Here is a 288,358-nt window from a genome sequence, read left to right as displayed (position 1 = left end):
CATGAATGAAAACATGTTATCTGTCTTTCTCTGACTGACTTATTTCACTTAGCATAATACCCTCCAGTTTCATCCATGTTGCTGCAAATGGCAGGATTTCATTCTTTCTCATTGCCAAGTAGTATTGCATTGTATATACATAAAACACACACACACACACACACACACACACATCTTCTTTATCCCCATCTTCATCAGTTGGTGGAAATTTAGGCTCTTTCCATAATTTGGTTATTGTTGAAAGTGCTGCTATAAACATTGGGATACATGTGCCCCTATGAATCAGCACTCCTGTATCCTTTGGATAAATTCCTAGTAGTGCTATTTCTGGGTCATAGGGTAGTTCTATTTTTAATTTTTTGAGGAACCTCCACACTGTTTTCCAGAGTGGCTGCACCAGTTTGCATTCCCACCAACAGTCAAGAGGGTCCCTGTTTCTCCACATCCTTGACAGCATCTGTTGTTTCCTGAGTTGTTAATTTTAGCCACTCTGACCGGTATGAGATGGTATCTCAATGTGGTTTTAGTTTGTATTTCCCTGATGAGGAGTGATCTTTGAGCATCTTTTCATGTGTCTTCTGGATGTCTTCTTTGGAAAAGTGTCTACTCATGTCTTCTGCCCATTTCCTCACTGGATTATTTGTTTTTTGGGTGCTGAGTTTGAGAAGATCTTTATTCTTTTTGGATACTAACCCTTTATCTGATATGTCATTTGCAAATATCTTTTCCCATTCTGCTGGATGCCTTTTAGTTTTGTTGATTGTTTCCTTTGCAGTGCAGAAGCTTTTTATCTTGATGAGTTACCAATAGTTCATTTTTGCTTTTATTTCCCTTGCCTTTGGATATGTGTCGAGCAAGAAATTGCTGCAGCTGAGGTCAAAGAGGTTTTTTCCAGCTTTCTCCTCTAGGGTTTTGATGGTTTCCTGCCTCACATTTAGGTCTTTCACCCATTTTGAGTTTATTTTTGTGTAGGTATAAGAAAGTTATATACCATATCCTCTTCATCCATTCATCAGTCGATGGTCATTTGGGCTCTTTCCATACTTTGGCTCTTGATATTGCTGCTATAAACATTGGGGTGCATGTGCTCCTTCAACTCAGCATTTTTATATCCTTTGGATAAATACCTAGTAGTGCAATTGCTGTGTCATAGGGTAGTTGTATTTTTAATTTTTTAAGGCACTTTCATACTGTTTTCCCACCAGCAGTGGGAGCAATCAGACTAGATAATTGCCCTGTTTACCCTCAATGGCTTCCAGCCATACTTTAACTAAAACCACTTCTTATTAAGGCCTACCAGACTCCATACAATCTGGCTGCTCCCCACCTCTGGCTACTCCTCTCTATCCACACTGGTGTTACTGCCAGTTATCAAACCTATAGAATGTGCCCACCACTTCTCAACTTGCTATTCCCTCTGACTGGAACACTCTTCCTATGAGTTTGACATGGTTTCCTTTCTCACTTGTTTCAAGACTGTGTTCACATGTCCACCTTCCTCTACCTCCATGCCTGTCCTCATATACCATTAGTCCAAACGTCAAGAAATGTCAGTACTTGAGGTTCTATTTATTACTGTGTAATGGAATTTTTAATGCTTCAAGTTATTCCATGTAACTATTCCCTGTTCTATCCCTACTGTGTCTTTGGGCCAACAACAGGTCTGCATATGGAAAGACAAATATATCTTTGTACCTAACAGAAAGATATAAACTTGTTAAAGCAACAATTTAGAATGACAAGGAGGATGTCAGAGGAGAGATTGTTTATTTGGTTTTACCTATAAAGTCCTGGATTCTTTTACTTTTAAATCTCTTATTTATTTTAAAAGTTATGTACAGTAAAATTCATTCTTTGTGACGTAGTCTTCTATGAATTTTGATATATATGCATAAAGTTACATATTCACCCCAATAATAAAGATATAAAGCACTCCCCAAATTTCCTTATTCATCTGCTTCATAGTCAACCTCTTCTCCCACCCTCCCTCAACTCCTGTTATCACTTAGCTGCTCTTTATCTCTATCTTTATCTCTATCTCTAGCCCTTGATCTCCAGCTCTAACTCTAGTTATTTTGAGTGTAACCATTATTCAAGATCCAGCTAGTCCTGATATCTGCAGGCATTATTCAAATCTGTACTTGATAGCAAAATAATTGGTAGAGCATGACTGAAAGTGTGTTAACTATGGATATAGTTAATAAATTATACATGAGCTTTTGTGGAAATGTGATATAGAATCTACGGGCAATACCTTAGCTGGAGTGGTTAGAAGAATAATTTCTGTCCGGTCTGGCTTAGCCCAGATTCTTCCTCTCCTATTTTGTCAGGATTCTGCTAATTTCCTTCATCAGATCTGTTTTTGCCTCTCATACAGTTGCTTCTTCATGTAATATTCGTAATATAGGTTATGGTTTTTCCCTTGAATTTACAAATGCCCAAAGTTTCTTTTAAGCACAGCATCATTGTCACTGAATTGCTAATGATGTCCACAAAAATTTTCTTCATCCCCCTGTCTCTTTCCATCTGAGTCCTCCACTGTGTCTGTGCTCCTTGGCTCAGGCAGTAGTTCCTTCTTAACCTAAGTGCTTTGTACTCTGCAGTTAGCTCTCTGGTTTGCCACATGTGTGTTTCGGTTGTGCCCTGGTACTCAGGGTTTAAGTGCTAACGTCCAACATACAGCCTGGTTACTGCAGCCGTGGGGTATTCCTGTTTGACCATTTCATATCCACTAATCATTCGCACCCATGGAGAACCCTGGCCTATGAATTACATAGTGAAATTGAATTTCCCAGGAGTAGGAAATAAGAAGTAGGAACAACAAAAAAGTTCACAGGTTGGTTCCTGTGCCTGCTGCACCTGCAGCATCAACCCTAGGGGTTAACATCAGGCAGGCTGATGGCAAAGTAGCTTCAATAACTATTCATGAGTCACAAATATGCTTAGGCTTTGTCCTGTGCATTTTAGAAGGGCTACACTGGGTTCTAGCTCTAAATTCACCTTGGACACCTCTTCATTTCCTACTCCTGGCCACTCCTCACAAGACTCTTGAGGGAGATACACACCCAAATAATAAGGGCAATGGAAAACCAAGCAGCACTTTAGTTTCAGACTAGTAGTGCCATATGGCCTCGTTTGGCAGGACAATGCTGTGTGTCCAGGTATAGTTAGTTACTGATAGCACTTTTTTTACTCTCAAAGTGTAACAATTTTGATTACAAATTATATGACTACCTTAGTTATATATAGCATATATGCACAACATATAACTCCCCCCCCCCCCATCGGGAGGGAATATGGAGCCATTAGAAATCAGACAGAACAAGAGAAGGGCATAGGGTCAAAGAAAGAAATTAAAATTATTCTTAGTATTGCCAAATAAAATTGGCAGACAGAATTTTGTAATACGTCTTGGAGTGGAAGCAACACACCCATAATAGCAGTTCTTAGGAGGGAGTTTGAGTTTTCACAGATATAGAGACTAATCAGAAATTTTAAGGCCCCTGAAACTAGGGAGCGTCTTCAGAAAAGAATGTGGTCATGCAAGAAGGAGATGCAGGAAGCCATGCAGATCAGACCAGAACAGAGACCGATTCCTTAACCAAAGTAGCTGAAGGACGCACTGAAAGATTCTAACAGGAGTAAGTATACGGCAGAGGTCCTTTCATTGACAGACGTTGGGGTCTATGTCACTTCTGGGAAGTATAACTGAAACTTCTTGTACATATAAAATTTTCTGGAAGACCTATCTATAGTTTTCATCAGATTCTCAAAAAGGTCCAAAAAGTTAAGAACCATTGCTTTAGGTGTTTCCAGTTTTAAATGTTTTAAAATATGTTAAAAGGTTATTATTCCAGCATCATTCTATTTAGTCATTTTCAACACATCTACCACTAGTTTCACAAAATCCTAAGTCAGGGCCCCCTGGGTGTCTCAATTGGTTAAGCATCCAACTTTGGCTCAGGTCATGATCTCACAGTTCATGAGTTCAAGCCCCGCATTGGGCTCTATGCTGACAGCTCAGAGCCTGGAGCCTGCTTCAGATTCTGGGTGTCCCTCTCAGCCCCCCCCCCCCCATTTTGTGCTCTCTCTCTCTCTCAAAAGTAAATAAACATTAAAAAAACACCTTTGTTAAATAAACCTTCACAGGTAAATAAAACCTGAGTTTTACAATAACGATTCCAATATCTGGGGTAGAAAAAAAACCAGATAAACAGATAAATTGTTAACAAAATGCTCTCTTAACATAGCTTATTTCTCCCTAGGCATGTTGCACATTATAGAAGCCCTTGGTAATTCTATACTCCTGAGGATAACATAGAGGCAGTTTTGCAAGTTAAATATCATTTCAGATAAAGATGGGAGAGCTATGTCATGTATAAGAAAATAGACTGGTTCTGCAGTGCCATTTGAGAATGTTTTTGTTTCGGTTGACTTTTGGTTTAGTTTATTCCCTCTTGATACTGCATTTATGTGCCAGGTGAGCTAGGGTGTGATTGGTTTATATAGTTCTTATTTGTAATAAAATACTGAGTGGTAGGTATCTCTACTTCTGCTACGGCAAACCCCACACTTGTTCCGAACATTAAGTATCTGGATGCCCTTGTGAAAAAAATGTAACTTCTCTGGGCCTGAGGTTCCTTATCTCCAGACATGAATGAGAGCGTTGGCTTTCATTAGAAGTTATCAGAGGTTTCCTCCAACGGTGTAATTTTATGGCTTTGTATTTCTAGGAAGGCATCTGTGTTTATCATTCTCAAGTTTATGCAACAAACTCCTGAGGAGGAGAAGCACTTTATGTTCACTCAGGATATCTAATACAAAAAGTAAATAAAAGATAAAACATTGATTGAACAGCTTGGGAGAAGGCCTCTCAGGAGAGCCATGCTTCTCCAGTCTCCCTACTCCATGAAAAGACTGATTGGCCAAATTCTAGGAGTCCTGCCACAGTGCAAAGAACCATCATATCATTCACTAAGGGTCAGACACACACACACACACACACACACACACACACACACGGACACAGGCATGTACACATGAATGCACACACGTGCAACATGAATTCTCTCTCCTTTTTTATCCCCACAAGGCTTATCCTAGCTGGCTCTTTTGTATCATCTTTCCCACCATGCAGAAAGAAATGAACAACTAAGCCAATTGCTGCTTCACAGTGACAGGAGTCCTGGCCTTTACCCTCTTCCCTCTCCTGGGCACAGAGGTTTTTCTTGCAGAACCTCAGTCCTTCTGGTCTGATTTCTGAAATATGAGAAGGTCCTGGTATTCAGAAATAGGTCACGTGCCCCTACTGAGAGTACCAGAACATGGCAGGTGGGAGGGAGAAGAGCGTTTGAGGTTGAAGCGTTACATATCGGGTAACCCTACACTAGTTATAGACAACATGTTAGAGACAACATTCCCCCGAGTTGAAAGTATCACTTCCTGGCCACAGTCAGAATTGAAAATGGGTCCCCCGACCAGACAAAATTATGAGGCTTTCATAACCCCAGCCTTAGCTAAGCAATGGCCATAAGTAAGCATTATTATTTAATCATATGCAAGTTGTTTTCACTCTGACAGTTATGATGGACCTGAAGAATATTACCCCCTGTACTCACACCTATAATATCATCTTAGGTGATATCCCTGGAGGTTCAAAATCCAGTATACTTCACTCTAGAAATAGAAAATCTTGTGCATTTGACTCATATGTGGAATTTAAGAAACAAAAAGATGAACATATGGGAAGAGGGGGAGAGAAGAGAGGGAAACAAACTACAAGAGATTCTTAATGATAGAGAACAAACTGATGGTTTATGGACACAGGTGGGTGGGAGATGGGCTAGATGGGTGATGGGTACTAAGGAGGGCACTTGGGTGCCTGCCTGGGTCAGTTGGTTGAGCGTCCAACTTCAGCTCAGGCAGGTCATGACCTCGCAGTTCATTGGTTGGAGTCCTGCACCCGGCTCTCTGCTGTCAGCATGGAGCCTGCTTCAGATCCTCTCTCTCCCTCTCTCTCAGCTCCTTCCCTATTTGCATGCTCACTTGCATTCTGTCAAAAATAAATAAAAATTAGAAAAAAATTTTTCTTTAAAGAAGAACACTTGTTGTGAGGCACCTGGGTGCCTCAGTTGGTTAAGCATCTGACTCTTGGTTTCAAGAGGTCATGATCCCACGGTTTCATGAGTTCAAGACCCATATCAGGCTCTGTGCTAGGAGCATGGAGCCTGCTTGGGATTCTCTCCCTCCCTCTCTCTCTGCCCCTCTACCACTCACACTATCTCTGTCTCTCAAAAGAAATAAATAAACTTAAAAAAAAAAAGAATGGTGCTTGTTGTGATGAGCACTGGGTGTTGTATGTAAGTGATGAATCACTGAACTGTACTTCTGAATACAATATTGCACTGTATATTAACTAACTAGACTATAAATTGAAAAAAAAATTTTTAATGAAAATGAAAACACAACCCAAAGAATGGGAGAAAATATTTACAAATCATGTATCTAACAAAGGCCTAGTATCCAAAATATGTAAAGAACATTTACCACTCAACAACAAAAAGATAGATAACCCAATTAAGGAATGGGCCAAGGACTTGAATGGACGTTTCTTCAAAGAAGACAAATGGTCAACCAGGACAAAAAGAGACGTTCAGCATCATTAGTCATCAGCAAATGCAAATCAAAACCACTCACTAGGATGGCTATAATAAAAAAGATGGACCATAATAAGTATTGGCAAGGATATGAAAAATTGGAACCCTCATACCCTGTTGGTAGAATGTAAAATGGTGTAGCCACCTTAGAAAACAGTTTGGCTAAACATAGAGTTACCATATGACCCAGTATTTTCATTCCTAGATGTATACTGAAGAGAATTGAAAACTCATGTCCACAGAAGAATTTGTATACAAATGTTCAGAGTAGCAGCAATCATAATAGCTAAAAAGTGGAAACAACCCAATTCCTCATCAACTGATGAACAGATACACAAATGTGATATATATACACAATAGAATATTACTAGGCTATAAAAATAAATGAATTACTGATACACACAACAGATGAACATTAGAAATACTAGGCTAAGTTAAAGAAGCCAGACCCAAAAGCTGTGTATCACTCCCTTTACATGAAATGTCCAGAATAGGCAAATTCATAGAAACAGAAATTGGGGTAGTTGGTTTACAGGGAGAGAAGAATGGTAAGTATATGCCAGTGAGTATGAGGTTTCTTTTTGGGGGGATGAAATGTTCTAAAATTGGATCATGGTGATGACTGCACAATTCTAGGAATATAACCCCTAGAGAATTATACACTTTAAAAGGGTGAATTTGCTGTGGGAGCAGGCACATCCTTGACTTTATAGAACAACGTTGTTGAGTTGATGGGCCTGTACATTGGGTTGAAAATGCTCTGCCAAAAACCTCATCATTGGTGCCAAGGACCACACAACCACTCAGATGGTGGCAGAAGTTGACAGGGTGACAGGTTCAACAGCCAGTTTAAAACCTATGCTATCTGTGGGGCCATTGGCAGGATGGGGGAGTCAGATGACTCTATCCTCCTACCAGGCAAGGCCCACAGCATCGTTTCAAAGAACTTCTAACTGGAGAGGATCACAGATGTGGAATATCTATCATAAACAAATTGCAAGCAAATAAATAAATAAGTAGCACAAATCAAAATAAGATAAGTGTGAATTTTATGGCATCTGAATTATATCTCAATCAAGCTGTTATTTTTCAAATGTCCGGTACACAGTAGGTATTTAATAAATAGTGTTGATTTCATTCCCATCAGCCTAAATTCAGATAACAGAGCTGAGGCTATTTCCTGCCCAGGGCTTAACAACTTTTGTCCCCTTCTGCAGCATCAGGTGGGAGTGCCTGAGGGCTTCCAGTGAAGGAAATTGGAAATAGCTGTCCAGGTTGTTGGGCTGGGAGGAGGAGCTGGTAAAGAAAAGGGAATCCAAAATTAGGAAACAGATGCAGATTCTCTCAAGAGAGGCCATTCTAGTCAATAAACTAAGGGGAAAGGTGGAAAATAGAACTTGAGACAAGAGACCAGAGGTTTGGGATCTGAAGGCAACTTAATTCAATGAACAGCTTCTTATATCCCCCTCCCTGAGTTTTATTTGTCTGCCCGCTTGATTTCTCATAGAGCAAGGACAGGGATCCCACTGCTTATACTCAAGTTGATTCAGTCATTTTACTGCCAGGAAACTGTATCTTTTCCTGTTTCATTGAGATGTAGTTGACATATAACTATTCCTTTTAGGTGTATGACATGATGGTTTGATACATGTATATATTGTGAAATGATCACCGCAATAAGTTTAGTAAACATCTATGATTTCATATAGTTAGAATTTTTTTTTCTTGTGATGAGAACTTTCAAGGTCTGCTCTCTTGGCAACTTCCAAAAGTATAATGTGTTAACTATAGTCTCAAAGATGTATATTACATCCCCAGAACTTATTTATCTTATGTTTTAAATAAATGATTACATTACTAGGCATGGAAATAAAGAACAACAAATGAGAGTTGAATTTCTACAATATTGGGTCCCCTATCCTGAGTGTAAGTGAAAAACACAGTGGCAATTTATTGTGCTATATTCGCAATACAGGTAACACAATCTGTTTATAGGTAAACAGATATAATTGGACTGCTTAAGTCTTCATTCAATGCAATCTTTTATGCAGATAAAGAATATTATATATTTATTAATTTAATTAATACCATTAAACAAATCCTTGTGGGAATAGAACTAAAACATATTCAGAACCGATTGTTTACTGGGCGCTGTGAATTAAGCACTGTCACAAATGTGATCCAGAGATAAAGCCTAAGAGAGAGCCTTTGAATCTTACGACTGGATAACGGTGGCCTTTGAAAAGCAGTTTCATTAGAGAGGTGAACCAGAATTGGAAGGATTATAGTGAATGTGTAGTGAAAAAGTAAAAGTAAAGGTGTGGACTCCTTTTCCAAGTCTAGCAGTAAAAGGAAGAACAGATGAGATAGCTTGAGGAAGAGGCAAGGCAAAAAAATTATAGTAACTCATTTCTCTGATTATTTAATATGGGCCCAATGTAGATAGTTTGGAAGAACTACAGAGAAGTATACAGGAGAAGTATACAGAGAAGTATACAGAGAAGTATAACAGGAAAATAAAATAAAATGATTTATGATCTTTACATAAAAATAAACTACAAAGCTACATTTTCTGTGTCAATTCCTATCAAAGAAACTTGAATAATGAATTATTTAAAAGCTGGTATACAATTTAGATTTCTAACTAATCAAAGTATATTTCTATTAAAGTTAAAGAAAGGGGCACTTGGGTGGCTCAGTCATTTGAGTATCCAACCTTGGCTCAGGTCATGATCTCACAGGTTCCTGAGTTGGAGCCCTTACTGCTGTCAGCGCAGAGCCCACTTCGGATCTTCTGTCTCCCTTTCTCTGCCTTTCCCCCTGCTTGTGTGCTCTTCATCAAAAATGAATAAATATTAGGGACACCTGGGTGGCTCGGTCGGTTGAGTGTCTAACTTAACTTCAGCTCAGGTCATGATCTTGTGGTCCATGGGTTCAAGCCCCATGTCAGGCTCTGCGCTGACAGCTCGGAGCCTGGAGCCTGCTTCGGATTCTGTGTCTCCCTCTCTCTCTGCCCCTCCCCCGCTTGCACTCTGTCTTTGTCTCTCTCTCTCTCTGTGTCCGTCTCTCTCTCTCTCAAAAATAAATATTAAAAAAATTTTAATACAAAAATGAATAAACATTAAAAAAAATAAAGACAAAGAAGGAAAGGACAAAAAGTGACTTTTCTTTTATGGCAGATGTTTAATTTGAAGGAAACTTATGGAAGTAACTGAAGCCATTTGGTACTACTTAGACATTATTTTGCTTGTTGACAACAATAAACTTTTGTTGACAGAAGTAGATCTAATCACAAGAAAAAAAGTTCCTAACTATGTGTGGTGGTAGATGTTAACTAGACTTACTGTGGTGATTTTTTTTTTGCAGTGTATACATATATTGAATCATTATGTTGTACACCTGAAACTAACAATGTTATATGCCAATTATATCTCAATTTTAAAAATAATAAAAATTTAAAAATGTAAAGGAGCAAACCAAAAAAATTGCATTCCATTCCCATATAACAATCCATTCCATTCCCATATAATAATCAAAATTATGGACTTCATTTACATTTTAGGTTCTCCTCCCCACATTTGGCTCAGATCTGCTGCACCCATGGCAGCCTGCAGGCAGAGAAGCCACAAGTCAGGAAAGGGAGTATGAATTACTTCTTCTCTCCCTTCCATTACCCTTCTACTGCTCCTCCCACAGCGTTATAGCTCTCCAAGGCTGGCATGCAGAGAGCAAGGAGAGGAAAGCAGGGCAGAAAAATTCTCACTTAACTGATGCTGGTGCTGGCTGCCACTGGCTCCTTTTAGACTTGGAAGACTTGTCAGTCTGGTTTTTTTCTCTCCTGGAAGGTGTTTGGGTTTCTTGCAAACCCTGTCACCACCACTGCGGGGATCTCAAATCCATTTCTATTACAGCTAGTCATTTGTGACTTCTTCCATACCCTGAGGTATCCACTTTGGGCCTTCTGTTCCTGAGGTTTCCACTTGGACAGGAACTAAGACCACTCAGGTTGACTTTTGTCACGTTATCCACCTAGACCTGATCCTTGGGAACCATGAAAACTCTTGCACTGTGACAGACTCTAAAATGGCAGCTACTTCCCAAACTACAGCCATTGACCGCTTCCTCTAAGCTCTCAGTCCTTTATTTAAATTTTTCGGGAATAATTCTGACACCAGTCTTGTGTCTCCCAAACTGTGCGAGACACATATTAAGCTCTTTAGGTGGTTTCCGTAAGTTCCTCTCTCTTGCCTTCAGCTGAAGGGGAAGCACCTGTACCTTCACACTCTTCCCACCATGTATGGTATCATCATACTTATAAATTTATATAAAATTATATGTGCATATATTTACATTTTTAAATAAAAAATAAATACGACAAGGTCATAAGAAAGAGTCAGGCACAGTGCCAGGAAGATAGTAAGCATGAATGAAGGTTAGCTATTATTGCTAAATATTAGTTTTTCTGAAAGGTCATTTACATGATTGTTAAGAAATGGAGAATAAAAGAGTCATCTTTAGAAGACCTGGCTAGCTACACGCCAGGAAACCAATTCCCTTTATTAAAATAAAATTAAAAATATTAAGGACTATGCCTTCTGACTTATATTTTTACAACAAAGATGGTGTAACATGTTAAGAGAGATCAATCCATCTGCAGAGGCAAAGAAGGTTTTACCAAAACATGAACCACTAAGAAAGAAAAACTAGACATATGTGGCACAGCATGTTGAAAATGGTTAGGATTTAAAAGAAATTAAAAAAAAAGCAGGATGGTACAGTTAATTGAGCAATTTTGGTGCCATCTCAATATTTTTTTATAAACAAGGTGGAATATAAATGAAATAAATTATAATAGCTCTAATTTTTCCTTGCAGATCACATAATGAACATGGTAGAAGCAATTGGTGGGGGATAAAAATGGCTGAAGTGATCAGATTGCCATGTTCTTATTATATGGGGCATCCAGACCTAGCCAGAGATATTCATGCACTCAGTATCCATGCCTTCATTCAAAAAATATGCACCTACTACGTATGAGGTGTTCTCTTAGAGCCTGTGATGGATATAAACAACTATGACACAGTAATTGGCCTTAAGGCATGCACGGTCTAGTTGCAAAAGATAAACAAAGCATGCTGTCTTTCAACTTAGAAATTTTGTGTAAAACTAAACTAGCTAGGTAGAGTGTTAGGTATTTATCATTAGAAGAAACATTTGCTGTTACCATCAAATTCTATGTATTTTCAAATTCTAGGTGCTTTCAAGTTTGTAGCTGTTGAGTAGTAGATAAAAGATGCATATAGTAAAAAAGAATGATTCAAATGATACAAAAGAGTGTTGGTTTTAAAATATCAAATTCTACGTATTTTCAAATTCTAGGTGCTTTCAAGTTTGTAGCTGTTGAGTGTTCTAGTTGTTTTCAAGTTTGTAGCTGTTGAGTAGTAGATAAAAGATGCATATAGTAAAAAAGAATGATTCAAATGATACAAAAGAGTGTTGGTTTTAAAATATCATGTTTATATGCATTTCTTACATACCATGATATAAGAAATGCCCTAATTTTCAAAGATACTAGTTTTTACTTCTTTAGCCTATTGTTTCATTTCCTTCTCTAATTTACTTCAACCCCCATGGCACGCAATATGCAGAACTTGATCGGTTATATTTCAGGGCAGCCTAACACTTGGCTACATGACATTCCCTGTTCGCTTTACAGAAATTCTGCAGTGTTTTCTCTAATTTTTTTTTCCTATGACATTATCTTCTTTTTTTTGTTGTTGTTCTCTCCATTTCTTTCTTTCTTTTTTTATCTCTAATCACATAAAGCAATAGAGATCTAAAACTCCTTATTTCAGCGTCTTCTAATCGCTACTGAATTCTTCCCAGACCCATGATTTAACACCTGTGTTCAATATTTTAATCTACCAAAGAAGACTGGGGCTCAGCTTAACTTGCTTCTTTCAACCTGGGAGAGCAAGAAAAAAAAAGGCAGAATAACTGAACTCATCAGCTTCCTCATTTGAGATCTTCATTACATAGCTTCATTACTTTGACATGAATTCCCTAGACATCGGACTCACCCATATTCAAGTTTAAGGGCAAAAGCATCCCAAAGACAAATATAAATTACTTTTGGATTACTCAACTTCTGCTTCTCCTGATACAGACAATTTAGTTGACATTATTTTTTACTCAGTGAAAAGTGATACCTTTGGCTAGCAATTAGCTTTTTATATAACTTTTGCAATATTGTATCCCAAAGAGAGTAACTCTTTTAAATGTTATATTTAAAATAACTTTAAAATTGGGTTATAATGAGGGATTCTTGAAAAATTCCCAGCTAATTTTAATGCCCTAGCTTTAAATAATGCTGAAGCACAATGGCTTCATCTTGAAAATTTGACAACCAAAATGGTACTAATTAAAGCAATGTGTGCAATTTTCCTAGGGCTCTAAAACAAAATAGAATTTGAAACTCAGTAACAAACTAGAATGACTGTCAGAAAATTAGCTAATTAAAAGATTTTAAAAGTATCACATATATAATGCAGTAGAGAATAGGTAGTTCTACCTATGCAATTATGTGAATGCAATTTATGTGATTCTTTTAAAAAGATAATACCTGAATGCATTTGGCAGTGCTGACACTTGTATAAGCTTGACCCTCAGGTATAACTGAGGCCCTGAATCGAGGATGGGACAGGAGGAAAAACAGAGCCAGTCATAGAGTTGGGTCATGGGGCAGCAAGCTAGTGTTCAAATGACAAATTCACCATGGACTCAGACTGGCATCGAAATTTGGTCCATTCCAGTTGGAAAGGGTACAGAGAGTAGAAAATAATGAAATCAGGGGAGGCAGTGGTTTTGGATTTCAGGAGCAGAAGTCTAACGAAGCCTTGAATTTATGGAGCACAGGATTCAGCTGCTCAAGAGGAGGCTGTTAGGATCCCTTTCACATGGATTTGGTTCAGTGTTCCTGATCCAAGGGGGAGCTTGAATTCTGAAGAGTTAACTGAGGCAGAAATCCAGTCAAATGGCCTGGAATAACACAGAGCGATGAACAGAGGCTGCAGTTTGGGGGTATATAAGAAGCCAGGGTTCTCCCTAGGCACACAAAACCCAGGCTTAAAGCAGTGAGATTAATCCCACACTCCAATGGCTCTGGTTTGAGTCTGATAAAATATTGCCTCTTACGTACTATGATCAAAGCAATGGCTGCATGGAGTCAGGAAGGTGGTGAGGCTAAATGTCAGACTGAGGATATCTGTGCCTTAAAAAGAGCATGACCAGTGAAGGCAAAAACCAGTAAGGGCCTCATCCTCAAAAAAGTTATTCATGATACAGAAGCAAAAGAATCCTAAAAAGGAATGGTTTGTACTTGGATACATTCAAAAGAAGGTGCTACTTAACTGATACATCCAGTGAGGACACAAAAGTGGTACCTCCTGAAGGATACTTAATGAACTAATTTTTTCAACCCAAAATGTTAACAGAGCTAATAATAATAGATACATTAACTGAGCACCTCTATTGGGCCAAGCATTCTAGAAGGCTCCTAACAACCTACAAGGCAGTTAGACTATTATCACTATTTTACAGACAGGGAAACTAAGAATCAGAGAGATACAGTAAATGATCCCCAGCTACTCAGCTTACAACTGAGTCTAGTTCCAGTAAAGCAGTTGAGAAGAAATAGGCTTATATAATAGTTAACTTAAGCAAAAACAAACAACAACCACAAAAACCCAAAAAACAAAAACCAGATTAGACATATAGTCAAGCTTACTTTAATGTATTTATACACATACAAAAAAGTGATAATGAAATACAAGCTTTACTACTCTGATGTTCTAATGCTTACTGGTCCTTTCTCATTCAGATATTAGTGAAATGTTTACATGTCTACTGTTCTCAGGCTCTGCCTGGGTTTTCTTAGTGCCTGCCTTTTTACTCCACCAGTTGGTCTACAGATACATTACCCCAGTTTCTATGCTAATCCTAAGTGAAATGGAATTTTTGTTTAAAATCTGCTGGTATTTAAATTCCAACTTAAGTTTCCTACATGACTTCAGATAACACCCAAACATTACTATGGAGCCTCCTCCCAGCCACTCTCAAGCAATTGACATCAACTAACACCTGATGACAGGACAAGCTAAGGAATGAGGTTAATATTGTTAGCAAGGATAATAAAAATTTATTTCATTTGTATCTTTTATGGATAATAAACATTTTAAAGAAAATGACCACAGACTCTTTAAAATTATAAAGTAGATGCTATGGAGGCCAAGCTGCATCTATTCACCAAGAAGTTTCATTATAAAGGAACATTTATAATTAACACATAATATTAAGTAGAGATCAATTTCCAGAGATAAAAATAGTATAGTTATAATATGTAAATATTTGCATCACATAAAGAAGGAGGCAGTACTAACATTTCACTGATTTCCAAGCAAAATAATGTCAGATGTGTCAAATCAGAAGTGTAAATTGAGCATCTGAGGTGAGAATGAAGGCCAGGGTTAGGGATGGGAGGGGAATGTTCCCTGATGCAGGGAAGGGAAGAAAAAAAAAGTAGTGGCATTCACAGTAATTGGAGTAAAGAAGCAGACTTTCATCAAGGTAGGGCAGATTCGAGGTCCTAGAAAATGCTGGTGGCAATTAAACATCTTTTTGTCAGTCCATCCCACGAGCTCCCGTCTCCTATCTCCAAATTTACTAGCAGACTGTGCTCCACTTATGTGACCTTAATGATGGCTCCAAACCAGGAGAAGAGACGAAAGCCAGTTGTGATGGTTTAGCCAACCATATAGCTAGACGAGCAGTGTCCACACAAGACCACCCTCACTTATGACGCCAACTACATATTTGGGCAGTTCCCCAAACCACCCTCAGTTTTGATCATTTGCTAGAAGGACTCAGAACTAAAACTAAAAACTGCTATAGCCACAGTTGTGGGCTATTACAGGGATTAAAATTGGCCAAGAGAAAAGATACATAGAGCCGAGTCCAGGAGGGGGCCAAATGAGGAGCTTCGTGTTCTCTCAACATGGAGTCATGGACAGAGTTAACTCCTTCTAGCCACAATGTGTGAAGACATGCACTGCCAGCAGAGGAAGCTCACCCCATCTTTGATATTTAGAGTTTTATTGGAATCCCATTACATACCACCTATGTGGCTGAACTGTAGTCTCCAGACTGGCTTGGAGGTTGGGCTGATATCTTTAGTCTCCAAGCCCTTCTGGAGGCAAAACTGACACTGAGTGACCCAAAGCCCCCATCATAAATCACATTTTTAGACTGATACTGCATGGGTCAAATCCCCCAGGCAAATTATTCCTATCAGCAAGACATTCCAGGGGCCTAGAGATCACCTCCTCTTAGTTTGGGGTAAAGGGAGACCTCCCTTTGGGTAAGGTTAATTCTTTACTACATACCGGGCCAATCAAAATTCTTCGTCAGGAATTTCCTTTTTGGAGATAGAGGAAAAGGAACTGTCTTAGGATCCCCAGACTCAGAGCTTGAGACAAGATTCTTATGTGATTTGCTGAAGGAGTGTTCCCAGGAGAAAGCTATCAGGATGTGAGTGAAGCACTACAGGACAGGGGAAGATATTAAGTAGAAGAAATAGTTTCAGCTGAAGTCTAGTCATAGCCTAATTCCACCAGAAGCTCTTGGGCATGAATGATTGCACCTCAGAACTGACCTACCTTGAGAAGGCGTTTTGTACCCTCATATCATGTCAGCCATTGGCTGTCGGCCACCAGTGGGGGTGGGACATTATTTCTCAGGCATTTCTGGATGAAGCAGCAACTAGTGGCCCAAGGCAGTTCTCCAAAGTTTGGTGCAGCTGTAAGCCAGTGTCAATCAGCCACACTGGCAACAGCTTGAGGATAGATGCACTGACATGGAAAAGGGGGAGGATGGGTGGGCCACCAATAACATTTATTATACTCCATGCTTGCACTTGCTCAGATCAGCTTGCCTGTCACAGTTAGTTCACTATACCCAGTCACAGCTTCTCCAGGATTCTGGTTGATCACAATTCGGGGGGAAAGTTACAAAAGGAGGGTCAATGGGATGGACTTCTGCCCCTTGCTGCTTTATTTGATCACAAGGCCAGATACTCATCATGTCCCTCCTCTACTTTTTATTCTTAAATATTCTACCCATTGACAAGCATTTCCACTGGTCTAGGTTTGTGTGGTGGAATAGCCCAGACCCTCAGTGGAAACAGCAGCAAGACCCTTCTGAAGCTCTGGTTGCTGTTTGTCAATTTATAGTTAGAATCAGGCAGGGAGTACCAAGAGATGCCACAAAGCATCTGAATTTCTTCTCTTTTATGTATCAATATACCTATTTAAATGATCAAGTTCAGTTACCCCTGCCAGTGTGGTAATTACTTTCTTTGCTTACCAGCTGCTATTAAAGGGACAAGAAATGCAAAGTGACCAGAAAGCAGCTATAGCTTTAAGTTTAGAGGTACTCTATGTTGCTTGGGGCAAAGACCCCCACTGCAATAGAAATTCAGACCTCTCAATCCACAGATCCTAAAGCTGCAAGGACAAGAAAACAAATTCTCCAAGTGGGTCATCGGGAGTGATGTTGACTGGGGATACTGAACTGATGTACTCTAACTGCTGGGGATATAGCACCATATAATATTCATCCCTTTGAGATGTATACACCATTCTGAAGAATAGTGCCCCTTTCTCACATGAGAATCATCTCTAATTCTAGCACCTCAGCAGAAGCTTTGAAAAAACCATTCCAATTGATAACGACACAAATGGAAAGATGTTCCATGCTCATGGAATGGAAAGATTAATATTGTTAAAATGTCCATATTACCCAAAGCAATCTATAGATTCAATGAAATCCCTATCAAAATACCAATAGCATTCTTCACAGAACTAGAACAAACAATCCTAAAATTTGTATGGAACCACAAAAGCACCCAATAGCCCAAGACATCTTGAGAAAGAAGAAAAAAGATAAAAGTTATCACAATTCCAGATTTCAAGATATAAAACAAAGCTATAGAAATCAAAATAATATTATACTAGCACAAAAACAGACACATAAACCCATGGGACAGAATAGAAAGCCCAGAAATAAACCCACAATTACATAATCAATTAATCTATAACAAAGGAGACAAGAAAATACAACTGGGAAAAGACAGTCTCTTCAATGGGAAAATTGGACAATTACATGCAACAGAATGAAATTGGACCACTTCCTAACCCCATACATAAAAATAAACTCAAAACTGATTAAGGACCTCAATGTGAGACCTCAAACCATAAAAATCCTAGAAGAGAACACAGGTGGTAATTTCTCTGACATGGCTGTAGTGACATTTTTCTAGATATGTCCCCTAAGGCAAGGGAAACAAAAGCAAAAATTAACTATTAGAACTTCATCAAAATAAAAAGTTTTTGCACAGCAAAAATACATCAATAAATACATCAAGAAAACAAAAAGGCAATCTATTGAATGGTAGAAGATATTTGCAAAAGAAATATCCAATAAGGGGTTAATATCTGAAATATATAAAGAACTTATACAACTCAAACCAAAAAACCCCAAACAATCCAATTAAAAAATGGGCAGAGGTCCTGACTGGACATTTTCCAAAGAAGACATGCAGATGGTCAATAGATGCATGAAAAATCCTCAACATTACTAATCATCAGGGAAATGCAAATCAATACCCCAATGAGATATCCCTTTACCCCTGTAAGAATGGCTAAGATAAAAAAACAAGAAATAACAAGTGTTGATGAGGATGTTGAGAAAAAAGGAAACTTCATACACTGTAGGTGAGAATGTAAATTGCAATATCCACTGTATAAAACTGTATGAAAAGTATGAAAGTTCTGTATAGAAAGTATGAAAGTAACTCAAAAATTAAAACTATAAATACTATATGATCCAGTAATTCCACTTCAGGGAATTGCCAAAGAAAACAAAAACACCAATTTGAAAAGATATACACACCCCTATGTTGGCTGCAGCATTATTTACAATAGCCAAGATATGGAAGCAGCCTAAGTATCCAATGACAGAAGAATAGATAATGAAAATGTGCAATACATATATATACGTATGTATATGTATATACGTATATATATATATATATATATACATATGTGTGTATATATATATATATATATATATATATATTTATGGCACATGGAGTATTACACAGCTATAAAAAGGATGAGATCATGCCATTTGAGACAATACTGATGGACTTAGAGGGTATTACGCTAAGTGAAAAAATCAGACTGAGAAATGTAAATACTATATGATTTCACTCATATGTGACATCTAAAAAAAATTAATAAACAAAAAGCAGAATCAGACCTATAAATACAGAGAACAAAATGATGGTTGCCAGAGGGGAGGGAGGTGGGGTGATGGACAAAATAGGTGAAAAGGAGTGGGAGATAACAGGCTTCCAGTTATGGAATGAATAAGTAAGTCACAGGGATAGAAGATATAGCATAACATAATATTTATGGTCAGTGGTATCATGATAGCATTGCATGGCAACAGATGGTAGCCACATTTGTGATGAGCATAGCATAATGTATAAATTTGTCAAATAACTATGCTGTATACCTGAAACTAATGCAACAACGTGTGTTAACTATACTCTAATTAAAAAACAAAGAAGGGGCACCTGGGTGCCTTAGTCGGGTAAGCGTCCAACTTCAGCTCATGTCATGATCTTGTGGTTCATGGGTTTGAGCCCCGTGTCGGGCTCTGTGCTGACAGCTCAGCGCCTGGAGCCTGCTTCAGATTCTGTGTCTCCCTGTGTCTCTGGCCCTTCCTTGCTTCACTGTCTCTCTCTAAAAAATAAACATTAAAAAAAATTAAACAACCCCCCCAGCCATTCTACCATATTATCAGGTTGATAGCTCCTAGTAAATCAGTCTGTGAACCATCAAAGAGTAAGTAGAATTAGACTCTGTGGATAAGAAAAACACACCCATACCCAGAACCACAACAGTAAAAATGAATGTTTGTTCTTTCAAAGATGGACATTATCTCATGTAAGCAACTTGCCACCAAATGATGGCAAGGAAACCAAATGGTCTTCTCAATGGAGGGCAAATGCTCCTTTCAACTCTCCCAAGCAAAAAACAAACATTTTGGCCCTTTAGTTCAGTACCAAACTCCATGGTCATTGTCAAGGTCCATAGTACCCCTCTTCCCCTGCTCAGGTTGCAACATTTCTGACCAGGAGATCCTCCACATATGTGTTTAGAAAAGCGTCCTTATCTATAGTACAATCTGTATAAATGAAGAATTCTAAATTTATCCAAAGCATCGAGGTGCATTAAGACCAGTTCCTCACTTACCAGAGGCTTCTATTTCCACTTTAAAGTTAGCTTATCTTTTTTAATTTTTAAAATATATTTTTAAAGTTTATTTTTTGAGAGAGAGTGGGAGAGGGGCAGAGAGGGGGAGAGAAAATCCCAAGCAGGTCCCTCACTGACAGCACAGAGCCTAACGCGGGGCTCAAACTCACGAATCCTGAGATCATGACCTGGGCCAAAACCAAGAGTCGGACGCTTAACCAACGGAACCACCCAGGCTCCCTAAAGTTAGTTTTACCTTTGAATGCTATTTGTTGTATAAAATGGAAGGAAAATAAGAGTTACAGTCCTGTCTTCTTTAGTAAACATCGCTTGTCTTGCCTAAAACAGCTAAATGTGCCTTTTCAATTATTTTAATCCAATAATTTAAATATCTTGAAAGTAGAATACACCTGAAAATAATGTAACATTATGTGTCAACTATACTCCAATTTAAAAAAGAAGTAGAGGGGGCACTTTTCTTAATTTTTGCATTTCTTATCCATTGGCATTCCAGCTTTCCAGTTTTAAAGATTCATGCCACATTTTGCTGTTTATGTGCCATCCCCTCTATTTTTTAAAGATCATCTCAAGCGGCGCCTGGGTGGCTCAGTTGGTTAAGCATCTGATGTCGGCTAGGGTCATGATCTCATGGCTAATGAGTTCGAGCCCCATGTCAGGCTCTGTGCCAACAGCTCAGAGCCTGGAGCTCGCTTCATATTCTGTCTGTCTGTCTGTCTGTCTGTCTCTCTCTGCCCCTCCCCTGCTCACGGTCTCTCTGTCTCTCAAAAATAAATAAACATTAAAAACAATTTAAAGATCACTTCAAAACCTGAGTTTATCACAAAGTTCCTTCTATAGTTAATTTTGTTTCCTTATGTGCAGGTTACCTCACTTTCCCAATGAATAGTGATAATTTCATATACATAAGAATCTCTTATATTTTTTAAACCATATTCCTTTACAGATATCCTAGACCGAGTACCATAACACATTTTTCTGTATTTAAAGTAAAATAAATTTCTGACTGGGACAATCCCATTTTCTGGTCCAAAGCCAGTGGAACCAGAAAGAACATGGCCTCCTCTTCAGAGATTCCAATCACACATTATCTTCAGCTCTTTGTTAGTGAGATTTAAATTCATAGTTGTATTTCCCATTACTGCATTATCTACCTTTTCAGAGAAGAATTTTTCCTCAGGGCTGGCATGTATCTTTAGAAATCTCTCTTCATTAGAGTCTATAAAAAAGTCCAAACTCAAGTTATTTTTGCCACTATCATTAATTTGATTTTGTTGTTTTCTTCACACTTTTCACATAACATCATTTCCCTCCAGAAATCCTGTCCTCTTTAAAATTGCATAATATTTTCTGAAAAATGGATTCTTTGTTCCAAGAGTTTGAAACACTCTCTAATCAAAAAGACAAAATAAAATTTCAACCTGATCTCCAAGCTCTGGAAGTTCAGAGGTGGGACAAACTGGAAAGAGAAATGGCTTTGTAATTAAATCATGGATAGGTTGTAACCTATTCATGCATGAGATGGAATGAGGAAATGTATTTCAAGAAAACAAGAAGAACTGGAAAAACTCAAGATGTATTCAGAGGACGAGTGAACTAGTTTATTTGGAGGGTTTGGAGACTGAGACATAAGACTTATATCTGGAATGGAAATGAGGATTTACATGCCAAGCTAAGAATTAGTGTCCTAAGAATTAGGATATTATTCTAAACAGAAGTTCTAGATGGTGTTTAGGAAGTGAACTGATGTTATCAAAACTTTATTTTGGGAATATGTGTGAAGGCATTAAGCAGAACTATTAGGAGAACTAATACCAGTAAGGAATTTTGAAGTAATTCAATCATGAAAGAATAAACACTCATATTGATGGTAGCAAAAATGGAAATAATGGATACACAGGAAACCCATTTAAAAACACAGGGCTTGGGGCGCCTGGGTGGCTCAGTCGGTTAAGCGTCCGACTTCGGCTCAGGTCATGATCTCACAGTTGGTGAGTTCGAGCCCCGCATCGGGCTCTGTGCTGACAGCTCAGAGCCTGGAGCCTGTTTCAGATTCTGTGTCTCCCTCTCTCTCTCTGACCCTCCCCCATTCATGCTCTGTCTCTCTCTGTCTCAAAAGTAAATAAACGTTAAAAAAAAAAATTAAAAAAATAAATAAATAAATAAAAACACAGGGCTTGTTTGTTCCTGAAACATTAAATATAGATTTATCATATGATCCAGCAATTCCACCCCTAGGTATATTCTCAAAAAAATTGAAAACAGGTATTCAAACAAAAACCTGTACACATGTGTTCATAGCAGCACTACTTATGATAACCAAAAACATGTAGTGGGGGCCTGGGTGGCTCTGTCAGTTAAGCATCCAACTCTTGATTTCAGCTCATGTCATGACCTCACTGTCTTTAGATGGAGCCCAGCTCTGTTTCAAGTGTGGAACCTGCTTGGGAGTCTCTCTCTCCCTCTCTTTCTCACCCTCCCCTACTTGTACACACACACTCCCTCTTGAAATAAGTAAATAAACTTAAAAAAAAATTAGCTATACCCAAAAGTACCAATATTGCATGATTCCATTTATTTGAAATATCCAGAATAGGCAAATCTATAGAGACAAAAAGCAAATTAATGGTTGCCAAGGACTGGGGAAAGGGGATGATGGGGACTGACTATTTAATGAGTACAGGGTTTCTTTTCATGATTTTGGAAATGTTCTGGAACTAGATAGTGATAATGACGACATACCACTGTAAATGCCACTGAACTGTATATTTTCAAATGGTCAAAATGGAAAATTTTATAATATGTGTATTTTACCACACAGCACACACACACACACACACACACACACACACACACACACACACACACACAACAAAAATCACAGGGCTTGCTAATTGACTGGAAATGTTAGGGAGAAAGGGTAAGCCATGATATTGTCATTTATAGTATGGTTTATTGGTGGGGGCATCTGGGTGACTCAGTCAGTTGAGCTTCTGACTCTTGATTTCAGCTTAGGTCACGATCCCAGGGTCATGGAATTGAGATTTGCCTCAGGCTCTGTGCTGAGCATAAAGCCTGCTTAAGATAGATGATAGATAGATAGATAGATAGATAGATAGATAGATAGATAGATAGATAGATAAATAGATAAAGTATGTTTGGTTGGGTATTGATGCCACCATTAATTGAAAGATGAAAATTAATTAGGGAGCTTATTTAGGAGGAAACTATGTGGCAATCACCCCCTTATATGGCAGGGAGGTTATGGGTTCAACATTAGGTTTTCTTTCTGTTTTTTAAGGTATCATTGACACATAATGTTACATTAGTTTTGGGTGTACAACCTAGTGATTTCACAAGTTTAGACATTACTCTATGTTCACCACAAGTATACCTACCCATAATAACTGTCCCATTATGTTATTATTATAATATCATTGACTGTACTCCTTATGCTCTGCTTTTTATTCCTGTGACATATCTATTCTATAACTGGAGATTTGTATCTCCTACCCCTCTTCACCCATTTTGTTCATCCCTCACCCCTGTCTCCTCTAGCAACCATCAGTTTGTTCTCTGTATTTACAGGTTTGAATCTGCTTTTTGTTTGTTTATTAACTTTTTAGATTCCATTTATGAGCAGAATCATATGGTATTTGTCTTTTTCAGTCTAATTTATTTCCCTTAGCATAGTATTCTCTAAGTCCATCCATGTTGTCTCAAATGGCATGATCTCATCCTTTTTTTGGGTGTGTAATATTCCATTGTATATATATACCACATTTTCCTTATTTATTTGTCTCTTGATGGACACTTAGGTTGCTTCCATGTCTTGGCTATTGTAAATAATGCTGCAATAAACATAGGAGTGCATTTATCTTTTCAAGTTAGTGTTTTCAATTTCTCTGGGTAAGTTAAGTACCCAATAGTAGAATTACTGGATCATATGGTATTTCTATTTTTAATTTTTGAGGAACCTCCATACTGTTTTCCACAGTGGATATACTAGTTAACATTCCTACCAACAGTGCACAAGTGTTCCTTTTTCTCCACATCCTCACCAACAATTTTTGTTTCTAACATTAGATTAGAATGACTCATTAACAAGGGAGTATAAAGTTCCTGCCATTTGTGTCCAACATAGGAAAACTATGATGAGCCAAGCTTTTCTATGGGTTCAATCAAGGCTGTCATTAGAGCCTGCATCACAGCTCAACTTCTCCATCTGCCTAATCCTGCCTCTTTGATCACAATGGTACTCCCTAATATCATCCTGCACCCTAAACTCCAATCCACTGTGCTTCCCAGAAAATCCAATCTGCAATAATTGGTGCCAGGAGGAGTCTCAGAAAACAGTTAAGAAGGGGATTTAGAGCTAGTTCATTCACTACCAGCTTGGTGAAGAAGATGTCATCACTGATAGTAAATGAAGTAACAACAGCCTCTGGCTGCAGGGAGCCATCCAATTGTTCAAATTTCGGCTAGTAGTGAGCTGGAATGGCATAGTAGTGAAAAGAAATACCCTAGCTGATTTGATGTATCAGACATTTGAAAAATACAGATACAGTAGTAACTACAAGAACAATGGAATTCCATAGATAATGCCAAATTGGATTGATGCTCTAGAAAAAGATAAAAGGCTAAGAGCAATTAATAGGCAATTGGAAATAGTCAGGTGGAAAACCTGGGGGCCCTTTAGCAACATGTAAAGTGGCTATCTGTAGCAGGGAGGCAGAGAAAACTTAGGATCAGACCCAGCACTTAATTGTCAGAGTAGGTACTTTCCAAAAAAGTTCAACTTTCAAACAACATAAGTCTGCTATACTAAGGTCTAGACTCTGAGAAAGAATTGGACCTTAACACTTGGAGTGGGGACATTCGGATTGATACCCCTGAAAATATTGGATTCTCAGGTTTCCCTGAGTTATGAACCTACCAAAGTAGCCCAACTCTCCCTATTCAGAGCTACCACTTCCTCTTGCTTTAAGAAAATACAGATTTCTACCTCCTGTAAGACAATATGTGCTCCTCTCAGCATCTGTGAAGTAGGTAGTTGAGGAAGATTTTGAAGGGGTCATAGCATATAACCAAGCTGGGGATATGTTGGGACATGAAAGAGGACAGAAAGGAGATGCAGGACACTGACGGCATGTGCTGGAAAGAGCTGGAAGTATGCCTGGGGCTGTGTTCTTTGAGTGCTTGATCAAGGAGATTAGAACAAGAGATTGGAAAAAGTGTTTTTTATTAAGCCCTGAGATACAGGATTTAACACCTATAACAAGGATCCCAAGAGAAGGGATCTCTGTGAACTCTCTGTGATCTCTGTTAACTCACTAACTGGGTAACACCTAGCAGCTGGGAAAAAAAAAATAATGGCCCATAATAAGAGAGGTCAAAATGCCAGAATTCCTGTGACAGATGGAAAAGGAAATTGAAAGATACACAAAAATGAGCATGCTGGAGTAGATATACTGTATCAGACAAAAATACCCTCTAAATGATTATGTTCCACGGGAAGACCTGAAGGATACACAATTTAGCAAGACCATAGGGATGTGCGGGGAGAAGGAAGACAAGCATCACTAAAAAATTCAGTGTTAGTTCTCTTTTGTTTGCCAGGGTTGACAGCAAAAGAGTCGGTTACAGTACCGGGCTCACTTATGGTAACAGGGATAATAAGATCCCCAAAAGATGGAGACCACATGGTAGCACTTAATTAGACACTAGGTAGATGCAATTATTGTAATGAGTGGCAAGTTCAGACTGGTGGCCAAGGGGACTGACCCACAGAGAGTTATGGAGATGGTTAGGAAAATATTTAACTTGTACCCTTAGAAGAAATTAAGGATGGCTAAATAGGAGGCTGAGGGTAGTTGTTCCAGTAAAACTTCATGATCTTTTGCTGTTTTCAGAATTTAACCTCCCCCCCCCCCCCCCGTTTTTGGACCCAGAGGATGCCGTTTTTCAGAAAGAAGAGATAGCTGTAAAAGAGCAGAACAAATGTACATGGTAAAATCATTCCCCAGTGGGACCTACGGCCATTTATGCAGATACATACATACTGGACAAAGGGGACTATCCAAACATTTCAGAGGACTATTGGATATCACTTTAAGATGAATGCAGTATCCTGAAGAGCAGTGTCCCTTTCTCATATAGGAGTTATGTCCAAAACCAGCAGAGGTGCCAGCTAAGGATGAGAGACATCTAAACGAGTTGCAATTATGGAAGCTATAGTCCACTTCATTAACACTCCTCTTCGAAGTTTTCGGGAGGCCAACCAGAATCCTAGCTGAACTCTCTGAACGTATTTTAAGAAGTAGATTTTAAGCGACACAGAGTGGATAAGATAGTGGTAGACATGAAACTGTGATATCCAGACCCTCATCCAAAGAAGGACTTGCTGTCCAGTCACTGGGTTTTCTGGAGCCAGCTCTCAGCTCCTTCCAGGATTGCCTGCAGAAAAGTCCTTCGCCCAAGGACACACCCCTTCCAAATGGCACACATGCAGTGACTCATTGACACTAAAAGAAAAGGCTTCACCATTTCCACCCCAAAAAACCAACCCTGACAGGCCAATTTAGCTCCATAGCTGGTGCTGGCATTGGCAAAATGTCATCAGGCCTGCATTGCAACCTGTCTTTTCTCTCTGCCCCAATCTGCGTTTCTTTTCCCCACTAACCCCGAGGACATTCTGTACTCAACATCTTGCACTATGGAAGTCTGCTTCCTAGAGGACCCAGTCTGCAGCACCCACCTTCCCCAAAACAAATAAAGACTGTAGCTATTTTACTGAAATTCTGGTGAAGCGTTTGGCATTGGTAAAAAGTGAGGCATTAAATCTTTGGTCTTTGAAATGTGCTCTCTTTTTTACATGAGGTTTTACTCTCTAGATCTTCAGGGGTTAGTTAAAAGTTCTCTTTCTTGGGGCACTGTGGGTGGCTCAGTCAATTAAGCATCTGACTCTTCATTTCAGCTCAGGTCATGATCTCACGGTTTGTGAGTTTGAGCCCCATGTCGGGCTCTGAGCTGTCAGCTCAGAATGGGATTCTCTCTCTCTCTCCCCATCTCTCCACCGCACCCCTGCTCACAATCTCTCTCTCTCTCTTAAAATAAATAAACTTAAAATTTTTTTCTTTAAAGTTCTCTTTCTCTCCTTCACTCTGAAAAGTTCTCTTCCTTTAACCTACTCTATTTCCATCTGCACATTTTGTAGTGTATGCCTCCCCACTTCCTTGGGATCTGTCACCCGTCCCTACAGCACTCACCAACTCCTAACCCCTTCTTGGCTCCTGACGCATGTTTACTGCATGTGCAAAATCTATCTGATTCCACCTGTGCATCACCCTCGTGGGACGTGAACGACAAAGGGGACAACAGGCTATCTCCTGTACCATGTCTCTGACCCAGGCGTCTTGTGTCTTCTGCCAACATCCCTGAAACTGTGTCAGCCTAACTTGTGGCATGCAAGTAGGGTTCAATCTCAGATCCTTCACTGCCCTTAACACATTTGTCCCATGAAAAGTGGAGAAACAACAGGACTAGGAAGTTTCCACTCTCGCTGTGGCTGGGATTCTTCTAAGTAGTCATAATCAAACACCCATCCACCTTGAAATTTAGTTTTCTTTAACACATTTCTCTACACAAAAGATTCATATATCTTCTGTGGTAAAACTTTGATTTTATTTATTACAAACTTAGGCCTCGTGTTCAAAGAATATAACATCGTCCTTGAATTGGGCTACATACAAAGCATTCTAACATGAAGACACAATAAAGGACAGTGCTCAAATTGCTTTTCCCTATTCTTTGGTTTCTCCCGATTACGAGAAGGATAGTATAGGGATAACTGTCTCAGCTAGCTCTGCTTCAGTGGCAATATTAGTAATATGGTTACAAATATGCCAAATTTGAGGTGATAGTGGAACACCCATCTCAAAATTTTCATTAAGCACTTTCATGGAGCTTGAGAAAATGTCAGAGCTAGATAAAGATGAAGTAATTTGAATGTCAGTCACAAGCTTGGCTAAGATATACCAGTTATTTTTTTTTTTTCTACCACTCAGGTTACTTTCTGATCCTGACTTATCCTCTGACTCTGTTCCACGGGACTGACAGGAAAATCATGCTCAGCCATTCTGGGGGATGCTTTTCTCCTTGGATAGTACTGTAATTTTAGGGTTTAATACAGTGCCAGTGCAAGGAGAACCAGTATTGTTACCACTGGGAGTTCGCTGTCCTGTCTTCATGGTCCCTCCATTTTAGCTCTCTGTTGCTTTTGTGTCAATTTAGCGCCTGGGAATCATTTTTAGACTGCCTATGTTCTGTCTTTCTGGATGCTTCAAGAGCCATTTCTCTGTAACTACTTTCTTTCTCTCTACTATCTCCCAGATAGCACTAGCTGAAAGCAGTATCCCCGTGTCTAAGCTCTGGACCCTGCAGATCTCCTTATCTCCTACCCTCAGTCTAAGAGAATGTCATTTTAGTCTGAGGTAGATCTTTATTCTTTCATGTCTCTTCTGAGACATGCCATTTATACCTGGGAATTTAATTCTCCCTTTCTTCTAACTTCCCCTTTAAGTTTTTCTAAGGTCTTACATTTTTGGAATGCAAAAGCCAAGGAGACTTGTGGGTTGTGGGTTATTTCTGCTTTCCATTCTGCTGCATACCCCCTTGGAGGCAATAATCACAGAGCTACATGCTTGAATGGGAGGTAAGGACACGGGAAATACAGGGATGAAACACTCTGTAGATTCATATCTCAAAATAGCTTCCAGCCACACAGATTTGATCATGGGATGAGTTAAAGTGAATCCATAAAAATTAATGAGATATTTTTTATTCTGTTGCATCAAAACCCATTGGTCTATCTTGCATACACACACACACACACACACACACACACACACACACACACACACACCACAATCTTAAGAATCTATTCAGTTAATTCAAGAGTGACAGATATTTAGTGCTGGATTTTTTTGTGGGGGGGGGGTGGCAGGTTACATAGAATTGAACCAAATACCATATGAATATTCAGCTGTAATTTTTCTTTTAGTTTTTACGTAGCCAATAAAATTGCATGATTTCTTTATTTATTTGAATAGTTGACACATGTTACATTAGTTACATGTATACAATATAATGATTCAACAACCTTATATACTATGCAATGTTCACCACAAGTATAACTACCATCTGTCACCACATAATGTTATTACAATACCATTGACTGTATTCTCTATGCTGAAAATTCCCTTTATTCCTTTTATTCATTCCATAACTGGAAGACTGTGTCTCTCACTCCTCTTCACCCATTTTGCCCATCACCCTGCCTTCCTCCTCTCTGGCAACCATCAGTTTATTCTCTATATTTATAGGTCTGATTCTGCTTTTTGTTTATTTATTCATTTATTTTGTTTTTCAGATTCCACATATAAGTGAAATCATATGGTATTTGTATTGTATGGTATTTGTCTTTGACTTATTTCTCTTAGCATAATACCCTCTAGGTCCATCCATATTGTTGCAAATGGCAAGATCTCTTCTTTTTTTAAAATGTTTTTATTTATTTTTGAAGGAGAGAGAGACAGCATGAGCGGGGGAGGAGCAGAGAGCGAGGGAGACACAGAATTCGAAGCAGGCTCCAGGCTCTAAGCTGTCAGCACAGAGCCCGATACCGGGCTCGAACTCACAAACTGTGAGATCATGACCTGAGCCAAAGTCGGACGCTTAACCGACTGAACCACCCAGGCACCCTGATCTCTTCTGTTTTTTAATGGCTAAGTAATTGGTACAGCCACTATGGAAAACAGTATGGAGGTTCCTCAAAAAATTAAAAATGAAATACCATACAATTCCATAATTCCACTACTGGTTATTTACCCAAAGAAAAAGAAAACACTAATTCAAAAAGATATATGCATCCCTATGTTGATTGCAGCATAATTTTCAATAACCGAGATATGAAAGCAACCTGTTTCCAAAGTTTCCATCAATAGATGAATGGATAAAGAAGGTTATATATATATATATATATATATATATATATATATATATATACACACACACACATATATATGTATGTATGTACATATATATACATATATATATGTATGTATGTACATATATATGTATATATATGTGTATATATATATATACACACACACATATGTATGCATATTTATATAATGTTCTATATTATAGAATATAGAATTTAAAATATAAAATATAGAATATTTTTAAATTTTTTTTAATGTTTATTTCTGAGACAGAGACACAGCATGAGTGGGGGAGGGGCAGAGAGAGGAGACACAGAATCCAAAGCAGGCTCCAGGCTCAGAGCTGTCAGCATAGAGCCTGACGCACGGCTCGAACTCAAACTGTGAGATCATGACCTGAGCCGAAGTCGGTTGCTCAACCGACTGAGCCATCCAGGGGCCCCTTATCTTGCACTTTAAATCACACTTCTGCCATTAAACTGTTTTGTCAAACTGTCAACCTGTTTTGAACTATGGTGAATTCACTTTCTTCTGAAGTCACAGAAAATGAGAATCACTATTTTCATTTGGGGGGGCTAATAATTATGTATTATCTTGTGACTCATCTTGCTCTTCAAATATCCTGAAGTCTTTGCCCATGTTATTTTTTTGAGAGAGTGCGCACAGGAGTGAGTGCATGCAGGAGGGCACGCATGGGGGGAGGGGCAGAGGGAGAGGGAGAGAGAGAGAATCCTAAGCAGCCTCCATGCCCAGTGGGGAGTCCAGCAGAGGTGGGGCTTGATCTCATGACCCTTAAATCTTGACCGAAGCCAAAATCAAGAGTCAGAAGCTTAACCGACTAAGTCACTCAGGCACCACATCCATATCTTTTTTTAATTACAAAACTAATATGCGTTCATTATAAAGAATTTGTTTGGGGACTTCATTTGGTGTCATGGCAGGTAAATATTTGAGTTAATGCTTTTAGTAAAAACACCAAAAATACTGCATAAAACACACATTTTTTAAGTTAAGAGCAGTGAAGAACTGACATGGTCAAAAGGAACTGCCAGGCCAAAACCCAAAGGAAAGCTGAAACCCAGAGAGAGAAGTCACAACACCAAAACCACTTTTGGCATGAGGGCTTTTGTCCTAACTGAAAAACTTGAATTTGGTTTTGGTGAGCTTACAGTATGGTGGGTAACAGATATTGAACCCCAGGTGGGAGGTGGGGACACATGTCAAAATGGCTAAAATCAATAAAACAAGGAACAACAGGTTTGGTGTTGGTGAGGATGTAGAGAAAGAGGAACCCTCTTGTACTGTTGATGGCAATGCAAACTGGTGCAGTCTGGAAAACTCTAGAAAACAGTATGGAGGTTACGCAAAAAGTTAAAAATAGAACTACCCCATGATCCAGCAACTGCACTACTAGGTGTTTTCCCTAAGAATACAAAAATACTAATTTGAAGGGATACATGTACCACATGTTTACAGCAGCATTATCTACAATAGTCAAATTATGGAAACAGTCCAAATATCCATTGACTGATGAATGGATAAAGATGTGGACTCAGCCATAAAAAGAATGAAAAGAATGAAATTTTGCCATTAGCAACAATGTGGATGGAGATAGAAAGTATTATGCTAAGCGAAATAAGTCAGAGAAAAACAAATACTATATGAGTTCACTCATACGTGGAATTTAAGAAATAAAACAAACAATTATAGGGGAGAAAAATAGAGAGGCAAACCGAGAAATAGACCCTTAACTATAGAGAACAAATTGATGCTTACCAGAAGGGAGGTGGGTGGGAGGATGGGTTAAATAGGTGATGGGGATTAAGGAGTGCAATTGTTGTGATGAGTGCTGGGTGATGTATGGAAGTGTTTAATCACTATATTGTACACCTGAAACTAATATTACATTGTGTGTTAACTAACTGAAATTTAAACTAAAAACTTTAAAAAAGAAAAAAAAAACAAGCAAATCTGTGCTAATTCCCACTTCCAACAGATGGCAAAGAACATTGCTTTGGGACTAACAAGGAAAAGAAAAAGAAAGAGATTAAACCTTCCATGAGAATTTTCTTTAATGTTTTATTTTTTATTTTTGAGAGATAGAGCATGAGTGGGGAAGAGGCACAAAGAGGCACAGAATCTGAAGCAGGCTCCAGGCCACATAGCACAGAGCCTGATGTGGGGGTTGAACCCATGAACCACACAGTCATGACCAGAGCCAATGTCAGATGCTTAACCGACTGAGCCATCTAAATATCCCAAACCTTTCATGAGAATTTGTGACTACACAGTGTATCCTCCCATAGATGTGTTGCCTGGATTTATATCACCCGGCGGTCCAGAAAACCTCAAACCATGAACTTGTTCTGAGATGGTCCTGGATTAGAGCCTGGAAAAAGAAACATAAATACTCCCTGAGGAAAGTACTCTAGTGGACTGAATAATGCCCCCTCCTTTCAAAACAAAAGGTGTTCATGTTCTAATCCCTAGCACCTGTGAATATGTTACCCTACTTGGCAAAAGGGACAGTGCATATGTGATTAAATTAAGAATCTTGAAACAGGAGATTCGCCTGGATTATCCAGGCGAGCCCAATGTAATCACAAGGGTTCTTATAAGGAGTCAGAAGGGTCAGAGTCAGAAGAGATGTGATGACAGAAGCAGAAATCGAAGTAATGCAAAGGGCTATGAACCAAAGAATGCAGGCAGCCCGTAGTAGCTAAAAAAAAAAAAAAAAAAAAAAAAAGGCAAGGAAAGATTCTTCCCTAGAGTCTCTGGAAGGAATGCAGCCCTGCTGACACCTTGATTTTAGACTGCAGAAGTGTAAGAGAATAAAGGTGTCATTTTAGGCCATTAAGTTTGCGGTTGTTACAGCAGCAATAGGTAATTTATACAGGTACCTTCATTATAAGTCTTAAAGAATTCTCACCAATAATTTTCAAGAACAATGAGCTCCACACATTCAAAATACCTAGCATAGAAAAATGCAAGATACAATAAATAAAAACTAGCAGAAACAAAACAACAAATAGATGCAGAAAGTATTCAGATACAAGAATTATCAGACATAAATTTAAAAACCCTCTCTACATAGTGTGTTTGAAGAAATGAAAGCTAATTTGAATATTTCTGTAGAGAATATAAAACAGACCCCAGATGACCAATTGGAAACCTCTAGAAAGAAAAAGTAAAATATCATAATTAAAAATGCAATGGATGTGTTTATCAGCAGATTATAGCCAGGTTTAGAAAGAATAAATGAATCAAAAAATAAATTAGAAGAAATACAGTATATAACACAAAAAGACTTAAAAACATGAAAGCAACATTAAAAACATGGGGATAGAGTGACAAAGTCTAATATTTGTTTACCTGAATTCCAGAAGGAAAAGAAAGAACAAACACAGCCAATATTTTAAAAGACCATGGCTCAGAATTTTCCAGAACTGATGAAATACAACAATCCACAGATTCAAATAAAATAAGATAAATAAAAAGAAATCACAATTATGTACTTCATGGTGAAATGCAGAACACCAAAGACCGTCTTTAAGGAAACCAGATGTAAAAGTTTACCTTCAAAAGAACTTTTATACTTATGACTTATTTTTAAATAGTTTAATGGAAGCCGGAAAACAGTAGAATATCTTGAATATCTTAGTTAAATAATTAATAATTGAAGAAATAATTGCTAAACTAGAATTCCATTTACCAAGAAAAAACATTTTTGAGACTGACATACTTCAGGTCATATACTTCAGACAAGAGGAAAGTAATCTCAAATGGAAGGTCTGAGATACAAGAAGGAATAAAGAACACACTTGGGTAAATCTAAATGAACAATGACTTAATAAAAAAGAGACAATAACATCTTGTGACAGAAAAGAAAATTACAACATAGAATTTTAAAATTCAAAGCATACAAGTGGAGATGGGAAAATGAAGTTAATGTGTTCTAAGAAACTGGTATTATGTTGGAGGAGAGTAAAGGTATTGATTACATTTTGATAAACAGGTATAAAATTTTAAGTTTCTAGTGTCACCACTAAAAAAAGAGAAACCTAATGTGTAACTTCCGCTCTAGAAAAGGCATAAATATAAAAAGATTAAGCAGTCCACAGAAGTCAAGAAAGGAGAGAAAAATAAACGGAAAATGTGAGACAAGTGGAAATAACAGAATGAGATGATAAATTTAAAACCAAATGTCAGGAATTGACATAGATTTAATGCTCTAGGAAAAAGACATATAGATTCAACCTGGGTAAAATAACACAATATAATATATGATATTTACAAGAAACACATTTAAAACATTAAGATTCAAATAAAAAAGCTAGTGTAGCTATTGCTGTATTAATATCAAACAAATAAATGCAAATACAGAAAGCATTACTAGATACTAAGATCATTTCGTAATGAAAAGGTATAGTTGGCCAGGAAGACATAAGCATTTTAAATTTGTATAATCATAATAATATGGCATCAAAATGTTTAAACCAAAATTTTTTCAAAAATCACAAACATAATGAGACATTTCTTAATGCACCTGTCAATAATTTATATAATAGGCAGACAAAAAATAAATACATGTAAGATTTGAATACAATTAAATTGATCTAAATAATTACTATAAAATACACACATATTTTTCAAGCACACATGAAATATTATAAAAAAATTGGGCTATAAAGCAAGTCTCAATGACTAACATGATTAAAATTATATAGAGAATTTTGTTAATAGGTTTTATTTGTTTTTAGCAGTTTTAGGTTTACAGAAAACTGAAGTGGAAAGTACAGAGACTTCCCATATACCCCCTTAATCTTCTCTCTCCCCACCTGGTTTCTGCTATTAATAACATTAAAAAAAATTTTAATCAAAATATTCATCACTTCACACAGTTGTCTGTGTGTGTGTGTGTGTGTGTGTGTGTGCGTGTGTGTGTGTGCACACACGCATGGTGAGAACATTTAAGATCCACACAATGAAATACTACGTGGCAATGAGAAAGAATGGAATATGGCCTTTTGTAGCAACGTGGATGGAACTGGAGAGTGTTATGCTAAGTGAAATAAGTCATACAGAGAAAGACAGATACCATATGTTTTCACTCTTATGTGGATCCTGAGAAACTTAACAGAAGTCCATGGGGGAGGGGAAGAAAAAAAAAGAGGTTAGAGAGGGAGGGAGCCAAAGCATAAGAGACTCTTAAAAACTGAGAACAAGCTGAAGGTTGATGGGGGGAGGGAGGGAGGTGAGGGTGGGTGATGGGTATTAAGGAGGGCACCTTTTGGGATGAGCACTGGGTGTTGTATGGAAACCAATCTGACAATAAATTTCATATTTAAAAAATGAAAAAAAAATAAAAAATAAATTAAAAAAAAAGATCTACTCTCTTAGCAACATCCAAAAAATATAACAGCATTTTGAACTGTAGTCACCATGCTGTATATTAGATCCCCCAAACTTATTCATCTTATGACTTAAAGTCTGTACCCTTAAACTAACATTTCCCCACTCTCCCCATCCATCAGCCCCTGGTAACCACCACTCTACTCTGTTTCTAGGAGTTCAATATTTTTAGATTCCACATCTAAGTAACAACATACAGCATTTGTCATTCTCTGACTTATTTCACTCGACATAATGTCCATGTTGCTGCAAAAAGGCAGGAATTCATCCATGTTGTTGCAAATGGCAGGAATTCCTATTTTTAATGGCTGAATAATTATAATAATCATAATCATAATAATATATAATACCCACTCATGTCTGTCTGTCTATCTATCTATCTATCTATCTATCTATCTATCTATCTATCTATCTATCTCATATTCTTTATCCATTTGTCCATTGACAGACACTTAGGTTGTTTCCATGTCTTGGCTATTGTGAATAATGTCTCAGTGAACGTGGGAGTGAAGACATCTCTGAGTGAGATATCTCTGAGACAGTGATTTCATTTCCTTTGGATATATATCCAGAAGTCAGATTGCTAAATTATATGGCAGTTCTATTTTTAATTTTTTGAGGAACCTCCACACTATTTTCCATAATGGCTATACCAATTTATGTTCCCACCAACAGCGCAAAGCTTCCCTTTTTTCCACACCCTTGCCCACACTTCTTATCTCCTGTCTTTTTGATAGTAGCCATCCTAACAGGTATGAAGGGATATCTTATTGTAGTTTTGATTTACATTTCCCTATTGACTACTGATGTCAAGAACCTTTTGATGTACCTATTGGTCATTTGTATATCTATTCAGGTACTTTGGCCATTTTTAAATTGGATTATTTTGCTTTTGTTATTGAGTTTTATGGGTTCCTTATGTATTTTGGATATATGTATGCTTGCACATATTTTCTCCCTTTCTGTAGGTTGCCTTTCCATTTCATTGATTGTTTATTTTGCTGTGCAGATGATTTTTAGTTTGATGTAATCCTACTTGTTTCTTTTTTATTTTGTTGCCTCAGCTTTTGGTGTCATATCCAAAAAATCATTACCAAGACCAAGGTCAAGAATTTTTCCCTATATTTTGTTTATTTTTAATTAAAAATTTTTTAAAAACGTTTCTTCCATGTTTTAATTTAAATTCCAGTCAGTTAATATAGAGTGTAATGTTAGTTTCAGGTATATGATTTAGTGATTCATCACTTACATACAATACCCATTGCTCATCCCAACATGTGTCCTTCTTAATACCCATCCATTTAATCCATCCCCCTGCCCACCTCCTCTCCAGCAATCCTCAGTGTGTTCTCTATAGTTAAGAAGCTGTTTTATGGCTTCTCTCTTTTTTCTCCCTATGTTTATCTGTCACATTTCGTGAATTCCACATATGAGTAAAGTCATATGCTATTTGTCTTTCTCTGACTGACTTATTTTGCTTAGCATAATACTCTCTAGCTCCATCCACGTCATTGTAAATAGCAAGATTTCATTCTTTTTTATGGCTGAGGAATATTGTATTCTACACACACACACACACACACACACACACACACACACACACACACACCACATATTCTTTATCCATTCATCAGTCAATGGACATTTGAGTGTTTTCTATAATTTGGCTATTACTGATAATGTTGCTACAAACATTGGGGTGCATGTATCTTTTGAATCAGTATTTTTGTATCCTTTGGGAAAATACCAAGTAGTGCAATTGCTAGATCATAGGGTAGTGCTATTTTTATCTTTTCAAGCAAACTCCATACTCTTCCAGAGTGACTGTATCATTTTGCACTCCCACCAACAATGTAAGAGGGTTCCCCTTTCTCCACATCTTTGCCAACATCTCGTTTCCTGTGTTGTTAATTTTAGTCATTCTGACAGGTGTGCAGTGATACCTCATTATAGATTTGATTTGCATTTCCCCGATGATGAGTGATATTGAGCATCTTTTCGTGTGTCTGTTAGCCATCTATCTGTATGTTTTCTTTGGAAAAATGTCAATTCATATCTTCTGTCCATTTTTTAACTGGATTATGTTTTTTTTGGTGTTGAGTTTTACAAGTTCTTTATATATTTTGGATAATAACCCTTCATCAGATATGTCATTTGCAAATATCTCCCATCCTGAAGGTTGCCTTTTAGTTTTATTGATTGTTCCTTCACTGTGCAGAAGCTTTTTATCTTGATGATGTCCCAATAGTTCATTTTTGCTTTTGTTTCATTTGCCTAAGGAGACATATCTAGAAAGAAATTGCTATGGCCAGTGTCAAAGAGGTTACTGCCTGTGTTCTCTTCTAGGATTTTGATGGTTTCTTGTCTCACACTTAGGTTTTTCATCCATTTTGAACTTATTTTTGTGTGTAGTATAAGCAAAGGGCCCAGTTTCATTCTTATGCATGTTGCTATCCATTTTCTCAACACCATTTGTTGAAGAGACTGTCTTTATTCCACTGGATATTCTTTCCTGTTTTGTTGAAGATTAATTGACCATATAGTTGTGGGTTCATTTCTGGGTGTTCGATTCTATTCTATTGATGTCTGTGTCTGTTTTTTTTTTTGTTTGTTTGTTTTGTTTTTTTTTTTTTGCCAGTACCACACTATCTTGATCACTACAGCTTTGTAATATAACATGAAGTCCAGAAAAGCTTTGCTTTTCTTTTTCAAGATTGCTTTGGCTATTCAGGGTCTTTTGTGGTTCCATACAAATTTTAAGATTATTTCTTCTAGTTCTATAAAGAATGCTGGTGTTATTTTGATGGGATTGCATTGAATGTGTCAATTGCTTTGGGTAGCATAGACATTTTAAAATATTTGTTCTTCCAATCCATGGAATGTTTTTCCATTTCTTTGTGTCCTCATCAATTTCTTTCATAGTGTTTACAGTTTTCAGAGTACAGATCTTACCTCTTTGGTCAGGTTTATTCCTAGGTATCTTCTGGTTTTTGTTGTAGTTGTAAATGGGATTGATTCCTTGATTTCTCTTTGTGCTGCTTCATCATTGATGTACAGAAATCTGTTGGAAATCTGTTGGATTTCCAACAGATTTCTGTACATTGATTTTGTATCCTGTGACTTTACTGAATTCGTGTATCAGTTCTAGCAATTTCTTGGTGAAGACTTTCAGGTTTTCTACATAGAATAGCATGTTGTCTCCAAATAGTGAAACTGTGACTTCTTCCTTGCCAATTTTGATGCCTTGTATTTATTTTGTTGTCTGATTGCTGAGGCTAGGACTTCCAGTACTATGTTAAAAAACAGTGGTGAGAGTGGACACCTCTGTCTTGTTCCTGAGCATAGAGGAAAAGCTCTCAGTTTTTTCCCATTGAGGATAATATTAGCTGTGGGTTTTTTGTATATAGCCTTAATAATATTGATGTATGCTCCCTTTGTCCCTACTTTGTTGAGGGTTTTTTAATCACAAATGGATGATGTACTTTGTTGAATGCTTTTTCTGCATCTATTAAGAGGTTATTATCCTTTCTTTTATTAATGTAGCACATTGATTGATTTGTGAGTATTGAACCACCCTTGCAACCCAGAAATAAATCCCACTTGATCATGGTAAATGACTCTTTTTATTATATGTGCTGCCGAAGCGAGCACATAAATGACTCTTTTTAATGTACTGTTGGATTCAATTATTCAACAAGGATATTGGTTTATAGTTCTCTTTTTCAGTGGGGTCTTTGTCTGGATTTGGAATCGAGGTAATGCTGTCCTTGTAGAATGAGTTTGCAAGTTTTCCTTCTATTTCTATTTCTATTTTTTGGAGTAGTTTGAGAAGAATACATATAAACTTCTCTTTAGATGTCTGGTAGAATTCCCCTGGGAAGCCATCTGGCCCTGGACTTTTGCTTTCTGGGAGAATTTGATTACTGATTCAATTTCTTTGTTGGTTATTAATCTATTCAAGTTTTTTATTTCTTCCTGTTTCAGTTTGGTAGTTTACATGTTTCTAGGAATTTATCCATTTCTTCCAGATTACCCAATTTTTTGGCATATAATTTTTCGTAATATTCTCTTATAATTGTATTTCTGTGGTGTTGGTTGTGATCTCTCCTCTTTCATTCATGATTTTATTTATTTAGGTCCTCTCTCGTTTCTTTTTGATAAGTCTGGGTAGAAGCTTATCAATTTTATTAATATTTTTCAAAAAGCCAGCTCCTGGCTTCATTGATCTGTTCTACTGGTTTTTTGTTTGTTTGTTTCTATATCATTTATTTCTGCTCTAATCTGTGTTATTACCCTTCTGCTAGCTGTAGGCTTCATTTGTTGTTGTTCTAGATCCTTTCGGTATAAGGTTAGGTTTTGTATTTGAGATTTTTCTTGCTTGAGGTAGGCCTGTATAGATATACACTTACCTCTTATGACCACTTTTGCTGGATCCCAGAGGTTTTGGACCATTGTGTTTTCATTTTCACTTGTTTCTGTGTATTTTTTAATTTCTTCTTTAGTTTCCTGGTTAACCCATTCATTCTTTAGTAGGATGTTCTTTAACCTCCATGTATTTGTGGTCTTTCCAAATTTTTTCTTGTGGTTAACTTCAAGTTTCATAGTGCTGTGGTCAGAAAATATGCATAGTATGATCTCAGTCTTTTTGTATTTGTTGAGGCCTGATTTGTGACCAATATGTGATCTATTCTGGAGAATGTCCCATGTGCACTTGAAAAGAATGTGTATTCTGCTACTTTAGGATGAAATGTTCTGAATATACCTGTTAAGTCCATATGGTCCAGTGTGTCATTCAAAGCCATTACTTCTTTGTTGACTTTCTGCTTAGATGATCTGTTCATTGATGTCTGTGGGGTCTTAAAGTCCCTACTATTATTGTATTATTATCCATGAGTTCCTTTATGTTTGTTATTGTTTTGTATATTTGGGTGTTTCAAGTTGGGGGCATAAATATTTACAATTGTTAGATCTTTTTGTTGGATGAACCCCTTTATTATGATATAGTGCCCTTCTTCATTTCTTGTTACATCTTTGGTTTAAAATCTAATTTGCCTGATTGTAAGTGTTGATACTCTGGCTTTCTTTTTACTTTCATTTGCATGATAAATGTTTCTCAAACCCCTCATTTTCAATCTGCAGGTGTCTTTAGGTCTAAAATCAGTCTCTTGTAAGCAGTATACAGATGGACCTTGTTTTTAAACCATCCTGAACTCTTTTGATTGGAGCATTTAGTTCATTTACATTCAGAGTAATTATTGATATATATGAATTTATTGCCATTTTATTTCTTGTTTTGTCATTGTTTCTGGAGATTTTCTCAGTTCCTGTCTACTCTTTGTCACTTTTGGTCTTTCTTTCCTACTTAAAGAGCTCCCTTCAATATTTCCTACAGGGCTGGTTTAGTAGTCGCAAAGTCCTTTAGTTTTTGTTTGTCTGGGAAACTCTTTATCTCTCCTTCTATTTTGAATGATAGCCTTGGTGGATAGAATATTCTTGACCGCAGATTGTTCCCATTCAGCACATTGAATATATAATGCCACACCCTTCTGGCCTGCCAAACTTCTGTGGAAAGATCTGCTGCCAGCCTTATTTGTCTTCCTTTGTAAGTTAGGGACTTCTTTTGTCTTGCTGCTTTTAGGATTTTTTTCTTTATATTTATATTTTGTGAATTTAACTACAATAGGTCTTGGTGTTGGCCTGCTTTTGCTGATTTTGATGGGAATTCCCTGTGCCTCCTGGATTTGGATGTCTGTTTCCTTCTCCAGATCAGGTAAGTTTAAGCTATAATTTGCTCAAGTAAACCTTCTGTCCCCTTTTCTCTTCTTCTTCTTCTGGGACTCCTATGACACAAATGCTATCACATTTCATAGAAGCACTGAGTTCCCTAAGTCTACTTTCATGATCCAAGATTTTTCTTTCCCTCTTTTTATCAGCTTCCTTGTTTTCCATAAATCTCTCTTCTGTAACACTTATTCACTCCTCTGTTTCCTCCATCCTTGTGGTCATTATATCCATCAGTTTTGAATCTCAGTTATTGGATTTTCATTTTAACCTGATTGGTTTTAAGCTCTTTATTTCTGTGGTAAGGGAATCCCTGGTGTCTTCTATGCTTTTCTCAAGCCCAGCTAGTATCCTTATGATTGTTGTTTTAAATTCTGGATCAGGCATATTTCTTGTATGTGTTTTGATTAGATCTCTGGCTGTGACCTTTTCTTGTTCTTTCTTTTGGGGTGAATTCCTCCAGTTTGGCACTTTGTCTAGGTCTGTCTTCCTATGTGTGTTAGGAAAACATGTTATGTTTCCTGAGAGTAATGGCTTTATCAAGAAGAGGTCGTATCATGTCCAGGGCCTGGAACTTCAGGAATTATCACTGGTGTATGCTGTGTGCACTCTGGTGCTGTGTTATGGCTGCTCCATCTCCCAGGTCAGTCCTCTGCAGAACTTCTCATTGCCAGGAGCGGGGAATATTTGGACCTTTGACATGTGTGGAGTGCAGCAAGTTTTAACTAGGTATGCTCTAGTCTGCTTTTAAAAGAGACTTGATGCTATTTCCACTAGAGCTAAAGCTTTGCAGAACTTTATGATCAGTAGACGTGGTGTATGCGGGGGTTTGTGCTGATCTTCTGGTCTCCTGAGGGAGAGGCTCACTTCTCTGGTCTTCTGGGGGAGGGGCTGGTCTTCTGGGGGAGGGGCCCACAGCACTGGTTCTCAGGGAAACTTGTCCAAGGAAAGCATTACCAGCAGACCACAGTGGGGTAGGGCTTGTTGTAAACTATTTGGGCAGCCAGTGTTGGTGCTGAGCTGTTTACTGAAGTTAGTTTATGCTGAGGGGCAAGGGAGAGAAATGGCACCAGCCAGCTTCTTTGTCCCCGGAGAGGAGAGTTCATGCTTGCTGCTATCAGGGAAGCCCTTCCAGAAGAGTGAATAGATTCCCCTCGTGCATCCCAGGTGTTCCTCAGATCACTGTTTACACACTGTCTGGGTTGCTTGCCCACCTGATGAAGCACAGTGCACCTTGGGCTCTATTCCAGCGAGGCTGAGTTTTAAAACCTCAAACTTTAGGGACCTGGTGTGGCAGGCACCTGCAGTGATCTTCTAGAGGAGGGTCTTGCTGCACCGGGATTAATGCAGGTTTGACCCAGAAGGGCAGTTGCACCAGAGCTCATGAGCATGGAATTTGGAGTAAAGCACACTAAGCAGCCAGTGTCTAGGTTAGCCTTAGTAAGTGTCTCTGTGCCTATGCTGAGGGTCAGAGGAGGGAAACATCACCTGCAGGCTCCTTTGTCCCCAGGGGAGGCAATGCCACCTCTGTCAGATGCACTCCAAGAAAGGGAAACCATCTCTCCAGTGTGTCTCAGGAGATTATCAGATAGTGCTGCACCCCGGGTCACCGACCTGCCTTCTCTGCAGGAGCACTGCAGTGTCCACAGGGGTCTATACCAGCCTCAGCACAAACTTCTAAATCTCCAGTCTTCGAGCCCTGCTGGTTGAAAAAGCTCATGAAAATCAGCCCCTCTTGTTTTCCCTGTCAATGGCTTTGGGAAAGTGTTTTCCTTGTGTGATCCCCTGTGAGCTCCTCTCTCTCTGTGTCTCTCTCTCTGTCTCTGGCTCTCTCTCTCCCTCTGGCTCTCTCTCTCTCACCTCTCCACAACCCAGGCTCTCTTCCCTCTGCAGCACACTCGATCTGTTTCTCCCCCAAACCACGTCTCTGCTGCTCCCACTTTCTGCAATGTGGCCTCAAACTCAGATCAATTTCTTGGGTATTCAGAATGATTCAATATTTATCTAGCTGTGGTCAAGGGAGGAGGGAAGACTAAGATCCTTCTACTACTCTGTCATCTTAGCCCCTCAAATTTCCTATATTTTCTTCTAAAAGATTCATGGTTTCTGGTCTTACATTTAGGTATTTAATCCATTTTGAGTAACTTTTTGTAAGTGGTTTAAGATTGGGGTCCAATTTCATTTGTTTGCATGTGAATATCCAGTTTTCCAACATTATTTTTTGAAAAGATTATCCATTCCCCACGGAACATTCTTGACTCCTTTGTGAAATTAATAGTCGATTATATATGCATGGTTTATTTCTGGGCTCTTGGGTCTGATCCATTGGTCTACATGTCTATTTTTATGCCAGTGGTACACTATTTTCATTATTATAGTTTTATAATATGGTTTGAAATCAGGTAGTTGATGCCTCCAACTTTGTTCTTCCTTCTCATGATTACTTTGGTTATTCAGAGTCTATTATGATTCCATATGAATTTTGTAATTTTTTTCTGTTTTGTGAAAAAAATGCCATTGGAATTTTGACAGAGATTTTTGATAGGGACTGAACTGAATCTGTAGATTGCTCTGGGTAGTACAGGCATTTTAACAGAATTCTTCTGCTCTATGAACACTGAATATCTTTCCATTTATATACGTCTCCTTCAATGTTTTTCATCTATGTCTCATAACTTTCAGTGTACAGACTCTTGGTTAAATTTGTTTAACTCTTCTTTATTAAATTTATTACTAAGTATTTTATTGTTTTGATGCTATTATAAATGAGATTGTTGTCTTTATTTCTTTTGCAGACAGTTCATTGTTAGGGTATAGAAACATAACTGATATTTGTATATTGATTTTGTATAATGGAACTTTCCTGAATTTGGTGATTAGATCTAACAGTTTTTTGGTAGCATCTTTAGGGTTTTCTATATGTAAGGTCATGTCATGTAAAGACAGAGACAATTTTACTTATTCCTTTTGACTTGGATGCTTTTTATTTCTTTTTCTTGCTTAATTTCTCTGGCTGGACTTTCCATACTATGTTGAATGGGAGTGATGAAATTGAGTATTCTTGTCTTGTTCCTGATCTTTGAGGAAAAGCTTTTAAATTCTCACCATTGAGCATGATGTTAGCTGTGCACTTGTCAAATATGGCCTTTACCATGTTGAGGTATTCCTTCCATATACGATTTGTTACTGAATTCAGTTTGCTAGTATTTTATTGAGAATTTATGTATCTATATTAATCAAAGATATTGGCCTATAATGTTCTATTCTTGTAGTATCCTTACCTAGCTTTGGTGTCAGTGTAATGCTGGCCTTGTAAAATGAGTTTGAGAATGTTCATTCCTCTTCAACATTTTAGAAGAGTGAGAAGGATTGGCGTAAATTCTTTGGTAAATGTTTGGTAGAACTCATCACTGAAGCAGTCTGGTCCTGGGCCTTTCTTTGCTGAGAGACTTTTGATTACTGATTCAGTCTCTTTACTAGTTATTGACCTGTTCAGATTTCCTATTTCTTCATGATTCAGTCTTCTATATTTCTAGTTTATCCATTTTTTTCTTCGTTGTCCAGTTTGCTGGCTTTTACTTGTCTGTTGTCGTTTCTTATGATCCTTTATACAGCAGCCCCCACTTTATCCACAGTCTCACTTTCCAAGGTTTCAGGTACCCGCCGTCAAATGTGGTCTGGAAGCAGATGATCTGCCTCCTGAAGTATCAGAAGGTCAGTCATAGCCTACAGTTACATCACAATGCCTATGTCATTCACCTCACTTCATCTCACCATGTAGGTATTTATCACCTCATATCATTGCAAGAAGGTTAAGTACAGTACAATAAGATATATTGAGAGAAAGAGACTACATTCCCATAACTTTTATTACAGTATATTGCAGTAAGTGTTCTATTTTGTTGTTATTGTTTTGTTTTGTTTTGTTTTGTTTTAAGTAAGCTCCACACCTAGTGTACAGCCCAACACAGGGCTTAAGTTCATGACTCTGAGATCAAGATATGAGCTGAGATCAAGAGTCGAATGCTTAACTGACCGAGCCACCCAGGTGTCCCTAGTTATTGTTAATCTCTTGTCGTGCCTAATTTGTAAATTAAATTTTATCATATGTATGCATAGGTAAAAACATAGCATATATAGAGTTCAGTACTATCTGTGGTTTCAGCTAAGTATCAATTGAGGCCTTGGTATTTTACCAAATTTGTAACAGTGCTATAAAATTGTGATTTTTTTCCTTCTAGGTTTATGATTGTCTCTTTTTTTTTAATGTTTATTTTTGAGAGAGAGAGGAAGGAAGAATGAGCAGGGGAGGGGCAGAGAGAGAGGGAGACACAGAATCCAAAGCAGGCTCCAGGCTCTGTCACAGAGCCCGACATGGAGCTCAAACTCATGAACTGCAAAATCGTGACTTGAGCTGAAGTCAGACACTTAACCCATTGAGACATCCAGGCACCCCTATGTTTGTCTCTTAATTGTAGTTGTGGTTTTTCTGTGGGAATGAATAGAAATTTTAAATGTTGACATAGTTAAATGTCTCCCCAGTTTTTTCCATTGCTTTTCAGTTGTTACCTTCCAAGAGTTTGATAAATATTCACTTCTATGTTTCTCTATGTTTTGATTTGTTTTTATATGTTTAACTCAAGCCATCAGGAATTTATCTTGATGTTTGATGTGAGGTGAGAATCTACATAACTTTTTCCAAACTGTTAAACAATTGCTCCAACATAATTAATTGAATAACTACTTATTTTTCCATTGATTAGTGATGTATCCTTTGTCTTGATTTCATATTGTATTCAAATTTATTTCTGGAATATTTTGTGCCACTAACAGTTTCTTTCCATACTATTTAAAGGTGTTTATAATTGTGTGTTATAATACGCTTTAATACTCCCCAGATGGTTTTCAAAGATATAATTGTTTTTGTTCTAGAAATATTTTTGGTGAGGATTATTTGCTAATTATGTTTAAAACACTGATATAAAGAACTTTTAAAAATTATAACAGCACAACATGGTCAGAGAAGTAATGCAAACGATATTGAAGGGTATAAAGCAAACAGAACTCCTCTACCCCCATGCCCTATGTCCCCTTCAACAAGTGCCACTGTTAACACTTTTTGTTTGTATTCTTCTGGAAATTGTCCATGTATATATTTATGAGAACCTACATAATGTCTATTACCTCACCCCCAATTTTTACATAAATTGGTTCATACTACACATTCGGTTCTCAAACTTGTTTTTTCCCTTCCCTTTTCATAATAGTAGTACACTCCATATCCAGAAAGAACTATAAAATAACTTGTAAAGTTCCAAAATATTCCATTGATGTTTTGTCTGGAATTGCATCAAATCCTACACACACTAACAGGCATACTGAATTTCCTTTACTTCCTCAGCCATCAAGTGCTTCCTCCTGTTTCTTGGTCTTACTGAGGAATTTCTCTTAGATAGAAAGAATACCCTCATGTGCTTCAAGCCCTTTATGCTTCTCCTTTATCTTGGTAATTCTCAGCTACCTTTTAGGCATTAGCTTGTGATATTTTCTCCTGAAAAACCTTATTTGCATTTTTTTCCTGTATTTAGTCTTCAATAAAATCACATTAATTCTATTCTTTTTGGAAATTCTAATGAAATTTCTTTTTTTAAAAATTTTTTTGCAGTGTTTATTTATTTTTAAGAGACAGAGAGTGAGTAGGGGAGGGGCAGAGAGAGAGGGAGACACAGAATACAAAGCAGTCTCCAGGCTCTGAGCTGTCAGCACAGAGCCTGATGCGGGGCTTGAACCACATGAACCATGAGATCATGACCTGAGTGGAAATCAAGAGTTGGACACTTAACCAACTGAGCCACCCAGGCGCCCCAATCTAATGAAATTTTCTGATGTCTACTAATACAATTGCAAATAATGAGAGTTTATCTATTTCTGCTTCATCTTTATTGCACTAACCAGAACTCCCACTGCAATATTACATAATAGTGATAGTGGACACTCTACTATCTGTATCTACTTTTTTTTTTTTTTTTTTAAATTTTTTTTTTCAACGTTTATTTATTTTTGGGACAGAGAGAGACAGAGCATGAATGGGGGAGGGGGCAGAGAGAGAGGGAGACACAGAATCGGAAACAGGCTCCAGGCTCTGAGCCATCAGCCCAGCGCCCGACGCGGGGCTCGAACTCACGGACTGTAAGATCGTGACCTGGCTGAAGTCGGACGCTTAACCGACTGCGCCACCCAGGCGCCCCTCTACTTTTAATGAGTATGTCTTTCCTCTTTTGTTTTCAAATATTGTCTACTGGTGGCTTGAAATGTGTACTAAGTTAAGGAAGTGACTATTTAGTCCTATTATTTTAGAGAATAAGGATTTTTATTTTACTTATTTTACTTACCTTTTGATATCTGTTGAGATTATTGTCATTTTTTTGTATGACTTATTTACATAACATACCACAGAAAAAGTTTCCTAATATTGAATCTTGATTGCTTGTCTAGGATACAATCCCTTTGGTTCTTGTAGATTAAATACATATTATTGCTTTCTCTTTCTCATATTTTGTTTAGCATTTTTCATATCTACATTAATAAAGTTAGTAATATCTTTTTATGATTTGAGAGAAGTCTCTCAGAATAAAATAATATCAACATTTTTTTTAATGTTTACTTTTTTTGAGAGAGAGAATGTAAGCAGGGGAGGGACTGAAAGAGAGGAAGAGAGAGAACCCCAAGGCAGGGCTCGATCCCACGAATCATGAGATCATGACCTGAGCCGAAATCAAGAGATGGATGCTCAATTGACTGAGCCACCCAGGCACCTCAGAACATAACATTTAGAAGGTAGGTAGTCTCTATTTATGCCAGAATACCTTGTATTATAAATGTACAACAACTGATATTCTGGTAGATAAAAATAGCATCCTGTGAATTTGATTAGCAGAACCCATATAATCTTATTTTCCCTAGGTGAATCAAATCCCTCAACCTATAGTGCTTCTAAGTGAATACTGTATTGGGGCAGAAATATGAAGTAATAGCCATGAGAACTGACTGGAAGAAGTCAGCACACCAATTCTCACTACAAGTTCCTAAGTCAAATACCTTATTTTCAGAGCGCAAAAACATTACAAAATAGACACCAGAGATTTCTTTTGCCTTTAAGTTATTTTGACTGTGAGGGTTTGAATTTATATGTCTGCCTCTGTTCACCAATATCTTTTTAGGGATTTTCTTTTCATTTGCCTTAAACAAGTTCTATTTTTCTCATTTTCATTTTGTGACACAAATATCTTTTAAGGCATATCAAGTATTTAGTAGCCCTTATGTCCAGAAATACTAGCATTTTATAACGTTGAAGGTAATATGCCAGTGACTCTAATGTCATTCAATCTCTTCAGTACAAGGTTTTTATCACACACAATAACTTTCTTACCAATCATAGAAAAAAAAATCCCTAGAGTACTTTTAACTTTTTAAGTTAATTTTTGAGAGACAGAGAGAGACAGAGCCTGAGCAGGGGGAGGGGCAGAGAGAGAGGGAGACACAGAATTCGAAGCAGGCTCCAGGCTCTGAACTGTCAGCACAGAGCCCGATGCAGGGCTCAAACCCACGAGAACTGTGAGATCATGACCTGAACTGAAGCAGATGTTTAACTGATTGAGCCACCCAGGCACCCACCTAGAGTACTTCTAAGTCCTTTTGAAGCTATAAAGGCCAACTTTGCTTTAGTTTCTGGTTCACTTACTAATACCCCAACACACACCTTTGGTTGAAATTACTTAAGCAGATCTATGCCAGGCATTAGTTATTCATCTGGCTTTGTAATAACATTTTTTCAAGTTAATGCTCACTTTGGGTTGAGAATTTGAATGATTCAGCCAGGGACTGACAGATGTGGAAATCATGGCCAGCTACACTGATTCTATTATGCTCCTCTTCAGATAACTTTCTTCAGGAATTAAAGTCAATTCTCTGAAATTAAAAGTATCCTAATGGAGTTAACGTTATTTTGTATCTTTATTGTGGATGTAGTTTTGTTTTCTTAGCAATCTGTCTGAAAATGGTTAGAATAGGCATAACCTTGCCTTTATTTGTAGCAACCACATTCGTACATACATTTTTTAACTTGGCTCATGTAACTTATTCCTTATGCATAGCAATTACATCTATAATTACAATTTTTTGCCTTTGGGTAGGATGTTCAGAAAATAGGAGGAGGGCTACTGCTCTGGCAAAATTATTCCTGCATAAGAACATATATATTTTTCAAAGCTTACACAATGTGAAGGCTTAACAATAAAATAAATATCTTCTATTTCCCTAACATTAAAGGCACTTCCAATAAGGCCATCAAAAGTTGTTAGCAAGGATCATAGAGGGAAAAATGTCTCAAAATTGTCTCTCAATCTTTACATCATACCACATCTTCTGTTCTTCTGTATACAAACAATATTTCATAGAAGTTTGCTTTGCATTAACAAAATTTTGTTAAGAAAAGTGTTCTGATATTTGGAAATTAGGAAAAGGGTGACTACATACTTTTTTTAAATGTCACTCCAAAGCACTAATGGCTCTCTCCAAGGATTAACTAAATAGGGGTTTTTACTTTTGCTTGACTTACTATTTACTCTTGATTAGGGACTAGATTCTATAGAATTAGGCTTTAGATTTCTTTCTGGAATTAAGGTAATTCTGATGCTTATGGTTCCTTTGCCCTGTTAGACATTAACTAGTTTGCATCTGTTAGCAAATTCATTTCCCCTTTCCTTTCATGAGATAACCATCTTTCTTGGGTATTTTGAATTCTCCCATGAACCAGCTTTACCTCTTCATGGTTCTCTCAATAATAAGTTAAGAAACCCTTGACACTTGCCCACTATAATATTTATGTAAGAAACAAGTCTTAATTTTTAAAAAAAATGTACTTTGACAATTCTCATGTTTAACACATAGTTCGCTTTTAAGACCAAAGGCTCCTAGATGTTATTCTTCCTCTAGGTCTTCTCAACAAATATGAAGGCAGGTGGTTTCAAATACTGTAAAACATGAGAAACCTATAAATTCTTGAAGCATATTTCTGAATGCAAACATCAATTAAAGCATTTTTTATAAAATTCCCATCACTGGTAAGTTCATGTGCAGTTTTTTCCCCTTAAATTAAAAAGTAATTATGTATACACACACAGAGACACACACAAATTATGGGTAGAATTTAATAGGTTGCATCTGACCAATGTCCCAATGCAATAATTAGGGGAAAAATGGATAAATGACAAAAATAATATTTTTTAAGACATCAGAGTGATGTGGATGCAAAATGGACTGGATAATAGTCCAGAATGGGGAGAAATACTTCTAATCAGTTATTGCTGGCAAGCAATTTCTTCTTTGGGGCAACTGGCTAGTTCTGGGTTTGGATTAAGGATTGCACTTGGTGGGGCACCTGGGTGGCTCAGTCAGTTAAGTATTCAATCCCATGGTTTGTTGAGTTGGGGCCTCATATCGGGTTCTGCAGTGACAGTGCAGAGCCTGCTTGGGATTCTTTCTCTCCCCCTCTCTCTGACTCTTCTTCACTCACACTTTCTCTCTCTCTCTCTCAAAATAAATAAATAAATTTTTAAAAAAACAAATAAAAATAAGAGCCTAAAATATTAAAAAAAAAAAAAAAAAAAAAGATTGGACGTGGTGCCAGGAGAGGGACCAATGTGGGTGAAAGAACAGCCAGTGGCTCTTTCGGTGGTTGCAGAAGTTGGCATGACAGATCAGAAATTTAAGGAAATACTCATCAAAAGAAAGGGATCATATGGTAATTCTTTTTTTAGTTTCTGAGGGACATCCATAACTGTTTTCCACAATGGATATACAGTTTGCATTCAAACCAACAGTGCACAAGAGTTCCTTTCCTCCACATCCTCACCAACATTTGTTATTTCTTGTGTTTTTAATTTTGGCTATTCTGACAGGTGTGAGGTGGTATCTCATTGTGGTTTTGATTTGCATTTCCCTGATGATGAGTGATGTTGAGCATATTTTCATGTGTCTGTTGGCCATCTATATGTCATCTTTGAAAAAATGTCTCTTCATGTATTCTGACCATTTTTTAATTAGATTATTTGGGTTTTTTTGGTGTTGAGTTGTATAAGTTCCTTGTATATTTTGGATACTAACCCCTTATGGGATGGATATATTATTTGCAAATATCTTCTCCCATTTATAGATTGTCTTTTTGCTTTGTTGACGGTTTCCTTTGTTGTGAAAAGCTTTTTATTTCGGTGCAGCAATATTTATACCAGCTACGATATGTAAGCAACCCAAGTATACATCCATAGATGAATGGATAAAGAAAATGTGATGTGTGTGTATGTGTGTGTGTGTGTGTGTGTGTGTGTGTGTGTGTGTATACATACACCATAAAAAAATTTAAATCTTACTATTTGAAACAACATGGATGGATCTAGAGGGAATAATGCTAAGTGAAATAAGTCAGTCAGAAAAAGACAAATAACATGATTTCACTCACATGTGGAATATAAAAACCAAACAAACAAAGGAAAAAAAAGAGACAAAAAAACGGGCCTACAAATATAAAGAACAAACTTGTGGTTACTAGAAGGGAGATGGGTAGGGGGATGGGTAAAATAGGTGAAGGAAATGGAGAGTACACTTGTGATAAGCCCTGAGTAATTTATAGAATTGTTGAAACATCATATTGTACACCTGAAACTAATATAATACTGTATGTTAATTATACTTGAATTTAAAAAAAAATAAAAAGTAAAAAAAAGAAAGTTGGAGGGGCATTTTAATATCAGAAAATTGGACTTCAGAACAGGAATATTTCCTGGGAAAAAAAGAAAAATTACATAATGACAAAGGTTCAGTTCAACAAGAATAAACAAAAAATGATAAGTGTACATGCACAAAAGACCTTCAGAATATAGGAAGCAAAATCTGATAGAATTGAAGAAATACAGACATATTCAAAATTATGGTTGATGATTTCAACATTTTTCTCTCTGTAATCTATTAAAAAATTAGACCAAAAATCAATAAGGAATTAGAAGACTTGAACAACATTATCAACCAATTTGACCTAAATAATATTCATAGAACACTCCTCCCACCATAGTAGATTAGTCATCCTTTTCAAGAAAATATGAAACATTTACCAAGACAGATGATATTCTGGGCCATAAAACAAACAAAACACATTTAAAATAATTAAAGTAATACAGAATATGTTTTCTCATTATAACAGAATAAAAGTAAAAAAGAAAGATTTTGGAAAAAAATCTATTCAGAAATTGAAAAAATTCTTCTAAATAACCAATGGGTTGAAGAATATCTTGCAAAGAAAATTAGAAAATATTTGCAATTGAATGAAAGTGAAAATATAACTTAGCAAATCTACTGGGATATAGATAAAACTGTCCTTAGAGGGAAATTTTTAGCACTAATGCTTATATTAGAAAATAAGAAAGATCTCAAATCAATGACCTAACCTTTTAACAAAGTAGGAAATGGGGGCGCCTGGGTTGCTCAGTCGGTTAGGCATCTGACTTTGGCTCAGGTCACAATCTTACTGCTCCTGAGTTCAAACCCTGCATCAGGCTCTGTACTAACAGCTCGGAGCCTGGAGCCTGCTTCAGATTCTGTCTCCATCTGTCTCTGCCCCTCCCCTCCTCTCGCTTGTGTGCTTTCTCTCTCTCAAATTAAAAAAATAAATAAAAATTAAAAAAAAAGAAAGTAGGAAATGTACCTGGGAAGTCATAAGAGCTAGTACAACAAAAACAAAATTGTAAAGAACAAAGTTGGAAGACTCTTCCTACAAGGTTTCAAGATTTATTGTAAATAATAAAGTAACCAAAACAGTGTAAAGTGAAATGATAAACACATAGATCAATGAAACCAAGCAGTACAAAACAGACCCCTACATATGTAACCAGCGGATTTTCAACAAAATTGCAAAGAGAATTCAATAAGGAGCAATCATCTTTTGCACAAATAGGTTGGAAAAGTTGGATATCCATTTAAAAAAACAAGACAAAACAAAACCTCAACCCATAACACAGACCATACATAAAAAATAAGTCAAATGAATTATAGATATATGGAAAACCTAAAGCTATAAAACTATAACAATAAAATGCTGGATGAAGTCTGTGTGTCCATAGGTCATGCAAATATCTCATAGATTTTTTTCCAATAATTTCATGAACCATAAAAGAAAAAATTGATACATTTTTTCACGTCAAATTTAAAAATGTCAGCTCTTCAAAAGACCATAACTGGGAGAAAAATATTTGAAAAATACTTATCAGTTAAAGGTCTCATGTCTTAAATATATAAAAAGATAAGTGACAGACTGGGAGAAGAAATGCGTCCGACTTCGGTTCAGGTCATGATCTCAACGGTTCGTGTGTTCGAGCCCTGTGTCGGGCTCTGTGCTGACAGCTCAGAGCCTGGAGTCTGCTTCAGATTCTGTGTCTCCCTCTCTCTCTCTGCCCCTTCCCCACTCACACTCTGCCTGTCTCTCTCAAAAATAAACATTAAAAAAAAAACTCATTGAGACTAAAACAAACAATCCAGGAAGAAAAAACTTGGTGAAATATACGAGCAGATACTTTATAAAAGCAGATGTGGATAACAAATAAACACATAAAAAGATATTCTACATTAGCAATCATTAGGAAAATGCAAATTAAAACCACAACGAGATTCCACTACACACTTACTGGAATGGCAAACAAAAAGCCTGACAATACCAAGGGCTAATGAAGATGTGGAATCCTTATACATTATTTGTGGTAATAAAAAAGTGACATGACTACTTTGGAAATGAGTTCAGATCCTTACTTATCACATGGCACAGCAGTCGATTCCTAGGTATCTACCAAATAAAAAGGAAAACATATTCAAACAAAAACCTACACCTGAATGTTCATAATGCTATTCAAAATCACCAGAAATTGGTAACAAGTCAAAAACATTTTTCATAACAGCCCCCAAGTGGAAACAACTCAGATAACTTTCAACTGGTGAATGGATAAACAGACCGGTATGTTCATGAATTGAAATACTATGCAGCAATCAGAAAGAGCAAAAGACTTTTATGACAACATATATAGATAGATATATAGAAATTGATATAGGGGCGCCTGGGTGGTGCAGTCGGTTAAGCGTCTGACTTCAGCCAGGTCACGATCTCGCGGTCCATGAGTTCGAGCCCCGCGTCAGGCTCTGGGCTGATGGCTCAGAGCCTGGAGCCTGTTTCCGATTCTGTGTCTCCCTCTCTCTCTGCCCCTCCCCCGTTCATGCTCTGTCTCTCTCTGTCCCAAAAATAAATAAAAACGTTGAAAAAAAAATTAAAAAAAAAAAAAGAAATTGATATATAAAATATATTTATATAAGTGATATATAAAAATATAATGATATACTTATATATAATTACCTTCAACAACTGCAGAAAACACATTCAAGTTCATGTGAAATATTTACCAAAATATATTATATGGCATGCATAAAAGAAGTCTGAACAAAATTCAAAAGATAAAAATCATATAGGGCATGCTCTCAGATCATGGTAAAATGAAACTAGAAATCAATTAATGGAAAGGTAAATAAAAAAAAAACAAAAATGTTTGGAAATGAAGCTATGTTCTTCTAAATAACCCAGTAGTCAAGAAAATACGATGACAATTAGATAATAAAAATTCAACACACTAAAATTCATGGGCTGTAGTAAACGCAGTGTGTTCCATTTATTATTTTTGGCCTCTCAGCTCCAAATTCACCTATATGCCAGCTTTGTGAAAATGGGTTTGGGCCCTTTAAACATTTTTCCTTGCTGGCTGGAACTCTGTCATTAGAAGGCACTGGAAATAAATTGTAGGAGGAAAATGTTTTTGCTTCCTCATTCTGGTATGCTTGCTGGGCAAGCGTCTCCAGGACACATTGGTTTCCCTAGCACTAGGCTTCTGCAGCTCACAGCGACCAGCCGCTTCCCCTGCAGCTCCCTTGGGCAGCTTTGTAGCAAAGTGCCTCCCGCAGAGAGTTTCCCTGACACCTCAGAAGGTGGATTTCCAGCATTTTACTAGTATGGTGCCACAAGTACTTCTCTGCCACCCAATGAGCCACAGCAGCCTTCCATAGCAATGTCTGGATCTCAGGCCTTGAGGGGGCCTCTCTCTTGGGTGTGCTGTATCAGCTCTAAGAGTAATGGCTGTAGAATCTTTTTTACTGTTTGCTGACCAATCCGTCAATACTCCAATCAGTAGTATGGTTAATAATTATATTAGGGGCACCTGGGTGGCTTAGTCAGTTAAGCATCTGACTCTTGATTTTGGCTCAGGTCATGATCTTACTGGTTGTGAGATACAGCCCTGTGTTGGGCTCTATGCTGGGTATGCAGCCTGCTTAAGATTCTCTCTGTCTCTCTCCCTCTGCCCCTCCCCCACTTGTGCACACTCTGTCTCTCTCTTTTTTTTTTTTTTTATTTTTTTTTTAACGTTTATTTATTTTTGAGACAGAGAGAGACAGAGCGTTAACAGGGGAGGAGCAGAGAGAGAGGGAGACACAGAATCCGAAGCAGGCTCCAGGCTCTGAGCTGTCAGCACAGAGCCCGACGCGGGACTCAAACTCACAGACCGTGAGATCATGACCTGAGCCGAAGTCGGACGCTTAACCCACCAAGCCACCCAGGCGCCCCACACTCTGTCTCTCTTAAAAAAATAAATAAAAATAAATACAATTAAAGTTAAGAAAATAATGATTACTTATACCAAACCTTTTCTTTGAAATTACTGTGTGATTTCTCTCTCCTGATTGGACCTATTGATTCATAGTGCTTAGAAGAGAAATTATTTTAAAAACATATATTAGAAAAGAAAAAAAAAAGGGGCACCTGGATGGCTCAATCAGTTAAGCATCCGACTGTTGGTAGTGGGTCAGGTCATGATCTCACAGTGGTTTGTGAGCTCAAGCCTCCATCAGGGTCTGTGCTGGCTGTACAGAGCCTGCTTGGGATTCTCTTTCTGCCTCTCCCCCGCTTACATGCACAGACCAATTTCTAAGGCACCATCTTGAGAAATAGAGAAAGAATTAAAGGAAATTAATAAAAATGAATACAAAAATTGATAAAACAGAAAGCTGACATAAAATGGAGAAAACAAGGTCAACATTTTTTCTTTTAGAATATCAATATATTTGATAAACTCCTTGCAAGAGCAACCAAGAAAGAGAAGGTATAAATTACTAACATCAGAATGAAAGGAGGATATCACCACAGACCCTACAGACATAAAAATATAATAAAAGGTCATTATGAACAGTTTTATACAAATAAATTTGACAACCTAAATAAAATGGAGGATTTCCTTTAAGATCACAATTTATCTTAGTTGACACAAGAAAAATCAGAAAATCTAAATAGTTGTTAAATATGTTAAGTCTATAATTAAAACCTATCCCCCAAAGAAAAATTCAAGTCTAGAAGTCTTTACTGATGAAATATTGGAACATTTAAGGAAGAAGTAGTACTAATCTTACATAACCTCTTTAAGGATGAGAGAAAGAACATTTATTCATAACTTATTTTATAAGGCCAGTATAACCCTGACACAAAAATATAACTAGGAAATTATAAGACAAAATTACAGAATAATATTTCTTATTAATAGACACACAGAGCAAAATATTAGAAAATCAAACCCATAGAATATATTAAAGAATATATATCATAATATGTCATGACTAAATTTGCTTATTCTAGGAATTGAAAAGCGGCTTGAATTTTGAAAGTTAGTCAATATAATTCACCTTATATATGATTACCTCAACAGATGCAAAAAGGCATCCAATTAAATTAACCACTAGTTTGTGATAAAAACTATCAGCAAACTAGGAATAGAAAACTCCTTTAATGTGATTAAATTTATATACAAAAAGCCCACTGCTAAAATATTTAATATTGAAATGTTGTACGCTTTCTCCCTGAGTTCAGGAATAACTCAGGTACTTTGTTTTTATTCTATCAATCATTTTATTACTTCACTAATCAGATCCTAATTAGTACAAGACAAGGAAAAAGAATTAAATGGTATAAATATTGGAAAGGAGCCAGTAAAACTGTCATTCCAGGTGATATTATTGTAAATAATAGAAAATCTCAAAAGAAATATATACTATTAGAGTTAATAAATGAATTAAGCTGCTAATATTGTATTTCTATGTACTTGCAAAAAACAATTAGTAAATTAAACTTTAGAAACAATACCGTTAATAATAGTTTGGGAAAACTTCAAATATCTAGTAATGAATCAGATGAAAGATGTAAGATCACTAAACTGAAAACTATAAAACATTGAAGGGAAAAATTAAAGAAGACCTAAATAAATGGATGTTCATGGATTTGGAGACTCAATATTGTAAATATGTCAATTCTCAAATTAATTTATTGATTCAATGCAATCTCAATCAAGATCCCAGTAGGATTTTCTGTAGAAATTTTTAAGGGGATAATAAAATTTATATGGAAATGCAAATAGCATATAATAGGCAAGAAATCAGATTGAATAAATTGTTGGAAGATTTACATTATCAGATATCAAGACTTAGCATAAAGCGATAATATTTAAGACAGTGTGATATTACTACAATAACAGATAAATAGGCCAGTCGAACAGAAAAGAGAGTCAAAACATAGGCCCACATATATATGGTAAGCTGATGTGCAACAAAGGTACCACTGCAATTTTATGGTATAAGTGATGCTGGAGCAATTGGATAATTCATATGGAACAAACAGACCTTAACCCTGTTTTACACCACTTACAAAAATTTTGAAAGTTAGTCAATTGGGTTATAGGCATATGTGAAAGGAAATCAGTAATTTTCTAGGATAGGGGTTGGTAAATTTTTTCTATAAAGGGCCAGATAGTCAATATTTTTGACTATGGGTGACATGGTCTTTGTTCCAACTACACAACTCTGCTGTTGAAGCACAAAAGAAGTCTAGACAATACAGAAATGAATAGGAATGGCTGTGTTCCAATAAAAATATATTTACAAAACTTTTAGAAGACCACATGGGTCATAATTTGCCAACCCCTGTTCTAGAAGATAACATAGAAGAATAATTTTATGACTTTGGGTAGGCAGTGATTTATTAAATAATACCTCCCAAAAAACCATGAACCATAAAAGATTGATAAATTAAAGTTCCGAAATTCTATTTCTCAAAAGATACAATTAGAAGAGTCAAAAAGCAAGACACAGGGATGCCTGGTGGTTCAGTCAGTTGAGCATCTGACTTTGGCTCAGGTCATGATCTCATAATTTGTGAGTTCAAGCCCTGCGTCTGGCTCTGTGCTGATGGCTCAGAGCCAGGAGCCTGCTTTGGATTCTGTGTCTCCCTCTCTTCTGCCCCTCCCTGGCTCATGCTCTGTCTCTCTCTCTCTCTCTCTCTCTCTCTCAAAAATAAACATTAAAAAATTTAAAAAAAGCAAGATACAGCCTAAAACAAGTTATTTGTGATATATATGCATATGTACCTCTGTATGTATATATGTACATATCATGTATACAGCATGTGTATCCAACAAATAACTCAAAGCCACAATATCTAAAGAATGGCAACAAATCAATAAGTAAAAGATAAATAATTCAATGAAGATAAACCGCTCCAACAAAATGAACAATAAACTTGAGATATTTTGCAGAGGACACTATTAGTATGGACATAAGAATCTGAAAAGATGTTCCTTATGATCAATAATCAGAGAAATGCAAATGAAAATAAAGCCATAATAAAACATCAGTACATACTCAGAATGGCTAAAATTAAAAAGACTGATAATATGAAGTGGAAGCCAGGATATGGAGCAACTAGAACTGGAACTTTCAAACATTACCAATGACAGTGTAAATTGTTACAACCTTTTTGAATCACTGAGGTCTACTAAAACCTCCCCTATGACCCAGTAGTTCCAACACTAGGTATGTAAGAGAAAATGCATGAATTATGTCACACAAAAAGCATGTATAAGACTATCATAGCAGTTTTCTTCATAATAGTCCTAAACTGGAAATAAATGTCTATCAACAGTAAAATGAATAAATTGTGGCAGAATGGAATACTACAAGCAGTTAAAAAGAACTGATAACATGGATGAATATAACAGACAAGATACTAAACAAAAACACCCAGGCGCAAAACTAGAACAAACTGTATAATTCTATTTCTATGAATTTCAGACAGACAAAATAATCTATGGTAGTGGGTACAAGTGGGAGCATTCTGGAGGACAGAATTATTCTACATATTGATCTAGGTAGTGGTTATATGAGTAATACATATGTAATTATTCATTGGGCTGTATATTTACAATTTGTGCACTTTAGTTTCAGTATGTCAAAACTCGAAAAGAATTGTTTTAAATCATAGAAGTTTACATGAATATATTTTCAATGAAAGATTCAAAGCACACTGTAAGACAGAGTCTTTCCTATGTTAATCCTACCTTTTTCCTCATTCCTAACATCCTAATTCCTACCTTTACTTCTTGCACCCCCATTCCTGTTGTCCTCTCTAAAGAAAATCAAGTGAGCTTACTTCCAAATCAATTTTTATGCATTTATGTGCATAAATATATGCCATTGAATAGTAACATTAAAAAAATACATTCATGCTTTACAATAATTCTATACTTTCAACCCTAAAAACACATCTCGAGCTCTTTCTATGTCTAATGCAGATCACTCTAATTTTTTATTTTTTTATTTATTTTTTTTTTAATTTTTTTTTCAACGTTTTTATTTATTTTTGGGACAGAGAGAGACAGAGCATGAACGGGGGAGGGGCAGAGAGAGAGGGAGACACAGAATCGGAAACAGGCTCCAGGCTCCGAGCCATCAGCCCAGAGCCTGACGCGGGGCTCGAACTCACGGACCGCGAGATCGTGACCTGGCTGAAGTCGGGCGCTTAACCGACTGCGCCACCCAGGTGCCCCAATTTTTTAAAGCAACACCGTATTCATAGTATTGATGTAACATAACATAATTAATAGTTATCTTCCAATTAGTAGAAATTTAGATTATTCCTAATTTTTCAATATTCAAAACAATGCTGCAACAAACATTCGTAAGTTTCCTTAGTGCACACAAACAAGTATTTTGTGGTACACTATGAACAATTAATTTCTTTTGGCTAAAACTAGAGAAACAAAATTGCAGAGTAAAAGAAAATTGTACAGTAAAAGTTTTGGTAAATTCTGCCAAAGTGGTTTCTCAGAAAGCCTTACAAATTACATTTTGACCAAGTGTACATAAAAATACCTAATTCTTCACATCTTTATAAACACTAGATATTATCAATCTTTTAAAGTTTTTATTTAAATTCCAATTAGTTAACCTATAGTGTAGTATTAGTTTCAGGTATACATAAATATTATCAATCTTCTAAAATTCTACCAGTTCTAAGGGCAAAAAAAAATTAATTCAATGTTACTTTATTATTTAAAAAAATTTTTTTTTTACATTTATGTATTTTTGAGAGACAGAGAGAGATAGAGCACAAGTTGGGGAGGGACAGAGAGAGGAGGAGACACAAAATCTGAAGCAGGCTCCAGGCTCTGAGCTGTCAGCACAGAGCCCAATGCGGGGCTCGAACCCACAAACTGCAAGATCATGACCTGAGCCGAAGTTGGATGCTGAATCTACTAAACCACCGAGGCGCCCCAATTCAATGTTACTTTAATTATATGTCTTAAATTGGACAAAGACAAATAATAGATGATTTCACGTATATGTAACCTAAAAAACAGCACAAACAAAAAGTGGGAACAGACCAGAGAACAAACTGATGGTTGCCAGAAGGGGGTGGGAGGATGGGAAAAATGGGTGAAGGGGAGTGGGAGATACAGGTTTTCAGTATGAAATGAATAAGTCATGGGGATGAAAGGTACAGCAATAGGCAATATAATCAATGGTAAGGTAATAATACTGCATATGGTGACAGATTGTAGCTACACTTGTGGTGAGCATAGAGTAAGATACAGAGATGTTGAATCACTATGTTGTATACCTGAAACTAATGTAATGTTGTGTTAGCTATACTTCAATTTAAAAAATTGTATTTCTATTCATTTGTATTGACTTCCTAATCATTCCTAATCACTTCCTGTTGAAGTGATTATTTATATCCTTCATACATGTTTCTATTATGTTGTTTATATTTTTCTTATTGATTTTTTGGTGTTTATTACATATAATAAAATATATTCAAAAACATGTTGAAAGTACTGTCTCCTGGTTTGTCACCTTTAACTTTTCTTTTTCTTATCACATGGAATTGGCTAGGACTCTCAAAACAACACTGAAATAACTTTAGTGTGAAACTTCCAATATTTCATCATTAGGCTTGATGTTTATGCATGCAGGTATCTTTCAGTAAAACAGAGAAGTTCCTCCTAGTTCTGGTTTGCTGAAGTGGTTTTATTTCTAATAAAAAAACAGATGTCAAATTGTATCAAATGCTTTTTGGCATCTCTTAAGATAATTATATTTTTTCTTTGAGTATAATGATCTGCATTTTATATCCTGAATTAGCTTTGTATTTTTGTATTTATATCCTGAATCAGCTTTATATTTTGAATCCGCTTTGACAACCTTGGATAAACCCCACTTAGTTGTGAATTTTTATACATTTCTATATAAATGTGTTCATTTAAAAAATACATTTCTGGGGGCACTCAGTTGGTTCAATCAGAAGAGTATGCAGCTCTTGATCCTGTGGTCATGAGTTTCAGCCCCACATTGGGTGTAGAAATTACTTAAATAAATAAAACTTTTAAAAAAGTAAAATAAACAAAAATACATTTCTGGATTCATTTTGCTAATACTTAGGATTTCTGTATCTGTGTTCCTAAATGAGTACATGCTTTCTTTGTGCAGTTTTAATATCCAGGCCACGTGAGCCCCAATGCAAATGAATGATAAAACTTTCTGCTTTTACTATACTATGGGTTAATTAGTTAACATAGCATGGGGATTATTTGTTCTACAGTTGCAGAACTCTCTGTGTTTGGTGACTTTAAAAAAATTTTTTTTAACATTTATTTATTTTTGAGAGACAGGGAGAGAGAGTGTGAGCAGGGAGGGGCACAGAGACAGGGAGACACAGAATCCGAAGCAGGTTCCAGGCTCTGAGCTGTCAGCGAAAAGCCAGACGTGGGGCTCAAACTTACAAACTGCGACACCATGACCTGAGCCAAAGTCCGACCCTTAACAGACTAAGCCACCCAGGTGCCCCTGGTGACTTTTTGTAAGAGTTTTTTCAGTGTCTTTGCTGTGTTTTGTTGTTATTTGTTCTTTTAAGGTACATATTTCCTCTTGGATCAATTTTGATTTTATATTTTCTAGAAATTATTTTCATCTAGATTTTTCTATTATTTTAAATTCAGCATTTATCTATACAGACTTTTTAGAATGTACTCCATATCTGTAGTTATGCCCCTTCTCATCTCTTTTGTTGATAATTCTCTCTTATTTACCTTGATCAGACATTCTAGATTTTTGGTTCTTTTCAAAGAATCAAATTTTAGTTTATTTAAATTTACTTCACTCCATATTTCATTCATTTCTGTTTTTTCTTTAATAATACTTTCCTTATACAGTTTAATTTTTCTTCCACTAGCCTCTTGAGGTGTATGCAAGATTTACTTCTATTCAATCTTCTTATTTTCTAACGTATGCATTCAAGGATATATGTTTTCTCTGAGTATATGTAGATTTTGAATTGTATTGATGTCATTATCCTTCTTGTAGTAGTTAAATATACTGGCTCCAGACCACACTATCTAGATTCAAAGACCGACTGTGTCATTTATGCATGCCCTTGAGCAGGTTATTTAACAGAGCTTTGTGTTCCAGTTCCTCATCTGTGAAATAAGATGATAATGGAATCAACCTCTCAGGAGTGTTGTGATAAAGAAATGAGACAATCCATGTAGATCATGTAGCAAAATGCTGGTTGTACAGTAATGTTTAATAAATCTTAGGTATTGTTATTTGTAAACAATTGATAGCTTCATTTAAAAATCTTTTTTATTAAAATTATTCAAAGTTACTTGAAGGAGTGGCTTTTAATTTCCAAGTTTATAAAACTATACCTCTATTAATTCCAAATTTTATTGCAATGGGATCAAAGAATGTGATCTGAGTGATTTCTTATCTGGGAATTTATTAACATTGTCTTTGTGTTTTAGCAGCTAGTTAATGTTGTGTTTGAAGAGATCGTGCGTTTACCATTTGTTTATTGCATACAAAGCCCTTTATACTTATTCAACCAAGCTTCTTTACTGCGTTATTCAAATCCTTTCTATCCTTACTTACTTTTTCCTACTTTATCTGTCAATTTCTGAGATATGTACTGAAGTCTTCCAAAATGGCTATGCATTTTCATTCCTGCTTGCATTTCTCTAAGTTTTTACTTTACAAATTATAAGCATGACTTTTGATGTTGTATTGTTAGGATCATAAAAGTTCATTATTAATAAAGCTTAATATGGAATTGTAGCTTTCATCAATATGAATGTTGTTTATCTCATCAAATTCTCTTTATATTAATTTTTTTGTCTAACATTGTTACCACACTTATCTATTTTTAGGACTTGCCTGATATATCTTTATATGTGCTTTTATTTTCAACCTTTTTTAGATGTATGTCTTCTAAATAGCTTATAGCTGAATGTGTTGTTAGTTTACCAAATTTGAGATTCTCTGTCTTTATTGAAGAAATCATATCCATTTGTCCTGTACTGTATCCACTGTCATATGATTATTGATGGTTTGACTTTTTTCCTGCCATCTGGTTGTGTGTGTACACGTGGTTTTTTTACCATGCTTTTAGAACTTCCCTCTTATCTCTTCATCATGCCTTGTCTCTGATGTCTTTGTATTGCAATGATCTAGAACAGGGTTTGGCCTCTAGGCCAAATCTGTCAGGCTATCTGTTTTGTAAATAAAGTTTTATTGGAACACAGTCATGCCCATTCAATTACATATTATCTATAGCTGCTTTCACTGTACAGCAGTAGAGCTGAGTAGTTGTAACAGAGACTGCATGAACCACAAGCAAAAAATATTTACTCTCTGGTGTTTTACAGAAAAAGTATGCCAACACATCTGATCTAGATTTTAATTTTATGTTACTGATTTTTAAACATATACCATATTTAGATAACTACAAGTTAATTAATTTATTTTCCCTTCATTGCTCCTTTCTTGGAGTTCATCTTTCTTGGATTCCTTATTTATTTTGTTAAAGTTTATCCTATAGTCATACATTCACAGATATTCAATGATAGGTAAGTGCTGAGGCTTTTTATTTCAAAAATCATGTTTTTAATCTCTAAGATCACTGTTTGCTTCATTTTTATGGATGTAATAACATCCTGAATCTCTTGAGCATAATTATTTTATTTGTAATACTTGTGACTATATATTTTACTTTATTTTTCTTAAAATTATAACATTTATAAAATAAATTTATACTTATATTTTTATTTTATTTATTAGCTCTCTTTCCTCAGGTATTATTTCAGAATTTACTGACTCTGGTGCCTCCACAAATGTGGATTAGTCTTATGTTTGATTATTCTTCTATTTTGTTAATGAGAATCCTTATTAACACTTTATTTCTGCTTAATGTGGATTGACTCCAGTTATTATCGGGAAAGGGAAAGACATATTGCTGGGCAGAGGAGTCTCTCTCTCCCTCATGAGATCCGTTATCCTATTCTGTTCTTTGGCTCCCATGGCCCCGCAGGTTCACTGCTTTAATATATAGACCAATACAATCAGGAAAAGGAAAAGGAAAAGGGATCAGCGGTCCAGCTGCTCCACGTGCAATGTGTCAATCCTTCTGTCATCATCTTAGCACCTCCTATTCACTGAATCTGCTCTCTCTGAGCTTGGACCTTCCCTGAAATAGCTTCCACCTCTTTAGCAGTCTTAAGCATATGAGTATTTGAGGTTCAGTTGCTCTAGTTTGTTCTTCCAAGGTCTGATACCATCTCCTAAAAATTTCTGATATATTGATGACACTTTTTGTCCCCCATCCTGCTACCAATTATTTCCCTCCCCTTCCCCCCTACCATTTCTCAATCTTTTCTGCCATTTCATAAGATTTGTTAAAGATTAAGTTTCCTTCAGTCTGACATCTTGATTTAATCTTAATACATAGGATTCTTTAATTAGCTCTTTCAAAACACCATTAAATACATTTATTTCCAGGCAGTAGTTTATGATCTTACCATTTTAACATCAAAACATTTTACAAGATACTCAGAAAGAGTATTTTTGACACAGAAAGAAAACTGAAGCCCTACTTCAACAACATCTTTGAGGGTATTCAAAATGATAAAATGACTTCCACCAACTATAGTGGAAAGGGGTATTTAGTCTTAAGTCACTTGCCTTTAAAAATAGATTGGGTAGTCTACTTAATTAAAAAATGTTCTTTCACAGGGAAAGAGACACTGGTCACACAAGAGCTATAATCATTTAGCTACTTTTTCCAGCTGATAACAAACTTGACACATTAGGCAGCAGCAATCAGTGACATTTGTGACATTTTCAGTCAGAAAAATTTGGCTAACAACCTCATCCTGTTTTGGAACTCTACCCCCACCCTGCCATACACAGTCCCTTGCCTGCTGAGTAGCCTGTTCAGAATATATTACAAACTAACAGTTTTTAATGCTGATTTAAGGGAACTCTTCCTTGAGTAGCTAGAAAGTATAAACACTGATCCCTCCAACCCCCACACACATATTATCTGGGTTTTAAAGTTTCTGAAAATCAGAGTAGCTGGTCTCATTTGGCTTTCTTTAGGGACCTCAGAAGGGGTGAATATATGTTTGAAATTCTCACAAACACTCTAGGATTTCCCAAGTGATTATTAATACCTTCCTCTCTTTTTCCTTTTTTCAGTCCTAGGGTTGTCATTTGCAGGAGTTTGCTGTCAGATACCTCTGTACACTCCCAGAGCTTTCTGAGATAGCATATGATGAATCTCCGAATTTTCTTTGCTTGTTGCAAACAAAAATTTTTTCCTTGCCGTGATTGGTGCTTATTTTACTGTTTGCTGTGCTTCAATTTCAGCCTGGCAGGGTGTGAATGTCCTCCCATGCTCTGATCAAGGGATCCCCTGCAGCAGCTGCCTCAGGGGCAGTGTGGCTTTCGGTAACCACAACCTGTACTTTATCAGATTTTAAAGTGGTGGCACATGGTCACCAGGCTGCTGTAACTTTTGGGTTTTGGGGCTCCTATCATTGTCAGGGCCCTTGCCCTCGACCATCACCCCTTGTCTTCTCTTCTCCTCCCGCACCTCCCCAGGAAGAAGGAAAGAAGGGAAATTCACATGGATTTGGCTCACTATGTGCTCACTGAGTGCATTATGCTAGGTATTTTCACAAATATTTTTCATCAAACCCTCAGCATAACTGCACAAAGGAGTTGTCATTATCACCACTTTTACCAATTGGTTAACTGAGGTTCACAGAGGTGAGGAACTTGCCTAGGACTACAAAAGTGGCAAGAGGTAGGGCTGGGATTAGGATCCTGGACTCTAAGCTTCAAAGCCCAGAGGATCTCCCAGAGAATGAGCCTCAAGCCTGACCCACCCAAGAGTGTGGATCTGAGTTCAGATGAGAAACTGGAGGCTGAAGGGAAAACATAGCAACTCTTCTCCTTAAAAGGAACAGGGCTGGCCAAAGTACCTTTAAAACTGGAGAATTATAGGACCAGATGTCAGACCGAACAGACGAAATTGGCTGGTTTGGAAATTTTTGTAGAATCATGTAAATTTTAAATATGGATTAATCAAGTTCTCAGTTCCTGCACTATTATGGATAAGCCATTAAGTTTTCTTATTGGCCCATCCTACTTTTTTCAGGCATTGTTTCCCCCTTTCCCCCTTGGCCTAAACAAAAGGAGCTCTCTCTAATTCAATAGTTCAATAGACATTTATTTTTTGGCTACTTTATGATAGGGACTGTGTTGTCCGTATATGTTGAAGATACAAAGAAGAAGGAAAACATACTTCCTGACCTCATACAGTTCACAGTACTGAGAGCCAGGGCAGTGGAGGGCAGATACAAGCAGCTGCCAAGTAAACCTACAATTAACATATAATGTGATCATATCTTTGCAAGGTAGAGAGCTAACTCAACCAGGGTGGTGGTGGGGTGAGGAATGGATAAGGGAAGACTTCTGAGAGGATGCAATTCCTGATATGTGATTGAGCCATTCAGAAGATCAGGACCATAATTCTATGTGTAAAACTCTTTTAGAAAAAGGCCAATTCACACCAAAGTAAGGGAACAACAGGGACCTTTTCAGGGAGGGCCTGAGAAGATAAATTAGTTGCTAGCACTATATTGGAACCTAAATGAACTTTTAGTTCCCTAGCTGTCTTCAAGCTTCTATGAGGTCACTTATATGTCTGTTTCTGGGCTTCTGGATGGTTATTCTGGATTTCCCCAAGGCCTGGACCATAATCTGTTCTTCCTCATTTGTGCCTCCTTACTCTGGAACTCTACGAGGAAATCTATTCAGTTCCTCTTAACCCCTGGGCGTATTGCTCCTACCATTACTAAGCAACTATCTTAGTTGCTGGAAGCCTGTACTCATGATTTCAGCTTACTTACTGCCTCTACTAGTTGCTGTGGTCTAACGGTTTCTGAAGTCTTCTTTCTCATGTGTGTCTTTCAGCTACTGTTTTTATTGCTACTGCCTAACCCTCTATCATATTCATATTCTCCAAAAAAGGAACCAGTTTGTTAATAATTACTAATCTCTTCCTTGGGCAAAGCCTCATATTCAGCTAACTCATAGGTCACTGTCTAGTCAGGGGATTGGTTGTCCTCGTGTTGGAGCTGAGCCCTGTTCCAACACAGGGGCCCAAGGTTACAAGTGACAAGGATGGAGGCCTACAACAATAGAGCCATTTACAAGTCAGCTATAGAAGGCAGCCACAGATATGGTAGGCAACCTGAAGCTAGACTGAGGAGAATGATGCTATAGATACGCAGGAGCCACTATAAATGGAAAACAAAAAACATACTAACATCAACCATAATATTCCCTTGGCTAACTTTAGGTAATAGTAAGGGGAGAAAAATGGTGAGAACCTGGGAATAAGTACATACAAGAAAGAACACAGAATATAAGTACATCCAAGGAAAGGAGACATATTGGCCTACTTCACAGGAAATTATCTTTCCTGAGGCTCTTAAAAAGAATGTCCAAAGACTTTTATTTTCAAATATACAAGATGAGAAGCAATGTCACAAAGATAGCAACATAGGTTGTTACTGATTTTGGTTCCCCTCCCAAGAATAACTAACATCTATTCAAGCACAGGATACCATTGAGTGAATCCTAGAACACAGGATAAGGCTGAAGCACCCCACTGTACCTAAGAGACCAAGACGGACTACATTAGAAGGGTAAGAGAAGTGCCAACACACGGACCACATTGCCCTCCCCCAGGCCAGTGCAGCACCATGCAGAGAGATTTCCCCTGAGCCTCTGGTTCTCCAGTGGGAAAGAAGAATCCAGGGGACAACTAGCGCACCCAATATTGTGGGTTGCTTTGTGGGAGCACCTACTCTGATCTTACCTCATGGGGATTGCAGAATCCAATTCTTGGGAGTTTTGTTTTGTTTTGTTTTGTTTTCAAACTAGAAGTTTTCATAACCCTAAGCACAATTTGCCCACACCCAGACAAGGTGGTGAGTCATAGCTCCACCCACTGTAGAGAGTACCTTCCAGCACCATCTGACCAGAGGGGCTGGCAAATATCCTTGAAGCTTATGTGGCCCAGCAGCACTCAAGCCAAGGGGCAGGTAAGCAGAGTTGATCATCCACAGACCAAAGTTAATACCCAGCATGGAGAGTTCTGGTGCTATGAACAGATACAGGGATCAATTCATAGCCAAGGGTGGTGGGAGCTCCCAGCCTTTACCAACTGGAGAGACTTTGGGAAACTTAACAGCCCACCCCACCCCCTCTAGACCAGGCAAGGAGCTGAACCACAGCATCACCTGCTATGGTTAGTGTCTTTTGGCCTCATCTGACCAGAAGGGCAGGCAAAAACACCTGGAAGCTGTGTAGCCCAACAGCACTTGAGCTGAGAGGAGGGTGAACAGAGCTGATAGTTTACAGAACAAACAGTGTCCCTGTTCAGTCAGGGAACTTGGGGTGCGTGTTGGCTTGAGTTAAAACAACAAAGAGCTTTGCTGACATTAGAGCTGTTTCTCCTGCTGTGCCCAGGCAAGGAATCTAATTCATAGCCCTGCTCATTACTGAATATAGCCTTTGGCCTGTCTGAACAGGGAACCTAACATGAGCATATGGAATGCTCCATAGCCCATTCAACAACACTATACACAGTGGCACTTGAACAGCAGTGGCTTCACCCACTGATTTGGGTCCCTAAACAGTGAGCTGTACAAGCCCTGGGCTCCATCCAGTTGTACTGACAGGGCAAGGAAGTTAATTCATAGCCCCATTCACCACTGAATATAGCACCCAGTTCTGACCATTTAGTAAGCCTGATTGGAAAGTCCAGGCAAATACAGAGCCCATCCTACAACCTCACTTGGATAGGGAACAAAGCCAAAAGCCCTACCCAACAGTTCTCAACCAGTGAGGTACCCCCTCATCCCTGTCCTCAGAGCTGAAAGAGTTGCCTTGCCCCCCAAAAGATCATAATATCAGACCACACTTGCCAGAGGATATTCCCAGCAGACACACCCAGACACCCAAACTGAACTGACTGGTAAAGAACTGTCTCTGCCAAAGCAAACCTGTAAATTCTGGAAGAGGAGTCAAGTTACTCAAATGCACAGATGCCAATATAAGGAATCAAGGATTATGAGAAGTCAGGTAAATATGAACCAAAAGAAACTACTAAAGCTCTGAGAACTGACCCTAAAGAAATGGAGATTCATAAACTGTTACACAAGGAATTCAGAATAATTCTCTTAGGAAAGTTTAGTGACCTACAAGAAAAAAGAGACAGACAATTAAGTGAAATTAGGAAAACAATACATGAACAAATGAGAAGTTTGACAATCAAACAGCAACCGTCATCAAAATAATAAAACAAACAGAAATCCTAGAGTTGAAAAATATAATAATTTAACTGAAAAATTCAATGAAGAGTTTCAAAAGTAGACTTGACTGTGCAGAAGAAAGAATCAATGGCTTGGAAGTAATAAAACACTGGAAATTATGCAGTCAGGGTAGGAAAAAAAAAAAGAATGAAAAATAGTGAAGAAAGCTTATGAGCACTACAGGGCACAATGAAAGGAACCAATATTTGCATTATGAGAATTCCAGAAGGAGAAGAAAAAGGGACGAAAGTTTGTTTGTTTGTTTGTTTGTTTGTTTGTTTGTTTGTTTAGAGAAAGAGTGTGGTGGTGGGAGAGAGGGGCAGAGGGAGCGAGAAAGAATCCCATGCAGGCTCCATGCTCAGCACAGAGCCCGACACAGGACTCCATCACACAATTCTGGGATCATGACCTGAGCCAAAATTGAGAATTGGATGCTCAACTGACTGAGCCACCCAGGCAACCCTAGAGAGTATATTTAAAGCAATGATGGCTCAAAACTTCCCAAACCTAGGGACAGAAATGGACAGCCAGATCCATGAAGCCCAAAACCTTAAATAGGTTGAACCTGAATAGGGCTACACTGAGACACATTAAAATTACATTGTCTAAAGTCAAAGACAAAGGCTTTTAAGAGTGGTAAAGGAGGGATGCCTGGGTGGCTCAGGTGGTTAAGTGTCTGACTTCAACCCAGGTCATGATCTCATGTTTCATGAGTTTGGGCCCCATGTCAGGCTCTGTGCTGACAGCTCAGAGCCTGGAGTCTGCTTCAGGTTCTGTGTCTCCCACTCTCTGCCCATCCCCCACTCATTCTCTCCCTCCCCCATCACGCTCCCCTTTCCCCTGCGCCCCCCCCCCCGTCTATATCAAAAATAAATAAACATTTAAAAAATTAAAAAACAAGAGTGGTAAAGGAAAAGAGGATTTCATAAGACTTTCAATGGATTTCTCAACAAAAACTTTTCAGGCCAGGAGAGAACAGGATGACATATTCAAAATATTGAAAACAATTCCTGTCAACCAAGATTCTATACCTGGCAAAGTTGTCCTTCAGAAACAAAAGAAGGATAAAGACTTTTCCAAACATGAAAACTAAGGGAGTTCAATGCCACCAGATTTGCCTTACAAGAAATGTTAAATGGGGTATGCCTGGGTGGCTCAGTCAGTTAAGTGTCCGACTGGGTCTCAACTCAGGTCATGATCTCATGGTTCATGAGTTCGAGCCCCACATCAGGCTCTGTGTGGATAGCACAGAGCCTGCTTGGGATTCTTTCTCTCCCTTTCTCCCTGCCCCTTACCTGTTCTCTCTCTCTCTCTCTCCCTTTGTCTCAAATAAATAAGTAAAAGAAATGCTAAATGGGAGTTCTTTTAGTGGGAGCAAAAGAACACTAATTAACACCACAAAAAACATAAAAAAGTTATTGTAAATCTCACTTTGCAGATGACATGATTTTATATGGATAAAATCCTAAAGACTCAACCTAAAAACTATTAGATCTAACCAATGAATTCAGTAAAGTTAAAGGATAAAGATTAACATTCAAAAATCAGTAACATTTTAGGGCACCTGGGTGGCTCAGCTGGTTGAGCCTCCAACTCTTGATTTCAGCTCAGATCATGATCCCATGGTCATGGGATTGAGCCCCATGTCAGTTCCACATTGAGCATGGAGCCTGCTTAAGATTCTCTCTCTCTCTCTCTCTCTCTCTCTCTCTCTCTCCCTCTCCCTCTGCCCTCTCCCCTACTTGCTCTCTCTCTCTGTCAAAAAAAATCAGTAACATTTCTATACAGTAACAATAAATTTTCTGAAAAAGAAGTAAAGAAATAATCTCATTTATGATAGCATCAAAAACAAAATACTCAGGAATAAATTTAACTAAGGAGGTGAAAGATCTCTACTCTGAAAAGGCATGTGATGAAAGAAATCAAAGAAGACACTAAATAGAAAGGTATCTTGTGTTCAAAGGTTGTAAGAAGTAAAATTTGTAAAATGTCAATACTACCAAAAGCCATCTATAGGTTGAATGCAATCCTCTCAAAATTCCAATGGCATTTTTTTACAAAAGTGGGAAAAATACTTCTAAAATTTATATGGAACCACAAAAGACTTTGAATATCCAATAAGTCCTGAGAAAGAAGAAAAATCAGGAGACATCACTTCCCGATTTTAAGCTACTCTATAAAGCTATAGTCATCAAATAAGTATGATACTGGCGTAAAAACACTAATAGACCAAAGGAACAGAATCAAGAGCTGATTAATAAACCCAAGTGTATACAGCCTACTAATAGTTGCCAAGGGATCTAAAAATACTCAATGGAGAAAAGACAGTCTTTTCAATAAATGGTATTGCGGTAATTGGATATGCACATGCAAATGAATGAAACTGGAAACCACTCACAAAAATTTCTTAAACCACTCACAAAAATTAACTCAAAATGGATTAAGGACTTAAGTGTAAAACCAGAAACTACAAAACTCCTAGAAGAAAACATAGGAATAAAGCTCCTTGACATGAGTCTTGGTAATGATTCTTGGATATGACACCTAAAGCACAAGCAACAAAATAAAACATAAACAAGTGATAGTACATCAAACTAAAAAGCTTCTGGACAATAAAAAAAACAACAACAAAAAACACCAAACAATCAACAAAGTGAAATAGCCTATGGAATGGGAAAAAAAAATTTGCCATATATCTGATAAGAGGTTAATATCCAAAATATAAAAAACTCATACAACTCAATAACAAAAAACAAAACAAAAAAGAAAACAACCAAAAACCAAACAGCAAACAATTAAAAAATGGGCAGAGGACCTGAATAGGCAGTTCTCCAGGGAAAATATATGAAAGGATAACAGGTATATGAAAAAGAGGTTCAACACCATTAATCATTAGGGAAATGCAAATTAAAACCACAATGAGATATCACCACACGCCTGTTAGAATAGACAAGGGATAACAAATGCTGGCATGAATGTGGAAAAAAGGGAACCCTCGTGCACTGTTGGTAGAATTGTAAATTGGTGGAGCTACTATCAAAAACAGTAAGGAGGGGGGTGCCCGGGTGGCTCAATTAGTTAAGCATCTGACTTCGGGTCAGGTCATGATCTTGCAGTTGTGAGTGCAAGCCCCATGTTGAACTATGCGCTGACAGCTCAGAGCCTGTTTCAGATTCTGTGTCTCCCTCTTTCTCTCTGTCCCTCCCCCACTCGTACGCTATCTGTCTGCCTGTCTCTTTCTCAAAAATAAACATTAAAAAATAGTTAAAAAAAAACAGTAAGGATTCTAAAAAATGTAAAATGTAACTACAGTATGATCCAGAATTCCACTTCTGGGAATATACCCCCAAAGAAAACAAAAACAGTACTTTGAAAGATATCTGCACCCTCATGTTCATAGCAGCATTATTTATAATAACCAAGACATGGAAACACCCTAAGCGTCCATTGACTGATGAATGAATAACAAAGTTTTGATAAATATATATGTAATATATATATTCCACTTGAATATATAATATGTTATACATGGAATATAACCAATGAAATATATAATATTCAGCCATAAAAAATAAGGAAACCCTACCATTTGCAACAATATGGATGGATGACCTTGAAGGCATTACCCTAAGTGAAACAAGTCAGAAAGAGACAGACAAATTTCTATTTTCTCACATAAAGGTAGAATCTGAAAAACAAAACTCACAGAAGAAGAGATCAGACTTGTTACCATAAGCAGAGGGTGGGGGAGGGGAAATTGGAGGAAGGTGGTCGAAAGGCACAAACTTCCAGTTATAAGATAAGTGAGTACTAGAAATGAAATGTACAACATGACTATAGCTGGCACTATTATATAAGGAAAGTTAAGAGAGCAAATGCTATGAGTTCTCATCACAAGCAGAACATTTTTTCCTCTTTTTTGTTTTCTGTTTATTATATCTATAAGAGAAAATGGATGTTAACTGCCCTATTATAGTAATCATTTCACAGTATCTGCAAATCAAACCACCATGCAGTACACCTTAAACTGCTATAGTGATGTATCTCAATTTTTTCCTCAATAAAACTGGGAAAAGAACACGACATAAAGAGTACAGTGAGTATAATGATTGGTTTTATGTTCAACTTGGCTAGGCTCAGGTACCCAGTTATTCAATTAATCTAGCTGTTGCTATGAAGGTATTCTGTGGGTGTGGTTAACATCCACAATCAATTGACTGTAAGTAAAGAAGATTATCATTAATAATTTGGGTGGGCTCCATCCAATCAGATGAAAGGCCTTAACAAAAGCGAGATAGTCCTGAGAGAAGAAATTCCAACCGTGGACACTGCAGTGAATGGTTTAAGAGTTTCTGGCCTCCTGGCCTGCCCTACAGATTTTAGACTCAGTCCCCCACAATCATGTAAGCTAAATCCTTTAAATAATATAATAAAATAATTACAATAAATGTTATGATAGTCATAATAGATATTATAGCAAGTTACTATGCTTACATATGCATTGTGTGTGTGTGTGTGTGTGTGTGTGTATTCTCCTACTGATTGCAGGGGACAAAACCTTGACAGAACCCTCCCTGCCAGTATGGAAGCACAGACTTGGAATTTGGTACCCCTAGAACCTTTATCATCAGCTGTTCCTTCCAATTAGGCCCATCTCCTCTCTCTTCATGCTCATTTTCCTACTTCTGTTCACATCACTCTTCCCTTATAATTTGTCTCTACACCTCCTACCTTATAAACTCTATCCCTTTCCTTACTCTCTAGCTCCATCCCAAGTCCTCCATGAAGCTGTCTCTTTTTGCTCTTTTCTTTCTCTAAACTCCCTGAGTAGTTATTAGCTGTCCCATTCACTGTGATTCTTAACCTTACATATCTTACCTAACACTGTTTTGTATTTAGTGTCCACCACTAGTAAGTATAAATTTGCAAATATAAATCTGAGTGTGCAAGAAATACCACATTTCTTTTTTTGTTTAAATCAAATTAAATTCACCTCAGACATGAGTGACCCACCCTCAATTCTATTGGAGTAGAAGGAAACCTAATCTCGGTTATCACTGGGCTTTCCTCCTTTCTTCCTCAGGAGTGCACCCGAACCTCAAAGACTTATGTTGAGTGTAGAACGTGGTGGTGGCAGTGGGGGGGGGGGAGGCGGGGGGGGGGGGGAGATGGACTTTGACATCCTCACTGTTCGAGGATATATGGTCCCTAGAAGCCAAGTAACACTACTATTCATGAACCAAAAGTGGTAGAAGGATTCAGCCACACTAGGGTCTGAGGTTTGGATATCTCTTGGGGTGCTTCTAGGAAGCAAGGCTGGTATTTCCACTACTGGAACCCTGACCTTTGACTTCTTTCAGTTTGGGGAAATTTTTTCCTTCTCTAAAATTCCATCTACCCACAACCCCTTCCTTCCTTCTTTCTTTCTTTCCCTTGCTTACCAAATGCCCCCTCCCCCCAAACTTGTTTAACCCCCTAGCAAAATCTCCTCAAGGAGCAAGGAATCTGGAAGGCAGACTGCTAGGCACAATTCCAGGGATAACACTGACACGTCACTCTAAGGTGGTCTAGGAGGCTTCATTTATAATGTGAGTGGTGTCCCCAGAGTTGTCTAAGAAAGGGTTCCTGTCATACAGCTTTTTGCCTACAAACACAAAACTTCCTTTTTTTTTTAATGTTTATTATTTATTTTTGAGAGAGAGACAGACAGACAGACAGATAGAATGCGAGCAGGGGAGGGGCAGAAAGAGAGGGAGACAAAGAATCTGAAGCAGGCTCCAGGCTTCAGGCTCTGATCTGACAGCACTCATCCCAATGCAGAACTTGAACTCACGAACTGTGAGATCATGACCTGAAGCTGAAGTCAGACATTTAACCGCCTGAGCCATCCAGGAGCCCCTACAAACACAAAACTTTCTTGAAGACTGTTTGGAATGAAGGGAAGGGAAAATCTAAGAACATAAACCAAATTAATAGCCCAGGAAGTTATCCTGGTACTCACCTTCTTTTGAATTTGTATTTTACTGCATTTTAAAAAATATATGTGGGCTGATATGTCTAGTCTTAAATTATATACTCCTTAAAATTTAACAATATTTTGTTTACCACTTTTTATTTTTTTATTTATTTTATTTTATTTTTTCAACGTTTATTTATTTTTGGGACAGAGAGAGACAGAGCATGAACGGGGGAGGGGCAGAGAGAGAGGGAGACACAGAATCAGAAACAGGCTCCAGGCTCTGAGCCATCAGCCCAGAGCCCGACGCGGGGCTCGAACTCACAGACAGTGAGATCGTGACCTGGCTGAAGTTGGACGCTTAACCGACTGCGCCACCCAGGCGCCCCTACCACTTACTTTTAAATCTTTCTGAGGTCCCAGCATTAATCATTGGTACATAATAGGTACTTAAATATGCCCTGAAATGAACTGAGGAATGAGAGAGTTCATGGGTCACTGAATAGGCTCCGCCAGTTCATACTGCACAGGTGCAGACCTTCTTATTGTAGGATTGGCTCCAGTGTCTTTTCATTGTCACTTTTAGGATTAGTTAAATGTGCTTTTCCTTTACCTGCTTCTGTTCACAGCTGCTGCTAGCCTGAATTTCCAAGATATCAAATTTCAACTTGGGACATTTCTTTTTTTTTATTTTTTTTTTTTTAATTTTTATTTTTTTCAACGTTTATTTATTTTTGGGACAGAGAGAGACAGAGCATGAACGGGGGAGGGGCAGAGAGAGAGGGAGACACAGAATCGGAAACAGGCTCCAGGCTCTGAGCCATCAGCCCAGAGCCCGACGCGGGGCTCGAACTCACGGACTGCGAGATCGTGACCTGGCTGAAGTCCGACGCTTAACCGACTGCGCCACCCAGGCGCCCCTCAACTTGGGACATTTCTAGCCCCAAGTAAAAGTAAACACTTCTTTTAAAATTCAAGCAGATGATATTAACTTGAACCTTCTTTAATATAAAGAGAATTGCAGGTCACAACACAAACATGTATATGGTAACAACAGTGTAAATTTTCTAAGTGGAGTCAAAGCAGTGCTTGGCATTTATTTTTATAATACCTTTCACTTGAAAAACCAAGTATATTTTGAGAACTTTATCCCATTAATCCCTAGAGATAACCTGAAAGAATGTCTTGTATAGATAGGGTCACAGAGCCAGGTTGTGACAGTGTTAACATCCTAATGCCTTGCCCAGTATTTGAATAGTTAGGCTACTTTATTTTCACAAACCATTGTTTTAATACCATAATGGAGTATTTGTGCTCTAATAGGAGAATTCAAATTTTCACATCATACTAAGTATGGCATAAAGAAAATTTATCCATATTTGCCAACATGCACTTGGTTTTAACCCTCTGATCTCCCTCTTCTATAATCTTGCTTTTTCTTTATTGTCCTCCTCCCCACTCCCCTACCCAACTCCTTCCCTCTAATGCTATTAAGACTGAAAACTCAATTACATTACAGCATTGGAATTTAATGTATCAACTCCTCTAAAACTATATACATTTCTAAAGGCAACAGCTTATCCCCCATACATTAATCATCACTTTCTGATATGGAGAAAGAGTTTTTGGAGGTGGAAAGCCTTCCTTCATTGTTCCCATAAATAATAATGTGTAGGTGATTACATATTCTACTTTCAACTCCTAGAAGGAAAAGTTTGCAATGGAGGAGGCAGAGAAAGTAATGATCAAAGGAAAAAGGATGAGGGAATACTTCGTTGTTTTTGTTTTGAGAGAGCACGCATGCATGCTTGAGTGGGTATAGGCAGATAGAGAGGGAAAGAGAGAATCCCAAGCAGACTTCATGATGTCTGTGAAGAGCCTCAGGTGGGGCTCGATCCCACAAACCATAAGATCATGACCTGAGCCAAAACCGAGTCGGATACTCAACCAACTGAGCCACCCAGGTGCCTCTACTTTGTTATTTTTAAACATTTTTTAAATGTTTATTTTATTATTTTTGAGAGACAGAGAGACAGAGTGTGAGTGGGGGAGGGGCAGAGAGCGAGAGGGAGACCTAGGATCTGAAACAGGCTCCAGGCTCTGGGCTGTCAGCACAGAGCCTGAGGCAGGGCTTGAACTTCGGAATAGCTAGATCATGACCTGAGCGGAAGTGGGTCGCTTAATTGACTGAGCCACCCAGGTGCCCCCCCCCCACTTTGTTACTTTCAAGGGGGAATAAAAGAATAGGGTAGAACCTTATCTTTTTCATTATTGTAAACCACCATAATTTGTAGAAGTGAAATGTACACTTTGAGTACATAACCAATGTTTACTATTGATGAAACCTATTTTAGGGTTCATCTTTTGTCAGAACAATTATAACTAACAACCCAGAGTAACATCTTGTAAAATGGGCTTGTGTCTCCCTCTCTTTCCTTTCCCTCCCCTATACAGTCAATTAAGGATCTGAACACCAAGCTAACACTGACCGATGCATTATTCACTCATCCTATGTGCCCTTTCATGGCTTCACACCAGTGCTTATGCTAAAATCCTCTTCCTTCAGTGCTCTGCCTATTGAACTTCTATTCACCCAATGAGACCCAATTCAAATGCTAGCCAAGAGACCTTCTCCAGACAGCTCTTTTACCCCAAACAGGACCAATACCTCCCTCCACTATGTCTCTGTAACATGAGTTGACATGATTCTATTTTATAACTCATCATCTTGTATACTTAATATATGTTAATATGTCTTTCTGTCCTAAAGAATGTAAACTATGTCCAGTTCGGACCAGGTTTTTATATAAGTATGTATATATGTGTATTTTTTTGGCCCAATATTATATATCAAGCATGATAGATATAATTGTATATGCTGTATAGTCTGGATAGTATAAAAAGTTTACAGTTTCATAGAAGAGACAAGGTTTACAAACATAAGAGAGCAAGATGGTATAATGCATTGGGATAAGAAATTTAAGGTTAAGTAAATACTGCATTCAACAAATATTTACTAAACACCTAGGAGTAAAAGGAATTGTGTCCCAGGACTACCAAGATAAATAAAACATAGTCACTACCTATCAGGTGCTCACAATCCACCTTGTAGAGATTCTTTATACACATATACCACTTTCGTGGTTTAGATGTCACCTTACATGTTGTTCCTCATAACAATTCTGTGACGTAGGTCACTAGTTTCATTTTTATAGAGATGGAAACAGAGGATTTGAATTCCCAGGTCTTCTAACTCCAAGACCAGAGTCTTTCTTCCCCACTACATCAGTGTTTCTCAAAATTTTCCACTGGAGTACACTTTCACAAAAAGAATAGACTTATACTCCTCAGGATTGGGAAATATAAGCTCAAAATCTAATGTTATCTTAAAACTTCATGTTTACTATAATGTTTTCCATTACTTCTCACTGAGTCAAAATGAAGGTCTAGGAAAATGAGCCACACTGATTCTGGGTGATTCAGGGACCTTAGTATAGGGTTTCATCACCACAGGGGTACACATACAATTTCAGAAGTACTTGGCTACACTGCTACCTTTATTCAGTGTCTAGGTTTGGCTCGAGTCCCTATCCAAGATTTTGGGTAACTTGGTCAGCTCTCTTTCAGGTTTCTAATGGCATGATTTTAGTTATAGCCCTCTCTGAAGACTGCAATAGAACACATTCTACTCCCAAATGTTAAAGGAGCAGTGGGAGACAGATCCTTTCCTTCCTGCAAAAATGTCTCATTCTGGCAGTTAGGTGTCTTCAATCTGATACAATTTGCCACTCATTGCTGGTTGAACCTAAGAGTCACAGATGTCTCCTCCAACCGCCTGTTGGTTCTTGAAGGCCCCAAATGCTCAACAATGCCCACTCAAGCTAAAGCACCGCCCTTCCATCATCACCCCAGGGCAGCTCAGGGTTGCAGCTCTGCTGAGCCCTCTAGTGGCTGCTGGGGTGACATAGCTCTTTCATGGAACCGATAAAAAACTCTCAAAAGTTGCACTCGGGAAGCCAGCCTGTGTGACACCCACTGGCGTACTTAAAAAAAAAAGTCTAGTTTCTCAGCTTCCTTTTCTTAAGGGCCTTTGGCAGGTCTCAGATACATTATCTTTCTTGAATGAAATCCCTCACTCCCTAGTATCTCTCCCTCCCAGGGTGTGGGAATGTGAAGCCATCATACTTTCTTAGCGAGGTAAAAAAATTAGAATCTGGAGGACTAGGCAACTTTCCCCAATGCTTTTCTTTCTTTTTCTTTCTTTCTTTCTTTCTTTCTTTCTTTCTTTCTTTCTTTCTTTCTTTCTTTCTTTCTCTCTGCTTTCTCCATCTTCCCTATGGACATGGAATTTATATATACACTCAAGATTTTTTAGTATTATCTCATGTTCAGCATGGGTTGCAGATTGTGCAATTAGACTTCCAGGATCAAACTCCCGGCTCCTTCATTTACTAATTGGATTACTTTAAGAATGCTATTTAATCCCTCCAAGCTTCTGTTTCATTTGTTTAATAGGAGAATTTATAGAATACCTATATTATATATAGTTTGGGAAGGAATAACTATGATAATGTATGGAAAATGCTAGGTCTGGCAGGCTGAAAGTGCTCAGCAAACATTGGCTAATTGTTATTCTTTTTCAAAGCTTCTATCTAAAGCTTCTATCTAGTGCACGCCATGTCTATCAGTTTGGTACAGAAAAATACTGTCTGTAGAGGACACAAAGGTGCATATGCAAAATGAATTCATACACAACCTATATTTTCCTAAAGTGGCTAAGCTAATAGTGACCTTAGGTTATAGGAAAGGGGACCAATTTGTATGAAACAATCAGTGCAAAGAGTATCAAGCTGCAAAGGAAACCGAGCAGCCTGAAATCCTCATGGAGGAGCAGTGTTTTGTACACAAGTGTTCCTCCTATTCCACCACCCCTGACCATCTACAAGCATTCAGGGTGAATCTGGGAGCCAGGCCTGAGGGCACAGCGGTGCAAAAGCAAGAGAGTTCCAGGGCAAGGCAGGGCACAAAACACTCCAAAGCCAGGAAGCCCAAGCCAATCAGATTGCTCACCCAGGACTCTAAGTGGTGGCAGAGCCTCATGGCCCAAAGTCCAAGCACAGCAGGAAAGTGGCCAGAGAACCTGATAGGTAGAAACCTGATAGAAACTGTTAGAAAAGTTAAAGCTGAGAGCTCACAACACCCACAGGCCCAGAGAAAGGTCAGTGTGAGCTGAGCAGCTGTTCCATCTGGTGCCAGAGGCCTTGGCGTTGTCTTCTACAGCCAGGCAGTTTAGGCCTGCCTGATGAGCCCCACCTAGAAAAGCCAATTCTTCTGCTCTTAAAGGGGACTTGCTTGTTTCTAGCAGGGTCTTATTCTTGGTAGACAAAACTGTCTCTTAAGTGTGAATGGGAAGAAGGGCACAGAATGTGTGTCCAGGGGTTCAACTGGCTCCAAAGGAAGAAGCTTATGTCTGAAGCCTGAGCCTCCATGTTGCCAGAATTGCATGTGTTTCTTTCAGAGGCAGGCAGGGGCCTTGGCTGCCAGGGACCCTGACAAGCCGCGACTTGAGCTGTGCCTTAGAGCCTGGGTTGGCTTGAGAGTGGTATAGAGGAGGGAGGGAGGGCATTCCTGGAAAGGGGGTGGGGTGGGGAGGTGAGGGGAACAGCATGAGCAAAGGCACGAAGGAAGAATGAATCTGCTGCGCGTTGAGAATGGCATGGAGACTTCACTGATTGGAGCCGGGAGTTCTTGCAGGGGGATGGAGGCAGCTATGATTGGATAACTAAAGTGGGGCCAGATTTGGAGGGCTTTGAATGCCCGACTGAGAAGCACTCAACCCAGCTCCTGACTTGCGATTTCCGTTCAAGACTGAATTACCTAAAGGGTGGTTAATTCCAACGGGTGTTCTTCTTTGGGGGCTTTGGAAAAGTCAGCTTATCTTCTTACCTGCTTCAATTCTCTTCGCTTACCCAGGGAGAAGCAATAATCACTCGTCGAGGGCAGAGGGAATAATGTTGATTAATTTCACTTTTCTTGATTTGAAGATGCAAGGGGAAAAAAAAACCAGAATCCCATTTCCACGCCAAATATTATATTTGGTTTCTCCTCCTCCTCGTCCTCACGCAAGTTCTCTTTCTCTCGCCAGCACCTCCCCCACGTTTTCCTGCTCTCCTCCACCAGCTTGGCCAGTCCCCTCCTCTGCCCGGGCGGCGCGCGTTCCGGGCCGAGCTGGCCCGCGCCTGCCCTGCGCACCCGTGCGCCCCCCTCCCGGTCCCCTGCGCCCGCGCCCGCGCCCGTAACCCGCACACGCTGGTCCACGCCCCCCCCCTCCCCCGGCGGAGCGGTAGGTGTTTAGCCGTCTGCGCCGGGCCGCAGTGCGGCTGCGCGCACTAGGCTGCCTCCTGGGCTGGCTGGGCAGCGGCGGCCGCTGTGGCGGCGGGGCCGGGAGCGAGCGGCGGCGGCGGCGGCGGCGGCGGCGTGGGGAGTGGCGTGGAGCCGAGCCTGGGGCTGCAGCAGCGTGGGCCCCCGGAGTAGAAAGCCCCCGGGGCAAGAAAGGAAGGCCGGGCCGCGGAGTCCCTGAGCAATCGTTCTCGGATTTGGGGGAGCCTTGCCCCCCCACCTCGTCTTCAGACGTCCCCTTCTCATCCCCCTCAGCCCCGGCCGCTGACGGGAGGAGGCGGCGGCGGCGGGGGGCTGAGGGGCGCCGCCATGCCTCTCCCGCGGTGAAGCGTCCCTGCCGTGAGGAGCCGCTCGGTCTCCCCGGTGATGTCCCCCAGGCGGCAGGCGAAAGCGACTCACTCGAGCCCTGGGGTAAAGGCCTAGCTTATTCAGCTTCCTTCCTCCTCCTCCTCCTCTTCCCCTCCCCCCTCCTCCTCCTCTCCCCCTTCGTCCTCCCCTCCCCGTCTCTTCCCTCACCCTTCCCCGAGCCCCCATCTTCCCTCCCTCCCTCCCACCCCTCCAGCAGCGATGGCAGAGGAACAACAACAGCCGCCACCACAGCAGCCTGATGCCCATCAGCAGCTTCCCCCCAGCGCCCCCAACTCGGGGGTGGCTCTGCCAGCCCTTGTGCCTGGGCTGCCAGGGACAGAGGCCAGCGCGCTGCAACACAAGATCAAGAACTCCATCTGGTAAGAGGATCCTCCATCGCCGGGGTAAAAAAGCCCAGGCACATTTCTGCTGCAAACGGGGTGGGGGGCGGCGGGCGGAGGAAGAGGCTGAAGCATTCATTGAATGTGGGTATCCAGAGTCGGGTGCATTTTTATAGGACCTCTGGAGGTGTGGGGACTTTGCATCACCTCTGGTCTCCATAGCCCCCCCCCCCCCAAATGCTTTTACCCCCTCAATTGTGAGTGTAGATAAACAAGTTATTTGTGGTGTTCATTTATGTGTAAGAGGAATATGGGACGAAATTAAGTCATGTTGCATGATCGTGGCATGAATTTGGGACTCAGGAATGTGAAATGTGTTTACTCCTTTTTGCAGTCATACAGAGAGGAAGAAGTGTATTGTGAATTTTCACCAAACAGACATTGTGCGTAAGAATATTAATATGCAGCACAAAACCTAATGTGGCTCTTCCTTTCGGTTGGTTTAGCTGCTATTTCTGGATGTTTTTGCCTTCTTTATTCTGAGATTAAATTTCCTTTCCAGGGAGTTTATTTGCATGATTGTGAAGAAAGGGCTTTTTTAGTATATGATATTTTAAGGTGGCAATTTACACTGTAAAGTGATTTTTTAATTTAAAAAGATGTTTTATTTTAAAATGTCTTGCCATTTCGTGCCTTTTTCTTTTTTTAAAAAAACCATAGGTGAGATATCCTTTGCTATTTCTGTGCTTGCTTGTATGAGAATTTACAATATTTCAGCATTAGGTTAAACTCTGACGGACTGGTGGCAATCTTTTAATAATTAAATACATTGAGTTAAGTCTATCCTCTGTTAGAGCCATTGTAAATATTCTTTGAACATGAACTTGCATTATTTTTGTAGGATTCTTCATTAACTGACATTTTTAAAAAATGTAGTACTGTTTTAAAAGTGGAAAGCAATATTTGGACTTTGGTCTAAGAGATTGCTTTTAATAGACGTTTTAAAATAGAATGTGGTGTAAAACAAGCTCTGATTTTAAAAATGAAATACCACATGTCCATCATTGAATATGACTACTAAAATATTAAAACTCCTTCATTTTATTGCAATTTAAAAATAAATGCATCATAACACATTGTAGTACAATATTTATGCATTTTAAAAACAGTCACAATTTTTAAATACAAAATTAAGGTTTGTTATATGGTAATTTTTATTATTTCTTGGCATACATCCATGTTGTCATGATGCTGATATGAAGTAGGTCAGTGCAGGCTTTAATAGTTTCTTACTACACAGTAGTTGGCAGCTGAGTATCTTGCTTTCAGTTTTAATTTTAAAATGAAGTTTAAATATTTTAAGGTAGAATTTTTTGGCTTTGATGATAGTCATGTTTTGGCAGCTTGAATAGGTCAGAGATGTAAGATTGTCGTGTGTGTGTGTGTGTGTGTGTGTGTGTGTGTGTGTGTGTGAGAGAGAGAGAGAGAGAGAGAGAGAGACAGAGACAGAGACAGAGAGACAGACAGAGAGAGAAGCCTTTATTCCTTAAGGGATACCCTCACCCCCTTTTGAAAACTTTAAAGGGAGAGATGGTTAATCTCCTGCCAGAAAGTAGTGGGTTTTAACCCCTATTAACTTAATGTAACTTAGTGTCTCTGAAATCATCATTGAATTGTATTTGCCCCTTGGTTTTTACATTTAAGGTAAGGGGCATCTAAATTAAAGAACTAAAATCTTTTACGAAAGGCACATTTTAAAAGTTGAATTAGTAATGTATTTTAATTTATTATGAGAACAGTAGGGGAAAGGAAACTCCACTTTATATTTTTAAAATAGAAGTTATCTAGCCAACTGACTGAATAATAATGATAGTACTCTTTTTGGTAAATCATGTGATTTAATTATCCTTTCATTGATAATTTGTATTTACACAATCATTACAACTTAACTGCGCTGACTCTAATGTGAGAAAAACTTACCCTAAAGTAGAGTGCACTTCATTTTTTTGCTACTTGCTCAGAAAAAATAATGGGCAACAAACACCTTCATCCCCGAGTATACAATTTTATATCTTTATTTTAAAATTGTAATGGTACACTTACTAGTGTTTAATTTTCAAGCGTAGAAATCCTATTTGCAAAGATGATTACGTTTAGAACTTTGGAACAAACAATAGTGGGTCATAAACAGCATTAGTGGAGATAGTTAATGTATAGTCTCATATCCCCTGACCCACAAGGCTGGATTTGTATTATTCATCAAGTGACTATCTAAAATAAAGACACTAAAAAAAGTGAAAGCCTTTTCACCACCATCTCCTCTAAGAACTAGTGCTAAATTAAAATAATTTTTAATAGATAAGATTGCAATTCTTTAAGTATCTCATTTCACATTTTTTGAGGGAACAATATCTTTTTATCAGTTACTTTATAACTTGATAATGTTCTGAGAGATCAGTTTTGTACTACTTTCTACATCAACCTTTGGTATCATTACTAATGAGAATTTAAAATTACATTAAGCCAAAATGTGGCATTTAAAAATTATCAAATGGGTTTTGCATTTAGGTTGATCACAGTTTCTAAATTATTGAACTTGCAGATCACAAACAAGTCCGTACTTGTCTTCCTATTCAACAAATATACATATAATATGTGAGGCAGGCCCTTAGTTGGACAATGAGTTATTTATTATTTCAGTTCATAATTATTCTGTTAAACTAAAATGCTGTTTGATGAAAGTATGTCCATTGTAATTTTAAGCATTAAATGAGACTTTGAAAAAAAAGGTTAAGTGTTCAAAGTTGAAATCATGGTACCTGATGAGATCAGAAATTATTTCATAAGAATTGGAAATAAAATTCTAAAAAAATGTTAATAAGGTAGTTCTAGAAAATGAAGATACTGCCAACTTGATAGTGTTGTAATATTTGTTGATATATTTAAGAGTATCATCCACTTAAGTCCAAGTTTATAAGCTGGCAATTCTTGACCTTCCTCATTCCCACTCCATAGACAAAGGTCCAAATCACTAATACACATCTCTGTAAATACCTCTCCTCTCAAAGTAGTAGTGATTAGTTATCAGTTGTTTATAAGCCTGTTTATAACCCTTTATTTATTTATTTGTAAGACCTTACAAACCATTTGTTAAACAGTCCTTAAGATGTGTCATTGTCCTACCTACTTCTTGGAAACAGAAAAATTAAATGACAGGAAAGATAGGATTTCTCTCATTAATTATCAGACCTTGGAAGCAGTGTTGGTGCCAGAGTTTCTTGTCTGTATTCAGGCTGGTAAGTCATACAGACTTCTGAATCTCATGCATTTTAGACTTAAAATTATAATCAAAGTGAAATTATGTATGTGGACCTTTTGGATGTTTTCTAAATTCAATTTAAACCCAAATTAGACAGTTTTGTTTTACTTTTTTATATATTAGTTACAGAGAGCAAAGTATGATGATCCACAAGGTTTACATGGTAAAGCCGTATTAGACCTGATTTCTGTCCCATGTGCTAGAACTCAGCAGTTCCATTTTGTCCTTGGTTCTGGGTCAGGGCATTTATGAGCTCTGAGAATAGTTATTGTTCCTTCAACTGCAGTGGGAAACGTTTACTATAAAGCTTATAACTTTAGAGTTTACTGTAACCTTAAGTCCCTGATCTTCATTTTGCTTTAAAATTAGAGACTGACTAGTACATTACCTGGCTTTCATATAGTTTTGAATAGTTGGTTGAACATGGGGCTTGTCCTGTATTGAGACTAGATGTGATGGTTGCATCCCAACAGTTTGTGACTTCAGAAAGAAGGCAGTTCCTTGTTCTCTGTGATTTGAAACTGATAAAATTGTTTTCCCTATTGACCAGGAAGGCAAGTAAAGCAGTTTCAAGCCCCTGGCCTAATGTTTAGCTCTTAGGTAATGGATGTGTGTGTGTGTATAATTTACCAATTCGATCTCCCTACGGGGATGTGTCTTGAATGTTATGTGCAAAACTGATTTGGTTTCTGTCTCACTGTTAGTTTTGGTATTATTGGGGAAAATGAGCTTCACTGTGGTAGAAAAGACAAGTATTTTATGTTATGAATGATAATGCTTTGAGTAAAAACTTGTGTCAGATCACTTTTTATATTAGAAAAACAATTGTTGCACACAAAAATTGTACAAATGAAAATAATTAAAATGAGCATTGTCATTTACTGAAATTTGAACACTGAGCAAGAACAGTGTGTAAGTACTCACCTGACTGACTACCTGCTATATACAACATACTATGCTAGAGACTGGCATTTGAGGAATGTGCCTTCACTTGTAATGTTAACCTAAGCAAAAAAGTGCAATAAAATGTCTCTTTTATTTAGTTAGGGAACCAGGGAAAGAGGTGACAAGTGCCAAAGTGTTGATTGTGAGAAAAGTAGACCTTCATTTCCTTGTCTGTAAAATGAAAGGTTTATACTAGATGACCTTGTAAGTTCCTTTAGCTTAACTTTCTATGACTGTGTTACTAAATTAATATTGACAGGAATAATAAAACATACCATAAGCACAGTGAAAGACTAACAGAATTAACTAGTCATAGGCAATCAACAGAACATTTTCAATGGACGAATTGTTAGGATTTGTCAGTGTTTCTTGGGTGTTAGCCCAGGACTATCTGAAGGTGTTATTCACTTTTTGTTACCTTATGCAAGAGTTCTGTTATGTGAGATTCTGTCTGCAAATATTTATTGAGCATGTATTACATTTAAAGTATTCTAAGAGCCGTTGTTGATTGTGCAGAAATATGTAAGTCTGTGCAGTAATCCCTGTTGTTGGGAGTTTACTAATTGAGAGATTGCACTATGGGGATTATTTGTGTGCTCATTTTGTTTTGCTTATAATTATAAAGAAGTGCTCAGTACTTAAAAGCACCTCACATAGGAACTTTTTCCTGTAGTAATAGTGTAACATTTTAAGGCAGTAGTGGATGTTATATTATAAATTTGGTTATGTAAATAAGAAAGGTGTGTTTTCAGAATTATTTAGTATAGGGTGGAGCTTCACTACTTCTCCTCTTCACCTAACATAGACTTTTTTATGTTTATTTATTTATTTTGAGAGAGAGACAGTGCAAGTGGGGCAGGGGCAGACAGAGAGGGAGAGAGAGAATCCCAAGCAGGCTTCACGCTCTCAGTGCAGAGCCCGATACAGGACTCGATCTTAAAAAGCTTAAGATCATGACCTGAGCCGAGATCAAGAATCAGAGGTTCAACCAACTGAGCCACCCAGGCACCCCTAGGGTAGACTTTTTTTTTTTTTTTTTAAATTTTTTTTTTTTCAACGTTTATTTATTTTTGGGACAGAGAGAGACAGAGCATGAACGGGGGAGGGACAGAGAGAGAGGGAGACACAGAATCGGAAACAGGCTCCAGGCTCTGAGCCATCAGCCCAGAGCCCGACCCGGGGCTCGAACCCACGGACCGCGAGATCGTGACCTGGCTGAAGTCGGACGCTTAACCGACTGCGCCACCCAGGCGCCCCTAGGGTAGACTTTTTAATGTGTTATTGTGATAGTGTTCTTTATAAGTGTAAAGAACAAAACAGTAAGATGGTTACTCCATATCTCTGCCCAAACTAAACCAGCGCCTCTTTTTCCACCAGCCTGTGTGTATTTACTTGCTTTCTCTTCTGCTTTATTGAGGATTCTAAGACTTCAGGTTAAAGATGAGCAGCATCAACCAAAAGGAGGAAGGATCTTCCTGTCCTGGGCAAGTTAATAAATAAGGAACAATAAGCTCTGAGGCCTGAATGCACTGTGCACTGGCTATGAGATTAATAAGAGAGTTAACACTTAACCTTAACCCATGTGAATAAAAACTTTAAAACATTTAATTTTTCTTTCTTGAGACATTTACTTTTTTCTTATAGTGGACTCTAATACCTCCTATTTATAAGAGGAAATAGAAGACAACGAGGTTTGGTTAATTATGCATAATACCATTTTCAGACATCTATTACAATAGCTTCTCTATATATTATGAAACGTTGTGTGGGAGGTGAGGTTTTATATTCCTCATATCTTAAAACAAACTGAAAACATGAAGATATTCCTTGCTATTTGAGTCTCTGGTTTCTGAATTCATAGAGTGAGAGGTCAGAGTGACAGATTCCAATCTGTTATGTCTTGGAATTTTGGAAAGCAAGAGTCCATATGGTGTGAAATACCATCTCTTCCAAATAGCTTTGTCTTAAAAAAAAAAAAAAAAAATTTTTTTTTTTTTTTTTTTTTTTTTTACCTGAACCCATTCATAGTCTGAGCTTGGATAGCAAGGGTTCAGATAGCAAAGGATACCTTTACACTAATTCCAACACAGGATTAACAAATTGATTTGAATTTACATGCTAAGTCTGATTGATTACTGATACCTACCAAGAGCATGGGGATCAATGTGAACTATTGGTTATCTTGGAGGGGGAGGGTATGAGTCTCTAGGGCTGTGGTGTTGGAATTTATGAGGCCTCATTTTAAGATACAAACCAAGCATCGAGAGCACTTGGGTTTGTGTTTTTCTTTCTGTACTTGTATTCTTTTTATTTTTCTGTGGCTTTCCTACTTTGATCACCTTGTACTGTCAAGTAGCTACAAGATGAGAACAGGGGATTACTCTGTTAAGTGGTGACTGCAGTTTGCACTAACCCTTTTTCTTTGCTTTTATTATCGTGTTTCTCTTTGTATGCCTGTGCTGGTCTCTTTACCTGCTACTTTAAAAACCTTTCTTTTTTCTTCTGATACAAGGGTCTACTAACTTTAAGATTCGATTCATGTCTGTTGTTTCCATGAAATTTTTCTCAACTCTCGGGGAACAATGATCTCAGTTGTGTGAATTAACTTTTTTCAGTGATTTAGACTGGCCTTACCTGAGATGATCCCAATGTAGTGAATTTTTACTGAATTTAAATGAAACATTCTCATTTTCTAGTATGTAAGGTTCATAGGAATTCAGAGACTGAATATACCTAAAACAAAGCAGTCACTGCATAATAAATAATTTATGACAGTAAAATATTTTATGTATATGGGGTAGCCAAGTACTTACCATTGTTTTTGCAGTATATATGGAATTTTAAAAATTTAATTGGATAAGAGTGTCACTTCATTGACCTCTTGCTTGAAGTAAAGTTGGTGCTTCTGGGAATCTGGGAAATCTATTTGAACAAGATGCTTCAGTTAATTTAAGTGAATCACTTCACTAATTTGATTGCAGTTATTAGATCTATTAATTGCATATGTATGTAAGCAGTCTATGATCTAAAATGTTACTGTGATATTATTAAATACATGATTCCTTTTTCTGAAGCAGGAGATATTAACAACCAGTGTTTGGCCAAATTCTGTACATACAAGTTTTCAGAGAAGTGAGAAGGTCAAAAACTAGTCTTGAATTTACAGAATCAGGTGGTTGAGGAAAACTGAATACAGTATACCTTTATTTTAATGTATATTATATATAGTCAGGAGGATTAAAAAGTAACAAGACACTACTCCTCATTTCATACATTCACCCCTTTGTGGTAGTTGCATGCATCATTAATTGAATTTAACAAAAGTAAGATTTTGTTAAATGCAGCGATGGTGTGCTATATATAATCAATTAAATTAAAAAATAGAGAGTTAGATTCAGAGGGATTCAGTAAGATATAATACTCTTATTGGCAAAATTCAGGATGGTGACCATAACCATCTGATGGTGACCTTAAAAATCAAGGGATGGACTATTGATCCAAATACAACTTAATATCCCACTAGCAGGAATTAGAGTCACAGTTGTTGATGGCAGTAAACCTTACCAGTAATGAGAATAATTAGGGGAAGATAGCTTAGGTCAAAATTTGCTTACCTGGGGAGTGGGGTTTCCACCAATCACAGTTCTCTCATCTAAATTTTAATGTGCAAAGGTAGAAGAAAAAAATAAAGTAATAATAGAGAAAGAAAGGATGGGCGTGTTGAGAACTGGGGCAGAGGACCAGGAACTGCTCTGTTAGTACCCTGAGTTGACTCTCTTTGAATAATGGCCACTTCGTGAAGAGGATCAGAATACAACTATATGTGGGATCCTCTGTATACCTCACTTAGCTCATATTTTGGATCCTGTGTCTTAGCATCTGTATCTGTGTACTTTTCCATTATCAGATGAAATTTGTTTTCCCCTTTGGATTCATCCCTTTTCATATATTTAGGGAATTTGTTCTAATACATACCCTTTCTGTCAGCATCATCAAACTGTTCTTTTCCACAGGCTGTTTTTCCTGTGACTTTATACATGCTTATGACTTCCTTAAAGCAGCAGCAAACAACCTTGGAGAAAAGTTTTTGCAGTAAAACAAAGAGTTGATCTTTCAGTGACCTAAAGAGCTCATTCATAGTCTAAGAAAAAAAGTCATTAGGTAAGTGAATGAAGAATGCAAATACTCATTTTATAAGAATAATAATATAAACAGTTAACAGTGCAAAAATCCTTACTCAATAATAAAAAATAAAGCAGAAAAATGCAGTTTTTTTTGACCACTAAGAAAAGATTTAAGAAACGTGGTAACCATTGCTAGCTAGTCTCATCCCTGGTTTTACTATTTTCCTTACTCCTTTCCCTCCCCTTCAGTCCCTCATTTATAATCCTGTTGTTTGATTTGTAAGCCCGCTTATATATTTGGAGGAATAAGTGAACCTACATTTTAAAACTGTTAACTGTTTTGCACTTAGATGGGAACAAATGTATGCTTCCCCCCCCCCCCGCCTTTATATATTCTTGAAAATTTCTTGAATGAGCAAGTATAATTTTTGATTTAGAAAAATACCCAAACAAGTAAAATAATGCTTTTTGTCTACCCTGCTGCTCTTCCCTTTGGTTGCCATCTGTCCATCAGCTCACCACCCTCACTCCACTAGATCTTCTCTCTGCTCTTGTCCTTTTTGACTCTTGCAGTCTGGCTTCCTGTTCTTCTTGCCAACTCAGTGGCCTTTGTTTTCAGTCTTTATCTTTTATTGTGTCTTCAGCTGTAGTTTTTAATATGATTCCTTTGTAGTTTGGGAATTATCATTCATTCCTTTTTGAGAGCTGCTTTTGTGTCAGCTACTCTGCCAGGTATTGGGGATTCCATGGACAAAGATGCAAGATCTTTGTTTTCATGGACCTTACTTCTGACTAACATTTTAGTTTTCCTGCTTCTTTCCTCTAGATGCCCTTTAATGGTGAATATCCAGGCACTTATTTCTCAACCATCCATTTTTTTCTCTGTTCACTTGTTTGATAAAGTCACAAATAGATGGACTGATCAGACAACTCTAATCACATCTACTGATTCATTTGCTAGAGTACAGGTGGCTAGCTACCACTGTCTTTGTAAACTTGGCATTTTCACAGTAATCTTCTGTGCCACAGTGTTTGCTACCTCAGTTTGATTTCATTTCTAACTATTTTACCTCTTTGGGTAGTAGATGCCACCTGTTCTTCATTCTGTCAGGCTAGTAATATTGGTTTCATATTTTTCTCTCTTCTCGTTATGCCCAATATTTTAAGATTGCCAAGTTCACAGGGTCACTTAACATTTCTCCCTATCTTCTACTCCCTAGATTTCCACTGCCAGGACCACAGTCCAGTGCTTTACCATCTCATTCCTGGATTGTTACAATGGCACCATAGTTGCCTCTGCCTCTGGCCTTTCCCCTCTCTGAACTATGCTATATATTGCTGCCAAAATAAGTCTTCAAAAATATCCTTTTCCATGTAGTCTCCTTCTAATAACCTATAATAATTTCATGTTGCCCACCATATCATACCAAAAATTGCTGTCAGGTTCAAAGGCTTGTATAATCTGGCCCCATGCAGTCAGTACAGCCTGATTTCTTTCTGTTCATCGGCGTTGAACTTCTGTCCGGCTAGCACTTCAGTGTCTGCCTTATATTTTGTGGTCCTCCTTTTATTCCTGCTTTATATCTTTTCTGGAATCTCTACTTGCCTGTATCCAAATCCTACTTAATCACATTTTAACCATTTTTAAAGTCATAGCTCAAATCATCATACTAGCTCAAATCATCATACAATAAAACATTCTTTAGCTACTCTAGTCCATGTTGACCTTTTCTTGACCTCACACTGTATATTGATGTTTGTACAATTAAGCATGTAATCAATTTAATTTTTGTCCTGTGATGTTTAATCAACAGCAAGTTCTTTGAAGCCAGGGGCAACACCTTTTGCATCTATTTCTCATTGAACAGTAGGTACTAGTGAATACTATTTTTGTCTACTACATTCTTAGAGGCACTTGATTTTTTTCTACATATTAATGTTTCTGTATTTTACACATTTGATGTGGTAATTTTCTGCTCAAATAAGTTATTAAACTCAAGCTGCATTTTACAGAATTGAGGACTTACAGCAATAGATTTTTTTTTTAATTTGCATTGGTGAAACTGAAGTAATCTTTTATTTAGTGTTTCAGTACTACTAATCAAATATTTTTCAGTATATATCTAAATTAAAAAATAATATACCTCCCAAGTAAGAGCTATTGTGTCCTTCATTTTAAAAATACTGAGCAGGGGCGACTAGGTGGCTCAGTTGGTTAAGATCTGACTCTTGATTTTGGCTCGGGCCATGATCTCACGGTTTGTGGAATTACTCCGCTGACAGCACAGAGCCTGCTTGGGATCCTCTCCCCCTCTGCCCCTTTCCCACTCATTTTCCTGCTCTCTTTCTCTCTCTCAATAAATAAACTTTTAAAAAAAATTTAAAATACTGAGCAAATGACTACTACATAGTTTAGTAATCTTTTATGAGTATACAGTAGTATTTTAGTTAGGGTTTTGTGGGCTAATCAGCTACTTGTGTTCCAGCCTCGTTCCTAACAGGTGAAGTTGGAATTTTGAAGAACCCCTTAACATTAACCTGGAGATAGCTTCTTCAAAGTTGGGTTCTGGTGGAGGATTTAACCCACTTACTTCTGGAGCCAAGACCCAAAGCTAGGGTAACTTGTTGAGTCATGGCCACAGCCTGAAGACGGCAAATGAACCCTATGAGTTAGGGCAAATAACTGAGGAAGATGGATTTATTGGGGAAGTAGCGAGGGAATAACCAAAATAGGAGAGCAATTCTGAGGGCCCAAAGTGTTTCACATTTATAAAACAGGTTACAGTCTATTGGACCTTTCTATTTATCTGACGTCAGAGACTTTTTGGTTTTTTTTTTTTAGTCTGATACTCTTTTTTTTTTTTTTTTTATTTTAAAAAATTTTTTTTTTCCCAACGTTTTTTTATTTATTTTTGGGACAGAGAGAGACAGAGCATGAACGGGGGAGGGGCAGAGAGAGAGGGAGACACAGAATCGGAAACAGGCTCCAGGCTCCGAGCCATCAGCCCAGAGCCCGACGCAGGGCTCGAACTCACGGTCCGCGAGATCGTGACCTGGCTGAAGTCGGACGCTTAACCAACTGCGCCACCCAGGTGCCCCGAGTCTGATACTCTTTATTTCAGAGAGGTACAACAACTAGTTTATCTTTGAAAGACCCTTTCAGAGGCAACTGGCTCACTCAGTCATTAGGCTTCCCAACTTTGGCTTAGGTCATGATCTTGCAGTTCATGGGTTCGAGCCCCATGTTCGGCTCTGTGCTGACAACTCACAGCCTGGAGCCTGCTTTGGATTCTGTGTCTCCCTCTCTCTCTGCCCCTCCCCTGCTCACTCTCTGTCTCTCTCTCTCTGTCTCTCTCTCTCTCTCTCTCAAAACTAAATAAACATTTAAAAAATAAGGTACACTTTTAGCTTTAAAATTGTATGTATATGAGGCTACTTGGTTTGTTAGAGCAACCGTTCTTTATATTAGCATCATACTAGTATCACCTTGGAACATGTTAGAAATGTAAATTTTGGGGCTGCTCCCTCAGATTTATGGGAATAGAAACTCTGGGGGTGTAACCAGCAACTTTTGTTTTATTAGCCCTTCAGATGATTCTAATATAGAAGTTTGAGAATCACTTGCTTAGAGGATATATCTTCTAATAAACAGTAGTAAGCCAGAGTCCTCTGTGGCAAAATTTTAATCTTTCAAATTTTGAGTACCCCAAGTAGAGTTAATAACTCCTTTAATTTTTCATAGTATTTGAGTGTAATTGTTATTATTTACACTGTGTTGCCAAAAAATTCCACTAAACTGATTCTTTAATCTCAGCAATTGTATATTAAATGAATTGATGGATGACTCCATGAATAAACATTAAAAATAGATAGTGCATGGTCATCATTGCACTCTGCCTGGTCAACAATGAAAAGACAGGCAGACATACAAAATACCAGAGATCACATGTATAACCCAGGGCCAGCAAGCTCTTACTTTGAAGGGCCAGATGGTAAATATTTTTGGCTTTGTAAGACATAGGGTTTCTGTTGCAACTACTTTACTCTGCATTGTTATCAGGAAAGTAGCTACAGACAATACATATGCAAGTATATAAATGAATGAATGGCTAGATTTGTTCCATTGCTGGCAGGATTTGGCCCTTGGGCAGCAGTTTGTGGACCTCTGTATCCCAAACTGCAATAGTGGTTCTCAGTCTTCACTCTCTTATTGACAAACAATGGATGATAGTCACCTGCTTATTATTGTCTTATAATTCTCTCTTAGGTAAACCCAGGATTATGTGTAAAGCATATTAAAATGCAAATGAGTTATATTCCAGAGATAGTCCTACCTTAGCTCTTATGATAATAAAGTATATTGACTTAACGTTTTTGGTATGACACATAAAGAGCTGGAAGTCCTCACTTCTGTCATCACAAGAAGAAAAAAAGCTGAACAAACAGAATCAGCAGCTCTTCTTAGATGCATCAGAGAATTGAGGCAAATTCAGGGCAAACTGCTGCCTGCAAAACTGGAGACTGGCAGAGAATCAAAGCTGATGGGTGGCAGCAGCCAGGAGTAGAAGCCCCATAACTGAAGCCACTATAGGTAGGAACACTTTAAACTTAACTGATGGATTAAATGCTAGAGGCTCTGGGTGGCCTAGCTTGAGTGTTGAAAACAGAGGAGGCCCAGTGTTAGACTGGTATCCCCACACTTTCCAGGAGACCTACCAGGTTCTCCCTGTGAGGATCAGAGAAAAATCTTTTACTACTTGCATAGTGAGGGAGGGCTTCAGTGGGTGGGGAGTTTATAGGAAGGGTCAGGGAAGGAGGAGGAGAAAAGTAGTCATTTTGAAATATACCCAGAGCTCTCTATTATTTTTAACAGGCCTGTTTCAAGGGAAAATATTTTACTAGAGCCTAACTAACAGGGGCTTTACCAAAGCTTTCTTGACCCGGGGAAAGGGAAGTATCCAACATAGGCTCACTAAAATACTGAGACCTAATTATAGAACAATAGAATGCCTCTCTCCAGCTTTACCACCATGTCAGTAGGGCTCCTGTATGATAACAGGATTGCATCTAAAACAAGAGTAAGCCTCACACCTTTCTTAAAGAGTCTTTAGGGATTCCCAAAGAGAACATGGGAGACAAAAGCAAGGACATTAGAAAAAATTTTAGCTTTAGACACCACACCTACAGCAAACAGTTAAACAGCCCAAATCCTAGTAGATAAATACAAAACTTTACTCTAAAGGCCTGTTGACTAGAGTTGCTTTTACCCAACAGTATATCTGGCTTTCAAGAAAAGATTACAAGGCATGCTCAAAGGCAAAAATAAACACAAACATAAAAACAAAAAAGAAACAAAAACAACCCACAATCTGAAGAGGTAAACCAGTTTCAGATATGACACAGATTTGGGGATTATTATCCTATGGATTTAAAGTTATGATTAATATGCTAAGTGCTCTAATGGAAAAAGTAGACATCATGCAAGAATGGATAAGTAATGTGAGCACAAAGATGGAAGCTCTAAGAAATAATCCAAAGGAAGTGCCAGAAATCAAAAACACTGTAACAAATGAAGAATGCCTTCATTGGGCCTATACAGTAGACTGGCCATAACTGAGGAAAGAATCAGTGAACATGAAGATACATCAATAGAAACTCCCACAACTAAAATGCACCGAGAAAAGAAGTGAAAAAGATGGAGCGGAGTATCCAAGAACTGTGGGACAATTACAAAAGGTGTATCATAAGCACAATTGGGATATCAGAAGGAGAAGAGAGAAAGAAACCAGAAGTGTTTGAAGTATAATGGGTGAGAATTTTCCAAAAATTAAAGACCCTAAACTACAGATCCAGGAAGCTCAGAGATACCAAGCAGAATAAACAACAAAAATCTATCCCTAGGTACATTGCATTCAGTCTGCAGAAAATTAAAGACAAAGATCAAATTTTGAAAGAAGCCAGAGAGAAATAACCACCTTACTTATAGAGGAACAAGGATAAGAATTTTATCAGACTTCTCTTCAGAAATCAAGCAAGCAAGGAGAGAGTAAAGTATTTAGAGTTGAAAGAAGAAAACCACCAACTTTGTATCTGGTGAATTCTGTGTCTGTGTCCTTCAGAAGTAAAGGAGAAATAAGATCTTTTTCACACAAACCAAAATTGAGGGAATATGTAACTAGTAGACCTGCTTTGCAAGAGATGTTACAAGTTCTTCAAAGGAAGAGAAAATGATATAGGCCAAAGATTTAGATCTACATAAAGGAGTGAAAAGGAATAAATGAAGATAGAAGCTTTCATTTTTCTTACATTTAATCGATCTAAGAGATAATAGTTTGTTCAAAATAATGTATTTGGTGATTATACCTTATGAATAAATGAATGACAACAATGTCATAAGGAACAGGAGAGAGGAATTGGGAATAGTTTTAGAAAGTACTTGTAGTAATTAAAGTGGTATAGTGTTTTCAAAGTGTACTTGGGATTAGTCATAAAAGTATATTGCAAACCACTAAAAAGATTTTGAAAGGAAGTGTAATTGATATGCCAAAAGAGTAAAGAAAATAGAATCATATAAGGTGTTCACATAAAACGAGAGAAGTCAGAAATAGAGAAGACAAAAAAATAAAAAACAAAGAAAAAGAGCAATGAATAGTAAATCATTAAAATATGGTACATATTAATCCAACTGTATCAGTAATCACTTCAACTGTGCATGTTCAAAATACACCAATTAAAAGAGACTGTTACAGTAGATTAAAAAACCAAAACAACTGCCTTTCTGTGCTGCCCAGAGAGGGGTCCAACCAGTGTTCTGGGTTCCCCTCATAAGTTTAAAAAAAGCTTCCATGATGTCCAGAGCCCTTGATAGTCTGCAAATGAAGGAGGAAGATGCCCTGAAATTCCTTGTAGCAGGAACCCACTTAAGTGGCCCCAACCTTGACTTCCAAATTCCAGCCTTGGCTTACGAATTGAAATTCCTTGTAGCAGGTACCCACTTAAGTGGCACCAACCTTGACTTTCCAAAAGGAAAAATGATGACATCTATATCATAAATCTGAAGAGAACTTGGGAGAAGCTTCTGTAGGCACTCCTGCCATTGTTGCCTTTGAAAACCCCGCTGATGTCAGTGCTCTGTCATCCAGGAATACTGGCCAGTTAGCTGTGCTGAAGTTTGCTGCCACCCCTGGAGCCAATTCTATTGCTGGCCGCTTCACTCCTGGAACCTTCACTAGCCAGATCCAGGCATCCTTCTGCAACCAAGACTTCTGGTGGTTACTGATTCCAGGGTTGACCACCAGCCTCTGAGTGAAACGTCTTATGTTAACCTGCCTACCATTGCTCTGTGTGACACAGACTCTCCTCTTTGCTACATGGATATTGCCATCCCTTGCAACAAGAAGGGAACCCACTCACTGTGTCTGGGGTGGTGGACACTGGCCCCAGAATTTCTGTGCGTGCATGGCACCATTTCCCGTGAACACCCATGGGAGGTCATGACTGATTTCTTCTTCTACAGAGATCCTGAAGAGATTGAAAAGGAAGAGCAGGCCACTGCTGAAAATGTTATGACAAAGGAGAAATTTCAGGGTGAATGGACTGCTCCAGCTCCTGAGTTCACTGCTACTCAACCTGAAGTCGCAGACTGGTCTAAAGGTGTGCACATGCCCTCTGTGCTCCGTTAACAGTTCCCTACTGAAGACTGGAACACTTGCCCGCCACGGAAGGGCTGCAGCTTCCACTGCTCAGGCCACTGAATGTGTATGAACAACTACTGAGTGGTCTTAAGCTGCTCTTCCACAAAGAAATAAGGTTGATGGAAAATAAAAGGTTTCTAAAAGTTGGGGGGAAAAAAATCAAGACAACCTTATGTTGTTTACAAGTATACCTTTCACTGACTTTGGTACTTTGTTATTTAGTAACCAATTACTTGTAACATGCTTCACCAGTATGTTGTAACACTAAATTTGAGAACCTAAAAGTTACGTGTAAATGATAAGGTACTTAAATTATAAAGATCTAAAGGGAAAATGGCCATGTTTTTGTTTAACATTTTTATTTTAATTCTAGCTCGTTAACATACAGTATAATAGTTTCAGATGTAAAATACGTGGTTGAACAATTCCATACATCACCCAGTTCTCATCACAAGTGCTCTCCTTACTCCCCATCACCTGTTTAACCCATTCCCTCACCCACCTCCCCCCTGGTAACCATCAGTTTGTTCTCAAGAGTCCGTTTCTTGGTTTGTCTCTCTCTTTCTCTTTTTTAACCTTTGCTCATTTGTTTCTTAAATTCCATATATGAATGAAATCATAGGACATTTGTCTTTCTCTGACTCATTTCACTAATAAGTGTTATACTCTCTAGCTCTATCCATGTCATTGCAAATGGCAAGATTTCATTCTTTTTTATGGCTGAATAATATTCCATTGTATATATACACCACATCTTCTTTACCTATTCATTAGTCGGTGGACTCTTGGGCTGCTTCCATATCATGGCTATTGTAGATAATGCTGCTGTAAACATAGGGATGCATGCATCTCTTTGATTTAGTGTTTTTATATTCTTTGGATAAATAGTGTGATTGGTGGAGTGTAGGGTAGTTTTATTTTTAGCTTTTTGAGGAACCTCCATAACTGTTTTCCACAGTGGCTGCACCAGTTTGCATTCCCACCAACAATGCCTAAGGATTCCATTTTCTCCACATCTTCCAAAATGGCCATTTTGTGTACAGTTTTGTGTATAAAGTATTTAATTTCCTGTTTAGAATTAATTTTATGAGTAATTTAGTGAACATATTTTATGTACATTCTGATTTTTTAAATGTTTGTTTGCTTATTGTTTGAGAGACAGAGTGTGAGCAGAGAGAGAGTAGAGAGTAGAGAGAGAGAGGGAGATGCAGAATCCAAAGCAGGCTCATGAACTGTGAGATCATGACCTGAGATGAAGTTGGATGTTTGACTGAGCCACCCATGTGCCCCTAAACTGTTGTAATGAGATAATTTACATGCCACTAAATTTACCTGCATTAGCATACAATTCAGTGGTTTTTAGTGTACTTTCAAAGTTGTGCAGTAATTGCAATGATTTAATTTTAGGATGTTTTGATGTTTTTTAAAGCAGTTGAAAAGTGAACTATATTGACTGAATTGATTAGAAATGGAAAGGTATTTATCTAATCATTTCTGAAGGTTTGAAGGCAGTAGGAGCATTCAAGATAGTATTTTTGTTTTACATGTTGATGGACTTAACAGTAGAACATTGATTTGTAGAAACTCAAAAATGAAGTTGTAATTGCTCTGTGCTTTTTCTTTATGGTCTTTCCTTGTCTTTATCCTTTGTGGACCAATCTTTATATTACTTTAGACATGCTAAAGAGCTTTCTTCTGTATAGAGGCTTACTGCTAAAAAAAAAAAAATGGTTTCAGTATTACCTTAAGCTTCATCATAGCTGGTCAAATACTTGAGTCTTCCTATGGCACACATTATTTTCTGACATTTCAACTTTTTATATTTATAATTATAGAGCATAACATGTGAGCTGTTGCTTTTTTCTGTAATGTATTTCGAACCAGTGAGATACTACTTTACTAAATTAATTTTCTTTAAGATGGTTAGAAAATTTCTCTGTCCAGCATAAAAACTTTCATTTAAAGAAAAACATATTTAAAAGTTTTAAAGCAAGAAGTAATGAGAATCACAAAGAGGAAGCTCACTTTAGTGATGTGTCATAATGCATTCTGAAATTAGTTGCCTGGGTTTGCTACTCAGGTCCCCATAACTTTTAGAAGTTGTTTCCTTTATCAGTAAAATGGAAATAGTAATAGTGCTTACCTTGTACAGAGTGGTGAAGATTAAATGAGATAAGTCATATAAAACACTTTAGTATAGAATCTGGCACATGGTAAGAACTTGATATATGTTGGCTGTTACTCTTTAACCACAGTAAATTCAAAGAACTTTTTCACTTTAAAACACCATATGTTACTGTGATTACTTTCAATTCTTAACTGTATTACGTGTATTGTGACAGAGGAAAACCATGATGATATTTGAGGGAAGAGTTATCCAGGCAGAGGGAATAGCAAATGTGAAGGTGAGAAAGCTGTGGCAAGGAGGCCAAGTGGCCAGAGTGGTGAGAGTATGCTAGAGTGTAGCAATGAGGTCGTAAGTAAAAGAGGGGTAGATTTGTGTAGGGCCTTGCAGGTCTAGTAAGCACTAAAACTTAGGTGCTTCTTCTGGGTGAGGTGGGAGCCATTGGAAGTCTCTGAGCAGAGGTGTGACGTGACCTTACTGGTGTTTTAGGCTCCCTGGGCTGCTGTGTGGAGAAGAAACTATAGAGGGGCAAAGGCTGGGTTACTGACATTTTACACTAGGGGTGTGTGTGCACGTATGTGTAGGTGTGTAAAAGATGAAGTATCATTTAAAAATTATTAAAAATTTTTAAAATTATTTAAAAATATTAGTAAGTGGTGGTCTCAGGGTGTTGGAGTTAGCTGTGAATGATTTCATTTTCTTTATACTTCTGTTTTCCAAACGATTTTAAAGAGTACTTTTGTAATTATAAATGTAACTGTTACCATTTTCTTTAAGTAGAGCTGTGATAATAACAAAAAATTATGCTATATATTAGGTTTTTTGATTATAAGGACATGCTTCCATATTAAGTACAGTATCATAGGTGCTGTTACTAAAATTTTTTAAATGTGCCATCAGAGAGACTAAATGTTCATAATGTATCTATTGAATATAATGAGGCATCAGGAATTTAGAATAAATGGCCTAACTAAATTAGTAAAAGGTGAGAATTAGACTATAGAACATTTTACATATAACTCAGTTATTTTAAATAACTAAAATGAAACTATGTATTAACAGTAGGGATACTGTTTTAAAGACCTTACAAATGATTATCATTATAACAGTCCAATAGCCTTATTACTATTACTGATGGTTTCCTTTTGCAGTGGAGTTTGGTATGTTACTATTTTTGAAGTCTCAAACTCTTGTTTAAATGATTGCATTTAGGTACTGTTTTTAATAGACTAGAATGCCATTCTGGGATCTCTAATTAGTTTTGTTTTCCTGCATTCCCTCACTTGCTGTCCTTTTGCCTAATCCATACTCTCGGAACCCTAACCACCAGTCTTCCCCACCTTATAAATTTCTACATATCCATCAGAGCTCCATTCAAGTACAAAAGGAAGGAGTCTTTCCTGAATCTTTAACATAGTGAGGTCCTTAAATCACTCTCCTACTGGGTTCTAATTCTTGTTACCACACATTCCAATTCTAATAAAATAATTGTATAATTTTATAGTCTCCTCTGTTGGAATATCAACAGCACAAAGACAGGAATTATAGCTCTCTCATTTAGAGATTATTTCCCTAGTACAGGATGAGTGAATGCATGAGCAAACTCCATAACTACCAAACTTCTTTTAGATGTCATTTGGAAGTCTGGTGCAGATTTTCATGCTGTTCTTCCTCCCATGTCACACTGTCCACCCCCTCGTGTGTTTTAGTTATAAGTTACTAAGTATAGTAGAAGTTATAAATAAAAATAGCAAACTTCAGTGTTTTTACAAGTAAAAATCTTTATACACCATTTCCAGCAGTATAAAAGGATAGCTTATTGTAAATTTTTGTTTATAGATGACCTTTTTGAATGTATAATTTATTAATGTAGACAGCATTACCAAAGAGAAATTATATCAGAATTTAAATCAGTATGTATAATCTCAAGTTGTTGGGGTTGTTGTTTTGTTTTGTTTTGTTTTTAGCTTTAAGCATAAAGCATTTTTCTGAAATTCACCTTTTCTCCTTGTATGATGGGTTTTACTGGTATATGTTGTGTGCTTCTTTATTGAAAAGAAGTGTTCAGTATGCTTACTAGAGATTCGTTAAAATTCTTTACAGTTTTTCACTGGTGATATAGGGGAGGAGAAAAACAGCTTTGTGGTATTGCTGCCACACTTTTTTAACCTCTGGAAATTATGACATATCACATTAGTATAGCCTGACTTCTTGTTGAAAACAAAGTATGAAGAAGTCTGGCATATTGACAACCAATTCACTTAGCTGTGATCCTTAAGGCTTAATTTTGGGTGATGTGATTTCTTTCTTGAAGGCAATATATTTCCAGATAATTCAAGATTAACTACTTGTATTTTTTTTATGTCTATCTCAGTTCTTTAAAAAAATCTTTCTGATCACTTTCGTTTTCTTGGAGAGTATTTTATTTCTTGCTCCTGGGGGATTTTTAAAGTTTTTAAACAACAAAACACAGATCTCTAAGATGTTTCTCCTACATTAAACAGATATGAAGAACTTCCAGACAGAAAGAAAGTTCTCTTTTGTTCTTTGGCTGGTGGTTTACCACTTCTACTCCAATCCCTGTGTTAGGTGTCACTTTTCTTTGGGGCTGCAGCTTTGTTTTTACGTTCTGCCTCTCTGGAGGGACATACGGTATATGCAAAACTATATGTTACATTACATATATCATATGTATATCATCATGATAAGGAAAACTTCGGGTATACGCTTGAATACTAGTGGGTGCATTACATCAGAGTCACACTTCTGTTGTGTTAAGTGGCACATCTTAACAAAGCACTTATTAATAGTTTTCTCTCTGAATTACTTTCTTGTTCCATCTTTGCCTCTAGCCCATTTAAGTCCAGGTTTTCTTTCTCAGTTCCTTTATCACCTTTTGTCTTTTTTCTCCAGTTCTGCCTCTGAAGCTGGCATATAACATCTGTTAGTGACCCTAAAGCTATTCCTTGCTTTCTGTACTTCCCTAGGTGACTTCTCTCTGGATAACTATGTTGGATGCCTACACTTGTCCTAATCTTTATAGTTAGTCATCACTTTCTCACCTCTCCTTCTAGTCATTACTCTAGACCACTCTCTGCATTGGTCTATTACATGTACATCTTTAAACTTGTATTAAGTGTGGGTCATCCAGTCTAACGCAAGACACAACTAACTTCCAGTAAATTGTGAAGAGAAGTATTTCCTTACAGCACTCATGTTAATAGAATACAAGATGTTTATAGCAGATAATTCAGAATCTCCTAGTTTGTCTCTCTGAATTTTTTCTCCATCTCTTTTTTGTTGTTGTTTGCTCTTGTTCTTATCCTTTCCACCTTTTACCTTTTTTTTCACTGTCTTCCTGTCCTCAATATAAAAGAAAAAAATTTACCTAGGTAATTTGTTAAAATTTTTGTCTTCTTTCCTTACATTTAGAATCTGAGAAGTTGACAGGTTTATATTTCTTTATCAGGTTGTTTGAAAGCCTAACGAGGTTGTTTAAGAAAAGATATAATGAGCCTTTGCTATGAAAAAGATTATGTAAAATCATTTAATAATGTACTGTAGGGAAGGTGTGAGTCAACAGGCAAGTTTAACAGAAGGAAAGGGTTGTGCTAGGCTGATTACTTGGTTGCTTTGGTCTCCAGATACAATTCCAACCAGTTGAAGATGGGGAGGAATGATGCTAAAAGGACACTTTAGGATTCCTAACTCCTGAAGTGAGTTGTAAAATGTTGTGAATTCACTAAAGTTTCACCCTGTTTGGAAAGAAGTACAGCTTTTGTCTTACTTTATTTGAATAATAGAATAAGTTCTCCAGCGTTGTTTAAATTCACTTTTTAAAAGTAACTTGGAATGTGTATTCCGGCCTTGGCAGCCCAGTGTGAAGAAGTTAGATGTTGCTCAGAAAACTGCTTTCCTGGATGAAGACAGTGAGCTGTTAGGGACTATACTCACAACCCAGCTAGAAAAGTCAGTTTTAGAGGATGCCAGTGCTACAGTGTATTTGCTGCTTGATTATGTAGCTCATGTTACACGTGTTTAATCTTTCTGATGACTTAAACAGATGAATGGGCTTTGGAGTGATTGTGGCAGATTGAAAAACAAAACAAAACTTTATATTTTGGACTAGTGTATTTTGGCTGTTTTGTATGGTTGCTCATCCCTTGAATTCCAAATACAATACTGTTACATTCAGTGATCTTGAATAATGAAATCTTGTTTGCTACTGTCATTCATGTTCTTTTTTAAAACTTAAAATCATAATCAATCTATTTTAATTTTAATGCAAACATATGATACAAGGGTCATCACAAAACCAGCAGGAGGATTATTGAAGAGATGGTATTAGTGCATTTGCTTAGTTGTTTGAATGAGGGGGTAATAAATTTAGAGCCTCAACAGCAAGTTATGAGAACAATTACAGATGAATAAATGGTTCAGTGAAAAAAAAGTGAGATGATTAAAAAAAAAAAAACCAGAACAAGATAGAAATGAACTTTTGTCAGAGGGGAAGATTTTTTTCTCTTAGAAGTCGTAGAAAACATCTCAATACAAACGAGATTTTACTACTTAAAATGAAAAACAAAAACACCTTTAGGTATTAACTTTCTTACCTATACCTTTAAGTCCAAATTAAAAGACCAATCAGAACAGAATAAAATTTTTATGGTTACACTGCCATTAAAAATTTTTAAAGAGAGTATGTCATTACATAAATACTTTTGATAGAACATGAGCGGGAGACAAAAATTACGGTATAGTCACACAGTTTCATACAGGCAAACATACACACTGCATGCACCTGCACACACAACTCTAATTTTAGAAAAAGAAAATAGAATAAAAACACACCAAAATCTTGTCTTTCTGTAATGTTGGGATTGATGATATGGAAAATTTTCAAAATAATTTTATATTTTTTTCTGAAATAAACAATTTCCTTTTAAAAACATTTCTTGTAAAATTGCATACAGATTAAGTTTAACACTTTCTAATTCGTTTCCAGCTTGACTTTCCAGCTTATCTTCTCTACCCTCCTTTCTCTGACATCCATGCACTAGCACAGGGCTTTTTATAAAATTTTACAAAAATTATGATGTGAATGCCTCGAACTTGTTCCATTTCACTACATGACCTGCCACATCTTATCTGTATTAGGTCCAGCTGTATCACACGTTTAGGGTTTTTGCCCATCCCTGAAGGGTATCCTTGCCTTGCACCCCTTGCCTGATAGGTGTTTTAGAGGATATAATGTTCTCTTAAAGGTCTGGGGTATAGTCGTCTATCTTTTCCCCTTGGCTTTGGCTTACCTTTTAGCAGTAATGCTTACCTCTTCCCTTTGCATATTTGAAGACAAGTTTCAAGACCATGATTAGGTCACCCCAGTTTATTATATTCCTTCCAGTGTCTTGTCAACCCATTTTACCTTGTACTTTCAGTAGAGCACTTATCATAGTTTGCACGTACTGTTTTTTCTACTGTGTATGTCTTTCCCAGTTGATGTTGAGCCCCTGATGGGTAGCAGCCATGTCTTACTCATCTTTGTATCTCCCACAGTGCTGTGTTAGCAAATATTTATAGTCTTGTGTTGGTTTTAAATAATGATTTGTCACAGTTTGAATCACGAGTCAGAAAGATGTTTTAGTCCATTTCTATCCATATACATTTCTTCTTGTTTTATATATAATCTTAATGCACCATCTTTTTAAAAAAGAACATTTATTTTCTATATCATAAAAGCAAAGGGTATTAAAAATAGAAAACTTAAAAAACAAAATAACTTCTTTCCACCATCTGTATGAAACATATGTTCCTTTCTTTTTTTCCTATAAGTAATTTTTTTGTTTGTTTTGGCCTCTCTTAAATCATATTGTATGGTGTCTCTCTCAGTATTCATTCATTATAATCATTCGTTTATTCACCTAATATTAAGTGCTTAATATTAGGCAAGTAGTCTGGCAGTAAACAAATTAATCAAAAAGGTCTGCTTTCATAAAGCTCGCATTGTAGTGGAGGGAGACATAATTAGCATAAAATTAAAAATATATATGCTATGTGACATAGTGGTAAATTCTCCAAAGAAAAGCAAAGCAGGAAAAAGACCGAGTTGTATGTCCGGGAGAGGATTACAGTTTTAAATAGGTTTGTCATGGAACCCTCACCAAGGTAGTATTTGAATAAAGACCTGAATTATAGAGTGAGTCATGTGGATATTTGAAGACAAAGCCTTCATTTATAATGGTGTGACCTAAATGTTCAACAGTAAGAGAATGGTTATTATTAATTATAAATTACTATCAAGATTTTTATATAGCCATAAAAGATTCTGTTTTCAGTTAATGTATAAAGACTTGGGAAAATGCCCACCACGCAGTGTTAAATGAAAAATAAACTAGTCTCACCCTAATTTAAAAAAGATCTTACACACATGGGTATGTACAAATGTATGAATGTAGTTAGAAGAAAACACAGCAGAATTTAGCAGAAATTCTTTGCTGGATGTGGTCTTGGGTTGTTTTGTTTTTTTCATTTTTATATTCATCAATTTTTTAATATGTTAATATAATCTTAAAAAGTACTTAAAAATTAATTTTGCTATATCTTAACTTCCAGATCCTGCCATAATGGGGTAATGAGTATTGGATTTATCCTGTCTCCATAATCAACCATAAAACTGGATAAAATACATGTAGCAACTGAGGTTTTCTTAGCATTAGATAGCAGAGCATAGGACAGTGATCCTTGAGAGAAGGAAAACCCAAGAGGTAAGCTCACTCTGGCTTTCCAAACTGAAGCTCAGTAAAGGAGAGCTCATAGAGAGACCAGAGATTTAGTGCAGTGGAGAAAACAGTGATTGGAGTGTGTGGCTGCTGAAGCACCTGGAATTTGTGAGGCTGGCTGTTGGAAAGGAGGGAGCTATTTGGAGAAGGAGCTTTAGAAATCTCCACAGGGTCCTTGGATTCTTTGGCTGAATACTGAACTCCACATATGCAGGGTAGGTCTCATTTCAGAGAACAAACTACTGGGGCCTGTAAGTCAAGAAAAGATTCTAGAGGTCACACAGAATTTTGGCCAGCCAGATTGGAAGGAGCTAGTTGGGCACCTTGAGCATTAGTGGACACCCCAGAAAGTTGTATACTTTAGGACCAAGACCAAGGTTACTTTACTCATAGAGGAGGAGCTTGCTTATTTATTTATTTATTTATTTATTTATTTATTTATTTAATTTTTTTTATTTAAAAAAATTTTTTTTAACGTTTATTCATTTTTTGAGAGACAGAATGTCAGTGGGGGAGTGACAGAGAGAGAGGGAGACAGAATCCGATGCAGGCTCCGAGCTCTGAACTGACAGTCCAGAGCCCGACATGGGGCTTGAACTCATGGACCATGAGATCTTGACCTGAGCCAAAGTTGGATACTTAACCCACTGAGCCACCCAGGCGCCCCGAGAAGGAGCTATTTTAGACCCATCCTAACAGTCTAAAACTAACCCTCAAAGTATCAGGTTGAACTGCCCATAGATTAACATTATGCCAGAACAAAACACACTTTGAAGGAACTCCAGAGACTCATCATAGTACCAACAATTTCCAGCTATATAAGAAATTACTAAACATATGAAGAAGTGGGAAAATGCAACTCCTCTTTTGAAGAAAAAGACAATTGGAACAGAGTCAGGGATGAAAGATCAGAATTAGTTGACAGGTATTTTAAATTGTTTCTGGTAAGATGGGCATTATCCATGCCCAGATTGAGAATCTCAACAGAAGTGGAAATCTAAATAAGAATCAAATGGAAAATCTGAAACGGAAAAATTCAGTACCTGGAATGAAATATTTGAGGGTTATGTATGATGGCATATTGAAAACTGCCAGAAGAAAACTTCAGGGTGGGGGAGAATAAGCCTCAGAGAGCCATGCTAATATTGAGTGGTAGGACATACGTGTAAATGGAGTTCCAGAAAGAGAAGAGAGATTGCAGCGGAAAAATGTTTAAAGCTGTGTAAGTTGAAAGATTTCCAAATTTGACTAAAATTTGGACAATACATTTTACAGACTTGTGGAGGTCAACAGACTCCAAGCACAGTAAACAAAACCATACTAACACATTAAGTCAAATTGCTGAAAATGAAACTTAAAGAGAACCTTTTAGAAGCGACTGATGGTGGGGGGAAGACACATTGTATTTTGCAGAAGGGAATAATAATAATAATAATAATAATAATAATAATAATGATACTTTTCATAAGAAATCACAGAGACTAGAAGACAATGGATTATCTTTTTTAAAGTTACGAAAGAAAGAAGTTACCAACCTGAAATTATAAATCCACCAAAAATAACTCTCAGCAATGGAGGCAAAATAAATACATTCTTATTTGACCAAAAGCTAAGGGAACTCTTCACCATAAGACTTCACAACAAATAATACTAAAGTTCAGGCTAAAGGAGACATACTAGTCAGAAACATACCTGTCAGCTCTAAATGAAGGAATTGAAGAGAGCCAGAATTGGTCTTTGTATAAATGACATTTTTTTCTTGTTTCTTTTTTATGAAAACTATATAAAAGGTGGGTGCCCCTTTTAAAAAGTTAACATTGGGGCGCCTGGGTGGCTCAGGTGGTTAAGCGTCTGACTTCAGCTCAGGTCATGATCTCACGGTTTGTGGGTTCTGGTTCATGGGTTATATCAGGGTCACTGTCAGCTTGGGGCCTGGAACCCGCTTCAGATTCTGTGTCTTCCCCTCTCTCTCTGCCCTTCCCCCGCTTGTGCCCTCTCTGTCTCAAAAATAAATAAATATTTTAAAATGTTAATGTATTGTAGGTTTATAATATGTACAAATAAAAAAACAGTATAGTAGCAAGACAGCGTGAATTGCATTGTTGTAAGATGAAAAGATACAGTATTGACTGAAGGTAGACTGCTAAGATTAAGACTGTGTATGACAAATCCCTAAAGCAATCACTAAACAGAGTGGTATGGCTAAAAAGTCAATATACGCAATGAAATGGAATACTAAAAAATACTAGATGAAACAAAGCCTACCATAATAATATTTACCTTAAATGTAAATGTGCTAAACACTACAAGTTACAATTCAGATTTTTCAGACTGGATAAAAATGCAATACTATATTATATACTGTCTACGGGAGATGTACTTTAAGTATAAAGATATAGACTAAATGTAAAAGGAAGGAAAAAGACATAGTACACAAATACTAATCATAAGAAAGCTGGTGTGGCTCTAATAATACCAGACAAAGAAGTCTTCAAGACAAAGGTTATTACCAGTGATAAAGAGAATCATTTCATGATGATAAAAGAGCCAGTTCGTCAAAAAGATGTAAAATCCCAAATATGTATTTGTGCCACATATTGGAGCTTCAGTGTACATGACACAACAGATTATACTAAAGGAAGAAATAAAGCAAATATTGTAGTGTTGCCGGTTAGTAGCCGAGGAATTACTGTATTTTAGCTTTTTATAATAAGCTTCAGAAAGGTATAAGTGGTCTGTTATCAACTTCTTTTTCTCCCAGTGACATTTTGCTCATAATTTTTTATCTGAATGGAATTCCTTCACTCATTTACATTTGTTTACTCACTGTTTTAATGTGCATTAACTTTCTAATTGTGCAGTTAGTTCTTTTTATCTGGTATCAGTAAATACAACATAGACTTGCAAGAAGACAAATCTAGATTTAATTTTGATTACTCTTCTAGATTTGTATTTTCTTTGTACCTCATTTTATAAGCAATGTATATGAAGTATTATGTATTGGCAGTCAATACACAACAGCATTATTATCTGGAAGAGTTTTAGTATTTTTTTTTTTATATTTTTTTCATTTATTTTGCATGGAAGTGATTGGAGCCTTCTTGTTGCTTATTGTACATGCCGTTAAAGTTGGGTCTCTACTTCCTTCCTCATTAAAGAATAACTTTGCTTTGTCATCCCCACCTCTAAAGGCCCAGATGCTATATATCCATAAACCAGGCTCACTTTGTTTTCTCTTCTCTCCCAGGTAATCAGCCTGGCAGTGCATTGCCCCAGCTCTGGTTTCCAAATGGGCTTTTCGCAAAGTGGGGACACTGTGTTTTTTCTGTTGTAGATTTAAAACCGAAGAGACTAATGATGTGAAATCGTGGTCAGTGAATTGCTGAAAGATCTCTTAGGACCAGTCTCTGTAGGGAAGGTATAAGGAAAGATAAGATTAAGCGTCAGTCATAACTGTACAAGGGAGAAAGACAGAAGAAACCAGGAATATTAGATCTCTTAATATTTGAATAATTGTGAGGATTAAACTTTTATGCTGTTGCTTCTATGTAATGTTGTTGGCTTATTACTGGAGAAATAATAAAAATGAAAGAAAACTATGACAGGTTGATTTGGTTGAGCAAAAGAATATTGATTATTATCATTTATGAGATATTTAACTTTTGTGCCTGAATACTTTGCCACACAAAAAACAATTGTACATATCATTAAATTTGTATTAATGTTATAAATCAGTCTTAATATCATGTAATTCAGTTAGTGTGTACTCAGGCAATTAATTGGTGCTCAAGTTGTATGGACATTGACTCATAAGTTAAAATGCTTAGCGGAAAAGATAAAGCATTTGCTTTAGAATAGTGCATGCATTCACTTACGACATCAAGAGGAAGCAATCACACAAATCCCAGAGTATGTGAGATTCTCAAGTCAACTGTACTGGACTCCAAAAAGTGAATATCATAAGGGGAAAAAAGGTGGAAGGGCTGTTCTAGACAAAAGTTACAAGAGACATTCAAAATGCATGAACTTGTATTTGATCTGTTTCTCAGGTAAAAGCTCTTTAAGACATTCTTGTGATAATTAGGGAAAATGTGAATGTGGGCTGCATGCTATATTGTGAAATTGTTAATTTTCTTAGGTGATATAATGGAATTGTTATTGAGAATTTGTTTCTTCTTAGGAAATGCATGTCAAACTATTTAGGGTTCAAATGTCTTAATGTCTGCAACTTTTATATGCTACAGCAAAATACATGTGTTAAGTATTTCTGTGTATGTAGAAAGAGGAAATAAACTGGCAAATAATTATTCAATCAAGGTAAAGCCTGTACAGTTGTCCCCTTCTTTCAAATTGTCTTTGCTTTAAAAACTATTTTAATAATAAAAAGTTGCACACGTTTGCACACATTTGGCAATTTTTAAAACACCTTCAAAAAAGAAATCATGGTGAAAATTAGAAAATGCTGAGAACTGGATGATAATGAAAAGATTTTCTTTGTTTTTTTTTCTTCTTTTCTCCCCCATGGGTTTCTGTTAAGTTTCTCAGGATCCACATAAGAGTGAAACCATATGGTATCTGTCTTTCTCTGTATGGCTTATTTCACTTAGCATCACACTCTCCAGTTCCATCCATGTTGCTACAAAGGGTCATATTTCATTATTTCTCATTGCCACGTAGTACTCCATTGTGTATATAAACCACAATTTCTTTTTCCATTCATCAGTTGATGGACATTTAGGTTCTTTCCATAATTTGGCTATTGTTGAGAGTGCTGCTATAAACATTGGGGTACAAGTGCCCCTATGCATCAGTACTCCTGTATCCCTTGGGTAAATTCCTAGCAGTGCTATTGCTGGGTCATAGGGTAGGTCTAGTTTTAATTTTTTGAGGAACCTCCACACTGTTTTCCAGAGTGGCTGCACCAGTTTGCATTCCCACCAACAGTGCAAAATGGTTCCCGTTTCTCCACATCCTCGCCAGCATCTATAGTCTCCTGATTTGATGCAAAGATTTTCTATCAGAATTTATAGATCCAATAACTGGTACTTAATAGAGAAATTTGTACCTTTCCTGGTTTACGCTAGGAAAAAAGACAAATTGAACATTAATGAGCTAATAAGCTTTCAATTTAAGATGAACAGTTAACAACAATTAACCCAAAGAAAATAGAAGTAATAAAGGTAAGGCTAGAAAATGAATATAAAACTAAGATACGAGAGGATCGTCATCTAAATTGGTTTCTTTGTTGGGGGCACCTGGGTGGCACCTGGGTGGCTGTCCTTTAAGTATCTGACTTCTGCTTGGGTCATGATCTCACAGTTGGTGAGTTTGAGCCCTGCGTCCCTCTCTGCACTGACAGCTCAGAGCCTGGAGCCTGCTTCAGATTCTGTCTGCCCTTCTCCCACTTGCACTATATCTTTCAAAAAATGAATAAACATTTAAAAAATAAAAATAAATTGGTTTCTTTAAAAAATCTTATTAAATGGTCAAGACTTAGAAATGATGATGGGGCAAGAAAAAAGTAGATGTAAATAATAGTAGGAATGAAAAATGAGACATAACTATGATGCAGCAGAGATTAAAATAAGGGTATTTGTAAGCAACCTTGATGTCACTTGTTTGCACACATTTTAAAATTTTAAAAATTGAAAGCAATGGATAAATCCAAGAAAACTTTAAATTGGCCCAATAATAGAAAGACTGATTGCACTTTAATCACTAAGGAAGTTGAATTCAGTTCTTTAAAAAAACTGCCTGCAAATAAAATACCAAGTCCCAATAGTTTTATAAGTGAAATCTACCCAAGTATTTAAGGAACAGATAATTGCAATCTTACACAAATTTAGAAATTACAAAAAGAGGGAATAATCCATGGTCTTTATAAAATATATTTAAACTCTTGATACTCTTCCCTTCAAGAGGTGGAAGTCTAATTCCCTCCCCTCTAGTGTGGGCTGGACCCAGTAACAAAAAAATGACAATGTGGGACTTTAGAGAATAGCTCATAAAAAGCACTGCAGCTTCTTTACTCTTTTGGTTCACTTGATCTTGGCGAAGCCAGTAACTTATCATGAGGACACTCAAGCCTGTGGAGTTACTTATGTGGTGAGGCACTGAGGCCTCCTGCCAACATCATGTGAGTGGGCCATCTTGGAAGGGGACTCTACAACCCCTGCTGACATCCTGACCAAAACCTCATGAGAAACCTTTAGAAGCCTTTCCCAAGTTCCTGACCCACAGAAGGTGTTACATAATAAATGTGTGTTGGTTTAAACCAGTACGTTTTGGGGTAATTTATTACACAGCAATAATTAAAAAACATTCCTAATTTAAAAAAAAAAAAGGGGGCGCCTGGGTGGCTCAGTCAGTTAAGCATGACTTAGGCTCAGGTCATGATCTCACAGTCCGTGAGTTTGAGCCATGCGTCAGGCTCCGTGCTGACAGCTCAGAGCCTGGAGCCTGCTTCAGATTCTGTGTCTCCCTCTCTCTGATCTTCTCCTGTTCATGCTGTGTCTCTCTGTCTCAAAAATAAACACTAAAAAAAACCCAAACACATTTCTGTTCATATTGTGAGATTAGTATAATCTTGGCATCCAAACCAGATAGGATATTAAAATGGCCTTTAATTTTACTATCCTACTCAAACATAGGAACAGAAAGTCCAAAACAAAAATTGCAAAATCAAAGCCAAAAATGTATTAAAAAAAAGGTAATATACCTTAGCCAGATTGAGTGTGTTACAGAGTGCAAAGTTAGTCCATTAGAAAATCTGTTCATATAATTTACCACTTTAACAAATGGAGAAAGACAAATTATTTGATTATCTGAATTAATGTAGGAAAATAATAACATTTAATAGCTGTGATAAAACTCTTAGCAAATTAAGAAGTTCCTTAATTGATAAAGAATGTCTACAAAGAACCCACAGAAAAACATAACAATTAGTAAAAAAGATCTAAAACACCTTTTTAAAAGTTAGAAACAACATATCAGTGCTTATTATCTCTCATCCATATTGTACAGTCTTAGCACATTCAGAAATTTAAAAAGTTGAGTAAAAGAAATAATTTGAAGAAACAGACATCCTAGGTTAAGCTATATAGAAAACTCCATAAAAATTATTGAAATGATTACTAAGATAGTCTAGCAAAGTCCATTTGCATTTGTATATACAATAAAATTTTTATATAAAATATATAAATTAAAAGCATTCAATAACAAAAAGATTCTTATAAATCTACATAGAAACATGCAAGCCTTTATTTTAGAAGATTTTAAGAGCTTATTGAAAGATTTTTAAGTAATTTAGACCTAAATAAATGGAGAAATGTACCACTACCATAAAAACTTTTTCGTATCTTACCAAATAAGTCTACAGATTCAATGCGATTTTAACCAAAATAATGTTTTCAAAAACCCACACAATCTAATTTTAAGCTTTTTGCAGATAGGTAATGGCTTATAATAGCCAAGATGTTCCTGAAGGACAAAGTTAAGCACTTTTAATATCAAATGTCAAGACTAGTTGTGACTACAGCATTTTTGGCACAGAGTTCCAGTTTCTCCATATTCTTTGCAACACTTGTTATTTTGTAGTGTTTTTTTAATCCATTCTGATGGGTATGAGGTGGTATATCCTTTTTTAACCTATGGACATTCAGTTGCTTCAGCACCATTTGTTGAAAATCTGTCCTCCTTTGAGTTGCTTTTGCATCTTTGTCAAAAGTCAGTAGAACATATTTGAATGGATCTGTTTCTGGGTGTTGTGTTGTGTTCCATTGATCTTGTGTCTATCACTGCCAATACACTTAATGCACATCAGCTTCATAAAATGAATTGGGAAGTTCCTTTCTATTTTCTGGAAAAGATTATGTAGAATTGGTGTTGTTAAATGTTTGGTAGAATTCTCTAGCATTTCTGAGCATTTATATTTAATTCTAAAGTTTTGTTAATCATGTGTCAACCTAATGAAAGTGAAAACATAAGTCACATACTGAGAGAAGATAGTTGCAACACAGCTGAAAGAAGATTAGTATTTGAAATATAAAGAAGTTTTACAGATTACTAAGAAAGAGAAGCAAATAGAAATTTGGGCAGAAACCATAATCAGGCCTTTTATTAAAAGGATACATGATTCAAAAAAACCCACCAAAACATGCTCAGACTTGTTTTCAGAGAAAGGCAAATCAAGACAACCATTTTATACCCACCAGACTTGGCAAAAATTAAATGTCTCCTCCTGCTGGCTATTAAAACTCTGTCCCTTGACTGTTACCTTCATTTTGTGTTTTCTCTTCTTTGGTCCTGTAGGCGGGAGTGTTTAATCCAGATTCAGGATTTAGAAAGATCACAGTATTTTTTGGAATGTGTTCTTTATTTTGCTTGTGACATCTTCTAAAATCCCCCTCCTTAGAGGAAATAACTGTCTTTTTGTTTTTGTTGTCTTAGTTGGCACCCTTGTATGTATTTAAAAAAGTTTTTTTAATGTTTATTTTTGAGGGGGAGGAGTGTGAAGGGGAGGGGCAGAGAGAGGAGACACAGAATCCAAAGCAGGCTCCAGGCTCTGAGCTGTCAGCACAGAGTCCAATGTGGGGCTCAAACCCACAAACCATGGGTTTGTGAGATAATGACTTGATCCAAAGTCAGATGCTTAACTGACTGAGCCACCTAGGCATCCCATTTAGACCCCTTTTGGTTCTAGACAGTGTGGTTATTTTAGATGTTTCTGTGTACATTAATTATCCTGTTTGCTTGATTACTTCTTTAAACTTTGTGCTGTTAACAGAGTTTTAAGCATATCTAGTTTTAACTGTAGCAGCTTTAGAATCAATTGGATGAGTTTTTGACCCTCCCATTTGATTCATAAAAGTTTCTTTTTTGATCTGTAGGAGCATAAGACCAAAATGAGATATTTTTTTTTTGCAGGATTTTAACTAAATTAATCTTGTATTTCATAGCTATTATTACTTGAATTAGGAATGGGGGAGAATATTATAGCTCTGTGGATAGAATAATACAGATCATTGCCTATTTTACTTTATCAAATGAAAAAGGTGTTCCTGATAATTTAGTCCTCAGAGTTCCCATTAGAATATTGTTTGGAACTAGACCCTGAAAGCCTAGTTTAGCAGTATATACTTCTTAAAGCCCTTACCACTATCTACCTAGGATTGATTCTTCCTGGGGTTGTGAGAGTCGTCTTACTGTGCTTTTAGATCATCATTTCCCAATTTGGAATACTAGTTCCTCAACATCCATGAAAATAAAGTTTCTTCACTAAATTAGTTGGGAAATGCTATGTCCTGTAGCTGTTTTTTTAAACCCCTATCAAATGGACACTGTGCTTATTGACATATTGAGATCCTTGAATAGTCAGATATTATAGGGATGGAGAAACCTAGAATATGTTTAATATTGTTTAATTCAGCAATTCCTAAATTGACTTGAATATTGGCCACTTTTTCCATGGGATGCCTGTTCATATTAGGAGGAGCAGTCCTTATGAAATGCAGCTCTAGAATATTGGTAATAACATATACTAACCTTGCATTGAAGTTCTCTGTTCCGGATGGTATATGGCTGGCTTCTGATATATTCTTACTCCCTTATCTGGCACTTATATTCTGCCTGTGTTGTTACTGACTGTGCTTTATCATTTGGGATTGTGATTCTTGGTTTTAAGTGAAGGGCAATAGGTTATTAAATAAGTCACTTCTTTTTTTGGAGGATATATGTGGGATACTGATGCTGTTCTAGTAAAATCTAGAAAGAAATTATTCTGCATGTATCATGGTTGAGGGCAGTCTAAGAGATTTGAATTTCTATACATACTTTCTAAGGAGAAAGCCCTGTAATTAGAAGTAACAGATGACCTGTTTTGTCTCTGCGTGCTCACCTCTGAAGGTGTCATCAAACTTTTCTGATATTCTTTTAAGTATAGTCCATGAGAGTTATTGTGCCATAGACCTAAACTGTCCAGTACACTAGTCACTAGCTACATGTGGCTGTTGAGCACTTAAACATGGCTAAATCATATTAAAATATGTTAAGTATTAAGTACATGCTGAATTTCAAAGACTTAGTGTGAAAAAAGGATCTAAAATATTTCAGTATTTCTTATATTGATTATATATTGAAGTGATCTTTTTGATGTATTAATATTTTGTTAAAATTAATTTCATCATTTTTACTACTTAATGTGACTACTAGATAAGATTACTTATGTGGGTTGTGTTATATTTCTGTTGGATAGTGAAACATTTTCCCCATGAACTGACAGGTCTCAGAGACTAAAACTCATTATTTAGGTTTTTATGAAGTTTTCTAGCCCCGGAAATAATTCTGTATTTGTTTTTGTTTTGGAAAATTTTGGCCTAAGATCTTATGATCCTTCGTTTCATAAGTCTCTTTGAAATATCTCAAGAGATTACTACCAGACTTACTACATGGAATTGTGGTTTAGGCACAGGGGGAAAGGTGGAAAATCTAGAAGTTTCTAACTATATCATTAATAAATAATTTTACCTATTTCCATTGATAACTATTGTACTTTAAAAACATGTTAGTCTTCGTATCTTCTCATTAAACCATCATTTGAACATTGAATATTCTTTGATCTTCTTAGATAGCCCTTGGCTTTATAGACCGGAACAACATTTTTAGATCGGGCTTACCACTTTTGGTTCTTTTAATGCTTTTTGGGAGAGAATTTTAGTAACAACTATCAAATTGGTTTTAATGGTTTTTGCCTTTCATTATGACAAAAGTCCTGTGCTTCTTGGGGCTAAACAGAGGACAAGGACATTGAACATGGTGGCTACATTTTTTAGAATAGATTTTGGGATACTGAACCCTTTATTACCCCAATATAGTCTAGAAGAGAGTAGTAAGTTATGTCTCAAGAGTGAAGGCAGTATACACAAGTGTCATTTCAACTACAGTTTTAGTTTATATGAGACATTAATATTTTTTTATTTTTTAGAGAGAGAGGGTGCAAGTGAGCGAGGGGCAGAGAGAGAGAGAGAGAGAGAGAGAGAGAGAGAGAGTGTGTCAGGGCTCACCAGGGGCTCGGTTTATTTTGTTTTTTTGTTTTTTACCTGATGCGGGGTTCGTCCTCACCAGAAGTGGGGCATGAGTTCACCCAAAGTGGGGCTGGAGCTCACCCAATGCAGGGCTCATGCTCACCGGATGTGGGACTCGAACTCCCCAACTGTGAGATCATGACCTGAGCCAAAGTCACATGCTTAACGACTGAGCCACCTAGGCACCCTAAATAATAATTACTTTACTATTATTGTTATTATTATTATTAATTTATTTTTGAGAGAGGGAGGGAGGGTCGAGAGAAAGAGAAGGAGATTGAGAATCCCAAGCAGGCTCTGCACCATCAGTGCAAGCCCCCAGTGCAGGGCTTTAACTCATAAACTGTGAGATGATGACCTGAGCCACAATCAAGAGGCAGATGCTCAACTGACTGAGCTTTTCAGGCACCCAGTATACTTTCTGATCTGCAGATCAAGCATTATTGCCTGAGTCTGCCATCTTAGAAGATATCTCATTTTAACTGTGGTCCTCTACAGCAATTCCCACTTTGGTTTCCTTGTTTTGGGATCTCAGTTAACAAATCTAGTAAGTATCTGATAATAATAGATTAGCTTAATGCATTCAGTTTAAAAAGACTTACATGTCACCTATTGGTGACGTCTAAGGTACATCCAAAGAAAATGAAGGCACTTATCCCTATGTGGTTTTCATTTTAAAGATCTGCCTTATTTCTGACCTAGCTTTCTTATAACATAACACAAGAAAATACTAAGCTGCATGGCCGTGTCACTCTTTTTTGGAAGCTATGCAGTAGAGGAAGAAGAGTAATTACCCTTACTGGGCTATCCACATGATTCTGTCTTGCCTTGTGTTTTAGTTTGCTTTTTAAAGTTTTATATGTTTATTATACAAATTCAGATAAGAACAAAAAGTTTAAAAACTTTTTGAAAGTTTGAAAAGAGTAAAACCTCTTGAAAATTTCATCTTCCAAAGAAAACAGAATCATCCTTATAGATGGGTGTCAATGTTGCCTCATGTTTCATTTCATTATTTTTATGGGCATTATTACCTGTTCTATAGACCAGGTAAATTTGCCTATATTTGGAACTAGAGGCTGCCTCTGCAGATCAGCACTAGAGGGCATTGAAGCCCAGCAAAAAGTGTATGACTTGGGAGCTAGCCAAAACCTTCTTTCAGCTCACTTACTGGCAATACCTCATGTTTTCTGGAGAAGGAAGTTCCAAAATGATGGGACTGGGACACAGTTTTTCTTTCTTCTTAATTAAAATCCCTGTGTAGAAAAGAGCCATGATTATCTGGTATAATAGTAGCATTTTTACTGGATAATGTTCCCAAATAAAAAATCAATGTGTGACTTAGCACAAGTCATTTAAACTCTTTTGATTCTCAGCTTACTGTAAATGAAAGGGTTAGACGAGATTTAGTTTCATTTCGCATTTATTAAGAATCTATTACTTGCTTGTTATTGCAATATATGACTTTTATATAGATCATCTTGTTTAATCTTCACAAAAAAACTTTGGAGGAGGTATCCTGTACCTCAAGAGAAAAAGAGGTCATTTAAATAAAGGGCATATAGCAGAATTGGAATTTTTTCTTTCATAAACCATGTTTTCTTCACTACATGTATCATGATGTTTCTTACTAAATTTATTCGAACTGTTCCTTTTAACTTTAAAAAGTATATTGCATGGGGCGCCTGGGTGGCTCAGTTGGTTAAGTGACCGACTTCGGCTCAGGTCATGATTTCATAGTTTGTGGGTTCAAGCCCCGCATCGGGCTCTGTGCTGACAGCCTGGTCTGCTTTGGATTCTGTGTCTCCCTCTCTCACTCCCATTCCTTCTCTTTCTCTCTCTCTCTCTCTCTCAAAAATCAATAAAACATTAAACACTTTTTAAATATAAAAAATAAAAAGTATATTGCATGAACACATACTTTCCTATCATTTGACTACTTTGAACTTTTACTATAAACCTAAAAATCTGCACATTGGAAAAAAATGGGCAGGTACACAGATTGAGACTAAAGAGAATAGCAAAATTTGTTCAGTATCTTGCCTCCCGAAAGCACAGACTTTTCAGTCCTTTAAGAGCAAATTTTAATAGTAAAATTCAGCATTTGGAATAACCAGCATTCATATAGATATCTATATGTGGAGAACAACAAAACAAGGAAAATACCTCATTAGAGAGTTACTAAAGTGAATCATAGTCTAAACTTTTCAAATACCAGTAACATACTCTGGATCACTAAATAGCTGTTTAATAAACATTGATTAACTCAGTAGATGTTCAGTATAGTAGATGATTCTGTGATTCTTAGTTTTGTTTGTAGTCTTCTAGAGTTTAAGTCCTTCATAGTTTTAATCCGTATCAGATTTTTAGATATCAAACTACCCTCTTAGCTATAGGACCTTTGTGTTTAATGATTTGCTTTTCTTTTGAAAAGAATCTGTTAAGCATTCCTCTTTTTAAACATTCTATTTTGAAAAATTCAGTTGTATACAGAAAGAAAATACAGTGTACTCTCATGTCCTTATTCAGCTTCTACAACTAATCTCATAGCTAAATATATATATGTGTATATTTAATATTTAGTAAAATTAATTTATTTTAACTTGATATTATATCTATATTATGTATATATATTATGTATATCTAAATCTCTCCACTGAGTATTTTGAAGGAAATCCTGAACATCATATCATCTGCAAATTACTATAACTATGTGATCAATCCACCAAAAAAAGTAATAGTCACTCCTTAATATCTACAAGCATACAGTTCATACTCATATTTTTATGTCTTATTTTTTTTTCCTTTATAGTTTGAATTGGTATCTTTATATTGCTGTTGGTTGATGTCTCTTAATCTATAGGTCATCTTTTAAAATTTTTCTTGTAATTTTTTTATCTGTTGAAGAAACTGAATCATTTGTTCTCTGGAGTTTCCCACAGTCTGGGTTTTGCTGATTTCAGTCCCATGCTGCTTTTTATCATGTTTTACATCTCTATTTCCTATATATTGGTAGTTAGATATAAATATGGTTCAATATTAGACCTGATTTAATATTTTGGCAAGAATACTTTGTAGGTGGTTTTGTATACATCCATCAAGAGGCTAAGCCACCTTTTACTCTTACGGAATGTACTTCCTCAACTATACCGAGTGAGCTAGGTACCATAATCTTGCTAACTAGGGAGCTATTTTTCTGTTGAGGGCCACTGAAGCAGAAGTCTTTGTAGGTCACATTCTTCTTCCCTTTATTTCTATTGTGCCCTTCCCCCCCCACCCCGCCCCAGTTTGACCTTAAGGTTAGGAATTACTGGGGAAGAGACTGTCTACCCACCTGTTGTATGTTTATAGATTTTTTTTTAAGTAGGCTTAATGCCCACTGTAGAGCCCAGTGTAAGGCTTGAACTCATGACCCTGAAGTCTGAGCTGAGATCAAGAGTCAGGTGCATAACCAACTGAGCCACCCAGATGCCCCATGTTCCTGGATTATTTAGTTAAGGATACAGAAGCCAAATGACTATTCTGAATAATAGTAAAGGCAGCATATCTTTAAACTGCTTTTTTGATCCCTGTAGGTTTTCTTCCATGCATACAACTACCTTTCCTACAGGAAAAGTTCAGTTAGAGTTGCTGTAGCAAATGTGTGATATAGCTTTGCCCTTTAAACGTAGGCTTTCATTAAAATTCTGCAAAGACAAAAACCAAGTGATAGTTCTACAGCATCACAGCTTTCCAGATACTGAACCAACTCAGCACCAGCAAGGCCGCATTCTCATCCTGGGAGAGAGAAAGCAGAGTTGTTACCCAGTTACGTCATCAGATTCTTTGCTTCAGGGTTCCAAAGTTATGGAAAGCCCATCTTCCTACAGCCTTCCCTCTCTGTCTGTTTTTAATATCCTTTGACTTGTATAGTTCTGATACTTAAGTTTGCACCAAGGACCATAATCTGAATACTTTTTCCCACACTCCTATCCCTGCTTTGCCTCTGTCTCCCATCTTTCTCTGTCCCTCATTTTATTGAGCACACATTGCCTAATGTGTACCAGGAAAAGCGTTAGACTTAGGAAACACAAACAAGACTGTAGCCTCATCTACAAGGAAAAGTGTGGACCACTGGGACCTTTAGTCATCTATATGAAAAAATATGTGTATGTATATCACACACAGAATCCAGGGAAACACGTCCCAAATGTGAAAAGCAAACATTTAAAAGAAAATACATCTCTTTGTGACCTCGTAATAATGGAGAATTTTTAAAAACAATACACCAAAAGCACTTTTCATGAAGAAAAACTAATAAATTTGACTATATTAAAATTAAAGCTTTTTGTTACAAATCAAAACCACAATGAGATACCACCTTACACCTGTCAGAATGGTTAATATTAACAGCTCAGGCAACAACAGATGTTGGTGAGGATGCAGAGAAAGAGGATCTCTTTTGCATTGTTGGTGGGAATGCAAGCTGGTGCAGCCACTCTGGAAAACAGTATGGAGGTTTCTCAAAAAACTAAAAATAGAATTACCCTACAACCCAGCAATTGCACCACTAGGCATTTATCCAAGGGATACAGGTGTGCTGTTTTGAAGGGACACATGCACCCCCATGTTTATAGCAGCACTATCAACAATAGCCAAAATATGGAAAGAGCCCAAATGTCCATCGATGGATGAATGGATAAAGAAAATGTGGTATATATATACAATGGAGTATTACTCAGCAGTCAAAAAGAATGAAATCTTGCCATTTGCAACTACGTGGATGGAACTGGAGGGTATTATGATAAGGGAAATTAGTCAGAAATAGACAAAAATCATATGACTTCACTCATAGGAGGACTTTAAGAGACAAAACCGATGAACATAAGGGAAGGGAAACAAAAATAATATAAAAACAGGGAGGGGGACAAAACAAAAAAGACTCATAAATATGGAGAACAAACTGAGGGTTGCTGGAGGGGTTGTGGGAGGGGGGGTGGGCTAAATGGGTAAGGGGCATTAAGGAATCTACTGAAATCATTGCTTCACTGTATACTAACTAATTTGGATGTAAATTTTAAAAAATAAAAAATAAAGTTAAATCAAAAAATAAAAATTAAAAAAAATAAAATTAAAGCTTTTTGTAAAGTGGCACCATAAAAAGAAAAACAAGCTGCAGATGAGGAAAAAATACTTGTAATTCAAATAATTGGCAAAGGATTAGTATAAAAGTATAAAGAGGACTCCTATAAATAATATTATTATAAGAATAATAGCGAACAGCGAAGTAGAAAAATGGTAAAGGATATGAGTAGGCAGTACACATAAGAAAGCCTGGGGGCGCCTGGGTGGCGCAGTCGGTTGAGCGTCCGACTTCAGCCAGGTCACGATCTCGCGGTCCGTGAGTTCGAGCCCCGCGTCGGGCTCTGGGCTGATGGCTCAGAGCCTGGAGCCTGTTTCCGATTCTGTTTCTCCCTCTCTCTCTCTGCCCCTCCCCCGTTCATGCTCTGTCTCTCTCTGTCCCAAAAATAAATAAATGTTGAAAAAAAAAATTAAAAAAAAAAAAAAAAAAGAAAGAAAGCCTAGAGGGCAGGGCACCTGGGTTGTTTAGTCAGTTAAGCATTGGACTTCAGCTCAGGTCATGATCCCATGGTTCGTGGGTTTGAGCCCTGCATCGGGCTCTGCTGCCAGCTCAGAGCCTGGAGCATGCTTCAAATTCTCCTTCCCCCTTTTTCCCTGCTATTTTCCCACTCGCCTCTCTCTCTCTCTCTCTCTCTCTCTCTCTCTGTCTGTCAAAAATAAGTATTTAAAAAAAGAGCTTAGTAGGCAATAAACATGTAAGGATGTTAAACTTCACTAATAGAGTAGTATGTATTAAAACAATGAAATATTTCACACACATCACATTGGAAAAAGTCCATCATTACCAGATTTTGCAGAGGATAGAGAAATTATTCTCTTACACAGCTTTTGGAGAATACTTTGAAGGGCAATTTAGCAATAATTAGAAAGTTGAAGATCAACATACCAGAATTCTTCTGCAAGGTTTGTGTATGTATGTTTGTATATAAGCCTGTCTGAGAGAAAGTGTTGCAGTGTGCATAGCAAGATCTGTGTGCCAAATGTTTGTTGGGATGTTGTGTGTTATAGAGCTGGAAACTCCATAAGTCTTTCAGTGGAAGGGTGTACAAATAAAAAGTAGTATGTTCAATACTATGTGTATTAGTTTCCTAGGGTTGCTGTAACAAAGTACCATAGAGTAGGTGGCTTAAACAACAGAAATTTATTTTCTTGCGGTTCTGGGGGCCAGAATTCCAAGATCAAGGTGTTAGCAGGGTTGATTCCTTCTGAGGGTTATGAGGCAAGGATCTTCCAGGTTGCTTTCCTTGGCTTGTAGATGGCCACCTCCCATATCTCTTCACATCATCTTCCTTTCATGGGTGTCTCTTTGTCTGCATTTCCCCCATTTTATTAGCATAGCTGTGGTGTTGGATTTGAGCACATCCACATGTCTGATTGATTTATCTTAACTTGATTGCTTCTGTAAAGACTTTGTCATCAAATAAATTCACATTGTGAGGTATTGAGGATTGGGACATAATTCAATCCATAGCACTGTGTAACAGTTAAAATGGATAAACTAGAATGAATCAAAATAAATACACTTTTTCTAAGGCTTAGTAAGTAAAAGGGGGATGAATGATACATGCATCATAATTCCATGTTTATAAAGTAAACAAAGCTGCTTCATATCGTTTAGTGACATATAGCAGTCCCTCCCAACCCCCCATCCAACAGGGGATATGTTCCATTACCCCGTGGATGCCTGGAACCATGGATATACTACCTATGTTTTTGCCTATATGTACATACATACATACATATGTACATACCTATGATAAAGCTTAACTTATAAGTTAGATACAATAAGAAATTAATGACAAATATTAATAAAATAGAACAATTATAACAATATGATAAAAGTTATGTGAATGTGGTCTCTCAAAATACCTTACTGTACTCACCCTTCTTATAGTGATGTGATATGATAAAATGCTTACACGATGAGATGAAGTGCAGTGAATGATGTAGCTATCATGACATAGAGCTAGGCTACTAATGACCTTCTGATTATACATCAAAAGGAAGATCTTCTGTTTCTGGACTGTGGTTGACTTTGGGTAACTGAAACTATGGAAAGCGAAACCACAGGTAAGGGGGGACTAGTGTACTGAATATTTGTAATAAAAATATAAGCATTCATAGGAATGGTAACCAAGAAATTCTGGATAGTAGTCTGCACCAACAAAGGAATTGTGAAATGAAATTGGAAAAGAGCCCAGAGGGGCTTCAGTTTTATCCATAAAGTTTTCTTCCTTAAGGGAAAAAAAGGTGGGGGAAATGTTCAGATTTGAGATTTGTTCAAACTGGCAGGCAGGAACATGTGTATTATATTATTCTCTATAACTTTACTATATATTTGCAACTGGGTAATTTCAAAAAGTAATAGAAAAGATACTAACTCAGTGAATGGGAAAATGTCACTAAGAAGTTGAAAGCTTAATTTTAATTATATGAATAATTAAATAGTAGGCAAAAGTTACCTGGTAATAGAATTGATTCTTCTAGTTGAAATTAGTTTTAATTTTCTGAACAACAAAATGAGTTTTATGATAAAATTAACAAATGCTTATAGTACCTTGTTTTTTTTAAAAAAGGCAAACTTCATACCTAATGAAGTTTGAACTTTTGAAGTAACTCGTTTGTAGAGCACTTATTAGGGAACTTCTTATGTGTGAGTTGACACATAACATATGAATGACTTTGTTCTCTACTTTCTAGAGCAGTAGCTCTCAACTAGGGACATATGGTAATATGTAGGGCATTTTTGGTTGTCAGAATGTCTACTGACATTTAGTGGGCATCATCCAGTAACGCCAAACATTCTATAAAGCATAGAACAAACTTCACAGTAAAGGAGGATGCCATAATGGTGTCTGTATGATTTCCAGAGGTTGCTACATCAGACCTCTGCCAATTAGAAAATATGACAACAGCAGCTAGACCAGCTTTTGAACCTGCAAGAAGTGGGAGAGGAGAAGGAGAAGGTGATTTGAACCACCTCTTAAAGCAATATTAAAGTAGAGAACCTCTCATACAAAGATAAAATATAAACTACTCAGTATGCCCCTGAAGAAGTTCAGAACCATGGCTGCAGGACAGAGCAAGAAGGGAGAGACAGAGCTACTATAAGAGAGAAAAAGAGATCATCTGACATGAGAACATACAACCTCCTTTTCAATGTCAAAAAAGCCTTGGTGGGGCGCCTGGGTGGCTCAGACTGTTAAGCATCTGACTCCAGCTCAGATCATGATTTCACGGCTTGTGAGTTCAAGCCCCATGTTGGGCTCTGTGCTGACAGCTCAGAGCCTGGAGCCTGTTTCGGATTCTGTGTCTCCCTCCCTCTCATGATCTGTCTCTCTCTCAAGAATAAATAAACAATAAAAATTTTTGAAAAAAAAAAAACGCCTTGATGAGACCAGATACCTGCTGCAGCCTTGATGCAGATGATACTCTAACAGACGAGGAAGATGAAGATGAAGATTATGAAGAAGAGAGTGATGATGTGATACTTCAGCTCTTCTTGCAGAACTAGAAAAAAATTTTTTAATTGATGAAGAGCAGGCCAGGAAGGAACAAGAAAAGAAGGCAGAAGAGGAAAGAATAAGTATGAAAAACATGGAGTGGAAACCCTCTGCTTAATCTCACTGGCCCATTCCAGCCTCAGGCCAATTTCAAAGTTAAAAGAAGGTGGGATGATGATGTTGTTTTCAAGAATTGTGCAAAAGGTATAGATGATCAGAAGAAAGACAAAAGATTTGTAAATGATACATTGTCATCTAAATTTCACAAAATGTTCATGCAGAAATATATTAAATACTACAGTTTTATGTGCTTGCTTAAAGACTGTAAAATGTAAATGATCAAAACAAAAGCATTTTGGGTTATAAAAATTAACATTGGTACTTCGTTGATTAGGTTGTGTAGTATCTAGGTGAATTTTTCTTAGTTTTATGATCACAATTTGGTTTTCATTAAGGTAAAATTTACATAATCTAAAATTAGCCACTTAAAATGCCCAATTGAGTGACATTTAGTACTTTTATATTTACAAGGCTTTGTAACCATCACCTCTGTCTAGTTCCAAAATATTTCATCACCTCAAAATGAAACCCCATATGAGTTTAATTAAGTAGTCACTCCCCAATTTCCTGTCCCCTCAACCTCTGGCCACCACCAGTCTGCTTTCTATGTCTGTGGATGTAGATACTCTTGGATATACATTATAACTTACAATACATGACCTTTTATGTTTGCCTTCTCTAAACATAAAATTTTCAAGATTCAACCATGTTTTAGTATGGATCAGTACTTCATTATTTTTTGTGGCTGAATGATATTCCATTATATGGATGTACCACATTTTGTTTGTTCATCTGTTGATGGACATTTGGGCTGTTTCCACCTTTTGACTCTTATGAATAATGTGTCTATGAATATTTATGTGCACATTTTTATTTTAATACCCATTCTCATTTTGGGTATATACCTAGGAGTAGACTTGCTGGGCTTTGTGGTAATTCTGTGTTATTTGAGGAAGTAACAAACTGCTTTCTGCAGCAGCTGTACGGTCTTACATTCCCGTCAGTAGTATTCAGTGGTTCCAATTTCTCCACGTCCTCACCAACAGATCCCAGTTATTTTTAAGAAGACATAGTAAGTATATAAATAAATATTTCTGGATGATGGTGTTAAGGGTAGGTTGCTTTTTAAAAATATTTTACCTTTTGAACTTTATAGAATTAGCCACTATTACTGTGGTTATTTTTTAAAATGTGAAATTTTGTTTGTTCTCATTTGAGCAAACTAAAATTCTTCACATTCATTATAGATAAGTATAAGGCAAAACTGTCTTTTACTTTGATGACTGTGAGTTGAGTCATAATCTACAAAAAGGATCTGAAGTCAATATATTTTTAATAGAATTCATTATTTTACAGGAAGAGGAAGCTAACAAAGAGTTTGACTTGTCCTGACAAGGCTAGAATGCAAGAGCTTCTTACAGTTGATATAGTACACTGTACCTCTCCTACCTCAGATTTTCCATGAGTGAAGTCTAATATCTAGCATTCATAAATCACAATTTCTGCAACACGAGAATTTTGAATCAGATATTTAGGAACTGTGACTGACTTTTAATTCTGACTTGGAGACTCTACATAAATGTAGAAAAAATATTGAACTTTTGGATGGAGGCCAAACCTGTTGTTAGAGAGATGAGTGAGAGTCTCTTAATATGATATTATTATCTGTAATAAATAGTTTATAAACAATTTGTAGAAACTGGAGAAACAGTCTCTGAAATGTTTCTAGCAAGCAGTCTCTAAATGTTCGTTCAGGCCTACTACTACTTACAGAGTATTATATTCAGAGTATATTTGGCCCATGACTGCTAATTTATTGTATCATATTTAAGTCTGAAGAAAAGAGAATATTACATGGTTATTTTTATTAAATGTGAGGTAAAGTAGGCTTAGACTAATTTTTTTTAACATCTACTTTCTAAAATTACTGTCTCTTTTGTATAACCCCACTAGCACGAGGTAAGAAGTTATTTCCAGCTTCACTTTTTAATTCAATTTAGGGAAAACAAAATATGCTTTCTCAAGCTGTATCTCTCTTCCTTAAATTAGTATAAGCTCTTCTTGCTGGTGGTTTCCTTCTTTTTCCTACTCTATAGGTCTAGGTTTAAGGTTTTTACTTCGTAACATTGTGTTGATCTGACTTGACGTGCAAAGCTTAAACTGAAAGATGGGGCAGATGAATGATTAGCATGTTCCCTAACCTTAGTAGTTATAATACCACAGCAAAATTGTGATACTGATATTGTGTTATTTTTGTCTAATACCAATTACCAGATTGATGCTATTTAAAATGTTTACAAAACTAACAATTTTTTTAAAAAAACAGTGAGACCAGAAGTTTGATGCATTTGAAATCTAATAAATTATCAACAATTTAGAAAATGTCAAAAAACATAGAAAAATATTCATGTTAAACATATTATCATTTGAACATAAGTTATTTGTCGATAAAATTAATAAAATGGCTTTATTCAAAAATAAAAATGAAGAACTATACTATCTACCTTTTTTAAAATGCTCAAATGTGCATCAGTGGTTCATTATTAGAGTGGTGAATGTATTTTTATGTATATTTTTCCTGTTTCTGAAAAATTTTCTTAAATTGGAAAAATAATAGAAAAAGTGATTATAAGTTAATTCTAAATATATCCACAGATAATACCATTTCTTGTTTTATAAGTTCAAGTCTTTTTAATTTAAATTTTTATATATTTTTCATTTTTGACCAAAGTCTTTGATGCTTATAGCTCAATGAGTTCAAAAAGGTCTTAAGATTTGTTCAGAAAGTCCCCAACAACTAAACTCATTGCCTGTCAGAGAGAAAGCCAAGAGGAATAAATACCTCCTGTCTCTTCTTTTGCTCTCTTATCTCCTTCCAGTGACTGATACTGGCTCACTGGAAACCAAAGAAGGGAGCCATATAGATACAGTGCATGAGGCCAGCCTCCTGGGTTATTGCAAAGGATGAGAACTGGATCTGGAAGGATTTTCTGGCAAACAGAAAATATCCAGCCCAATCATTTCGATTTCAAGACATCACTTTTTATTTCTGTGTTTTAAAATGTATATATAGTATCCAGTTTTTGTTCCTTACCTTTGTGAAGATTTGATTATATTTTTTTCTTCTTGCATAGGCTTCTAGTAGGGGTTTCATGCCCTCTTTTTAACGGGAATGTTCTGATTTTCATATTAGGGATTTCCCCCAATTGTGTAACTATTTGAGTGTATTTAAGAGTGAGGCAGAAAGGCTTAGAAACTTTTTATAGGTGATTGGGGCTTCTGCTTTCTGATTCAATAGGTCTAGAGTGGGGCCCACAAGTTTGCATTTGTAACTACTCCCAGGTGATAGTAGTTCAAGAATTATATTTTAAGAATCACTTCATTAGGGAATGCTCTTGAGATTCACATCTATGGAAAGAATGGAAGAAGGCAGAGGGAAAATTAAAGTGTAGTGCTGGAGTATTTGGAAGCTGGAATCATCCACCAGAGTTGGTCCAAGGTGGAGTAAGGAACTGGGCCTTTATATCCCCATGTTGATCAGTCTCTGGGTTTGGGCTGTTCCTGGAAGGAGATATGACTTGGGGAGTGAAGTTTTCTTCAGCATAGACAACCCCCAGATAGCAGAGATCTTTCTGCTGGAAGCACTACCAGCAGCTGAAGGGCAAAATTCTTTCCTGTAAAGGGCAGATGGGGCAAAAAGAGTTCATACGTTCTCCTTCCAAGCCAACCCCACCCTCATCCTAAGACATCCACTTTTTCTAATTTTTCTTTTACCATAGATTGATTTTGCCAATGCTAGAACATCATATAAATGGAATTGTACGGAGTGAACTTTTCCGGGTGGTGTCTTTGGCTCAGTATAATATCTACTAGATTCATCTATGTGTTTGTATGTATATATGTCTTTTTTTTTTTTTTAATTTGCTAAGTACTATGAATATACCACATTTTTATCCATTCTTCTATTGACTGCCATTTAGATTGTTTTCAGTTTGGGGCTATTATGACTAAAGATGCTGTGAACATTATTGTAAAAGACTGTTTTGTGAATAGTTTCATTTCTTTTAAATAAATACCTAGGAGTAGAATTGTTGCATTTAAACATAGGTTTATATTTAACTACCAAATTTTTCAAAGTGGTTTTTTCTTTTACATTTCCATCAGAAATGTATGACAGTTGCACTTTCTCCAAATTCTTGCCACTTCTTGGTGTTTTCAGTATTTTTGATTTTATTTTATTTTTTTATTTTTATTTAAAAAAATTTTTTTTTCAACATTTATTTATTTTTGGGACAGAGAGAGAGACAGAGCATGAACGGGGGAGGGGCAGAGAGAGAGGGAGACACAGAATCAGAAACAGGCTCCAGGCTCTGAGCCATCAGCCCAGAGCCTGACGCGGGGCTCGAACTCACGGACCGCGAGATCGTGACCTGGCTGAAGTCGGACGCTTAACCGACTGCGCCACCCAGGCGCCCCTTCAGTATTTTTGATTTTAGCCATCCTAGTGAGTATATAATAGTATATCATTATGATTTTGACTTGCATTTCCTTGATGATTACAGATATTGAACATCTTTTTGTATGCTTATTGGACATTTGTATATCCTTTTTTTGTGTGTGTAAACTATTCCAGTTGTTTGCTTTTTTATTAATGGACTTTACTGTTGAGTTGAAGGAATTTATTACATATTCCAAACATAAGTCTTTTGTTAGGTATAGGTTTTGCAAATACTGTTTTTGGTTGGTGGCTTATTTTCTTAATTGATGTCTTTTGATGAATAGAAGTTGATTTTCATTTTGATGGGATCTAATTTAGTTTTTTTTTTTTTAAGGTTATTGCTTCTGTGTCCTAAGACATCTTTGTATAATTTTAGGACATAATAATTTGTGATTTCTTCTAAGCACTTTATAGTTTAAATTGTTATAGTTAATTTTAAGTTCCAATTCATATTTAGGTGTAGAATGAATTATGTTTATTTGTTTATAGATACATACAGTTATTCCATCAGCATTTGTTGAAAGGATTTTCCTTTGTCTCTTGAATTCCTTTAGTACTTCTGTTACAAATCACTTCGCTATATAGAAGTCAGCTATCGTTCATACCACTTTTTTTTTTTTACCACATTTAATGTTAACTGTACTCCGGCTGCCTTCAAAATTTGCTTTTTATCTTTGCGTTTTCATCTCTTTGACTATGATAATCCCATGTGTGGTTTTCTTAGTGATTATCCTGCTTGTAGTTTGATGAGCTTGGATATGTAAGTTTGTGTTTTTTACCCAGTTTGGGGAAATTTTGGTCATTTATCAGATATTTTTCTGTCCCATTCTCTCTCCTCTCCGGCTGCACATAGTTAGACCACTTGGTGTTGTACTACAAATCTCTGCAGCTCTGTTTATTATGTTGAAAATCTTTTTCTTTCTCCTTTAGATTCAGTAAGATGTATTGATTTATTTTCCAGTTTAGTGACCCTTTTTCTGCTGTATTTTTCATTTTAGACATTGTACTTTTTTTTTAGTTTTAGAACTTCCATTTGGTTCTTTTCCATAACTACCATTTCTCAGCTGAGATTCTCTGCCCTCCACACCATGTATACATTCTTATGACCATATTTTCCTTTAAATATTTGCACATATTTGTAATATTTGCTTAGAAATCCTTGCCTACTAATTCTGACATGTAGATCATTCAGGATTTGGTTTCTGTGAGCTGCTTTTTTATCTTAAGTATGGGTCTCTTTTTCCTGTTTCTTCTTTCTGGTAAATTTTGCTTGTGTAATAGACATTGTCGGTGATATGTTGTAGGCTTTGGATTCTGTTATTTTTCTCTGAGTGTTGTGGGTGTTTTGTTTTTTGGGTTTTGTTTTTGTTTTTTATCCCGGTACACTGGATTCAAATGCCAACATTGCTCCTATAATAGGCGGCAGCAAGAAGGCTCAGCTCAGGTCTTTCCACCTTCCAGCTGTTACTTTTTTTCTGGAAGCCTTGCTGTCTTTCCCAGAAGGAGGTTATCCAAACATTTGGGCATTGTTTACATAAAAATTTTGTGGCACCTTCCTTTCTGGGATTTCATCTTTCATGTTATAGTAGCTCTGGCAATCCCAGATATTGGCCTCTGCTCCTCAGCTGGCAAGGCAGCAGGTTTCTGCTTCATTCTTGTGGGCTCAGTGCTGCATGAGGGGTAAGAGGCCTCAGGCAACAGCCTTATAAATACATATCCTACCCAGTGCAGTTCCCTTCTTTTAAGGATGCCTTCCCTCCAGTTGCCACCTGCTTTTGGTCACTCTCTTTAACTTTAATGTTTGTTTTTATATGTGGTCCACAGTATATCATTGTTGTATGTGGGAAGTTACCTTGTTATTATCTGAAGCAGGACATTAGAAAATTGAAGCGTTATTTTCTTTTAATCAAATAAGCATCAAATATTTAGGAATATTGTAGGAAAGTATAAAATATACCCTAAATGGAATATCACAGTATATCATATTAAAACTTTGAAATAAGAATTGGAAACAGAACAAGGATGTCTGCTGTCACTGCACTCTTCACCATTAGACTAGAGATTTTAGCCGATGTAATTATTTAAGAGAAAGGAGGAGAAAAAGAAGCATGTAGACAGAAAAAGAAGAAAAACATTTTCATTAATTGTAAGTGAAATTATCTACAAGAGATTCTACATGCTATTACAGCTAATAAGTTCAGGAAGGTTTCTCGATACAAGGTCAGCATAGAACTAACAGTTTTGTGCACATCAGCATGTACATTAGCAAGAACCAATTAGAAAACATAATAAAAAAAAGTTATAATTCATGGTACACAGTATAATTCATCTGTAAACTAGCTAGGACTTTTTCTAACAAAAGATATAGGGAAAATTATAAGAACTTTTTAAGACAGACAAAAATAAATCCAAATTATGAATTAGCTCTCCCACTTCAATCTATAACTTCAGTACAGCTCAGTATAAATCTTAGCAAGATTTTTGTGGAACTGAAAAAACCGAAAAAATCACTTAGAGTATTTTAAGGCCCAAGACTTATCAAGGCTGTTATGAATATGGTCAAGGAGGGTCATGGAATAACTAGACCTAATTTTTAAAGCACTAATAAACTTAGAGTGGTGACTCAGAGATAGACACATAGATTATTAATAAAATAGAAAAAAAGCCACAAGTAGGTTCAAGCACACGTGAAAACTTGGCATAATAAAATAGGGTACAGTTGGCTTGCCAAAAAGAGTGTGTATGTGTGTGTGTGTGTGTGTGTGTGTGTATGTATATATATATTTATATACACACACATACCATACCATACATAAGAATAAATTCTAATTTGAATAAAGATCACAATTGAAAAGCAAACTTCAAAAATTTTAGAATGAAATATGTCTTTAAAACTACATAGGGGGCACTTGGGTGGCTCAGTCAGTTAAGCATTCAGCTCTTTCATGATCTCACAGTTTGTGAGATCGAGCGTGAGATTCAGCCTCACATCAGGCTCTACACATTCTCTCTTCCTCTCTCTCTGCCCTTCCCCTGCTCATATGTGCACATGAGCAAGCGCTCTGAATAAATAAATAAATAAATAAATAAATAAATAAATAAACAAACAAACAAACATTAAAAAAAACTTTAGGTAGGATGTCTTAAGATAAAAAATATAATCATAAAGGAAAAAAATTGATAAATTTGACTAAATCAAAAATTTTAACTTTAGTAAGATGTCATTAAAATGCATCATTAACAAAGTTAAGTATATGTAAAAGAGAATTAGTGTCCAGAGTGTATAAAGAACTACAACAATTTAATAAGAAATAGTCAACTCCCTTAAAAATGGGCAAAGAATATGAACCAGCAATTTACAGAGGAAAGAACCTACATGGCCAGTAAGCAGGTGAAAAGGTACACAGTATTGCTAGAAATTGGGAAATGATAAATTTTAAGAATTTATATTCCTCAGAATAAGTATTTAATATGTGTATTATATGTCATGTATAAATGGCATTTATTTGTGCAATTTAATAGGAAAATAGGGATTATCATATATTGCTGATGGAAATATAAATGGATATTACTGCTTGGGAGAAGAATTTGGTAATATATAATAAAACTGAATAGATACATCCATGAGACCCAGAAAATTAACTTCTGAATTTCTAACTGAGAGGTTTTCACATGTGTACACAAGGAGACATGTACAAAGTTTATTGCAACATTGTAGCAAAACTGGAAAGTACATAACTGGCTTTCAGTAAATGTGAAATGGATGAATAAATTTGATATATTCATCCACTGAAATACTTTTCAGACATTATAAAAAATGAATGCATTTCATCAAACTGTAGATCTCAAAATAATATTGAACGAAAAAAGATAGTTGCAGAATATATATATATATATATATATATATAATGTAAAGGCATTTATATAAACATGTAAAAGCTTCTTGGAACAACAGTGTATGTTGCTTGTAGATATTTGTGTATCTCATACAAATACTGAAATATCAACTGGGAAAGTTACACATCAGATTAATAAGTTGTCTTTGGGAAAGTAGTGAGGTATGATATGAGACTGGACAGAAGATCAAAGGGGACTAAAAATCTATATCCTTCTATTATGCTTGTGTTAAGTATGAGGTAAAAAATCATCAAAAGGCTAGGTCAGGTGATTGCCAAGGTTCATATCTAGCTTAGAAGCACTTTCACTTTACTTTTCAAGTTTATTCTTTGAAAGGCTATCTTTTATACATAATTTTTAGCGATTTACCAAATTGTTTGTGATAAGAAGACATAGTCATCCTCTTCAGATATCCCCTAGAACAGGTTTCTGATAGAAGAGGAGTATATCTAGAGTGATGCTTTAAAAATGAACACATTTTCAATTTTATATTAATTTCTCTACAAACCCTTTTTTAAGTGATCCATCTTTCCAAAGAGTTTTCTTCATATGGGGGACTGAATGTTTTTGTCATTTATTCATTTAACAGATTTTATTGAACACCTAACATGTGCCAGATTATAATACCCCAGGGGGCAAAACAGATAAAGCCTGCTTTCATGGAGTTAAATTCTAGTCAAGGAAGATAGCCGGTGACAAATTAATAAAAATATAAAATGACTGGTGGTAAGTGCAATAATGAAAAGTGAAACAGAGCAAGGAGGAGAGTGATGGAGAATATTTTATCTGGGAAAGTCAGGGAAGAACTATCTGTAAATGATAACATCTAGCAAAGTTATGAAGAAAATGAACAGATAAGCTATATGGGAGAAAAGTCTTAGAAGCTGACAGAAAACACCAGTACAAAGGCCCTGCACCAGCCTTGAGAAAATAGCACCGAGGATAGTGTGGCAGGAGCTGAATGAATGAGGAACAGAGGAATAATAGGAGATGAGATTAGAAAGCTAGCTGAAGGCTGGGTCATCCGGGGCTTTGTTGGCCATGATCAAGACTGGAGGGAAGGACTAATGTGGTTTGGACAAAAAATCACTCTGGCCATTTTGTTGACAATAGCCCACAGAGTTGTTGGGGCAAGGAGGGGGAGGTGTTAAGGAAAGAAGCAGGGAGACCGTTTAGGTTACAGTAACACTTTAGACAGGAAATGTTGGGGGTTTAGAAGAATGTGGTGAACAGTGTTTGGATTCTTTATTTTTTAGGAGCAATTCTTAATCTGTAGATTACTCTCTTATCTCAGGGAAATTGTGGGAGTTACTAAGAAGAGAAAAAAAAATAGCACACTTTAGCTGCTAATGTGTTATAAACTATACAAATCCCAAAAGATTTAAAAACCTCTAAAAAGTCTTCCGTGGGATTGTGGGAAGGGGATTTCATTTCCTCTTAAGTGGAGGTATCATTTGCTTTTCTTGTTCTTTTTAGTCATTCTGATTTTTGCAATTGAACTTAATTAAGTCATACTTTGTTCTTTAAAACGTGAAATTTGAAATCTCAATACAAATGAAAAATTTTGAGGTTATTGATTGCATTGACTGTAATGAAATTTAAATGTTGATTTTTTACTCTATAGATTAACTGCATAGCTGTATAAAGAGGCAAATAACCATTTTTTTTACATTTATTTGACTAGAATCTTTTATGAGAGATAATTTTGTTTGTAACATCTTTTAAGATATAAACTATCTCTGAACTTTATATGTGATTTCATTGCATTTGAACTTTAATGTGTTATAACAAAATTCAGATGACAGTTAAATTATTTTATACTGACTTCATTTGTATTCCGTATTAATAATTCACTTATTCAGTGGCTCAGTTAAATTGATGTATAGTGCCTTTATTTGGGTTATTTATTTCTTTTTTTAATTTGATTTTTTTAATGGATTATTTATTTCTAAATACATTATCCCCTTCCAATTTATTACCATAGTAGTTAATCTTTATTACTACTTTTATGTCTACGGATTCCTTTCCCTAGGCTGTGTGCCTGTGCATGAGCGAGCGTACATATGTGTGAATGGGAGGGAGAAGAGGACAAGAGAATCTACTTTATAACAAGTCTTTAGAAATACAGATAATATTACACCATTATGGCTTTTAAATGCCAAACAAGTCATTTTCCAGAGTGGCAGGCATTGAATAAAAATCATAATTCATTATAAACTCTCTGTCCTATTTCTATGTATAATAATACATATCTGCATTTTAGTATGTCTCTAAAAACTTAATTGTTTATTCAAAACATCTGTTAGAATGATACATTGTAACAGTAATAGGTTGACTGTAGCAGTGAACTCAAGATATTTTGATCATGTTTTAGGGCTGAATTTAGTACAGTGAATGGGAAATAGATGTATGTTATGCTTTGTGAAAGATGCAGTTTTAGGGTATTATGCCTAATGTTAAAAAGAATTTTACTATTTCAAATATTTAATAAATTTATCATTTTTATTAACATAACTTTCTTTTTCTTTTAGCAAAACTGTACAATCTAAAGTGGACTGCATTTTGGTAAGTAAAATAACTAATATTAAAGTTCTTTTGTAATAGCCTTTTCCACTATATCAAATATATTATTCTTGAGTAAATATTTATTTTAAATATAACTCAATTTTAGCAAATAAAATTTGACATTCAATTACAACCCTATTGGTGAACTGGCTACAAGCTATGTAGATACTTTCCTGTATCTCATCAATAATGAAATCACAACCTGAGGCTGTTGCGTGTTTTTGAAGCTTACTGGCTTTTACTTAAGATGTTTGATGGTTTAGTTTTGTTGATAGCATGCATATTTTTCCTATTTAGGTTGCTAGACGTTAGGAATTAAAGCCAAGATAATAGTTCTAATTTATGTTGCAGTTAATAGAACTCTTAAAAATGAATTTAAATGACAGCCTTTTTAAATGCTTCATGGATTAATTTTTGTTGGTATACTTTTCATGTTTGGTTTGATGGCCTTCAGGAATTAAAACCACAACAATAGTTTAAGATTGTATTTGTAGTTCGTTAGCTCCTCTCTTGAACATGTGAGGGTAGGACCTGAAGCTACTGGGGCTACTGGAATAGTACTGATGTTTAATGAAATCTCTGCTAATGGAATACTCCCTAGGCTCTAAAATACTCAGTGACTCTGCACTGTTAGATTTCCCCACAGTGTTCTTGTAGTTAGTCCTCTTCCTAGTTTTTTGTGACATCAGAACTTTCTTATTCAGGTTTCCATGTTCCTTATAAGCTAATTTTTTTTGTGGGAAAGGGAGGATCTTTACTGTCTGGTGCTGAAATAGTATGTAATATGTTATTAGCTTATGAAATTATTATGACCTTATGATATTATTAGCTTATTAGCTTCTAGGTAGGTGAATAAATGGGAAGAGTTCATAGGAGAGGTGGTAATTTGATCAGTTCTCCTGTGCTTTTCTAACCTAATAGTTGAGATTAAGTACTTCATGGAGATGTTTTTCCTTGTTTCTTTCACTTACCCTTTCTTCTTCTTCTTTTTTTCTTTATTGGCCTCACAATAACCCTCTGAAGTAGGTAATCTTGTTACCTTCCTTTTATCAATGAAGAAATATGCTGTTCGCTTCAGAAAAATAATTAAACACCTTCTGTCTAGCAATGCTAGCTAGATACATGGGATTCAGAATATAAAAAGGACGTATTCCCTTGCTCTCAAGAATTCACTGTTGATCACAGTGTCATATTCAAGAGTGCTGTTAAGACCTAGGAAGATAGTAATTGGGGATGGAGGGATGACTTTGCACCCAATCCCCAGAGGATTTCCTATCTGCCCCAACCCTCAAGAGTTTCATTGTTTATCACTGAGTAGTTATGGCATACTGCTTTCTTTTCAGTACCTGAGATACTGTTGGAGGATTATTCAGCTTTTGAAGAAGACTGGTAGAATTTGTAAGATATGACATTTATAAAATACTAAATAAGAAAAAGGCTTTTAAAAAACCTTTCAAGAGTTCAAAATTGTTTTTATGTTAGCATAAGGTTTAAAGTTATGTATATTTGATGAACAAGATAGTAAGATCTCTCTCTGTCCTCATGAACCTTATAATTTATTGAGTGAGGTATATATTAGATGAAGTCAAATAAATGAACATTATAACTTCAGAAAATGATAAATGCTATTTATCATTAGAAAATTTTTGTAAGGCAAAAGGAGGCAAGTCATGGGGGTAGGGTAAATTTAGATTGGATGATCTGAGGAAATGGCATTTGAGAGGAGAATCCAGCCTTGTGTGATGATTTGCCTGTGACACTTACTAGGCAGAGGGAATAATAAGTACAACGATTCTGAAGCAGGAAGGAGTTGGGGACATTTACAGAATACAAAGTGCAGTGATCTGGAACTTATAGAGAGAGGAGAGAATGATAGGAGAAAAGTTCAGGTAGGGAGTTTTTTTTCATAAGGTATATTTGGCCATGGCAAATAGTATGGATTTCATTCTCAGTACATAGAGAACCAATTAAAGGGTTTCAAGTAGGAGAATAGTATGAAATGAAAATTCAAGGCTCTTGCTCCCATGATGGCAGTGGAAGATGGAAAAAAAGTATATGGATTCAAGGCTTATTTTGTATATAAAGCCAATAGACCTTGCTTGCTTATGCATTGAATGTGCAGGGAGAAACAAAGAGGAATCAAGGATAATTTCTTTCAGTCTAAAAGATTCCCTTTAATATTTCTGGTAAGGCATGTTTGCTTTTAATGAATTTTCTTGGTTTTTCTCTGTAAATGTCTTTATTTGCCTTTGGTTTTAAAGGATAGTTTTGCTGGAAACATAATTCTTTATCAACAGGTTTTATTCTTCCATCACTTTGAGTATGTCATTCTGCCGCCCTTAGCCTTTGTTGTTTCTGATGAGTAGTGAGTAATTTATCATGTTGTTTTCATGTGCATGATGAGTTTTTTTTCTCTGGTCCATACCAAGATTTATTGAAATTCATTCACTTGCTTGTTTGCTCACCCATTTACTCTAGCTTTCAACACTTTTTGTGTTACATGTGTATGTACGGATCACTTTGTGTTTATCCAGCTTGAGATTTGATGAACTCACATCTATAGATTATTCTGATTGGGGAAGTTCTCAGCCATTATTTCTTCAAATATTTTTCTGTTCCTTGAATTCCCCTCTCCTTCCAAAGCTTCCATTACATGTATGTTGAAATGATTAATGTTATCCTTTCAGTCTCCGAAGCTTTGTTCATTTTTCTGATTGTCTTTCTCAGTGTTCTAGTTTCTCTGTCTTTATTACAATTCTCTTTATTTGAATCATTGTCATCATGTTTCCTGTGTATATTTAAACACAAGCACCCTTATCCTGGCAGTACTACTGTCCGGATCATATGGGATAGGTCATGGGAGTAGACCAGGCAAGAATGACACAGACTTTCAGCAATTAGTACCTAAAGTTCAGTTTTTAATGACGAAACATTTCTTAACATGTTGTTTGCCATTAGTGCCCAAAGCCCTAAAATTGTTCTTCTTGACAGTTTTATATCATTATATAGTTATTTTAAGGGGAGGATTTGCTGACCTCATTTTCTAGATTCCCCAGCCTTCTCACAAAGATTTTATATGTTTTCTTGTAAAATTTTATTATTTTAGCTTTTTCTATTAGGTCTTTTTCTGTTAACCATTGTGATTTAAATTTGTGTTTTGTATGAGGTGAACTGCAGTCTTTATCTTTTACCATGTGTATGGATATCCAGTTGTTCCAGCGCCATTTATTGAAAAGTCCACCCTTTCCCAGTCACCTCCTATGTCAAAAATAATCATGTGTGTGTCCTTTTCTATCCTCTTTTTTCCCATCCATTGCTTTATCTTTCCTTATGACATCGCCACACTGTCTTTTTTGTGGTAGCTTTGTAGAAAGGCTTGATATCAGGTAATATAATGGTTGACATTGATTTTAGCATTTCCATGGAAATTTAGAATAGATTTGTCATTTCTTTTTTTGTTTGTTTGTTTTTAATTTATTCATTTTTGAGAGACAGAGAGAGACAGAGCACAAGCAGAGGAGGGGCAGAGAGAGAGGGAAACAGAGATTCTGAAGCAGGTTCCAGGCTCCCTGCTCTCAGTACAGAGCCCAATATGGGGCTCTAACTCAAGAACCATGAGATCATGACCTGAGCTGAAGTCAGATGCAAAAAAAAAAGGAAAAAACGTAAGTCGACTGGGATTTTTGATTGGGATTACAGTGAATTTATAGATCAATTTGGGGTCAGTTGACATCTTAACAACAAATCTTTTAATCCTTGAGCATGGTATATCTTTATATTAGTTGGTTCTTCTATAATTTTTCTCAACAGTGTTTTGTAGTTTTCTATGTATAGGGTTTATATTCTTTATGCTCAACTTAGACCTAAATATTTTAATACTTTGGATGCTATCATGAATGGTATTTAAAAATGTTTGTTATATAATGTTTTATTGCTAATATTTGTGTAGACCTTGTAGTCTGAAAACATACTAAGTTTATATATTATATTCAGAGGCTTATATGGAGAATCCTTTGGATTTTCTACCTACTTAATCAAATTGTCCATAAATAAAAACATTTCATTCATATTATTTTTTTAAATGTTTATATATTTTTGAGAGAGAGAGAGAGACAGAGTGCACGTGGGGGAGGAGCACATATAGAAGGAGACACAGAATCCCAAGCAGGCTCCAGGCTCCAAGCTGTCAGCACAGAGCCCAATGCCAGGCTTGAACTCATAGACCGTGAGATCATGACCTGAGCCAAAGCCGGACGCTTAACTGACTCAGCCACCCAGGCACCCCAGGATGTTTCATTTTAAACATCTATTTATTTTTATTCACCTTATTGCTCTGCTAGGACCTCCAGGACAACATTAAATAGAAATGGTGAAAGTAAATTCCCTTTCCTTCTTCCTAGTTTTAGAAGAAAACCATTCATTCATTCACTTTATAATATGATGTTAATACTACTTTTTTTCATGGATGCTCTTTTCAAGCTGAGAATGTTCCCTTCTGTTCCTGTTTTTCTAAGAGTTTTTTTTTTTTTATCAAATGCATGTTTTATTTTATCAAATGCTTTTTCAGCACTCATCAAAATAATCACAAGATAATTCTCCTTTCTTTATTCTGTTAACATGGTGAATTACACAGATTGATTTTCCCAAGTGAAACCAATCCTTGCATTTCTGTGATAAACTCTACATGATACTCTATACTTCATGTGTTGCATTATACTTTTATATATTACTACATCAGATTTGCCATTTTGTTAAAGAGTACTGTCTGTATTAATTAGGGCTTTGGAAATACTATTTTCTTGTAAAATCTTTTTCTGTTTTTGGTATCTGGGTAATGTTGACTTCATATAATGAGTTTGGAAATGCTGTTCTCCATTTTCTGAAGCAATCTATTTAAAATTATTATTTCTTTAAGTGTTTCATAGATTTTACTAGTAAAACTGTGGGAAAGGTATTAGTTACAGACTTAGTTTCTTTTATTATTACAGGGCTATTCTTCTGTTTATTCTTGATACCGTTTTAGTATTTTAGTCTTTGAAGGAATTTGTTCATTTCTACTATATTACTGAATTGTTCATGTAGTGTTGCTTATAATGTTCCTTTATTATCCTTTATTGTCTGTAGAATCTGTAGCAGTTATCTCTGATTCCTGATAAGGGCCCTTTATATCTTCTTTTTTTCTGGATCAGTTTAGGTAGAGGTTTAGTAATTTTATTGGTCTTTTCACATGAATTGAGTTTTGGCTTTATTGATTTTTCTCTTTTTGTCAGTTTTCTATTTTGTTTCTCTTCTAGTAAGTATTATTTCTTTCTTTCTGCTTACTTCTGTTTTAAATTATTCCTATTTTTCTAGCTCCTTAATATGGAAACTTGAAACATTTTTTCTTTTCTGTTGTAAGCTAAAGTGCTGTAAATTGTCCTATAAGCACTGGTTTAGCTGTATCCCATATTATGTTATATTTTCATTATCAATTTTTTTTATATTTCCATTCTCATTTATTCTTATACCCATGGGACATTTAGATATATCTTGATCAGTTCCTAGATAATTGAGTATTTATCAACACTTTTTTGTTATATATCTTAGTGGATAAATTCAGATGATTCGATTACAGTAGTGTAATATAATATAAAGTAATAAAGAAAATACAAAATATAAAGAAAAATAAGCAAATTAACCTGTAGTTAACTTTGAAAACCTTTGTGGCTGGTGTGAAGGAGACGAGAGAGGAGGGTTATTGTGAAGGATAGCTTTCACTATCAGTAACAGAATCACTGCCATCTTTTGGCTCAATGGAATCTTTTTCTTTTTGTACAACTTTAACAAGGAACCTATCCAATGACCTACAATGAAGCAAAGCATTCCTAAGGTTACTCTTGTGTGGAAAAGCAAAGGACTGTCCATAGGTGCTTTGACATGACAAAAAATACACTAGTGCCAATTGTGGGCACCTTGCAGTGTTCTGAAAAATTACTGACCGGCACACACCGCAGCCTGAGACCAAGCATCCGAGCATAGGAGACAATCAACCACAATCCCACAGCAAGTGAGAGAGAGAGAAAGAGAGAGCCATCTGCTCAGTTGTGATCATGTGACATTGGGCATCATGTAGTACTCGTATTGCAAGACATCGCTTGTTTATCAAGTTAAAATTTATTAGAAATGTTTGCTCATTTTGCAGAACACTCGCAGAACAGGTTACTTGCAATCCAAAGTTTCAGTGTGTATTCAACTGTCATTGGATGGAATGTTCTTAATCTAACACTTAGGTCCAGTTGGTTGTTTTTTTTTCAAGATATAGGGATCCTTTTCTTCCCCCCTTATTTCAGTTACAGAGAGGGATACTAAAATGTCTCTCTTGTGATGGTTAGTATTTTTTTCTCTGTGATCCTGGCAGATTTTGCTTCACGTATTGAAGCTATTATTGGACATAAATATGTAGAAGTATTATGTCTTCTTTGTAAATTGGTTCTTTTATTATTATGATGTTTCCATTTTTATCTCTGATAATATTTTTGCTTTGAAGTCTGTTTTGTCTGCATAATCTTCCCCTCTTATAATTGGTGTTTGCTTGTAAGACATATCTTTTTCGAACCTTTTTTTACTCTTAAGCATTATAGGTCTTTATGGTCAAAGTGTGTTGTTGCTGTTGATGACATCATATACTTGTATCGTTCTTACCCAGTCTGACAAGCTTTATCTTGTTACTGCTTACTTGTATGCTTGAGTGTACACATAAGATTTTGCATTTATTTTCTTGTAGGTCTACTGTTAGTTCTCCTAGTTTTAGTTTATCTGAAAAAAAAATCCTTTAATTGCCCTTAATTTTAAAGGACACTTCTTTGAATAAAGAATTCTAGTTTTTCTTTCATCATTTTAGCAGTGGTGATTCACTGTCTTCTGGCTTGCACAGTTTCCATTGGGAAGTTTGTACTTATTCTTGTTTTCCTGTATGTAATACATTCTTTTTTATTCTCCTTTAATATCTTGTAAGATTGTTTATTAGTGGTTTTCAGCGGTGCTATTATAATAGCCTTAGTATGATTTTCTCTGTTTTTGTCTTGCTTTTTGTTCATTGAGCTCCTCAAATGTGTGAGTTTATATTTTTCACCAATTTTCAAAAAAATTCCTAGTCATTGAAATATTCTTCATTGCCCCTTCCATCCTGGAACTCAAAATAGGTCACAAAGGCTATGCTTATTTTGTTTTCCTCTTTTTGCTTCATTTTGGATAGGTTATATTTCTTTATTATCACATTCACTAATATTTTCTGCTGATGTGTCTAATCTGCTGTAAATCCCATTGAGTGAATTATTATCTGTTTTAGATCTTGAATTTTTCAGGTCTAGAAATTCTACTTGGATATTTTGTTTTGGTTTATTGTCCATTTCTCTTCTTATTAAACCCTTGGGCATATTTATAATACTTTCTTTTAAGTCCTTGTTTGCTAATGATATTATCTTTAAGTCTGTTTTATTTACTTATTTTTTGTTTATTGCAGTTATGGGTCATGTTTTCTTCTTTGCGTATCTAATTATTTTTAATTTAGTATTTATTTGTTTGTTTATAGTGTGTGGGTTTTGTTCTCTTCCTTTAAAGTGTATTAAAGCTTTCTTAGGCCAGGAACTAAATTACTTGTAGGATAGTTTGATCCTTTGCTGTGTTTAAGCTTTGTTGGGGCAAATCTATAATGGCATTTATGTTAGAATTTAGCTTTTATACTAAAATATAATTTCTGGTGTCTATACTGCATTCCTTGGGTGTTCACTGAGATCTCTCAATTCTGTCTAATCAGAATTTGAACATGTCATAGACAAATACAGTTCCCTGGTGATTCTGTACCCAGCTTCATGGAGTTTTTCTGTACTCATACAGTTTAATATTCAGCAGTAGATTGCAAATCTACATGATTTGTGTAGATTTTGAAGTGATTTCATATCTTCCTTTTGGTAGTTTGCTTTCTCAAACAGTGATCTGTGTCACTTTAGTGTATCAGTACTTGGCCATGTTCTGCTTGAGTTCCCCCTCCTTGTACCATTTCACAAGTTGCCTTCAGATGGAATTATCTTATTTGTGTCTTTTCTCTCAGATGTAACAGTTCTATGCTAAAACAGTTGTTGGGTATGTTTTGTTTAGGTTTTTAGTTGGTGAAGCTGGGAAAGGTGCTCCAGTGTCAGGTACTCCTGTGTGGCCACATTCATAAGCCCATTAATAGATATTTTAAAGATTCAGTAAAATGTACAGGTCCCTTCAACCCCCTTCATTTCCTAGTGAGCTGTCATCTACTCTTCTCCACAAAAACTGTTTCAAACTTTTAAACTAAAGTTCCCAAACTCATTTCTTCTCTTACTGTCAGCAGATGATCTCACCTCCTACTTTTCTGAGAAAATAAGAGGACACAGTGAAGGTATTCCACAAAATTAACACTATTTCTTATCCCCAACTCACTAGTTGCTCACTTCTGTACCTATTGTCTCCCTTCTCTTTTCTCCTAATAGTAGAAATATCTTTCTGCCTTTCTGAAAGTTGATCTCTGTCTAGGCTCTGATCCCATACCTTCCTATCTCAGAATTCCTTTATTCTCTTTTCCTGGTTTTTTTTTTTTTTTTTTTCTCATTTTCAACTAGCCTTTTTCTGTTAAAAGTTAAATGGTTAATCTTTTCTCATCTATTAAAAAAAACTCCTTCTTGAAATTCACAACCTTTCTCTTGCTACCATGTCTTCCTTCTTTCTTTTGAAACCCATTCTCATGCCTCACCTTCCATTCACTCTTCAACTCCAGCAACAAGTCTTCCAGTAACCACTTCTCTGACACCTGTGTTTACCAAGAAGACCATGAATGGTCGGTCTCTTATTGCTAAATATAATGGTCTCGGTCCCTAATTTCACCACCCTTTTTCACTTGACTGTTGATCATTCCCTAACCCTCCTCATTTAGTACGTTACTATTCTTTTCATTCCTTAGATACCACACTATCTTGGTTTTCCTGCTACATCTTAGGCTGTTCCTCTCCAGTTTCCTTCAAGAGCCTCTAGTACATGTCTGCCTGAATTGTCTGCATTCTGTCTGTATTTGCCCATGATGATTTCATCTACTTTGATGGTTTCAATTAATGTCAGTATGGTGATGTGTGCTAATTATACATCCCCACCTTAAGGTCTAGATTTCATCTATCCATCAAGTTTACCAGAATGTCCCATAGTTACTTCAAACTCCTCTTTTCCAGAACCAATCTCATTGTATCATACCCCAATTCTGAACCTACCTGTATTAGTTTCTTATTGCTGCTACGACAAATTACCATAAACTTAGTGGCATAAAACAAAACAAATTTATTACAGTTCTGTAGGTCAGCAGTCTGACACGCCTCACTAGGATAAAATGAAAGTAGCATCAGGGCTGTGTTCCTTTTGAAAGCTGTAGGGGAGAATCTGTTTCCTTGTCTTTTTTAGCTTTTAATGGCTGTATCTTCAAAGCCAGCAGTGGCTGCTCAAGTCTGTCTTACACTGCATTACTTTGACACTTCTCTTTTTGTGTGTTCAGAGTTCCCTCAGGCTCCCTCTTACCTGGACACTTGTGATTACATTGGGCCTACTGTATAATCCAGGATAATCTCTCCATCTCAAGGTCCTTAATCACATCTACAAAGTCCCTTTTGCCATGGAAGGTAACAGGTTTACTGTTTTCCTGGGAAGAGAAGATTAGGACATGAACATTCTTTGTACCATATTGTCTTAGTGGATGTACTCATTCATCCATCCTAAAAACCTGGTAGTCATTCTTCATTCTTATTCTCAGTGTACCTCATATCTGGTCACTCACCAAGTCCTATCAATTCTGCCTCCTTAATTGATCCATTTTTGTCCGTCCCTACTGCTGCTGCATTAATCCAGGTTGCCATACTTGTTAGAAATACTGCAGCTCTTTCTCTGCTTCTAGACTCTTCACTTTCATTCTGTCCTCTGCAGCACCATTATAATCAGCTTTATAAAATGTGCATCTGTTATTTTATACCCTTGCTTCACACCTCTCACCAGATCCCCATTATTCTTTGTTAAGTCATGGGAGACCTTTCATACTCATGTCTTACTTCTCTTGTTTAACCTTACCTTTTTTCACTCCCTCCACAGGCTCTCATTAAGGCATAGCGAACAGTTGTGAAATAAGAGAATATATACTCTCTAGAATAGTGCTGTCCATTAAAACATGGCTAATGAACACTTAAAATGTGGCTAGTGTGACTGAAGAACTGAATTTTTATTCCATTTAAGTTAATTTCAAGTGAAATAGCTACATGTGACTAGTGGCAACCAGTTTGCGTTGTGCAGGCCTGGTTCTCAGGCCTCGTTGTGCAACAATGGTTCTCAACCAGAGGCATTTTTGCCCCCTATGGGACATTTGACAATATCTAGAGACAGTTTTGATTTTCAACAGAGTGTGCGACCAGCATCTAGGAGGTAGAAGACAAGGCTGTTCAAACATTCCACAAAACACTAAACATCACCCTGTAACATACTTATCAGCCCAAAATTGTTAGTAATGTTAAAGTTGAAAAAACTCTGGTCTAGACCATCTCTTCTTCTTCTTCTTTTTTTTTTCCTTCTTTTTCTTTTTCTTATATTTTAAGATTCTTAGGTATCACTCCCTCTGGAATACCATCTGTGATTTCTTAGGTCTGAGTTTGATACATCTGTGTCCCATATTATCCTGTGTTTTAATTACCTTTCTTGGTATTATGTAGTCATCTGTATGATAATTATAATAAGCGTTTTTATTTGTTCTTAGCTTCTCAAGTGTAGGAATATATTCATTATAATATGGGCAAAGGCATGTGACAATGATCAATGCATATTTGTTAGGTATATGAATGAGCATAAACTAATCAATTATTAAACATTGCAATTTAGAATATAAAGAAGGTTGCCACCTTCAGTTTAGGCATTTTAGAGACCTTAAACTTGCTAAGATATTTGAATTTATTTTTTGGAATTACTTCACAGTTTGCCAGTAAGAACAGAAACTTATTTCATTGTTTTGGAGGAAAAGAACATTTTTTCTTTTTCTGACATTTTCCCTTTTTTCTTGTTCTACTCTACTTACATATACCCCTTCCTTTCCTAGTCTCCTGTTAGGAGATAACCATCCTGAGCCACCACCACTCTCCTTTACAGAGTACAGATGGGGAACTAAAACTTTACTGCATAGATGCAGGAAGGACGCAAGCAAATGAAGTGGAACTAACAAGCCAGAAACTAAGGAAACTGTTTAGCAGTATAGCAGAATGGCTCAGAGCCGAGGCTATAGAATGAAACAGACGTGAGTTTGAATCCTTGCCCCAGCCAATATTACCATTACTGTTTGAATTGGGACAATTTTAACCTAAATCAGTTTTGTAACAAAGGACATAATAACAGTACCTATCACAGAGTTGTTGTGAATATTAAATGAGATAATTAGTATAAATACAGTGCCTGGCACATAATAAGCACACATGGCAGCTTTAGTTGACGGTGTTATATGTGTAAATTGATAATATGGATCTAATTGACTTAAATTACCATAAATTTGTTTTTAGAAGTCTAAACATTAGTTAAAGACACATGTTCATCATCACAGAACATATCGTTTAAAAATGAATGCTGCCCATATGGAAACACTGCGAGGAGAGCATTGAATCCCTGAAACCTCATGAACAGAAGATGGAAAAGGTTGGGAATCTCCTGGCTAAAGCCTTCTGAGAAGCCAGAAGGTGCATATTGTAGAACAGATGCCGGTGTCAACACTCCATACTCTCTCTTCCTCCAGGCCTTTGTAGATGCTATTTCCTCTGCCAGCTGTGCCCTTCTCAGGTTTTTTTCACTTGGATAACTCCTGCCCCTTCTTTTGGACTCGGTTCAGAAACCTTTTCAGAAAGTTTTGTTCATCTACTAAGAATGAATTCAGCTGCAGATAACAGAAAACCCTATTGGTGGCTTACAGAAATAAGAGTTTGTGTTATCTAACAAGTCCAAAATTAGGCATTCTAGAGTGGTGCAGTAACTCAGCAATGCCACTGGAGTCCTAGGTGTTTTGTTTTTTTTGTTTTTTTGTTTTTTTGCTGTGTCATCTTTTGTTCCAGTCACATCATTGATGGCTGCTGCACTTATCTGCCTTTGTCCAAATGGTGAGGCAGGAAGGGAGGAAAGGCAAAAGAGCTTTCTTCTAGAGACGTTCTGTCTTTATTTTAGGATACTTTACTTCCCTTCTGAAAACCCACTTCAGAAACTTCAGACTCCAGAGTAATGTCATTTGGGTACTCCTAGCTGTAAGGGAAACTAGAACATGGAGGATTTTTTTTTTTCTAGCCTCTATATGAAAGGAAGACAAAGAAGAAAATGGTTAGCAATTTATGTATATATGTATATATATACTAGTTCAACCTATCTGCATTACCTTCTCATTTAAGAGCCCCTGCTTTCATGCACCCTATAAAACACTCTGTACTCCTCTTAAAGCTCTTACCACATAGTATGCTAATCACCAGATTAATTTGTTTTCTTCTCCAAAAATAAGCTTTTGGAAGTAAAGACTATTTCTTATGGTCTTTATATCCCTAGTGCTTAGCACAGTGTCTAGTACATGGAATATACTCAGTAAACATTTGCTGAATGATTATTCACAAACAATAATTATCAAAAAGAATGTATAATATGCATATAATATACATATAATATGCATACAAACAGTTTCTTTGTATTTGTTATTGTTTTTGTTGTTAGCGTTTATTGAGTATGTATTACCATATGCCAGATGAGTACTTTACATGTTTTATCACTCTGTCTTCTTAATTTGCCTATGAGGTTAATCTTGTTTTCATCTTCATTTTATAGACAAGGAAGCTCAGACAGGTTAAGTAATTTATCCAAGGTCATAAAACTTGATAATTGGTAGAATTAGGTTTTTAATCTAGGTAATCTGACCCCAGAACCCAGGCTTTTAAAAACTGTGATACACTATATCATTTTTTAAAAATATCTGAAACATGAGTTTATTTGTGAATTTTTTGAAATTCTGTTTCTTATTATAATCAAGAATTATTTCTCAAAATATTAATCAAGAATTATTTTTGAAAATAATTTTCCAACTTTAAATCTGAAATGAAAAAATTAAAATCTGATTTTATTATTTTACTGAATTTTAGTAGTCAGTAATTCTAAATGCAATTTAGTTTTTTGCATGCAGGTTGCTTGAATGCGTTTTAAAGAAATAACATTGTCTCTAAAACAAAATAGCTAAAATTATTCTAATTAATTAAATCAATTATAATTGCGAAGACTATACCACTATGAAATCTAGAAGAAGTGAAAAAATTTAAATTGTATCTATGCTAGTTTTAAAGCCTAGCATTTTGCCTGTTTATCAGTAAAGAAAAATGAAAATATTTGTAGTGGTATAATTGTGAATAAAATTTTTTTGTTAATGTTTTAATGCTTTTGCAATTAAAGCATTTGGTTTTTACTTAATTTTAATGATAGCCAATATATCTTAAACTAAATTTCTCATGAGTTATAACACTTTTAGATCTATAATGTCGTTATACATTTGTAAAGTTGATCCAGTTACATTTTTTTTTAAATGTTTATTCATTTTTTGAGAGAGAGAGTGCAAGGAGGGGAGGGGCAGAGAGAAAGAGGGAGACACAATTCAAAGCAGGCCCCAGCTCCAAGCTGTCAGTACAAAGCCTGATGTGGGGCTGGAACCCACAAAATGCAAGATAATAACCTGAACTGAAGTTGGAGACTTAACCAACTGAGACACCCAGGCATCCCCCAGTTACATTTTTTATAACCAGTTTAATAGTCGAGACTAAATCTTACCCTTGCCATACCTAGTACTGGAAGATTAGCTAGACCCCAGCAGAATTTGAAAGCTGCTCAGTCCATATTGCTTAGTCCTCTTGCCTTAGTTTAGTTAAATGAACTACCTGACAGGTGTAGGAAGGCCTGAAATGTGAGAGAAATAACCATGAGTGTAATTGGTATAGGAAAAGCCTGTTTTGGTTAGAGTCCATCACAGCGAGTTGGGGAATAACAGTTCACATTTCCCAAAATATGGTCCTTGGAAGAATAGTCCCATAGAATGTTAAAATATTATGCAAAAAGTTTGAAAAGTCAAAAATGTTTCATGAACTTTGGATTAAAAAATATCTTAAAAGCTGTTAATATGGTGTTACATGTCATGAATCTTAAGTACTCAGTGTGTTCTATACGTTTTTCCCCTCATAAGACTTATCATGAAAACGGTTTTCTGGGCCACACTGTTTAGGAAATGATTGGTAAAATCTGTAGAGCAAGTTTCCAGAATAGAGAGAGAGAAATTATTTCCCGTATGTTATCATTCGGAACTACCAGGATATTGAGAACTTCCTACTTACGTTACTGTGTTTTAGGTGTTTGCACCACCAGGAAGCAGTGTTTCTAGCAGTTCTAATGTTTAGGTTCCCTAAATGATTAGTCCTGCTTTGAAATTATTAGAACTAATAATGGTTAAGGGGGCGGGCAGGGGAAAGACTATATGTTTTGGTTCCTGTTAGGAAGACTAATGTAAATATTAAATAACATTCAGTTTGTCAGGAAATCAGTCGGAAGTACCAAGAAAAATATATGTCTCATGGATTAGGCAGTTCAACAGCAATCCTAGTAAGAATATAAATGTAAGATTAGACAACTTTTGCTTACCTTTTTTCTCATTAGTTGGAAAGATAAAGGCTTAAAACCAAGAATAAGGGAGGGTATTTTAAACCATTTGAGTCCATATTTTAAACCTCTCAGGAGGAGTATGCTGCCTGACTTCTAGGGCTCTCTAATGGACTAACTGACCAATATTGCAAAAGGACTCAAAACAAAAAACAAAAAAAAACTGTTTTACAGAACTGTGCTATAAATCCTGGGATAGGGTTTATTCATATGAAAGTTGACCAAAAGAGGACTTTGTAGGATTATCATTAAGAAGGAGAAGTGGTAAGTGACACAGAATTGCCAGAAGACTATTCCTTTTAGAGGGTTGGAGAAACCTGAAACTGGGTGACAAATGCCATCATTTAGACCATTCAAGTAGTGAGGCAGGTTCCCTCCAGAGGAGAGCTCTCAGGAGGGTCCTCTTGCAAGGGAGTACAATAGAAAACTTGAAAAAGTGAACTTGTGATGAATCTGTAAGTGTGTCCTAGGTTCTGAATATTGATTCATTAATCCTTTAAAGACTCTGTCTCCCACTCCCACTAGAATAGTGTTTGTCCTCCCTAAGGAAATGAACAAAAATTAAAAGACTAAACTATGTTTTAAAAAACTTTATCTCTTGGGACGCCTGGGTGGCTCAGGCAGTTGACTTCGGCTCAGGTCATGATCTCGCAGTTCATGAGTTTGAGCCCCACATTGGGCTCTGTGCTGACAGCTCAGAACCTGGAGCCTGCTTCCGATTCTGTGTCTCCCTCTCTCTCTCTGTGTCTCAAAAATAAATAAACATTAAATAAACATTGCACTCTTTCTCAAAAATGAATAAACATTAAAAAAATTAAAAAATAAAAAACTTTACCTTTTTAGTGAGCACCAAAGCCTTTAGTGAGCACCAAAGGTTGTTTTCAGGTAAAGCAACCAACTTTCTGGGCACATATGAGTTGTCCATTACAAAATCTAAAACCTAAAAATAGAATCACAAAAAAGGCACCAAATACCCCATCTGAAAAATCCTGTTTAGCATACTAGTAAGTTCATTAGAACAGGCAAGGAGAAAGCCAAGCAAGAAGTCTGTCTGTGGGAAGTTTGTTCATTTATCAGATATCAGAGATCCCTATGTGGAAGTTCAGCAGTACCTGGATCCTCACCAGGGTTGTATTTGGAGCACTGCAATAGAGGATATTTCCCTGGCTATTCTAGTATCATTTCATCTTGGCTTATAGCATCTTTTTAATATGGCTTTCTCTGAATCTAAGTACATTCCTGGATTTTAAAACATATGCTAACTCAGATATGGACTGGATGGTAATAACAAGCAGGTCTTTCCAGCAAATCAAGCTTCTTAGTGCTTATGACCCTGGAAGGAATCAGCACTTAACCCTGTAGACCAGAGGAACTAATCTAGAGAACCACAGGCTAGATCTGTTCCACGGAGGTGTTTTGTTTGGCCCACGTTGACATTTTTTAAATTTCATATTGGTTACCACATTTCAAAATTGGGAGAGTTCACAGAAAAAAAATTGTGTGTTTGGTTTCTCTTGAAAACTCAGGGCACTAAGTCCTTACTTCCATATGACAACAGTTACTAGGCTTCGGTAGCAGTTACCCCTTTCAAACATGATCTGTACTCTCCAGTCTTCTCAATTCCCACCAGGCTTTTGTTCCTTAGCATAAATACATTTCTTCCCTATAGTCTGTTTTTAATCATTTGCGTTACCTGCCTGGCATTTGAATTTGTGACCTCTGTGTTAGATTCTTTTGGGGCAAGGTTCTTCTGAGAGTCATTCTTTACAGGGTTGAGGGAGCCATAATGATATGTATGAGGACAGACAGAAGACAGCCTCTCTTTTTGTCTCTTAGTAATGTGGGCTCTCTTTACTGTCTGTTCTTGCAACATTACAACAGCTAGTCAATAGAAATCAAAAGTAGGGTAGAACAAAGAATTATGGTGGCTCTTTTGAGAGTCTTTCCCATTGGTTAGCCATTGTGCGAAACATTTTCATGTCTTATTTCCCACTGAAACTTTCCCTGACCACTCTACTTTAAATTGTATCCCTTTCCAAAACTTTTTATTCATAGCATTTATCATAATCATGTAACATTTGTTTCATTTTTGAATTTCGTTGATTGTCAGGGTGCCTGGGTAGCTCAGTTGGTTAAGCATCCGACTCTTGATTTTGGCTCAGGCTGTGATCTTGTGGTCTTTGGGTTCGAGTCCTACTTTGGGCTCTGAGCTGTCAGATGCTTGGGTTGCTTTCTCTGCCTCTCTCTCTCTCTCTCTCTCTCTCTCTCTCTCCCTCCCTCCCTCTCTGCCTCTCTCAAAAATGAATAAATAAACTTTAAAAATAAATAAATCCATTTTGTTGATTGTCTCTCCCTTTGTATTAAAATTTAAGGTCATGCCTAAAGCATAGTAGACACTCAGTGCTGGATGAATGAATGAATGTTCTCATTTAATTTTTAAACTTTTCAAGTCTATCCCATGGTTAATGTCTTTGGTTGGAAGCCAGTTATTTGAGTGTGCCTACTGCTGCAGTGAGTGGGCAGGAACTAAAAGATGTATGCAACATGAGAATGTAGTATATCTGCTCCTTGAGAACCAAACTAATGCTGTTAGAGTGGGACTAAGACAGACGGTACTCTGCTGGACATAATTTTCAATAACTTGCCCAAGGAACAATTTTTAAAGAAGAGGTATATGGGGGTGTCTGGGTGGCTCAGTTGGTTAAGCATCTGACTTCGGTTCAGGTCATGATCTCACGGTTCATGAGTTTGAGCTCCACATTGGGCTCTGTGCTGACAGCACAGAGCGTGAAGCCTGCTTTGGATTCTGTGTCTCCCTCCCTCTCTGCCCCTCTCCTGCTCATGCTCTCTCTCTCTCAAAAATAAATAAACATTTTAAAGAAGAAGAAGAAGAAGAAGAAGAAGAAGAAGAAGAAGAAGAAGAAAAGGAGGCACTTGTCCTCTCCTGCCCTCCAGAGGTGTTTAATACGTCATTGAGGGGGCATGTATGAGGTCAATACAACTGGAAGGCTTCCTTCCTCCTTTCCCTCCTTTACAGGAGAAATCATGCTTTCTGACCCCACATCCTTTCTGTGATGAATGCTAAATGGTGAATGAATGCTAAATGGTGACTAAGGTCAATTGACTAACCCAGACTTGATTGAAACAAAAAACTTTGTTTGCAGTATCTAATTAAAATACATTGTAGCTTGAAAAAGGCTCATTGTTATGGGGTTTATCTTGGGATGTGACCCTAGGGTTACTGTTAGTAAGTAAAGACCTATTTCAGAATCTGACTTTTTCCTTTCAGTCACTTGGTAAAGAAATGGGTAACTTTCAAAAGAAAGCATTTTTGTGTAGAATTTACCGGGGCAGGGTAGAAGACTTAACAAAAGGGCCAGATTTAAATAGCTGGTTTTGTTTTTTGAGTATCATAAAGAAATAATCTGTACAAGGCCAAGCCATTTAGAGGATATTGAACCTTTTATTTTATTTTATTTTTTTACATTAATCATGAGTTACTTTATCCTCTCTTTGTACGGGAGGACAATATAGTCATAATGTGGTTTGTTTGTTTTTTTTCCTCCTGTTAAGGACTCAAGTGGACCAAATTGCCAGTAAGGCCCAAATCATGAGTTCTAGTAATTCTTCTCTTTCATAATTGTTAAGAATGCCCTAACCATTGTCAGCTAGTTTTCAAATTCATTTTATTGTCACAAAGAAAAATAGGAAAGAATAATAGCTATCTCTCACCATTACCTGAAAGAAACACAATTTTATTACTATCTCTATATTCATAACAATGGCATAACACAACAAAAGCATAGTCTCATAGCAAACAAATGAATTGTTATAGGATTCTAGTTTTTCTGTCTGCATTTTCAGTCATTTCAAACTTGCAGAAAGTAAACTAAGGAAAAAAAAAAGGAAAGTTTATTAGAAACAGAGATAGAAATTACAGAACTGAATTTTCATCTCTATGGCCTACACTTTTGTGGAGGCTGTAGCTTTAAAATCTTGAAGAATCAACTAGAAATCCATTTTAGAACATAATAGCTGCGCTCTTGGGGACCATTCTTTCTTCCCATGCTGAAAAAATTAAAAACAAAATGACTAGAAAGACCTAAACTTTATCCTTCTTGTTAGTGCCACCCCTCCAACCCCAACCATTGGTAGAACCCTGGGGTCTTTCTGTAAGGGATGCAGAAATGTTGATAATAACCTTTGCCTCACCTAAGTGATCCAGAGAAGTACTAAATGATCATCCCATGTTGATCACTTGTTTGTAGAATTTAACTGTGGGTACTAGTGCCCTCCTCTGAGTCCTGTATCGAAGGGACCCAAATCTATCAATTTACGTGCCCTCTGCCTGTTTGAACCCTAGGACCTACTATATGAATATTTTAGCAATATGCCCTTGTCTCAGATTTTGTTTAATCTTTGGTCATCTGGGCACTTATGTAGACATGACACTTGCTACCATGTTACTCATTATTTCAGTTTCAGAGTTGCAGCTTCCTTCTTTATTATTAAGCCCTTAAAACACACACATACAAAAACCAGTATATTTTAAAGTACATTCATTAAAATGACCACTGTTAGATACAGTTAGATGTTTGGATGTCCTTGGCAATGTCTTTAACTTTTTTTTTTTTTCATGATTTAATCTGTTTCCAATTTTATGTGCAGAACTTTCCTAACCTATGACACAGTATCTACTCAGAAATACCTTACTTACCCACTTGGAGTGTGAATTTTCCGGTGCTTACCTTGCAGCCCTTCAGGGCTTCTTGATGTGGGAAGTTCTCTAGGTTTGATTGTAGTTGAGGCAAGCTGAAGGGGGTTTTTTGTTCATTAGTTTGTTTTCAGATGGCCATGGATTCTTTAATTCACCCAGCAGAATTAGAAGAAAGTAAGAAATTTTGGGTTTCGCTGGAGTTTGCTTGTCAGCCTTGCTTTACTTTTTCTAAGCTGTCCCTTAGTAATTGATGTCTTTCAAATGAACTCAGGTCACATTCCTTATCTCAGAGCAGAATATTTTGAACAGAAATTTAAACCATTTTCATTTTCTATCTAAATCAGTAAATTTACAAATAGAGTAAATTCTCACAATAATACAAATATAATAAAAATTACTCTTCCCATTTGATTTATATTTTCTAGGACTGAGAATAGAAAAATAATTTCATCTTACATTGTTTGTAGCAGGTAGCTCAAAAGAAGATCCCATCCCGTCCCCATGCCCACTATGGTTCTATCATAGCAAGTTAGGAAACTGAAAATTAAGAATTCTAAGAAACAAGGATTGAAAAATAAGAGTCCTCATACCTTGACCTTTTTCTCTGTCTTCCTTATTCAATCCTGTGGGAGGACAGCTTTCACAACTGCTCGGGCCTGAGAGAATATAATATCAGGTATGTGATTGTTTCCATCAATTAAAAAAAGCTATAAAAAAAGCTTCTACTTTCCCCCTTTTAGTCCTTCTGTCAGTGATGCTGGTGAAGAGGACTTTTAGTTCTGTGCTCTTGAATTAGTGTCACCTGAGGGGAAGAAATTGGATTTTTTTTTTCACATTTTATTTTGTTTTTTGCTTTTTTGTTCAAAAAATTAAAGGCAAATTCGAGCATGATTATCCTATCAGTGTATATATTTTCCCTCCATACATGATTAACTGAAGAAACAGTCAAGCTGGAGAATTTAGGTTTCTGGATTTTAAGCTGACTGTGCTAAATATAAATTTAAATTGAAACTTTTTAAAAAGACCTTTTTCTGATACCAGTTTGAAAAGTAAAGATTAAAGAATAATTATGGACATGATACCCTGGTTGGTCATCTTCCACCAGAACTCAGTCATTGTCAACCTAGCCAGTTCTTTGAAGGGTATTTATACATCTCAATGGAAGAATTTCTTCTTCTGGAAATAAAGATGATCCTCAGATGTCATTTCACCATCAAGGATCTACCTGAAAACTTCTCAATTAAGCCTTTAATTGTTATGCTCTTTTAAGCATCAGCCCTTTCCCAGTTCTATGACCTTATTAAAACAAAACAAAACTCTGAATAACACCTGAGAGGGAAGTCTCATAACAAGAAACACATCACTATAGAGAATTGATTTCAAACCGGAGAAATTGCCTTTTTTTTAACATGAAAGTATAGAGCAAACCTGATTCAAGATGCTTCCTAAAAACAGGAGCAGATCTCTCCATTCAGACTACCTTGTAACTATATCCATGATAGTAAATACTGGGAACATATTTCTTTTCCATCTGCTGAAAGGGCTTCAAGTTCTGGTAATCAGACGTTTGAAATTCTACCTGGGTCTCAGTAATCCATCCTGTATGTATTGGTAGTTTAGAGGCAGATGTCCTGAGCATATAAGCAGAAACACTAAAAATAAACTCAGTTTTTGAATTATAGAATATTTTTTCAAGTCTTTTTAATTACAGGAGACAAGTGGAATGTTACACATTTTGTTCCAAGTCCAACCTAGGAAAAGCTTTTATTTCTGACCTATTCTGCTTAAATTGATTCCTCTCTGTCTAGTACTAGCACAGTTGTTGTCAGAAGTAATTTCTAATTTCTATTTCATCTTGATGGCTTAGGAAGGAATAGTATCAACTCTCTTCTGCATTTACCCAACAGAAAGTCAGCACTGGCAGAACGTGGTCTTTAATAACTTATGGGCAAATGTGTCGCTTACATATAAAATCTAGGAGCCTTGCTCTTACAATGTACCTCCCAAGTTAGTGGAGGTCACCAAGCTAAATAATTCCTAAATTTCTTAAGATATCTTGCTTTTTGAGATAAAAGATTATGTACTTTTTGATAGAATTTGAATAATAAACTCTTCCAGCAAAATCTTTTAAGCAATTAAATTAATTCAGAATAATATTTGTATAATAATAATAATATCTATTATAAATATATTTTATAAACTGCTTTTAATCCTCACAAAAATTTTATGAGCATTTTATACAGATTACTCAGCTTGAACAGCTTGCCTAATATCACAAAGCTAATGAGTGCAAATCTGGAATTTGGCTCTAAGCCTTCTAATTCTATATTCTACACCTTACTACTCTATCTCACTGCTTTAGATAAATTGAACTTGAAGGGTCAGTCTATCAAGCTCAAGTAGCAGCTGCTGCTTTCATTTATAACATATAATATAGGTCATATTCATATTATTTATCAATAGGAAATGTGCCTCTTAAACTCAGATTTATAAAAGCTCTATCAAAGATGCTTTATTACTATATTAATCAGCTACTGGATGATATTTTTATATGAAAAGTCTCTGTGACACAAGTTCAAGAACAATCAGTGAATCATACATTTTGCTATGTTACTCTTAAAGATAAATTGTTTTTTTTCTAAATTAAATTCCACCTCAGAAAAAGGTGTTTTTAAGTGGTAAAAGTAAAAATTGCATCCCTTTTTAAACTTGTGAATAGACAAGAATCCCATAGTAGATGGAGCATGAAAAATAAGGGAATTGGTGAATTATTCAATAAATTATACTGAACATTTAGCTATCCTTGTGGGAAAATTGTAATTAGAACCGTACTTTATATGAGAAAAATAAATCCCGGGGGAATTAAAGACTTTAACTGTGAAAAACAAAACTTTAAAAAGAAAATGAGGGATATCTTTATGACATTGGGACAGGGAAGGATCTTAAGACACAAAAAGCACAGGTTATCAATGAAAAGATTGATATATTTGACTTCCTGGAAATTAAAAACTTCTCTGCATCAGAGACTCGAGAAACAAAATGAAAAGACAAGCTACAACTAGGAAAATGTAATAGCAGCACTTATAGCCAATGGCGGATTAGTACATGGACTATGACAAATATCCTCATTTTTAAATGTTCTTCAACTGTGGTTCTTTGGATAAGATACTCTAACTAGCAGTATCAGCATCACTGAACTGAATGTATTAGAAATCAGGATTCTCTGGCCCCCACTCAAGACCTACTGAATCAGAAACTCTGGAGTTTTTAACAGGCTCTCCAGGTGGTTCTGATGCATGCTAAAATTTGATAGCAATTATATTAGAGTAAACTCAAATGATAAAAAATATGAAAAGATCCTCAGTTTCACCTTCAATCAGAAAATGTAAGACAGTGAAATACTTTTTCATACCCATAAGAGTGGCTAACATTTAAATCTTAAGCTTTAACAGAGATATAGAAAAATTGTAGCTTTGGTGCTGAAAATATAAATTGGCACAACAGTTTTGCGGGAGCAATTTGGAAATGCCCAATAAAGTTGAAGATATGCACCGTTTATGGCCAGGTATTTCTACTTTTAAGTATGTACCATAGAAAAAGCTCTTACACAAAGATACAGCAGTCACAAATAAAGGATTTTTATTGTAGCACTATTTGAAATAGTGAAACTTTATGATAACTGTCTGTCAGTAAAGAAATGAACAAATTGGTTTTTTTTTATCCATGTAGTTGTTGTATAATCTGTTTAAAAGTGAAAGAATTTTGGAGCAAATGTGGCAAAAAGTTAGCGTCTTTTACATATGACTAGTGATGCATATGTACCTGCTTCCTGTATGTTGTTTGAAATACTTTATAATTTTAAATTTAAAAAAAAAAACTAAATGGGATATTAAAGTATTAGAAGGATTCCCATCTGGCTCTGTCTTATCTTTCAGGATTCTGCTTCAAAAGGTGATTGACTTTGGGCAAACCAGAATCTTCAATCTAGTTGAGGGGGACGGTGTAACTAGACACTGAAAATCATTTTTTGAATAGTAAATGCAAAAAAGCAGTAAGTGCAAATTAATTGGGTATAAATTCTTGAATAATTGCTGTGGCCCAAAGTAGAGGGACAAAGGCATATATTACAGGATCATGTGTCCAAAATTATTAGAGTTGAATTTTTAACTAGTTTTTTGTTTGTTTTTGTTTGTTTGTTTTTTGAAATAAAAGTTAAGTGGAAGAGAACATGAAGGCTGTATCTTCTAAAGTGGTGCTTCTCAACCTTTTTTTTTTTTTAGCTTATATCCCATTTTGATAAATATAAATATCTTATATCCATGATTAATTTAATTTGAAATTTCACAATAAGTTAAATGCCATTTTAAAAATGATTGAGTAAAAGATTTTGTGATTACAGAAAGGAATCCTTTCCCCCTCCTCACATTTTTATCTACATATAGAAAAGGGATCTTCAGTTCTTTCAAAAGTGCTAGAAGGAAAAGTCTAACTTTCTGTATTACTCAAGATGGGCTAGTCTGTGCTGCCATAACAAAGTATGTATGCCTGAAATACCAGTGGCATAACTGCAAAAATTTACTTTCATTCACATTATATGTACAGCACAAATCATTGGAGGTCCTTGCTCCACGGTTTCCCTTGGAAACCCACATTGAGACACTGCATCTTACAGTTTCACCAGTGAAATACATGGCTTCCAAGGTTCACAAAGGGAAGAAAAGAACAGAGTTGACACATTGATTCTTAATTATGTCAGCTGAGAAATGAAATAATCATTTCTGCTCAGTTCATGGCTGCAAAGGAAGCTGAGAAGTGTAGGTGAGCAAGTGGAATGTTTGATGAGCACTGTCTCTATCCCTTGTTCTCTTTACCACTTTACTTGCACCTCATAGAAGGAATTAGATAGCTCCATGCTACTAGTTCCTGGTGTGAATGAATATCCTTTATCAGCCAAAGCTTCAGAAGGGAAGGGGATTGAATGTAGGACTTGAATACCAAACTCCACCTTGAACCTCCAAAAGTAACTTGATTTTGTGTATCTTACATTTATACCTATTTTCCCCCTCTGGATCACATGATATCAAACTGAATGCTGAATCTGATTGTTTGCTACAGGCTCTTCTGTTCAGGATGTGAAAGATCAAAGCACTAACTAGGTCATGTGCAAAATTAAGTTTAAAGTGGTTTCCTGGAAGGTTTTTGACATCTAAATCAAACTTTAGTTCAAAGATTTCCTTTTGTATGTCTTCATACAAAGATTGAAATGTGTGTGAGAGAGGTCCTCATAAGCTTTCAGAAGAAACCTTCAATCACAATATTAGGAAATTATCACCATGGTTCATTCAACCAACTAGATAATATTTGAGGTAAACTTGAAATCATTTTCAATAATTTTGCTTTGAGACTTAACTTCTTCAATTAAAGAAAATGAAAACTAAAGCCTACGGAATAAGGATGTTGATGTTTGTTATTTGAAGTTTAAAGTCAAGTATTCAGATATATCTGTCAAATATGTCAAGCTCTTGAAAATTGTAATTTTTTTATTGACCTAAAATACACAGCACAAAAAATTTACATGTAGTGATACTTAGTTTTTAAGTTTGAGAGAGGAGAGAGAGAGAGAGAGAGAGTGCTCGTGCATGTGCAGGAGGGGCAGAGAGAGACACAGAGAGAATCCCAAGTAGGCTCTGTGCTATCAGCATGGAGTCTGACGTGGGGCTCGACCCCATGAACCATGAGATCATGACCTGAGCTGAAATCAAGAGTCGGACACTTAACCAACTGAGCCACTTAGGTGCCCCTGTGATACTTACTTAGTATATTCACAATATTGCATAACCACCACCTCTATCTAGTTCCAAAACATTTTCATCACCCCAAAAGGAAACCCATGAAGCAATCAGTTCTCATACTCCCCCGGTTGCCACTAATCTTTCTCTGTGGAATTGCGTATTCTAGATATTTCATAGAGGTACAATCATATGTGGCCTTTTGTGTCTGGCTTCTTTCACTTAGCATAATGTGTTCAGGGTTCATCCATGTTGCAGCATGTATCAGTACTTCATTCTTTTTCAGGCTAAATTTTAACATTACAGCTTTTAAAAGTTTCGGCAGTTGGTCTTTTTTCTAATGTTCTAAAAATGGAGCAACTTTGTTCTTCATTTCATAAATCCAGCCAAACGTACTTCTTTTTGACAACCAACAAATCTCAACATGGGACAGAAAAACATGTTTCTTGACATTTAAATCCTCACAAAGCATAGCAAATAATCTGATGTTTAACATATTTGCAACATATTTTTGCCTTGATTATCAAGCAAGGCTAAGTCTTCTACACCACTAGTCATTGTTTTGGAAGCCATTGATTATCTTTAAGTGACACATTATCTCTGAAGCCAAAAATTTTCATGGTGAACTCAGCCTTGCTAGACCTGAATGCCATCACTGCACACTTGAGTCATTTGTTCCCGTTTGCTTCACAATTTTGATATCAGGTTTAGCAAATTCTCCATATTTTTTCTTCTATGTGTTGAGTCCCACATAATAGATGAAATAGGAATCAGTAGTTAACTTTTCATTGTTTTAAAGGCAAAAAAAAAAAACCAAAATAGGACAGTGAGGTTAATCTTTTTCAAAAATATTTTTCTGACTTCTGTCTTTAAATCCCTTCTTTGGCACTTTCTCCTAATTTGGATTATCTTCTGAATTCCTTCTGGAATTTCTCCTCTTTTCTGGAATTTCTTCTCTTTTTTCCTCTAGTATATGTTAAATTTGCAAATTATAGAATCCAAGGTTTCTCAAGCTCTATGAAGTTTTTTTATTCTTAGTCATCAAAAATGATATTTTTTCCTTTTCTTATTGAGGTATAATTAATGTGACATGATATTAGATTCAGGTGTACAATATAATGAGTCCCCATTTGTATATATTGCAAAATAAGTAAGCCCAGTTGGCACACAGTAAGTCCATTTGACATTCATCACCATACGTAGCTACAAAAAAATATTTTTTGGTAAGAACTTTCAAGATCCACTCACTAAGCTATGTTCAAATATGTGATACAGTAGTATTTTTTTAAAGATTTTATTTATGAGTAATCTCTACACCCAGTGTGGGGCTTGAACTCACAACCTGATATCAGGAGTCACACACTCTACTGACTGAGCCAGCCAGGCACCCCTATAATACATTAGTATTAATTTTTGTCACCATTCTGCACATTGCATCCCCATGACTTTCTCATTTTATGACTCAAAGTGTGTTCCTTTTGACTCCCTTCACCCATTTTGCCCATGCCCTGCCACCTGCCTCAGACTATTACCAATCTATCTCTATCCATGAGCTTGGGGTTTTTTTGGTTTTATTTGTTTATTGTTCAGATTTCATATATAAATGAGATCATATGTTATATACCTTTTTCTGTCTGACTTACTTCACTTAGTATAATGCCTTCAAGGTCCATCCATGTTATCATAAACTTATGGCAAGATTTCATTATTTTTTATGGCTGAATAGTATTCTGTTTTATACACACACATATACTGCATTTTCTTTATCCAAAAATGATGATTTGTACTACATTTTCTCAGGCTTTGCACATAATAAGGTTTTTTGGTAACATAACCTACGTTGGATTTAATATGATAAAGATTGTTGAGATTAACTGGGTGATGTTAATAATACTCAACAGAAAGTATTTTAGGAACTATTTTTAAGTTTATTTATTTTGAGAGAGAGGGAAAGACAGAATTCCAAACAGGCTCCATGCTGTCAGTGCAAAGCCTGATGCAGGGCTCGAACTCACTAACCATGAGAGATCATGACCTGAGCCAAAATCAAGATGCTCAACTGGGTGAGCCAGCAAGGTGCCCCTAGTTTTGTACGTTTTTAGTAATGACAAATCTTTGTAAGTTCCTTAAGGACAAGGACTGTTGCATTGTTCATATGTGTATGAACATAGGTTCATACATAGGTTCACTGTAAGTTTGTAATTACTGTAAATCATTTGTGAAACATGGCAGAAAATAAAATTGATGAATGAGTAAATGAATCCTCCTTTATTGTTAAAAGACAGACAACTGAAGATTTAGACTAATATAGGGGCAGAGAAAATAAAGAGACTTGGAAGAATGTGTGGGAAAGACTTAAGAGGACTAAATAAAGGATTAAAGTGGAGAGCATGACAAGGAATAAAATTAAGCATGCTCCAAAACTGAATTCTGGGGATCTGGAGAAAAGAAAGTGTTAAGTAACAGTTGGGAAGAAAATGTCTATTTGTGTTTTGGTTTTTCCTTTGTTGAGAGGAGAGTTATACATGGTATTGTTGATAAATATATTAGGTATTAGAGTGAGAGCTAATTGCAAAAATTCCCATAAAACAGTAGAATGAAAAATACGTAGATTTTTGTGGATGAATTCTAGGATTAAACTGTTTTATAGATAAATCCTGGTGAGACTAAGAATAGGCTAAGTTATATCATTTTAAACTTTTTAAAAATTGGATATGTGTTTAAGCTGTGCTTTATTAGGTAAGAATAAATTCTGCTACCAGGAGTACCAATTATTTGTCCACATTTTCAATTGCAATGGACTTCTTTTAGGCTACCAAAATTTCACTGTATTATTTTTGTAACAGAGTTTGTGGCACATTTAAAGCTACTTTTGGCAAACTGAGCTGCGAAAGAAAGTTCTACAGTCCTCTGTATAGCAGAAATTATTTTAAAGGGTAGGTTTAGAGACAAAATGATGTAGTTGCAGAATAGCTACAGCTTATCTTACAGGTAGCTTCTCCAAATAGCAGCCATGGTTGTAGCTCTGTGAATAATTAAATCTGCATTGTGTGGAAAGGTTTGTTGGTAGTACTTCAGTATTTTAAACTTCATTTCTGCCCCTGTATGAGAGTATCATCATCAGTCACATGTTGTAGGTTTTTGAGAATTAGAAAAGGATCATAGAAGTCCTGTCATCCTTCTCACAGTTGTAAGGAAAATTTGCCGGAGCACTGAAGCTTCATAGCCAGTTAAATGGTTAAGTTAAGACTAACGAATGAATATTCTTTTGACTTCTAGTCTAGACCTTTCCTCTAATACTATTTTGTCTAAGCATTGATTTTATTTATACCTAGAATATAAGAATTAATAGGAAATTACCATTTTCTTTTAGTAACTTTTTAAAAAAAATTTTTTTTTTCAACGTTTATTTATTTTTGGGACAGAGAGAGACAGAGCATGAACGGGGGAGGGGCAGAGAGAGAGGGAGACACAGAATCGGAAACAGGCTCCAGGCTCCGAGCCATCAGCCCAGAGCCCGACGCGGGGCTTGAACTCACGGACCGCGAGATCGTGACCTGGCTGAAGTCGGACGCTTAACCGACTGCGCCACCCAGGCGCCCCTCTTTTAGTAACTTTTTATGTGAGATATATTTATCAAACAACTTATCTATTATTTTACTGATAAGAAAAAAGCCTTTATTTTTTCTTTGGCAGGTGACTCATCTAGTTTAAATTTAAACAGTCAATATGTTTTTAATTGTTATTATTTTTATTGAAGTATAGTTGACTCACAATGTTGCATTTGTTTCAGGCGTACAACATAGTGATTTGACAAGTCTATACGTTACACTATGCTCACAAGTGTAGCTACCATCTGTCACCATACAATACTATTAAAATGCCACTGACTATATTCCCTATGCTATACCTTTCATCCCTGTGGTTTATTAATTCCATAACTGGAAGCCTGTGCTTCCAGTCCCCTTCACCCGTTTTGCTCATCCCCCTACCTCCTCCCTTCTAGCAGCCACCAGTTTGTTCTCGGTATTTATGGGTCTGTTTCTGCTCATTTTTGCTTGTTTTATTTTTTAGATTCCACATATGAGTGAAATCACATGGTATTTATCTTTCTCTGACTTATTTCACTTAGCTTAATACCTTCTAGTTCCATCCATGTTGTCACAAATGGCAAGATCTCATTCTTTTTTATAGCTGAGTAATATTCGTGTGTGTGTGTGTATACACACACACACACACACACACACACCCCTCATCTTTTTTGTCCATTCATCTATCACTGGACACAGGTTGCTTCTGTATCTTGGCTATTATAGATAATGCTGCAGTAACCATAGGTGTTCATCCTTTTGAATTTATGGTTTCATTTTCTTTGGGTAAATATCCAGTAGTGGAATTACTTACTAGATCATATGGTATTTCTACTTTTAAGTTTTTAAGAAACATCTATATTGTTTTCCACAATGGCTGTACCAATTTACATTCCCACCAGTAGTACACAGGTATTAGTAAATTTTGTTGAGGGATAAACAAGTGTTTTTAAAATGATAGTTCTTTTTAATCTTTTGTAACCAGAAAGAAGTTGAGAATTTTACAGACTTGGAGAAACTCTACCTCTACCTTCAGCTGCCTTCTGGTCTCAGCAATGGAGAGAAAAGGTATATCTCTTGTTTTTTGCCTTAATTATAGTGTTTGCAGGACATCCCTAAGAATTGTGCGGGGAGTGTGTGTTGTGGTTGTTATTGTTGTGTGCTATTTCTAAAACCATCAGGAAGCAGAATGGCAAAACAGGAGATCTTTTTTTTTAGCCTTTGATCATATTTGGGTAAGTGTTTACCTATAGTTTTTTCTGATTCATTTGTGTACCCGAGTAAATGCTATGAAATACAATTTGGGTTTTATTTTTTATTTTTATTTATTTATTTATTTATTTATTTATTTTTTTTTTTTTTTTTAATTATTTTTTTTTCAACGTTTATTTATTTTGGGGACAGAGAGAGACAGAGCATGAACGGGGGAGGGGCAGAGAGAGAGGGAGACACAGAATCGGAAACAGGCTCCAGGCTCTGAGCCATCAGCCCAGAGCCTGACGCGGGGCTCGAACTCCCGGACCGCGAGATCGTGACCTGGCTGAAGTCGAACGCTTAACCGACTGCGCCACCCAGGCGCCCCTGGGTTTTATTTTTTAAACAGATCAATATATTTATGCAGTGTGAGGGATTGTGAAAATTGAACAGAAAAGCAGAAAATAAACAGTTAAGTATTGTAAAGAATGATGTTGCAGGTGTTTTTTGTAGTTACTGCCAGGTAAACAGAGCACAGTATAAAAGAAAAAAAAGTGAAATTACATATATGGAACATGAATTTATTTTAAACAGAAGATATTTTAAGTGTGTTTTGGGATATTACTGTATTTTGATTATTAAAAATATTTAATAGGGGCACCTGGATAGCTCAGTCAGTTAAACATCTGACTCTTGATCACAGCTTAGGTCTTGATCTCAGGTCCTGCATTAAGCCTACATTAAAAAAAAAAAAATTAATAGTTTCATCCAGAAAATAGAGAAGTTGTTGGTTCATGCATTCTATTCTTAGGTTTATTTACCCTTTTAAGTATTTCTCAAAGTGCATTTCTTTCATGTAAGTTGTATTTAAATTTCTATTACTTTAAAATTGTGTATAAAAAGAAATGGCATGAAAATTCTGTTGCTTTTACCTCTTCTCCCTCAAACCAAATTTCATAACCATTTTAATCATCTTTTTTGTCCTAGAAACTTCTTTAGTATCTTCTTTGGAATTAAATAATTATTATAGGTAGCTGGGATGAATGTCAGAATCAATAGAGGAACTTCCCTCGTGCTATCTTGGGTGTCCCTTTTATGGATTTAGTTTATAAATGATGCTGCCTTACAGTAAAAACTGAGGATGTTTAATGGAAGTAATGGCCTGGGGAGGGGGCCAGTTAGAGAAGGACTGTAGAGGGAGATTTGTCCTCTCTGGATCTCTCTGGTATGAATTGCATTCTGGAGCATAGAGTGCTTAATAAGATTTCAGAATAGTTACTTGAAAATGCCAAGCAAATAGAAAATAATTGTTTCCATAACTTATTTTAAAAGTTTGATGATTTGGTAAGTTAGGTAAATGTGTAGGCAAGTAAGTGAGCAAATATCCACTTAATCTGTGTAATTTTCACAGAAACAAATACTTTATGTTGTCAGCGCTCCATCACCTATGCCACTCTAGAGACCATGCATGGGAAGGGATGGTACAGGGATGGAACAGCAATAACTTCAGTCAGTCACTAGCTGTAGAAAATGGCTCACAACCACAGGTGGACAATTTGTATATAGATAATGGGGCATTTACTATATGGCCTGAATTTGGTTTGGTCATTTGTATTTACACGTATTTACAATTGTATTTACATGCAATTCTTTAGTGGAGCTTATGGGCTGTCTCAAAAACTATCAACGAATTGCTGTCTGGTTCAGCTAAAACATGTCTTTGTTTTATGGTTAGTGATCAGAATGCCGTGTCATCTAGTCGGGCACAGCAAATGCATGCCTTTTCTTGGATTCGGAATACCCTAGAAGAACATCCTGAGACTTCATTGCCCAAACAGGAAGTCTATGATGAGTACAAGTAAGTATCATGTGTATACATTAGGCATGCTGATGTGTTAAAGAGCTTAAGCACTATACTTGGGTACAGTGATTTGTTTTATTCTTGGTGAATATCACTCTGGTATATGGGATTTTAACTTAGATACTTCTAAGATTCTTCCTATCTCTAAGCTTCTCTGGTAGCATATATCATAAAGGACAGGATTATTGAATAAAAGGATTCTTTTAGAGTTCTTCTGGATGATAGAAGGGATGTTGGAGGGTAGCATGATAATGGTAAAAGATTGCTAAATAAGAGCGTCTCTGTAGAGTTCTTAAGGATGACAGGAAGGGTCTGCCTAGGTCTAGGACAGTGGAAGGCAATAAATAAGTCAATGTATAAGAGAAAATTAAAACATGTTTTTTATTAAAACTTTTTAAGGGCCTTTTTCATGTGTTCAAAACTTACCTAATATTTCTCTGTACCAATCAAAAAAAAAAAAGGTAAGTTTCTGGAATATTGTGAATTACTTATTCATGAATGAGGGAGTTCAGTGACTTGTACATATCAGATGCTTGAATAATGTCGATAGTACAGATAATTTATTTAAATACAGGAAACAAAAGTATAGACTAATGGACCTTTCTGGTTAAAAAAATTTAATAGTTGCCAAGTCTAGTTTTGTTTAACATTTTTTATAATTGATACTGAAAATGGAATTTATTCTGGCAGAGTAAATAAAAACAACATTCTCTGGGTATTTAAATGTCAAACCACCAACGATTCATATGTTGTACTTCTACAGTTTGAAAGAAAAGTGTCAAATAAATGCTGTTGTTAACCAGTGTAAAATGATGCAAAGGGACTACACTACCGCACTTACTATACTTTCTAGAAAGGAAACTTATCTTCATTCAAAATTCTGATTCCTTAACCTTAAGGAACATAGAGCCAGAGAAAGTCTGGAGAAAAATGTCTGAAATAATCAAGGGAACAAAGTTAAACTGAAGAGCTTTAGATTTTTTCTCTTTAAGAAAAGCTTAGATTTTTTTTCTTTTTAAGAAAAGCTAAGAGTACATATGACCCAAGTCTGTAAAGTTCATTCTCTTAACTTATAACAACCTGTCAAATACCTGCTATGTGCCAGAACCTGTATTAAGTTCTGAAGATATAATGAATAAGATATAGTCCCTTCCACTGGTGAAAATTCTGTTATGTATTTATAGTAAGTGTTAATTTTTCACTAAATCCAGATAATTATAACAGAAATAACCTTATAAAACTATAAGGAAGCAAATATTAACTTATTAAAAGGTTGTTAATACCAGCAAATGTGATATGTTGAAGAAATTCTGGACTGAGGATCAACGGAATAGATCTGTCATTAAATTTGTGACCTGGAAAGGTGTTTTCACCACTCTTTTTGTCAGATGTGTTATCTATAAAATGAGGCAATTGAAAGAGTATGAGGTCTCTTATAGCTCTAAAATTCTAGAAGTTGTCTGAAGTGGGGAATGTTGAGGGACTAGTTCTCCAAAGATGTCTTCCTAGTTTCCCAAAAGGCAAATTGAACCAATTAATGTATGACATTTTCATAATGAATTAATAAGAGAACTTGAGACTTCATATATTTTTTGAAATGATATCTTTCCACTGTACAACCCTTTCCACCGTTGTTAGAGACAGCACCCTAACTTTGTGGAAGTATGACTCTGGCCCATTAAGTATTCCTTATGTTCCTAATGGTTTCCTGCCTTTGGCAGAGAACAGTTATATTTTCTATTAAATTATTTTCTGAGGTTCCCACAAACCCTCAATTGTTTTCATTATGAAAAGTTACAGGTTAAAAAAGTTAACAGGTTTTGCCTAAACAAAAGAGAAATAAGACATTCCATCATTTTGTGGGAGTAGTGGGCACTTCAATTTTGAACAATTAATTTGCAGTTATAATAGAGAGCAGCAAAAATAAAAGGAAGGATCTCAGAGAGTTGAAAAAAGAAGTAGTAATAGGTAAGAGAAATTTCTAATAATAATGTGACTAGTTCTGTTCATGGAATGTGAAAGAATTGTGCTAATGATTATGCCTCTTTTTATAATTAGTATGTAGTACTATACCTAAGTCTGGGTATTTTAGTTCAAAAGTCATTTTGCTAAGAACATATTTTATTTACTGTTGTGTTCCCCACAGTATTTCCACACAGTAGATACTAATTTAATATTAAGAGCGATTAGAATGGACTCTGTTCCCTAACATTGATGATAAAGTTTCAGAGTTATAAAAGACTTCGTTAAGTGTTTTAGTACAGTCCTGTCCTCACTGTGTAGATGAAAACATGGAAACCCAGAGAAGTTAGGTGACTCTCCCAGTGTCACAAAACTAGTTAGGAGACCATATAGGGCTAGAACTCCGATTCCATGAGTGTTTCATAATGGGTGAAAAGGCAAACTTCTTAAATTTGAGTGATATAATGTGTGGGTAGAGAAGGTTGGTCAAGTAGTTAGAAATAAAGTTGGCTAGGACTTTCACTTAGTGTGAATAAATAAGTTGCTCAAAATATGAATTAGTACACATGCATACAAATAATATAGTAACATGTATTAGCACAGCATGGGCTAAGAAGAAAGTATGTTTCTGTGTCCACAGTATCACAGCATATGGGAGCTCCAAATTATTCTCTCATATGATTGTGCCTTGCCTAAAAGCATAAGTTGCCATATGGGTTTAAGTAACTTGAGAGAGATGCAAAATGTAGGACTACAGACAGGCAAGAAGTATATCAAAGTATTAGGAAATAGCTTACTAAAGAAAGCAAAATGTAGCATAACTACATTTTTTTTTTAAAGTACAAGAGTTTTAAATCACGGAAGAGATAATACTCTTCTCAGTAAACACTTTTAAAGAAATTTTGTCCTTTCCTAATGTCCTTTTTAGACTAGTCATCTTCCTGTTTGGAGTACATTGATGAGGTTTCCTACATAAAAACTTAACATAGAATGACCAGACTTAAATTGATTCTATTTTAAATATTCACTGAAAATATATTATGAATGTGAAATATACTTTTATCTTAAGCTATTCCATTGCATATAGACCCTTGTAGAATTCATTGCAGTGATGTTCAGATGTAATTTTTGTGAAATTAATCCCTTTATTGTCATTAAAATCAAAATCCCTTTGAGAGAAAAAATGGAAATAAAATCTAAGACAGCATTGAATGACTTCTTTTAACTGTATTTTCATGTAACATTAAGAAACTAATAGAACCAGAAAGCTTTAAGGGGCTTTCACCATGCAAAGACAGTTTAATTTACAAATGATTGTGAATTTTTGTATTTGTTGAAACTTTTGAATTCTGCTAATCTCATGTGTTTATGAAAATGATCATTCATGTGTTTTTTTTATATTATTTTTGAATTACAAAAGTAATATATATTTGTCATTACAGTTTTGGGAAAGAGTTATAAATGTATATTAAAAAAATAATCTAGTACCAATAAACCTCACTACATAAAAATAACCACCTTGGTTTATTTCCTTTTTTTTTTTTTCTAATGCATTCTTTTTGTGTATATGTTCTTGTTTTGTTTAACCAAATTTGGCCCCATTGTTTACACAATTACTGAAGGAGAAACAGTGACAACACTGCAGTGAATATTCTTGATGATATAATTTAGTGTAGATTATCAGAATTGGGATTGCTGGTTTATGGACCTTTATATAGTAAGGATATTTACTAATAAAATGTAAATACCTTTTCAAGATTGCTGTTTATTATTTAATTTTAGTTCATTTTTTTGTAAGTAGCCTGAGATAGCTACTTCCTTTGCAGCTTGTAGCATTGTTTTTATGCTTAGAAAGAACTTCCATGTATTTTTCCTAGACTTTTTTTAAAGATATTTCTTATTTCACTTTTCATATATGATCCTTTAGTCCATCTGGTATTTATTTTGGTAAATGCCATTAGATAAAGCACTGGTTTTAATTTTTTTTCTAAATGTTCAATTACTGCTGCCTTATTTATTGAATAATTTTTCTTAACACAGTAATCTTTAATATAACTTACAGGGCTTTATCTTACTAAAACCCTTTGGACTCAGTTTTCTTCCTTTATATTTTCTGTTTTTATTCCAGTACCATACTATTTTTAATATTTTAGCTATTGACTGTCTAAGAAACTGGTAGGACCAGACTCTCCTTACTATCTCTGTTTTTAAAATTTTTCCTTGGTTTTATTTTCAGACCAATTAATATATTTCATATAAAGTTTGGAATCACTTTTCTAACTTTAAAAAAAAGGAAACCTCAAAGGAATTTTGATTCAAAATGCATTAAATGTGAAATTTTATATTAGAAAAATTAGCTTCAGAGCCAGAAATATATTTCTTAATTTACATCTTTCTTATGTCCTTCAGTGAAGTTTCAGTTTTTTCCCTTCAATTAAGTCCACTTATTTTTCTTATTAAGTTTATTCCTTGGTAATTTTTATTGTGTTATATATATTAAAAGTATTTTTTTTCTATTGCTTTACTATTGATTTGTTTAGGTTTATAGGCTATCTGTAGACTTTTGTTATATTTATGTTGTACGTTTTATATTTACTGAACTTCATTTAATTCTAATTTTTCAGTTGTCACTTTTGACTCTTGAGTATAGTTTATTCTGTATATCTTTCTCATTCTCTTTATTTTATTACATTTAATAGATTTTCTTTCTGATTTTAAATAATGATAGGCATCATTTCCTCTTACAGTTCTTTGATGTTAAGAATGTATCATTTATAGTTGACTTTCTTTGTTGCTTTATGAGAAGTGGATATTGAAATTTACCAAATGCTTTTTGGGCATTTATTGAGATTACTATGAACAAAGTACTTTTTTCTTTGACCTGTTGATGTGCCATATAAAGGTATTACCTAATACAAACTCTCCTTTTAGCCCTAGACTTAACGTTCTCTTCAGATCAAGATGTGTAATCTTTTAGTCTATTGTTGATTTCCGTTTTCAGGTATATTATTTAGGAAGTTTGCATCTATATGAGTGAATATTTTGGTCTGTAATTTTCTTTTTTTGTGCTATCTTTGTCAGGTTTTGATATCAGGGTTAGGCCAGCTTCGTAAATGAATTGGAACTCTTTCCCTTAATTTCTGTGCTCTGGAACAGTTTATATAGCATGGGAGTTATTTGTTCTTGAAAATTTTACAGAACTCAACTATAGAACCATCTAGGCCTGGAGCCTTTGTTCGAGGTAATTCTTTGACAATTTTCTGTGGCTTTTTTCTGGTTAGGTTTTTACTTCATTAGTCACATTTGGTAATTTGTTTTTCCTGGAACTCATTCAGATTTTTAAATGTTTATTAGCATAGCATTACATATATTATTCTCTCCTAAACTGAATATCTTCTATATTTCATATCTATTTTCATATTTCTAGTTTTATACATTTGAATTTTCCTTTTTTTCAAATTATACTTAGCTGTAGTCTATTTCATTGGTTTTCTTTCAGGAAAAAAATCAAGCTGAGATTGATATTGAGGTTTTGTTTTTGTTTTGTCTGTTTTTTTATTTATTAGGTGCCTTTCTTTTTCTCCTGATTTTCTTGAGATTTTTTTATTACTCTTTAAATGGAATTCTTAATTTTCATTTTTTTCATATTTAAGATGTGAACATTTATATCTAAGAGTTTGCCTCTGATTATAGTTTTGGCTGTATCCCTTAGTATGGATGTGTTTGTTAAAATTATCATTATTTTCCAATAGTGTGAAGTTATAGCTCCAATTTCTTCTTTGACCCAAAGTAGTTTTTTTTTATTTTTCATATGCTTGAGGGAGTTCTTTCATTTTGTTTTGTTTTGCACTTTATTAATTTGTAGTTTCATTATACTGTGGTCAGAGAATGACCACATTCAATTTCTGAATTTTTATATGTGTTGAGGTCTACTTTCAGTCTAACAAATTATCAGTTTTTATAAATATATCTGGACATTTTCTTTGTTCACTGTACATTGATATGTACTAAATCCACTTTTCTATATTCTTCAAATACTTCAAATTCTGCAAAACCTTTTTTTGTTTGTTTGTTTCGGTCTGTTTAACCAGTTGAAGATGAATAGTATATTAATCTCTTACAAAAGTGATATTTCTCATGGTTTCTCTTAGTATTTTTAATGCTTTTTTTTATAGATCTCTGGGCTGATCTCTGGGCTGTTTGACACAAGAAAAGTCCATGATTTAGATCTTTGTTAAAGTTTTTGCTTTTTGTCAACAAAAAATGATTCTGTGTCATATTGAATGTATTTTGTCTTATTCTCCTTTGACCCATTTTGACCCATCTGGCTATCTTATATATAAGATATATATACATCATATATATATATATATATGCATATATATATTGAGTGCATATATATATGGGTGTGTGTATATATTTACACGTGTATACATATATATGTGTGTGTATATATGTATATATATACACACATGTACATATGTGTATACACATATATGTGTGTATATATATATGCATACATACATACATATATATGTATATATGCCTGTTTTTTTTTTAACCATTTGTGTCATTTTGTTTAGGCTGTTTATATTACAGTGTTTCTAAAGTTTTTAATCTAAAATTGTTCCTGGTCTTAAAATCTGACTAGTTGATGAAACTCATGGAATAAACCAATCTAAAGTCTGATGTGTACAAACATTTAGTAACAGGGATGGCAGCGGCTGCAGCTTCTACTGCTTTTTCCTGCCGCCTGATGGAGAAACACAAGCATTAATCTTAAATGGATTTCTTACTAATTAATATGTGGCCGATGCTAGCAGTCCTGAAAATCTGCTTTCATTCTGAGAAGAATCACAAACTTTCAGATTTCTAAACTTGACAACTTTGGCTGCAGTGTTTTCTGGTACATAAGTGTTCTGTCCAAATCCCTTTTTTTATAAGATTTAATATTTTAAGGAATATGATTGTTTTAATTTTTATATATAACCATTTTCTGTATAAACATTAATTCAACATGTATGATACTTTGGTACTTACCAGCTAAGTTTATGATTTCTATTCTGCTAATCAGTGTAAATGAGACTCTTAGGGCAGCTTTGAAAACAGAAATAGATTCCAGAAACACTTGTTTTAAGAAAATTAAGACAGTGAACCACTTCATAAGTTAAATGACATATAAATATTTTACACCCGTCTAAAATCTAGGTTAGGCCTACGCATATGTACATAATTTATAAATTTCTTAAGTTTATAATATATTGTTTAATGTTATAGCATCTGTATAAAGTAAGTGGAAGCAAATATCATCCCTCCCTTTAAGGGTGACTTACAGAAATGAATGTCTAGATATAGACACATCTGAACCCAGGTTTTGTTATTTCAGCGCTGGGCTCTTTTGCAATAATTCCTATTACCTCTGGAAATTTACTCCAAATGCTATTCTTTTAAAAAGTTTTTAGAACAGCATTTGCCATGCCTTAATTATATTTTAAATATTTTTAACTGATCGGAAATAAACTAAAGCATAAAAGTAAAGCATAAAAGTCATCAGTTTCAGCATTACTTTTTGTTCATTATTGGGATATTAACTGTCTCTTAAGATACAAACTTAAGATTTTACCATTGAAATTTATTCTAATAGTGTCTGAATTATTTCCCTAAATACATTGTCTAGCATTTATGTTACTATTTTTTGGGTAAGATTTTTTTCCCACCCACTTGCTTGGTGTGGTCTATTTCGTAGAAATTTTTATCCCAGTTTTTTCTTTTCTCTGTGTTTCTGTGATTTGACTTTTAAGGGGGTTAGTTACATCACCTCTTTTTCCTCACTTTCTCTGTTTCTGACCAATTGTACTTTCACAGAGTCCTCATTTACTCTCTTCTTTTACTTTTAAACTCTTTAGTGATAGAAAAAGCGTGGACTAAATAATAAGAGTGGCAGAATAGAGCTACAATAGTAGATGTTGTATCAGGAAGGAACTGGTTGTCATATATGACACAGTTGTAGAAAGGGTTGACTGACTATTCCAAATCACACTCTCTATACTAAATACATTATAATCATAACTGGAAGTACAAACCCAAGTCTTCTCATTTAAAATCAGAGTCCTTAGGGCATCTGGGTGGCTCAGTCGGTTAAGCGTCAGACTCTTGATTTCACCTCAGGTCATGATCTCCTGATTTGCAGGATCGAGCCCCACGTTGGGCTTTGTGCTGAGAGTATGGAGCCTGCTTTGGATCCTCTGTCTTTCTCTTTCTCTGCCCCTCCCCTGCTCACGCACGCACTTTATCTTTCAAGAGAAAATAAATAAACATTTAAAAATAAATAAGTAGATAAATAAGTAAATAAAATCCTTTTCATTTCCCCCACCCATATAAACTGGATGCCCATGAGCCCAGTCATCACATATTTTGAATCTTGGAATTATCACTTTATCACTGCTCTTACTACCTTAACTTTTTCATCTGCCCCTAACATGATATGTGGCAGTTGGTGGGCATTAAGTACTTTTGCTTTAACTAATGCAGCGAAGATTTCAGCATTACCACTCCCAAGGACAAAGAGATCATGGAAGAAATTAGTAGTGCTTTTGGCAATCAACAAATAAAAATAAAATATTTTAAAGTAAATTTATTTGAGTGCATTAATTTACCAAGCATTATATATACATAGTCCTTACTCTCAAATAGATCAGTAACTAAACAGGGCACAAAGAAAGAATTTCCAGATTAACCTGATGGAGTGAGGGCCAGCATCACAAAAGAGATGACGTGTATAAAATTGTAAAACCTGAGTTTACCAAGCAGACTAGGGATTCAGAAGTGCATTCTGAGTGGAAGGTGCAATAATAAATGCATGGTGGCTTATAATCAGAGTTCAAGAGAAGATGTCAGAAACCAGCCCAAGAAAATTAGAATTATTTCCATGTGTAGGTCTTGGAAAGTTACTGTAAGCAAGCAATAGAACAACATCTCAGAAAGTGAGAAATGATAAGGATGAGGAGAAAATGGGTATTTAAGGATTAGGCAGAAAAACATGAGGAAGAATTTAAAGAGAAACAAAAAAAGCATGATATAATCTGAGAAAAGAGATTATTTTGAGGAGTTCACTACAGTGTCCTTTGCCTCAGCTCAAGTAAAAGGAAGTCAAGAAAAAAGCCCATGTTACATATCCATTAATAGCCCACTGGGATGTATTGCCAGAGCAGTTTCCATATTGCATTGGGGAATGAAGCCTGATTGTAATGCCATGAAAGGTAAATAGGTGGTTGGTAAGGACCTTGAGTAAAAACAGGTTTTTTAAGAGGTGGAGAAAGAAAAAGTAGTTGGCAATTGAGGGGGAGAGTGGGTAGTAGAACAGACTTTTTTTTTTTTTAGCCTTATTCAGTAAGGATTAAGTTCATTTCTTTATAACAGAACATCCAGTGAACAGTAGTTTTCAAGGAGAGTGAATTCACTTTTTCTTTTGGCAGCTCTGTGATAGCAGGGAACCCAAGCTCCTTCTAAATCCCCACTCCACCACCTGTAAGTCTTATTAGCCTGGTTTTACTTGTTGCCTCTAAAGTGAGCTACTGTGGCAGATAGGAGAAGTAAGTGACTTAGAATTCAGATGCATTATGGAAGGAAGGGAGAGAAACGTTGAAAATCACTCATTTATGTTAGTTATATAAAGTTATTCAGTCATTCAGTCAATAAAGTTAGTCATCCTGTCATATTCTGCAATTTTTCTAAATTGTCATTTAAATGTAGTGTTTGTTTCCTCTTCCCAAATAGACAAGATACTATTTTTAAGCCTTGCACTAAGCTTTCTTTTTCTTTCTTTTTCTTTTTTTAAGTTTTTAATGTTTGTTTATTTTTGAGAGAGAGAGAGCGAGAGCAAACACTAGCGGGGGAGAGGCAGAGAGAGAGGGAGACATAGAATCTGAAGCAAGTTCCAGGCTCTGAGCTGTCAGCACAGAGCCTGTTGTGGGGCTCGAACTCATGAACTGTGAGGTCATGACCTAAGCCAAAGTCAGACACTTAACCACTGAGCCACCCAGGTGCCCCTAAGCCTTTCTTATAATAAAACCACAGTATTTTGTTATTTTTATTTGTGGTAAAATGCATAAAATTTGCCATCTTAACCATTTTTAAGCATGTAGTTCAGTAGCATTAAGTACGTTAACATTGTTATGTACCACCTCCCATCCCCACAGAACTTTTCTTTTTCCCTCAGCCCCTCAAAACCACCATTCTATCTACCTCTGTCTCTTATGAATTTGACTACTTTAGGAACCTCATATAAGTGGAACCATACAATATTTGTCCTGTGGCTAGCTTATTTCCCTCAGCAAAATGTTTTTAAGGTTCATCCATTATAGCGTATTTCAGAATATTCGATTGTATGTTTATACCACATTTTGTTTTTCTATTCTTCCATTGATGGATACTTAGGTTGCTTCCTTTTTGGCTACTGTGAATAATGCTGCTATACAGATGGGTGCACAAATACGTTTTCAAGTATGCTTTTAATTATTTTGAGTATATGCCCAGAAATGAAATTGCTGGATCATATGGTAATTCTATTTTTAATTTTTTGAGGAGCCACCACACTGTTGTTTTTCATAATGGCTACACCATCTTATATCCTTACCAGCAGTGCACAAGATTCTTCACATCCTTGTCAGCACTTGTTATTTTCTTTGTCTTTTGATGATAGCCATTTTAATGGGTGTTAGGTAGTATCTCATTTTGGTTTGATGTATTTCCTAACTGGTTAATGGTGTTGAGTATGTATTGTACTTATTGGCCATTTGTACATCTTTGGAGAAATGTATTCAGGTCCTTTGCCCATTTTTTAACTGGGTTGTTTGGTTTTACTGTCATTGAGTTGTAGGAGTTCTTTTTACATTCTAAATATTAACATCTCATGAGATACTCAAAGTAATTATTTCTACATATAGTATACAAATATGTGCTCATTACAACAAATTGAAACAGTCTAAAAGTATAGCATCAAATAAAGATCAGTCTTTACTCTCTCCTTCATCCCACTACCTTCCTGAGAGTGTAATATTCCTACCAGCTTTATCTTTCTGTATTTCTATACATAGGAGTTATGTCAATTATTCTTAAATTTTTTTTTTTTAATTCAAATGAAACCATACTATACATATTGGTCTGACTTTCATCACTAAGCAGTATGTCCTAGGTAGCTTTTCTTGTCCATATATGTAGAGTTATTGTATTCTTTTTTTTTTAACTGCCACACAGTATTTCATAATATAAATGTTTGATGACATGTTTTTTAAGCCCTTTATTTATATTTTTCTATTAAAATAATACTGTACTCAGCAACCTTGAATTATATATCTTTGTGCTTGTATAAAAGTAACACTGAAGTATGGAGTACTTAGAATTGTTGGATCAAAAGCTATAGTGTGGGCACCGGGGTGGCTCAGTCAGTGGCTCAGTGTCTAACTCTTGATTTCGGCTCAGGTCATGATACCACATTTGTGAGATGGATCCCCAAGTTGGGCTCCGCACTGGGCATGGAGCCTGCTTAAGATTCTCTCTCTCCCTCTGAACCCTCCCCTTCACTCTCTTTCTCTCAAAAACCAAAACTAAACAAAAAACTATAGTTTCATCATTTTTAATTTAAATTTTGAATAATTATTGTATTCTTGTCATTGTAAATCAAAAGGTATACTAGGTATACATAGAAGAAATTGTGTCTCACCTTTGCCTTTCAGCCACCCATTTTCTGTCCCCATATGCAGCAATTCCAATTAGTTTCTTCTTTATCATTCTAGCAGTATTTTGTAATAGTTACAAGTAAGCACTGTTAGGTATTTTTGTTTCCCCTTTCTTTACAAAAATGGTAGCACACCATCTACATGGTTTTGTACTTTACATTTGCTTACCCAGAAACATATCCTGAGATCTTTTCATAACAGAGCATGAATCATTAATTATATTAATATAGAATTATACCTAAATAATTATAATTACATAATCATAATGATTACTAATTATGAATGGCTGCATCTTATTCTGTGCTATGAATCACTATTCATTTAGACCACAATTGATGGACATTTAGGTTGTTTGTAGCCTTTTGGTAATACTAACAATGTTGTTATGAATAAACACCAGTGAGATAAATTACTAAGGATTTGTGCTTTTTTTTTCTTTTTAGAGAGAGAGACTGCAAGAGGGGGAGAGGGGCAGAGGGAAAGAAAGTCTCAAACAAGCTTCACACTGAGCACAGAGCTCGATGTGGGCTCAATTCTACAACCCTGGGATCATGACCTGAGCTGAAATCAAGAATGGGATGCTCAACAGACTGAGTCACCCAAGCACCCCAGGATTTGTGCCTTAATTTTAATTTGGGTACAAATTGCCCAACACATAGAGATGTGAAATTTTCTTTAGTCTTTATTTCATTTCTTGTATCATCTCTGCTTCTTCTGACTTTTTATTGTTATTGTAAGTTTTTTGTGTGTTTTCTTTAATCTTCATGTTGGAGATTTTCTTCAACGTGTCTGGTGATCTTTTTGTTATCTGCTTATATTTTTAAATGGCAAGTTAAAAAAAAAATCTTTAGGAATTCCATGTATAGTCAGAGCTTGTCCGCTGTTGCACTTTCCTTTTAGCTAAGCAAGCTTGAGAGATTGCTGAATGTCTCTGTGTTCTCCAGGGATCATTTTTCAGAAGGATTCCTCTAAACTTTTGTTTTGGGGCACACACACTGGCTGCTGTTAGCAGTTCTGGACCCCAGACCCTGGATAGGGAAGGGGGAAATGGGACTATTCTGTTGGTAGACTTTTAAAAATCTGCACACTCACTGTACTCCCTTTTCCCCTCCCCACTACTACCCAGACTGGCTTTAGATTTCCACCTCACCTTTGCTGTCTCTGACTTCCACCTACCACCTACTCTTTTTGAGTGTTAAGTTATCCTGCCTGAAGAACTGATTCCTAGCTGGAATTCCTAGCCGGGGTCGGGGGGGGGGTGCATTTTCAACTTATGTTAACTTTTTCTTTTTTATTTTTTTTTAACATTTTTGAAAGTTGTTTTTAATGTTTATTTATTTTTGAGAGAGGGTGGGAGAGAGAGAGACAGAACACAAGCATGGGAGGAGCAGAGTGAGGAGACACAGAATGCAAAGCAGGCTCTAGGCTCTGAGCTGTTAGGACAGAGCCCGACGCAAGGCTCAAACTCATGAACCGTGAGATCATGAACAGAAGTCTGACACCCAACCAAATGAGCCACCCAGGCGCCCAACTTTCTTCTTTTTTAAAGCATGTGATCTTTCTAGCATATTTGGACAGAATCCTTCTTTATTTGTTTTGGCATTTGGTAGTGCAACACAGCATATTTTTTTGTCCTGCAGACTGATCTTAACTCCCCGTAGGAACCTAGCATGTAGTAGACCCTTTGTCAGTATATTCAGCCTAAGGCTGAGTAACTTTTAGATCTCTGAGATAGTTCTGTCAACAGATGGGGGCCCTACAGTAACACTGTCTTTCTCACCTCTTATTTACCCTGCAGCTCACTGCATTCTGTCACCAAACTTTTTTTAGTCAGAGATTATTAAATTCTTTAATAATTTAAGTCAGTGAGGGGCGCCTGGGTGGCTCAGTCAGTTAAGCATCCAACTTTGGCTCAGGTTGTGATCTCACGGTTCATGAGTCCGAGCCCTGCATTAGGATCTGTGCTGACAGCTCAAAGCCTGGAGGTTGCTTCACATTTTTTGTGTGTGTGTGTGTGTGTGTGTGTGTGTGTGTGTGTGTCTTTCTCTCTCTGCCCCTTCCCTGCTCACTCTCTGTATCTCAAAAAAATGAATAAATGTTCAAAAAGAAAAAAAAAAGAAAAATACAAAACTAGCATGCTAACATTCATTATTTTACAAAACAATGGTGCTGCCAGGTAATGCAGCCTGAACTTTGCCAAGCAGATACTGCACGACCTTAACAGATTCCTAGTTTGGGGAATATCATTGCTCTTTTAGATGTCTTCACTTTCTATTCATTACCATAATCATCTGCTTTGAAGAATAGCTTTGTTTTCAGGGCAATTTCTCCAACATCCTATTAAACAATTTTCAAACATAACAAATGTTGAAAGAATAATATAAGAATATCCAGATATTCTCCACCTAGATTGAATAGTTTTTTTCCTATACCATGTTAAAAAAAAAGCTGTGGATATACTTCTGAGGATAAGGACAATCACTTATGACCATAATACTTTTATCACGTCTAAGAAAATGAACAATTCTACAGTCCATCTATTCTCTGGTTTGGGGCTATTTTTAACAGAGAAAAAACATTTTTGTCATTTTCAGAGACTGCATGTGTCTTAATGATTTGAGAACAGTGAAGCCTTACTGAGATGCAAATAGCCAGCTCATGTCCCAGCAAATGAGTCACTACCACTCCTGTCATAAACCATCGGATTCAGATTTTTGCAGCAGTAAAAAAAAAATCTCAATTACTGCATGTCATAGATTAAGAAAATTATTCACAGATGGATGAAACTATAAATTTTTGTTTTGCTTTTTAGATTTTATCTTTTGAGATATAAATCACAAATTATAAAATTCACTGTTTTAAAATTGCACAATTCAGTGGCTTATAGCATATTTATAAAGTCATGCATCATTCACCAGTAATGCCAGAATATTTTCATTCTTTCCCCAAATTCTTTATCCATTAGCGGTCATTATCCATTCTTTCTTCCTCTCAGGATCTAGCAACAGTAATCTACTTTCTGGCTGTATGATTTTACCCATTCTGACATTTCATATAAATGAGACCATACATTTATGTGGCCTTTCCTACCTGGCTTCTTTCACTTGACATAATGTTTTCAAAGCTTATCTGTATTGTATTATATATCATTCCATTGTGTGAATATACCACATTTTCTTTATCCATTCATCAGTTGATGAACTTTTGAGGTGCTTCCACATTTTGGCATTATAAATAATGCTGCTGTGAAGTTTTGCTGCTTATGAAGTCTCTAAATTTTTGTATGGGCATGTGTTTTCCGTTTTCAGGGGCATATACTAACAGTAGAATTGCTGAATCGTGTGTTAATTCTGTGTTTTAAGTTTTTGAGGAATTACCAAACTGTTCTTGAACAATGGCAGCACCATTTTACATTCCTACCAACAGTGTATGAGGGTTGCATTTCTCCACATTCTTGCCAACACTTGTCCATATTTCTTTATTATAGCTCTTCTAGTACATATGAAGTAATAGCTCATAGTTTTGATTTGCGTTTTCCTGGTGACTGATGATGATGGGCATCTTTTCATATACTTATTTGTATATTTTCTTTTGAGAAGTATCCATTCTTTTCCCATTTTTAATTGTTACTGTTCTTTATTATTTAGTTATATTTTCTTCATATATTCTGGATACTAGAACCTTATTTCATATATTATGATTTGCAAATATTTCTCCTATGTGTGAGTTGTCTTCATTTTTTTTGACAGTGAACAAAAGTTTTTAATTGTGATTAAATCCAGTTTATTTTTTCTTTGGTTGCTTGTGCTTTTAAGTGCTTTTAAGTATTCTATCTAAAGAATTTTTGCCTGATCAGAGGTCATGGAATTTATACCGTTTTATTCTAAGTGTTCTATAGTTTTAGTTCATACCTTTGGGTCTGCATTTTTAGTTATATTTGTACACAGTGTGAGGTAGGTACCCAAATTTATTCTTTGCTCATTGATACCCAGTTGTCCCAGCATCATTTGTTGAAAAGACTATTTCTTCCCCCATTGAATGGTCTTGGCATCCTTGTGGAAAATCATTTGACCATGTATGTATGGGCTTGTTTCCAGATTCTGAATTCTGTTCCATTGTTATATATCTTTCTTTATGCTAGTCTTGCACTGTCTTGATTAGTTTAGTTTTATAGTAAGTTTTGAAATTGGGAAGTGTGAATCTTCTAAATTTGTTCCTTTTCCAGGTTATTTTTATTCCTCTGTGTCCTTTAATTTCCATGTGCATTTTAGCATCAGTTTGTCAGTGTCTGTAAGGAAAGCAGAATTTCCATGAAGATTGCTGTGCATCTATAGATCAGTTCAGGAGTATTGTCATCTTAACAAATTTACTTCTTTTAATCCTTGAACATGTGATATATATCAGCTTACTTAAGTCTTTAATTTTTTTCAAGGATGTTTTGTAGCTTTTATGTATATACCTTACACTTCTTCTTAAATTTTTTTTTTATGTTTTTATTTTTGAGAGAGAGAGAGAGAGAGTGCAAGTGGGGGTGGGGCAGAGAGAGAGGGAGACACAATCTGAAGCAGGCTCTAGGCTCTGAGCTGTCAGCACAGAGCCTGATGTGGGGCTCGAACTCATGAACCGTGAGATCATGACCTGAGCTGAAGTCAGACGCTCAAACCGACTGAGCCACTCAGGTGCCCCCACCTTATACTTCTTAATTAAGTTTATTCCTAAGGGTTGTTTGGGTTTTTTTTTTTAATGATACTGTGAATGGAGTTACTTTTTAAATTTCATTTTTGATTGTTGCTAGTGTATAGAAATAATAATTTTTATATATTGATCTTGTGTCCTTCAGTCTTGCTGAACTAGTTTGTTAGCTCTGTGATAGTTTTTTAGTACATTCCTTAGAATTTTCTATATATAATATGTCATCTGAGAATAGAGATAGCTTTACCGCTTTCTTTCCTATTTGGCTTCTTTCCATTTCCTTGCCTAATTGCCCTTGCTGGAATTTTAGTACAGTGTTGAATAGAAATGGTGAAAGTGGACATCCTTCTCTTCTGCCCACTTTGAAAAAGGAAGATTTCAGTGTCTCACCATTAAGTATGATGTTTGTTAGCAGTCAGTCTTCCATAGATGACTTTTATCAGGGTGAGGAACTTGCATTGTGCTTCCACCTTGTTGGATGTTGACGTTTGTCAGATACTTTTTCTGCACCTGTTGAGATGATCATATCGAGATTTTTTCCCCTATGCAATTAATACAGTATATTACATTATTGATTTGATTAATTTTTGTATGTTGAATCCATCTTTATTCCTGAGATAAATCACACCTGGTCATGGTGTATAGTTTTATATATGCTGATTGATTCAGTTTGCTAGTATTTTGTTAAGGATTTTTGTATCTGTATTCATAAGGACTTTTATTTTTCTTTCTTGTGATGTCTTTGTCTGATTTTGGAATCAGGGTAATGTTGGCCGTACAGAATGAATGACTTTGGAAGTATTCCCTCTTCTATTTTTATGAAAGAATTTATGAAGGATTGGTATGAACTGTTTGGTAGAATTCACCAGTGTGAGACCATCTAGGCCTAGATTCTTCTTTGTAGATACTTTTTAAATTAGTAATTCAATCTCCTTTTATAGGTCAGATTGTCTTATTTCTTTTTGAGTCCATTTTGGTAATTTATGTCTTTAGGAATTTGTCTATTTTGTGTAGCTTATCCTATCTGTTGGCGTATAGTTTTCCATAGTATTCTCTTGTAGTATCTTTTCTTTCTCTAAGGTATACCTATAAGATTAATAGTAATATTTCTCATTTATTCTTGATTTTAGTTATTTGAGTCTTTTTTCTTAAATCTTAGTTTAGCTAGAGGTTTATTAGATTTATTGATCTTTTCAAAGAATCAACTTTGGGGCTTGTTAATTTTTTTCTCTTGGTTTTCTATTCCCTATTGATTACCACTCTACTCCTTACAGTGCCCTCTTTGTGCCTGCCTTAGGTTTGGCTTCCTCTTACTTTTCAAATTTCTTAACATGGAAGATTAGGTTATTTATTTGAGACCACTCTTTTTAAATGTAGGCATATGCAGCTGTAAGTTTCCCTTTAAGCACTGCTTTCACTGTGTCCCATAAGTTTTGGTATATTGTGTTTCATTTCTATTCCTCTCAAAGTACTAATTCCTCTTGTTATTTCTTCTTAGTTCTATTCTTTATTGAAAGTGGAGTATTGAAATCTAAAATTATTGTTGAAATATCCATTTCTCCCTTCACTATTGTCCCTTTTTGTTTTATGTGTTTTGGAGCTCTGTTCTTAGGCACATAATAGGTTATAATTATTATATCTTCTTGATTGATTAACCCTTTTATTGTGAAATAATGACTTTCTTGGTTTCTAGCCACAATTTTTGTCCTAAAGGCTTTTCCTCTGATGTTAATATAGGCACCCTAGTTCTCTTTTGGTTACTTTTGGCATGCTATGTCTTTTCTGTTCTTTTACTTTTGACTTATTTGGTTTTTTTTTTTTTTACTTTAAAATATATATGTAATATGTATCAAACATATAGTTTGATAATATTTTATTCTAAATCCATTCTGCCTCTCCCTGCCTTTTAATTGAAAAGGTTAAATGTAAGTGAACATTTAATGTAATTATGAGGTAGGATTTCCATTTGCCATTTTTGCTATTTCCTGTATGTTTTTGTCTGTTTTTGTTCTTCAGTTCCTCCGTTACTGACTTCATATTAAATGGGTATTATACAGTGAATCATTTTTATTCCCTTGTTGTTTCTTTTAGTATATATATTTTTAAATTATTTTCATATGTGGTTATCCTAGAGATTGTAGTTAACACATTAATTTATAAAAAACTTGTTTGGATTAATACCAATTTAATTTCAAAAGTATGCAAAATCTTTCAGTCCTATATGTATATGTTCTCTCCAATAACCCCATTCATCTTATGCATTGTGTACCCATCAACACAAACTTATATTTGGTGTTTTGTGCAGCTGTCTTTTAGATCAGGTGAAAGAATAAAGGACTCAGAAGAAAAAATATATTTAGACTGAATTTTATATTTATTATATGGCTACCTTTACTGGTGCTCTTTATTTCTTCTTGTGGATTCAAGTTAGTGTTTGGTGTCCTTTCATTGAAGCTTGAATGACCCCCCTTTAGTATTTCCTGTAGAACCAGTCTGCTAGTGTTGAATTGTGATGTTTTTATCCAGTCATTGAAGTCTCTACTCAGCTTAGTGGCCAGCTATTGATTGGACAGAGATTTCTTTAAATAACTTGAACCAATAAATCTCCCAGTCTTTACCAAAGGGCTATGTGTGTGTTGGGGCATACCATAAACAGTCAAGCAATTGACAGCTCTTCTTAATCCTCTACGACGTGCTTTTGTGGAGCCTCAAGTTTAGCCAGAGGTGAGAGCTTGGGGTTTTCTAGGGTCTTGAGATGCACACAGCCCTTTGCATGTGTATGGCCTTCTAGATTCCCAGGAATAAGGTGGAGCTTTCCAAAGCTTCTATGGACGTCTTATTTACCAGTTTTTCCTTTTAAGTTTTTTGGTTAGTTTGTTGTCTGCCCAGCTGTTATCCACTGTCTTAGGCAGCCACAAAGTTAAGACATTTGCCTACAATTCTTTTTAATGGTTTCCTCTCCCTACCATTCCATCCCCTCAAGGGAGAAAGCTTCTTGCAGTGGACAAAGCTACAAGACAGATCAGATATAGCCAAAAGTGGGATCATCCACAGAATCCACCACAGAAGACAAATAATGACAGTTCTTTGGGATGTGGCTTTGAGCAAGCTCCAGCTGTGTTATGTTTATTCTAGTGACCACTATGCTGAACTGGGAATGTTGAGCTGTTACTTTTCAAGGCTACTGTTGGATCTTGAGGGAATCAGGGCAAGTTAAAATGATACAAAGCTGTTCTTACTGAAAATCAGCCAGTTTTCTTGGGTAAATGCTCTCTAGTTTACTGCAAGCTTTGGGTTAATTTCCAGAATTCAGAAAAGTTGATATTGACCAGCTTTGCCAGTTTTTTCCATTGTTGTATGGAGAAGTGGATTTCAGTGGCCCTTCCTTTTATTGATGTCACCAAAAGTATAAAGTTGAAATCCATGAATGTTAAAGACCCAGAAATGTTATTTGTAGTTCTAACTGCCACACTTTATTGAAAAGTTAACTGAAATGAACCAGCAAATGAAATAGCCATTTTAATCATGGGAAATAAAAACTATTCACCTGGCAGATGAAACCCTCTATAAAGACTTTCTTTAAAAGTCTATGAAAAGTGTAAACTATAAAAAGGACTCCTCCCAAATTGTATTTGATATTTCCCTTTGCTATAGAATGAAGTCCAAAACTTTTATTTTTCAGAGAAAGGCATAATTATATAGTAGAGAAAGATTAGACTTTGAAACTAGCCACATCCAAGTTTGAATCCTAATTTAGACATATGCTGGGGTTTGTAGTTGCAGGCAAGTCCTTAACCTTTAGTGTCAATTTGTTTTCTATCCCTCTGTAAAATACCATACTATTTTTATTAAGGCTTAAAACTATATCTGTGAAATGTTTATCACAATGCTCAGAACATAGTAAGCCCTCAATATATGGCAGCAATTGTTATTATTCAGACTCATCCACAATCCAGCATTTTGGCCGTAGCTGCTACAAATCTTATTTTGTATAAGCCTTTCTTCCCCCTTCTTCCTTTTTCCCATTATTTATCCTACACCTTAGCTATTTTGTACCTCTTGAGATTTTAAAAACACAGCCTGCTCTTTTCATTTTTTCTTCACATTTTGTCCTCCACATGAAACAGATCTGCCTCACCCCTATCCCACCCTACCACTCATATGATAAATCTGTTTTTCTAAGGCCCAATTTAAATCCACTTTCTCCATATACCATTGTACCCTTAATTATTTAAATTAAATGACTCCCTTTTCTGTGATCACATGGCACCTTATATATATTTCTGTCATAGCATCTTATTTACAATATTTATTGTAGCTTGTATTGAGGTATAACATACACACTAAAAATTGTACAGATTTTAAGTGTACAACTTGGTAAATTTTCACAAAGTGAGTACACTCATACTGCGAGCATCCGGATCAAGAAACTGAGCATGACATCACCATCATCCCAGAAAGCCCTCTGGGTCCCCTCCTAATCACTCTCTTCCCAGAACCACCACCCTAGCCCTACCAAGAGTAACTGCTCTCCTGGCTTCTGACACCACAGATTAGCTTTGTTTATTTTTTAATACTATATGAATGAGATTATACAATAATTTTTTTAAGGTTTATTTATTTTTGAAAGAGAGAGAGAGAGAGACTGACTAGCACACATTAGTGTGCTAGTGGGAGAGGGGCAGAGAGAGAGGGAGACTCAGAATCTGAAGCAGGCTCCAGACTCTGAGCTGTCAGCACAGAGCCCAATACGGGACTTGAACTCACGCACCATTAGATCATGACCTGGGCTGAAGTCAGATGCTTAACCAACTAAGCCACCCAGGCACCCCTATACAGTAATTTATTATCTGTGTTCTTTTTTATTCAACATGTTTGTAAGATTCATGCATTTTGTTTCACATGGTTTTGGTTCCCTCATTCTAATAGCTGTTCACTATTCCATTTATGAATATATACCACCGTTTCTTTGTTCATTTTATTGTGTGTGAACATGAGGGATTCCGCCCCCCCCCACATTGGGTTTCCATTTGCATTTCCTTGATGACTAAAGTTGAGGGGATTTTTATATGTGTTTTTAGCCAATTGGCTCTCTGCTCTTGTGGAGAATGTATTTAAGTCTTTGTCCATTGTTCTCATTAAAGGCAGGTTAAGTGGCGCCTGGGTGGCGCAGTCGGTTAAGCATCCGACTTCAGCCAGGTCACGATCTCGCGGTCCGGGAGTTCGAGCCCCGCGTCAGGCCGTCAGGCTCTGGGCTGATGGCTCAGGGCCTGGAGCCTGTTTCCGATTCTGTGTCTCCCTCTCTCTCTGCCCCTCCCCCGTTCATGCTCTGTCTCTCTCTGTCCCAAAAATAAATAAACGTTGAAAAAAAAAAAATTTAAAGGCAGGTTAAATATATCTCTTTTATTTCCTGCTGACAGTTTATAGAAGAATGCCATACTGTATAGTATCTATATGTGTTTATTGGTGTGAGATTTTATGTAGCAAATCAATTTGGGAACTGATCGGTGTCTTAAGAAGGAGCCTTTTGAAAATTAGCAGTGCCACCAGTCATTATGTATTAAATACTCATTATATAAAACTGCTTGGCTCATCAGTGATATAAAGAATCACTCAATAATTACTTAACCCTTGTAAATCATTTTTACCTTTCTGTTCCTTAGTTTCCTCAACTACAAAATGGTATGATTGTACAAGATGATGTTGGAGGTTATTGGTGTGTTGTTGTTTTTTTAATGTAGACAACCTTGTTTTTGTCCAGATTTATCCTCTTACTAACAGGATTTTAAGAAATGTTTGAAACTATTGAAGAACTATTAGTATAGTAAAATTGGATTTTGATGGAAATTTAGAGAAGAGAGATGGTTAATCAGGAATTCATTGGGTCAAAGCATTGCTTAAGTGTTTTGTTTGTTTTTTAAAGTTTATATTTGAGAGAGAGAGAGAGAGAATGTGTGCATGAGCAGGGGAAGGGCAGAGAGAAAGAGAGAGAGGGAAACAGAATCCCAAGCAGGCTCTGCATTGTCAGCGTAGAGCCAGATGCGGGGTTTGATTTCACAAACTGTGAGATCATGACCTGAGCTGAAATCAAGGGTTGGATGCTTAACTGGCCTGAGCCACCCAGGTGCTGCATGCGTCCGTGTTTTTGTTCATTCTTAAACTGTAGGCAGTTACTATCTGTATTCATATAATCTGAACATTTTATGTTAGAAGAACTGAAAACTGAGACAATTGAAAAATAAAAATAAGGGTACCACAGGAGCACTGCATACAGAATGTTATCAGCATATGTATATATTTATGTGTGTACACTTGTTATTTTTTTATATATATAGTCTTTATTTTTAAAAAAAGATACAATACAAATTGACCAAAAGAATTGTTGTTTTAAATGGCTTTTTCATAAGCAACAGTGAGAAATCAAGCCTTTCTTAAGAAATAATAAAAGAAATATTTCCTTTTTTACTGTGATTAAATAGTTAAGGACACAAATTTTTTTCCCTTGGGATTATTATCTAAAATCATGGGTAATAAGCCCATAAAAAGGAAAGGCAAGTTGAAAGGGAAGACCTGGGTAATAAGGTCATACGTGATTATTTGCTTTATATATACATTATAATTTAACTCTTCTTAAAATTAACGTTGTTGACTTCAAACAATGTAATCTTTTAGATATATTGTTCATTATGTAGTTGTTTACCACAAAAATAAGGTTACCTGAATTTCAACAAGTGGTATTTTATCTTAGTCTAAACTTGGCTTAATAGTACTACTAACAGCTCTAAATTCTCTCCAGGGTTTAGATTAGAGACACCATAACTAACCTAACAAACGTACACAGTCCTTTTCCAGCTCTGCTGTCCTCTGGTACAGCAAACCATTGCACTGTGCACTTCTCCAGTGTTCTCCAAGTGTCCTTGCCAAATGCGAGAGTCCAGCAGACTTCACTTGTGCCTCAGACTTAGCTGTGTAATATTGTTCTACCCAGAATGTGGAACACTAAGAAAAATCAAATCTGTTTATGATCAAGTTTAGGTACTTTCAAAGAGTTTTCTCTCCAGAGTCTCAGGAGCTAATTGTACCTTAAACATATTAGAGAATTTCAACAACTGTTCCACTTTTCAAAGGCTCAAGCTAATTAGATATTTGGCCATATTACTTTCACCTCATTTGTCTTCAGATTACCTGGCAAATGTATTGTGTGATTAATACTTTTAAAGCAATATAACTGTACCCAGCAATATAACTGGGACCTCTCTAAATTCCTCTACCTTTTGTTACCATCTATAATACATGAATGTTAAGCCTCACCAAAACAATAGTGTGGATCTTGTTAAGAAAAGGGGCTTTTAGTAGAAAATCAGTAATTTTTAATAAATTCTTCTCTTTGGGCATGTCTGGCTGCCTCAGTCAGTACAGCATGCAACTCTTGATCTTCAGGTTGTAAGTTTGAGACCCACGTTCCGTGTAGAGATTACTTTAAAAAAAAAGTTAAAAAAATACTTCTCTGTATAAATGTTAGAAAAAAATTCAATGACATAATTTTGGTTGCCTTCCAAGCATTCAGTTTGCTTGTAGTTACTAATTAACAATATTTCCCATCTGTAAGATCAGCTGGATAACTAAATTCTTTCCAGATTTACCTCTCTATGTAAGTTCCTCATCTCTAAAATGTGTATGTATAATAAAAATAACTGAGGAAAATGGTACATGATGGTGATGTAGGAAGATCCTGAACTCCCCTTGTCCCACAGGCGCACTGACTCTACAGCTACATATGAACAGTTTTCCTCTAAAAAAAAACTAAAGACTGGCTGAGTGATGACTACACATTGGACAAATGAGAAGAAAGCCACATCCAAGCAGATAAAAGGGCCTGGAACAGAGTCTCACCATAAACCCCACTCTCAGGTGACCCATAATCAGGAGGGAACTCAAAACCCAGAATTCCTCCATGAGGAGCAAAAGATTTGAACACCACATTGGGCACCATAACTTTTAAGACTTAAACTTGGGAGATGAGCTCCCAAAGTATCTAAGTTTGAAAAGCAACAGGGCTTGTGTCTCAAGATCCCTAAGACTAGTGATCTGCGACACGGCTTTTATTTCTTCAAATAAGAAATAATGGCTGAAAACCTTCCAAATATGAGGAGGAAACATACCCAGATCCATGAAGCCCAGAGAGTTCAAATTAAGATGCACTCAGAGACCCACCCAAGATACATTATAATTAAAATGTTTAAAGACAGAATTTTTAAAGCAGCAAGACAAAAGCAACTTGTTATATACAGGGGAACCCCCTAAGACTATCATCAGATCCATCAGCAGAAAATTTGCAGGCCAGAAGAGAGTGGCAGGATATATTCAATGTGCTGATAGAAAAAAATTTCCAACCAAGAATACTCTACCTGGCAAAGTTATCTTTGAGACTTGAAGGAAAGATAAAGAAAGAGATTTCCAGAGAAATAAAAGCTAAAGGATTTTATCACCACTAAATTGGCCTTAAAAGAAGTATTAAAGGGACTTCTTTAAGCTGAAAAAACACAAACTAATAACAAAATGTATGAAAGAGTAACTCTTACTGCAAAAGTAAATATATAGTAAAAAGGTAGTAATCACTAGTGAAGTTTCAAAGACAAAAGTAAAAATAACTGATTATAATAATTAGTAAAGGATGTATATAAGACAGAAAGATGTAACATAAAAATATAAAATGTGGAAGGTGAGCTTTAAAATGCGATCAAGGGGCGCCTGGGTGGCTCAGTTGGTTAAGCGGCCGACTTTGGCTCAGGTCATGATCTCATGGTCCGTAAGTTCGAGCCCCGCGTCGGGCTCTGTGCTGACAGCTCAGAGTCTGGAGCCTGTTTCAGGTTCTGTGTCTCCCTCTCTCTGACCCTCCCCCGTTCATGCTCTGTCTCCCTCTGTCTCAAAAATAAATAAACGTTAAAAAAAAAAATGCGATCAAACTTAAGTTATAAACTTAGACTATTGTAGGTATAAGTTGTTATATGTAAGCCTTCTGGTAACCACAAAGCAAAAACCTATACTAAATGCTTATATGATGAAGAGAAAGCAGTATAAGCATACCACTAAAGAAAGCCATAAAACCACAAAGAGAGTGAGGGGAGAAGAAAAAAACAGAGAAGAACTACAAAAACAGCCAGAAAACAATCAACAAGATGACAGTTAAGTACATACCTATCAATAATTTATTTCAGGGATACAAGAGTGGTTTACTGTCTTCAATCAACAGGTGATAGGCCACATTAATAAATTGAAAGATAATCCTATGATTAACTCAGTAAATGCAGAATAAGCATTTGACAGAATTCAATATCCATGATAAAAACCCTCAACAAAGTGGGTTGAGGGAATATACCTCAACATAATAAAGGCCATATATGACAAGTCCACACCTAACATCACACTCAACAGTGAACTGCTGGAAGCTTTTCCTGTAAGATCAGGAACAAGATGTGGATGCCTACTCTCACTACTTTTCAACATAGTATCGAAAGTCATAGAGCAATTAGGCAAGAAAAAGAAATTTAAAACATCCAATTTGGAAAAGACATTTGCAGATGATGTGTTACTATATATCAAAAACCTAAAGACTGGGTCAGCGAGCTGTTAGAGCTAATAATGAATTCAGTAATGTTGCAGGTTACAAAATCAATACACAAAAATCTGTTGTGTCTCTAGACACTAATAATGAACTATCAGAAAGAAGTTAAGAAGACAGTCCTATTCATAATTGCATCAGAAAGAGTAAATTCCTAGGAATAAATTTTGCTAAAGAGATAAAATACCTGTGTACCCTCAAATACAAAACATAAGGAAAAAATTGAAGACACAAATGAAAAGATATTCCATGCTCATGGATTAGAAGAAATAATATTATTAAAATGTCTGTACTACCCAGAGCAATCTACATAGTCAGTGCAATCCCTATTAAATTTTCAATGGCATTTTTCACAGAAATAGAACAAAGAATCCTAAAATTTGTATGGAACTACAAAAGGCCCCAAATAGCCAAAATCATCTTGAGATGGAAGAACAAAGCTGAAGACATCACACTCCCTGATTTCAAACTCTGTTAACAAAGTAACAAGTAATCAAGACACTATGGTACTGGCATAAAAACAGAAAAATGGATCCATGGAACAGAGTAGAGAGCTCAGAAATAAACCCATACATATATGGTCAATTAATTTATGACAGAGGAAGCCAAGAATATACAATGGCATCAGGACAGTCTCTTCAATAAATGGTGTTGGGAAAACTGGACAGCCACATGCCAAAGCATGGAAACTGGACTCCTATCTTAGACCATACCCAAAAACCAACTCAAAGTAATTAGAGACTTGAACATAAGACCTGAAACCGTGAAACTTCTAGAAGAAAATATGTCTTGGCTTTGATCTTTTTTTTTAATCTGGCACCTTAAGTAAAAGCAATAAAAGGAAAAATATACAAATGAGATTACATCAAACTAAAATGCTTCTTCACAGCAAAGGAAACTCAACAAAATACAAGAGCAACCTACTGAATATGAGAAAATATTTATAAACTATCTATCATAAGGGGAAAATATGCAAAATTTAGAATTCATACAACCCAATAGCAAAAGGCAAACTGATTAAAAACTGGGTAGAAGATCTAAACAGACATTTTTCCAAAGAAGACTACAGGTGGCCAACAGTTACATGAAAAGTTGCTCAATATCATTAATCATTTGGGAAATGCAAATTAAAACCATAATGAAGTATCACCTCACACCTGTAGGAATTGCTGTTCTCAAAAGGACAAGAAATAGCAAGTGTTGGCGAGGTAGTAAGAAAAGAGAATTCTTAGTGCACTGTTGGTGGGAATGTAAATTGGTTCAGCCACTATGGAAAATAATATGGAGATTCCTCAAAATGTTAAAAATAGAACTGCCATATGATCTAGCAGTTCTAGGTACTTACCCAAAAATGAAAACACTAATTCAAAAGGATATCTGCTCCCCCATATTCATCACAACACTATTTACAATAGCCAAGATATGAAAACAACCTAAGTGTCCTTTGATGGATGAATGGATGAAGAGATTGTGGTACATACACACACAAGAATATTATTCACTAGAGAAACAAGTGAAATCTTGCCAGTTCAGGCAATATGGATGGAGCTTGCGGGCATTATGCTAAGTGAAGATAGAGAAAGACAAATACAGTATCATCTCTCTTATATATGGAATCTTAACAATTTAAAAATAAAAGAAAGTTGGTACAGAGAACTGACTAGTGATTGCCAAAGGCAGGGAGGGGTTCACAAGGGTGGGAAAAATGGGTGAAGGGGATCAAAAGGTTTTTAAAAAAAAGAATGAATCAGGGGGCACCTGGGTGGCTCAGTTGGTTTAGCATCCAACTTTGGCTCAGGTCATGATCCCATGGTTTGTGACTTCGAGACCTACATCAGCCTCTATACTGACATCTGAGAGCCTGGAGCCTGCTGCAGATTCTGTGTCTCCCTCTGTCTCTGCCCCTCCCCTACTTGCGCGTGCTCTCTCTCTCTCAAAAATAAACATTAAAAAAAATTAAAAATAAAAAAGTGTGGATCTTGAAATCATTCATGAAGACACTAACATGCCACGAATTGTAGCTCACAGCTGAGAATGTGCCAGTCAGAATTTTTGCTACACAAAGTAAATCTATCTTCTTAGAAATAAAGTAGTTATGCTCTATAACATTTTCTATACATCTAATGCTGTCTTCCTTGATTTTTTACCTGGTAGTGTATCACACTTTTCTTTTTTTTTGCATCACACTTTTTATAGGTAGTAATGTGCTATTGCAGTGAGACAGCTTAAGTGCATTTTAGAGACTAGACTCCTGTATCACCATCCTTATCAATTGACATTTATTGAATTCTGGTACTATAAATAATGTATATATATTTTACATGTAGTGAAATACATGTACATGTTTTCATATAAATTATGCTAAGGCCATTTTCTTTTACATCTATAAGAAAACAGGAGTTCCTGTATAATATAATGGTTTTGAAACTTCATGTCTTACAAGACGATAAAAACAACTCTGCTGGGGGGAAAAATACCCTGCCTCAAGGTCACTGAGAGAATTAAATAATGTAATGCATACAAATCACTCAAAAATGTCCAGGTATGTTAAGGTATCCTAAGGCTGTATTTTTGCCACTAGTATTTTTGACTAGTTTATATTTTTGTACCTTTAAGCATTGTGTAACTTACATAGTTAATTTATAAATGATATGAATAAACATTGAAGATTGACTCGCTACCAAGGATTTTGAGTGATGTGTTGATGATTATGCTGAATGTTAGGCTTAATTTCAAAGATTGAAAAGCATATTTTTAAAAAAAAGAGTGAGACCAAAAACAAACCCCCCCCCCCAAAAAAAATCTCATTTTAAGAATTGCATTACGGTATTAGTTATCCTGTGAACAGAACATTGTTCCTTCCCATTGTTTTAAGTGTTGGGTGAATATAATCTGACACTGAGTTAGATATTAACTGACACCATATCTTGCCTGATCAACCCGCAGTTAAAATTATGAACCAGGAAAACTAGATGGAAACTAACCAAAATCTCCACATGGGCTGGAATAACCTATAGCTGGTTTCAAAATTATGAATAGGTAACCTAAAAATATTTACTCAGATTAAAGTGAAATCATTGAATATGTCTTCCCAATGGAGAATGGGCTCTAATAATGAAATTCTTTTTCTTTGAAAATTAGAACCACTTAAAATTGAATAGGCCACCTCACAGTATAGAGCCGTCTCTATCAGGGGAAGTGTTCACACTGTCATACTGATGTAACCATCATGTATAAGCATGGTCATTTTCACATCCAGCAGGAAATTAAACCATACAACTTCTGAATGTATTGCCAGTTCTGAGATTTCATAAAATTAAATAAATCTATGACCTATTTCAAGTATGGTTTCTTTTAATTTGGGGCTCTCTGTGTTCTTTTTGACATATAAGATGTCAACTGTAGAATTTTTAATCATAAGCAGTTTTATTCTTTTTTTAAAAATTTTTTTCAACGGTTTTATTTATTTTTGGGACAGAGAGAGACAGAGCATGAACGGGGGAGGGGCAGAGAGAGAGGGAGACACAGAATCGGAAACAGGCTCCAGGCTCCGAGCCATCAGCCCAGAGCCTGACGCGGGGCTCGAACTCATGGACCGTGAGATCGTGACCTGGCTGAAGTCGGACGCTTAACCGACTGCGCCACCCAGGCGCCCCATAAGCAGTTTTATTCTTAACATTATCTACTATTTGATTCAGGAAGAATAATTTGAGCTGTTTATGTCTACAAGGTACTTATTTATCCACTAAAGAGTATACTAAAGATAAGGTCATTGTAAAAAAAAAAAAAAAAATCAATCTTCCTAAAGGGGAATTCCTCTCTTCTAATGGAATAAATAAGAATCAAAAAACATGAAATGGGGTGGTCATATTCCAAAGTTACACTCAGGATTTGACAAGCACATTTTTGCATTGATCATCTTGATATTTAACTTTGCCAACCTTTCACACATCCCTTCTACCAAAGCAAAAAATTTTGGTATACTAATATAATGAAAAAAACATGAAAACTTAAGTCCCAGAAGGAGAATAGAGTGGATATATTACATCTCTTATTAGACTCATTGTCCTGCTTTTCTTTATCTGGTGTCAGTTCTTTTAGGCATATATATATGCCAGTGCTATCACAAGAGCCTAGTGGGCAGTGTTTTCTTTATTGCCTTTTTATGTGTTTCTTTAAGGTTTTTTTGTTTTAAGTATGATATACTTAATGTCATATTAAGACTTAATGGGACCTCTTAAATCTTCTTAATGCGGACAATACAGTGGTGAACCACATAGATATGGTCACTGCCCTGGTTGCACATATAGCCTAATGGAGGAGAAAAACGATAAGTAAATCAGCGGTTAAATAATTATTATAAGTCATGAAAGGAAAAAAACAGAGCACACTCTTAGATAATATGGTGAGGGTGTCACAGGAGAGCGCTGCTTTAGATAAGGTAGTGTTGTTAGAGACACTTTTGAAATAACATTTGAGCTGAGACTTGAAGAATAAGAAAAATAATCTTTTCAGGTTATGTCAAGTCCCTGAGGTGCAAAAGAACCAACCTCATTTACATTTTCTTTCTGTGCTTACTTAAACCATAAAAATAACTGATTTAACTTGCTACTGAAATGGTTATGATTTGATGCAGTTCATTTAAATTGTCAGCACCCCAAAATAGTCACCTCTTCATTTTGTACCTTAAACCTGACCCCTGAACCACTCAGAGTGTAACATGTAGTCTCAAGTTAAATATAACATATTAAATCTCTCCCAGTTTGGCTTCTTAAATTCAGGTCACTTTAGGAGTATTGCCAGTGTATTCAGCAGTTTACAAGAACTGAAGTCCCAGTTAACATTATACCCTGTTCACAGTCCTTCCAGTTGTTTTCCTTTGTTTCTTCTTCCTAAATCTCTTTTTGGCTCTTAGCTGCATGGCTGCATCAAGAAGCTGCTCTGGTCCATGCTGAAATTAGGGGTGAGGTGGGGAAATTTGATGGGATTACTTTGGAATTCCTCTGACTTCCTCTTTGGTGTTTCTCAGGTAATGGTTCTCTCAGAGGCCAGCAGTTATGAGGAAGGCTTTGGTAGCCAGGACAAGATGTGGGCCTTGACCTGCTGCTGAACTGGTAGAGGAGGGATTGGCTTTGTACCTATGACTGGCAGGTCTAGAGAAAAACAGAATACCTGATTCCAGTAGTAGTTAAGACTTGGCTTGTTTCCCTGTTCCCACTTGAAGTTACTGCCTTACAAAGTACTTTTTTTCCTGGCAGTAATAAAAGTGGTAGGGGTGAAGAGAGAACACTGGACCTTGGAATTTCTCTGTGCCTTCATTTTTTTTCCCCTTATCAGTAAAATGAGAGTGTTGGTATAGATGATCCCTAAAGTCCCTTTTAGGTCTAATATATCATGTTTCTCTTTTAAGCCATATAGTTTTGTTTCTGATGTCTGACTTACATAATGTGTATATTGGGAATTATCTCCCTATATATTAACTTGATACATATGTGGAAATGTCGAGTCCTACTGGTTGAGCTGGATATGCTCATTTCAGAGTGCAGGGTTGGATTGTAATTGGAAAACTTTGTACCACCAGTATCTCTTACTACAAGTTTTTTGTATGCTGTTGAAAGCAGTGGTATTGTATACCCTGAGGATGAAACAAGCTAACTAAACCTGAGTTAGCCTCCAAAGAACAATCAATGAAAATTGTGGTGAATGACTTGAAGATGTGGTTTTTTATTTTGTCAGAGTAGTCAAATTGTATTGAAATAGCACTGTCCTGTGTATTCTGAATTTTTTTTGCTCTAAATTGGTACCTCCTTCTTTTGCAGGAGCTATTGCGACAATCTGGGTTACCATCCATTAAGTGCTGCTGATTTTGGAAAGATCATGAAAAATGTCTTTCCAAACATGAAGGCACGTCGCCTGGGCACAAGAGGCAAATCTAAATATCCTTTACCAGAATGGTTTTTTTAGTGATCTCTTTAGTAATCACTTATTACAGAACATCTGCTGTTGTAGTTCAACTAGCAACTATATTTAGAAATAAATTTAAGTCAACAGATACAAACAACTCTAAAGCTCTTAGTAGAATAATTGCAAACATTATTTTCCTGGCTATATATCAAACTGCCAGAGAAATAACAAATAGTGGTTTTAGGATTTTGATAGATTTCACCTTGTTCTGTCATTCTTGTGTGTTCTTACTGGTCTGATCTCCTTTTCTTCAATAATAAGAATTAACTGAGACATGCCAGAGTGCAGCAGTAGTAAGTCATATCAATAAAAGTGGAGAAAGATGTTAGCTGTCTTCTTCCTGTAATTTTGAAACGTAGGGATCTTCTTGGCAAAATGTACAACATTCAAGAAAAATTCTTGTGGAATTTGTACTGGAAGATTATATTCTCGTTAAAGTATTTTTCAGCCAACCATTTAAAGCCATATTAAAATTAAAGCCAGAGCATGCAAAATGTCCCTCTTGTGACAGAGAAATGCTTAGTAGCAAACAGAAGGAAATGAAGATTAAGAACTTATTAAAGTCTTTCCTTCTCTTGGAAGAAGATTGTAAAATAGAGGGTCTCTGTATTAGAAAAACATTATTTCTCATTACTTAGCCCTTGGTCTTTTTCAAAGCACAGAAGCTCACTCCTGTGGAGACGAGAGGAAAGGGGAGGGAAGGGGCACTGCTCCAGGTGTTCTCTAGCCGCTTGTTGCATGACCCATCATTGTTCCCTGTGTACAAACAAAAATGTCTTGATGGGTCTTTGGCATGTTACAGGTGATAATCCTGTGTGTTTCAGTGGAAAAAGAACTGAAAAGGTTAAAGCCCTTGTGACACTCTTTAAGAGTTGTTTTTGTCCCAGTGCCCTGGGCTAAAGTTTCCCTCTGGTGTGCCAGGTTTCCATCTGGATATTCCTTTCCTTCTGACCTGTTTGTTGCTGGTGGTTGGCACAGCCTATTAGGAACATTTATTCATAAAATTTATAACAGATGAAAATCATTTTGTTTCATTTAAGACAGTAACATTCTGCAGACTATTTCAGTTTGAAAAGAGTGAAAGTGTCCTGAGTTTATAATATTATGGTTGCTCTTACCGAAGAACTCTGAAAGTAGTTGTTATCTCATGTTGATTGTATTCTTATGTATGGCTACTTCTCAAATGCTAATTATATAAGTAGTTCATTTAATTTAGAATGCTTTAGACCTTAACTGTTTATTACATATTGCTACAGTGGACTAAGGAAAAAAGCCTTTGTTCACATGCCAACACTGCCCAATCTTGATTTTCACAAAACTGGAGATGGGGTAAGAATTCTGCCTTTTCTTTTTACTAAGTAGAGTCATGCCTTATTTTCAGCATTGAAAAGCATACTGCATAGTCTCCTTTTGATAAAACCAGGGACCAGGAACTATGCCTTTTACAAAATATGTAAGACAAAAAATTTAACAGTGGCTGAAAAATGTTAAAATATCTGACTGTGACAACATGGCTCATGAAATTAGGGGTAACAAAAATCTAAACTGGTTTCTAGATACATCCATGATATATATTGACAATAGGTATATTGTCAAGAGGAGAGATTAAGGTGTGGGATAATATATATATATATAGTATGAATGTCTTTTTTTTTCCTTTTTGATTTACTTATATATTTATCTAATACCACCTTGGTGTACAAAAGACTTGGGGTGGCCAAAAGTATAAAGAAGACAAAATATATAGCTAGTGGCATAGTTTGTTTTATTGATGTCAGAAGAGGCTTTTAGAAAGATTCACAGTATCTCTTAGCCTTCATATATGTTTAACAACCATTTAAATGTTGTATTCATAGTGCTGCTGGTAACTGTGCCCTGGTGGGGATAGGGATAGTCCTCTTCTTTGCAAGGCTCTTATATGCCTGCCAGCAGGGCATTTTATATGACTTTGACCCGACAGATATAGATTGCGTCTTCTAATTAAGAATACATGTCTTCGATGTGCTTCAGTTTAATTTCTCTGAGTTTTCTTTTATATTAACTTTTCCTTTTTCCTTCATTTAGTTGGAAGGAGCTGAACCTTCTGGGCAGCTTCAAAATATTGATGAGGAAGTTATCTCTTCTGCTTGCCGTCTTGTGTGTGAATGGGCCCAGAAAGTGTTAAGCCAGCCATTTGACACGGTCTTGGAATTAGCCCGCTTCCTTATAAAAAGTCATTATATAGGCACTAAGTCGATGGCAGCTCTAACGGTAATGGCAGCAGCACCACCAGGTACAAAATTACCGTTAATAAGCTAAAACTGACAGATATTACTATATTTTAGAGTTGATAGCAAAAAAAAGAGTTTCACCAGAGAACTTCTTTCTCTTTTTAGTGTTTGTATGAGTTTACTGTCACTTCACTTAGCACTAAGTTCAGATGAATTTGTTGAGCCAACAAAAATAGTAGTAATTATAGTCATTTCATTGTAAAGCTTAAAGCTATAGTTTATTTTTCTATAGTACATTTCCCTGCTGAAACATGAAACTTTCAAGATTTCCCGGTTGATATTCCATTAATATTTTTATTGCTATTTTAAAATTCAAAGAATATGTACTTTTAAGTATATGTGTGTCTAAATTAATAAATATTAGATAAGATTAAATGTTTTAAATGACTTGCTAGATTCCTTTAGAAACTAATACTTAGGTTATTATAAAATATTATTAAATTTTATAAAATATATAAATTATAAAATGATAGTAGCGTTATTATAAAATAGCAAAAGTGATTTTTTAAAAATATATATTCAAATGAGTATTTTTGTTTAAATAGGGATTTTTTCATTTGACAGTTTTAGGAAGTATTGGAATAAACGACTCTTTCCTAAATTAGTAACAAAGTATCTGTTTTGATGCAATTTTTAAATATCTCATTTCAGTCATACCTTATAAACTTAAGGAAAAGTCTAAGTTGTTATTACTCTAGGAAATTATAATTTCTGCGAAAAATATATTAATGTGAAACTTGTTTTCCAGAGATGATTCTTCTGATTGTTAAGTGTAAACAATTTTAAATCTACAATAGATTCATCCCAGCCAGAATTACAGTTCCTTAAACAACTTCACTTTTTAAAAATTTTAATAGTTTTAACAATTGTCTTCCTTCCAGTTTATGTTTATCAGAAGATTTACATATTTGGGGGAGGGGTGTATAATTGTTCTGTCCTTTCATTTTATTGTCAATTGAGGACTCACTTCAAAATAATCTCTTACCGGAGCTTTGTCATGATTCTCTCTGTCTAGATTGTAAACTGTGACTTAAATCTGTTCGCTTACATATGAGCAGGAGAGTGCTTGGGTAGCCTTACCTAGCTAGGTAGCTTGTATATGTTACCTCATTTCTTCCCTCCAGCAGTCCTGGGAGGCATGTGATATTCATTCCCACTTTACAGATCAGGAAACAGGTTTAAGAAGGTTAAGTAATTTTGTCCATTGCCAGATAAGTAGTGGGACCAGGATCTGAATTCTGATTTGTCAGGTCTCACAGCCCAGGTTGGCTACGTTACTATACTGTCTTCTTCGGGCAAAATGAGGTTTTAAAAGATAATGGGCCCTTCAACTTTCCGTGTTTTCTTTCTCCTGCCTCTACTGATACCCAGATAAGTACTTTAATAAGCTGAGGACTTGGTAGGTATCATGGAACATGAAACGTTTCTTCCTTCCTTATTTTCACAAAGTCTGACTGAGAGAAGTGGTGAATGGATGAATGAATTTTTAAAGCAGAAGTGTAAAGAAAGATGTGTTTTTAAGCAAAAATACTAAAAATTTCATGTATAAATATATGTTTCACTTTGTGAAAATAGCTTGGGAAGTTGTTACTTTAGCAATTAATTATATCATTACTCAGAGCATTTTTAGACTCTTAAAATTTTGTTCTCAGCCACTGCCATATTTTTTAATACCTTTGGTATTAATTTAATTTAATTAATTTATACCTTTGGTAGTGATTAATGTTCAATCGTTTGAAGGTGAATTTGGTTTTTTATAAAAATAGTCTCCATATTAAGAACAGGTTGTGTTACAAATGTCCTTTTTGTAAGTCAGCTGCTTGGAAATCATTCCTGTCCAGAAACCCTGGCAGGAGGGAGACATCTGAGCTTTGAGCCATTGGCAGAGGCTTTTGGGTGCAGGTGCTGAGAAGCCAGAGCTGAGGCTGGGGGCCAAGAGGGAGCAGTACAGTCTGAGATGGATTTGAAGAGGAAAAATTGGCACTAAGGTGATCAAAAGATGAGGGATTTTTGAGGAGTGAGCATGTGGGAAAAAGTTTACAGTCACTTCTTTTTCTCCGTCCTGTTCCCCCTCCCCAAATTGTTGATGAAAAGCAGAAACTAGGCTGGGGAAAGGAAAGGCAAGGTGTACCAGCAGGATGGCGTGGTCCTCCCCTTTGCTCTCTGCTGTTTTTACCAACCACAGCTTAGTTTCTAAAGATTGTAATGCTACACCCTAAATATGAAAAGAGCTTTTTAAAAAATTAAGTGTATCACATCATCAGTCCTTAACTTAAAATTTATCTCTTGCTTGGTTTATCATTCGTCTTTTCTCACTGTTGCTGTTACTACTGCTTTAAAAAGTTTTCTCAGTGACACTTTTTCAAAATATCTTAACCTCAGTTTTATTCAGAAGCTCTGCTTATTTCTCCTATGTCATACTGGAATAATTGTATAGTAACAGTTAAAATAGTCCCTCTTTTTGTAAATTTATGGTAGAATTAAAGACTTGTTTTCCCTGTACACATTTTTCTAAATATGAACGGTTTCAGCAAATATTTATTGAATACCCCTTGTAGGCTGAATATTTAAATCATGAAAATGCATGAATTTCTAATTAGAGAAGGTGGAAGGAAATTTCTGATATCTGATAAAATGCGAAACCTGCTCCCTTGGCATTTATTTATCTTAGCTTCTGCATATTTATGTCATAGCTACTACTCTTTTCAAAACCTTCATCTTGTTATTGCTGATTTAATTGAAACTGTCACCTCATTTGAACCATATTTTAAGGTGTCAGTGAAAACAGTACTGACAAATGCTTACAAAGTGAAAGTGTAACCCTTATGTTTTATTAAGAGATTGTGAGTTAAAATTTGCTGGTTTTGGTTGCTTTGTCCAGTAGATGGCTACATATTCAAAGAAATTGAGTTGTAACTGCCTTCTGTAAAACAGAGTATTTATTTTAGCTTTCTTTTCTGTTTATTTTCAGGAATTAAAGGAATTACCCAGCCGTCTGCTTTTATACCTACAGCTGAGAGTAATTCTTTTCAGCCTCAGGTGAAGACTTTGCCTTCTCCTATTGATGCTAAACAGCAATTGCAACGGAAAATTCAGAAGAAGCAGCAAGAACAAAAACTACAGTCCCCTTTGCCAGGAGAATCCTCAGCAAAAAAACCAGAAGGCGCTACAACCAATGGAGTGACTAATCTTTCTAATGGAAATCCTGCAATCCTTTCTCCTCAGCCTATTGGTATCGTTGTGGCAGCTGTCCCTAGTCCCATTCCGGTAATATCATTAAATAAGTGTTTGACCTCACTGGGATGGTGGGAGATCATTTGTTTAATTAAAAGGGGCACATGAGCGGTGCCTAGGTGGCTCAATTGGTTACGCATCTGACTCTTGGTTTTGGCTTAGGTCATGATCTCTCAGTTCCTTAGATCGAGCCCCGTGTCAGGCTCCACACTGACAGTGTGAAGTCTGGTTGGGATCTTGGGATTCTCTTTCTTTACCTCTCTCTCTCCCCCTCCCCTATGCTCTCGCTCTCTCTCTCTCTCTCTCTCTGTCAGTAAAAAAATAAAGAAACTTAAAAAAAAATGGTACATAAGAAGGAGGCAATTATAGGTATAGATTCAGTACAAATTGATTTTGTGAGCACAAACATATTCAGCTTCAGTCATTTGTCTTTTAGTCACAGTATACGATGTTGATTACAAAGCAAGGTATATAATGAACATAAGTGAAAATACAGAGATTCAAGACATGCACAGTATGCATACATAACCAGTCAGAGCTTTATGTTAAAGAGGAGTCGTTTTCAGAATTGGTTCATCCCTAGCTAAGCCAAGATGATCAGTTGCAAACTTTTTTTGGTTTTTGGTTTAAACTCTTCTTCTTTTTAACATTCAAATGGAGCAAAGTTGTAATACATATTGATAAACTTTAATGTAGACTTATAAGCTATGGCTTGCTGGACATAGGGCCTTGGACAAGTCTCCCTTAGCTATTCTGAGACCGTTTCCTTATTAACAAATAGAGATTATAGTCTTCTATCTCACATAACTGAGGTTATGATAAAGGGGCTTTTAAAATGAGAGTGCTTGGGGTGCCTGGGTGGCTCGGTCGGTTAAGCGTCCAGGTCCAGGTCACGATCTTGCGGTTTGTGAGTTCGAGCCCCATGTCAGGCTCTGTGCTGACAGCTCAGAGCCTGGAGCCTGCTTCGGGTTCTGTGTCTCCCCCCTCTCTGCCCCTCCCATGCTCATGCTCGGTCTTTCTCTGTCTCTCAGTAATAAATAAACATTAAAAAAATTTTTTTTAAATGAGAGTGCATCATGCTACAACAAAGTGGTATTTTATATTATTATTGATGGTATTGTTGAGATATATTATCAAATTTGTTTTTCTTATCATCATCATTATCATGTCATTAAAACGTGGTATACCTGGTAAGCATACTCTTATGCTCTTCACTATAGAGAAAATTTGTGGAGGCAGTAGTTTTATCTGAGACCTTATCCACAGTGATTTAATTACTAATGTCCAAGGTAGATGCATTTACAGGACAGTTCCCCCACCGTTCCCCCATGAGTGAGTCATTTTCTTGGCCCAAAGGTAGATACCTTTGTAGTTGCATGTTTCTTCAAGATTTTGTCATCTCTTCCTATCACCTCCTTAAAAATGATTATTTTGGCAAGTATTGATCACAAATGTGAAGTTTTCAGTCTTGTTTATTGAAAAGTATCTTAATGTTTTTCTTACATATTTTTATTTGATAACTATATTGCACTGTGTTGCATCTTTTATAATATTTCCGTGTCTGATACTGGTCTAACATCATACATATATAGAACTCTCGTCTAAGAAAGGAACTGTTTTGTTTTTTTTTCTTAGCATTACATTTATTAATGCCTTCATACTATACAGATACGTGAATTGCTGTTTATATCCTAGACTCGTTAAATCTGACTTTTTTGTTTTCCACCTTTTAACAGGTCCAGCGAACCAGGCAGTTGGTAACTTCACCAAGCCCAATGAGTTCTTCTGATGGCAAAGTTCTTCCCCTCAATGTACAAGTGGTCACTCAGCACATGCAGTCTGTGAAACAGGCACCAAAGACTCCTCAGAACGTTCCAGCCAGTCCTGGTGGGGATCGTTCTGCCCGGCACCGCTACCCTCAGATCTTACCCAAACCAGCTAACAGCAGTGCACTCACCATTCGCTCCCCGACTACTGTCCTCTTTACTAGCAGTCCCATCAAAACCGCTGTTGTGCCCACTTCACACATGAGTTCTCTAAATGTGGTGAAAATGACAGCAATATCTCTCACACCCAGCAACGGTAGTGCCCCTCTTAAACATTCTGCCTCAGTAAACAGTGCTACAGGAACAACAGAAGAATCAAGGACCATTCCACAGATCAAGAATGGTTCTGTCGTATCACTTCAGTCTCCTGGATCTAGGACCAGCAGCACCGGGGGATCATCTGCTGTGGAAGTCAAAATGGAACCTGAAGCATCATCAGATGAGCATCCTGCACAGTGCCAAGAGAACTCTGATGGGACAAAAGCTCCCAAAACAACACCTAGTGCCCTTTTGGGGCAGAAAAGTAATACAGATGGAGTAGTTCAAAAACCTTCAAATGAAGGTGTCACTGAAGTAAAAGCAACTAAGGTCTGTGACCAGAGGACCAAATGTAAAAGTCGCTGTAATGAAATTCCGCCAGGCACTTCAACAGGCAATAATCAAAGCACTATCACTCTCTCAGTTGCCACTCAGAACTTAACTTTCACCAGCACCAGCTCACCAGCTAATGGTGACTCAATAAATAAAGACCCTAAATTATGCACTAAAAGTCCAAGAAAGCGACTGTCTTCTGCATTGCAAGAGTCCCAGGTGCCTCCCATAAAGAAACCAATTGTGGAACAGCTTTCTGCAGTTATCATAGAAGGTCAGAAACCAGGCAGTGTTGAGAAGGACCAAAAGGTTCCACATTCAGGGAAAATAGAAAGTTCAACAGCCGGTGCTCAGATTCCTAGCAAGGTATCAATAAATGTCAATTCACACATAGTGGCAAATCGACCCTTGAATTCTGCTCTCATTGCTAGTGATTCAGCTTCTGAACAGCAAACACCATCATCATCTCCAGATATCAAAGTAAAACTTGAAGGGAATGTCTTTCTTTTGGACAGTGATTCAAAACCAGATGGCAGCTTTAATTCAAACGAATGGCAACAGGTCAGTAAGGATTCTGAGTTTATATCTGCCGGCTGTGAACAACAACAAGATATCAGTGTTATGACAATTCCTGAGCACTCTGATATCAATGACTTAGAGAAATCTGTTTGGGAATTAGAAGGAATGCCACAGGATACATATACCCAGCAGCTGCATAGCCAGATACAAGAATCTTCTTTGAATCAAATACAAGCACAGTCTTCAGATCAGTTACCTCTACAGTCTGAACTGAAAGAGTTTGAGCCTTCTGTTTCCCAGACAAATGAAAGCTACTTTCCTTTTGATGATGAGCTTACACAAGATAGTATTGTGGAAGAGCTGGTGCTTATGGAGCAGCAGATATCAATGAACAATTCTCATTCTTATGGTAACTGTTTGGGAATGGCCCTTCAGAGTCAGTCAGTAACTCCAGGAGCTCCAATGTCATCTCATGCCTCCAGTACCCACTTCTACCATCCAATCCATAGCAATGGCACTCCGATCCACACACCCACACCCACTCCTACTCCAACGCCCACCCCCACCCCAACCCCAACTCCAACATCTGAAATGATTGCTGGGTCTCAGAGTCTGTCCAGGGAGAGCCCTTGTTCCAGGCTAGCCCAGACCACACCTGTGGATAGTGCTTTAGGAAGTAGCCGACACACACCCATTGGTACTCCACATTCTAACTGCAGCAGTAGTGTCCCTCCCAGCCCTGTTGAATGCAGGAATCCGTTTGCATTTACCCCAATAAGCTCCAGCATGGCGTATCATGATGCCAGCATTATCTCAAGTAGTCCTGTGAAACCAATGCAAAGACCCATGGCCACACACCCTGACAAAACCAAGCTTGAATGGATGAATAATGGGTATAGTGGGGTTAGTAATTCGTCAGTTTCTGGCCATGGCATTCTCCCAAGCTATCAGGAACTAGTGGAAGACCGTTTCAGGAAACCTCATGCTTTTGCTGTGCCTGGACAGTCTTACCAGTCTCAATCCAGACATCATGACACTCATTTTGGTCGTTTGACTCCTGTCTCTCCTGTGCAGCATCAAGGTGCCACTGTAAGTAACACCAACAAACAGGAGGGTTTTGCAGTCCCTGCCCCTCTTGATAATAAAGGAACTAATTCATCTGCCAGCAGCAACTTCAGGTGCCGGAGTGTGAGCCCTGCTGTTCATCGCCAACGTAATCTTAGTGGAAGCACCCTGTATCCAGTATCTAATATCCCCCGATCTAATGTGACCCCCTTTGGAAGTCCAGTAACCCCAGAAGTTCACGTTTTCACAAATGTTCACACAGATGCATGTGCCAACAACATAGCTCAAAGAAGTCAATCAGTTCCATTGACGGTCATGATGCAGACAGCCTTCCCGAATGCTCTTCAGAAGCAAACAAACAGTAAAAAAATAACCAGTGTTTTGTTGAGTAAACTTGATTCTGACAATGATGATGCAGTAAGAGGTTTGGGCATGAACAACCTGCCCTCCAATTACACAGCCCGGATGAATCTCACTCAGATTTTGGAAACTTCCACTGTTTTTCCTAGTGCCAATCCACAGAATATGATCGATTCCAGCACTTCTGTTTATGAATTCCAAACACCATCTTACCTCACTAAAAGTAATAGCACCGATCAGATCAGTTTTTCTCCTGAAGATAATCAAGCACAATCAGAAATCGGAGAGCAACAATTAGATTTCAATAGCACTGTTAAAGACCTGTTGAGTGGAGACAGCTTGCAATCCAACCAGCAGCTGGTAGGTCAGGTAGCATCTGATCTCACTAATACTGCGTCTGATTTCTCTAGTGATATCAGGTTGTCTTCTGAGCTCTCAGGCAGCATCAATGATTTGAACACTTTAGACCCAAATCTACTGTTTGATCCAGGACGTCAGCAGGGACAAGATGATGAAGCTACACTGGAAGAATTAAAGAATGACCCATTATTTCAACAAATTTGCAGTGAATCCATGAGCTCTATGACTTCATCAGGTTTTGAGTGGATAGAAAGCAAGGACCATCCTACTGTTGAAATGTTGGGTTAAATAGTGTTTTATAATATGTAGCACACTGTATCTAAAGACATATGTATTGTATTTGTCTTAATGGAAGTGCCTCCCGCAGCAGAAACACTTAACTATTAATTGTGACATTTTAAAAGAGTTTGCTGCAGAAGTGGTTTCTTCTTCAGTAGGAAATGGTTAGACTTGCCTCAGTTCTTAACAAGTTTCTGAAGACAGTAGGCTGTAGGAGAACAAGTATTAGGTTTTAAATTTTATAATGTTGCCCCATGTAATCACATTGTTGGCTAGTAAGCAATTGACTAACCAGCTTTTACAAGAGCAGTCTAGATCTTTATTTTGTGTGAGTTCATTTTAATTCATCAGTTGATCTGCACAGAATGTAGAGGAAACCATTGATTTTAGGTATAGGCTATTTTTTTGTTGTTGTTGGCATTATCTTTTAGATATGAAATCATAGCTAAGGTAAATTGTAGAGAAGAAGGTCTTCCTTGAAACAGGGATAATATTCAGGTTATTATCGGTATTTAGGCTTGAAGCATAGAGCTACTGTAGAATGAACAAAATCTCCGTAGGGCTTTCTGGGACTTCAGTACCATTTGCACCTGCATTTTGAAGGGCTTAAATAGGAGAAAATAATGGAAAATTAAATGTTAATTTAAGGAAAGCAAAAGCTGCACTAAAATTTTTAAAAGGAAAAACTAGTAGCCATTTATATTTGTGACTTTGCATTAGTCTTATTTTAAAATTTAATTTCAGTATGGAGCCAGCACACACACAGAGACCTGCATACACGTGTGAGTGCACGCGCACACACGAGAACTCCAAACATTGTAGAATCTATTACTAGGATAAATACAAGCATGTTAGAAAAACATTTTATGTTTTATTGTTTGGAAATTGAGATAGGGGAATTTAGAAATAATAAAAGCATTTTCTTAGTTCTATCACAACGGCTACCTGCACATATTAAAATTCTATTTAAGATTTAATTTGAAGTTTTTTAATTATAATATTCTTAAGTCCTCAATTTAGTGACTGACTCCTTCACTCCTGAATATAGTAATACATGTTGATCATGGGATCCAAATAAACAGGAAGGAGATGACATAAAAAACAAACAAACATTTCGCCACCTAAGGTCTGAAGCCACAAATCTTTATGTCTCTGCTAAAAGGGACATCAATAGTACTTGAAGAAGAGGAGCATTTTATTACATGCTTAATTTATTTATTGTGATAACCACAATTGCAAAAGAAGCACTCAGGATTTGTTTTAAAATGTTTCTCTGTTTGGCTCCCATTTTGTTTTATGAGTAATTATTTATGAATTTCTTGTTGACACAAATCTGCTCACTAGTCCGCTCCGTTTGCGTGAACTTAGGATTTCTTTCAAATAGATTTCAAAATTGCCATTAAGTTTTTAAAGCTAACATTAAACCATTGCTGTGCTACTTTGAGCCTAGCTAAGCTTTCCTTTACCTTAATTAGCAAGCCAATGAGAAGACTACAATCAATGAATATTTAACAAATGTGATGAAGGGTTTAATTTAATAAGGTTTCATTGCTCAATAAATTTGCAAGGTAGGGTATTAACATATTTTGATAAATAAACGGTGCTAGGGTTGGCTCAGAGGTTTATATACTGATATGTCCTAGTTATTGGCGTTTGTGTGTGTTTGCTGTTATTTGATTTAATGATCTGTTAGGTATTTTTTCTTGATGCTAATTATTTCTTCACTGTACATTGAGACACAGCACTACTGCACACCAAAGTATGCAATACCCAAAGGAAACTGTGTGATTTCTTTTAACAAATGATGGGAGCCTTTCTAGATGAGATACTCTGAAAAGGAGATTTTGAGGCCATTCTAATCCCTTGTTTACATTATTAGCTTCCTACTAATATAAAAATAATGGAAATCTTTTTTTATAAAAATATAAAGACTGGAGGATTTTTAACCCTCTGTACAGTATTGCAGCAAACACTTTAAATTTGGCTGAATTCGTCCAGCAAACTTTCTGGGGTTCATATATTGCACTAAATTTGTTGAACCTGTGGTAGGCACATCTCTTAGGATAAATGCAACCAATACAGTCCACAGATTAAACTTTTTAAATGTGTTTCATTATGAAAAGACAAAATGTCATCAAAGTGACAGATAAAATTGTCTTATGTAGCAATGTGCATTGATCTCAATGAGATATTTCTATTTCTTATTCTCTTACATGAGAATATTACAGCAGGAAGAATTAAGTTTAGTTTGCTTCACCATGTTAATACATGATCACAAAATGTGCATGAGTGTTATTGACTTATCTTGTACAGTACTAGGTATTCCTGTAACCACTTTTTTTTTTTCTTGGCTGTATTGAAACTGGTTCAGTGTTAACCAGGCAAGCATAGTTATTCACGAGTTATTTACTTTTTTATGTTGACTAATTCTGCTTAGTTATTGTTGAATATGTTCTTTTCTCAGATTATTTTCATTGTTTTCATGTTTAAAACATTTTTCATACTGTTTATCATGATAAGACTTCATGAAGTAAATAATTTTGCATATAATTGCAATAAGCACTGACTTTTGAACTGAAAAGAAGGAAAGTGTTTTGTTGTTTTTTTTTTTTTTTTTTTGTGCAGTGCATCTGAGGTTCATATAATAGTCTTGTACTATAATGTGCTTTACTACACCATAAATGACAAAAAACAAGCCCTGTTTCATGTTTTCATTTAGTGCAAAAAGTCAGATTTCCCCAGTGTTTTGTTGTCTGTTGTACCTGCTGAAACTCCAGTAGTTGAATATTGCAGTAGCATTTCAGTTCTCTTTTTTTATTGAAAGTGCTCAAAAATTGTTTTTTAAATGTTTTCAAAAACAATTAAAAACATTTTATATTAAACTGACTGGGTCTTAAGGTGATTTGTGGGATCCATCTTACATAGGCAGTGTGCCGTTTTCAAACAGACCTGATGCCATTCTTCCTTAGATCTCATGAAATTCATAGAAATGGATAAAAATCGGCACAAGGCTGAACAGGGCTGCTAATCTTCTCTCTGTTATTAATCCAACAGGATACACAGGTCTGATTTTATTCATCAGAACTCTGCTGTTCACTTAGGATTTATTACTGATGAGTGGTAAATGGCATGGAGCTTTATGTTATCCCCAAACATCTTTGCTTTTGCTGGTTCACATAATGTTTGCTTTAAAGTGCTAGTCTGTGGAGTACCTAGGTATGTATATTTTTGAAGCTTTGAATAGAAGTATAGTAGGAAAAAAGTGGAGAAAATTCTAAAGCACAAGTGTGCCCAAAGCAGCATCGACATTTTGGTGAGCCAGAAATACAAAACACACTGAACTTGTAAACTGGAACCTGAGCTGTAGGTATGGAATCAGAAAGAAGCATACAGAAATTTCAACTCAAAAAAGGAAGAAGAAGAAAGACATTTCAACTCCTAACTCCCACAGAGTAATGAAACCAGGGTCTGAGATGGAGTTTCCACACTCTTTTGAAATAACTGCATCAACAACCAGTGCCTGGGGCTATATAACTTATATTGTAGCCGGGACCTGAGCCAAACAGGCTGTTCATCCGTGTGATCTGTGACTGCCCCACTAACACTACAGGACTGTAGCCATGACTGGGCAGTTGGTAGAAGCAATTATAAAAGGAAAGAAGAGAGTAGCGATTGAGAATGGGAGAGGGAAAAGCAGGAAGACTCCTACACAAAATGAGCCTACAAACCACAATTGTAAAGTACTTGAAGAAAATGAAACTAATCCTAAGAAAGGCAATCTGCACTTAAATAAAAGTAATGAACTACCTAGATGTTGACTTAAAAAATAGGTGTGTTAGGATTCTCAGTAACAAAAAGTTGTTTTAATAAGAGCAGATAAAACAACTAGTGGATATAGTGAACCGATAAAATCTGGGGGAAAAATACTGTGTATCTGAGGTGCTTTGGGCTGCACATAACACGAAACCTAACACTGGCTTCAACCATAAAGACATTTAGCTTAATTTTGAAGATAGGAGGTTCAGGGTCTCATTCAGTGGCTCAATGTTCTAAAAAATGTTGAACTCTTAAGAACTCGGTTTCTGTTGCATTATCTTCAGCTTTGCTTTTCCGTGTCTATTGGGTCATGGTCACAAGGTAACTGCCATACCTCCAACTTTTATATCTGAATACATCCTAAACAAGGTGGTAAGGAGCAACTCCCAGCCTGTACCAAAAAAAAAAAAAAAAAAAAAAAAAAAAAATCCTTACCGGAATCTCCTATTAGACACTCCCTCCTCACCCTCCAACCCCTCATTTAGTCTTGTTGGGTGAAACAAGATCAAAGGTCTACCTGAAAGCCAGTTAGCTTAGATTTTGTTTTTAATGTTTATTTATTTTTGAGAGTGAGAATGCAAGAAGGGGAGGGGCAGAGAGATGGGGAGACAGAATGAAGCAGGCTCCGAGCTGTTGGCACAGAGCCCGACATGGGGCTTGAACTCCCGAACCGTGAGTTCATAACTTGAGCCAAAGCCAGACTGAGCCAGCCAGGCGCCGCTAAAGTGAGTTCTATAACCTGGGAAAGATACTAGGGACTCAAGATCTTGTGCCCACATTAGAGGGGCTCACAGTCTTGTAAAGAACTAATTACATGTTTTTCGAGAAGTACCAATTTTAGGTAGATGTGTGTGTGTATCCCAATACAATATGCTATATAGAAGAAAAGGTGAGAATTCACACTCTGAGGAGCCAAGAACAGGGCAAAAGGATGATAGTAAGGACTACATTTAGAAATAGCTGTTTACTGGTGTAAACTGGTCTCCTGCCTTCCCTCTCTGAGTTAAACAATCGGGTATTAGTATCATAAATGCAAATTGCCTAAGCACCTATTATGATAATAGAGCCAAAATTTTTATTTTGCTAAATATATGAAGTAGAGATTGATTTTGATGTTCACTGCTATAAATGAATTTTTTTTAATAGAATGGGATCATTTATCAGTATCTGAAATTTTTTTTAATATGTATATGACCAGCCCTGAAGCTATAATCAATCTGCTTCCGAGGCTGGAAGGGTAAAAACAAAAAGGCTAGTCTTTTTAATATAAATTTTATTTCTAAGAAGTACTTAATTTTAGAGAGAAGGGAGAATAAATAAAATGTATCATGAGAATGGTATTAGTATACATAGAATATTTCCTTGCATGAGACCTTCTATTAAGTATTTTGCACATACTCTCATTTCCTCATTGGAATAATTCTGAAAGAATATCATTTTTCAAGTGACAGAATTTTAGCTTGGGGATTAACTGGTAGTGGTAGCAGCTAAGAACAGGAAGAGCCAGGATTATAACTTGGTTCCAAAGCCTAGTTCTTAACCATTATGCTGTACTTAAAATATTTGTTCAAACTACCTACTGTAGTAGTTTGATTTGGTGGTTTTTGTGACATTTTTATTCCAGCTTAAAATTTAGAATTAGGTTTGATTTTGTGGGGATTTTATTTCTCTTAAACCTCCAATGCTTACATCTCTTACACTTCTTTTCACTTTTGTTGCTTTGGGATTTCACCTGTGTTTTGTAACTTTAAGTTCCTTTTCCTCACTTCTCCCCATAGAAATACATGCCCTAATGTATTGGAAGTCAAGGGAGAAATAAGATTTAAATACAAAATTGGATTTTACACACAACTTTTCAAGTACATTTCTTAGAGGTATACCTAATCATTGATTTTTAAACCACTTTTAAAATTTCATCAGGAAATAAAAACTAGGCTGTTTGTTGAACAAATGACAGAGCATCTAAACTATGTCTGTCTCTGCCTGTTGCTGGAGAAGACACCTGCCATTTTGAAATTTTACACAGTATAATGTGAAGACTCAAACAGGATTTCGGGATGCAATGAGGTCACTGTAGCAGAGACTGCTGTTTGCCACTAGGCATCAGCAAGAGACCACATTCACCAGTTTCCCTTGTAGTTAAGTGGAGCCACTTACAAAGTACTCAACCAAAAGGATGTCATCAAAAGGTTTGTGTGCAAATTGCTTTGAAGTGTACTTGCCCTCCTTCCTCCCTGCTGGCTGGAATGCACATGTGATTAGTAGAACTCTAGAAGCTCCCTTGGTCTTTGAGGTAATGCCACACACTAGGGATGATGGAGTAACAACATGGAAGGAGCCCAAGCGTCTGATGACACTGAGGGAAGCTGTGCTGACTACTTGCCTCTGAATGTGTTTTACATGACAGAGCAATTTCTTCCTGGTTTAAGTCACAATTATTTTGACCATTCTGTCACTCAACACAAATCCCAATTATAACCCAGTGTAGCCACAGAAGGTTTTCAGCAATAGTGGGAAATGTTCGATTAGCATGAGGATCACTAAACCATCATGGATTCCCCTGAAGAATGGCAAACTGCATCTCTTTTTCATTGGAATTGGTAAATTATGAGAGGATCTTAAGAAAGAATACTCTGATTTTTAGCACAGTATTTGAATACGGTTTCATTGTGGTCCAAAAAAAAAGATAAAATTAGGTGGATTATAGATTGCTTAAACGACTGAAGGGAATTAATGAATCAAAGTGAAAAGCATTACAACATTCTGGTCTTTGATTTCAGACCTGGTTTTAAGACTCAGCTCTGCCAATTATAACCAGGACTCTGGGCAAGTTGTTTGAATATGTGTTATGGTATCCATCGAGAGCATTTTCTAGTGGTGGGCCACATGATTTGGGCCTGTTTAGTATTTGTCCCAATATCTTGAAAAAAGTTTTCTATGGCAGATACTGTGGACTGGCTTGCTCAATTTCTGTTCCAGCCTCTTCCTGGTATGCAAATCCTGGGGATCCAAAAACTACATTTTTTTTTTTACTTCATCATAGCTTAGGTTCTGGATATGAATTACATTCTACTAAATTCATTCCTGAAAACCCCGGCAGATGAAAATGAAGCAGAAGCTATCCTACTTGTTTTCAGTGACTTCCTTGCAAAAACAAGCTCACTGTGACAGAGTTTTCAGCAGCCATGTGTTCGAGTTCATTCTTGAGATTCTTAACTCTCAAGGGACCACATTACACTGCCAAGTCTCCAGTTCTGTGAATGTCAAGAAGCAGTCAAGAGGTGGCAGTGATGGCAGCAGCAGCAGTATCCGCACCTCCCTGGTCTGGCTTCCCCATCGCTGGAGCGACTCCAAGTATGAGCTTATTTCTTTGATGGTCGAATACCATGTTGTTCTAGGAGTCGTTTTTGGAGGCACAGCCTAACATTTATGTATAAGCACCAAATTCCCTGTATTAAATTCTGCTTAAAATACCTAGAATAAGCATTTCCTACTTTTAACATATGCCTGTAGGCTAGGAGTCCAGAACATCGAAAATCTAGACCTAGCTCTGTCATTCTTTTCCCCTTTCTGTACTTTATTAAGAATAAAGATCACTGCCCTGGTTACTTCCCAGAATCTTTTATGAAGTTCAGTAGCATATGACCATATTTTGTAAACCCTGTGTATAAGCTATTATTGTTATAAATGCCTACATAGAAGGATAGACATTTATCTAAGAGTGGGGGAAAATTCTTCTTCTTTTCAGCACTTAAGTGCTATGTTGTACTTGAAGCCACAAACTAACATCCATCAGGAATTAAAATAAGAATGTTTATTCAGACAAAGGGCTGAACTTTGTATTTAAACAAGAAATTACTTAATAAAATTAACTTAGGCCAACCTGTTGTCATCTGATCACATTTGTTTAACTAGTATCTACATAGATAATTTAAATCATGAGATTTCTTGTATTTGAATTTCACATATTTGAAATGCACACTTTAAATATCCTACACAAATCCATCCCTAGTTCAACATGATCTCTTAATTTTTCACAATCTAACCTCACCTTCAGAATGGTTCTGAAATGGCTGTCTCAAAAATTACTGGTGATTTTGTAATTGTGACACTATTCTTTTGTTTCTTTGACTTTGTATTCTGATTCCCTTCCCCACCCCCCACTCCCCAAGTCTTCATTCTTGATTTCTTTCAGGTATCAGCTTCCACTGCCTATTATTTAATATAGGACCTATTATTTAATAAAGGACCAGGGAAGTCCTTTGACATTTACTATTGGCTTTTCTCCTTTTATTCAATTACTCTCTCTCCTTGGTCATTTCAAACACTCCTACAGCTCTACCTGATGGCTTCCAAATCTAAATTCTCAGATTTGACCTCTCTCAGATATGACTCTCAGTCTCGAAATCTAAATGCCGCCAAATTGAAATGCACTCTCTCAGGGGCGCCTGGGTGGCTCAGTCGGTTAAGTGTCTGGCTCAATTTCTGTTTAGGTCATGATCTCACCATTCATGGGTTCAAGCCCTGTGTCAGGCTCTGCGCTGACAGTGTGGATCCTGCTTGGGATTCTCTCCCTCTCTCTCTCTCTCTCTCTCTCTCTCTCTCTGCCCCTCCCCAGCTCTCTCTCTCAAAAAATAAAAATAAAAAGTTAAAAAAAAATTCATTCTCTTTCCCCAGCCTTCACCTCTTCCTATTACCTGCTAATTATCATCATCGCGGTCACCCAGCTGAAACTTCCATGTCCTTCCCTTCATCCTCTCCTCAACATCAAATTAGTTTCCAAGTCTTATACCTTTGAAGTACTTATCTCTTTGTTCCTTCATCTCTTGATCCTGCCTTGGTACACGATGCATTTCTCACCTGAAGATTACTGAATTCTCTAATAATTTCTATGGAGTGTCACCATAAAAATATTTAACTCAAAGTCTTTGATATTCATTAGTCCATACTCTTCATATATATAAACAATAACCAGTTAGAAGATATAATGCAAGAGAAGACCCTTTTTATGGTAGCAACCAAAAAAGTTAAATATCCAGGCATAAACTTAATAAGAAATTATGCAAACTTTATATAAGGAGAGCTTTTTAAATACTTTTACTGGAAGACACAAGGTAGACCAGAGGAAATGAGATGAGAAACTGTTCTTAGATGGGAAGCCTCAATATCATAAAGATATCAATACTTCCTAACTTAATTGTTAAATTTAACATGATCCCAACAAAAATGAAAATGGTTATTTTCTGGAGCTAGACAAGTTGAATATATATTTAAAATAAGAACATAAACAATTATAGTACCAAAAATAATCTGGAAGAAAAAAAAACAAAGCTGTGTTTGAGGGGATAACCCTACAAGGTTTTAAATATGCCAAAACTCCTATCAGTAAAGTCAAATTAAAAAATTGTGGGAAGATATCTTTGTGACCCATATCACATAAAAAGGGGTAATAACTGTAATATTAGGAAAGAGCTCTTAAAAGGAGCAAGAGAGAAACCAGAAACCCAATAGAAAGTGGACAAAAGATACGAAACAACTCACAGAAAAAGAAATTCTTAAGCATGAAAAACAAATGTTCAACATGTTTCATAAAAAGAGAAATACAAATTAAAACTATATCAAGTTACCACTTCTCACCTATCAGGTTTGCAAAAAGGTCTGTTTGACAGCATCCTCTGTTGGAAACATTGTGGGAGTATGGGCATTCAATATTGTTTCCTTGCACAGTTTCTGAAGAATCTACTAGAGAACAAACTTCAGACATCCAAATGACTAGAGGCACATCGACATGAGGACTGGTGGTGAGCATTAAGTACCTATTTACTTGCAAAACAAAGACTACATGAAAGTTAAGGAAGAAAGAATATACTATGTATTGAATATATATCTGAAAATGTTTATAAAATGCAACTTTAGAAAATGGAGAGGGCATATGCAAACAACTTTTTACTTTATAAACGATATTGGTGGTGGTAGAATGGGTGATTTTGCTGAGACTGTTGTGTGTACAGTGCAAGACAATGCAAACAATAACTGATAGTTAATTCTGTTGTCTTCCCTGTTGTCCCTGAGAACCTGAATTCTCAAATGAAAGGGTATACCCATGTAAGACAGAAGATGTTAAGTAAGAAGAAGAAGAAGAAGAAGAAGAAGAAGAAGAAGAAGAAGGAGAAGGAGAAAAGAAGAAGAAGAAGAAGAAGAAGAAGAAGAAGAAGAAGAAGAAGAAGAAGAAGAAGAAGAATTCTGAAAGTATCAGAATGAAGTCATGGAACATCTTCCCATACAATAGTAAGGAAGCTACCAAAGACTACTGAGGCCATGTCAAAAGGACTTAGGAGCCAACTTGAAGAAGCTGCCAGTGGCCAAAGATGGGATAATCGTTAAATAAGGATAATAATTTCAGTGGCTTTTATTTATTTTTAATTTTTTTAAATGTTTTTATTTTTGAGACAGAGAGAGACAGAGCATGAGCAGGGGAGGGGCAGAGAGAGAGGGAGACACAGAATCCAAAGCAGGCTCCAGGCTCTGAGCCGTCAGCAGAGAGCCCGACGCGGGGCTCAAACCCATGGACCGTGAGATCATGACCTGAGCGGAAGTAGGACGCTTAACCGACTGAGCCACCCAGGCACCCCTCAGTGGCTTCTAACATTTAAAATATGTTTAAATCTTTGAGTTTTAATGATCCTAAAAGATTAATTGCTCTCCTTTTGAAGATGGTAGGCAACCAATCACTATTTTTAACTTTGGGTAAAGGGAAGGAATCCAATACTTATTGTGCCTTTCCTATGTGAGCTGTACCAATGGGTAACTGAGTAATAGATGAGGGGGAGTTGCTCTATATAGAAATATTCTAGCTAAAAAAATAATGGAGTGATAAAATTGATAAATCATCATTTTGCAATCCCTAATGAATTGAAATGGTCTAAACAATAGGCATCAATGGCTACTAATATCATGAAAAGAACAACAGAAGAACATAACCCACAATGAAGTAGTCTTGCCTCTAAAAATTAAACTGAAATCTAATCAAGTCTCTATATCCAAGTACCAATTGATGGGAGGTACGTAGATTATGAAACACTGTATGATGGGGATGCAATCAGTAAAATCCAGAGTCTAGGAAAACTAAAAATCAGTCAAGTTTCTTTAACAAATTCTACAAGGGGAAAAAAAAAAAGAGTAATGGAAGGAGAACTTGTAGACTTTTTAAAGAGCCATATGAAAGTTCGTATTAAATAAAATAGATGAAACTATAGTTTTTAGAGATGCACATTTAAGTGAGAAAACATAAAGAAAAGCAAGGAAATGATTACCATAAAAATCAGAATCAGTGGACAGAAAGAGAGCTTCTGGGGTGGCTGCCAAAGTTCTGTTTCCTCACGTAGGTGATGGTTACAGGGGTGTTTGCTTACAGTAATTTATTAAAGTACTAATTTATTTTATGTGACTTTCTGTATCTGTGTTATATTTTTCAGTTTAAAAATTTTTTCAGGTACTATGTTAAAAGTTGACAGTTATAAGGAAATTCAGGATAACCCAATAACTCTACATGACTCAGAAACTTTTTCTTTAGTCAAAAATTCTAGGTAATAAGTGTGGAAAGAGTGATAAAATTAGAGAGTCACCATTTTACAACCCCTAGTGAAATAGAAGTTTCAGGCAAAGGTCATCGATGAATGAAACCAATAGGTAGTAGACAGATAGGAAATTTTATAAGGGAAGAATCAGGCTGTTACCACCTGAATGCACTGATCAATCTTAGGATTATTATCAATAAATGTAGGGCAAGCAGACATCAGGTAATTTCCATTTGTAAGAAATTCAGGACATAGTAAAAGAAGTTAACACCACCGGGAAGAAACTGGACCAATCCAGAATTGGAAACATTCTACGGAACAACTGACATGGTTTCCTCAACAAGTCAATGGCATAAAGAGAAAAAAAAAACTGGGATGAGGAGGGCTGCTATGGATTAAAATAGATTTAGGAGCTATAAAAACCACATGCGATGTGTAGACCTTGTTTAGAACATGATTCAAACAAACCTGCTTATAAAGACATTTTTGAGATAATCAGAGAAATTTTAATGTGGGCTGGGTATTAATCGATCCCAAGGAATCATTAGGTGTGATAATCGAATTTTGTTTGTACGAATATGTCCATACTCTTTAAAGATCCATACTAAAATATGTAGAAGTGAAAACACAGGATGTCCAGGATTTACTCTGAAATACTTCAGTAAAAGGAGGATATAAGAAGAATGATAAAATCTTGACAATTTAGTCTGGATCTGAGTTTATACAGACTCATTGTTTTGTTTTGTTTTTACTTCTGTATATGTTTGAACATTTTTAATTTAAAAGGGTTTTTACAATTCTCCATGAGAGATTTAAAATACATAACTTTAAGTGCGATCTCCCTTGGGTGGTATACACAACACTGTACAATCAGTTCCTTCAAGTTGTGTGAGCTGAAAAGGGAGCAGGGATAGTTTCCCTAAAGGAAAATCACGGTGCTCTTTCCAGAAGAAGGGAGTCAAAGCTAGGCAAAAAACATAATAGATGCTCACTATTGTTCCCATGAAACTTTTTGAGCTCCATCTTAAATAATGTATCCAGACAAACAGAACCACTTGCTATTTCCTGAATAGAGCACACACTCCTATGCCTCTAAATGTTGCTCAGGCTATTCTATTTTTTTTTAATAAGAGTCATTCATATTTGGGGCGCCTGGGTGGTTCACTCAGCTGAGCATCCAATTCTTGATTTCAGCTCAGGTCATGATCCCATGGTTATGGGATCAAGCCCCGTATCAGACTCCATGCTGAACATAGAGCCTGCTTGGGATTCTACCCCCACCCCCTCTGTCCCTCTCCCCAGCCCACACACACACACTCTCTTAAATTAAAAAAAAGAAAAAAAAAGAGTCCTACTTTCCTTCAAAATCCACCTAAACTGCCATCTGAGGGGAAGGTTTTGCCGCCCATTCCTATAAAATAAGAAGATTCCTGTAGCACTGGATTCAGGCCTCTATGGTAGTATTCAGCCTTGTATGGGCAAATGTGTGTGTTCATATTCCCCACTAGACTGGAGGCCCCTTAAAGGCCCCTTTCATCCTACGCCTCAAAGCACAGAGCCCAGTGACTTGTAGGGGCACTATCTTTGTTTGCTGAATTGAATTGATACAGTGTTTCTCAAGAAGGCACAAAGCATCAACCTAAGAAATTATCATCCTTCATAACAGCAAATAAATAGAACATTTATTATCTAATAACTCTTGCCTCTTTAAAGACATTGGATATCCTTTTCATTAAATAGTAAGTCTTAGATCTCAATTGTCTATAGTCAAGATGCCTGCTTTGAGATCTGTAGGGGGAGAAGACTTAAGATGTGTTTGCATTTTGAAATATGTTCATTTCTTTGCCAGCCATAGCAGATGGCCACCCTTAGTGCTTGTAACAGAAATTTAACTGATTTGACAATAGCCTTATGGTCTTTCTGGTAGGATGCCAAGTATTTGCATTAAATGAATCTTTGATTAAGCTACTATTTTATCATGTGGGTCAATGAGTGGGAACATCCTCGAATCCAATTGAATCAAAATATATTTTTATATTTTTATTTTTAATTTGGTGACTGGAGCCTACTCTATATGAAATTATGTTATGCAAATATATTTTTTAAAAATTTTAATAAACCCCCCCTTTAAAAAAATTTTTTTAATGTTTATTTATTTTTGAGACAGAGAGAGACAGAGCATGAGTGAGGGAGGGTCAGAGAGAGAGGGAGACACAGAATCTGAAGCAGGATCCAGGCTCTGAGCTGTCAGCACAGAGCCCAACATGGGGCTCGAACTCACAGACTGTGAGATCATGACCTGAGCCGAAGTCGGCCGCTTAACCGACTGAGCCACCCAGGCGTGGCTTTTAAAAAGAGTCTTGAAATAGACCGGTGTTTGCATGTGCAAATCAGAATTGTTTCTCTTTCTTGTCTGGTGAGGTGGTCCTACATTGGGAAGGTGGGCTTCCTTCACCTATAAGAAGGGAGCAGGAGACTAACATTCATTGAGCACTGTGGTAGATACCTTCACTTAACTTATTATAAAAAGCCAAGGTCAGTTTGGGGCTTTGAACACAATTGCAAAGTTAGGAACTATTTGCTCCTACTTCTTAAAGATCCACTACCTACCCAGAGAAAGTCCTGGTTCTCCAAAGGTCTTAACTACAAACTCCTCCTAAATTTTCCCCTCTCCAGTAGTCTGCAAGTTTTTATCTTACCACTTTTTAATTGATTCTTGGACCTTTAGAACCTGATATCTCAGAGAAGTTAGACCACCTCTCTCGTTCTTCAGATGGGAAAGCAGTGTTTGGAAATTAATAAGTCAAGACTAATACTCCGGCTGCCTGGACCCTGGATCAGTGCTTTTGCCACTACAAATATGGGGCATCCCTGCTAATGTGCAGCTGCCTGGGAAGGTGAGACTGGATGAAGCACCCACACTTAACTGCCCACTGTTACTTACTGCCAAAAGCATCATGACCTGATATGTCCCTCTTAACCCAGGTTTCTTCCCTCCATTTCTGTGTCTTGGCCTTTCCTGCTTTGTAATCAGACAGCATTATATGAAGGGTACATGTGAGCTGTGGGTGAGGACAAATCCAAGCAAAGAGACTTCCATAAAAAGAAATTCACATTTGTTTCCTTATCTCTATTCCAGAGACAGAGATGCCCAACAGAATGGTCTTCCTGAATAGATTTGCCTGGTAATAAATCCAGGGGTCTTTAGGAGTAGCAGAACAACATCCTGCTCCATCAGGAAACAAGCCACCTGATCTTCTATCCAAAAAACCGCATCTTCAATTCCATGGCTCATTTGTAAGTAGATTCTACATTTGGATGATTTTGGCCCCACTTCCTTTTTCCTTAAGTGAATGCTCGGGAAATGGCAGCCCTCAACCTTATGTACTGGTTTTCCTCTAGTTCTTGATGGAAAATAACAGATAATGTTTTAAGGATGGACTTACTCCCCGGGAGCCTAGGTGGCTCAGTTGGTTAAGCATCCAACTTCAGCTCAGGTCATGATCTCACGGGCTTGGCTCATGAGTTTGAGCTCTGCGTTGGGCTCTGTGCTGACAGCTCAGAGCCTGGAGCCTGCTTAGATTCTGTCTCCCTCTCTCTCTCTCCCTCTTTCCTTCCCCACTCACATGCTGTCTCTCTCAAAAATAAACATTAAAAGGATGGACTTATTCCTGAGCTCTTTCAGTCTTCAGACTCCTTGATACCAGAGATAAAGACACATTTCTTTTATATTTCCCCAAATTAAGACTTGTTTGGAAGATATACAATAATTTAAAGTCCCTTATTTATTGAATTCTGCCAATAGGTGAGCAACTCCCTGGACTGATATCAGAGCCAAGCAAAGTGACTGTCAGCTTAAGGATGGCATCTCTTGGAGCAAACTCCTGTTCTCCCTGGTTATTCTTGATCCGGGCACAGAACAAAAAAATTTGTTGCATCAGATACCTGCCTTGAGCTGCAGATCAAGGCAAAATGCCAGTACTTATGTGAGCTTCTACACTTCCCATCTCCTGCCTTGAGCTCTAATTAGCAGACAGGGAAATCAGCAGGAGATAGCAGAGTATGCCTTCAAAACTGAATGGAAGTCAATGGGGAAATGATTTGCTGTACAGAAATCTGTTCTGCGTGCAAAGTTCCAGGAATATCTTAAAAGGGGGTCTCTTACAGGTTAAATGCAACATCTAAATAAGCCTCAAATCATGTAGCCAATGACATTTCTAGGTGATCTTTAAAAATGTCTCCCTTCTATCATATGAGGATAGAAATCTCTTTTTAAAATTAGGAAAAGCAGGGATATTGATAAATTAATTCACAGTTGTGAAAAATTTTCTAAGTCTTTCTAAGACTTTTCTAAGTCTTCACTCCCTTAATAATCTACATGTAATTTTTTTTTAATTTTTAAAAATGTTTATTTATTTTTGAGAGGGAGAGACAGCGTGCGAGCAGGGGAGGGGCAAAGAGAGAGGGAGACATAGTATCTGAAGCAGGCTCCAGGCTCTGAGCTGTCAGTACAGAGCCCAACTTGGGGCTAGAACTCACAAACCATGAGACCATGACCTGAGCCTAAATTGGACACTTAACCAACTGAGCCACCCAAACACCTCATAATCTACATATAATTTTTAAATGTTTTATTATAGAAAGTTTGAACAAATATAGAAGTTAAGAGAACAGTGTTTTGAATGAATTTTCATGTACTCATAACCCAACTTAAGTAAATGTCAATTCACAATCAGTCTCATCTCATCTGTACCCCAGGCTATTTCCTCATGTTCTCCAGATTATTTTGAAGCAAATTCCAAATATATCACTTATTTTAAATACTTTGACAAGCTATCACGAATATTAAGTCCAGTTCTCAAAAAAGACTTTTTTGGATCACTCCTGGTTTTTAGTAATCAACAGGTGTTTAAAATTTTGATATACTTCCTGTAAAAATAAAAGTATTTACTTATAAATTCATTTTCACTAAGATTTAGTTACTTCATTCATCCATCCATTTGTGTATTCATCATATGTTCAGAAAAATTTAAGTACTTACTATGTGCTCGGCCTATTTGGAGTGGTGAGAATACAGCTGTGAACAAAGTAGACAAGGTCTGTGCCCCCAACATCAGATCCAATATTTTGATAGGAGGAGGAAAAAGTGAACAAGTTAAAAAACTTAAGATCATTTCAATGACAAGAATTGAACAAGGTAATGTGCTAGCAACTAGGTCGAGGGAGGAGTGACGTTTCAACAGATACTAGAAGACTAATGGTGGTTCAGATGGAGAAAAATCAAAGCAAAGTATCTGAGGCAAGGCAGAGATTTGTGTGTCAAGAAACACAGTATAAGTTAAGCATAGCAAACAAGGGAGAAACAGGTAAGACACAAAGTTGGAGAATGTGGTAGACGGTGACCCCCAGTGATTCTTGCCTTTTAGTATTCATGCCCATGTTATCATGTCCCACATTGACTCTGGACTTTATTGTATGACTTGCTCTAGCCAACAGGACACTAGCAAGTGTGATGGAAGGAAACTTGAAACGCACTTGCACGTTGGGGTTTGTCTTCTTAGAAGGCTCTCTGGTAGCTAGCCACCATGCTGAAAAGTGACGGAGGCTCAGCCACCGAATGATGGGAGGCCGCATGGAGACATACCCTGAAGGACAAGAGCGCACATCGGGTGGTCCAGCCCCAGAAAAATCCTAGGTGAATACAGCCACAGAACTGCAGTCAAGCCACCGAAGCATGAGAAATGATAAATCATTGGTATTAGCCATTGCATTTGGTAATGGCTTATTACACAGCAGTAGGTAACAAAAAGAGAAAGTAGTGACTGTTGGTGGGGTGCTGCTGTGACAGAAACCTACAGTAGTGGTTTTGAGACTGGGCCACAGAATCTGGGCTGGAAGGGTGGCAAAGGCAGTGAGAAAATTATGATTGGAGGCTGGAAAGATTGATTTGTGGTTGTTGGTGGAACAATTAGTGGAGCATGACCACGGAAACGTGGAGGAAAGGAAATGCACCTAATGAACTTGAGGATCTGGCCAAAGGATATTTCCAGGTAGAATGCCAAACGGGCTAATTTGCTTCCTTAGCTGCCTCTAATAAAATATGGAAGGAAACATGAAGGAAGAGAAGGGGCAGTTCAGTTTTCAAGCAGAATTTAGAGAAAATATTTGCAAACTTGCTGGGTCGGAATACAAAACTCTTTGTTCTGACCCCAAGGGTTTTCAGAGTAAGAAATAGCCTGAGGGTGCTACCAGCAAAATATGACCTGACTTAAAACAAAGGGTATGGTTGTAAGACCTGTTTTAACACCTCACAGCCCAAAATAGAGAGGGCCTGTCTCCAACTGGGGAGTGATTTTTGTCTAACAAAGTAGATTATAATTTAATGTATGGGATTGTACACACTTAGAATAAAGGAACAAAGATGATTCAAAATGAAGAGACTTCTCAGCCCCTAACTTTTCATGAGCAAGAAGCAGAATGAGAAATTACTCAGCTGTAAACATGCACCAGTCCTAATGGAAAAGGAAAAATATCTGAGGAAAGAGCCAACAGCCAAGAACAGTGGCTGGGAGCAGAAGCAGGCCCTCATCAAGAAACAGTCCCTGCCTCCAAATCAGGGGAACTCGCAACATGTATGTGGCTGGATTTTGGAATTGGTAAGGACCCGTGCTGCCATGTGCCTTCAGTTTCCTCCCCGGGAATGAGGGCATCAATTGCTGATATCTTATTGCTCTCTCACTGTTGTGTGTGGGCTTCAGGCAGGAGGGCCAGATAACCTGGCCCTCACAAGTTTCCAAATTGGAAAAACCACACTCAAGCAACCCTATTTACATCCACACCTAAAACAAATGATGAAATTCTGAACACTGAGCTGCTGCCATATTGGATGAGACTTTGGGAGATTTGCGGAGATTAACGTACTTTTCATGTAGGAGAAATGCAAGTAATTTATGGCCATAAGATAGACTGTGACTGATTAAAAATTAAAGATGGCTTTTCTCTTCCCCACATGGAGACATGGAGTCTATTTTCTTTCCTCTTGAGTCTGGGCTGGCTTTGTGACTTGTTTTGACAAATAAAATGCAGCAGAAGTGACACCGTGCCAGGTCTTACAAGACTGTGCAACTTTCAGTTTTGCCCTCTTGGAGCCCCGAGCCACACGGAAAGATGTTCAGTTACCCAGATGGAGAGCTGAAAGATGCCTGGCTAAAGAAAAACAGTTTCTCTGCTCATAGTACTTCTGACACCAAGTGTATAAGTTTTCCACACCAAGCAATCCTCTAATGCTCTGTGAGCATCAACTGGGTGACCCACAGTTTAATTCAACTCTGACAGTATTTACCCCGAGTTAGCACAGACCCACAGGCTAAAGGCGCAGTCCCACAAAGCTGCCCCTGCCTTCTGCTGTCAAGCACAAGCAGTGGGTCACCACGTAATGCCCACCTCCTTCCAACTTGGCTGCAAATGGGAAGCTAGTACAGCCTCCTCCTCAGGTTTGATGAGTTTGTATAATGGCTCACAGAACCCACAGAAATACTTTACATACTCTTATTGGCTTATTATGAAGGATACAGAGGATCAGCCAAAGAAGTAATTAGGGTGAGGTTTGGAAGGGTCTTGAGCACAGGAACCTGTGTTTTACGAAGTTGGCGTGTGTACCCTCGTGGCACGTGGACATATTCACCAACCTAGATGTTCTCTGAATCCCATATTTAGTTATTATATGAAGGCTCCATGTTTTTAGGCATGAATGATTAAATCATTGGTCATTGGTAATTAACTCAGTGTTCAACACCTCTCTCCTCCCTTTATCAAAGCAAGTCAAATAGTCAACCTGGATTCAAGAGATGGGGAATTAGCGGAAAACTGAGTAATGTCTCTTCTTACCTTATTGATGAGAAGAGCTGAAAAATGTTATTTAATCTACCACCATACCACAAAAATTATAGTCAAATTTTTAGTCAATTTTTACTTAGGAATTAAAAGTACTAAATACAGCAGAACTAGAATGAATGTCTACATAATAAACTATATGACATTTAAAACATCAGTCTTATAAAAACATTATGTAATCATTGTATTTTAGCCCTAATGTCAAAATGACCTTACCTTCCTTTTTTTCTTTGTTTTTAGGAAACCCATTTTATTTTATTTTTTTAAGTTTATTTATTTTGAGAGAGAGACAGAAAGAGTGTGAGCGAGTGCTCAAATGGGGGAAGAACGGAGAGAGAGTGAGAGAGAGACTCCCAAACAGGCTCCATGCTATCAGCATGGAGGAGCTGGATGCAGGGCTTGAACTCATAAGCTGTGAAATCATGACCTGAGCTGAAATCAAGTCAGACACCTAACTGACTGAACCACCCAGGTGCCCCAGAAAGCCCATTTTAAAAGAAAGATACCAAATGCAAAAGGGGTGTTTCCAAACTATTTTATGAATTATCAAACTTTTCCTCAGGTCTCAAGATCATCCCATGGGGACACCATTGCTGACCAGAGCTGTTCTCTCCTGAAATCCTGTTAAACCTAGGGAAGAGAGAATAAGGAGAAGTGTAATATAAAAGCAGCAAGCAGCCCGAAACTGTCAGGTAAGACCTCTAGAACATTGGGTAGGTCCTGATTTACTAGAAAGCCTACTCTAAAAACTTCTGTAAAAACCTACGTTTCAGAGTGTTTACTTTAACTTTTCAGGACCTGTCCTTGAATGGTTAATAATTAGAATTGTACGGAGACCCAGAATTTGCAGAGAATCCTTTAGTTCACAAATTCTACAAATACAAGCTATTAAACTGGAAGAGTCTGAGATTATCTGTATTTATTCCAATATATTTATGTCATGGGTCAGAAAGCAATGGTGACATACATACAGACTTAATAATGGAAGTTTACCCGTTTAAAGGGATCTATATGATTCTTTGTATCACCTTTTATCATCTAGAGGAATTTGTTGCACAAAGTGTTTTGATCAAACATCGTATAACAGAGATTTATGTCTGAGAAGTAGCACAATGCAGTCCTCAATACAGATTAAAGCTAAAGTAACCTGTAGTATCAATGAGGCACTCTTTTGGTGGTTGGGGGGGAGGGGGGTATTATAATCATAATTGTGTGAAATGCAAAAGTTGCATGCAATTTTTCAGTTTTACCACTAGATGGAGAACTCACTTTCTCACCAATGCAAGAAAGAAAATTCCAGTGCCTACCCTGTGCAAAGCTTCATGCTAAGTAGGTCCTGCTGATGATCAAAAATAAGATATCCCTGTTGTCCAGTGGGGATAAGACAAGAACTCAAGAATTTGTATTTCAAAGCAGAATGTAAATGTCAAAATACAGACAAGACATTCTATAGACACTCAAAAGAAAGAATAACTCAAAAAATTAGCAGAAGATATATGGATGAGGTAGTATTCGAGTTTTGAAGTTCAACTGGCATTTCAGTAGGCCAACACGGAAAGTGCAGCATAAATAAATACAGAGCCCGAAAAGCATGGTAATGTGTTCAAGGAACCCAAAAGTACAGTTTTCTTGGCAAAGATAAAATTTGAAATCTAGTGTATGGCTATATTGTTTTAAATGTGGAGAGAAAGAGTTTATAACTAATGCAATCTGTGATGGGATAGTGGTTTCTTTGAGGCTTCAATCAGTGAACCAGGTTCTGTTAGTCCCCATTTCCTCCTTCAGGCAGGGTTCGGACACCTTCCTCCCCAAAGACACAGCCCTCAGATCCACTAGAATGTCTGGAATGCAAATGTCCAGTTTTTCTTTGAGTACCTAGCACTGTGCTAGGTACATGTTAGCTGCTCCATAATAAGATGCATATAAGAAAGCCTGGGAGCCCAGAGAAATGGGAAGTTACCGGAATGGTTTACTAGAGTTCATTACTTGAACTGGGATGGTAGCAATGAGAATACCAGAGATAATTTTTCACACCCAAATATATGGCAAATAAACATGTATGGGAGTAGTGAAAGTGACAGATAAACAATAAAACTGAATTCATTAGCACTGCTTTTTCCCTGTTTATAAAAGATATTCATGTTATTATTATTTTGACTATTTTCAAAACTTTGGCCTACTATTAAAAGAATGCATATTTCACATGAATGAGAATATTCAAAAGAATAAGCCATGTTATGGAGGTAACTCTAAAATATCCACAAATGTTTTGAGTTGAGACAGCTTTATTTGAACACACATAATATATATTGCTCCAAAGTATAATGTCCAGTTATATGACTTGGGGTCCTATCCAGTGCAAGACATGTGTTGTTGTTGTTGTTGTTGTTGTTGTTGTTTTAATGCTTACTTTTGAGAGAGAGAGAGAGCATGGGGGAAGTGCAGAGAGAGAGGGAGACAGAGGATCCAAAGCGGGCTCCATGCTGACGGCAGAGAACACCATGTGGGGCTCAAACTCACAAACCACGAGCTCAGATGAAGCTGTTGTTCCCTTCTCCTCTGTACTTCCCTCTTGTCTCCTTGAAAACAAAACAAAACTCTATGCCTTTTGTAGCTGTTACAGTGCAATTTGTCTTTGGATAATTCAGATAATGGTAATTCAGTGATAGTGATTTCCAAATATGTAAACTTTAACCTCCACTTTGTATAAAATGTTTAAGTGTCGGACTATCCATTTTACACTTGCTTTGTTTTTCATTACCTGTAGCTTCAGGCAGATTTGCAACACCAAATTAATGTGTAAAATTGGATTATTACCACAAAGCTGTTCAGTCGTAGCTATCTAATCAGATCTTCTTTTGGGAGGATTTGATGTGAGTTACTGACAAGCCTCAACAAACCCAAAGATGCTAACAGTATTTTGAGAAGTTGCTGCAGATTCCTTTGGCCACTGTATTTTTTAATTTCTTGCAATTTGAAGGTACAATTTGGGGTTTAAGGAAAAATCAGTTTTGTTCTTAAAAATGCATTTAAATTGTAAACGTCTTTTTAAACCTTTGAAGTGCCTATGATTCCATGTTAACTCGTTGCAGTCTTGTGTTAATGGGTACATATAACAGGTTTTTTTTTTAAGTTAGTATTTTATAAGCACAGATAATCCTAATGGTAACTTTTGTAGTCTTATAAATATAAACATCTATTGTAATTTGGGAACATAAACGCGACTTAATAAATCATGTGGCCTAATATTGGGGGAAAAAAAAGAGTTCATGACCTGAGCTGAAGTCAGACGCTAAACCAACTGAGCCACCCAGGCACCCCTAAGTTTGCACAATTTTAAATGTTTTGAGTTAGTTAATATTACTTTACAAATCACGAGATTTTCACATGCAATGTACATTTCTGGCTTCTCTTAAAATATTGTAAAATTTCATAACAAGAGGTTCCTATTCTTACATGGGAAAATCGGCTGAAGTTGGGGAGAGACCACTTCCCTGTTCAATAACACAATTACTCTCTGGTTTCCATTGCTCCCTTCTGTAATACACAGGATCTACTTTCTCATTTATGTTTCCTGTCTGGCCCCACAGACATTTGACTCATGTGATCTCTGTACCTTTGTTGGACTGGTCATTACCAGTCATTACACACTGGAGTTCTAAAACTTTCCTGCGTCCACATTTTGGTTTGTGCATAAATTAATTTTGTTACAACTGAGCATATGAGCCATTACCTCCTTAAGCTGAGTGAGTTGTATGACTTGCTATTGACTGAGGTATAATCTCTTATAAGTGACAGGTAAGAGTCATAGTGTAGGACCGAGAAAGATCATGATTATTGGAACACCTGAGAACTTTGCCTCATGAGTATATGAGGGCAGCAAAAATGTCTATTCAAATAGCGATACAATAAATCCAAGAACTGTGGATGCTTTGGTAGCGAGATATTTTTAAAACTGTTGATGTGTTTTTTTTATTTTTGCATTTCTTTGACAGTGACTTTCCCCATAATTTAGCCTCCATTGCCTTAAGAAGGATTAGGATTTTTACAACAGAAATACAGAGCCATTGTTTAACTCTTGAAGCGCATTTCAAAAGCAAGAGTCTCAAAAGCTGGGCATGCAGTCAGGTTTTAACCAGATAAACAGAAACCCCTCTAAGAATTTACAGCAGAGAAGAATTAACATAGATAATTGGAATCATATGGGGTGCCTAGGTTAAGCATCTGACTCTTGATTTCAGCTTGGGTCATGATCTTGTGGTTTGTGAGTTCGAGCTCCCTCCGCATTGGGCTCTATGGTGACAGCACAGAGTCTGCGTGGGATTCTCTCTCTCTCTCTCTTCTCTCTCTCTCTCTCTCTCTCTCTGTCCTTCCCCCCCGCTCGCTCTCTCTCTCAAAAAAAATTAAATTTAAATTAAAATTAAATTAAAAGATCATTGGATTCACAGGAGATGGAGGAAGGGAGAAACAAAAGAGAAGTTAAGTCACCCAGCAGTGAACATCAGCAAAACTAGAGACAGAGGAGAAGACTATGCCTACAGGGAGCTAGGTCCACAGTGGAGTAAGGCAGCTCCTGCCAGAGACACAGCTGGGGGAGAGAGAAATAGACTTCTCCCTTCCCACCCAGCCCCACGTACTGCTGGTGTCTCCCAGGGGCTAACGCCAGCTAGAACCAGCTGCCATGAGGGCCTATAGGCATCAGGCTCCCAGACCAGAGAGGCATAGGGGCAGGGCAGGGAAAGACTGGAGGGCAAACAGGCCCAGAATCTGCACACCAACTATAAAGGCTGGCCATCTGAAATAGAACACAGTTTTGTTCTGCTTTGTTTTGTTTTTAAATTCTAAAACAGTCTCTTTAAATCTCTAGATTCAAAGCATGGAGGGCTAAGTTTAGAGTTTTTAATATAAACCATAGGGTTTAGGACATGAGGTCATGGCAATTTCCTGTCACACAAAAGGGCAATAAAAATTCTTCCTGGCTTGGGAAGGGGAGCTTGGGGAAAAGGCTGAGGGGGGAGTGCAGTGAATGGGGTGGGGATAGGTGGGGATAAAGAGCTTTAAGCTTAAGATTCCTAGAGCTGGGGGCTCACATGCTATGTTCTGTATGAAACACTGGAAGGATGCCACCCTAGAGAATTTTCCACATCACACAGGAACGACAATAGAGTAGAAATGGTGGGGTGGGGTGTTTAGGCACAGAAACAATCTGTGATTGTGGCCTTCTGTGGGTTTTCTGGGGTTGGGTGTGCCCCGGACAAGAACCAGAGGCTATGGCCTCCGTGTGGGGTGCAAGACTGCTGAGATGTTACTGGCAACGACTGGATTCCAGCGGAGGATAGAGTGCACCTTGATCGGGAAGGCCAAGGAAGTACCCCAGGCTTCCAAGCAGGTGCTGGCAGGACCACACAGCAGGTGCAAGCAGGTGCTGGCCAGTGGTGCACACAACAGAGAATATGTCACCTTTGGCCAGCAAGGCACAGAGGCCAGTAGAGTTGCAGGTGGGCCAGATGCTCCTCCCTACAATATAACACTGACTGTTTGCCACCTGCCACCTGTGCTCAGGGCACAGCACTGGGGACAAAATTCAGGGAGATTTAGAAAAGCCTAAATGTGGAGTTTGACTTTGAATGAAAAGGAAAAATAAATTTACTTTTGCCCTTCTAAGTTCTTAGCTAGAACCCATACAAAAAAGACTAATAAGAGAAAACAGATTCTTGACATGTGTACCACACATGTAATATATGGGAGGCCCCCTCCCCAGCAACTAGAAGGTCTGATTAGAACTTGACTTTATATAGTATCTCAGCAAATGAACAAAACGTTTAGAAAAGTGACAAGACACAGGAAAAGGAATTTGAGTCTCTTGGGGTGGCAAACTGTAGAGGCAAATATGTGGGAAACTAATGGTAGATAAAGTCTAGGTTGTAAAGTTTGTTATACAGGTTCCTCTGGAGACATCTCCAGGCTGACAGGGTCTAAAGTCTCCAGATAATAACTTTTGTCCTTCCTTTAGAGAGAGGAGGAGGGACACCTTTGTGAATGGATATCCTGTTTTAGGCAAATAGGGGGAGGGAACAGAGCTCTTCTTATATCTGCTTCTTAATTGCCTTCAGTTCAAAATAATCCTTCTGCCAAAATGGCATATTTAGTGGTGGGATATTCTGCCACACTTCGGGTGTTTTTGCAAAAGAGATGAGCTTTTATTTTTTTTTAATGTTTATTTATTTATTTTGAGAGAGCAAGATAGAGAGTGAGCGGGGGAGGGGCAGAGAGAAAGAGAGGGAGACAGAATCACAAGTAGGCTCCCCACTGTCAGCACAGAGCCGGATGCAGGACTTGAACACACAAACTGTGAGATCATGACCTGAGCTGAAATCAAGAGTCAGACACTTAACTGACTGAGCTACCAAGGCACCCCAGAGATGAGCTTTTAAACTGGAGATGACTGAATTCTTTTAAAAGGGCAGAATGAAGTGTTTCCCACCACTTGTAGAAATGAGGGACTTTTTCTTTTTTCATTGACAAATAAAAACAAATTACATTTCTTTCCATCTGAGTCATTATGACCATAAACTTCAAACATATTTCACGTGCAGGGTTTCAGGCAATTGTGCCTACTCTGAGTTTAAACACACAGACTCCACACTCACACACACACACACAGAGAACACAGGCACACATGCATGTACATGCACATACACATCTGCATGCACACACACATACACACACTCACACACACACACATACACTGCTTTTCAGCCCTTCAAAGGCCTTCTTTGTTTTAGTTGAATGGGCCTTTCCCTGAAGCAATGAGTGCCATTTTAATGAGTGAAGAATCACTGGGCAACATGATCATTTTTGGAAAGAAAACAAATCTTCATGTATAATTTCCAAGTAGCATACAAAATTCCAAACTCATTTCTTCTCTTAGTGAATTATCCACGGTCCCCACAAAGAAATTTACTCTCTTCTGATGTGCCCAGTTCAAGAAGGCTTCTGTGTAGAGTCTGATATCTTTCTTTGCAAGCCCTCTAGGTTTACCTCAGTGGTCTTGATCTTAAGTAAAATCCTTACATTCCTCATCAGTGGCTTTCCTTCATTCTCCCATTGACCTCCAGCTCCCAGGGAGCTTTAGCCATGATGTAGACAGACCTCCTTTGATGGCAGGCAAGCTTCAGGTAGGCTTTAGACAGGGACCCCAAGTAGAAGAGTGCAGAATGTGCATTACACAGCCCTGGGCATCATGTTTGTCTTGGTCCAAATGCATGTCCCCCACCGTTAGTAGGATTGTGTATTGTGGCCCTCATTTCACACCAACAAGGCAAGTTGCTGTCTTTCCTTAAGAACAACAGAGGGGTGCCTGGGTGGCTCAGTCGGTTAAGTGTCTGACTTCAGTTTAGGTCATGATCTCACAGTCCATGAGTTTGAGCCCTGCGTCGGGCTGTGTGCTGACACCTCAAAGCCTGGAGCCTGCTTTGGATTCTGTGTGTGTGTGTCTCTCTCGCTCTGTCTCTCTCTCTATGCCCCTCCCCCACTCATGCTCTGTCTCTGTCTCAACGTTTATTTATTTTTGGGACAGAGAGAGACAGAGCATGAACGGGCGAGGGGCAGAGAGAGAGGGAGACACAGAATCGGAAACAGGCTCCAGGCTCTGAGCCATCAGCCCAGAGCCCGACGCGGGGCTCGAACTCACGGACCGCGAGATCGTGACCTGGTTGAAGTCGGACGCTTAACCGACTGCGCCACCCAGGCGCCCCTGTCTCTGTCTCAAAAATAAATGGACATTAAAAAAAAATTTTTTTTAAAAGAACAACAGAAAGTGTGGGCTGATTCTTTAACCCAAAGCCCTCTTCTCCCTGCTAGAAGTAGTATCCTCTTTGGCTTGTGGCTGAGAAAAGGTTATAGGCACCTCTTAGTTAAGGCTCTTCCCAGACCAGTGTGACCTCCCCTTGTTTCCTCTCTGCCTCCCCAACATGCTCAGGTCTTCTCAGCTTTTATGTCACTAGCAATGGGCTCTCTTTCAAGCCTACCTATAAAATGTTGTCTCTCTCCCCAACATCCCCTAGGCCTCCACTCTTACGGCCTGCCTTGTTTTATGATTTTGCTTAATGCTTCATCTTTATCTCACTGAAAATAGTTTCAGTTTTTTTTTTTAACTATTCAGAGTCCAAGAAAGAAACTTCCTCTCCTTTCATCCACCCATTATCCTGTGTGTACCTCCACTTAGCACACCTGGTCTGTGTGCCCTGGGTTCCAGTTGCACTTAGGAACATGGATCTTGTCCAGGTCATGGAGGACCAACAATTCAGGCTCTCTTCATCTACCAAATACATCATAGTACCGTTTCTACTCTACTGAGGCTATCCGTGGCAGTGTGGCCCTTCTGCGGGGCTGTCTTTCTAGGGTCTTGAGTGGGAAATGGGGCATAAGCTCCTTCTGTTCTGATTACTGACCCACACTCCATCAACTTGTTCCCCCACTGCAGGTCTGACTGCTCCCAGAAGATGCTGGGAACAGGTCCCTTCAGACATTTTAGTTCTCTTGATCTCCTCTCCTTCTTTCTCTGATTCCTCTCCCTAGCCCAGGAAGTTTCTTTGATTTTCCAGCCTGGGGGTTGAAGAACTGCCTCTGCGTCATAGAGTGTATTGTTCTCTACTCTCTGGTTAATTTTTATAAAGCCTCACTCTGATCCTCCAATCTGATTCAAACTTTGGAACCAAGCCCTCTTTGAATTCAAAACAAAGCCATTTCTATGTAAAGGCTTGGTTCATACAAATCCAAAATGCTGTGACTTCAGACTCTTTTGCCAGGTGTGAATTTAAAAATCCATTCAGCCCTTCAATTAAATTATTTGAATTATTTTTTTGTAGGTGGTATTTGCCGTCATCAAACAACGAATGCCATTATCCAGCCAGTGGAAAAGTGTAGAATGATTTTTGAAGACAAGTCCAAGGTTAAAATCTCCAAATATTATTTCAGTACACCTTTACAGACATTGTTATACTTTGAAACTATTGCTAATTGTATAGTTTTGTTTTGATCCTTTCTATTTCTTCAAGAAGGACAACATGACTTTTAAAATACTTGATGAACCACTTTTTTACTACCATGTCTTGCAAAGCCACTATAGAAAGATGGTGTTAAACAGAATCATGATTTAAAGGCTTTATCAAAATTTCTGGACTTAAGAGATTTCCTTATCACATTTGGTTATTCTGACTTATTTAAGATCTCTTTATACTCTGGTAGTAGAGAGAATCTCTACTTAAACTGGGGGATCATTTTCATAGGAAAGACATGGATTTATTGGATTAAAATTTGTCTTGGTAAATTTATGAGGAAATAGATTAAATTTAAGACTTATTTACCAGCCTGTCGCTTTGGATCTCCACTTTGGTCATAATGTTTAGTTATTGCTTGAGAATAAGATTTGAAAAAGAATGATCTGTTTTTTCTTCAAAGGGGCATTTAAATAAGCCATGTAACCCTTTGTACTGAAAAACCAGATAATAAAGCTGTGACCTAAATCTCATAAATCTCCTGACCCTAGATTTTCTCCATTTAGTATTTGTGACTGGTCTTGATTTCTTCAAGGGGCATAACCTAATATTGATGAAGAGATACTGTGTTCTTAAAATACTTTTTAAAGAATCTTTACACCCTATACAGTTAATGAGGAAATTATTTACCAAAGTCTTGCAAATATTTTTGTTTGCAGTATTCCACAGTTTATATCTGTCTCCTTAGACCATAGACTAACAACATTCTTTTCAAGAATTTTTTTTTTAATTTATTTATTTTTGGGACAGAGAGAGACAGAGCATGAACGGGGGAGGGTCAGAGAGAGGGAGACACACAATCGGAAACAGGCTCCAGGCTCCGAGCCATCAGCCCAGAGCCTGATGCGGGTCTCGAACTCACAGACCGCGAGATCGTGACCTAGCTGAAGTCGGACGCCTAACCGACTGCGCCACCCAGGCGCCCCAGGGAGACACAGAATCGGAAGCAGGCTCCAGGCTCTGAGCCATAAGCCCAGAGCCTGATGCGGGGCTCGAACTCACGGACCACGAGATCGTGACCTGAGCCGAAGTTGGACGCTCAACCGACTGAGCCACCCAGGCGCCCCTAACAACATTCTTAAATAATGAAGCATTTGAATTTCTAGGTATATATATTTAAATTTTTTACTTATTTATTTATTTAGAATGCATGCACATGCATGTGCATGCATGAGTGAGTGAGGGGCAGAGAGGGAGGAAGAGAGAGAGAATCCCAAGCAGGATCCACATGGTCACCCAGAGACTGATGTGAAGTTCGATCCCACAAACTATGAGATCATGACCTGAGCCAAAATCAAGAGTTGGACACTTAACCAACTGAGCCACCATGGTGCCCCAAATTTCTAGCTATATAAATAGCCACTTAGTGCAAAGATATCTAGGCAATTTAAAACGAGTAGACACAGGGGCGCCTGGGTGGCGCAGTCGGTTAAGCGTCCGACTTCAGCCAGGTCACGATCTCGCGGTCCGTGAGTTCGAGCCCCGCGTCGGGCTCTGGGCTGATGGCTCAGAGCCTGGAGCCTGTTTCTGATTCTGTGTCTCCCTCTCTCTCTGCCCCTCGCCCGTTCATGCTCTGTCTCTCTCTGTCCCAAAAAAATAAATAAACGTTAAAAAAAAAAAAAAAAAAATTTAAAACGAGTAGACACATCAACTGAAAGATAGCCTTCTACTTCCCTTCTTTGGGTTCTAATGTCTTCACAGAATTCCCTTACCAGCAAATCTCTTTATCTTTCATTAAAGAGTTAGCTCCTGTATGAGAAATATTCTTAAAAAAGGCAATCTATTACCTTCTGAAAGGAAACAGGGTTATTTTACCTATAGTGTATTTAGTTAAATTAAAGTTCCACTCTCAAAATTATCCACCGAAAGGAAATGGTCTACTTTATTACTAACTGCATAGTATATCTCTTTCCTCAAAGTAATATTAGTCCACAGTTTTAAAAATATTGTATAATTATTAAAGGCAAATAAGAAAAACAAAAATCCTCTGCCCTCTTTCATCTTGTTCTGTGTCTTGGATGTAACTCTTAATTCTTTTATTCTTCTTCTAACATTTACTTTCATATTTCCAAATAACATGCAAACTTTGCTATTTATTCATCAATTATAGAGATTATCTAAATTATCCATTATTATGGTAGAAAAAGAATTATACTCCCTTACTCTCTCCCAATCTATCCTTCCAATACAGTGTTTTCAGAAACTCTGGTTAAATCCATTGTTAGTATTTTACATTATTGACTGCAATACTGTGATACACACATGCACACACACATATGATGTATGTATATTTACATATATTTTTTTCATATGTATTTCAAGCAATATGAATGAGTAGTGCTTGTTGGTTGGTAGTCTTCACTCTAGGACAATCAAATGGCCAGCAGACATTTTTTCCTGAGGCTGTCCATCCTTCCATCTCCTGCCAGTGTTTATAAAGCTAGTTATTGTTATTCTGAAACTCAGCAGGGGGAAGAGAAAGAGGTTTTATCTTTAAGTGTGTAGAAAATCACTTTTCCTTGTTTCAAATACCATCTCATACTTGCTTTGCTATATTCCTGATGTCCTCAAGTCCAGAAGCTGTGATCCCATTTCTCCAAAGCGTCCCTTCTGTTGTAAATGTTGGGGTGGGGAGGGCCTGACTACTTGAAGTGTGAATGGCAACCTGGCATTCTAACTGTTACTTACACAGACTTTCAACAATCCGTCTGCTTTTGTTCCACACACACACACACACACACACACACACACACACACACAAATACACACATACACACCTTACCCTCTGCCTTCCGAGGTACTTGGTACTTTTAATTTCTGAGCATTTCCCAGGGTTTTGTGGAGGTGGAAAGGGAATCAGTTCACTTTCCATCAGTAGCGCCCTCTATAGGTACTGCTTCATCTTAAAATTCTAAGCCTGCTGATTACATTAAGCATGTCACCAGGTGGGGAGAGATAGGAATTTGTCTTCAAATAAGCAATAAGTGAAGCATCAGTTGTGTTGGTTTCTTTGCATAAATGTGATTAGAAATCACACTTTGCATTTAACCAGAATTTATATTCTAATATAAGAGTTCTAATAGAGGAGTTCTGTCTAGGTATGACATGTAATTTTTTAGACAAGTAAGTCTTGATAGATAAGAAAGGAACTTTGCAGAAGCACTTGCCAAAAGCCCTAACAGGACAATGAGCTTGCACTATGGGTGAGGTCAAGGAACCTTGACTTTAACCTTTGAAACATTATAGTAACCCCAGGAACATGTGAGAGCAACGGCTGAACTCTGTGTTAGGAGAAAATTGAGGTAGTAAAAAAGAGTTTCAGGCCAGGATTAACTCTGATGATCTAATTCTATCCTTAGCTAGGAAGTTTTAGAGATGCCTGTCCTGGACACCAGGGACCCAGGTAGGAAGTATGACCAATCAATCTATACTTACTCTGTGCTCTTTTCCTTCCTAGTGAATTGCCAGTAGGCACAGGTAGTTTAGATTGATGTAGCTACCAGGTGGAACTTTTACACCAAAATACCCAAAGTCAAATGGAATCTATCATTAATATGGCCTCCAGGATTGTTACATGTTTATTCCCATTCCTACATGAAGATAAGTTTCTTCCATTCTTATATGAAGACAAGTTCAGGACATATGGATTTTTAATTTTTCAGAGCCTGAAGTTAATCATCAAACCAATATATTCCTTGTGTGTTTTTCTCTGACCTCTCATTTATATAAATATTAAATGCAGAATAAAATAATGAGCTATAAAAGATTACTAAGACTTGATCATTTCCTTTTATTTGAAGATAATCTTCAAACCCCAAATAATAAGTAAATCCTACTCTTTAAATCCTAAAAACGCTGGGGGATATCTTAGATGGTGAGTGGGCCTTTTCTGATAAAACACTAAAGATAATCTTAGAGTGGTAAAGGCAATCTGACACAATCATTTATTGGAAGAATAAAATTCTAATATAGTTAAAATAAAGCTCTGATTTCTTTTTGTTTTTATTAAATTTTTTTTAACGTTTATTTATTTTTGAGACAGAGAGAGACACAGCATGAATGGGGGAGGGGCAGAGAGAGAGGGAGACACAGAATCGGAAGCAGGCTCCAGGCTCTGAGCCATCAGCCCAGAGCCTGACGCGGGGCTCGAACACGCAGACCGCGAGATCGTGACCTGAGCCGAAGTCGGACGCTTAACCGACTGAGCCACCCAGGCGCCCCTAAAGCTCCGATTTCAAGGTGAAAAATGGATAACCACAGCAGTGAGTTTACTGAGGTGACAATATAATGTTTATCACAGCTCATAGTGGGCATGGTTTTTCCAAGAATGGGGCTTCCTGGAAGATTTACACACAACTCAAGCACGGAAGGCAAAAATGCTCAAACAAAGATCTTGAAAAGAAGAGTCCTACATTTTCTTCTGTGTGACCTGAAGCAATTACACAGGATTTTTTTTTTTTAATATGAAATTTATTGTCAAATTGGTTTCCATACAACACCCAGTGCTCATCCCAACAGGTGCCCTCCTCAATGCCCATCACCCACTTCCCCCCCCATCAACCCTCAGTTTATTCTCAGTATTTAAGAGTCTTTTATGGTTTGCCTCCTTCCCTCTCTGTAACTTCCCCCCCTTTCCCTTCCCCCCTGGTCTTCTGTTAAGTTTCTCAGGATCCATATATGAGTGAAAATATATGTTATCTGTCTTTCTCTGCCTGACTTATTTCACTTAGCATGATACTCTCCAGTTCCATCCACATTGCTACAAATGGCCAGATTTCATTCTTTCTCATTGCCAAGTAGTATTCTATTGTATATATAAACCACATCTTCTTTATCCATTTGTCAGTTGATGGAGATTTAGGCTCTTTCCATAATTTGGCTATTGTTGAAAGTGCTGCTATATATATTGGGGTACAAGTGCCCCTATGCATCAGCGCTCCTGTATCCCTTGGATAAATTCCTAGCAGTGCTATTGCTGGGTCATAGGGTAGATCTATTTTTAATTGTTTGAGGAACCTCCACACTGTTTTTCAAAGTGGCTGCACCAGTTTGCATTCCCACCAACAGTGCAAGAGGGTTCCCGTTTCTCCATATCCTCTCCAGCATCTATAGTCTCCTTATTTGTTCATTTTAGCCACTCTGACTGGCGTGAGGTGGTATCTCAGTGTGGTTTTGATGTGTATTTCCCTGATGAGGAGTGACATTGAGCATCTCTTCATGTGCCTATTGGCCATCTGGATGCCTTCTTTAGAAAAGTGTCTATTCATGTCTTCTGCCCATTTCTTCACTGGATTATTTGTTTTTTGGGTGTGGAGTTTGATGACTTCTTTATAGATTTTGGATATTAGCCCTTTGTCTGACAAGTCATTTGCAAATATCTTTTCCCATTCTGTTAGTTACCTTTTAGTTTTGTTGATTGTTTCCTTTGCAGTGCAGAAGCTTTTTATCTTCATGAGGTCCCAATAGTTCATTTTGGCTTTTAATTCCCTTGCCTTTGGAGATGTATCAAGTAAGAAATTGCTGCGGCTGAAGTCAGAGAGGTTTTTTCCTACTTTCTCCTCTAGGGTTTGGTTGGTTTCCTGTCTCACATTCAGGTCCTGCATCCATGTTGAGTTTATTTTTGTGAATGGTGTAAGAAAGTGGTCTAGTTTCATTCTTCTGCATGTTGCTGTCCAGTTCTCCCAGCACCATTTGTTAAACAGACTGCCTTTTTTTCCACTGGATATTCTTTCCTGCTTTGTCAAAGATTAGTTGGCCATACTTTTGTGGGTCCAATTCTGGAGTCTCTATTCTATTCCATTGGTCTATGTGTCTGTTTTTGTGCCAGTACCATGCTGTCTTGATGATTACAGCTTTGAGGTAGAGGCTAAAGTCTGGGATTGTGATGCCTCCTGCTTTGGTCTTCTTCTTCAATATTACTTTGGCTATTCAGGGTCTTTTGTGGTTCCATACGAATTTTCAGATTGTTTGTTCTAGCTTCGAGAAGAATGCTGGTGCAATTTTGATTAGGATTGCATTGAATGTGTAGATAGCTTTGGGTAGTATTGACATTTTAACAATATTTATTCTTCCAATCCATGAGCATGGAATGGTTTTTCCATTTCTTTGTATCTTCTTCAATTTCCTTCATAAGCTTTCTATAGTTTTCAGTATACAGATCTCTTACATCTTTGGTTAGATTTATTCCTAGGTATTTTATGATTCTTGGTGCAATTGTGAATGGGATCAGTTTCTTTATTTGTCTTTCTGTTGCTTCATTATTAGTGTATAAGAATACAACTGATTTCTGTACATTAATTTTATATCCTGCGACTTTGCAGAATTCATGTATCAGTTCTAGCAGACTTTTGGTAAAGTCTATTGGGTTTTCCATGTATAGTATCAGTCATCTGCAAAAAGTGAAAGCTTGACTTCATCTTTGCCAATTTTGATGCCTTTGATTTCCTTTTGTTGTCTGATTGCCGATGCTAGAATTTCCAACACTATGTTAAACAACAGCAGTGAGAGTGGACATCCCTGTTGTGTTCTTGATCTCAGGAGGAAAACTCTCAGTTTTTCCCCATTGAGGATGATAGTAGCTGTGGGCTTTTCATAAATGGCTTTTATGATGTTTAAGTATGTTTCTTCTATCCCCACTATCTCGAAGGTTTTTATCAAGAAAGGATGCTGAATTTTGTCAAATGCTTTTTCTGCATCGATTGACAGGATCATATGGTTCTTATCTTTTCTTTTATTAATGTGATGTATCACATTGATTGATTTGCGAATGTTGAACCAGCCCTGCATCCCAGGGATGAATCCCACTTGATCATGGTGAATAATTCTTTTTATATGCTGTTGAATTCAATTTGCTAGTATCTTGTTGAGAATTTTTGCATCCATATTCATCAGGGATATTGGCCTGTAGTTCTCTTTTTTTTGCTGGGTCTCTGTCTGGCTTGGGAATCAAAGTAATGCTGGCTTCATAGAATGAGTCTGGAAGTTTTCCTTCCCTTTCTATTTTTTGGAACAGCTTGAGAAGGATAGGTATTATCTCTGCTTTAAATGTCTGGTAGAGTTCCCCAGGGGAAGCCATCTGGTCCTGGACTCTTATTTGTTGGGAGATTTTTGATAACTAATTCAATTTCTTCACTGGTTATGGGTCTGTTTAGGAAGAACATTTTCTATTTCTTCCTGTTAGAGTTTTGGAAGTGTGTGGGTGCTTAGGAATTTGTCCATTTCTTCCAGGTTGTCCAGTTTGTTGGCATATAATTTTTCATAGTATTCCCTGATAATTGCTTATATTTCTGAGGGATTGGTTGTAATAATTCCATTTCCATTCATGGTTTTATCTGTTTGGGTCATCTCCCTTTTCTTTTTGAGAAGCCTGGCTAGAGGTTTATCAATTTTGTTTATTTTTTCAAAAAACCAACTCTTGGTTTCATTGATCTGCTCTATTGTTTTTTTAGATTCTATATTGTTTATTTCTGCTCTGATCTTTATTATTTCTCTTCTTCTGATGGTTTTGTGGTGTCTTTGCTGTTCTGCTTCTATTTCCTTTAGGTGTGCTGTTAGATTTTGTATTTAGGATTTTTCTTGTTTCTTGAGATAGGCCTGGATTGCAACGTATTTTCCTCTCAGGACTGCCTTTGCTGCATCCCAAAGTGTTTGAATTGTTGTATTTTCATTTTCGTTTGTTTCCATATATTTTTTAAATTCTTCTGTAATTGCCTGGTTGACCCATTCATTCTTTAATAGGGTGTTCTTTAACCTCCATGCTTTTGGAGGGTTTCCAGACGTTTTCCTGTGATGTATTTCAGGTTTCATAGCATTGTGGTCTGAAAGTGTGCATAGTATGACCTCAATTCTTTTATACTTATGAAGGGCTGCTTTGTGACCCAGTATGTGATCTATCTTGGAGAATGTTCCATGTGCACTCGAGAAGGAGGTATATTCTGTTGCTTTGGGATGCAGAGTTCTAAATATATCTGTCAAGTCCATCTGATCCAATGTATCATTCAGGGCCCTTGTTTCTTTATTGATCCTGTGTCTAGATGATCTATTCATTACTGTAAGTGGAGTATTAAAGTCTCCTGCAATTACCACATTCTTATCAATAATGTTGCTTATGTTTGTGATTAATTGTTTTATATATTTGGATGTCTCTGAATTCGGGGCGTAGACATTTATAATTGTTAGCTCTTCTGATGGATAGACCCTGTAATTATTATATAATGCCCTTCTTCATCTCTTGTTACAACCTTTAATTTAAAGTCAAGTTTGTCTGATATAAGTATGGCTACTCCAGCTTTCTTTTGACTCCCAGTAGCATGATAGATAGTTCTCCATCCCCTCACTTTCAATCTGAAGGTGTCTTCAGGTCTAAAAGGAGTCTCTTATAGACAGCAAATAGATGGCTCTTGTTTTTTTATCCATTTTGATACCCTATGTCTTTTGGTTGAAGCATTTAGTCCATTTACCTTCAGTGTTATTATTGAAAGATGTGGGTTTAGAGTCATTGTGATGTCTGTAGGTTTCATGCTTGTAGTGATGTCTCTGGTACTTTGTGGTCCCTGCAACATTTCACTCACAGAATCCCCCTTAGGATCTCTTGTAGGGCTGGTTTAGTGTTGACGAATTCCTTCAGTTTTTGTTTGTTTGGGAAGACTTTTATCTCTCAAAGAAGATCATCAAAGATCTCACCAAAAGAAGAGGGTGGAGGTGGTGCTGATGGAAAAGCACATATAAAAAGATAAATGGGGCGCCTGGGTGGCGCAGTCGGTTAAGCGTCCGACTTCAGCCAGGTCACGATCTCGCGGTCCGTGAGTTCGAGCCCCGCGTCAGGCTCTGGGCTGATGGCTCAGAGCCTGGAGCCTGTTTCAGATTCTGTGTCTCCCTCTCTCTCTGCCCCTCCCCCGTTCATGCTCTGTCTCTCTCTGTCCCCCCCCAAAAAAAAAGTTGAAAAGAAAAAATAAAAAAAATAAATAAAAAGATAAATGACAGGAGCTGGTGGGGGGGTGGGGGGTGGGGGGGTGGCGGGAATAAACATTGATTAGGCAGAGAGACTAAAAGGAAAATAAAGAGACAGGAAAATAAAGAAGGAGGCAGGGAAAACGAAACATAGTTAAAGTTATCCAGAGAGAGAAACCATATGGTTTGATTATTCCAGAGAGAGAGAAAGGAGTGTAAAGAAGTGTGGAACATGTATCAAGACAATGGATTAAATATGCCTGTTTAGACAGACCAGAGTAACCAGCCTAGGGGAGGGAAGAGATAAGGAGGAGAAATGGGGGGGGGGGGGAGGGGAATATGTCTATATATCCAGAACTGACCTAGAGTTAATCCAGGCAATGCTGCTTGTCAGGAGGAGCTGTCACAGGGTCTGTGCCGCTTTGGTGGATATGCAGTTACCCAGTGCAAGGGGGGGCGTGGTTTGGCGTAATCTGAACCCACCTCCACTATGGACCTGGGAGTGATCTCTGAGGCCCCGCCTTGGTGGTGGTGGTGAGGGTGCGGAATGGTGATCCCCCAGTCTCTTCTCCAAGGAGCCAGAGCCGGTGGACTCAGTTTGAGTCGTCCTCACTGTGCCCCGGGCGCAGATGGGGCGGTCCTTCTCTCTCTGCAAACGCCCCTGACCCTGCGCTTGGCTAGGATTCAAAGTCCCACTCTGTGCGCTCTGGCACTGGGGAAACACCTTCAGTGCCGAGATATGTGGTCCCGGCTGGCTTTGTCTGTGCCACCGCACTTCATGGAGGACCACCTCCTCCTACTGTGGACTGAGCCACTCTGCTGCTCTCGCGAGCCCCCGGGGTGGTGGACGGTGGACGCAGGCAGGCTTTGTCTTTTTCCACAGCACTCCAGGGAAACGGCGGCCTTATCTTCGTGCAGACTGAGCCCTCGGCCCAGCCACTGCGCGGAGGGGGAGGCGGGCGGTGGACGCAGCCAGGTTCTGTACTATCGTGCAGCCCTCCAGGGAGGGAACCAATTTCTCCAGCTGCAGACTGAGCCCCTGACCTACCACCGCACCCAGGGCTGGCTTCCCTCCTCCCCAGTTGTGCGAACAGGGAGCTGGCCCCAGTCCGAAGAAAGCCCCGCAGTTTGAGATCGGATCCCTGTCAGTCTCAGTCCGAGGTCTTTCTCCTGTCCAGATACGGTCCTGCACTTCCCTAGACACTCTTTCTCTTCCCTTTGTCTCTCCGCAAAAGGGGGTCCCTCCCCTCCGTGCCCATGCGGTCTTTTTTACCTTCCCCAGTTCGCGGTTACCCACCTAGTTTTTTCCAGCTTTCCCATTTTCTTCCGAGTAGATTCACGCTCTTTTCCTCCCAGGCTCTGGTGTTCAAAGTCCTTTGGCTACTACACTTCGTTGAGAGATGCGGGACATATGGATTCCCCCTACTTCTCAGCCATGTTGGCTGCCTCCTTCCCAAAATTACACAGGATTTTTTAATCTAGTTGCCTAACCTGTAAAATGGGAAGCCTACCTCACAGTGGTGTTGTAAAGGTTAAAAGAGTAAAACGTTTAAATGAGTGTCTGACGTAGTGTAAATGTTAGCAATTATCACTTCACACATAAGGAAACAGACAAATGCTTAAAAAAGAAAAAAAAAAAAAAAAAGTCAAGATTAGCTAAAAGCCAAACAGCCAGGGCCTCTCCCTCTGGTTCTAAATTGTATTTCAATTCAGGAAATTCCAGGATTGCATCAGCCCAAAGAGATAACTGCCTGTCATCTCATACTTTGCCAGCACGTGATGCTTTTTGTACATTAGTCCACTATTCTAATGTGAGTCACGCATGTGAGCTGCACTTACTTCTGCAAATGGAATAAAATGTTTCATCGAGCTACAGGAACTGCCTGTTCTCCCATTTTCTCACCTCTAACCTGAAAATCATGTGGGATTTACTCTCTCAGTTCAACTCTACAGTTAACTCCAAATTATCCATGCTAGTAGAGGGAAAGAAAGACAGATGGTTATGAAGGATGATTGCCTCACAAATCCCTCATAATTTATGACTTTTGTGTTTAGGATTCATATTTGAGAATTGATGTCTGCATGTTTTGGAAACAAAACTTCAAGCAAAATAACTCTTGCTGGAAAACTGACCTCAAAGAAGCCAAAAAATGTATCCCATTCTCCATTCCAGAACCCAGTTTTCCTCTTCTGAGCTAAGAGGCACCATAGCATCTAAATGAGGGGAACCAGTAGCATGGTCGTTCACTCCATGGGGTGTTTGGCTCACCCCCCTTCCTGGGAGGAGGAAGATGTTTCATCATTCCTGACAGCTGAAGCTAATTGTGAATACAGCCTCAATCTTTTTATCATTCTAGAAGATCGTATATGATAGAAAGAACTAACAAAGAAAATAATGAATCATCTGGGAGTTTAAATAGTTTTTTTTTTTTTAAATGCACAAATAGTATAGTTTATGCAATACGTAGAAATCAGCTCTTTGGCAGACTAGCCCTGTGTAAATTAGCTGATAAATGAGTCAAAAAAAAAAAAAAAAAAAAAAAAGAAGAAGAGGAAGGAAAGAAAGAAAGAATAAGACTTTATATCAATGGTATATAAAACACACTCACACTCACACACACACCACACATACATGTATGCAGATTCATTGAGTTGTAGTTTTTTTAAAACAAGCTGTATGCCCAACATGGGGCTCTAACTCACAATCCCAGAGATCAAGATTTGCATGCTCTATTGACTGAGCAGCCAGGTGCCCTTGAATTGTAATTTTTAAAAAGAACTCTACTGTGTGGTAAAACTTGAATTATGATTTTCAGTAAATTCCATGCCACCTTCATATTTAAGTTCTACATGTGAGCTATGGCAAAGTTTAACTCGGCAACCTCAACTGTTCAAACATTTTTAATGTTGAATTTAGATTAGAAATGCTTGCCTGAACATGCAGTTTCTAAAATAGAAGATGATGTATCCTCTATGAATTTGTATGCCCCACTTCATTATCTCTTGCTCCAGAACATAAATTCATGGAGAACGGTTCCATAATGAGCTAGTCAGCCAACCCAGTCTCTTTGACTTGAGCTTACATGACTATATTTCCTCTAAATACACACTTTGCTGTTGTCAGCCAGGAATGCTGGATTTGAGTGGGAGTTTCTCTTCACATTCGGGAGCCATCCCAGAGCCAGTTTTTCATTTTTTTTCCTCTGTATTTTCAACCTGCACTGCCTTTTTTTCTTTCAAAAATGAAGATATTTTGGTCAGTTAATAGCTGACAAGGGAGACAAGAGGACTCAATGGTGAAAGGATAGTCTCCACAGTAAATGGTTCCAGGAAAACTGGATAACCTCATGTGGAAGAATGATGTGGTATCCCTATCTTATAGGACTCACAAAAATAATCCAAAATGGATTTGAGATTTATGTAAGACCTGAAATTGTCAAATTCCTAGAAGGAAAACTAGGGGGAAAACTCCTTGACATTGCTTTTGGCAAAGGTTTTTTGGCTATGACACCAAAAGCACAGACAACAAAAGGAAAAACAAACAAGTGAAACTATCAAACTAAAAACCTACACAGAAAAATGAACAATCAGCAAAATAAAAGGGCAACCTACAGAGTGGTAGAAAATATTTTCAAACCATCTATCTGATAAGGTGTTAATATCCAAAATATATAATGAGCTTCTACAATCAATAGGAAAAAACCCAAATAATCCAATTTCTAAAAATGGCCAAGGGACTTAAGTAGAACATTTTCTGAAAGAAAATATATAAATGGTCAAAAAGTATGTGCAAAGATGCTCAGCATCACTATACCAAGTACATCAGGGAAATGCAAATCAGAACCACAATGAAGTATAACCTGACACCTGTTAGAATGTCTATTCTCAAAAAGACAAGACACAAGTGTTTGTGAAGCTGTGGAGAAAAGGGGGACCCTTGTGCACTCTTGGTGGGAATGTAGATTGGTACAGCCACTATGGGAAACAGTATGGGGTTTCCTCAAAAAAATAAAAAATACAGCTACCATATGATGCAACAATCCCATTCCTGGGTGTATATCCAAAGGAAATGAAAACACTGTCTTAAGAGATATGTGCATCCCTATATTCATTGCAGCACTATTTACAATAGCCAGCCATGGAAACAACCTGTGTCCATCAATGGATGAATGGATAAAGAAAATGTGAGCATGATACGTAGATAGATAGATAGATAGATAGATAGAGATTCAACCACAAAAAAGAAGGAAATCCTGCCTTTTGTTATGACATAGAAAAACCTTGAGGGTATCAGGCTAAGTGAAATAAGTTAGAGAAAGACAAGTACTGTATGTTCTCATTTATATGCAGAATCTGAAAATCCAAACTCATAGAAATAGAGAATAGAATGGTGGTTGACAGGGGGTGGGATGGTGGTGAGGGATGGGCAAAATGTGATGTTGGTCAAAGGGTACAAACTATCAGCTATAAGATGAATAAGTTCTGGGGACCTAATGTACATGACAGTGAATATAATTAACAACATTCTATTATATATTTGGAAGACCTTAAGTGACATCTCCATACACATACAAAATGATAATTATGTGAAGGGATGGAGGTGTTAACTAACCTTATGGCAGTAATAATTTTGTAATATATACATGTATCAAATCATCACACGGTACATCTTAAATTTACATATGTTATATGGCAACAATATCTCAAAAAGCTGGAAAACAAACAAAAACAAAATGGGGATAGTTTTATTTTAAAAGAAATAGATAACTATGGTTGAAAAAAATGCTACAGATGTGTACTCTGCTCCTCAGTGATAACTCTGTGTGTAAATGTTTGAATTTCAATGAATATATAATTTGTTAATAAGTTTAATCATAATCTACACATAAGGAAACTAATTTTTTCCCCTGCAATGTATCATGGCCATCTTGCCTTTTAGGATTTATACAAAAGCCTTAAGTGGTTGTAAGGGTTAAGTGACTCTAAAACCTGACTTTGAAATTAGAATTACCTGGAACACTTTTTAAAAATATAAATAATGGGCCTCGCTTTAGACCAAATAATCAGCATCTCTGAAGGTGGGTCCTCAAATCATGATTTTTTTAAAACGTACTTCTAGTGATTCAAATGTGCAGCCAGGGTTGACAATCCCTGGTCAATATTATTAAAAACAGAGACAGGGAAGGGTGCCTTACTAGCTCCGTCAGTTAAGTGACTTTGGCTCAGGGCATGATCTCACAGTTTATGAGTTTGAGCCACACATCAGGCTCTGCACTGACAGCATGGAAACAGCTTAGGATTCTCTCTCTCCCTCTCTCTCTGCCCCTGCCTCTCTCTTTCTTTCTCAAAATAAATAAAGCTTTAAAAAAAAACAGAAATAGGGGTGCCTGGGTGGCTCAGCTGGTTAAGCATCTGACTCTTGATTTTGGCTCAGGTCATGATCTCACAGCCATGAGATTGAGCCCCAAGTATCTATGCCCAGCATGGAGCCTGCTTAAGATTCTCTCTGTTTATGTCCCTCTGCCCCTGCCCTGCTCTCTCCCTCCATCTCTCTCAAAAACAAAACAAAACAAAGACACATAAAAACAAATGAAGAGGAGAAATGGGCCCATAAATATAAAGAACAAACTTGCCAAAGGAGAGCAGGGGTCTGGGGATGGGCAAAATGGGTGAAGGGGAGCAGGAAATACAGGTTTTCAGTTATGAAATGAATAAATCACAAGGATAAAAGGTACAGCATAGAAACACTGTCAATGGTATTATAATTCTAATATGTTATATGGTGACAAATGGTAGCTACATTCATGGAGAATACAGCATAATATGTAGACTTGCACACAATAATTCATAGATTCAAATTGCTGTGTTGGATACCTGAAATTAATGTTCCATTGTGTGTCAACTATACTTCAATAAAAACAAAATAAAAACAAATCTGCATAGTATTATACACATAATATATTAACCCTCCTCTATGGATGGACACATAGGACATTTTGAATTTTTTCTACTCTATGCAGTGCTGCAATTAAGATTATTTTATATACATCTTTGCCTTTTTGTCCTTTAGGATAAATTCCTAAATGTGGACTAGGCACATTTAAAACATTAATACATATTACCAGATTCCTTTCCAGAAAGAAACCAGAAAGTACTAAAGTACTATCCCACTAATTTTGCCCATCTTGGGAAATACTGGTATTTTTAATCTTTGTCGCTACGATCAATTGAAAACAGCACTTTGTTGTTGCTTTAATTTGAAATTCTTTTACTATTAGTACAGTTGAGAAACTTGTTTCTGAGTCAGTATTCTGTCTTCTAAATTTACTTTAAACAGAGTCAGTAAAGTACCCACTAAAGTGAAAGTTCTAAGTGGATTATTTACTTAGGAGGTGGAAGTTGGGGAGAACAGTTCTCCAAAGAATTATGTGATTGTAGAGTTGAAGGGGACCTTAGAGATCCTCTAATTTAATATTGAGTAGTCCTATGATTTGATTACTTTCCTATCCAAAAAGCAGTGAAAACTGAATGCTGCTAACACTAGAGAACTAGACTAAATGATAGCGAGTTAAGGAAGAGAAGTGGTCAATGGGGAGAAAATCTAAACTGGGTAGGAATGAAAATGAAAATAAAGTTGAGGGAAGATTACAGAGGAACAGGTTGGTACTACCCTGTGGTAGTACTAGGTGAGTCCTACCAAAATGGAGGTTGGTAGGTACAATGGTTAGGGTTATGGGTACCAGGGGCCAAGATGGGAGACCAGCTTCTCTAGGTAGGGATAGACTAGACCCTGTTGCTGACCCTACTGCCAGCAACAAATATTCTGGAAGCTGTTTCCAGACAAACCAATGTTGGTGTCCTAAGAAGAAATCAAGAAATCACATCCCCTAACAGACACTAAGGACTCATGTTCTCAGATGGGGGAGGTACACAATTTAAAACAAATGGAATCCAACCAAACTGCTAGGCTAACAGTTTTTGGTACAATTATACTGGAGGCCAGAGAAAGGAGTTCACCTCCTAGCTCCTCAGATGGTTACAGCTGATTCCCAAGGAGGCTTGGCATATAGCCTGACTTTGTTGTTGTTGTTGTTGTTGTTGTTGTTGTTGTTGTTTAACATTCTTTATCATAATCAATGTGGTGAAAGTTCCAGACTTTGGTGGGTGTTTGAAGCTGCTTGTTTCAGCTTCATGTGCTAGACAGGCCTCCTTGCTCCTGAACTTTAATAATATAGACATTCCTGAAACAATGCTGGATTGATTACGTTCTGAGTAAAACATTCTTCTTGCTCTTTGGCCACTGACAGAGAATTGGGTGCTTCTGCCAAGGGAAAGATAGTTGTGCTAGGATTTGAGGATAGAGCTATAAACTAGTTCTTCAACGAGATGAATAATGGCCCAAGGGGCTTAGGTTTTTTAGATTTATTTGCCCCACTCAATCATAGTGAAACCAGCAACATTAAGAGTGGGGCAACCAACCCCACAATAGCCAGGTGACCCTGGGTGAGAGGGATGGCAGTGGGGCTTCTATGCTGACCTTTGACAGGTGGACAGGCATTGCAACTCACCTCTGAGCCCTGCTGTAAGGCTCAGATGAGGCCTGATGAGACAGGAGCCATAGATAAGAGCACATGTAGGGAACACGATGCAGTTTAGGGCATCACAAAATGCCTGCCACTTTTGATCAGTTCTGGGAGTGGTCTTGAAGACCACTGATGTTGAATTGGGGTTGCTGAGGTTAATGCTCTCCAGCCAAAAAGTAGCAGGAATGCCCCTGCAGCAGAACAGGGTTTATTACTCCTAGCAAGGGTGAGGGAGACACCATACCATGCTGTGTGTCTCAGTAACCACAGGTGTTTCAAAAGACTTCCTATAGGATTTGAGCTCTTGTTAGGTAATTTTAGGGACAATGGGAGTTTACTCTGGATTGGAGGCTGTCAGGAAGCAGGACCTATCCTGTGATTAGGTACCTTAATGAATCTTATCTAGAAGGAGCAAGACTAAAGTAAAGCTAAAGGTGTAATTGTTAAAGAAGCAGCAGTCATCCCTCTTAGCAAGACATGTTTGGTTGGTCCCTTCTGTCATTTGGACAACGTTCATGGTTTTGTGTGTGTACAGACATGATTACAGAATGGTCTTGTTTCTGTCTTGACCCATCCTGGTCACAGAGTGGCCTTGTCTGATATTGTTATTCTGTGAAATCATTTATGTTCAACACAGGAATGCCAAGGACTAGCTGAGCATAAGGCCAGCTCCTAAATATCAGGGGTTTCACGTCTCTTCCTCACAGTCAATCTGCAGTGAGGAGTAGAGTTCTTAAAGACCACATGGGCAATATAAGAACAGGACTGTGCCTGGAAGGAATGCCAGAGTGCTGAGCAGTGGGGAGCAATGGCAGGAAGCCACAGACAGGCTGGAGCCTGCTCTGAAGAGTTGGACAAGCTTGTTGGGAACATAGGAAGCACATTTCCATAGCAAACTTGAGCCAGTGTAAGAGATCTCACACAATCCAAGAAGGCACAAGAAAGGAAGACTCTGAGAACCAGGAGGAAATACGGAAGGAATGAATCCCTCGGCATATATACTAAGGATTAGGCCTTTTAGTATAGGTAACCAGGAACAATCCATTCAGCTGGTTCCAAGACTTGGGTCTTCTGACCATATCTATTTATATGGTGGGAAGTGTGGACTTTAAGCCCCTGAATACTTCAAAAATGCACTTTTTATTACTTGGCCAGTCTCAAAGTGTTCACCTCTACTACCCAGCACATTAATTGTGTACTAAATATATCACTCAGACTAGAAAATAAAACCGGTTGGTAGTGTGTCGGGTAGGGGGCAGGATCATAGAAAGATTCTAGAAATATACACACACACATAGTGTGTGTGTGTATCCAGTTAAAATTTTATTTCAGATAAATAACAAATGTGCAATACTTGGGAATAGTTACATTAAAATAAAGTATTTTTTGTTTACCTGAAACACAAATTTAACTGTCCTATAATTTATCTGGCAACCCCAACCTAGGGAGGTTTGAACCACACAACAGTTTAGCTTAGAGGAGAGTTAGCATTAGCCCAAATGGGACAGGTTGTATGGTGCACTGACATATCTGATCGAGAGCAAGGATTGCCATGGTGCCAGTCACTCTACTGACAGAATGATGTTACCTCAGGAAATGGGAATGTGTAAGTCAGTAAAATTAGTATTTTAATTAGTGTTATTAGCATCATCACTCAGATGATTTTTATGTTTTAAAACTTTCTATTGGTATGTTATTCTGATTTTTTCATTAGTTTATTATCAGTCTTCTTTTTTGAACAATCCAGTATATGTTAGCCATGCTAAGGTGCTAAGGCATTTATAAAATTAACTCAACAAATTTCCAACTAGATTTGAATAGAAGAAGCAATATGTTGCATGCTTGGTTGAAAATAATTAATATAGTGAGAAACACAATATCCTTCCAATTTAGGATATAAATTTAATGCAGTACATAGTCATAGATTTAATGCAGTACAATTAAAATATCTATGGAAACCTCCATAGAAATAGCAAACCATTTACAAAAAACTAAATAGTTAGAATTCTAGATGCTATTATATATATGTGTAGAAAACTTAATATTATATATAAGAATGTCAATGTATAGTATGTATATTTTTAAATATAAAATAATTACATATTTTAATAAATTTTATAAACAGAAATCAAGATTAATGATAGAGATAATATACTAATGCTAGAAATGAGCAGTCAACAATTTAATGACATCCACGACTGCATAGTCTCTTTTGAGCCTTTCTTGAAGGTAGGTTCTGACATTAATATTGTTTGTACCAGTGGTGGAGAATTGCGCACATGAATTGTTTATGGTCTGCTTCTTAAAAGTATTAATAAAAGGAATAAACTGAAATCCTAGAGATAATGTAAAAAGTAGGATGAGGATGTTCTGACAAGGATATGGAGCAACAGAAACTTTTATTCACTGCTGGTGGGAATGCAAAGTAGGACAGCCCCTTTGGAAGATAGTTTGGCAATTTCTTACAAAACTAAACATATTCATCATTGGATCCAGCAGTTGTGTGCTCCTTGGTGCCTACCCAAAGAAGGAAAACTTCTGTCCCCCCCCCCAAAAAAAAGTGTACATGAATGTTTGTGGCAGCTTTATTCACAATTGCCAAAACTTGGAAGAAACCAATATGTCTTTCAGCAGGTGAATGGATAAATAAATTGTGGTCCATCCACACAATGGAATATTATCTGGTGTTAAAAAGAAATGAGCCATCAAGCCATGAAAACATATGGAGGAAACTTAAATGTGTATTACTAAGTGAATGAAGCCAATCCGAAAAGGCTACACCCTGTGTGATTCCAACTATAGGACATGCTGGCAAAGGCAAAACTGTGGAGAGAGTAAAAATATCACTAGTTGTTAGTGGTAAAGGAGAAGGGAGGGATGAATAGGGAAAGCACAGAGGATTTTTAGGAGTGCAATCTACTCTGTATGATACTATAATGGTGGCTATAGGTCACTATACATTTGTCCAAACTCATAGAATGTACAACACCAACAATGGACCCTATGCAAACTATGGGCTTTGCCTGATAATGATGCATCAACGTAGGTTTGTCAATTGTAACAAATGTTCCACTCTAGTGGCGGAGGTTGATAATGGGGAAGGCTCTGCATGTGTGGGGCAAGGGGTATATAGGAAACCGCTGTACCTTCTGTTCAATTTTGCTTTGAACCTAAAACTACTCCAAAAATTAAAGTATATTAAAATAGAGAAAGAAGGAATTTAGTATAAATCCATGGGCTAAATCCAGGCTCTTTAAGTCCAGGGATAATCATAGTAATCAACAAGAATAAAATATTTTAACAGTAATAATAAGGAGAACAAGTAACATTTATTCAGAACTTACTATATGCCAGGTTCTAGTCAAAGCATCCTTCATGTAGTAACTCATTTGTAAGGATATTAGCTAACAGCTCATTACAGAGAAAAACATAGAGGAAATCAAGAAAATATTCACATTTTTAGTAAGTAAATAATGCAGATTAAAATAACATGTATTTGTTTACACATAATGATTTAACAAAAGTAAATAAAATACTAACACTATATTTTGAAGGAGAAATGGCAAAATAGGCATTGATAACTGCAACATACAGAGCTCCCCAAATCCCGAATAAAATATTGATAAACTGAATTCCAACAATGAGAAGAGATGGAGACAGATTTTGAGGCAAACAGTAAATAAAACAATAGTCCATTCATTTAATATTTACTGAATGACTGTTGTGTGCAGGCACTGTTATAAGCCCTGGGGATATTACAAGGAACAGAACAGGCAAACATCTCTGCTGTCATGAAGCTAATATTCTAATGGGGGAGAAACACAATAAACAAATAAGCAGATACACAGTATGTCAGATGGCGATTAGTGCTATGGAGACGATGCAGGGAAGGAGGTAAAGGAATAAAGGAGCATGATTGCAGTTTTCCATAATATCAGAAATATCTCACTTAGAAGGTATTATTTGGTATCATATGACTTCACTCATATGAGGACTTTAAGATACAAAACAGATGAACATAAGGGAAGCAAAAATAATATAAAAACAGGGAGGGGGACAAAACATAAGAGACTCAAATATGGAGAACAAACAGAGGGTTACTGGAGGGGTTGTGGGAGGGGGGATGGGCTAAATGGATAAGGAGCCTTAAGGAATTTACTCCTGAAATCATTGTTGCACTATATGCTAACTAACTTGGATGTGAATTAAAAAAATAAATTAAATTTTAAAAAAAGGTATTATTTAGGCAAAAATCTGAGAGCTGAGGGGATATATATGCACATAGGCAGACCTATATGTAGGCATCTATGTGTAGACATGTATATATGTAGACAACTACTAATATACATGTATATAAGAATATCAATGTATAGTATATATGCATCTGTTAGTATATGTGTACATATTATATACATATATATGTTTATATTAGTATATGTAGTATATATGTATATATTAGTATATGTAATGTAGACAGAGATATATGTAAACATCTGTGGGAGATGTGTAGTATATATGTATATATTAGTATATGTAGGTAGACATAGAGATATATGTACACATCTGTGGGAGAGAATTTCCCAGGCAGAGGCAGAGGAATCAGTTAGTGCAAAGGCCCTGAGGTGGGAGTGTGCTTTGTGTGCTCAAGGAAGGAAGCCAGTGGGGCTAATTTGGAGGAAATAGGAGCAGGGGAGAGTAGCAGCAGATGTGGGCCATCAAAAGGATTAGAGTGTTCATGGCAAGGAAGATGGGAAGTCTTCTGAAGTGTTGGACAGAGGAGGGGCATAATCTGACTTGCACTTCAAAAGGATTATTGCAGTTGCAATTTGAAAATCAACTACAGAGAAGCAAATGTGGAGGCAAAGAGAACAATGGTTCAATGATTCAGTGGTTAAGTGATTCGATCCAGGCAACAAATGATGATGACTTTAATTCAGATGGCAGAGATGATTACAAATGGTCAGATTAAGGATATATTTTGAAGAGTCATTTGGGTCTGCAAATGGACTTAATGTATTGGATGTGGATTATGAAAGACAAAGTAGTTAAGGATGACTACATTTACCCTAGAGCAAATAGAATTTATCTTAGAAATGCAAAGAAAGCATATTAATGACATTCACCAAATTAATGGGTTAAAGGAGAAAAGCAAAATAATGTTCTTAAAGATGTAGGAGTAAAGGAGTTTTTCTACAAATTGATTATAAGTGAGATATGCTTACTATTGTAATCAGCCACCTGAACAGTCTGTGATCTGGTTGGTAGGAAATAACCAAAGGGTGAGAAAAAAAATCTCAAGGCAATTTTAAAAACATATTCTTAAATTCAATTATTAAATTTAAAAATGGTAAGTTAGGCAAAGTAAAAAAAAACAAATCCTTGTTAGGCACTCAAATAGGAAACTTGCTTACCTTTATGAAACCTAGCCATAAAAAATGTAAAGCAAGCACCATATTTTACGGCAAAATGTTAGAAATAATATTTCAAAGGAAATAAAAAAATTGGTGCTCAGCATCATTGCTCCTTCTCAAAATTATCTTGGCAGACCCAGCCAATGTAGTAAGAAGACAACAAGAAAAAATATGTATAAAGATTGGAAGGGAAAAGCAAAAGGTAATTAATTATTCATACATGATATGATTATCTAAACTGAAAATTCAATACACTGTAGAAACTAATGAAAGTCTAGCAAGGTTGATTTAAACTCAATATACAAAACCATTGCATCCCCACAGCACAGCAACAAACAATTTGAAAATATTATTAAAGAAAAGTGATGCCATTCAAAGAGGCAATCAAGTTAGATAGCTATAAACAAATCCAACAAAAGATATGCAAGATCATTTTTTTTTAAGTTTATTTATTTATTTCTTTTGAGAGAGAGAGAGGGTGCGGGTGAGTGAGTTGGGGATAGGCAGAGAGAGAGGGAGAGAGAGAGCATCCCAAGCTCTCAGCACAGAGCCCGATGTTGGGCTCAAACTCACGAATTGTGAGATCATGACCTGAGCTGAAACCAACAGTTGGATGTTTAACTGACTGAGCCACCCACGTACCCCAATGTGCAAGATCTTTATTGATACAATTTAAAGTCTTTATTGAAGTTTAAAGAAGTACTAAGTAAATACAAAGGTTCACCATGTTCCTAAGTGGGAATACTTAACCCTTTTAAGATGTCAATTCATCACAAATCAACCTATACATTCACTGTAATCCCAATCAAACTGAAACCCATAGCCAGGTTTGCGAGGTGAGCTGAGAAGACAACTCTAAAATTCAGATGGGAGACTAAAGGTCTAAGAATAGTAGACGTATTTTGAGGAGGATTTGCACTACACCCAGAAGTCAAGATGCACTATGAGATTACAATAATTAAAATAGTAGATTAACAAAAAGTGGTCGAATCATTCTAACTCTCTTAGCAGTGGAGTGAATAAACTCTCATTTATTCATATGATGGAATAACAAACAACACATAAAATGAATAAACCTGAGTTAACACGTGTCGACTTGTATACTTAAAAAATATATATAATACTAAGTTAAAAAGCAGTTAAAACTGCTTTTAACTAAGTTAAAAATTCTTGCAAATTTGTAAACTGTGGTATATTTATGTGTAATTAAGAAATGGAGTAATTGGCATATTCTTTATGGATATGTTCACAAAGTAAAAAACATTCATGGGTAGTGGTTGCCTCTGGAAGGGGAGATGGGAAAGGAATGGCCCCATGGCAGAGCAGTGTGCTTTGGCTGTATATTTTAAAGAAAGTGTTCTCAAGTAAAAGTGGTGAAATATCAAGATATACTTGATCCGGATGCATGGTTGTCTCTGTATTCTTTTCTGATTTTTATGAGAGAGATGACATAGCATGGTACATGAAGCCCTGGCTAGGTTTGAATCCGGCCTCCACTGTCTACTAGCCATGTGGCCTTGGGAATGCTTCACATTAACTCTGTGTGCCTCAGTTTCCTGATACATGAAATGGAATGATAATAAGACCTACGTCACAGGTTGTTAGTGTGAGTGCTTAGAACTGTGGCTGCCTCAGTTGAAACATGTACACTTGTTGAGTGGTGTGCCAAGTGAATAGATCTGCTATTTTTTTAATTATACTTTTTAAATATTATTTTTTTTAATTTTTTTTTCAACGTTTTTATTTATTTATGGGACAGACAGAGACAGAGCATGAACGGGGGAGGGGCAGAGAGAGAGGGAGACACAGAATGGGAAACAGGCTCCAGGCTCTGAGCCATCAGCCCAGAGCCTGACGCGGGGCTCGAACTCACGGACCGTGAGATCGTGACCTGGCTGAAGTCGGACGCTTAACCGACTGCGCCACCCAGGCGCCCCTAAATATTATTTTTTAAAAAAGAATGTGCATTTTGGGGCGCCTGGGTGGCTCAGCTGGTTAAGCGTCCGACTTCAGCTCAGGTCATCATCTGGCGGTCCATGAGTTGGAGCCCTGCGTTGGGTTCTGTGCTGACAGCTCAGAGCCTGGAGCCTGCTTCGGATTCTGTGTCTCCCTCTCTCTCTGCCCCTCCCACTTGAGCTTTGTCTCTCTCTCTCTCTCTCTCTCTCTCTCTCTCTCTCTCAAAAATAAATAAATATTTTTTTAAAAATTAAAAGAATGTTCATTTTTCATTGCAGGGAATTCTAAAAATGTCTCGACTATAATTAACCCCTGTTCATTTTATCCACCTGTGCCCATTTTCTTTCTTTTGATCATAGATCCCTCTTCCCAGTGAGGGGCCTTGTCCACGTGGGTCAGGGAAGGCTGACACACCCCCTCCTGCCAGAAAGGGGGAACAAGCGCAAGAAGGACCAAGTAAAATCGTCCCTTAAATGAAATACATAGTGTGTGGAAGATTAAGGGTCTTTTTTTTTTCATTTGTGTTTGTGGGTAAACTGAGAATCATGTACTTGGAACGACTAGCAGCTGTTGTGCTACCAGGCAGAGAGAGCTTTTTCAGCAATGAAGCCAGGAAAAGGCAGGAGATGGATGGAGAAAGAGAGACAGAGACCTAGAACTTTCAGATCTAGTCATCTCTGACATCACATTCACCTTCTTGACCTTTCTAAGTTATCAAGCAATATACAGTTGATCCTCATTAGTCAAAGATTGTTTACTTGCAAGGTTGCTTACTTGCTAAAAATTATTTGTAACACCAAACTCAGTAATTTGTATGCACATATGCAGAATGGTAAAAAAATTTGAGTTACCCGATATGGGTGATCCCTGCTGAGGTCAAACAAGGGGCACATTCTGCCTTCTTATTTCGGCTTCAACCTGTAAACAAGTGTCCTTGTTAAGATCTATTTAGTACCATAGATTTTGTTTGTTTCATTTCATTTTGTTTTGTTTTAAATCAAGTATTAACATACGGTGTTACATGAGTTTCAGGTATACAATATGATTCAACAATTCTGTACATTTCTCAGTGCTCATCAAGACAAGTACACTCTAAACCCCCTTTATCTATTTCACCCATCCCCTTACCCACCCCCACTCCTTCAACTACCAGTTTGTTCTCCATATTTAGAGTCTACTTTTTGTTTGTCTACTTTTTTCTTCGTTCATTCTTGATTCTTAAAGTCTACATCTGAGTAAAATCATATGCTATTTGTCTTTCTCTGACTGACTTATTTCACTTAGCTTTAGACTCTCTAGGTCCATCCACGTTGTTGTAAATGGTGAGATCTCATTCTTTTTATGGCTCAGTAGTATTCCATTGCGTATATACCACATCTTTTTTATCCATTCATCTACTGATAGACACTTGGGTCACTTCCATATCTTGGCTATTGTAAGTAATGCTGCAATAAATATAGGGGTGCATATATCTTTTTGTTTGTTTGTTTTTTATATTTTTATTTATTTAATTTACATCCAAGTTAGTTAGCTTATAGTGCAACAATGATTTCAGGGGTAGATTCCTTAATGCCCCTTACCCATTTAGACCATCCCCCCTCCCACAACCCCTCCAGTAACCCTCTGTTTTGTCCCCCTCCTTGTTTTTATATTATTTTTGCTTCCCTTCCCTTGTGTTCATCTGTCCTGTGTCTTCAAATCCTCATATGAGTGAAGCCATATGATATTTGTCTTTGTCTAATTTCACTTGGCATAATACCCTCTAGTTCCATCCACGTAGTTGCAAATGGCAAGATTTCATTCTTTTTGATGGCCGAGTAATACTCCATTGTATATATATACACCACATCTTCTTCATCCATTCATCCATCGATGGACATTTGGGCTCTTTCCATACTTTGGCTATTGTTGATAGTGCTGCTATAAACATTGGGGTGCATGTGCCACTTCGAAACAGCACACCTGTATCCCTTGGATAAATTCCTAGTAGTGCAATTGCTGGGTCGTAGGGTAGTTCTATTTTTAGTTTTTTGAGAAACCCCCATACTGTTTTCCAGACTGGCTGCACGAGTTTGCATTCGCACCAGCAGTGCACAAGAGATCCTCTTTCTCTGCATCCTCACCAACATCTGTTGTTGCCTGAGTTGTTAATGTTAGCCATTCTGACAGGTGTGAGGTGGTATCTCATTGTGGTTTTGATTTGTATTTCCCTGATGATGAGTGATGTGGAGCATTTTTTCATGTGTAGGTTGGCCATCTGGATGTCTTCTTTAGAAAAGTGCTTATTCATGTCTTTTGCCCATTTCTTCACTGGTGCATATATCTTTTTGAATTAGTGTTTTTGTTTAATTCAGATAAGTACTCAGTAGTGGAATTACTGGATCATATGGTATTTCTATTTTTAACTTTTTGTGAAAGCTCCATACTGTTTTCCACATTGGCTACACCTGCTTACATTCCCACCAACAGTGCAGTAGGGTTTCTTTTTCTTCACACCCTCATTAACATTTGTTATTTCTTGTGGTTTTTTTTTTCTATTTTAGCCATTCTAACAGGTGTAAGGTGATATCACATTGTGATTTTTCTTAATGTTTATTTCTTTTGAGAGAGAGAGAGAAAGTGTGAGAGGGGGAGGGGCATAGAGAGGGAGACACAGAATCTGAAGCAGGCTCTAGGCTCTGAGCTGTCAGCATAGAGCCCGACAAGGGACTCAAACTGAGACAAAGTCAGACACCCAAACAACTAAGCCACCCAGGTGCCCCTTATCATTGTAATTTTGATTTACATTTCCCTGACGGTGAGTGATGTTGAGCATCTTTTCATGTGTTTGTTGACCATCTATATATCATCCTTGGAAAAACATCTATTCAGGTCCTCTGCCTGGTTTTTAATTGGATTATTTGTTTGTTTGTTTGTTTGTTTGTTTGTTTTTTGGTGTTGTGTAAGTTCTTTATGATATCCCTTATCAGAGATATCATTTGCAAATATCTTCTCTCATTTAGAAAGTTGCCTTTTTGTTTTGTTGATGGTTTCCTTCACTGTACAGTTTTTTTTATTTTGGTGTAGCCCCAATAGTTTAATTTTGCTTCGGCTTCCATGCCTCAGAAGACATATCTAGAAAAATGTTTCCATAGCTGATGTCAATGAAATTACTGCCTATGTTTTCTCCTGGGAATTTAATGGTTTCAGGTCTCACAGTTAGGTCTTTAATTCTTTTGAGTTTATTTTTGTGTATGTTGTAAGAAAGTGGTGCAGTTTCATTCTTTTGCATGTCACTGTCCAGTTTTCCCAACACCATTTGTTGAAGAAACTATCTTTTTCCCACTGGATATTCTCACCTCCTTTGCCATGGATTGAATATAAAAGTGTGGGTTTATTTCTGGACTCTCTATTCTGTTCCATCAATCTATATGTCTATTTTTGTGCCAGTGGTACCATGTTTTTCTCATTTTTGTGCTTTTTGTGGGTGATTTCACTCTTTAAAATGGCTCACAAGGGGAGTGCTGAAGTTTGGTGTTGTTTCCCTGAGCGCAAGAAGGCTGTGGCGTGCCTTATGGAGAAAATACATATTTTTGCAGTTTTCAGGCATCAGTTATAGTGCTCCTGCCTGTGAATTCTACATCAGTGATTCAACAATATACATTAAGTAAAGTGTCTTTAAACAGAAACACACATAAAACAAGGCTATTTATTGGTTGGCCAATGAAAATGTTGTGATCAGAACTCCCTGGAACCGAAAGGTTTATTCCTTAGAGCAATGGTTCAGTAACCACTAATTCAGTGTTTGTGGCAGCCTTATAGAACATCACTACCACAAATAATGAGAACTGACTGTATTCTCTTTTTGCTTAAATTAGAGTTGGAAGAAGTGGCACATGAACTGGTATGAGGCTGAGGGAAAGCTTTACCAAAGGAGTGGAATGCAGACAGATGAATTTTATTTCACCAAGAAAGGAGTGGGAGAAGACACTTGTAGGCTAAGAGAATAGCCTAAGCTATTCTTTTAGAGTTTATTAGAGTGAGAAGGAGCAAAGCATGTTGAAGATCGGAAAGGTGAGAGATTGGATTACAAAAAGTAAGGGGAAGAGTAGTGTAGGAATTTAAGGAAAGTAAGAAAACATATACAGTGGATATTCTTGGTGCATGATCCACTTGCCAAGCTTCCTTTCTCATTGATCTCCAATTTTGTCCTGGTACTAGTCCTTATCCTACACAGCCTTCATGACTTGGAGAAAGCTGACTCCATCTTTGGCTCACAAAGTAGGGACTGGTTAAGGAAAGCTAATCATGGTAACCCTGTGCCTGCCAGCAGATGGTTTAGGAATGGGAATGTGCCAATGGTGGCAAATGAAATTTGAATTATTGAAGTTTTAAATGAAGTTCTTCCTTTTATTTGAGTGATACTGATGGAAAGTCAATCTTACTTATCTATATTGAATATAGGCAAAGAAGTCCATTGCCTTATTTCCTGCTGGCAGCCATTTTGTGATTTAAGAGAAGTCAGTCTGAGCACAGAACCTAAAAATTGGAGGAGGATGGGGCTGAGAGAACTGTAAGAAAATAGGGTAAGAGCCTTGATTATGTTATACCTGAAGCCTGAATATGTCTAGATTTCTGGTGATGTGAGCCAACTTCACTGTTCAAGCCTTGGAGTTGGTTTTCTGTTATTTGGAGTAGAAAGCCTCTTACCTGAAACAGTAGTTATCTAGGTATAGTCCTGAACAATATGTCTAAGATGAAGTCAACTGGACAGAGGAGACTGGGAATTCTGGTGAGTAAATCATAACCATAAAGTCTATTTTAGTGTTACATGATGTGTTTATTTCCCTTTTGTTATTTCCTAGCTTTAGTGAAGTCTTATGTAAGCCATGTGTTAGTATTGGAGTTTCCTTGCCCATGAGATTATGCTGAGAGTGTCTTGAACCCGTTATTCCAGGATCTGTAGAAATACAAAGCACTTGTCTAGATTTCTTTCTAGAAAATTCTAGATGTACTCAGGTTCATATTTCCACCACTGGCAATGGTTTAGTTTATGAATCATCTTATTCTCTAGTGTATGCTGAGCTGTATGGTGTCTGTTAAACATCATACCAACTTTTTTTTTTTTTTAATTTATTGTCAAGTTAGCTAACATACAGTGTATACAGTGTGCTCTTGGTTTTGGGGGTAGATTCCCATGAGTCATCACTTACATACAACACCCAGTGCACATCCCAACAAGTGCCCTCCTCAATGCCCATCACCCATTTTCCCCCTGCCTCCCCCATCGACTCAGTTTGTTCTCCACATTCAAGAGTCTCTTATGGTTTGCCTCCCTCTTTTTTTGAAACTATTTTTTCCACTTCCCTTCCCCCATGGTCGTCCATTAAGTTTCTCAAGTTCCACATATGAGTGAAAACATGATATCTGTCTTTCTCTGCCTGACTTATTTCACTTAGCATAATACCCTCCAGTTCCATACACATTGTTGCAAATGGCAGGATTTCATTCTTTCTCATTGCCATGTAGTATTCCACTGTATATATAAACCACATCTTCTTCATCCATTCGTCTGTTGAGTGGCATTTAGGCTCTTTCCATAATTTGGCTATTGTTGAAAGCGCTACTATAAACATTGGGGTACATGTGCCCCTATGAATCAGCATTCCTGTATCCTTTGGATAAATTCTTAGTAGCACTATTGCTGGGTCATAGGGTAGTTCTATTTTTAATTTTTTGAGGAACCTCCACACTGTTTTCCAGAGTGGCCGCACCAGTTTGCATTCCCACCAACAGTGCAAGAGAGTTCCCATTTCTCCACACCCTCACCAACATCTGTTGTTTCCTGAGTGGTTAATTTTAGCCACTCTGACTGGTATGAGGTGGTATCTCAATGTGGTTTTGATTTATATTTACCTGATGATGAGTGATGTTGAGCATCTTTTCATGTGTCTGTTGGCCATCTGGATGTCATCTTTGGAAAAGTGTTTATTCATGTCTTCTGCCCATTTCTTCACTGGATTATTTGTTTTTAGGGTGTTGAGTTTGTTAAGTTCTTTATAGATTTTGGATACTAACCCTTTATAAGATATATCATTTGCAAATATCTTCTCCCATTCTGTCAGTTGCCTTTTAGTTTCATTATTTGTTTCCTTTCAGTACAGGAGCTTTTTATCTTGATGAGGTCCCAATAGTTCATTTTTGGTTTTGTTTCCCTTGCCTTCAGAGACATGTCAAGCAAGAAGTTGCTGCAGCTGAGGTCAAAGAGGTTGTTGCCTATATTCTCCTCCAGGGTTGTGATGGTTTCCTGTTTCACATTTAGGTCTTTCATCCATTTTGAGTTTACTTTTGTGTGTGGTATAAGAAAGTGATCCAGTTTCATTCTTCTGCATGTTGCTGTCCAGTTTACCTGAAACACAACCCCTTCATTTGAAACACACACACACACACACACACACACACACACACACACACACACACAACATCATTAGTAAACTTGCTTGAAGATTTTGGGGCTTATATTGTAAAATTGCAAACAATTTAGAGGAATGTTAAATACTCTTATTCTTTTTTCAAAAAATGTTTCCTTATGTTTAGAGAGAGAGAGAGAGTGCATGCACATGCAGTGGTGAGGGGCAGAGATAGAGGGAAAGAGAGAGAGAGAAAGAGTGGGTGAGCAGTGGGGAGGGGCAGAGAGAAAAGAAGAGAATCCCAAGCAGGGTCCGCGTTCAGCACAGAGCCCTGCATAGGGCTTGATTTCACTACCGTGAGGTCATGACCTGAAGTACAATCAGGAGTGTGATGTGGGGCACCTAGATGGCTCAATCAGTTGGGCATCCGACTTTGTCTCAAGTCATGATCTCACATTTTGTGAGTTCGAGCCCCTTATCGGACTCTGCTGACAGCTCAGAGCCTGGAGCCTGCCTCAGATTCTGTGTCTCCCTCTCTCTCTTTAAACCTCCCCTGCTTGCTCTCTTTCTCTCTCTCTCTTGCAATAATAAATAATAAGCATAAAAAATTTTTTTAAAGTCTGATGCTTAACTGAGTCACACAGTTACCCCTAAAGAATCTTATTCTTAAAGGGGTGTGCAAACCAGGGGATTTTTTTCCCTGCCCATTGCTCCCTAGCTCATGTCATCCTTTTCCTTTCTTTCCTCAACCCTCCTGTACTCAACGAGTATACCAGGAATTCTGATTTCTTCTGCCTCTACATGCAGAACAATTCAATTTTTCAAACCCAAATTTTGCTCTAGGCTCATTTTGCATATCCAAACCTATCAAGGTATTCAGCAGGACAAAAGGGACTTTCTTTTTTCTTTTTTTAATTTTTTTTAATGTTTATGTATTTTTGAGGGAGAGAGAAACAGAGCATGAGTGGGAGAGGGGGAGAGAGAGACACACACAGAAATCCGAAACAGGCTCCACGCTCTGAGCTGTCAGCACAGAGCCTGTTGTGGGGCTCGAACCCATGAGCTGCGAGGTCATGACCTGAGCCAAAGTCAGACACTTAACTCACTGAGCCACCCAGGGGCCCCAACAAAAGGGACTGTCTTATAACAGAATCCACCCTCTTTTGAAGAAAACTGTCCTATGTCATTTAGCAATTTTAAACATTCCTGTTTAAATATTCAGACCTTCTTGTTTGCACTAAGAAATATTAAGGATCATTTAGGCATGTTTAGGTCAGTGTGCTCACGAGTGATAATTGGCAACAGCCCCCCAGCTCTAGCTGCTCTTGCCCATGTGGACATTATTCTTTTAATTCTGATGTTAGATCTGGATTTTATTGCGATTAAGTTAGGTGGCATTCCCATACAGTACAAATACCACTTATATAAAATTCTTGCTTGTAGCCAAACATTCCAGAGCACTCACTTATCATTTATAAGAAAGATGTTTTTGGCCACTTTACCTATAAGGAATTTGCCTCTCTCTCTCTCTCTCTCTCTCTCTCTCTCTCTCTCTCTCCTCTCTCTCTCTGCCTGTCTCTCTATCTCAACATTGCTATTTACCTCAAGAATAATACCAACATTTTTCCTGGCAACTCAAATTGGGGCTCAGTAAGAAACCAACTCTTAGTGTGTTAGGGAAAAGAGGGAAAGGAATTCATTATTAGGATCCAGAGAATTAAAAAAAATAATAACTTAACAACCTATTCTTGGGAAAGAGAGAAACTAGAGTAGCTTTGGAGTTCTGGAGACCTTGAGGTGGGAACTCACTGGCAGTATTTTACAGGTCAACCTTGGGACAACCAGGCTCTAACTGCCTTCCATCTGTGTGTGTCTCTGTTAGAGGTATTATTTTATAAGCCTTTTCAACCGAAGTATAACATATAAAAAGACACCGATCCTAAGTGTAGACCTCAGTGAATCTTCACCAAGTGAATATGTAACTAGCACACAGTTCAAGATATAGAACATTCATTATTTATCAGTGCTCTAGAAATCTCCCTCATGCCCCCTCCCCCAGTCATTACCCCTCAAAGGTATCCAGTCTTCTGATTTTATCACACACATTCATTGGGCCTATTTTTGAGCTGTATGTAAATGGAATCCTTTGCTGTCTTGTTTCTTTTGCTCAAGATTATGCCTATGAGCATAATGTATCATTCCTATTACATATGACAGTAAATAGCTTGTTCTGATTGTTATATAGTACTCCAGTGAATACTATACTCCTAATGGATATTTGGGTTGTTTCCAATTCAGAGATACCATAAACAAAGCTACAAATGAATGTTTTTGCACATGTCTTTGAGTTCACACATGTTTTCATTTTCTAAAAGTGGAATTACTGGGTGATAAAGTAAGCATATATTCAGATTGAGTAAATATTGCCAAATAGCTTTCCAAAGAGACTATGCCAATTTACATTCCCACCAGTAGAGGATTAGAATTGCAGTTGTTCCATATCTTGCCAACACTTGGTTGTGCATTTTATAATTATTGTCTTTTCTGGTGAGTGAATAGTGTTATCTCATTCTGTGCATTTCCTTGATGACTAATGATGTAGAGCACCTTCTGTTCATATGCTCATTGAATACTTTCTTAGATATCCTTCATTGTGAAATGCCTGTTTAAGTATTTTAAACACTTTGTGAAAAATTTAAGTATTTTATTGGGTTGTCTATTTTTATTTTTTTAATCCTTTGTTGGATTCTATACCTAAAATTTAAATTCCCAGGAGTGAGTTTGGTTGGCCCAGCCTGGACCACATTCTCATCTTTGTATGGAGTGTGGGAACTTGTGATTAGCAGTCTTTAAGAATTATATAAAGTGGGAGCAACGGAAGTTTTCCAAAGAAAGATCCATTGGACAGTAAAAACCAAATAACATATACTTTACAGTAGTTTTCATTTAAATACTCCTTCTTTTTAAGTGACAGTGTCCTGGAGCCATCATGAACCAGCATTTTCATTCCTCATTTCAATAGAAATTTTAAGCTATTCTAAAAAGCCCTTTCGTTCTTAGTAATTCTAAAATTCTTGCAATATGATCATCAAATAAGAATCAGGAGTAATTTTGGTTAAATGCTTTATCTTTTCCTCCTTACACCAAATCTTACCTAATACTTTTATATTTCTTATTAAAACCTTATATTAACATTAACATATATAACATAGCATTAACTGTATAGTTAATATTTTTCAGTCACTGTCTCAATTAACATGTTTTAACTACTTCTTTATAATATAAAAAGTAGATTAAATTTATTGTTTAAAGAAATTAATACACTATAGATAAGGCTAAAGTCCCTTTGACCAAATCCCCACATCCCAGTACCCTACCCTCCAAACATAGCATAACATGTTTGATATGAACAGAGCTACTTGGAGAGTGAACAGTATACATTGTTCCACAACTTGTTTTCTTTTCCCCTTCAACTCTTTGTCTTATAATTCATACTGTTGCATACATTTACATTTATGGAAATACAGAGTATCAATACACCATAATTTATTTAAGCAGTCCCTTTAGCGATGTTGTTTAAATTTCACATTATTTCTTATGAACTTTTCACATAAGAGGGAAAATATTTCTATACATAAGAGTGACCAGGGGCGCCTGGGTGGCGCAGTCGGTTAAGCGTCCAACTTCAGCCAAGTTACGATCTCGCGGTCCGGGAGTTGGAGCCCCGCGTCAGGCTCTGGGCTGATGGCTCAGAGCCTGGAGCCTGTTTCCGATTCTGTGTCTCCCTCTCTCTCTGCCCCTCCCCAGTTCATGCTCTGTCTCTCTCTGTCCCAAAAATAAATAAACGTTGAAAAAAAAAATTAAAAAAAAAAAAAAAAAAAAAAAGAGTGACCAAAAAGCTCTATGTGGAATACAGAGAAAAAAAGATCATTACTTTTATAGTCAGTATTTAAAAACAATTTTTTAAATGTTTGTTTATTTTTTAGAGAGAGAGAGAGAGAGAGAGACAGAGTTTGAGTGGGGGAGGGACAGAAAGAGAGGGAGACACAGAATCCGAAGCAGGCTCCAGGCTCTGAGCTGTCAGCACAGAGTCCCCCATGGGGCTTGAACTCATGAACTGTGAGATCATGACCTGAGCCAAAGTTGGACACTTAACCAACTGAGCCACCTAATAGTCAGTATTTTTGTATTTATTCTGCAATAAACACTTTTTGTCCTTCAAGACAGTGTCCGTCATTTAAAACATGCCCTTCTATTCCAAAAATTCTATTATTTTATAGGTATTTCCAATTAGAGATGCCAAGTTTGTTTTTGTACTTTGTTCACTAGACAGCTATAGTGTTTTAAACCGAAAAATATCTTCTTTGAAGAAGGAACTTTATTTTTGGCCTCAACAAGAGGCAAGAGAAGGAAGAAGATTTGAAATGCAGCAAATTTATTTAGCAAATTGCTTGCAAATTATTTACCTGCACTTGAGTCTCTCCAACCAAAAGTTAAACAAGTCTGTAGGTGGATAAGACCTTTAGTTCAATGTATAAGTGGTTTCCTGCAAAACCCTGAAGCCATTTTATCACTCACCATGTCTTAATAACAAAACTGGGGGTTAATCTATATTTGGTAAGAAAATTTGAAGACAGTTTATTCAACGGTTTAGACATTTGAGGCCATGTGTGACTTACAAGTGACTTCGTTACCTCAGAAATGTGGCATGCAAAGAAAGAAGACAAAATTACACGCACATACATGCACACACACACAAACACACACACCAAATTGCTGATAGGATAATGTTCACTTTTTAAATAAAATTGAGTTTCTAAATGCTTGACAACTTGTCTCCTTGGTCTTATAAGGAGGTAATGTTATTTGTTTATTTATTTTTTTAATGTTTATTTGATTTTTGAGAGAGAAAGAGAGCGCCAACAGGGGAGGGGCAGAGAGAGAGTGAAACACACACAGAATCTGAAGCAGGTTCTGGGCTCTGTGGGGCTTGAACTCACGGACTGTGAGACCATGACCTGAACTGAAGTCAGATGCTTAACTGACTGAGCCACCTGAGCATCCCAAGGTAATGTTATTTTTATTCACACATTTGAATTAATTTCAGATAGTGCAGAAATTCTCATTTGTATTATGTTTACTCTACATATTATAAATAAAATAAATTTCTTAAATGTTTAACTCAAATTGACTTTTATAGATAAATTCTCTAATTCAGATTTAAAAAGTTAGAGTAATAGAACCAATGAATAAAATGCCTTTTATTTTTCCAGGGAATAATATAAAACATTTTACAATTAGAACTGTTACCTTTCTATCTGTTTAATAATTCAGGTAAATATCATTTAAAATCCTAAATGCTACTCATTTCAAGTAAAAGTTCAAGTCATTGTAGAAAGATCATATAGTTGTAGTAGTTATTGATATTTTTTCTAAATCCCCTTTTCATTTAATCAAACATAACTTATAACTAAAAGTGAATGTTACTTTTAAGTTTATTTTATATGTGGGAGTGAAAACAAATAACAGCATTTGGTCAAAGTGCACAGTATTCATGGTATAGATATGGCTTCTCTATTGTAGAACTGGATCATGGCAATCAGAAACAACATAAAACCCATAAATATAAACATTGTGTAAGGTAAAAATTTGAGTGTTACATACGCATTTGCCCCATTGCTGGCAAACAACTTTCATTCCTGTTAATTAGCTACTAGGTATCTCCAAAGGTAAGATACACACAGTTCCTGTATTCAAGGAACTCCCACACCAATTCAGGGAGCTCTAGAAGACAATTTGTAAGACAATGTGTTTGGTACTGCAAAAGAGGTATGAATAATTTTTTAAAAGAATGAAAGCTGATTAAAGCTTGAAAATTAAGGTAAGAATAAAGGGTTATGAAAACAGAGTAACTAAATCTGTATGGGGGAATTGTGAGAGACTTCAGAAGTGATGACATTTGAGCTGGAGCTTAAAAAATGAGTAACTGCCTTGCCAAGAAAGGTGAGGCAGAAGGGCACTGCAGGCAAAAAGCCAGCATGAGCAAATTTAGAGAGTAGTGATTCAGAAAGCTTCCATGGCAGCATGTAAAGAGACCTGTATCTCCTGCAGCTCTCAGGCAGATCCTGCTAAAAACAAGACCCAAGCTTTAATGGTAAAGTCAGCAAAACTACACAGGAGACTGAATACATGACCCCCACATGTTGGTCACACCAAAGTCAGAGTTCTGATGGGGAAAATACCAAACGCTGAAACCTCAGATGAGGACATTTGGTTGGAAGAGCCTGAGAATCTTGAAACCCCATGGTAGTGAGTTGAATAATGGCCACCCAAACATATTGAGTCCTAATCCTTGGAACTTGTAAATGTTATCATATCTGGAAAAAAGGGTCTTTGCAGATGTGATTAAGACTCTTGAGAGAAGGAGATTACTCTGGATTATCCAGGTGGGCCCTAAATGTCCTCACAAGCGTTCTTACAAGATAGAGGCCGAGGGAAATAACAGACACACAGAGGATAAGGCAATATGAAGACAGAGCAGAGAGAGGTGTTACCACCAGCCAAGGAATGCCGACAGCTGCCAGCAGCTGGAAGAGATAAGGAATAGATTCTCTGGAGCCTCCAGAGGAAGTTCAGCCCAGCCAACACCTGGATTTTGGCCTCTGGCCTCCAGATTTGTAAGAAAATAAGTCCATGTCAGTTAAGCCACCCTGTTTGTTGTGGCAGCCCCAAGACATGAGTCCACCCAGATCCCCAGCACTCTCTGGACTGGCAGAAGGAGTTCTTTCATCCTTGCTGGTGTTGAGCAGTGTCCCTTACCTAGAAACCCTGCAAAATGTTACATGAGGCAGCGTCTCTCAAGATGAAGCTTGTCTTCTTCAAGATCCTGTCCCATCAATTCTTCCACATAAATAATGGATGCATTTTGGGGTCAGGTAGCAGCACAGGGTAAACAATGAAATATAGTCCCTATTCTGGGAGGAAATACGATACACACCTAAGAATTGGCATGCCCAACAGAAACCAAGAGAGCATAAGCAGGAGTAGAGCTTGAAGAGTTAACTGCAAAGGGCAGACCACAAAGCCTGGATAAGAAGAATTGATTAACATGGGGGCATTCTCCCCTGACTCAGGGTTTAAAGTTCTGACAAGGATACCTGGACCCAGTCTTTTTTTTTTTAATAGATTTGTTTTAATGTTTATTTACTTTTGAGAGAGAGAGCATGTGAGCAGGGGCAGGGGGCAGAGAGGGAGACAGAGGGTCTGAAGCAGGTCTGCGCAATCAGGATCTGACACAGGGCTCCAACTCACAAACCATGAGATCATGACCTGAGCCAAAGTCAGATGCTTAACTGACTGAGGCACCCAGAAACCCCATGAAACTACATTTATAAGAATGTTAGAGTTCTGGAAAAGCAGAGGGATGTGGACATTATTACAATGGGCGGTAAGATGGCTGACCTATGGCGTTATGTTTCTAATAGCTAGATATCAAGATCTGTAACCCAGAATGGAAGTAGGCTAGACTCTTCTTACAAGATCAGAAGTCCTAACTCCTGAGGTGGGGTAGGGGAATGCTTCTCCTAGGAGACACAGTAAGGGTTCCACTATAACTGAAATTATGATTATTACTTAGTCATTTTGAGCTTCTTATGCTAGTGGACCCATAATCAAATAAAAGAGTTACTATATTGATAGGAGGCAGAGGGATTAACTCCGATTATTGTGAGGAACTAGTTTTGGGCTATAAACAAAGACAAGAAAAAGTATGTGTGGAACTCAGGGGGTTCACTTGGGCATGTCGTGGTATAGTTGCATGTCCAATGATAGCTGTAAATGGGCTATTATAGCAACCACATCCCAATGAGGTTAATACAAGTGATGGTTCATATCCCTTGGGGATAAAAATCTGAGTCACCACCAGGCAACAACCCAGACTTATTGAAGTGCTGGCCAAGGGTGGGGGAAATCCAGACTAGGTGGTTTAGGAGAGAGATGATAAATATTAATTAATGCCCTGAGACCAGTTCCTACAGTGGGAGAAGCAGCTTATCCCACTAACCCTTGTGTCAGATTCCTGTTGCACTCTGCCTCATATCCTCTTGCCTAACTTTCATTTCAGTCCTTGCTGCAGCAACCAGCTGTGTAGAGATGTAATCAGACAGCAATCCACTTCCATTGTTTAGCGTATCACGTACTTTCTGCACCTGGGTTTCACTGCCACTGGCATCGCTTGAGATGTCTGAAAGTACTCACCCATTCTGCATACAAGCAAATCTGGAAATAAGAGGCTTAACGGTCCATGAGGCAAGCCCCGCCTGCTAGGGGATGGCAACTAGTGCAACATACTCCTTTGCTGGGAGGATAATTCTGGGGTGCATTCTCCATGGCTCTTCTGGGGTCCTTAGTGAGAGAGAGCCCCAAATCAACTCAGCAGTATTGATTCAACTCAGAAACTCAAAGCCATCGCATTGGTTTTACCCTTTTCCTTGTTTTATCTTCTCAGGCCCTCATTCATGTTCCCTATGATCAGTAGTATGTTGGTAATGTTTAATAACTGGCTCTCCAGGGGAAAATAATTACCCTCGTGTGTAGTGTTTGCTAGTTTCTGGGGTGTGAGCACTCATCCTGTGGTTAATTTTAAGCCACCAATATGATATCATGAATCTACAGCGGTATAGAGATGTGCACAATTGGTTCTGGGGAGCTAGCAGAAGCTGAGTCCAGGACACCACCGCTTGACAGCACGTTCAAAAATAAATGACCTGCACACAAACCTTTGCCTTAGAAGACAGAGGGCGGCTCAAGAAAGACAAAGAGTTACGTACTTGTCTGGGCCAAGAATCAGAATGGTGGGTGCACTGTGCTGACATTAGACATAGATACAAATAAGATGGAAAAACAAAAACAAAAACAAAAGAAAGCCCTCTGAGGTTGGGGGGAGAATTTCTACTGTTTAACACATTGATGGGTATGGGGTGGGGAGCTGTGAGGGATAAGAATTTGGGGATACTCAGAAGTTTCTAGCCTTTGGCCTGGATAGATAGTAATGCCATTTCCAGAGACAGAGAATATAGGACAATGATGAGTTCAGTTTGGGATCTATTAAGTTTGAGGTTTCTTCATGACATTCAGGCAGACTTAGCTAGTGAGAAATACATGTGTGAAACTTACAAAAGAGCTAAGGGTGTGCCACAGGCACAGTATTATTGTGAAATTCTATTGTTGATAACTACGTATTATCCCTGGAATATCCTGGCTCCCTTCCTCTCCCCACACCCAGGCAGCAGTGAGTGCCTTCTGTATTTATTACCCTCAGGGAGGGCTGTTACTACAGAAATGAAAAGAGAGATGAGTCAATGCTCAGTTTCTAAGTTTCAAAATAGAGCTGTGAATCTCTCAGTAGAGAAAGTTGAGAAAAAGTTTTTTGAGCCTCAAAAGCCTACATTTTGACTACCAAGAGCTAAAGTTGATGTCATTAGGACTGATTTAGGTAGAAGGAAAGATGATGTGAAGCAGCCAGTTTTCCTACCCTGAAGAGAGAGTTAGAGGTGACAAGAATGTATAGATGTGTGTCTCTGAGAAAGAACTCCCTGCCTACATCCTTGCTGCTGAGTTATCAGGAGAAGGCAATTGTCGAATACCTAATAACGGAGGAGCTCTAACAGAAAACGTGGTGCGCCTCACTACTGTCAGGAGGCCTGTGAGTTGGGAAACTCCAGATAGGTCTCCTGCAGACATAGCCTAGAGGCAGTAGCTGCAGTAGAAATGACAGTATAGTGTGATTTGACAGTGGAGTGGAGTCCAGATGCCAAGATTTCTGTCTCCACAGCAGTAGGGGTGCAGCATGTGGAAGTTTCCACAATGCTAAAAGGTGGAAAACAGAGGGCCACTGAACAAGAAGAGCCCTTAGAGATGGGACAACAATCAGAGAATGGCAGGTAAACTGACAACTGCTATGTATTTCCAATATAGAAGGAGAACAGGAGAAAACCAGACCCCCTCCTCCAATGCCATGACCATACAGAAGCTCCTGGTACTCAGACTCTACTCATAAGACAACGGGGAGAAAAGAAATATCATCATTTGATTAAGTAGAAATCTGAAAAGACTACATTATTATACCTCAAATTTACCATAACTCATTACCATAACTTACCAAAATCTACCACTCTAAAAAATTTAAAGAAAAAAAGATCATCTCAAGAGGTACAGAAGACATTGTTAAATAAAATCCAATGTCCATTTATGACCAATAATCTTACTATTGAACTAGAAATAGAAGTGAACTTCTTCACCAAAGAAAGGATAGCAAACAAAACAAAAAAAGAAAACAAAAAAACCCAAAACCTTACAGCAAGTAGCATTCCCTTTAAAACCAGAAATATGTCAATTATACCCGTTATCACCATGTCTATCCAAGTATTAGACAGGACACTAACAAAAAGAAATACAAGAGGATTAGAATGGAAGAAACAATTCAAAGATGTTAATGAATGTCTACAAGAAAGAGAAGAAGTATTTTAGATGAAATGAACTTCAGGAAGTTTGTTGAATCCCAAAATAAGTATAGAAAATTCAGTTGGATTTCTGTACATCAGCAATAAACTGTTAGGATATGTAGTATTTTTAAAAGATACCATCTGTACAATAAAAAGACAAAATATAAACTGTGTTGGAATAAATATAGTAAAATATGTGCAAGACCATAGTGGTGAAAATTGTAAAACTTTTTGAGAATTTAAGATCTACTTATTTATTTATTCATTTCTTTATTTTTAAATAAACTTCATTTTTTTAGAACAGTTTAGGTTTATAACAAAATTTGTGAAGATAGTATAGAGAGTGCCTATATACCCTACATTTACTTCCACCTGTTATCAACATCTTATGTGAGTATGGTACATTTGTTACAATTAATAAATATTAATCCATTGTTATTAACTAAACTTTGCACTTTGTTCAGATTTTCATAGTTCTTACTAGTGCCCTTTTTTTTTTTCTATTCCAGGATCTCACTCAGGATATCACATTATATTACTACATTTTGTTATCCCGTCTCTTGAGACTCCTTGTGGCTGTGACTTTCGTTGTTTTCGATGGACCTTGACAATTTTGAGGAATACTGATCAGGTGTTTGCAGACCGTCTCTATAGTCAGACTATCTTATGTTTTTCTCCTGATTAGACTGGGGTTATAGATCTTTGGTCTCACAGAGGAAAAGTGCCATGTTCATCACATCATATCAAGGGTACATAGTATCAACATGACTTATCACTATTGATGTTGACCTTGATCACCTGACTGAGGCTGTGTTTGTCAGGTTTCTCCACCCCACCCCCACCCCATTTTCCCTATTCTATTTGGGAGGAAGTCGCTAAGTTTAAGCATAGCCCACAAGTAGCAGTAGGGAGTTATGTTCCCTCTCCTTGAGTATCTACATAAATTATTTGGAATTCTACATAAAACTTGTGTCTTCTCCCCTATTTATTTGATCATGTATTTACATTAGTATAGACTTGTGTATATTTATTTTATGTTTTGGGTATAATTCAATACTACTTTATTTTGTTGCTCAAATTGTTCCAGCTTTGGCCATTGGGAGATCTTTGACATACCCCCATCATTGTGGGCTTGATTTTTTTTTTCAGCATTTCAGCATTTCTTTACTTTCTATGCTTCGGGCTCATCTTGTACCTTTCTTGCCCCAGTACTAGAATCAGCTATTTTTCCAAGGGGCGCTAGCTAGTTCCTTTTATTAAAGACCTTTCTTTATTTTTAACCAGCGTAATTTCATTTTTTTAAAATCTGAAACAATCTCAAACTTACAGAAAAGTTGAAAGTATAAAGAAAATTTTTTCTTGATCCTTTGAAGATTTTATTGACTTGCTGCCCATGAACTTTCTAATACATTAGTGTGTACATCTTATAAACAAGGTCGTTTTCATCTACATAAACACAATACAGTCATCAGAATCCGGCAGTTAACATGCGTTACAATCACCTCATCCTCAGAAACATTCATGTTTCAGCAAATGCCTCAATAATGTCTTTTATAGCAATAGGGTTCAGTATTATGGGGTGCCATGTCTCTGTGATGGCTGCTTTTATGTATCAACTTGGAGGATGTTTTTGGAAGAGATTTACATTTAAACTGGTGAACTTTGGGTAAAGCAGATTGCCCTTAATAGTGGGGTGGGCCTCATTCAGTCAATTAAAGGCCTGAATAGAATAAAAAGACTGTTCTCCCCTAAGCAAGCAGGGATTCTCCAGAAGACAACCTTTGAACTTTATCTGCATTATCAGCTCTCCTGCTGCTGGGCCACACTGCACATTTTGGACTTGCCAACCTCCGAAACTGCGTGAGCAATTCCCTCTGGTAAATTTCTTTCATATATGTATATCCCATCAATATACACACAATACACCCATTGGTTCTTTCTCTGGAGAACCCTAACACAGTCTCTTTAATCTCTGTCTGCAATAGTTCCTCAGATTTCTTTGACTTCTATGTCCTTGCACTTTTGAAAATTACAGACTGGTTGTTTTACAGTAAATGTCCCTTAATTTGGGTATGTCTGATGCCTTTATCATGATTAGATTCTAGTTAGGCAGGAATAGCACTGAGCTATGCTCTGTTCTGCAATGCATTTTAGCAGATTCAAGATTTTGATCTGCCCCATTACTGATCTTCAGTTTGAATACTTATTGTGGTGCTGTTGTTCAGCCCTTCCCCCTATGTAATTAACAAGTATTTTGTGAAAAGATAAATCAAACTCTGTAAAAATCCCACTTGTCAAATTCTGAATTTACTCATTTAGTATAATTTACATCAGTATGGATTTACGGTATCAGATTTATTGTTGGATTATAATCTGATGCTATCATAATTTATTTTGGTGCTCAAGTTAGTCTGTTTTTTGGCAGTGGGAGCCAAAACTGCTGGCTTCTGTGTCCTTTTGACATGTCTCCATCATTACTTCATTATTTTCTGGCATAATAAGATGTTTCATAAACAAGACTCTATAGCAGCATCATGTGTAATAGCAAAACAAAATGAAACAACAGCAAACAAATGTCAAAAAAAGGGAAGCATTGCCTTTAATTGCTGAAGTGGAAAGTTCAAACTCCCCTTTTTTTTTTAAGTTTAAAAAAGAGAGAGAGAGAGAGAGAGAGAGAGAGTTGGGGGAGGGACGAGAGAGGGGGGGAGAGAATTCCAAGCAGACTCTGCATTGTCAGCATGGAGCCCCATGCCCCAGGTGGGGCTTGAACTCATGAACCGTGAGATCATGACCTGAGCTGAAATGAAGCGTAGGATGCTTAACCAACTGAGCCCCCAGGCACCCCTAAAGTTGAAACTTCTTAAAATGGCATGAAAGAGAAAATTAAAACTTTCTGGGTTTCAATGAGAGAAAACTTTTAGAATTTACTTCATTAAAAAAAAAAAAGTATAAATATAAAAGATAATTCTGTCCTTGAATATAATAAAACCTTGGGAAAAGCTTAGTAATCTGATGTTTCATTTATCTCAACTGACACAAAAATTTTTAAGTAATCTCTAGCCCAATGGGGGGCTTGAACTCATGGCCCCAAGATCAAGAATCGCAAGCTCTACCACCTGAGACAGCCAGGTGCTCCTCAACTGATACAAATTTTGAACTATCATTAAGTTTCAGAGACACCATTGTCATTTATCTAATCAGTGTACTGCAGGGGTGCCTGGGTGGCTCAGTCAGTTGAGCATCCGACTTCAGCTCAGGTCATGATACTATGGTTTGTGAGTTCTAACCGTGCATCAGGCTGTCTGCTGTCAGCACAGAGCCTGCTTCGGATCCTCTTTTCCCCCTCTCTTTGCCCTTCGCTGCTCATTTTCTCTCTCTCTCAAAAAATAAATAAATACACTTAAAAATTTTTAAATTATAAAAAATAAACAATGTGCTGCAAACATTTGAAACAGCTAAATCATGTAATAAGAGGTGTTTACAAATTAAAAACAAAACACAAAAAAACACGTTACCCCAATGTCGAACAACAGAAGAATGATTAATTGTGGTAGACTCATTCAATGGTATATCACACAGCAGTGAAAACAAGTTAAATACTACAACGATTTGGCATGAATTTATCTCACAAATAGAATGGTAAGAAAAGTGGAAGTCTTCTTATGATTCCATTTATATAAAGATCAAAGATGCAAAAAACAAGTCCCCTTACGATTCCATTTATATAAAGATCAAAGAGACGAAAATGAACAATATGTTACTTAGGAATACATACCCATCTGGTAAAACAATTTAAAAACCACAAGAAAACAGGGGCATCTGGGTGGCTCAGTTGGCTAAGCTTCCGACTCTTGATTTCTGCTCTGGTCATCATCTCACCATTTGTGGGTTCGAGCCCTGCATTGGGCTCTGTGCGAACAGTGTGGAACCTGCTTGGAATTTTCTCCCCCACACCCACCCCCCTGTATCTCCCCTGTTCACAGGCTCTCTCTCTCTCTCTCTTTCTCAAAATAAATAAATACACTTTATAAAATAAAATAAAAAAAATTTTTAAAAACTTTAGGAAAAAAATAAGAAAATTAAAAAAAAAAACAAGAAAACAGTAAACAGAATTCAGAATAGTAGTTATCTCTTGGTAGGGGGAGGAAAGGGGATGGAATAGGAAGGCACAGATGATGCAAAAAAATTGTTGGTAATATTCTTTTTCTTACAGTGGGTGATGAGTGCATTACTGTTCATTTTTATTCTTCGTACCTTATACATTTTTATGACTTTTTGTATGTACTCAAAATGTAATTTAGAAATTTTTCTACAATTTGAGACACATTGAACACGTTTCCTATGTTGTCTGATATGGCAGTCACCAACCACAAGTAAACATTTTAAATTTAATTGTAAAATTATTCCTTATTTGTCTTAGCCACATTTTAAGTGCTCGACAACCAAGTGAACTAGTGGCTACCATGTTGGTAGTGCAGATATAGATTTCCTTCATAACACAAAGTTTCATTAGGCAATACTGGACACAGTGCCTATCTCCAAGAAGAACACCCTTCTAGCACTTGGGTTTTTCTCTCAGGATTGGAGAATGACAAATCCCCAGACTTGGAGAATCCAAGAGCAGAGATGACCTATATCCTAAGTATAGTCTTACATCAAAAGCTTTAAAGAAGTGTCCCTCATCCCCACTGCATGCCAGAGTGTAATGTCAGCAATACTACAGAAGTGATCCAAAGCTTGAATACCCAAAGCAGGCTGGAGACAGGTACCAAGTCTCAGAAGCCACAAGATGATGCAGACGGCCAGCAGCAAATGAGAGAGGTCAGATGCCCTGAAGGGGTTTTCTTCTTTGAGCCTAAAATTCCCTGGCCTGAAGACCAGAAATGGATTGGGAGTTCTGACTTCTCCGTGAATGCCAGAGGGCAAAAATGGTAGCAGAGACTGCTAGTTTCCCTGCCTCCCCCCCCCCCCCCAATCACTGGTCTCCCTTTCCTCCCTAGTGATAGAACCCAAGGTTCCCCAGAACAGTCTGTATTTGCCAGCTTACCCTGTATTTAGATACAGCTATGTGACTCAGTTCTGTTCTATGAGTTTAAGTAAAAGACTCCATAAGCCTTTCTTAAAAAGACAAGCATGAGACCTGAACTCCCATCTTTATCCCTTCATCTGTCTTGTTGCCTGGAACAAGATGTAAGGGTTGGAGCCTGAGGCACTCTCTGGACTAGAGCATAAGGGCCACACCTATAAATGGCAAAGCAGCCAGCTTTACAGTGCCTGAATTTCTGATGCCTGTGTGGAGCAATGTAGCCTTATTTACCCTGGCCTACCTACCTCTGGACTTAAATGGGAGAACAATATAACATCTACCCTTAAATTCTGTTAGTTTGGGTTACTATTACTAACAGCCAAGTTTCGCTCTAATGGATACAGATGTCTATGATTAGAGACCAGTGGGAAGAAAAATGTTTCCATTAATGCCAGCGGGGAGTGATGAGGGCTCTGCTATGCCCTCCATCCCTGAGATGATGTAGCACCACAGCTGCCGGCTAGAATGTAGAATTAATCTTAACAAAAAGAGGGTTGAGGAAGACCAGTGAACTGATCAGGACTAAGTTTTCTACCACTGGGCAGACAGGAAGCTTAACTATAGGAACTAAGTTCAGTTACAGAAAATTATAT

The 288,358-nt window shown here is 37.0% G+C and overlaps 1 protein-coding gene, 1 long non-coding RNA gene and 2 pseudogenes across 5 annotated transcripts; all 4 read left to right on the top strand.

The window, feature by feature from the left end:
- The first annotated feature begins 83,057 nt into the window (after window positions 1-83,057).
- RFX7 (regulatory factor X7) lies at window positions 83,058-216,430 on the top strand. Of its 4 annotated transcripts, none has more exons than XM_086710754.1 (10): window positions 83,058-83,190; window positions 83,345-83,507; window positions 139,143-139,176; window positions 168,994-169,076; window positions 170,938-171,060; window positions 202,896-203,016; window positions 204,289-204,369; window positions 205,105-205,312; window positions 208,282-208,577; window positions 210,281-216,430. In XM_086710754.1, exons 2-10 carry the CDS (start codon window positions 83,347-83,349, stop codon window positions 213,551-213,553), a joined length of 4,380 nt encoding a protein of 1,459 aa, XP_086566880.1. In that variant the 5' UTR covers window positions 83,058-83,190; window positions 83,345-83,346; the 3' UTR covers window positions 213,554-216,430. The 4 variants fall into 4 exon arrangements, with proteins under 4 accessions (XP_086566880.1, XP_086566881.1, XP_086566883.1 ...); XM_086710755.1 differs by having other exon boundaries at window positions 83,078-83,190; window positions 83,342-83,507; XM_086710757.1 differs by lacking the exon at window positions 83,058-83,190 and adding an exon at window positions 159,267-159,305 and having other exon boundaries at window positions 83,419-83,507.
- Window positions 94,963-99,641, top strand: LOC112855204 (small ribosomal subunit protein uS2-like; annotated as a pseudogene).
- LOC147580236 (spliceosome-associated protein CWC15 homolog pseudogene) lies at window positions 125,100-132,697 on the top strand (annotated as a pseudogene).
- On the top strand, window positions 191,690-199,756 carry LOC147580235 (uncharacterized). The gene is made up of 2 exons (XR_015252666.1): window positions 191,690-192,602; window positions 192,842-199,756. It is a non-coding gene; the product is annotated as an uncharacterized LOC147580235 (long non-coding RNA).
- Window positions 216,431-288,358: the final 71,928 nt, after the last annotated feature.

This window comes from Puma concolor, chromosome B3, assembly GCF_028749965.1.
Source record: "Puma concolor isolate L17-30 chromosome B3, mPumCon1.1.hap2, whole genome shotgun sequence".
Classification (NCBI taxonomy): domain Eukaryota; kingdom Metazoa; phylum Chordata; class Mammalia; order Carnivora; family Felidae; genus Puma; species Puma concolor.
The sequence above is the reverse complement of the archived record's forward strand: the minus strand, read 5'-3'. Positions and strand labels throughout refer to the sequence as shown.

Bases quoted from the DNA above. Each gene is read 5' to 3' on its own strand.
- RFX7 (XM_086710754.1), top strand. From the start codon at position 83,347: ATGGCAGAGGAACAACAACAGCCGCCACCACAGCAGCCTGATGCCCAT. The intron at 171,061-202,895 runs GTAAGTATCATG...CTTCTTTTGCAG, and splicing joins GAAGTCTATGATGAGTACAA to GAGCTATTGCGACAATCTGG. The intron at 205,313-208,281 runs GTACAAAATTAC...GTTTATTTTCAG, and splicing joins AATGGCAGCAGCACCACCAG to GAATTAAAGGAATTACCCAG.